The sequence below is a fragment of the Urocampus carinirostris genome, chromosome 10, assembly GCF_059441175.1.
Source record: "Urocampus carinirostris isolate Australia breed hairy pipefish chromosome 10, RoL_Ucar_1.0, whole genome shotgun sequence".
NCBI classification, from domain to species: Eukaryota; Metazoa; Chordata; class Actinopteri; order Syngnathiformes; family Syngnathidae; genus Urocampus; species Urocampus carinirostris.
Genome location: NC_142358.1, coordinates 33791270 through 34079627, shown reverse-complemented (window position 1 = coordinate 34079627; position 288358 = coordinate 33791270). Strand labels below are relative to the sequence as shown.

The window sequence follows — 288358 nt, the reverse complement described above, 5'->3', positions numbered from 1 at the left end:
GGTCATCCTGGAAGGGGGATTACTTCATGTGCGGTACTTTATCAAAGTTTCTTCATTTTCCCCATGTTGAGTTTTGCTTGCCCTCATGTAGGCTTTAGATCAGGGGATGTGTAATAATAGTCCATAGTTTTCAATAATCTGTGGTCTGTGCAGCTCTTAGAGACTCGGTGTGATTAAGGGCTAAACAAACTAACATGACTTGACTTGACTTGACTCACCACGCCACCACCTCTTTGACCTGCTACCCTCTGGTAGGCACTACAGGTCCCTTAAAACAAGGACTTAGAGGCTCAGACACATGTTTTTTCTTCAGGGCTAGCACCACCCTAAACAAGAGCATCAGACTGTGAAAAATGTATATCTTGCCTATTTAATATAAAAAAAACGCATCAACTTATTTTGGATTTAAGTTGCTGCTAAATTTCATTCCACTATTTCCATTGCACTATTGTTTTGATACAAGCTAAACAAGTCTATTTTATCCTAACATCTTTTTGATCATATTTTTCAGTTTTAAGTCTTTATTAGGCGTTTATCGTGGGGTGCAGTGTCTGATCAATGTTCCGCGTTTTTATCAATGACAATAAAAACAACTGTTATTCTAATACTTCTAATTTGATTCGGGCGGCATTAGCTCAGGAAGTAGAATGCTCATCTTGGGATCAAGAGAATGCAGGTTTGATTCCCGGCTCCTCCGTGTTATATGTCGAAGTGTCCTTGGGCAAGACACTGAATCCTTAATGCCCCCAATAAGCAGGTAGGTGCCTTGCATGGCTGCATGGCCGCTATTGCTGTGTGAGTGTGTGTGTGTGTGAATGGGTAAGGGTGAAGCACATTCTAAAGCGCTTTTGGAGGTCTTCATAGACTTGAAAAGCGCTATATAAATGCAGACCATTAATTAATTTGGCTCTTTACACCCAACAAGACATTAAACATGTTGCTGTAAGTTTTGAGAAACATACACTACAATAAAAAACTAAACAAAAATATGTATATATATAAAAAAAAAAAATATATATATATATATATATATATATATATATATATATATATATATATATATATATATATATATATATATATATATATATATATATTAATTTCAATCCTATTGCATCTTTGCTATAAATAATGTTATAAATGATTGACATACACATGCCTGGCAATTTATATGATTCCCCCGTATTTGATATATTTTTGAAATAATTGTAGGTTGTGTGTACCATATAAACATTTTTGGACATAAAAAAAAAAAAAAAAAAAAAAACAGTTTTGTGTTGGAAAAATTTCATCTTGCCCATACTGGTTCTAATCCAGATCGTCTCAGTAACTAGTAGCAGAAAACAATGTAATCACAGCTAATATTGTCGCAGTATTCCACATAATCTGATGAAATAGGTTATGCATTGTATTTGTACAGTTTATCAATTTATCCATTATCTGCACTGCTTATCTTCAGTAGGGTCACGGGGTGCTTGAGCCCATCCCAGCTTCTTCAAGCAGTAGGCAGGGGACACCCTGAACTGGTTACCAGCCAGTCGCAGGGCACACAGAGAGAGAGAACTCACTCGCTCATTCACACCTAGGGACAACTTGGACCGGCCAATTAACCTGACATGCATGTTTTTGGAATGTGGGAGAAAACCGGAGTGCCTGGAGTAAACCCACGCAAGCACGGGGAGAACATGCAAACTCCACACAGGGAGGTTTGATCCCGAGACCTTAAAAAATTTGCCATACACGCGCTAACCACTGCCCTGCCGTGCTGCCCGTTTGAACAGTTTATTATAACTCAATTTCATTCATTACTTCAGGGAACAATGGGTAGAGGTTGGCAGGTATGCACTCAACCACATTCAGAAAGGGCTTAAAAAGTCTATCCACTGACTTCTCAAGTGAAAGGGCAAAGCTATTAAAAATAATGTGACAGCAGTGACAGGAAACGTGAGACAAGTCTCACTCCGGGCATTGCCCAAATCTGAACGAGCGACTCGGTGGCAGCGCTCGGTAATTGTCGTCTTATCAGCAACACGTCCTCTGTGTTGTTCATGTCATTATAGCGACATCCTCTCACAATGCGGGTGCATCATTATCATCATCCCTCCACTTATTTGCATTAATTAGCATGGCTCCTGGATCCCTTAACCGCTAGTATCATAGGGGCACTATTTCCTGTGGTGTGTCTTGGGCAAGTACAGTGTGGTGGTGTCAATTCATCTCCTGTTTTTTGGGGTAGGGGTTTGCTCCCTGTTACAGCTCGTAAGCCGAGGATTTCCCGGGTATGTAATAATGTTTGACAGAAATAACAAACCAGAAAAAAAATGGGAACCTGAGTACGACTTAGCAGAGTCAACACAAGGTAACGGTGCAGCAAAAAGTTAGGTGGATTGAATAACAATCAACAATAGGATATACAAAACTTTAATCACCAAAATCCTACTCACAGTCACGTAATGCCAATTCTGTTCTTAATCAACAAAACAATGTTTTTTTAATCCTGTTCAAGGCCTGCTAAGCTAGTTAGCTAGTTAGCCACCCTTGCAGCTAACACTTGTTTTGCGTCACATGAGGCTCCTGATCGGAAATTTTAATGTTTACAGTATGTTTAATAAACTGCACCTAAATGTGAAGACGTCTTACAAGTAGGTAATTGATGTTTTAAACGTCGGCATTAGCTACACTACATTGGCTCCCTGTTAGCTTAAGATGTGATTTTATGGTTCTGTTGGTATTACACAAAATCATGCGAGGACTTGCTCCCTCATCTCTTTCAGATGTACCGGTCCGGAGCCTTTGCTCTGAAAATGCTGGTCTACTAGTGATCCCAAGAGCCAAGAAGAGATCCGCAGGTTTGAAAGCATTCTCCATTTGGGTTCAGTGCTGTGGAATGCTGTTCCCCCTGAGATTCGATCTGCAACCTCAGTGGAAATGTTTAAATTTAAACTTAAAACACACTTTTATTCTATAGCATATGAATAACTTATATTTTATGTTGACAATATTTGTGTATTATTTGCCCTCATGTAGGTTTTAGATCAGGGGATGGTGTCATAATAGTCTGTGGTTTGCAATAATCTGTGGTCTGTGCAGCCCTTTGAGACTCTTTGTGATTAAGGGCTATACAAATACACATGACTTGACTTGACTGCTTCATTTGAGTTTTTCTGCACACGTGGTATTCATTATCCATCCGCCATGAAAGCACTATTCAAGGAAAACCCTCAAAATTTAATGTGATTTGAGTTGGTCGTGTGTATCTTTACCACACAGGATGAATGTAATATATAGACTACATAAGTGTTACAATTTATTCCATTGGTTTATATGAATTAATGATATTCCCTTTATCCCTAAGATAGACCTGCTACAGTATTGAACACGGTAAAAGCTCCCATTCAGAGGTATTTTTATAGCTGCATCCATTCTCTCTCGCTGTGCTCTGTCTAACTCCAGCTTTAACTCCCCGATGCATGTTCCACGGCAGAGTAGCAAGCAACCTCCTTTACTTGCCACTCTGAAGGCACGCAGCAAAGTTTTGCTCCAACAACAAGACCTCCCTGAGGATTCTCCCCCAGAGAGCAAGGAAAAGCAAAAGAACAGTCATTTTACCTGAAACGGTCGCACGCCCTGGAGCAAACATCCAACAGGAAAACCTCAGCGCATCAAATCAATGACACATGAATAAAAGGAGAAATGGAAATTTATCGGAAAATGCAGATGCTCGCGCTTACCCATGCGTGGAAGCACGCTCAAAAAGTTCAAGGACAAAGAATAGAGATAGTTTGGCCCCAAAAATGGGAACTTACATACAGTGTGGTTTGTGTCTGGTGTCAGATTTAGAAATAAATGAACCTGCATCTTATTCGTTATTTGATTGACAGAAAAAGAAAGCAATAAATAAACTGTAAAATGAATGAATAAAAATGTCATTTTCTTACTTAAACGTATAAATGAAGTCAACGGACTGCTTCTCTTAAATAAAAAGAGTAATACATAGGTAATCCACCATGCATTGAGAGAAAAAAAAAACTAGTGGCTTGAAATTTTGTTAGCTTGCTAATACTACTGTCGCGACCAACAAACAGGGTAGACCCAATCGCGTAACATTTTCTCACAATTTTATTGAAAGAAAGAGGAAGGGCAGCACCCGCGATCCAATGCTCGCTGGACGCGGGAAGCAAGTCGCTCCCACAATCGGATTGTGATCAGAATACGGAAGTGGGTCTTCCGTAGAGAGCGTTGGTGGTGTCAGGGACGGAAAAACTGTTCGGTAGCCGGGACTGAGAGAGCAAAGCTTGGTCGGAAACGAGTCGTGAGCCAGGACGGGAGAGTAGACGTAGTCGGGATCAAGCATGGGTTGTAAGCCGGGACGGGAGAGCAGACGTGGTCGCGATCAAAACAGATCGTAGCCGGAGGCAAACGGGAGCAAAAACGGGACAGGTGGGAGTCAGGGTCAAAAAAGGCTTGCCTTGTAAAAACAGAAGTTCGCAGAAGGACTGACACAGTGGATTGACAGGACTGGGTTTAAATAGGGACAGGGAGCCAATCAGAGCCTGCAGCGGTTGGCGCCACATGAGCAGGCGCAGGTGATTTATATCAGTAATCATGACAACTACACCTTTTCCTATTGTTTGGGACTGAGTTGTGTAACAAATGTGAATCCTTGGTTTCACTCTGGCCCTATGGCTTGTGGCAAGAAAATTGCTTCCCTCATTTTTCATCTGCAGATGCTTGGCACAGTACAGAGACTCCTTGTTACTTTGAGCCTTGCGTGGGTTGTTATTGGTAAGGGAAGTGACTATTAAGGCACTACTCTCCGGTCTCCCGAAGTCAAAAATCAAGAGCCTGCAGCTGGTACAAAAAGCTGCGACGAGGCTTTTAACTAAGACAGAGAAAGTTTGATGACTTTACCCCGATTTTAGCTAACTCGCATTGGTTCCCTGTTACATTTTAAGGTTCTGTTAGCGTGATAAAAAATCATGCACGGAACCTCTAATCTTTCACATTTAATTCCCCCCTATGTTCCTGTTTAGAGTCTCAGCTCTTTAAACTGCTGGTCTACTAGTGATCCCAGGAGCTAAGAAGAGATCGGCAAGTTCGAGAGCGTTCTCCTTTTGAGCCCTGGTGCCGTGGATTGCTCTAAGCTCTGAGATTCGATCTGCAAACTCAGTGGAACTGTTTAAATCTAGGCTTGAAACACACTCATATTCCATAGCTTATGAATGACCGATATTTCATGTTGAAAATGTCTGTGTATTGTTTGTTAATGTTACATCCATTGAAACCTGGTCATCCTTTTTCTTTTTTCTTTTATAATATTGTCATGATTACTGATGCGAGACACCTGTGCCCGCTCCTTTGGTGCCAACTCCCTCGGTCGCTGATTGGCTCCCTGTCACTTTTTAAACACCTGTTTTTCTGTCACCGGTTGTCAGTCTGTCTGCGAACCTCAGTTTCACGCTAGGCAAGCTTTTCGACCCTGATTCACTCCTGTTTTGGACCCCGTCTGTTTCCCGGCTTTGACCTATTTTCTGATCTCGACCACGTTTTTTGCTCTCCTGTCCTGGCTACTGACCTGTTTTTTCCCGCTCCCGACTCTGGCCTTGCTCGCCACGTAAAACCCACTTCCGCGTCCGAGCAACCTGCTCCCCGCGACCAGCGATCTCCGGATCGTGTGTACAATCCTTTCCTTTCTTCCTGATAAAACTAAGAGAAACATACGCAAATGGGTCCTGTCTTAGTTCTGGTCCTGACAATATACTTTAATTATTTTACATTGTTTTTTTATTTTTTATCGTTTGTAAATGCAACATCCATTGCAGCCTGGCAGGGGGATTACCTGGTGTGTAGTCCTTTCTCAAGGTTTCTTCATTTTCCTCAAGCTGAGGTTTATATGTTTTCCTTGCCCTCATGTAGGTGTTAGATCAGGGGTTGTTGTAATAATAGTAGTTTGCAATAGTCTGTGGTCTCTGCAGCCCTTTGAGACTCCTATTGATTAAGGGCTACACAAATAAACATGACTTGACTTAAGGTGGTGTCGGGATGGGCACTAGGCAGAAATCCAACCTTTTTAGCCCATGGATGCTAAATTAAGACCAAATTAGCCCGTGATATCGTAAACATACAAATCCCCAATGAGATTAGAATGTCAATCAGGCTCATTAAGAACTCCTTATATAAACTCTGAGAGCGAACTAGAGAAAAGTGCAAAGGGGGCACACTTCTCCTCTCATCATTCCTCTCTACCTGCCATAAATCACTGTTATCCAATTATGATAAAGTGTGAAGCTGAGATTATAAGACGTATTTTTTTCTTTTTGTACAGGCTAAAACTCATTCTAAAAGCCCATCCTGCAATGAATGAGATTTCATTTGAGCTTCTCCGGGGCATATCCTTTTAATTAATGGGGCTCGCTTGAGTGAGAGATTGGTGCGGGTGTTTAAAATGGTAAATGGTTTTTCGAAATCTCCCCTCTTTCCTTTAGTGTACGTAACTATGCACAATGTCCTCCTCATGCTTTATGACGTAAGTGATTAATTTTGCCTTTGCTGAAATATGAGTGCATTTTGTGAGCAGGGCTGAGATGAGAGAAGACTCATGATGGACTGATGCTTTATGTCATCCGCAATCTGGCACTTCTCCAGTTTTTTTTTTTATTATGTTCTTCAACACACCGACCAGAACATTAAGTACACATGCACCATGAAAATATTTCAGTCAAGCAAGCCCAGAGATACAAAAAAAATGTCATTGATTGGAACAGGACTAGGACCCAAATGCGTGACGTTTCTCACACAAGTCTTTTATTTTACGGGAAATGGGGAGCCATGCACGTTAGGCAGCAGTATGGCCTGGAATAATAGGAGGCCAGAGTCCAACGAGATCGATACCAATTGCCCGAGCAGATATCGGACAGATGGGGTCAATACCGAACATGACGGCACAGACAGGATTGATATACAAACAGGATATCGAAATTAAACAGGACAAACTTGACCGGAACAAAACATGAAACCGATACTAAACAACGGGACGGACAGGATTGATATCAAAACAGGATATCAAAATTAAACAGGACAAACTAGACGGGAACGGAACTGGAAACCAATATTAAACAGAACAAAATAAACCCACGTCTCACGGGGCAGAGGTTCATTGACGGACTGACAAAGGAAGAGTGAGAGCACTGGGCTTAAATTGACGGAAAGCCAATCTGTAAATGAGCCGTAGCTGGTCCCACATGGGCGGGGCCAATTGGGCGCCATGGTAACCGTGACAAATAATGAGACAATTAAAGGGACATTGTGTCATATTTACCACTGGACGTCGTTGTATTGTGTAGTGCAGTGTTTGGCAACCACCAGGCCGTGGACCAGTACAAGGCTGTGGGTCTTTTGGTACAGGACCGCACGGATATTAGCTTTTTATTCAGCTAACATCCTATTTATTCACGTTTTCAAGCATTTTTCCACCCCAAAGAAAATCTCACTACAGATGTGCGTTACGCCAAGGTTTTATCACGGTTCAGTCGATAAATATCGCTGGCCATGTTTTAAACTCCTTTTGAAAATTTTTGTATTGGTAATATGCTATTCTTATTCAAAGTGCAATTCACCTGCTCCTATACATAACTCATATTAGTTCATTTGACGGCACAACATGGCAAGGTTGAAATTATCAACACAGGCCTAGAGGGCCCTCTCAGTGTTAACATGTGAAATGATATATCCGGTAATATTGTATGGATAATTTCTATCCCACCAGAGTATAAGCCGCCCCCTGCTGATCTTTGTGCATTTTGAGTTCAAGACTGCTTGGTAGGATATTTGTGTTTTTTGTCGTAAGCAAATTACTGAGGCGGAGAGAGGGTGGCTGCAGAGAACAGTGAAAGCATCACATTACCTGCCCTCTCCCCTCCCTGATGGATATCTACTCAACTTGGTGCCTCAGCAGAGCCCAAAACATCATCAAGGACCAGTTACATCATGTTCTGTACAACTACCTGTGAATATGCGCTTATATATTATACAGTATATCACTAATACATGTGTTTTTTTTTTTACCCTTTTATCCTTTTGCACATATTTACCTTTTTAAATTGTTTTGCTTGCGCGGAAAGGAGAGGCTCTACAAATGTATATTGACAATACAGTCATCCATCCATTTGGTCATTCATTCATTTATTGAGGTCACATAGTAGATCTCTATTTTTTTCTGTATTGGTTTCATATAGCTACTTACATGTTAATGTAGTATGTTATCCCAAGGCCATATGTTGTAGTACGGATAAGCCCCCTGCAGGTCCTTTTCCTCACATGGTTAGTCTGTGCCTTGCCATAATCTTATGTCATTTCAATTACAATTCATTTTGTTCTTATTGTATTTTAACTATTGTTTGTCTTTGTATTATGTGTTTTGAGTTGCTGGGTGAGGATAAAGAAGGGGATTTTATAGCCATATAGTTCTGGCAATGTATTGCCTGAAAAGTGCTCGACAAATAACATTTGATTTGATTTAATGAATGCTAAAAGTAAAATGTTCTTTTCTGTTCATGGTCAGTTTTATAAATCACGTTATGTCCGTCACTAAAAAGGCATAAACTACATTCAAGTCTGTTAAGTCTTTTTTCAACAAGGATTATGTCATGTTCATTATATGCTAAGCCAAACAGAAGGAAGCCAGATATTTCACGGTTGCCCATTGCCCCCAATTGGCCACGCCCGTTTGGCGCCAGCTGCCGCTCGTTGACTGATTGGCTTCTCTCCTTTTTAAGCTCAGTGCTCTTACTGACCCTTTGTCAGTCTCTCAACGAACCTCTGCACCCGCAAGACATGTGTTTTGACTTTGTCCGGTATCCTGCTTGTGTATCCTGTCCGGTATCGATCCCATCTATCTCGTCCTGTTTCATATCTGACTCCGGTCTCCAGTGTTTGGTATCAATCCTGTCTGTCTCCTCCTGTCTGATACCGTGCTACAATCTCCAGTACCGGGTATCGTTCACGTCTATCTCGTCCTGTTTCATATCGGACTTCAGTCTCCAGTGGCTGGTATCGATCTCGTCTGTCTCGTACTGTCTGATACCTTGCTACAACCTCCTGTATCTGGTATTGATCCCGTCTGTCTCATCCTGTCTTATATCTGTCTCCAGTTTCCTTTATCTGATATCGATCCTGTCTTACCCGTCCTGTCAGGTATCTGGTATCGATCTTGTCGGCCTCTCGCTCCCTGTTGTTCCACACCAGACTTCTGCCTTACCTCTTCCGCCCAGCGATCGCCTTATCACTGGCGTTTGTGTTAACGTGCATGACTGCCCCATTCCTGTAAAATAAAGCTGGTGTGAAAAAGAGTTACGCATCTCGGTCCTCCTCCTGACAAGATAAGGGTTTTCACACCTTTTTCCAAAGCCAAATTCAAGCACTTTCCAAGCCAATTTTCTAATTTTTCCAGTACCATTAAAAATAATAATACATTACTCGATTTTAATATTAAAGATTAATTCATTCTTTATTACTCTATTGAGTCAACAAACACTAACGGTGTATTTAAGGGGTTCAAGATGAAGAAAAGGGCAGCATGGCGGGGCAGTGGTTAGCGCGTGTGCGGCACAGTACTAAGGTCTTGGGTTCAAATCCAGCTACCGGACTTCCTGTGCGGAGTTTGTATGTTCTCCCCGTGCTTGCGTAGGTTTCCTCCGGGCACTCTGGTTTCCTCCCACATTCCAAAGACATGCATTTCAGGTGGATTGCCCGGTCCAAATTTTCCCTAGGTGTGAATGACGCCTTATCACGTTAAGCAAGAGACAGAGGATGGGGAACCTGTTGAGGAGGAGGACGATTTTCCAGTTTGGCTGACAACCAGTTCAGGGTGTCCCCCGCCCACTGCCCTATGATTGCTGGGATGGGCTCCAACATGCCCGCGGCCCTACTGAGGATAAGCGGTGCAGCTAATGAGATGAGATGAGAAAATGAAGAAAGTAAATTATCTTTAAGTTTTATTTTTCTTCATTTTATGCATATTCTGTCGAGTCAGACTGCTGACAAACATGGCAACGACTTCAAGCATTTGCAAGCACTTCAGCCAAAATTGAAACATTTTTCAAATCTTGAAAACACATTCAAATGTAAGTAGTTTCAACAATTTCAAGCATTCGTATGAACCCTGCCTGGCAGAATGCAATGCATTTTGTGCAGATGCACTCAACATGGTGTGGCTCCACTTTCAAGTTTATTTGTGTGCAGGGTTGGGTAGGGTTACTTTAACTGGATTACTTTCAATTACTTTTTGATTACCCCAATACCAAATATGCTAATAAAAGACAAAATAAACTAAATATGAATAAAAGTAATACATTTTGTGCAGGCTTGGGGAGTAACCGAACACATGGAACGGCAAAAATGATGTTGGCAAGCTGTTTGGATTCATTTTCATTTTGTTTCTGTCGCATTTTATGTTAGTTTTACCGGAGATCAAAGAGATCAAAGCCAGGAGAGAAAGCTTACCACGTGTTGTGAGTCATCATTTTATTCATATTTACTAGCATATTTTGGTATTGGAGTAATCCAAAAGTAATTGAAAGTAATCCAGTTAAAGTTACCCTACCCAACCCTGTTTGTGTGCAAGGCCTTTCATGCACAATGTCAACTGAGTGGAAAGGGCAGAAGTGCACATTGAGGTGTTATTGATTTGACAGACTCCAGCCCACAGCTTCCGTTTGAAGTCTCTCCATCCTTCCGTCATGGCGTCTTGTCTTTCTGCTTCTGTAATGGGCCTTCAACTGACAAAAGTCATTCCACACCTGAAGTAAACACGATACACCTGTTTCACACCTGAGATTTTGGATGTCATATTGAAGAGTTTATCAAAAGCAGCCCTTGAAGTTTTTTTTACCGGTCTGAAAATGTCTCCTCTTGGTTTTTATCTACAGTATTCTTATTTTATTCGCTAACACTTTCCATCCGTCATCTTCCACTTAGCCTTATCCCACCAGGCCTCTTGTCCCAGCTCTGCACTCGCACAATACATTTGGCCAGCTCTTATAAAAGACTTTTTCCCCGAGCTAGTCTCATTCTTCTGTATCTTGCCCTAAATTTTACCTTCCATTAAAAACACAGATCCCCAAGGTTTATGATAAAAACTTTTCGAGCTACTCTCGCTTTATGTGGTTTGTCATGAAAATTGCATATAAAAGTATTTATGACTTAAGAGTAAGAAATATACATGAATGGGGTTTCACGTTTATGATGGGATCGACTGGGGCGAAGAGCAATAATGTCCAATGATATAGTAAGTATCTTTAAAAATGTGAAAATACAATTTAAAGGGGCATTGTGTATTAAGTGACCACTAGATGTTGCTGTATGGTGTGGCGCAACCAAAAATAAGTGCCAAAAAGCAAAAGGTCTTCCTTCCAAACTAAAGAGACTCAAAGTGACTGAACAGCACTATTTTTTCTTTCATTTTTTTCCCCAGCTTATTTGAGATTTTTTGAGCACCCATAAAATCAATATGGCGGACAAATGCGTCAGATTCCTTTAGGTGAAGCTCATGGTAAATAAGATAAGCATTATTTTTCGACCTATGAGACTTAATAAAAGAATGTTTGTATGATCGTTGGTGTATTTTTTCCCATCATTTAAATCAATATTGTTTTTTTAATGAATGGTGATTGTTCAGCACTAGGAGGTGCTAAATTATACACACTGTCCCTTTAAGACAGGAATCAGGAACGTATGGCTGTCAGTCAAGTGTGGCTGGGATACATTTATTTTTTTTATTTTTTCCTGTCTTTCAGTTTTTTTTTTTTCTTTGCAAAAGGCTGGCCAAATGAAATGGGCAAATCAGGGTTGTTTGGTCACTTTGAGTCTCTAATTTGTAATTGTCCTGATTGTATTTGCTTACACTACACAATGCAATTACATCTAGTAGTCAAGTATCACACAGTGCCCCTTTATGATCTTATTAACTGTTCATCCGGGAGTGCCATGTCTAATCTTATTGCAAACAAGGTTCAATATGTTGTTATCCAGACCATAGAGACTGTTTTATTCAATTTCAGATTTCAATACTCTGTTATACATTGAAATCAAGGAGTAAACCCTTTTTTACGGAGACAAGCATTTATTTAACAAATAAAGAGTGCTGCATTGTGTACAGGGTTGGGTAGGATTACTTTAACTTGATTACTTTCAGTTATTTTTGGATTACTCCATTACCAAATATGCTAATAAAAGACAAAAGAAACTAATTATGAATAAAGTTACTAAATTTTGTGTAGGCTTAGGGAGTAATACATGGAACGGCAAAAATGATGTTGGCAAGCTGTTTGGATTTATTTTCATTTTGTTTCTGTTGCATTTTATGTTAGTTTTGCCTGGGATCAAATAGATCAAAGCCAGGAGAGAAAGCTTACCACGTGTTGTGAGTCATAATTTTATTCATATTTAGTTTCTTTTGTCTTTTATTAGCATATTTGGTATTGGAGTAATCCAAAAGTAATTGAAAGTAATCAAGTTAAAGTAACCCTATAACCCTACCCAACGCTGATTGTGTATAGTGCAAATATGTATCTATTTATTTTTACGAATCAGTACTGTCCGAAGGATTTGTATCCAATCAGAAAGCAGAACACAACACACGATGAAAATCTGTTGAACGGTTTTATAGCGAAGGGTTGCTGTGTATCGCTTTAATTGCTCTTTGAGTCAAAATGGTTTCTGATCCTCCCCTATTAAGGCCTTTGTAAAAGAAAGACAGAAACCGCCAGTGGTAGACAGTAGAATGTTCAAGGAGCAGGTTGCATGCGTGCACAATGGGCGACGGGCATAGGCCGGCTCTATGAAGTATGAAAAAAGCCTGAACACTGTTAGCAACTGTCTGCATATGCGAGATACGATGTGACAGCTGAGCAGAGCTGTGAGGGCAGAGATGATTTCACAAATGCTAGCCCGAGGGACCCTTCCATGCTTTTCATGAGGGAGAGGAGGATTTAGGCGGGGCAGGGCAGGGCAGGGGAAAGAATGGATCCAGAGGGTCGGGAGGGTAAACATTTAAAGACGTGGACTCATTTATTTTGTCCATAGTCATCAGCAGAGGTGGGTGGAGTAATGAGATGAAATGAAATGATCTGCATTTATATAGCGCTTTTCAAGTCAAGACTTCCCTAAGCACTCTACAGTGTGCTTCACATTTCCCAATAGTGGCCGTGCAGCCATGTAAGGCACTAACCTGCATCTTGGGGGTATTAGGGGTTGAGTGTCTTACCCAAGGACACTTCGACATGTAACACTGAGGAGCCGGGATTTGAACTGCGATCTCTTGATCCCAAGACGAGCGCTCAACCTCCTGAGCCAATGCCGCCCGAATCAAATTAGAAGTATTAGAGCCAAATATTTTACTCAAGTAAAAGTACTGCTATTTCAGAATATTATTACTCAAGTACTGCGATTGGCTGGCAACCAGTTCAGGGTGTCCCCTGCCCACTGCCCGGAGATGGCTGGGATGGGCTCCAGCACCCCCGCGACCCTAATGAGGATAAGCGGTACAGCTAATGAGATGAGATTACTCAAGTACATCATTGTGGTTTTTACCTTTGTTTTGTAGTTCAGTACTATTATCATGGTTCACCGATCCCTTAACAGCAAGGGTTGTCAGGGCACCACTCCCTGTGGTGTGCCTTGAGCAAGTACAGCCTGAAAGCACCCATTCATCTCCAGGCCTGTTTTTCTGGGTTGTGGTTTCTCCCCTACAAGAAACAGTTCTGGTTTCGATGTTATCAGTAGCCGGAGAAGCCTACTAATCTGACTCAGAGTAGCACCTTGAACTGGCCACCCTTGTTTTTTTCAGGGTAAAGCGTCATTCCGCTTAGATTTTACAGTAGTATATTACCCGGAATTGAGCATATATTGATCAGTCGACATACATCGCTGAACTAATTTGCTCAGCATTGGATGCAATGGAAATCAAACCTTGATTATTGCTGTGAGGGCGTCAAATCCTTACCAATAGGTCAACAGGATTGTGGATGATAAAGGAAGAGGCACCAGATCCGACCCCTAATGAAATGTGATAAATACAATTTCAGAAGAAACTATTTTTGCCCTTGTTATTTAGGATCTGTCATAATTTCTGAACAGCCGGAATATGGTTTCCACTGACAACAATGGCGACCATATAAGAAGGTGCTGTATCTGAGTCATATCAGGAGGCTTCTGCTACTAGTATCCATGAAGCAAACCATGAAGCAAAAAAAAAAAAAAACCTAGAGGGAATGGGCGCCAACTGTTCAGAAGATGTACGCTTCTTTGTCTATCAGAACAAGTACGATTTGAAAATATCTTAACTTACATTAATTGTCACAATTGGCCATTGCCCTCACCTCTGCCTGCTCGTTTAGTGCAAGCTGCTGCTAGTTGCCTGATTGGCTCCCCTCCTATTTAAACTCAGTGCTCTCATTCACTCTTTGTCAGTCTGTAAACTAAACTCTGCACTTGCAAGGCTGGGATTTTGAATTCATCCGGTATCCTCCTCGTGTATCCAGTATCCAGTATCGATCCTGTCTGTCCTGTCCTGTCCTGTATCCTGCTCTCGTATCCAGTATCCGGTATCGATCCCGTCCGTCCCGTCCTGCCCAGTATTTTGCTCGTGCATCCTGTATCCGGTATCGATCCCGTCTGTCCTGTCCTGCCCAGTATCTTGCTCGTGCATCCTGTATCCGGTATTGATCCCGTCTGTCCTGTCTTGTCGGGTGTCTTGCTCCTGCATCCTGTATCCGGTATCGATCCCATCTGTCCCGTCCTGTCCGGTATCTTGCTACTACATTCTGTATTCGGTATTGATCCCGTCTGTCCCATCCTGTCCGGTATATTTCTCGTGCATCCTGTATCCGGTATTGATCCCGTCTGTCCGGTATTCTGCTCGTGTATTCAGTATCCGATATCGATCCCGTCTGTCCCGTCCTGTCCGGTGTCTTGCTCGTGAATCCTGTATCAGGTATCAATCCCGTCTCTCCTGTCCTGTCCAGTATCTGCTCTTGTATCCTGTATTTGGTAGCGATCCCGTCTGTCCTGTCCGGTTTCGATCTCGTCCTCTCCTGGCTTCCTGTTTTCCCCCACCTGACTTCTCTGTCTCTGTTCTTCTGCCCAGGGATTGCCGAATCGCTGGCGTTTGTGTTCCTGCGCATGACTGCCCCATTTCTGTAAAATAAACCTTGGTGTGAAAACGTTACGCGTTTGGGTCCACCGTCTGTTTGGGTTTTGACATTAATGGAATTAAAATAGTCAAGTCAAGTCAAGTCATATTTATTATTATAGCCCCTAATCACAAAGATACATTTCAGTGTTGAAATATTTCTGAGATAATACATTTTCCAAATGATAAAATATACATTTACTTAATAATACATGTTGTTGAAGTTTAACAAACAGTCAGATTATGTTTGTCGTGATTTTACAAAATATAAAAAAATATGTTCAATACAATAACAAAATGTCGTTTTTTCTTTTTGTTAAATGTTTGTTGATGTTGATAAAAAGCCACAGAGAAGCAAACAAACAATATTGATTATTAACATTTTATATATATTGTATGAATTAAATATGAATTTTATAGTCATAATAATATAAGTTTGCACAATATAGTTATTTCAAAACCAATTAAGCATCTCATTATAGTGAGAAAATAATTTTGAAATTGGCGCTGTTGGTTCTTGCAAACGTTTGGACCTTTTTGATTGGGTATAAATGGTTTTGAAAATACTCAAATGGAGTAAAAATAAGCAGCTCTCCCCTCAAGGGCGAAGTATTCAAAGAACAACAACATTATTGGCCAATGATGTAAACAGTGCATAATACTCAAAATAATAAATAATGATGATGTATAAATTTCAGGGTTGGGTAGGGTTACTTTAACTGGATTACTTTCAATTACTTTTGGATTACTCCGCTAAAAAAAAAGACAAAAGAAACTAAATATGAATACAATTACTAAATTTTGTGCAGGCTTGGGGAGTAACGGAATACATGGAACGGCAAAAACGATTTTGGCAAGCTGTTTGGATTTATTTTCATTTTGTTTCTGTCGCATTTTATGTTAGTTTTGCCGGAGATCAAAGAGATCAAAGCCAGGAGAGAAAACTTACCACGTGTTGTAAGTCATAATTTTATTCATATTTCGTTTCTTTTGTCTTTTATCAGCATATTTGTTATTGGAGTAATCCAAAAGTAATTGAAAGTAATCCAGTTAAAGTAACCCTACCCAACCCTGTGTATAATAGTCAAATTGACCACCACGATGAAAATACAGCCCAACTTTGAAAAGGGTTAAGGTGCGGTCATTGCTGTTCATATGATTTTACCTCTTGGAAAGAACTGCCCAGTCATATTCAAAGCACTCAAGCATTAAGTGCTTTGGCCTCTTAGCTGAAATAAACATTTGCTGACAGCCCTTCCTCACATAGTGTCCCGGGTGTACATTTTATTCCCCGCCAAACACACAAATTGACCTACCAAATCCAGAACTTTACATGTTTAAGTGTCATTTTGTGAGACATTCGTCTGCTCTGTAAAATAAATAAAGTTCAGCTCGAGTGAAAAAGTTAAACAAGAGCTTGACGCATCGTTTCAAAACTTAGCCACAGATGAGAAATAAAAAACGAAGACTCGGTTGTGCAATTTCATGCAAGACTGCCTTGAATTATTGTGGTGCATTCGACAGCTTTTGAGGTTTGAAGAGTGATTGTTGCTCCTTCGCTGGCGTGCTACACAGCTGCTCATCTTCTGACTACAAATGTGATAATGTCTTGCGCCAAATCTCTTTTTGAGAAGCCTTTAAGAGAAAATATAACAGGTAGGAATCCACCAAATATTACATTTCGGACACTTTAATCATTGATTTGTGGTTGGCCATCATTTGTCTTTAAAGGCCTTTAAAATTTGGTGATTCACGATAATTATTGGATAGATATTCATGTTTGGATTTATTTTCATTTTGTTTCTGTCACATTTTATGTTAGTTTTGCCGGAGATCAAAGAGATCAAAGCCAGGAGAGAAAGCTTACCACGTGTTGTGAGTCATAATTTTATTCATATTTAGTTTCTTTTGTCTTTTATTAGCATATTTGGTCTTGAAAAGTGTGACTTCATAGCAAAACAAAACAAATAAACAAAAAACTTCATAGACACTGATCCCTAGAAACCACTCAACATTTTCTGAATCAACACAACTTTTTAAAGATGTGATTATCGACCATGTGCAATATTGTTATGTATGTAGTCAAAAATCATTCACAAATGATAATAATAACCGGGTGTAAACACGTATTGGGCTGGAGAGAAATGGGTGACACCACGTTTTACTTACCCAAGTACATGACAGGAAATCATCCTCAGACTCAGGTCTCTACCAGAGGCCTGAGGATTTGAGGCTTCTGTTATGGTCAGCGACGTTCTGTAGTCCGGCCCACCCGTATTTGGGTAATTCTATGCCATACTGGTTGCAAATTTGACTATATAGTATTCTCTTACCTAGACACAGATGTTTGCATGAACTTGCCCTCTCTTATTTCTCTCTCTGATTTGATTGCCCCTTATGTTTCTTGCGAAGCCTTTCTTTGTTCGGAAAATGCCGGTCTGCATGTGACTTGAAGTGATGTACTCATATATACTTGTCCTAAATCTGACTTCAGCCTTCGAGTGCGAACTCTGGCGGAAGGGTGTCGTAAACCGCGCTTTGCATTGCAATGTGCATTTTTTTCCATTTTGTGCAGATGACAATGACTTATCACCTCGCCTGGGGGGTCGGAGTGTGTGTCTTGCCCCATTCTGTCCGGAGGGCGATGACATTTCACCCCTCCTTCCATTCTTCAAAGGAGGACTGGGAAGTCTGCATTGGCAACAGCGTGGACCAATCAGCAGCAGCTTGGTCATGGGGCGTGAACATTTCATCGTCATGTGCTATAACATGGGCAAACTCAGGAGCCCCCGGGTCTTCTCCACATGATTATTATTTGGCTCTGCAGAAAGATCCATTCTCTTTGATTAGGCTAAATAAATTGATATGTGTATTATCTTCGTCGCTCGGCTCATACATTTCTCCGACTTTTGAATATACTCCAAATGTAAGGATTTAGACAAGACACTTGAAGTGTCTTCGGAGTCAGATTTCAGTTTAATAAATGTTAAAACCTTGCAGACTCCAAGAGCCAAGAAGAAATCTGCAGAGTCAGGAGCGTTTTCCATCCGGGCCCCGCTGCATTGGAATGCTCTGCCTCCGGAGACAAGATCTGCAACCTCAATTGAAATTTTGAAATCTAGACTCATGATGTAACACTTTTATTCAATAGCTTGTTCTTCATACCCACCTCATACTTTTCTTTTCCTGTCCTTTTCCTGCCCCTTGGACAATAGGGAAAAAAAGGCCGAAGCCCAGGGCAGTATACTCTTGGCGAGGAAGACTGGCACAAACCAAATATGATGCCTGCATGGTCCATGTTTTATTTCCTCTATCTCCATCAGCTGAAAGCTTGAAATCTTGGTTTCCTTCAGGGGGCTATGCGGTGACCCTTCCCCCACGGGCTGACTTGTTTCAAAGGTGACATGAGAATCAACATACATTCTTGGTGCTGGGTAATAACACCCTTCTGAAGTAATTTCTGATCTTGAAATCAGGTTATTGATAATTTCAACAGATACCAGAGCCTCCCCGTATGAAATTTGCATGTTCTCCCCGTGCCTGCATGGGTTTCCTCCGGGCACTCCGGTTTCCTCCCACATTCCAAAAGCACACATGTCAGGATATTTGGCCGGTCCAAATTCTCCCCAGGTGTGAATGAGCAAGTGAGTCGTATGTCCCTGCGTGCCCTGCGACTGGCTTGCAACCAGTTCGGGGTCTCCCCTTTCCACTGCCCGAAAATAGCTGGGATGGGCTCCAGCACCCCCCGCGATCCTACTGAGGATAAGCGGTGCAGATAATGGACGGATAGATATACAGTATATCAAAATGGAAACTCTTTGAGTTTTAACAATAACAAGAAGCAGCTCTCGCTTTCAAAAAGGTTGGTGTCTGCCGCACTAGACAATATGTATCATCCATCCATTATCTGCACCTCTTATCCTCAGTAGGGTCACAAGGGTGCTGGAGCCCATCCCAGCTATCTTCGGGCAGTGGGCAGGGGACACCCTCAACTGGTTGCCAGCCAATCGCAGGGCACACAGGGACAGACAACTCGCTCGCTCATTCACACCTACGGACAATTTGGAGCGGCCAATTCACCGGAAATGCATGTTTTTGGAATGTGGGAGGAAACCGGAGTGCCCGGAGGAAACCCACGCAGGCACGGGGAGAACAAACAAATTTCGCACTGGAAGTCTGGTAGCTGGATTTGAACCCATGACCTCAGAACTGTGCCGCACACGCGCCAACCACTGCGCCGCTGTGCTCCATAGACAATATGTATCATTCTAAAAATTGTCAACATTCCATCAGTCCTGAACTCAGCTTTTAGCTTATTTTTTTTAATTTAGGCCTTCATTCTGTTTTACTTTGATACTATGCCGTACCCTACTTGCCAACCTTTTGACATTAAAAGCAGTAGATTCCATTGTGCAACCTATTTTTAGCACGGCACACAATCCGTCTCCAGCACAAAACAAAGCATGTGCTCGTTTAAGTGGAAAATGTATAGCAAAGCGAAAATCTACTAGGATCGCTGGAGCGGTTTACTCCGGCTCAGACTTAGTCTTACCTCAAAATAAACCCGAAACCGTAGACTGGTATACTAGTCTCGAGTCAAGATTTGTAATTTTTGTTTACATTTTCAAAATCTGTATTTTTTGTTTAATAGGTAAGTGTTTTTAAAAGGAGAAGGATACTAGTCTAAGACAAAAATCCGTAGTGTTGGTAAATACATTACGTTGTATTGGTTTAAAAATATACACCTTTTTATTTTAATTTTCTGTACTACTACTGCTGTGTGTCTTTTAAAAGGATGTTTTGAAGTGGATTATTTGAAGTGGATTGAGAAAGACTGATTTTTTAAATCTATAATGTAGATGTCAAGATTACTGATGCGAGGCACCTTTGCTCGCTCCTTTGGCGCCAACTGCCTCGGACTCTGATTGGCTCCCTGTCACTATTTAAACCCCCGTCTTCCCGTCACCTGTGGTCAGTCCGTCTGCGAACCTCAGTTCACGCTAGGCAAGCTTTTCGAACCTGACTCACTCCTGTTTTGGCTCCCGTCTGTTTCCCGGCTTCAACCCATTTTCTGATCTCGACCACGTTTTTTGCTCTCCTGTCCCAACTACCGACCTGTTTTCTCCGCTCCCGACACCGCCATCACTCGCCACGGAAATACCACTTCCGCATCCGAGCAACCTGCTCCTCGCGACCAGCGATCTCCGGATCGTGTGTGCAATATTTTCCCTACGCAAGTGGGTCCTGTCTCTGTTCTGGTACTGACAGTAGAAAGAAGCAATAACTGTCGCCTTTTTCTAGCAAATCGGTGACGTGGGGTGCCATGCTATTATTAAAGGTGCGTCAGTCAACATCACGCTGAAACAACCTTCTAATGCCATGCAAAACCCAAACAATGTCTATCAAGGAGCAAGCGCCTGAAACCACATCTCTTTGTATTTTCCTCTTTGTCTTTTCTCAGGCATCCGCTGGGACGCCAGTCACACGAGCAGGGCCTCTAGCTGGATTTGAACCCATCATCTCAGAACTGTGCTCCAGATGCACTAACCACTTATCCGCATACCGTTATAAACATAATCCATCCATTGTCCGCACCGCTTATCCTCAGTAGGGTTGCGGGGGTGCTGGAGCCCATGCCAGCCATCTTCGGGCAGTGGGCAGGGGACACTGCGAACTGGTTGCCATCTTATATATTTTTATATTTTTACCTTGGCTTGATGACTGCCTCACCTGACTGCATGTCACTGATCAACACTGTTGATTTTGTTTTACCACCACCCATTTTTCACAATCTTCCCCATCCTGGAAAGTAGAATCAAGGCACTGCAGGACGGACGGGGGCTGACAAGGACACTTGTCAAACGAGCCGGCGCATTTCCCCACATGACTTTGCAACCGTGAAACTGATCGATACCAAGCTGATGACGCAGTCGCAATCTTCAATTCTTTGCTTATCCCAACTTGCTGATTTGCGTGTCTACTTATGTCAGGAAGAAAAATATTATGCATCAGCATTGTGCCGCAGGGCTGTGTTGGCCATTAAGCGTTTGATTGCATTATGGGACATAAGCGTGATTCATGCCGGTTGGGAGAAATGAGAACGATGCCGACAGTGCAACTTCTCTGATAAAGTTTCCATTAGCATATTGACCACTTTGATCGTCGCGTGAAATACCGAGTATTAGCTGTAAAGTGACACCGTGCACATGAAAATGATCCAGTAGAGACCAGCAGAGTTTTTGTATATCAATGGAGAATTCTGTTCATATGTGTATCTAATAACGAAATGTCCTGCTAATGAAAGGCCTCTTCAAAAATTAACTCGTGTTTGCATGGAACTTGCACCAACCTTTGGGTATGGATACATATGTCATGATCCGGATTAAACATAACTTGCAGGTATCTCTCAGAATGTTACACTGAAGTCCAACAAGCAAAACAAGAATAAACAGGTGTTCAACAAGGGTAAACAATGATCTGGCAAAGGGCAGTTCCAAAATGCACATTTAAGTACCCATAAGAGTAATCAGGAAAATGCAGGTCAGCTGGTGTCAAGGAGCGGGGCCAGCTGGGCGCTATGACAACCGTGCAGGACATGACAACATGTTGATTAGGTATTTACGTTTTAAGAATTGTCATATTTATGATGAGCAGTAAAAATACAAAGGTATAGCACTAAGCTAAACCAGCTCGGTGGCCTTGGGGGTATGGCGCCCGCCCCGAGACTGGGAGGTTGTGGTTCAAGCCTCGGCCGAGTCATGCCTAACACTTAAACATTGGTACCCGTTGCCTCCCTGCTTGGTGTTCAGCATTAGGGGTTGGAATTGGGGGGTTTGGTCACCTAATGACTTCCAACACCTCAGTTGGGTTGAGCGAGGGGGCTGGGAATCCTCTCCTCTAAATTAATCTCCCAAAATGAGTCAGAAATTACTCCAGCCACCTCCTACTAGGGAGATATGGCTGTGGTATATATAACTAGCACTAAGAAGTCTCAGATAGATTTTTTGTCATGGAACTGGTGTTGCTCCAACACGTTTTAAAAATCTACGTATAATACAATAAAAAGCAGCACATTAAAAAGCTCTAAATTACCACGCAATGCGAAGACACCTATAAAGGCCTATTTAACTTCAAAAACTTTTACAACAGACATTACAAGTTAATGTGATCATGGTAGACAGACAGACAGACAGACAGATTTTCACTTTATGACTTATGTGTGTATTGTCTATCTGTCGTACTGTCTACATGTGTGTCTTAGTGTAGTGTGTCCTAGCATAGTGTTTTTGCGTTTTTTAATCTTCTAGACACTGAGGGCAGAGAGAAATGCAATTTAAATTCTCAGTTTTTGCTGCAGAATCGACAATAAAGTTAACTTTGACTCTATCTATCCATCTATTGGACGTACGTACGGACGGACAGACAATCAGACAGACAGACTTTCACTTTATGACTTATGTGTGCATTGTCTATTTATCTGTCGTACTGTCTACATGTGTGTCTTAGTGTAGTGTGTCCTAGCATAGTGTTTTTGCGTTTTTTTATCTTCTAGACACTGAGGGCTGAGAAAAATGCAATTTAAATTATCTGTTTTTGGTGCAGAATCGATAATAAAGCTAACTTTGACTATCTATCTCCAGTGTAAGTATCTAGTGGACTGACGGACGGACGATAGAGATAGAGAGATAGATAGATAGATAGATAGATAGATAGATGAATAGATAGATGGATAGATAGATGAAATGAAAATGATCTGCATTTATATGACTTCCCAAAGCGCTTTACATTGTGCTTCACATTTCCCAATAGCGGACGTGATCTGTGCAGCCATGTAAGGCGCTAACCTGCTTATTGGGGGTATTGGGGGTTCAGTGTCTTACCCAAGGACACTTTGGCATGTAACACGGACAAGCCGGGATTCGAACTGGGATCCCTTAATCCTAAAACGATCGCTCTACCTCCTGAGCTACTGCCGCCCCATAGATAGATAGATAGATAGATAGATAGATAGATAGATAGATAGATAGATAGATAGATAGATAGATAGATAGATAGATAGATAGATAGATAGATAGATAGATAGATAGATAGATAGATAGATAGATAGATAGATAGATAGATAGATAGATAGATAGATAGATAGATAGATGTTGGGTGGATGTGTGGATTGGTAGGTAGTAAATATGTAAGTAGAGTAGGTATATATATATATATATATGTATATATTACACAGAACTGTGTTGATCCAACACATTAGTATTTCAAAAATTCTCCACCGATGACTAAAAAGTAAAGTAAAATTGGCATGGGTGGGTAGGTAGGCAGGTAGGAAGGTAGGTATGATGCATTAATGGATAGAAACAGATCATTATCCGGTTTGCATTACATATATATAAAAAAACACTTAAAGCTTAATCAAACACCTCATATTTGATTAAAATGATCTAAAATAGAAAAATATTAGTCAACATCGCCCCACATACTGTGAATGGAACAAACGTGTTTTACAAAATTGGAGAGGTAAGAGAAAAACATCTGTCTTCAAAACATCTCCCAGTGTAAGTATCTAGTAAAATCATTAATTCATAGCCTATTCATCTAAGTCATTTGCTTTTATAATAGGGCATTTGCCCTTTAAATGAAACGTGAATGCTGAGTTCGAGCATTATTTTATATGATCACTAGCCAAGCATGCTCCCGTGGGCAAGGTTACATGACGATCGTGACTGATGACTCGTTTGTGCCGTTCTTTCTACCGGCATATTTTCCTTGGGATTTTAATGGAAGTCGTTTCAATATTGCTCCTTATTAAAAATGTTCAATTTCCGTATAGTTGCTTTTATTGAATGTTAGCACTGTCAACAGCAATCATTCTTGTAATTTAGAAGCTTGCTGATGCTGATTTTTTTCATGGACTATACTGAGCATATGGTTATTGTTTTGAAAAAGAATGTGGCCGATTGGCAATAAATAACTATTATTCCTCAATGCCAGTCCTTTTTCTAAAATTGGGAGTTGCAGTGACAGCCATTTTTTACACATTTTTGAAGTACTCCTGAAAATATAGTTCAGTAGCTGTAATTCTAGGATTTACAGTTGTTAAGTAAACTACAGTTGAACACTGGTAAGTTTCTTGAAAATACTTGCATCCGAAAAAATGTATTTTTGTGAAATGATGCATTTCAAGCAGAACTTTCACTTTGGTGCCTTTTTTGTGATACTTCCAATATCTAAAATATGCTTGGCATGAAAAAACAAGGGCAGCTTGCTTCCAAATGAACAAGTAGACTGAACTGATGCATAAACAATGCATGAACGCTTCATGAACTTTGCAATGACTGTTACACAATCTCGGCCATCAGTGCGATCGCAATTCTTCTGGTGAAAGAAGAAATCATCATCCCTTTGTGGCCAGACGATGACGATGGGACTTTCTCATGTTTTTTTTTTTTTTTTTTTTTTTTTACATGTCTTGCGACATACACGGGACTACTTCACTATGCCTACTTGCAATATTGGGCCGCCTACACTCACTCATTTGACCGGAAAAAGGAAGCAACACTAAAAAGTTGGCTTCCTCGATGTGCAGACAAAGATCTGATCAAAGCCACTCTTGCCATCTAATGGTAACTCATTGTACCTAAACTCATGCTCAGGGCTTGGTACATACCAATGAGCAGAGCCAATCACCTTATAGTATATCTTTTTTAAAAAAAACAAGAATAACATATTTTTACGTTTAGGCACTCAGGGGCAATGCATCTGATTAAATGAGTTAATTTATCCAATGATTGTAGAGGGAAAGAAAAAGAGGCCGACATGTACTAGGGCTTTTATGTCAAGACTGATAACCAGAAGATTGTGAAAAATGGGTGGTGGTAAAACAAAATCAACAGTGTTGATCAGTGACATGCAGTCAGGTGAGGCAGTCATCAAGCCAAGGTAAAAATATAAAAATATATAAGATGGCAACCAGTTCGCAGTGTCCCCTGCCCACTGCCCGAAGATGGCTGGCATGGGCTCCAGCACCCCCGCAACCCTACTGAGGATAAGCGGTGCGGACAATGGATGGATTATGTTTATAACGGTATGCGGATAAGTGGTTAGTGCATCTGGAGCACAGTTCTGAGATGATGGGTTCAAATCCAGCTACCAGTCTTCCTGTGTGGAGTTTACATGTTCTCCCCGTGCTTGTGTGAGTTTACACCGGGCACTCCGGTTTCCTTCCACATTCCATAAACATGCATGATCCGAATTGTCCCTAGGTGTGAATGAGCGAGTGAGTTGTCTGTCTCTGTGTGCCCTGCGACTCTTTGGCAACAAGTTCAGGGTATCCCCTTCCCACTGCCAGAAGATACCGGGGATGGGCTCCAGAACCCCCGCAACCCTACTGGGATAAACATTGCAGATAATGGATGGATGTATTATATTTATTTAGTGTTTCACTCAACAATTTTTTCCCCATTTTCATGTTATAATATATATATATATATATATATATATATATATATATATATATATATATATATATATATATATATATATATATATATATATATATATGTATTTTACATTGTTTTCTTTTGTTAAATAAGGATAGATGTTGTGTTTTTGTGCAGTGCATATATTGAACACTTCCCCACACTCATAATCTGACCGAGTAGCGCAACATCTGAGTGTATCGAACCCAAAAATGAGAATCTCCCATGTATAATCTCATTTTTTGTCATTGCCGCCTCTTGACGAGTGAGATTTTAAAATAGCTGAATATGCTTGTGCCAAGGCTTCAGGGAACTCGTGTTCCTATGAATAATTCAAGGGCTGATAATCAGAAGAAGACAGGTTGTCAGTCACCAGATCCCCCTCCTTCGTGTGCAGAAACAGGAGACAAAGATGTTGAAAAGGGAAATATGCAGCTCTGCGGATAGAAACCGCTGTTCTGACGATGGCTGTTCTTGAAGATTAAATATTTGGGCCATCATTTTTTAGGGAAGGCCAGCAACACTTAAATAATCATCCAACACAAAGTAATGTTAAGCACCAAGCTACTTCGGGTAACTATAGTTACATATTCTATTGTCATAGTGATGTATATGTATAGAGAAAAAGAAAATGTAACATTTAGCCGCCACAGTTTTACTGAAATGTCATGATTACTGATGTGACTCAGCTGTGCCCGCTCCTTTGGCACCAACTGCCGCGGGTTCTGATTGGCTCCCGATCTGTATTTGAACCCAGTCCAGTATGTCCCCTTTGTCAGTCCATCTGCAAACCTCAGTTAACACTAGGCAAGCGTTTTTCGACCCTGACTCCCACCTGTCTCGTTTTTTGCTCCCGTCTGTCCCCCGGCTTGGACCCGTTTTTGATCCTGACCACGTCTACTCTCCCGTCCTGGCTTTCGACCTCTTTTTTTATCCGACCACTTCTTCTCTCCTATTCTGGCTTACGACTCGCTTCCGACCTCGACCAAGTTTTTGCTCTCCTGTCCCGGCTACTGACCCGTTTTTATGTCCTCGACACCGCCATCGCTCGCCACTGAAGATACACTTCCGCGTTCGGAACACAATCCGAGTATCAGAGCAACCTGCTTCCCGCGTCCAGCAATCACCGGATCGTGGGTGCAACCCTTTCTCTTTCTTCCAATAAAACTTAAGAGAAACACAACGCAAGTGGGTCCTGTCTCCGTTCTGGTCTTGACATGAAATGTAAAATTTTGATAATACGTTGGAGTATTATCTACACAATATTATGTACACAATAAATCACAAATAATTATACCTGTTTGTACGGTATGGCGTAGACGAACATCTAAAATTAGTTGAATATGGGTAGTCAGGTTATATGTTCACAAAACAGAAATGAACAAATGTCCAAATGTGTGGCTCAAAATGCCAGTAGTCCAAGGGAAAATAGATCTGTAGATCTAGCAACTCGGTAGACTTTCTATGTACTGCATTTACCGTTTAACAGTCTCATGACCATGGGGAAAAGCTGTTTCAGATCCTGTCTGTCCTGCACCACACACAACAGCACCTCCTAGCAGAGGCTAGGAGGGTGAACAGTTCCATTTGGGGGTGTGCGACGGCAGGATGTTTGTGGCCCGGGATAGGCAGCGCTTCCGGCCAACGTCTTTAATGGAGGGCAGAGAAGTTCCAATAATTTTCTTCGCTGTTCTCACCAATATACTGATGTCTTTCCAATTACTGATTATTTTTTTATTATGATAGTGAAGAAATGCTGCAGAATCCCTAGCTCAGGGGTGTCCAACCTTTTTGGAAAGCGGCCATATTTGGTAGGCTATAAATGTTTGAGGGCCGACGATGCAGCCTGCCATTCCTTAAACTGTCTAATAAATTCACCCTCCGTGAAAGGTTTGCCATGCTTGGCGATCAGCTACCTTGTAGCTCGCCTTTGTAGCATTTTCGTCTGACTCCCAGGTTCTCGTGTAAAAGGACTACTGTGGGGTTAAAACAGCTTCCAGTTGCTTCCCCTTTTCACAGCGGTCCTTTTCATTATGCTATTTGTAGTCAGCATGTTTCATGTGGCATTGCCTCTCGATATTATATTCTTTGAAAACAGCCACAGTCTTTATCCCAATAAGGCAGGTGCAGTTATTCCGGATTTCAGTGAAAAAATACTACAAATTCCACTTGTCCAGGAAGCGGCAGCCTTACAGTCACTTTCCTTTTTTTTTTTTTTTATAGTCCACATGTCGGAAAGGTGGTGGGCTAAAATTCTCACAGAAAATAAAGGGCCAAAATAAATGGTGATTATTTTTTTTTACATATTTGGGGGGTAAACATGTATTTTATAGTGTGGTCATCATTACTGGCGGGCCACATATTATCAATTTTATAGCAGATGCCGCGGGCCAGTAACGATTTAATCACGGGCCTTAACAAGCTAGACTACCTCAGCCCGAAATTCAGCTTAGAGGTAATTGGCTGAAAACATTATTTTTTTTCAGATGATACTTTACTTTGTTGTCAATCAGGGATGACACCAATAACCTTGAAAGTCAAATAAAACATATTCGTGTATCCTAAAGGGAAAAGCAAACCTTTTAATAAATAGCATGCAATCAATCTGGAGTGAAAAGAAAATAAAAGTCGAAGATTGATTTGTCAGTATTGTCATTAACACCAAAATATTGAAACAACATACGGGACGAGATTGCACTCTAGGGTAAACTCGTAATGATGATAAAAAATTGATAAAAGACTGTCAGGAAAATAGTCAACAATAGTTACAACATAGTGCACAGAGACTGGCCTATCTGTTATAATAGTGTAATTTCAAATAGTGCATGGTAACAATAGTGCAATGAAAAGCAGTGTAATAATATTTAGCCGCAACAAAATTGTTGTTCACAGTTTTACTGTCATGATTACTAAGTCAGATCACCTGGAGCAATCATATGGCGCCTGGGTGGGCGCCTTCTGATTGGCTGGCACTCCTCTCTTAAGCGCCCTGTGCCCCGAGTGAAGTGTCAGAGCGTACATTCTTGTAACTCTGTGTTTTTCTCCCGATATCCTGTTTGTTTAGAACCCGATTCTGTCTGCCTCCGAACCGACCTGTTTCCGTCCCCAGGTTTTTGATCTCTTCTCCAGCCCCGGTAAACACGACCTGCCTGATTTCCGCACTCTGACCACTCGATCCGAAGTTATCTCCCGGGCGCCGCTGCTGACGTCCGACGGCCATCACGTCTCCAGCAATCCTTGAACGCTTCCTTGATAAAAAGACTAAAACGAATGCTCTGGGGTCCACTGGTCTGTTCTGGTTTCGTGACATTTACGAGCTTGTTTAGGGTGGTGATGGCCCTGGGAAAGAAACTGTCTCGGAGCCTGTTAGTTTTTCTATGGAGGTACCTGTAAAGCCTAACAGAGGGCAAAATATCAAAGAGGTGGTGGTCTGCGTGTGTATAGTTCTTTAAAATGTGGATGGCTCTTCTGCGGTATCGCAAGCCAGCCAGATGGCAAATGGGATATTCCTAAAACATGGGACTAAGCGAGCATCATACGGAGTGCTCAGCTGTGGAAGGTAAGTGGTCTTTAAGTGCTAATAGCACCTCAGGGACAAGCGACCTTTGCAAAAATCGTCTCTCACTAGGGCTTTCGGTGAGTTTTCTTTGTAACACCTCTACATTGAAGACAGGAACCTTTTTCAGCTTTTTCATCTTCAAACTTTGATATTCACCCATGAGTGGATACAAAAGAGTAAATAACAGCACTGCAGAAATAAATCGGTCGGAAATAATAAAGAAGGTCAAAACGTACATGACTTTTCGTCCGAGTGATTTTTCATGATTTATGTCAGATGTCAAGCGTCCTATTTCAGGCATCTGCATTGTCTGTATTTTAAAGTGTGATAAATGGCTCTTGTATTTTACGTCAAAATACATTTTTTTCTATGTAACACAGAGACCCCCATGATGGAAGGCTTTTACTGACTAAAATGTATTTGTAATAGCAAGTACATTTCGGCTGTGATGGACAATATCCTTTTCACACTTGCTTGAGAGCTAAACATCAAGTCACCTTTTCCCTGAGGCTTTAGTGCAAATGGATCGAGCAATAGTTGCACTGTGGTCTGCAACTGCCTTGTGGCTAAATGAAATGGAGACTCTGTTAGTGAGGATGCTGATCTTCCACTTATCCTGCTTTATGTATAGGGGAGGCAATTGTACAATAGAGAAATGTTGTGGTGGGGATCTGTGCAACTAACAGCGGAACATGGGTGTCTAATAACTGTATTTTATCAACTATGGGGATGCTGGATGGTAGTTTTTCGCTAAAATCATGAAACAGCTTTTATCAAAGCACTGATTTTGACAAAAATGTATTGGCATTGCAAAAAGAGAGACTAGATATTTGTTTTTCTTTCCTGCATGTGTATGTAAACTTAAAAATGTAATGGACCCTTGAAGTCAAATGTCCCCTACCTTATTTGTACCAAAGACTGATTTAATGTCTGACTTAAATGATATCAACCAAAAAAAACAGTCATAACAGTCATAATAACCACATGAATAATTATAATCAGGGTTGGGTAGGATTACTTTAACTTGATTACTTTCAATTACTTTTGGATTACTCCATTACCAAATATGCTAATAAAAGACAAAATAATCTAAATATGAATACAATTATGACTCACAACACGTGGTAAGCTTTCTCTCCTGGCTTTGATCTCTTTGATCTCCGGCAAAACTAACATAAAATGCGACAGAAACAAAATGAAAATAAATCCACACAGCTTGCCAACATCATTTTTGCCGTTCCATGTATTCCGTTACTCCCCAAGCCTGCACAAAATTTAGTAATTTTATTCATATTTAGTTTCTTTTGTCTTTTATTAGCATATTTGGTATTGGAGTAATCCTAAAGTAATTGAAAGTAATCAAGTTAAACTAACCCTACCCAACCCTGATTATAATGACCATAATTCACATGTGGAGCATTTGGGTGTCCTAGTAACATCACAAGAAAATCACATTTATTCATTTTACGAACCACTTAATCTCATGAGGGTCACAGGGGTGCTGGACCAATCCCTGTCAGCTCAGTAGCCTAGATGGTAGTGTGCCCGCTTTGAGACTGGGAGGTCGCTGGTTCGCGCCTCGGCCGAGTCATACCTAATTGGTATAATGGCGGCGTCCTCTGTTGGCTGCGGCTGCATCGACTCGCTACAACGGGTCAGGTGTATCGACATTTCGTTCTGTGTACATTGTTACAAAGAATGACAATACAAAGGAAATTATTATTATTATTATTATTATTATATTTGAAATGTGGAGGGACACCAAAGGATAACATATAAACTCTACACAGGTAGGCCAGTAGCTAGAATTGAACCTGGAACCTCTGAACTGTGAGGCGGATATGCTAAAAGTTGCACACTCTGGTCTCCACTGTAAGGTAAAACATCACGTTTATCCACATGCCAGGTACCGTATTTTTCGCACTATAAGGTGAACTGTATTATAAGGCAGACCACATATTTTTCATACATAAGGGGCAAGGAAACATGAAGTGCATGAAATTGAGACTATAGAAGCTTCCGTGCTATTTCCTGTAAAACCAGAGGGCTCTTTATACACTAACAGTATCAATTAATGCAATGATTGATCAGTCGATAAGTGTCGCTGACTAAAAGCGCTTTGTGTGTCATCGGCACCGCTGGGGGTTTAGTGATTAAGTATTGACACTCTCATCCCTGCTACTAAGGTCCAAATCCCGTTGCATACAACGTTTCGCAATTTTGGGCAGCGATATTTATCAATCATTGTACAAAAAAGGTAGTATGCTGTAAAACCTTGTGTAGTAACACACATCTTTGATTACTGTATAGTATAAAGTGCTTTCCGGGTGTGGTCTTTGTTCCTGGTTTTGATCATGTCAGCTTTTACTTGTATAGAAATGTACATACAGTGTTCATTTTACCTCTGAAAAGTGATGGGTGCCGGGGACTCGCATGCTCAAAAATGTATGGGTCCCAATAGAGATCTATGGGTCCCCAAAATTAAGTGTTATCGAGTGTGCTCCATGCCCTTACAAACTGTCCTATTTTCCCTTACAAAATATATATATATATATTTTTTTCAAACATGTTTATTCATGTAGTTTAACATGTTATATTGTACATGTGTTTCCTTATATCATATATATTGTTAATGAACATTTTGTTGTGAGATACTGAGTTGCTCGACATGAATGAGGTTTATTATAAAAAAAGTTCAAAAATAAAGTCGCTTGGACGTTAACTGTAGAGGGGAAAATACATGCAAATATAATTAAGTAGAATAATACATTTTCTCATTCAAATTATTAATCAATGTTCTGCATTAAATTGTTGTTGGTAATATACTGATTAAAAGGGATCACCACAAACCTGTCTTTTTTCATTTTCTCCTTTTATAGTTCCTTTTTTTCTTAACTTCTTTATACAACATAACCATTCGTAATATAATGCATCAAATCAATTGAGCCGTTTGAGAGCCGGCTCTTTAATGAGTTGAGCCGAAAAAGCCGGTTCTCTGAAAAGAGAAGGACTACACAACTCGAACTCGAGATTGGCGTGCAGATGAAAACTCGAACCGCAAGACCATAACAACATTGGCGGATCTGCCTGATGAAAATGTTGGAGTGCGGTAAATATTTGTTAAAAAATGATAATGACAATTTCGTGTCAAAAAAGTTGCGTCCCGGGGACGCACGTTGATTTGACACAATGCGTCCCGAGCAAAAATAATGCGTCCAGGACGCAGGGACGCGGGCAAACGAGAACACTGTATATAGTGTATACATTTTTAATCGTACCCACCATATTCAGCGGAAGATAAAGCGCACTGGATTCTTAAGAGCCTTTTTAAATTTCTGGCCAATTTGGGATTTTCAGGTGCACCTTATGGTCCGTGAAATACGGTAATTAATAATAAAAAAACAACTAAATTAATCAACCTGTGCTATCAGCGGGGGTGGTTGTCGGTCAAGGATCACCTGATCCAGGCGGAGACCAGGAAGCTGGCTCCAGGATTTGTGGGTCCCTACGTGGTACACCGCTTGGTCAACCCTGCTGCTGTCCGTCTGCACTGAGGGTTCATCCAACATTCAACTTCTCCGGCGTCAAGCCTGTGGAGAAATCGTCCCTGTCCTCCTAGCCTGTCAATCCCACCCCGGTCCGGTTTGTCGATGGTGCCCTTGCTTAAACAGTTCGGGAGGTCCTGGATGTCCAGCGCAGGGGCCGGGTTTCCTGTATCTCATGGACTGGGAGAGATACGGCCAGGAGGAGAGGTCATGGATCCTGCCCCGCTCCATTTTCGACAAGGAACTCCTCAGGGCCTTCTACCGTGCCCATCCGGACAAACCTGGCCAGTCGTCAGGCGATGCCTGTTGGTGGGGTGAGGGGGGTGGTGGATGGGGTACTCTGATGGTCCAGCTGCAGGGCTGATTTATCACACCCGTTGGTATTTACTCTGAGCACTTAAAAGCAGCGACCACCAACTATTCAGTACCAGTTCGTTCCCTGCCGTGCCAGAGGGAGCTTTCAGCCCTACCTTTCATAAGACTTTGCCTTTACCTAAACTACTATTCCTGTTTTTCCTCATTAAAATAACTCTTAAAAGTCAGGTTTTGTCCACACCTGTATCCAGTTTGAAAAACTCCAACGCAACCCTGGCGAAAGCGTGTTGGTATTATATGGTCTCTGTGTTGTTCCAACTCCGTCGCCAAAACGTTTTTCTGTGGCAGCAAATTTGTCTAAAGTTTTGTAGCATTTTGAAATGGGCTGCAGTTGACCATTCACCACACTTTGGTTTGGTTTGAATGATCCTTTGCTGGATTTTTGTGGGGCCGGAAGCTTAGTTTCCAACATGAAAATTGTGCTACCCACAGGCAACTGTAACAACCTGTGCGAACCACTTGAAGCACCACCTCAGAGCCTCGGTTCAAGTTCAGTTTGAAACATAGCTGTGTTAGTAAAACAATAATAGGCAAACAAAAACAAAAAATATATCAACTTTGTTTCTTTTTGTGATACCAAACGACCCTTGGCCCGATACTGGTCTTGGGCTCTGTGGTCAGGGATCCCTGCTTTGGGATATGGCTGTCTTTTTTTGAACTTGCAATGACCCCAACCCTTATGCACAAATCTGCAGTGGCGTGTTTGACTGACAACTTGCTTCAAATCATGAAGAGTGGATCTGACAGTGAATGTCATCTATCTTATATACAGATGCAGAGTGTAGCCGACAAATAAGGAACAACAAAAAAATATATGTTTTTTTTTTTTTTATTTCACTTTCAAAAATTAAAAAGAAAAACAAAAAACGAATGGTGAGAAGGCCAACATTTTTGTTCCACAGACTAACAGAAGATTATCTTTGCTTTATGTTGAATTTTGTTTATATACCTGGATTTATAAAACAAAATATATATATACCTTAGTATACTGCACAAAAGCCATTGGAAGCCTTAAATCGAAAAAAAAACAAACTATTTTAAGTGCAATGCGTCGTCAGACTAAAGTAAGATTTTGTTTTAACAAGTGGGAAAGGATTTTAGTAGGTTTTAACCCATACAAGTTTCAATCGGGTACCATTCACATAAAGTCAGTTTGGGAGCTTTTACATCTATGGATCTAAATCTAAATGACGTTATACTTCCTGGTGTGTTTGCGTTTTAGGGTCTGGTATATTTCCTTCCACCAGAGGGCGCCAACGAAGTTTGAAACCTGGCACAGGTGTGTTCAGCACACACTTGTTGCTAAAATCCCAACCCTTTATAATGACATTTTGGACAGCACACGTCATCGGGTCATTTCATTTTCATTGTCACATCATATCTGTTTTTTGGATTCCTGTTTCTGGTTTTGACGTTTTGGTAGTAGGTTAGTTTCAACTGGTTTGTTACTGTCTTCATTGCATTTCCTCTGCCACGCCAGGTTTGTTTGTTTTTTGTCCTAAAATTTGTCAGAGGGGTGGGCAGATGGGACCACTAAAAAAATCTGTGGGTGGCACACCAAAACTAAAAGCCATAATTTCAGGTTATCCAAGTAAGGCCAGGAAAAAACTGTCGGAATTACTTAAGGACATGGATACCGATATACCTTTGGTACATTTGGGATGGAATACATACCTGATGATACAACAAACCTGTGGCCTGTGGGGTGGCCCACAACTGTATGAGGGGTCGTAGCCACGCTTGGCTACCCCTGACCACTCCTGGTGGTGACACTGTTTGTTAGAACATTTTGTTAGATGCTTAGTCTCCACTTGTTTGTATTTTTCTTTGTTTCTTGCTTTCCGGGTGTGGTCTTTGTTTTTGGTTTTAATCATGTCTGTCAGGAAAGGGACCAGGAAGCAGGAAGTCGGAACTCATATGTGTAGACAATCTGTCACTTTAATTAGGAAAGAAAAGTTGTCCAACACACAAACGGACCAAAGACAAAACAAAACAGGTTTAAAGGCAATCAAAATTACAGACTAGGCATTATTCAGATCAAACAGGCATGAACAGGTCCTCAACAAGGTAAAGCAATGGTCTGGCAACGGGCAGTCCCAAAAGGAGCGTTTAAGTACTCCAAAAGCAATTAGTCCAATGCGTCTCAGCCGGTGTCAAGGGGGGGGGCCAGCTGGGCGCCATGACAACCGTGCAGGACATGACAATGTCAGCTTTTATTTGGTTTGAAAATGCTTGTGGTTTTGTGACCTTGTCTGTTTGCTACTTTTTTCCATTGTTTTGTTATTAAATAACTGTTATTCTGAGCACCTGTGTCTGAGTTCCTGCTTCCCTACACAAGGGTTTTAGCTACTCTTTTTTCTTGCCCTCCTGTAAGTTTTAGATCCGGGTATGGTGTAATAATAGTCGGTAGTTTGCAATAATCTGTGGTCTGCGCAGCCCTTTGAGACTCCCTGTGATTAAGGGCTATACAAATAAACATGACTTGAATTGTTAATTGTCAATTTATGTTACAAACTTGACCTCAATCAGTTTTCAATACATGTTTGGGAATCCTTGGAGTTCCAAATTACATTTACTGTACGCCTCTGTCCACCTGAGAAAGCTTTCATTTATTTTACTCTTATAGCCGTTTTCAAGGTCGTGGGAAAACTGGAACCTCTCCTGGCTGACTGATCGCTAGTCAGTCAGGGCGGCTGACTCATCCATTGCTGGTGACATCATAGCACGGCACAAAGGTTGTCACTGATTAAAGTGTCCTTCAGATGTGGCCTTTCACTTCGTTTTACTAGTCACGCTACTACTGTCCTTTGGGGCCTTCCATAAAAAGTTGTGCTCGAAAAAACTTTTAGATATTTGAGTTAATAAGCCTCCATGCATCCATCCATCCATCCATCCATCCATACTGTACATACTGACCATACATAAAGTACATACCAGGGACGTCTTGCCAATGATATGACTGAATTTTATATTTATTTAGTGCTATTATTTCTTGTTCAACATCACGATTTTCAGATTTTCTTTTTCAAAATCAATGACTTTTCACATGCTTTAATAAATAGTATTAATGCAAATAGTACGCACTCTATTACAGTGCTGAGGCACGCGAGTCTCTTGCCTCTTGATAGAGACGATAGTGAAATCAAGGTTTGGGATTTGGCGCAAGAGCCCTAAACAATAGAATTAGTCATAGTATTAGCAAACTAACAGCAAGTCAAGCCATCCACTATTTCTGTTTCTCTTTGTTTGGACATTTTTCATAATAAATAATAATAATCTGTTGATGATTATATTCAAAAGGAGCAGTATGTTATATATTACTGTGCTGAGTGTCTTCAGATGCGGAGTGAGGCACACAATTCTCTTGCTACATGACGGAGAGGCTAGTGAAAACAAGTATTACTGATTTGGTAACACCTCGGTCCCAAACAATAAAATTAGTGATAGCATTAGCAAGCTAACAGCACATCAAGCCATCACGTATTATTTTCTCATTGCATGGGATTTTTTTCTAATTGTATTTTAACCTACCTATTTATGCTTTTATTCCATAGGACCAGTGCATGGACTATGCTATAAGTTAAGATAGATAGATAGATAGATAGATAGATAGATAGATAGATACTTTATTCATCCCCGTAGGAAAATTCACACTTCCAGCAGTCTACCCCGTTGTTAATTAACAGATGAACATGATGCGCTAGGGGTGCTTGTAGCGAAGTGGATGACGTCACGCCAGTCCAAAAATTCGACATCCCTGCGGCAGATGGAAAACTTTTCTTTGTGAAAATCCAGGGATACACCACCTCGTGTTAGCAAGTCCGCCTCCTCTCCGATTCCCCCCGGCTTTCGTGTCTCTGTTTAGCGGCGTTGAAGCCGGGTGGCTACACTTTAGCGTCCGGAATGCTAAACGTGAGTCACGTTTCCGCAAAACACAGCAACTGCGCTCCCTGTGCGCTTCGATGTTTTCCACCAGCACTCGATGATCTTATTTGGTCGTGAGTTCGCATTTACCATGATTACGGATGGTACCGAAGACTTATAACGCCGCTAGCCGCTTCGCTAGCTCCGGCTCTTCCTCCACGATAGGCCCCTTCATCACGCCGGCACGAGAATTCTTCAGGGCAAGGAGTTGAAATTCCTTGAATACACGCATTTCTTGTGCGTTAAAACCCATGTCCATAGGATAGAAGTAATCCATAGTGTAGTTGTCAAAACGGGAAGAAAAAACACCGAAGATAGGAGCAGACAATAAAACAATAGGGCAGCTGCTGGAAAAGGCAGCCGCTCGTGGCAGCGCCGCTTTGATTGCAATTAAAACAAAATAATTATATGCTACAGGTTATATATTGCATTATTTCTCTGCTGATCAAATGATGAATAAAACGTAGGTTAATTTATGTGTAAATCTGACTGTGCCTTAACTGACACGAACATAACCGCATGTCATTGATCCAACCATCCATCCATCCATCCAATTCTTACATCATCTTGTTATTTCAATGCATAACAGCACAAACTGATGAAAACCTAAGTGACAAGATCTGAAAATAAAACTGTAGGACATAACTAGGCCTCCAGAATAGGGCAGACATGAACTATTTACTCTCCTATATACAGAAGTGTTATATTTATAAACATGGCCTTGTCTCTCAGAATAGGATGTTCCAAGTTGTAATTAAGGACACTGTCTACTTTTCACCCTAATTACTCTTAATGTGGTTATTTTTATTTTTTAATGTCTATATTTAGTTAGTTTTTCAAATATCAACACCATCCTTATTTGTTTTTTCTTTTGACCACAAGCTCCACTCAAATTAGTGTTGTAGCTCATCTGGCTCAATTTCTTAGTCAATATATGACGGAATAATTATCGACGTCATTGTCATGTCCTGCACGGTTGTCATGGCGTCCAGCTGGCCCTGCCCCTTGACACCGACTGACCTGCATTTCCTGATTACTCCTGTGGGTACTTAAACGTTCCTTTTGGAACTGCCCTTGGCCAGATCGTTGTTTACCCTTGTTGAAAACTTGTTGATACCTGTTTATTCTTGTTTTGCTTGTTGGACTTTGTTGCACTCCGGTGTAATATTCTGAGAGATTCCTGCAAGTTCGGTTTGATTCTGAGAAATGCCTGGATTGTAATTTTGCCTGCATTTGAGCTTGCTTTGTTTTGTTTTTGGTCCGTTTGTGTGTTGGCCAACTTTTGCTGCTTCCTGTTTCAAGACACTCCCGTTCCGTTTCATGACAGTCATTTTAAATTAATCGAGAGAGGAATCACAGGGGATTTTCAAATTGATAGCACTGTAAATATGTAAATAACAATCTTAACAATTGTATCCCCTTGATACCAAAATGTACCTGTACCATTTTCAAATAATAGGCCTCCCATTGTATATATGCAACTTTTATAGGGACCTTTTAATAAACATATTATTTTTATACAAATGTGATTTGCAGAACATTACTGGCTATCTGATCGTGGGATGAATTATGTCAGCTCTATCCCTTGTAAAGATCAAACTGTCAGAACCAGAACCGATGGTAGACCCAAATGCCTAACGTTTCACAACAAACTTTATTGCGGAAGCTGAGAAGTCAGGTATGGAAAAGCGAGCGCCAGCAGTCCGGCGATCGCTGGGCAGGAGGAGCAGGGAGCTCACGGGATCGGAGCGAGGTCAGAAGGCGGGAACGTGTCGAGTAGCCGGGACGAGAGATCAGAGCGTGGTCGGTGGGCAAACATGTGTCGAGTAGCCGGGCCGGGAAATCAGAGCGTGGTCGGTGGACAAACACAGGTCGAGTAGTCGGGGCGGGAGATCAGAGCGTGGTCGAAAGGAGTAAAAAGTCAGGCATATAGAGACGATCGGGAAGCCAGGGGCAGAAGCGGGATACAGGTAAGGACGGGACAGACAGGAGCCAGGGTCAAATGGTGCTTGCCTTGCGTGTGCGAAGGTTCGCTGACAGACTGACAAGGAGTGAAGAGAGTACTGAGTTTAAACAGGAGGGGAAACTCGGGAAAAAGTGATGGCCACAGGGAAGCACAGATTGTATTGAGAGGGACCCGAGCCCCCGATACTGTATTAGTTTTTGCTGTAAGGAATAAAATCTCGGGTGATTTGGCTGATTGGTATCCTGGTCTTCTCTCTTACAGAACGAGCACGAATAATTGTTAGGAAAGGTAAAGCTAAGTTTAATATTGGTTTGAAACTTATGTTCAATAATTTGGCACCAGATTATCAATTTGAGTATCGTGATAAAGGCTTTCAACCTAACACTGTAGAAGTCTATATTTACTCCTGCCCAGTTGATTAATTCAAGGCCAAAGACAAACTTCCTTGCCGGATATCGTTCGATCGTTTTGGGTTTTTTTCTGCTTGATTTTAATACAAACCAGAACAGGGTGCAATCATGCAAAGAGAAGAGTTCCTGCAGCATGGAAATACATTTTGGTTTCCATCAAACATACCATTTATCTCATGGAGGAAGAAGCATGTCAGAATATGAGAAAAAACAGACTCTCATGACAGTCTTTATGGGATATTTTTGTTCATGTGTATCCTGAAACGAGATATAAAGCAATACAGTGACGTGCGGTGAGGCAAAGTCTGGAATACAAATAATTGATACTACATCTTTTTCATCATTTAATTGTCAGTGAAATAAAGCTATAGCTGAACTGTAGCACAGATAAAAACCCACATTTTAACATGCTAATTTATAAATGTGCTGCTCCTTTTCAATAAAAGCTCCACTAGATAGGGAATCCTCCATTATCAAAAACCGTCCATGAAAGGGAAAAACAATTACTGGGTGTCTGACTTGCTGTTAACATGCTAATAAAATCATTAATGTTGTTGTTTTGGGGGCGGGGTCTCCACCAAATCAGTATCCTCGGTCTCACTATTACCCAATGCCATGAGGCAAGATAATTGCGTGCCTCACGCTGCATTTGCAGACACTCAGAATAGTGATAGGTTATATACGATATGAATAATATTCATGATGTAAGAATTGAACAATTTGCAAAAAAGATTATCGTAAAGTTCAATGAGAAACAATGGATACATAAAATAATTTGATAAGTTACAATTTTTATATTTCCCTGATGACAGACAGGCAGGGGCGATTTTTGGTATAGAGCATCGGAGATGCCTCCTAGTGGTACAAACAACTTTTATTCAGTAAAAATTAAATAAAAAAATAAATAAATCATAATAATAATAAGAGAAGAAGAACATTGATTTATCTACTAGGGAAACATTTCGAAAAAATTACAACATGTTATTTTATGTTAATCTTTTAAAAAACAAATCATAGGTGGATAAAAATGTATTTATTTTACATAGTGGAGTGCCTACCTAAAGATGGCCTTCACGTTTGTCTGGGAACTTGTTGCTACGCTGTGCTCTTTGACACTGGGTCTCATTTGGATTAGACCAGGGGTGTCGAACTCTTTTTAACCCGGGGGCCGCACGATAGAACAAACATTCTCTCGGGGGTTGAACAAGTAGATTAAAGAGAAAGAAAAAAAGAGAGAAAGAAATCAGAGAAAGAGAAAAGTAGAGAGGGTAGGACAAATAAAGAGAGAAATAGAGAAAGGTTGAAAGAGAGAGAGAGTGAGAGGGAGAGAGAGAGAAAGAGAGAGGGAGAGAGGGAGAGAGAGAAAGATAGAGAGCGTGATTAACCAAAGATAAATAGAGAATTAATGAGTGAGGGGGAAGAAAGAAATCCAAAGGGAAATAGAAAGAGAAAAGAAAGAAGGAGAGAAAAGAAAAGGAAAGAAAAAGAGAAGGGGAGAAAGTGAGAAAGGAAAAGCAAGAGAGAGAGAGAGAGAGAAGAGAGAGAAATGGAATAAAGGAAGAGAGCAAAAGAAGGTAAAAAGACACAGAGAGAAAGAGACAGAAATGAACAAAGAAAGAGAAAAAAAGAGACATAGAGAGTGAAAGAGAGAGAGAGAGAGAGAAAGGGAGGGAGTGCAAGGAGAGCTGGAGAGAGAGAGAGAGAGAGAAAGAAACACAAGTACAGCTTTAGTGAGAGGCACCTGGATTTGGCAATATCAAGTGGACATATTCTAACCAGCAGCTTGTTTTTCTCTTGCGCTTCTCTGATCATTGTCTCGAGGGCGAGATTCAATCCCTTTAAAGGGCCTGATCCTGCCCCCTGTTTGACACCCCGGGATTAGACAATACAGTGCCATCTAGCGGTGAAATATTACACACTGGGGCTTTAAAGTGATTTAGGATCATTTGTGAACATCAGATTACCCTTTTTGGTTAGCAGAAACACTATTTCCGCAATTCAATGCATTTAAAATGAGGACTAATAGCTGTTGATGATGACAAAGTCAAGGTATTGGGTGCTAAAACAGTTGTTCAATGTAATCACTGTATATCGTACTCTCGCTGTTATACACCGGAGCCTAAACATAGCACTAGCTGAGCGGAAGAGAAGCGGCGAGCGGGCCGACAGCAGTGCAGGGAATCAAATGGACTGAACCTTTTGAAGGCAGTGGAGTATTTCCGATACTGTGTTGTTCACATTTTTGTTTTGGTATATTTTTTTCAAATGATTTTATCGAGTGTTTTTCATCATAGTTAAGACCATCCTTTCCTTTATTAAGAAATAGAGAGTATACAATTTGGGTGTGCTTGAGCACCTCAAACAGCGGGCTGTTTACGGCAATACCTCACTGTCAAAGATAGTCATTATTAAGACTCTTTGGTGGCTGTATTTACACAGATAAAATACATATATTGTTAAAAACTACATCGTGATAGCAGCTGCAAGGTACTCACGAGGCTCCAAGTTGGTTGAAAAAGGGGAGCCCAAACGGTGGGCTTGGTTTATTACACGTCAGTGAAAACAGGACACACAAGAGCACGACTTCACAAGAACATAAGATTGATACACGCACAAAAGATGTAATTACACTCATTATTGAAACGTTACTTTATGTAAGTGTGTGTGTGAGAAGGATTGTTTTTATATCTAGGAATATAAAAACGAGTTATTTTCATTAGACTGAATTCTGAGAGATGTACATCCAAAACGGCCAACTTAACACTCACCTATCTCCCCTGGCTACATTTCACTGAAGACATTATGTGTTTTTTATCAATTGTCATGTTTGTATATCATTGAAAAGCACATAAATACATGTGTTTGGCTGTATATAATCACCCATTATGTTGTTTCCCTCAATAACTGATTCTGCCTTTTTTCCTGTCACCAAAATAAATGACCAGAATCGCTTCTCCACAGGCGCATCTCCGAGGATGCCTCCACAACAGATGCCCAGGGATTACCTCGTCTGTTTTTTTGTTTGTCAGTTTGCTTGGCTGCCTAGAAAGAAAATGCCAGTATTTTTAGACAATAGCGGAATGAACAGCTGACATCCCAGACTGAACACATCGGAAGTCTTGTTGTCCGACAGCAGGGGACGCCTCATCCCATGGTCTGCTTGCATCGGTGGAGCACGGATTACTGATTACTTCCCACTCAGTTCTGTTCAATTTGAACGACAATCAATGTTCCCTCTAATTTTCCACGGGTCTGAGTGTTCACACAAAGTCGGTGAGCAACGCTTGAAACAACAGTGAGCAACAGCAATCCCAAGTGTGGCAACTAAATCATTATTAAGCATGTCCAAAACTTGACATCAAGTTACATTTTGCTGAGTTTCCAGCAATGTAATTTTTTTTTTCACTTTTGAATGATTATTGCAAAGGTTGTACGGCCTACAAACATCATTTGTTTTTACAACAATTCTTTCACATGATTTCCATTTCTTTTTTTTCCTGGTATTTTTTGTCGCATAATACTAACAATTTGGGGGGCTTATTCAGTCGGTTGCATGATACGCAACTGTATTTAATCACATTTTTTAGTGGAAGTACAATGTTGGCAACGAGATTAACTTGGTGTAATTGGAAATTATTTGAATGCAACACAAACTTTTTCTGCTTTTTCCCTGTCTTTTTTTCTATAATTTTTAATTCCGTTAAAAAAATCTCATTGTGTTTATTTTTTTCCTAGCTGTTACTTTTTTTTCTTTTTGTTCTTGATTTACTTTTCCTATGTTTCTTACTTTTCCTTTTTTTCTGGCTTTTTTCTGAATTTTTCTTTCTTTTTTCTCTTTCTTTTGTTTCTTTTTTCTCAGCTTTTCACTACTTTTTCATTTTGGTATTTTTTTTCCTTTTTGTCATTGTGTGCGGAATTTTACATAATATTTGGTCGTGTAGGGATTAAAGAAGCAAAAACAACCTGAAGAGCCGTTTGGGACCCGAAAGAGCCGGTTCTCTTTAGTGAGCCGAGCCGAAGAAGCCGGTTCTCGAAAAACTCTACTGACTTTACTTTTCAACTTCGTTGGACATTCACTTCAAAATACCGCATTTAGAAAACAGCGTCAGGGGAACCAGTGTATTTTTTACCTTAATGCACTGTAACTTTGACTTAATTTGCTTCTTAGTTAGAAATTTTGAGCCCTGATTTTTGTGCGCTGGCTAGATTTCCTTGTGTGCTGAGAATGTGCAGGCAGTGCGCGATTGCGCACGAGCGCAGCTTAGAGGGAAAATTGACGACAATCAAATAAATAGTTTCACAGTGTAACATCAAACAGCTTGTTTTAAGTACGCGCTGTTTGTAAGACCAGAATCTTGGTACTTAAAGAACAATAATTAAAGTGGCCTCAATCATTACGTGATGCCTGGTTGTAGTTGTTGGACATTGTATGAATCTAATCTCCTTAAATGTCCTGAAACTTTGTTCACAAGTTTCTCTCCAATGTCATCAGTCAACTGTCTTTTAGTGTTTACAAACCTGTGCCCAATCTCTCGACACCTGACCCTTTAAACAGACTTTTTAGACTGCTCTGAGTGTCCGGTCATTTCAATTTTCAACCCTGTTTGCCAGTTCCATTCTGTTTGATATTGCCATCCCTATGCCACTTGTGTTAGTTTAGTTTTGTTTCTTGAAAACTTTGTTAGTTGTTTTGTGACACCTTGTATGTTTGTCATTCTCATCATTGGTTTATTTTATTAAACATCATCTATTTTGAGCATGCCTGCTGATCCAGCTTCCCTGCATTTGGGTCCATCACAGACAAAAACGTAACATTACAGCTTACTGCAAACTGCAATACAATTAAATTTACTTGGGGATAAAAGTAGATGAAGTAGGGAAATAATTGAATGCGAAAGGCCATTTTAGTCACATATGAGACCACATTTATCCGACTACTCAATGTGATTTTTGTGGTGCGATAATGATCTATCTTTTGCCAATGTCAGTACTTAGATATCTTTAGATTGCAGAATAAAAATGTGGTATCCATGTAAGTGTTGTTCATTCGAGTAAAAGGTTTAGCATCATCTTGAGATATCCATATATATGAAAGCGAGGACTTTTTATCATTATTTGTGTTGTTACTAAATAGAGATTTTTAAGATTTTTTTAAGATTTTTATTATCATTTAGTTATTTTCTTTTTATTACCTGATTTAAGGTGTTTTCAACTCCATGGAATCCCTAAATACTAGAAAATAATGTAGAAAAAAGCAATGTGTCATGATTGCCCATTGCCCACACCTGTGCCCGCTCGTTTGGCGCCAGCTGCTGCTCGTTGCCTGATTGGCTGTCCTCCTATTTAAACTCAGTACTCCACTCACTCCTTGTCAGTCTGTCAACGAACCTCTGCATACGCAAGGCAAGCACTTTGACTCTGTCGGGTATCCCAGACGTGTATCCAGTATCCGGTTTCGATCCCGTCTGTCCCGTCCTGTCTGGTATCCTGCTCGTGCATCCATTATCCGGTATCGATCTTGTCTGTCCCATCCTGTCCGTTATCTTGCTCGTGAATCCTGTGTCTGGTATCAATATGGTCTGTCCTGTCCTGTATCCTGCTCGTCTGCCCCTGGCTTCCAGTTTTCTCGCGCCTGACTTCATTGCCTCACTTTTTCTTCCTATTGATCGCTGTATTGCTGGCGTTAATGTTCCTGGGCATGACTGTCCCGCTTCCGTAAAATAAAGCATGGTGTGAGAATGTTACGCGTTTGGGTCCACCGTCTATTCGGGCTCCGACACAATGTCGTGAAATGCATCTGGTTTAGAATCAAAAGTCATTTAAAAATTCAATTTTATGCGAAATGTAATAAAAAAAAAAAAATAAATAAATAAATAAATAAAGGTTTACTTTAAAAAATATACCACAAGAAAAAAATGTTCAAAACTCAGACTAGAATAATGTCAATGTTCCCTTTGCTTGTTATAGTGCTTCAGGCATCATATGAGGCTTTGTTAAACTTGACTTGATTCCCTCTTGTTCAAGTAGGGGGCCCCCTGCTGGCTCTGATTGAGTTTATCATTCAATTATGGCACCAATGTGAAAACATAAATAATAATAATAATAATAATAATTTCCTTGTATTGTCATTCTGTGTAACAATGTACACAGAACGAAATGTCGATTGCACCTGACCCGTTGTAGCGAGCCGATGCAGCCGCAGCCAACAGAGGGCGCCGCCGACCACTTTTTAAGTCTTAGGAATGAAATGCATTTATATTTATTTTTGTGTCGCCACTCTGTTTTAAATTGTTTTAATTGTAATTAATTCAGTGAGGTTTTTGTCTTCACAAATTTCTACCGACTAATTTCCTCCATCCGACGCAGACGATGTTTTGCTTTCCAGTTTATTGTATTTCCGATCTGATCGTGGCACTACCTCAGGTATTGATCCCGATTAGCTCTGAAGTGATCAAACAAAGAACATTTAGTTAACCTTCTCTCGCATGAGCATCAATTTCCGCCCGGCTCTTTTGCAAACTGTTTATGTCACCTGCTTCGCGTACACCCATTAACCTTTCGTTTCACTCAATTGCATTTGCAAATGATTCTCTCATCGAGGAACAGACAGAGATTAATTCTCCTTAAGGCCGAGGTGTTTTTCTATCGATGGATATGCACCAATTGGGAAGTACAAGTGCCTGAATGGAGAGGATGTGTTAATAAATATGATAAACGATAGTTCCTGAGGATAATTCCCAAAACTTAAAGTGAAAAAAACCCACTGATGTTGCATTTTGTAACTTTCAATTTTTGTGTTTTTCTAGTCAGGTCAAGTCATGTTTATTTGTATAGCCCTTAATCACAAGGAGTCTCGAAGGGCTGCATGGACCACAGATTATTGCAAATTACAGACTATTATTACACCATCCCCTGATTCAAAACCCACATGAGGGCAAGGAAAAACTCAAAAACCTCAACATGAGGAAAATGAAGAAACATTGGGAAGGGACCCTTTTCTTGCACTTAATTTTCATTAAAATGTGAAACTGAGTGCACTTGTATATATTTCAAAATATCTGTTTTTATATAAATACAATATTTGAGTGTTTACAATGATTATTTAATCGTTCCCTGTGAACACAATTCGTATTGTCTCTTTGCGACAGGAGGCGGTACACTTTTACTTATGACGCTAACGTTTCAAACGTCGAAAATTTCCCAGCATGCTTTCAGCAATGCTCATTACTAACATGTATTTGACATGTAGTTCCTCTCTATAATATACATAAAATCTAATAGCAAATTTTATATAATCAGATAAACAGATTCATAAAAAAGCAGTTTATTTTAAAATTAAGTAAGTTAATTTAAATTAAATCAGCCATTTAAAATAATAATTGTATGCCATTTCATTTCTAGTCCGCACGCATTTTGCTGAGTTAAACCAATTGAAATAAATTAAATTCTTGTTTGTCTTATTATTATTATTGTTGTTTCCAATGCACAATTGGTTCACACTACAAGATATTGAATCTTGGTGAAGGAAAAATAAAAACATTGAAGAAAAAACCCTCAATACTTGCTTTATAATCAAATCTTGCAATCAAGAACCATGATTCAGTTGCGAGTCTCCAAAAAGACCCCCCAGACCTCCAGTTAAGGCACACTTTGTATGCTATCAGTTTACTAGTCCGGCCCCTCTGTGAATGTGTTTTCTACTATGTGTTCTCCGAGCTAAAGTTACACCCCTATTCTGAGGAAAGAGACATAAAAAAAAGAAAAAAGAAAGAAGAACAAAAAAAACAATATCCAATGAGGGCTTGGCTTGACACGGAACCAATTTGGAACAATTGGGCAACAAAGCGATACAAATGAATAATCAAAAATGGACAATGAGCAACATGAAAGCATGGAACAAAATGCATACACATGATTATAAAACAAGCACATGGGCAAGATATGTAGCTGAGGAGCCACTAGGTTAAAATAAACCAAGCATCAACATTAACATAAGAAATAACAAAACACATGTTTAGACAATATGTTGTTATCAATTCTGTTTCTAACTTAACAAAACAGACAATCATATGACACATTTTATATCGGGCAAAAGCAAACTGGAAATGGAAACACGAAAAAAAAAAGAAAAGAAAATAATTCAGTGTCATCGTTAAAGATGTTTTGCACTCACTTTGATACGTGTTGAATGAGAACGATGTGGCAAAACACTTGTTGAAGTTCCAGGCGTTAATTGACCCAGTACGTGTTGTAAGTCACTACGATCAGTGTCTTTTGATGAATACTTTGTTCAAAATTGATAGGATAATAACACTCGAATTGTGAAATTTGTAAATGTGAGGAAATAAATGCATTTACATTTAAAACTAGCAGTCGTAATCATGGCGGTGGCTAGCTGACTTTTGAATGGACAGTAGAATAATCAAACACTACTTTTGTTATCTGGTAATGACTGTAAATGCATATGATAACATTACTAGGAAACATGAAAAATGAAAACCAACAAAAATACAAATTTACCGATCATGACCACATGTACCAAAATGTCACGACCTCAACCGAATCAGGACCCAAATGCGTAGAGTTAACCATAAGTTTATTGATAGAAAGAGAAAGGGCAGCGCCTGCGATCAGGTGCTCGCTGGACGAGGGAAGCAAGCCTCTCACACAATTCGAATATAGGTGGATCTTCTAGAGCGGGAGATGGCGGTGCCAAGGACAAAAAAAAACAGGTCAATAGACAGGAGAGCAAAAACTTGGTCGGGATCAAAAACGGGTTGTAAGCAAACATGGTCAAGGTCATAAACAGGTCGTAGTCGGAGACAAATGGGGAGATCAGGAACGGACAGGTAGAAAAACGGGTGCAAAAAGCGGGACCAACGGGAGTCAGAGTCAAGATGCTTGCCTTGTAGAAACAGAGGTTTGCTGACGGACTGTCAACAGGCGAGTGAAAGGACTGGGCTTAAAAAGGACAGGGAACCAATCGGGTAGCCTGCAGCGGCTGGTGCCAAACGAGCGGGCACAGGTCATCCAAATCAGTCATCATGACGATTGCTTGTACTATTGTCTTACTATCGTGATAACAAATAACAGAATGATTCAACTGGAGTGACTGTGTACCACCGCCAATAAGATGGCCTAATAAGCAGCAGGTAAATCAAATCTCGAAATCTTCTGCCCATTAATGTGTAGTAGGACGGGGGAATCACAAGCCATCATTTATGTTTCTCTTTTGTAATTAAAGAGCCTATCGATACGGTCCTTAAGGGACACACCAAATCTATTCTGATAAGCAGCTAAATGAGACCTTCTTGTTGAAGTGCATCAGGCAGGCTCCTTGCACACAACTCGTACATGGCAGTCATATCCAATGACATTTATTTATTGAGTCAGTAGAACATTCCTGCTAGGAGGATGAGAATGTATTCAATGAACCATAACGCCCCGGGGTCAGGATTACCACGGTAGACGTCCTTGAAATGCTGTCCATCGGTGAATTTGTCTTTCTTGAAGACAATTCCTTTTCTTGTCCACCCTTTTGAAGCCAGCTGCTCTCTCTTGGAACCCGATGGCAAGAGCACAGGCTCCTTCCTGAACTTGCTTTAAGAAGTCTAATTACAATAATTTACCTGAGGGATACAGTCCTTCGATTTGACACGGTGTATAATAGAGGACGGTGATAAACTTTGGTTCAGTGCTTCATTCTTGGCAGTTGTAGTAATTATATTCAGATTCAGATATACTTTATTGTCATTCTTGTACACGTGTATACAGGACGAAATGTTGATACATCTAACCCGCACAGTTTCCTTGAATGTACAGATAGAAATACATTGTTGTATTGAGTTGGAGTGTTGAAGTACTAATAATATACTAAATAATTATAGCTATGTATAGTATTATACAGTAGTGCAAAGAGTGCAAGAGGAGCAGCTAACCAGATGTGCAAAATGGGCAGTCAGGTAAACAAGTCACTATACAATAACAATAACAATGGAGTACGGTAGTGCAGAGGAGAACAGATGTGCAAAGGACTGGCTAGGTATAAAAGAATTGCCAGTAGTGCAAAAAAAAACCCCAAAACAAAACAAACAGATGTACAGATGACGGTAGGAGCCAAAATGTATGTGTATTATTGATTATATCCATAAAGTGGCACAGGTTAATTTCGAGGTGTGTAAAGGTAGGAATGCTTTTGTTTTATTCTACCCGGAAAGGCAAATGGTTTTGACTGCTAATCCAATGTGGAAGCAGGGTTTTAGTTGTTGTCCCTTTGGATTATGTGTTACTATAGTAATTGGCATATCTTAACGGACCTTATGTGAAAAAGACCCTCACTTACTTTAGATCATATAAAAGTGAACTCAGTACAGTGGAACCTCAGTTCTCGACCATAATTCGTTCCAGAACCCTGTTCGAAAACGGATTTGTTCGATCACCGAAATCATTTTTCCCATTAAAAATAATGTAAATCGTTTTAATCTGTCCCAACACCCTGAATGTTTACCTTGAATGTTTAACGTAAACATAAAGCTAACCCTGGCTAATCCTAAATCCGTATTTTCGTAATCTTCCGTACGAAAGATTACGCTAACATGAACGTGTAAAAATAGAAAAAGCAGGTCCTTTACAAGTCATTTAGCACCCGGGTCTCCACAACAAGTGGTGAGCGGTTCATTGGAAAGGGGGCTCCGTTCCAACACCCTCAATGTTGGGCTCCGTTCCAACACCCTGAATGTTTAACGTAAACTTAAAGCTAACCCAGGCTAATTGTACATTTGCGTTATTGTAATCTTATGAATAGGATTTCTTACCTTTGTGGTGGTCAGCAGAAGGCGCTCGCACACCTCCTTCATATTTGGCTATTATTTCTTTCTTAAATGCAATAGTTGCACGCACTACTTTTCTTTTTTCACCTGTAGCAACTTTGCCGCTTGCACTGACTTTCTTCGGAGGCATAATAAGGGGCTAAAACACCCGTACGCCGCTCAGCAGCGCACCTTAGCGTACGCACTCACCCATTACCGGCGTTCGAACTCCGATTTTTTGACTGAACAGCGAAGCAAGAATTTCTCAAAATTTTTGGTCGGACACCGATTTGTTCGAACTGAGAGGCGTTCGAAAACCGAGTTTCCACTGTAACTAGTGACGTCAGGTAACAAATTGCGTGTCTACCTAGCTCGACCTGGCATAAAGACACAAGTAGTTAAGCATTGGACAGAAGTCCTTTCACATGCAGGGTTTGTACAGGTCCATGAGAATGTTTGAATTTTAATGTTGCGTTTTCAAGAATTGAAATGTGTTCGGATTTTGAGTGAAGTGTTTGTAATGTTGCCATGTTTCCCAACAAGTTTGCTTCAAAATTACACTGACTGTCGCGACCAGAACTGAATCAGGGCCCACATGTGTAACGTTTACCACAAGTTTTATTGAAAAAAAGAGGAAGGGCTGTGCCCAAGATCCGGTGCCCGCTGGACGCCGGAAGCAAGTCGCTCTCGCAATCGGATTGTGATCCGAATAAGGAAGTGGATCTTCCGTAGTCGGTGATGGCGGTGTCGGGGACGTAAAACAAGTCGATAGCCGGGTAATCATGAAACTGACACTCTCCTCTGGTGGCAATGCTCTTTCATTGCATTTTTTCTTCCCTCGTGATTAACGGCAGCTGACATTTTTTGTATAACATCGTCCTATGAAGCGTCATCGCCCCAAAAGGGTTGTGCCCAAGAGGTCAGGTGCATTCTACACCCAAACAGGTCACTATGAAATGTGTATTAGTGCAAGAATTACATATAAATTATGGAAATTTAGTATGGGCCATGCAAAAAAATAAGGTAGTATTTCCCAATGGTAAATGGTAATTGTAAGAACTTTCAGCAACTGTAAATGTTTACACAACATCTATATCGTGAGAGATTGGGCCTAAATCATATATTTTCGCAATTTACTCACAATCTAAATTTCATACGTCTAGTTAAATGCACAAGCAAGATTAAACAGCGCTTAGGATTGTAGTTATATTTGTTACTCTACGAAAAACTCAATTCACACCCGATTTATTCTTTTGACGCTCTTCTTGTGTTAGGGTTGCTAATTTTAAATGCATATAAATAACACATGCATTTGTTTATTGTATCAAAGCTTCTTTTCTATGTCAGGAATGTCTATTTAAAAAAAAAATCACTACATGGTAAAATGCTCTAATTGAAATTGTTACATTAAGGGTCGGTTTAACCTGCCTATAAAACAATATTTTAAACACTAACTACATCCAAAACTGAAACAATATGTGTACTGAATATATTCTGCATTAACTGCAAGTCATATTTATGCAATAATGACGCTAAAAGTGTCTCTTGCACATTTTTGCACACAGAGATTTACCGGTACTTTAACTTTGTTATTTATTTATTTATCTATTTCGGAACGAGGGATCAATCTCGGCCCTTCTTGGTTGTTGTTTGTTTGGTCTTGTAAATTTATAATTTCTGTTTTCATTTTATATATGTATTGAATTATATTGCGGACGTTTAGTCTTGTCCATTAGGGAGATGGAGATGTGTAATGTTTAGTGCCTCCTAATGGTACAATCAACTTTCATTCAGTAAAAAAAAACAGAAAAACATGGATTTGAATACTAGGCAAAAATACTTGAACCATCATACAAATCTAATTTCTTCCAAAAAATATTGCTTGAGAAGTTCGTATTTCTTCTACACAGTGGAATCGCCACTTAGGTCGTCATGCTGTGCTCTGTGGCACTGGCCCTCCCTTGCACCAGACAACACAGTGCATTATTCAAATTTGAAATTGAGGTGTATACTGGCAGAGAAGTCCAGAGAACTACAATAAAAATAGAAAAACAACGTAATTTCACGGAAGAGGAAACCTAACAAGGTAACCAAGAGATGAGGAAAAGAATTGACGATGTTTACTGTTTTCCATGTATTTTACGGCTGATTTAAGACACGGTCTCCATCGACTCGCTAACATGGGTCTGGTTATCTAAAAAGTAACACAAGAGGAGGGTCATTGGCTTTGAAAGTCCTAAAAAAGTGCTTGGAGTTAGCTATGAAACGTGTACAAACCCTGAACATAATCGAAGCGCTTCTTTTTTACGTTTCTATTGTAATCTTGTTTTTTTACAAAGTGGATGAGATTAGAATCACCCAATTCATCACAACTCCAAACAAGACCAAAACTGAAATAGAATACTCAGGATTAAAAATGATTCCACTAAAGAATTAACTGCAGTCACGATTTCCCCCCAGTCTTATATTTACTGCTCTTGTAACGCTGACAGGATAAGATTTGGCCGTAGCACAGTCATTCACCGCACTCTTATATTTACGGGGCCAAAAGAGTAAGTAATTGGTGCAGAGCGATAGAGAAAGTAAACATCACAGGGTGTAGGACTTCCAATGCGGTGTAGTCGACCTAATATTGCAGACCCTTTAGGATCAAGCAGCCAAAGTCAATACTGATGCTGTAGTCCAATCAATGAAACTCTGATATGCTGAAGGGCAATGGCTTTTTGACGGGCATTCCATTTATAAGTGAGAGGCCTGAGTCTGCAGACGTACAATGCAAATAGCCCCTTCTGGGTGGCGTTTATTGACGGGCGTAAACGTACCAGTAGCTTGATGCCTAAGATTTCTTTAGTAGGTTATTTGCGGTAAAACTTTGATTTCATGACAACATGCTCAAGTACAGTATGTCACTCAGAACACTAAGCAGTGGCTGACAATAGAAGGGTAATAGTACAGCGGAACCTCGGTTTTCTAATGCCTCACAGTTCGAACAAATCAGAGTTCGACCAAACATTTTGAGAAATTCTTGCTTTGCTGTTCGGTCAAAAATTCTGAGTTCGAACGCCGGTAATGCCTGAGTGCGTATGCTAGAGTGCAATGCTGAGAGGCGTACGGGTGTAGATCGTGTAGATCGCTCCCACCCCTCGTGATCAACTGTTATCACGTGTGCACTTGCCTCTTTTTGATATCACTTTTAGTATCGGTGAACGGAGTGTTTTAGCCCCTAACTATGTCTCCGAAGAAGGTCGGTGCAAGCAGGACAGGTGAAAAGTTGTTCGTGCAACTATTGCCTTTAAGAAATACATAATAGCTAAATATGAAAGAGGTGTGCGAGTTTCCGATCTTGTTAGGGAATTCAGCATGCGCCTTCTGCTGACCACCACAAAGGTAAGAAATCCTATTCATAATTATTTTCTTTATCTTTTTTTTTTTTTTACACGTTCGTGTTAGCGTAATCTTAGGTACGGAAGATTACGATAACGCGGACGTACGATTAGCCTGGGTTAGCTTTATGATTACGTTAAACATTCAAGGTAAACATTCAGGGTGTTGGAACGGATTAAAACGATTACATTATTTTTCATGGGAAAAATGATTTCGGTGATTGAACAAATCGGTTCTCTAACAGGGTTCTGGAACGGATTATGGTCGAGAACCGAGGTTCCACTGTACTTGAATGGACATCAAAACCTATTGAAAGGTGAGTGCATTTTATTTGACCACCAGATATCACTGAATTGTGTAGTGCATCTGAAAATGTCTGATTAAAAACATACGGGCAAATACAAATTACATAGACCTAGAATGACAAAACCAGACCCTTTTTCTTCTTTTTTTTTTTACCCAATCTTTCATTAGGCGTTTATTTTTGTTAAGGAACCATATTATCAAGATGACGGACAATTATGCCAGCTCCTTCTAGGTGAGGCTGATGTTATGTTAAATCAATTACACTTAATACGTGTAATTACGTTCAGGTGTTTTCAGCTATTATTTAAATCAATTTTGTCTTGTTTTTTAATAAATTACCTCCTATTTAAACTTTCTACGGTTTATGGATCGGTAAATGATACACACCGTGTCACGGTTGCCATGATGCCCAATTGGCCCCGCCCATGTGGCGCCAGCTATGGCTTGTTGACAGATTGGCTTCCCTTCTATTAAAGCTCAGTGTTCTCACTCACCCTCAGTCAGTCCGTCAACGAACCTCTGCACCCGCAAGACGTGTTTTTTGACTTGGTCAGGTTTCCTGCTTGTGTTTCCTGTCCGGTATTGTTCCCTTCTAGTTTGTCCTGTTTAATTTCAATCTCCCGCACCTGATATGAATCCTGTCTGTCCCGTCCTGACCCCATCTGTCGAATATCTGTACGTGCTATTGGTATCGATCTTGTCGGCCTCTGGCTTCCTGTCATTCCACGCCAGACTGCTGCTTTACGTCTTACGCCCAACAATTGCCGAATCTCTGGCGTTTTAGGTTAACGTGCACGACTGCCCCAGTCCTCTCCCTGTTCCAGTTCTTTACACACCGTCCCTTTAAGGTTATTTAACTTTTAAAGGTTTTTTAACATAGCATAGAGGAATATCAATGCAGTTCCATTGGGAGATCATTTTGCTATTTTAATCATTATTTTTAAACATTATTAACATTTGTTTTACTAAAATCGAAAAAAATATGGGTAAACTCTCATAAATTATATATATTTCTGTTACTACTATATTGTGTATTTTTCTTGAAAAATAACATTTTTCATTTAAGTATTATTTTTCATTCCTGAAGTTTTTATACGTTTTTAGGTAAAAAAAAAAGGTTACTGGAAAGTTTTCTTCAGTTAAGAAAAAAAGTCTTTTTTTTTGCAGAGAAAAAAACATTAGATAATAAAATAAAATAGGAAACAATAATACTTGAAAAAAATATTTTTTTCTTTTTTTGAAAAATGAGATCGAGACAACATTTACCTACCGAGCTAACTACCTACCTAGCTACCTACCTACCTACCCAGTTAACCTCTAAATCATTAAATCCAAAGACCTTTTCATCCTCAGTGTCACGGTAGAAGAATGCCCGCTTCCTCCTTCCACCTCTTTAACCAAAAACTACAAGCTTTACACATTTTCTTCTGCTTTTTGTCAAAATATTCCACTAATTGCAGCTTGTAATTTTGCAGAATATGATTTTATTTTTGATGCCATTTCATTCGGTTTCATTTTGCTGCACTTTGCAGAATTCCACACTTTGACGCTGCATTTCGAAGTGCACACTTGATTTGAAGTACAGAGACCTCGAGGAAAACATGCGGACACATCTGATTTATTATTATTATTTGAATATTGTGTACATCACAGATAAGAATAGAATACTACCATATATAAATTGTAGTGGGCCGGCTCAGCTACGTGCATATTTGTTTTCTCTAGCCATACATCTTGAAAATGACAGCTAGTCATAATGAGGGCCAAAATTATTACACAAGCAGACGGGAAGTGCCATTTTTACCTGCAACAATAGAGAGAGGGCAATGTTTTGCCAACTTTTTGTTATCAAGATACAGTGTAATAATGTGAAGATGGAGATTTATGGAAATGGAAATTACTACCTGCTGGCTGGTATGTGTGGACTTAATATTAGCTCGTGGGATGCAAGTAGGTCACAGTTATCAGACAACAGCTTCCTCAGTGGCAGGCGGTGGTTTGGTTTGGATGGAGGGAAAATCACTCGAGATTGTAATCTGAAAACCTCAATCACAATGATAAAGATTGATGAAAAATAACATAATAAAAAGCCGTGTCATAGAAAAATACTTGCACTGTGCCTGCATCTTGAGTTTGAAGTTGTTCAAAAGTGGAACAACATATGAAAGATTAAAAAGAAAAGTGGATCTGATATGTCACCTTCCCATAGAGGGCGCCAATGGAGTTTGGAACAGGGCACGGGTGTGTCCAATGTTTCCCGTAACAGACGATTATTACCCTGACCCTTTATAATGACCGTTTGGACAACACCCATAGTCAGGTCATTGCCACTTCCATCCTATGTTCTGTCACCGTATCAAATCGTTTTTTCCCTAAGATGACGCCACATGCACACGCAATGGCTCTTCACTCTTTTACTGCAGTTTTGTGTTTATTGTGTGGTGCACCCACCTGCATCTGTCTGTCTTATAGCCCTTGGTGTAAATCATTTTGACCTGAACGTGTAGAAGACCAAGGCGATTGTTGTCGACTTCAGGAGAACGCACATTAAAAATATCCCATTCACATTCAATGGTACTGCGGTGGAGAGAGTGAACAGTAACAATTTCCTGGGTGTGCATATCACCTTTGTTGTGAATGGATAGTGGGATTGTGGACGTGTTCTTAAGGATGGGCTGGGCACCCGTATGATGCGGCAGGGGTAAACCAGTGAAAGCTGTCGGGCCCTGCTGTTGAACAAAAGAGTGTGTTGTGTCACCCTGACCCAGGTGACATGGCCGCTTTCTGGTGTCCCATTTCATCTGGAGGGACGAAAGCATGACCAACTTGGGTGCCGAGGTGCCTAACTTGTTTAGGTGTTTGGGCAATTGGGTTGGCCATGGTCCAAACATTTGTATTTGTTTTTTTTTTATGCTATTTATTTCCCTTTTATTTTCTTTGTTATTGTATGTGTGTGTCTTGCTATCGGTCACCCCTCTTGAGGGATATGACCAAGGTAGATAGCATATCACCGAGGACCAGTCTTGGAGCCATAACATAACATCCCTGGTCAAAAAAGCCCATCTACGCCTGCACTTTCTCCACAAACTCAGGGGAGCAATTGCTTCAACCCTAATCACAGTCTCATTCTACAGGGGCACCATCGAGAGCATCCTGACTGGGTACAAACTGTAGTTTCTTTTGTCTTTTATTAGCATATTTGGTATTGGAGTGATCCAAAAGTAATTAAAAGTAATCCAGTTAAAGTAACCCTACCCAACCCTGCAGGTAAATGACACACAAATCGTTCACCCCAATCCGAGTGTCTTTTTAAACAGACCGTAGGAGGGACGGTTATTATTGTGCACCCATATTGTTCAAGAATAATATTCTAATCTCAATACATGAGTTATGCTTATCTTAATCGGAATGTGTTTATGGGGCTTCTTATAATTTTGCATCGAGGACATGCTGATAGGGCATAAAAAAATTAAGGGCGTTCTTTGAAACTCAGGATCGTGCCAACTTGGATGGGGCACACTTAATCAAATTTCCTTCCCTGAGTCATAGTTCCACTGACTAAGCATTATGACCTTTTCTTAGATTCAAATGACTAATCCAGCCAAGCTAGTGCATCTTACAGCAGTTTGAGTGGGCTTTACTGCTCTATGGACAACTTTTCTCAGCGTGAAAAGACGCCTGGAAATATAGAATCGAAAAAGTCACAAATGCAAAAATGTCTTACTTTTTTCAGAGGTCCTACTTAAAGTGACAGTGTGTAATATTTTACGACAAGAGGTTGCTGTAGCTTAGAATCACGCTGAAGCATGAGAATTCAAAGAAACACACTGAAGAAGCCAACAAATACCATTTTGCAAAGTTCAGAAGCCTATTTCCAGATTTATTTGCATTGGAAATGATAAACTATTACGAGCAAAAGGACAAGAAAGCTGGTGTGAATCCCTGCAAGTGAGAACAAAAGATCAAGCAAGCTGGATACACCTGTGGAAGCTATGGGACTGACTAGCAGGAGTTTGTCAGTGCTGGTGTAAGAGGCTAACTTAAGCAGCTCATGGGAAAACCTATGAAAAACGACAGTAAAAGATTGTAAGAGTACAGAGGAATATGTCACTCAAGAGGACACTGAAACATAAAACTTTGCAAATATTTTTTTGATTTTAGAACCAGCTCTGGAAGGGGAATGACACTGAAAGTCTAAACATGCTTTCCCCATATAGAGCAATGGGGTGAGCCATCATCTGCAGCCAAGTGGCTATCATGAGGGGTTGGAAACAAGTGGAAAACTGTTTAAGATGACAAATGCTGGATGCCTAAAATCACATGCAGGCCTCAGCCGTGGAACATAAGTGTCTATTAAACTATGGGAACTAAACTTCTATTACTTTGGTTCAGTCCGCCCACATGTGAAATAAAAATACAAAGGTCTGAGTTCAGATCGGAGTGAGACCTTTTTTGCTTCTTGCAAGAAGGACACCAGCCGAATGTATGTTAGTCACTGTTTGTTCCGCCTTTTTATGCAGTTCCAGTCGTAAGAGTGTGAAGCAAGATATGACTAGGAAATCAGTCATTGAAGACAACCGGATCGTGAGTTTAAACACAATGAACAATGGTGCCCTTTACACAGTGTGCGAAATAGGATATGACTTGAAAGAAAACCATCTTCTCTCAGACAATTTCATCAGGATATATCAGTTTGAGAACAACCCAGCTAACTTAAACTCAAGCACAGATGGCTGGATGCTGTTTTGCTATCTAACGAGAAAATCAATCATTAAAGATAGCAGAATATGTTTGGGACATTGGGTTTTATCAGCAGAAGTTCAGTGAGACCATATATTGTTCTTATTGGTTTAATAAAAGATTACATCACACTCGGGGAATCTTAATTCATAATATAAAAAGACACACATTGATAGTTTATTTTACCCTACAAAATACTAAAACCATAGCCAGGAGAAGCTACCTTTGCAAAATTGACATTCGGCTTTCTGTAGTAGTAAGAATTGAGCCAAGCATGTTGCTTCTTCTAAAGGCATCTGAAGTTATGCAGTACAATTACTAAACCTATCAGTGTAAAAACATAGTGTTCACAAGATTGTAAATGCCTTTTTTATATTATTATTTCAATCGATATTTTTTATTTTAAATTAATGACATATTTTTATACCTTATTTGTTGCCAGGTTATAAACACTGGGGCTATGAGCTAATCAATCCAATTCGGCAAATCTGTTTAGGATTTTCTAGATCAGTCTGCTCTTTTATTTTACCCAGTTATATTCATGACTCTTATGTATTTCTCACGGAGTGCAATTGTATTCATATTTTATTGTGATCGGCCCGGTATAGATGCCAGGTTTCGGTAAAAACACCAATGCTAGCATTTGTTAAGTTACGGTACTCTTAAATGGTAGCCGATACCAGTATTGCCTACTTAACAAGGCAATTTCAGAATCAGTTAAGTATTTTTAGAATTGTTTGGGAATAATAATCCTGATTAACAGGATGGAGTGTCACCAACAAGAGCAATAGCTCAAAAACAGAATTCTTATTGTCAGTGATTTAAGACTTAACATTTGTTGACCGTTATGATTTAGATTACAATGCTTTATTCAGAGTGCCACTACCATTACTTTCGTGTTGGGAGAAATTCATCCGTAAACTGTATGAACTTGGACGTATTAAATATTGTTTGAAATGCCACACCAAGGAGCTCCAGAGGGAAATGCTTTTGAATAATGGAGGCACTCATGATTAATATAGTATCTTCGTGAGTCGCAAAGTCAGCCCGAATTTGGGGAATTCAACCAAAAAGTGACAGTAAGTACCACAGGGACTGTAGACGACTTCAAGAGAAAGCAGGCATCAGTGCTTTGGATTACAACAATTTGCCACTAATTTTTACATTTATAACTAAAATAAGTGTACAGGAGTTACTGTGTCACATTTGGGTTTTTTGACTGTTTTTGATGGAAAGTAAAAGTACTGAAAATGAATCATTCATGCACTGACATTTCATCTATTGTTAAATTATGGTGAGGGTCAACAAGCAGGAAGTTATCACCTAAGGTAGCAAGAGAGATATTAACAGTAGGTATGAGTAAAACTGATCAATTATCACCTTCCGTTATGAACCTTATTTTTGGATATACTATAAACCAAACTTTTTTTTTCTTTCTGATTACCGACGTAAGTTTTTATTCAACAAGTCAAAATATGATAGAGGGAGATAGAGATTGAGAAAACATTGTGTTAAGCCATAAGAGATCATGATTTACAAAATGTCACAAATATCCATCCATCTATTATCCTCAGTAGGGTTGTCAGGACCAGAACGGAGACAGGACCCACTTGTGTTACGTTTCTCTCAGTTTTATTGGGAAGAAGTGGAAGGATTTCACCCATGATTCGGTGATCGCTGGTCACGGAAAGCATGTCGCTTTGAACACGGAAGTGGGACTTCCGTGGCGAGCGATGTCGGGGTCGGGAACAGAAAAAATGGGTCAGTAGCTGGGACAGGAGAGTAAAAAACGTGGTCGGGATCAGCAACAAGTCGAAAGCCAGGAGAGGAGAGAAAACGTGGTCAGGAGTGAGTCAGGGTCGAAAAAAGCTTGCCTAGAGTAAACTGAGGTTCGCAGATGGACTGACAACAGGTGACAGACAGACGTGGGTTTAAATGGTGACAGGGAGCCAATCAGAGTCCGAAGCAGTTGGCGCCAAAGGAGCGGGCACAGGTGCATCACATAGGTAATCATGACAGTAAGGGTGCTGGAGCCCATTCCAGCTTTCTTTGGGCAGTGGGCAGGGGACACCATGAATTGGTTGCCAGCCATTCATAGGGCACACTGAGACAGACCTAGGAACAATTTGGATTGGCCAATTAACCTGACATGCATGTTTTGGGGAAGTGGGAGGAAACCGGAGTGCCCGGGGGAGACCAACGGAGATGCGGGGAGAACATGCAAACTCCACACTGGACTTGAACCCTGAACATCTGCACCGTGGGGCTTACCACCCAGCCGCCTTGCCGCGCTTGAAGCAAATATAAATTCCCCAAAAAATAAACAAATATTGGTGTACAGCATAATTAGATTTGTACATAATGACGCATTGCTTTTATTGTTCAGATAGAGTTTTAATGTGAACACTCGAATATGCCATCTAAAATATTAGAATGTGCTGAAAAAGTATTAGTAATAGACTTTAAACCATCATCAACAGTATGAAAAAAAATAATGTTTTTCAATATTTCAGTTGATTCTTAATCAATCCAGATTTCCATTTTTTTAATTGCATTACAGAAAAAATAGAACTTCATCACAATATTTTGACAATCCTGTAGTTACGATGTATTTTAAGTGCAGAACTGATTTTTGGCTTAAATAATACAAGGCCCACCCCCCAAAGAACAAGACCCATAAGTTATGATTTAGCTTTTCCTAGTGGAAAAAAAAAATTCAATAATAAGCAACAATATAGATGTATAATCATGTATATGAGCGTTTTTTAAAATACTGGTCGGTCAGGAAATGTATATTTATTTTTCATAACATGAGGTTCACCTAGAGCAGGGGTGTCAAACTAATTTGAACTCGCGGGCCACACGATAGAATAAACATTCTGTCGGGGGCCAGACTAGTAGATAGAAAGAAAAAGAGAGATAAAGAAACAAGAGAAAGATGGAGGGAAAAGGAGAGAGGGCGGGACTAAGAAAGAAAAAGAGAGAGAGAGGGAGAGAGCGTGAGAAACAAAAGATAAAAAGTCGTGAGGGAGGGGGATAAAGGGAGAGGAAGAAAGACATCTAAAGAGAAATAGAAAGACAGAAGGAGAGAAAAGAGAAAAGAGCAAAGGGTATGAAGAGAGAAAGAGAAAAGAGAGAAAAGGAAAAAAAGGAAAAAAGGGAGTTACAGCAAAATAGGTCAAAAGACACAGAGAAAAGGAAACAAAGAGCAAGAAAGGAAGAGAAAAATAAACACAGAGATCGAAAGAAACAGAGACAGAGTGAGAGAAAAGGGGTGGAAAGGAAAGAGAGAGAGAGAGAAATAAATACAAGTACAGTGTCTTTGTGAGAGGCACCTGGCTTTGGCAAAATCAAGTGGACATATTTCAACCTGCAGCTTGTTTTTCTCTTGCGCTTCTCTGAGTGTTGTCTCGAGGGCCGGATTCAATCCCTTATCGGGCCTGAATGGCCCGCGGGCCGCCTGTTTGACACCTGTGACCTTGAGTAAGCTGCGTGATTGTCCGCCATCTTGCTGCTACAGGTTACCCCAAGAACTAAAAACCTTGTAATAGATAGGGCAAGAAAATAGAGAATTGGCGCCTTTTGGTCACTTTTATCCTCTATTTAGTCTTTGTGCTTTTTAGCTCTCGTTTCTTAGTCTCACTATTCATTACAGTGATATCTATTGGTCAAATATGATCCCCTTAAAAATCCTGTAAAATTTGCCTAAAATCCTAATCCAAGACATACCCGAAATAAATTGAAGGCTGTTCTAGAGTTTTTTTGAAAATATGGTCTTTTTTGAAAGGTAAAACTCAGAAGTTTTGTCCCAAACTAAAATAATCACCGCAAGTTCTAACTTTAAAAGATCTGTGTTAGGACACACAAAAACAGAAGATTTTTACTCTTGCTTGATATTTTTATTCATGTTTTTTTTTTTTTTTCAATCACATGTCTGCAGGAGATTGTAGCATGGGCATCTTAGCTGGGAAACATCTGGGACAATAGCATGAAACCTTACCTTCCCCCAGGTCAAATTCTATTAAAATCTAAAAAAAAACTAGACATTGTACTTTAGACATTTTTTCTGAAGGTATGGCAATATGTTTCCAAAAGTGGCCACTTGGAAACGATCACCTTACAGCTCTAAGACCTCTGCAACAGTGTATTCTACTTTGGTGTATTTCAGACATTGTGAGAAAGTTGTAAATGTTTGACTTCTCTCTCCCGGGGTCAATCACTGATTGTGTACACTTGTGCATGATGGTCACACTCGCAAATTGATCACGAGTTGTATCACACACTTATGTTTTTGGGTCTGATTTAAATGCACATCCTACATTTATGTTGGGAATGTCATTGGCTAACCAATGTATCAATTGGTCCTTATTGGCTGAAGATATTTGAAATCAGTGCAGGTTGGGTGGGTTTTTCTTTAAATACATAACCTCATAAGCTAAATAAAGGCTAGAGACCATGAAAAAACGCTTAAATTAAAAATTCAGAGGCTAACGGCTCTATTGAAAATAACTTTACGAGTTTGTTGCTGTTTATGAGTGAAAATGGGGCAGAACAAGTGGATAATAACAAAGATTGTTACACCATGCATGAATGCTTTTAGGCATTTTTTTTTTTTTATCCATCTATACTATCGTGTGTTTTGGACTAAAAATATAACTGGTTCACTGGACTGTCGTGAATGTAACACTGCATTTTTTGCGGATTATTGTGTTATCAGCTGACTAGCATAGCACATTATTGGTGACCTATACCGGCTTTATAGTTTTTGGGTATCTTGTTTCAGACTGATTGTTGAATTTCTGTGATAAGTACATTTAAATGCGATTTTTTTTCCATCCCAAGAGTTTAAGCTTTCCAATGCTGTGTAGCATGACATATTTCAATGACCGATGACATCTTGAAGACACGTATTTTCTTCTCAACAGTTTGCAACCCGCCGGAAGGCCTTAGAACGGAGGACTAGATTCAAAAACATACTGGCTGAGCTACATGTGAGCTCACAAAGATTACAAGAACCGTCTCATTTTGTGGTTTCAAAAAAGTGGTGTGGTTTCCACCACATCATTGTGAGAAACAATCACATTAAGACTATGTTCTTTGATAAATTAATTTTAAAAATCGCTTTTGAGCGGTATGATGCAATATTCATAAGACCAATTTTCATTAGAGTGTGCTGATTGGTTTGCCCTGGTGGGATTCTTAGTCATATATTAATAAGATCACAGCATCCAAGCCAGAACAATATTCAGCACCCGGTTTTCGGGTTATACTTTTGACGTCCCTGCGTGTCCTGAAGACAAAAAAATTCCGTGTTTGCAACGCCACCTTGTGTTTTTCCTCCTTGGCACGCTCCAAAACAGCAGTGTGTCTGACATGTTTGTACATCTGCTCATGAGCAACTCCTGCAAGTGCATTGCGTTTGTCAGGAAGTGATGTTCTAAGCCCTGTGGAGGACCAGACTGGTGCCTTGTGGCAGCTTCGCAAAAGGGGGCTTTATTTTTAGAGGTTGAACAACAGGAAGGAGAAAAAGAGGCCAATTCTATTTGGCAAGAAATACAAGAGTGATGACATGGGCTCAGTGGAGTGTAAAGAGTATGAGGGTTGCTGTGGGTAGATGTTGTAGAGATGGAGGCAGGATGAAAGTAATAATGTATTTATTTTCTTTAAAACTATTGTTTTTACAGTTCAGTCACATCAAATTTGTTTTAGTGATCTCATCTCATCTCATCAGCTGCACCGCTTATCCTCAGTAGGGTCGCGGGGGTGCTGGAGCCCATCCCAGCAATCATCGGGCAGTGGGCAGGGGACACCCTGAACTGGTTGCCAGCCAATCGCAGGGCACACAGGGACAGACAACTCGCTCGCTCATTCACACCTAGGGACAATTTGGACCGTCAAATCCACCTGAAATGCATGTCTTTGGAATGTGGGAGGAAACCGGAGTGCCCAGAGGAAACCCACGCAAGCACGGGGAGAACATACAAACTCCGCACAGTAAGTCCGGTAGCTGTATTTGAGCCCACACAGGAGGTTCCCAAGACCTTAGAACTGTGCCGCACACGTACTAACCACTGCTCCGCCGTGCTGCCCCGTTTTAGTGATAGTTGAGACTTTTTTTCATGAGAAAAAGCTTTACTTAATATGAAAAATATTACACTCAAAATTAAAATTACACCAATAAGTCTTCAGTTATCTACGTGTTTTTAATATTTGTGTCAGGACCAGAACGGAAACAAGACCCACTCGCGTAATGTTTACCACAAGTTTTATTCAGGAACGAGGAAGGGGTGCGCCAACTATCCGGTGTTCGCTCTCATACTCGGCTTGTGATCCCAACACGGAAGTGGATCTTCCGTAGCGAGGGATGGCGGCGTCAGGGGCGGAAAACTGGTTGGTAGCCGAGACTGAGAGAGCAAGACGTTGTCGGGGTTGCAAAGAGTTGTAACCCGGGACAGGAGAGCAGACGTGGTCGGGATCACAAACGGATCGTAATTCGGGACGGGAGCGCAGACATGGTCGGGATCAAAACAGGTCATAGCGGGAGACAAACAGGAGCAAAAAAAAGGGACAGGCGTGAGTCAGGGTTGAAAAAGGGCTTACCGTGTGAAAACAGAGATTCGCAGATGGACTGACAACAGGGGATTAACAGGACAGGGTTTGAGTAGTGGGGAAGCCAATCCGTCAACAAGCTTCAGCTGGCGCCACACGGGCGGGGCCAATTGGGCGCCATAGCAATTGGACAATTTGCAAAAGTAATCAGTTTTTAAGCGTGTTTTTGGACAGATATTTTTTCTGATTGGACAATATATCAACTGATATTCATTATGTGCATTTAATCATGTAAACAATTTGCAAATACTGAATTCAAATCTCGCCCGTCCCATCGTTACTACAGGTATCTCCATTGACCTGGATGATCCATATCCCAAACTGGAAATTGTTGAAAACTGAACTAATGTTACCTTCTATTGATGTGTTAATTCGACAGATATCAGGGGACAGAATAAACACAAAATCTTGTGTTGTCTGAGCTTAACCTGGAAAACTTTCTTTTTTTTGCTTCATTTTGTTCTGTGGCAGCAGTTATAGAAGCTTTAGTGGCATTAAATAAGACATACTAAAAGCAGAAGATGAACATCTTACTGTCGGAGCAGCCTAAGCTCGAGGGGAAACTAGCAGGATTGTGGCCTAAAAAATAAAATACCATCATGCAATCTTTTCACAGATCGCAGAGGTACTGGGGTTTACTAGTAAGTTATAAACATATCATTCATTGACACACATGAAGCAAATACTGTCATCACCAGATATGAAGGCGATGTCTTCATGTTTCATCGTCATGTTTGAATGCATAACAAGCAGATGACCTTCGGCTGACATGCTCAGTGCGTTGTGTGGAATACTTACATATCGAATAACATAAATATACAATAAGCAGCCTGTTCAAAGCTGGCGGTGAGTGTATAGGGACTACATTGTGTATGAGCAGGATTTGCCCACATTTGACTCATGTACAACATGTATTCAAGTAAAATCGCTAACTTCTATAACTCATTAACAATTGAAATAACACGGGTTAACGTGACAACATGTGATTCATGCTTGTCAATCTCAGCCCATTGCTGCGCTTATTAAGCAATAAAAATCCTTGCAAACACAAGGCAGCACCTATTTACTCACAGCAACACAGACTATATGAAAAAAAACGTAATTTGTGTAAATGATTAGCTGAGTGAACAACACTAACAATTCTTTCAGCATTGTTCTCAGCATTTTACTACAGAAATGCTGGAAAAATACTACTGTTGAAACACTACACTGTCATGAACCGGAACAGGATCAGGACCCAAATGCGTGACGTTTCTCACACAAGGTTTTATTTTACGGGAAATGGGGAGTCATGGACGTTAGGCAGCGGTCTGGCGTGGGAAGACAGAAAGCCAGAGACTGACGAGATTGATACCAATTGCCCGAGCAGATATCGGACAGGGCGGGAAAGACAAGATTGATATTGAAACAGGATATCGAAATTAACCAGGGACCCGGACCGAGTCAGGACCTATGTCTTGCAGGGCAGAGGTTCGTTGACGGAGTGACAAACGGAGAGTGAGAAGAATGAACTTAAATAGAAAGAAAGGCAATCTGTCAACCAGCTGTAGCTGGCGCCACACGGGCGGGGCCATTTGGGCGCCATGGCAGCCATGACATACACAGTACTACTAGGACGGGAATACCACACGTATTCTATAAGTACTACAGAAATACTACAAAATTCATACTATGGAAATACTCCAAAAATATTACTGGAGATATAATAGAAAACTAGTAATGCAGACATACTGTAGTACAAGAATACTACAGACATACTAATTAATACTACAGAAATTGTCACGGGGCGAGGTGGGGGGAAGGAGGGGTGACCGGACCAGAACGGAGGCAGGAGGCAGGAAGGGAGAACTCAATTGCGTAACGATCCAAAAGTTTTATTTAACAAAATAAAAGTTGTCCAAAACTCTGGGACATGACGAAACAAACAGTTGATTCTTCCAACTCAACTAAACAGGACAAGGCATAACAGAACGGACAATGTTTTAAACTAAAACAGGACAAGGTATAACAGACCGGGAGTGTGTATATGTAATGAGCCCGCACCCGCAAACCCACAATCCAGCCTTAAATAGCAGACACTCGATTAGTTGAACTGCTTCTGCTGGGTCCAGGGGGCGGGGCAGACCGGTCGCCAAGGCGACCATGACAGAAATACTGCAAGAATACATAAAGATTACAAAAGTAATGACGCAGAAATCTTACAAAAGATACTACAAAAATCACACCACAGGTAGTGACGCGCCGAAAACCCTGGCGTTTAAGGGATTCGTGAACCTTGAATCTGTTACAAAGGTTCATATCCTACCTCTCAGATAGGACGCACTGTGTTAAATATGGTGAAATGACATCTGAGCCCTTTAGTGTTACCTGTGGTGTTCCGCAGGGTTCAGTACTTGGCCCCCTTCTTTTCAGCATTTACATGCTTCCATTAGGTGATATTATTTGCAAGTACAATATCAGTTCCCATTGCTACGCAGATGACACTCAACTATATCTTCTGATAGAGGAATCTGGCACACTAAACTGTGGAAATTTGGAGCCCTGCCTCACGGAGATAAAAGAATGGATGTCACTCAACTTTTTGCACCTTATCTCTGAAAAGACCGAAATGTTAGTTATTGGTCCACCTAAATGCACTGAACATTGAAAAATGTAATATCACCCAGAGTGATTCAGTCAAAAATGTAGGTGTCATATTTGACCCCGATCTGTCCTTTCAAACACATGTTAAGAATATTACTAGAACAGCATTTTTCCAAAATTGCTAAAATTTGTCTTATGCTGTCTCATTTGGATGGGGTGATTATAATTCATGCGTTTGTTACCTCCCGTCTTGATTACTGTAATGCACTACTCTCCTGTCTCGCGAAATCCAAAATCAAAAGCCTGCAGATGGTACAAAATGCTGCAGTAAGGCTTTTAACTAAGACAAAAACGTTTGATCACATGACCCGATTTTAGCTAAGCTGCATTGGCTTCCTGTTAGCTTAAGATGTGATTTTAAGGTTCTGTTGGTAGTATACAAAATCATGCATGGACTTGCTCCCTCATATCATTCAGATTTAATTCCGGCCTATGTTTCGGTCCGGAGCCTTCACTCTGAAAATGCCTGTCTACTATTGATCCCAAGAGCCAAGAAGAGATACCCAGGTTCGAGAGCGTTGCCCCATCCGGTCCCCAGTGCTGCGGAATGCTCTTCCCCCTGATATTCGATCTGCATCCTCATTGGAAATGTTTAAATCTAAGCTTAAAACACACTTCTATTCTATAGCATATGAATAACCTATATTTTATGTTGAAAACATATGTGTATTATTTGCCCTCATGTAGGTTTTAGATCAGGGATGGTGTCATTTGAGACTGGGAGGTTCGGGTTCGCGCCCCGGCCGAGTCATTCCTAAGACTTAAAAAGTGGTCGGCGGCGCCCTCTGTTGGCTGCGGCTGCATCGGCTCGCTACAACGGGTCAGGTGCAATCGACATTTCGTTCTGTGTACATTGTTACACAGAATGACAATACAAGGAAATTATTATTATTATTATTATTATTATAATAGTCTTTGGTTTGCAATAATCTGTTGTCTGTGCAGCCCTTTGAGACTCTTTGTGATTAAGGGCTATACAAATAAACATGACAATGGTCAGTTGTTATTTTTTTTCTCAGTTTATAAAACTTCGTTCTGTTTGCTTTCTGAACTTCAGACCGCCACCAGGCGTTCGCATAAGTGTCCGGTGCCGGCAGGCGCTTATTAGTATAAATCACACGCTCACCAAAATCTCTTAAGTTGGCTCGGTGTGTCGTCGAGGGTACTGCAAGGCGAAGATACGCCTCAAACGCCAGCTACTTCTAAGCGATTCGTTCACGTATGTGAGAGCGGCGATTCGGTGTTCGTCATGCGACAGACAGCAAATATGGTCTGCAGGGGGTTCGTGGCTTTGTTCCCAGTTTTTTTTTTCTATTTTTTAAGATGCCTACTGTAATTGTAAAAACTGCCACTCTATTTCTTTTTTCACCTGCATGTAAAGAACAGAAAATCTGCCGGACGTCTTATTGATTTGTCATCTGTCGTATTATTACACACAGAGTTGTGTGACTACTCCTACATTTGCTGTGACATACAGCAGCCCACAAGGAGTTATTTTACATAACACAGCATGCAAAAAATGATTTCATTTCCCACAGACTCTTGGAAAGCTTAAGGTTTAGTGCCGTGAAAAATTATTTCCCTCCTTACTGGTTTCAGTTATTTGCATATTTATCACACACAAAGGTTTTGGATCATCAAACCAATTATAATAGCAGACAGGAAAGTACATGATGCCATTTTGAAATATTTACTTTTTGTTTTAAGGAACAAAATAAAAATCAAACCCTATGTAGCCTTATTTGAAAAAGTAATTGCACCCTGAATCTGAATCTAAAAGTGAGTTGGGCCACCTTTGGCCGCGATAACATTCGGCCGTTGTGCGATGAGTCATTCAGGTAGGTGAAAAAGAGGCAGACTATTGCCCAGCTAACTCTCTTTATACGGCCTAGTTACGCTCTACCAGATCATGCCTCTACGGGCGTGATCTTAGATATCTGATACTCGCAGTATCGGGTGACGGTGTTTGAAATTGCATAAAATAAAGCCAAATAAGTGAGAAATTTGCGTAATGTTCTGTACTTGAGAATGTCCCTCGAATAGACATAACTACGTACAGTGAGAACATTATTTCATAAATTCATTGCCTTGAATGTTTTAACTACATTCAAATATTCATGTTATCATATTTTATCGTAGCATATGGTGAATTAGTATGACCGGTAACTGTCCAAAAGGGGACGCAGTTGTTCCATCCATTCCAAAGTTCTGAGTTACTTGAAACAAAAACTGTGGGAGTCCATTTTGTGCTGGGGTTATTTGCATTACAAACCAATCACATTACATCCATTACTTGTTTCCAAAGTCAGAAATTGACTCAAAATTAGCTCCACTGGCCATGAAATATCAAATAAATGACTGAAGCTGTTGGATTAACCCATCAAATTCTGAGTTGGTGAGCCGGGGTCTCCAATTAACATCCATGGACCTTGGGACATTTCACCGGTTTCGCAAACTACCTTTGGCTATGGGGCTGTAATGGGAGAATCCCAACAAAATAGTAAAGAAAAAAAAATCCCTAGGTCCACTGTTCATGTTGAAAAAAACTTTTCAGCCCTATATCAAATCAAATCTTATTCCAAAAATATGATATTACAGGCTCGACTGTGGCGATAAAAAATAATGTCTTGATGGCACTGAAACATATTAAATATTTGTATGACAGAGTAACAAATAAAAACTATTTTGAGGAAAATAATGTGGCTATATTCCTAAATGATATGAGGTTATTTTTATATGTTTTATTTGTGTAGTAGTTTTATCCGCAGTAGATGTTGTATAGCCATAAAATAGTCATAAAATAGTCCTTGAGGGATGGATTTATTTAAACGAACTATGACTGAAGGCCTATGTGTACAATGCACTGACCGCCACTGGGAGTTAGTGTATCAAAAGTGTGTTTAGATAGTCTTACACAACCCTTCTATTAATTTTGCCGTCATGGAAATATAGTCATTGATTAGATAAGTTAAAGGCAATAAGAGGCAATTTTTCAACTGTTTGAATGACTTTGTAAAGCTAAAACTAAATCTAAATATATTTTTATTTGTCTCTGGGAGAGGGGTTTCAGACATTTACATTAAAGACGATGTCAGTCTCTTGATTTATGAATATGGTAAGTGGATACATCAAATTCATATCTCAAGGTGCTACTCTGTAGATCACAGCCAGCAACAAGACACTGATACAGAATTTGGCAAAGACACACAAAAGCATCTGAACTTGTTAAAAAGGGATTTCCCATGCGGTATTGAAATAGCTGCCAGCTGCAAAATCTGAAACAGATTCAAATGAAATTGGTGTTATTATCGCTTTTGGCCCTGCTTCAACACGATTTCACTCAGATGAGATTACAAAAAAGATAGTGTTTGTCATGTAAACATTTGTTTTAATGTATTTGCTCATTTCTATATTTCAGCGTTTGGCAAACATCAGAATAAGTGTCAATTTTAGTGGCTTAATAGCAAGGAATGATGCCAAAGAAAATATGAGCTTGGATGATTGTCTGGTTCCTATTTCTGTGAATGCATTTTTGTTTGGGTTACTAAACCCTTTTCAGATTGTTGAAATGGGAAAGCATCAGCATTTAATCAACATTTGTTATCTAAAAATTAAATCAAATGTCATGTATGGCTAGGTTACAAAGAACATATTTTTCATAGGTAATGTGAATATTTTTTGGTATCATCTTTGTTAATCTATGCACACCAGCGATGTTTACCGTCAGGCAAATAATTTGATTTTCCTCAATTAGATGCACGGAGTGCATTAAAGGCTGTCTTTGATTGTTTTTTTTTTCTTTTACTTTTCCATTTAACAATCCAATGAGACTGTAGAATTGGGCCAACATGGAGCACTTTAAATGAAATGAAAATGAAATGATCTGCATTTGTATAGCGCTTTTCAAGTCAAGACTTCCCAAAGCGCTTTACAGTGTGCTTCACATTTCCCAATAGCGGCCGTGCAGCCATGTAAGGCGCTAACCTGCATATTGGGGGAATTAGGGGTTCAGTGTCTTACCCAAGGACACTTCGGCATGTAACACGGAGGAGCCGGGATTCGAACTGCGATCTCTTGATCCCAAGACGAGCGCTCTACCTACTGAGCCAAATCATAAGGGTGTCTTATTAGACATAGCATAAGAATATTAATGAGAAAAAAAAATACTGAATTTCTTCTCTTATCAAATTAAATTGGAATGAGCATGGGAGAATGGCGGCATAGTGGCCCTAATGAGTACCAGCATCATACAGAAAATGGATTGATGAATGGTTGAATATCATTAAAATGTATTTTTTTTCCTTTTTTTTTAAATCCATACGAGAACTTTACAACCAATTAATTTACAATTTTTTGGCCTGTTTGGTGTCAATATTTAAAATGATTTCAAACAACAGGAAGGTGCTTACATTATAGAATAGAACTGCTTTTATCGTCAAAATAGTGAACATAGTGAACAATGAGATTAGACCTGGCAATCCAAAAGGAACATGTAATTGAAGGCTTAGAAAAGACAAAGATTTAAAGAAACGTTTAGCAAATAGGCAAATATTTACAAGGGACTGGCCTACTTTGTAATTGCATCAGAACAATAGTGCAATTACATTACCAGAAACATATTTTTCAAAGTACAGGTTCGAAAATTAAAATTTAAATTCTTCTATATATGATCACATTACATTTAGGGAACCTGCATTGGCTCCCTGTGTCATGTCCAGCATGGTCGCCGTGGCGACCGGCTGGCCCCGCCCCCTTGGTACCGGCTGTAGCAGATTTTCTAATTTGCGTGTGTGCTTCTTAAGGGCGGGTTTTGGGGATTGCCGGTTGCGGGTTCATTGCATTACTTTGCATTATTCTGTTCGGTTTGACTTGAGGAAACCTGTACTTGCCCGTTCTGAGTAAAAGCCCGTTTTGTGAGTATTCCTAGTCTGAGTTCCTGTTTGCCTGTAAGCCTGTTTTTGTTTTTGTCCCTGAGTGTTGGACGACTTTTATTTCCTTAATAAAAGTAACTGATCGTTTACGCAAATGAGTTCACCCTTCCTGCCTCCTGCCTCCGATCTGGTCTGGTCTCGTGACACCCTGTTAGCTTAAGATGTGATTTCAAGGTTCTGTTGGTAGTATACAAAATCAGAAGGAACTTGCTCCCTCATATCTTTCAGATTTAATTTCCCCCTATGTTCCGGTCCGGAACCTTCGCTCTGAAAATGCTGGTCTACTAGTGATCCCAAGAGCCAAGAAGTGATCTGCAGGTTCGAGAGCGTTCTACATTCAGGCCCCGGTGCTGTGGAGAGCTCTTCCCCCTGATATTTGATCTGCCACCTCAGTGGAAATGTTTAAATCTCAGCTTAAAACACACTTCTATTCTATAGCATATGAATAACCTATATTTTATGTTGACAATATCTGTGTATTATGTGCCCTCATGTAGGTTTTAGATCAGGTGTCATAATAGTCTGTAGTTTGCAATAGTCTTTGATCTGTGCAGCCCTTTGAGACTCGTTGTTATCAAGGGCTACACAAATAAAAATAACTATACATAAGCAAGATATATACAGTATATTTATGTTTAGAAGTTTTTTGCGCTTGTTTAGGGTGGTGATGGCCCTGGAGAAGCATCGTCTCTGAGCTTGTTTGTCTTTGTTTTGAGGGACCTTTAGCATCTGCAGCACAGCAGAGGGTCAAAGAGGCAGTGGCCAGATTGAGAAGAGTACTTTATATCGCAGGACGACAATGCCCTCCAGACTGGGCAGAGAGCAGGTGATGATTTCAGAAAATCATCCCAATATATCATTTATAGTCATTGTACAATCTTCCAACGGAATCGTCCTTCCTCTCTGTGCAAAGTAAAGGCAATTTAAAAAGATAAAAATGTGTAAAAAGGTAAACAAATATTTTAAAAATGCATATATGATATATAATAAATAAGTGCATATTCAGAGGCAGTTTTACAGGACATTGTGAATATTGTGGATGGGAGTTCAGGTTGGTAATCACTCTTGGAAAGGTCTTCCTCCTAATGTATTAATGAATGAACGGATGAATGAATTAATGAATTAATGAATGAACAAAGTGTATTATAAGCTACACAAATTTGTGTAGTAAAGAAAATCTCTTCAAGGTTGCACAATTATATTGAATATGTATTTAATTTATTTCAGGTACAAAGGTCAAGCAAGGACGTTTGCAAGTAAAAAGAAACAGACCTTTGAGATTTAGTGTGAAGAGAGTCCTTTTATAATAACCCTATTAATCAGAAGGCATGAAGGGCTAATTAAAAAAAGGGTTTTTTTTGCTTGACGAGAATGAGATGCTTCTGGCATTCATGAGTGTGACTGAAATGCAAAGCGGATTTGATTTCTAACTCCCATGTTTTCCGTTCCGGGTCTCATACAGGAATTTATTTTTGAGGAAAAATATGGGTCACAAGTCTGGCAAGGTGTTATTTTTAACCATCAGCCCTCCTTTGCCAGCATTGCAGCCACAAGAAAGTCAAGCCTTGATTATCTATGGAGATTTGGTTTACTTTGAAATGTCGCCGATTTGTCAGATGCCAAACACAATCATAGATAGTGACCAGCTATTGTCTCTGGCATTGGTCCAATACAACGGATCATAAGTTGGTCGATGAGGTTTATAGTGGCTAACCTCCCTCACTGCTAAATAGGGAAAAAAAAACTTCACACTCTTAGGCATAGGAAATTAAATCTAATGAACTAGTCCTAGGTTTGATAATTGGTAGAATTAAAAGAGGATAAGGAGAAAACCTCTTACTGTGAGGCAGAGGGAAGAAAAGTTATTTAACTTTATTTTTCAGACATGCTATGTTAACATCGTTTTTGTCAAAACGTGTTGTTTTATTTTATTTTCTCATGCTCTAATTAAAGTCACATTCATTTATTCATTCATTCAAAGAATGTCTAGATAAAAGTCAAGTCAAGTCGAATTTATTTATATAGCCCTTAATCACAAAAATGTCTCAAAGGACTGCACAGGATTACAATGACACAATTACCTGATCTTAAACCAATATGCGGGCAAGGAACAACTCAAAACCTCAGCGTGAGGAAAAAGAGAAACCTTGAGAAGGGACCTCACAACTGGTATCCCCCTTTCAGGATGACCAGGGTGAATTACATTTAGCATTACAATACACAAACATAATAAACACTAGGTCCGTAAAGTGCATGACAGCAGCAGCGAGCTAGTCCAGAAAGTCTATGACGGCCAGGAACGCTCTCAAGCCTGCAGACTTCTTGGCTCTCGGAGTCACCAATAGACCGGCATTTTCCGAGCGCAAACTCCATGCCGGAACATAGGGGGAAATCAAATCAGAGAGAACCTTAAAGTCACATCTTAAGTGGACTGGGAGCCGGTGCAAGTTGGCCAATACACGAGTAATATGCTCAAACTTTTTGGTCTTAATCAAAAGTCTAGCTGCTGCATTCTGAACCAGCTGCAAACGTTTGATGCTAGACATCGGGAGACCAGAGAGCAATACATTACAGTAATCAAGCCGAGAAGTTATAAACGCATGAATTAAAACCTCTGCATCTGATTGGGACAGCATCGAACGAATCTTCGCAATATTACAGAGGCCATGTGTCTTTGGCGTGGCAGTCTGGCGCAACCCAGGCATGTGACTGGGTTTCCCAATGTTGCTCCTTTTTTTTCCTCTCCAATTGGCTAAAAAAGGCACAATGGAGTCAAGAAAGGTAGAGAGAGTATCTTTTGCGGAGGTTGGGGCACCATGCGGCCATATCCCCACCTGTCCCTCCAACACGATGTTCCGTCTAACCCAAAGCTAACGCAACTAAAAATATCACAACAAACCATCCTGGTGCTGGGCATAAATATGTTTGTACATGCTAAGAAATAATCATTGATCATTTAAATGAGTTGACTATCTCAAAACCGGGTTTATTGATCAGTACTTTCTTCCCTGCTACATGATTTTTTTAACCCTTCCCCTAAAACATAGTTTGATCAAGTCAAACGACAGGCAATATTTATTTGTGTTTTCCTTTTAGACCCATCAATAATGATCCATATACAGGTTCTGAAATAACAACAATTTAAAGCTAAAAATTGCTTCCTTCATGATAACAGGGATCAAAAATATGCAATTTGAGACTATTTCTGGTAGGAAATCGTGAGCACCATCTGCTGGCCGAATCGGTAACTACCCAATTCGATTTCTAAACCAAATGAACATAATTCAAAGCATTTTTTTCTTCCATATATTCCCAACTTGCTTTTTAACAGGGGTTACAAGGCTCATAGTGACAGACCTACCTCTCAGCAAAACAAGGAGAAATTGTCACCCGCACAAACTTTAATCCATTTCTTGGTTTCATGTTACAATTTTCACCGGGCCTATATTTGGAATGCTGAGGCACTCTTCATATTTGTTCCGGAGTTTAACTCCGTCATTAGCTTGGTTCTAGTGAATGACCACGTCTTAGTACTGGGAGCAATGATAAGGGAATAATCACTTTTAAAGGGGAATTATTACTTCAAGATGACTTTTCCACTTGACCCCGATTCCATTTCAGAGTTGGACATGGGCACTATTCAATATTCCGCTACATTTTCTGGCCTCTCAGATATCCAATTAGACACTTGAATTGACTGGATTATGAGCGGTGTGGGGGAATAGTGCGTTGCTAGATACTATATTTAAACACACGTACAGTGTATATAATGTGTATATAATGTTTGTATGTATATATATATATATATATATATATATATATATATATATATATATATATATATATATATATATATATATATATATAATACATAATGTCTACTGTATACTATAGCAGTGTTCTCGTTTCCCCGTGTCCCTGCGTCCTAGACGCATCATTTTTGCTGGGGACGCATAGTCTCAAATCAACGTGCGTCCCCGGGATGTACCTTTTTGCCACAAAGATGTCATTATTACCCGATTACTTTTTTTAACAAAGATTTACTGCACTCCAACCTTTTCGTCAGGCAGATCCGCCACTGTTGTTTTGGTCTCGCGGTTCGAGTTTTCGTCTGCACTCGTTGTGTAGTGAAAGGAAGTCCGTCTTTTTTTTAGAGAACCGGCTTTTTTGGCTCAACTCATTAAAAAGAGCCGGCTCTCAAACGGCTCACTTGCTTTGATGATTGATATTACGAATTATGTTGTATAAAGAAGTTAAAAGAAAAAGGAATTATAAAAGGAAAAAATAAAGAAAAGACATGTTTATGGTTATCCCTTTAATCGGTATATTACCAACAATAATTTGATGCAGAAAATGAATTAATAATTTGATGATTAAAACTGAATGAATATATTGATTTATATTATATATTTGTCGCCGATTTACGATTTCAACCTCGATAACACTTAATTTTGGGGACCCATAGATCTCTGTTGGGACCCATAGATTTTTGAGCATGCGAGTCCCCGGGACCCATCACTTTTCAGAGGTAAAATGAACACTGCTCTAAAAATAAGTCAACAAATAAGACATAAATACCCATTTTTCAATATCATTTTTAAAAACATTACATATTTTTATACATATAACAGATCACACTTTTTCCAGTTATGTGCATTGGTTTGTTCGTCATATATCATTGCTTTAGGGTGGTAATGGGCCTGGGGAAGAAACTGTCTCTGAGCCTGGTACTCCCTGTTTTTGGAGACCTGTAGCACCTACCAGAGGTTAGCACTTCAAAGGGAAGGTGGCCAGGGTATTAGGAGTTCTTTAAAAGGTTGTTGCCTCTGCTGAAGTATTGCTTGCAAAGTCCACCAAACTGAGCAGAGAGCAGCCTATGATTTTCTGGGCTTTATTACAAGCGAAGCAAACATTGGGGACAGAATGTTAACATCAGATATAGGATACTCTCCCCCTCCCACTCGCTATCTGCAGGAAAACAGAGAGAGGCACACTAACAAACAAAATCCAAAAACATAACAATAATTGTGTTAATAATAATCATATACAATAGGAACAATTATTGAAAATTAGAAACATGTTGAAGTTAAATAACAATGTGTCACGATTCTGTCACTTACCCGCTAATTGCACTCACCTAGGCTCACTCGTTCAGCCCCAGCTGCCACTCATTCCCTAATTATACCTCTCCCTATTTAAACATGTCATTCTCGTCAGTCCTTGTCAGTCCGTCAGCGAACCTCAGCACATGGAAGGCAAGCACTTCTGGACTCTGGCTCCCATTCCTTCCCCGACCTGTTCCCGTATCCTGCCTGATTCTGTCCCCTGTTACCTGCTCCGACCACGCTCCGTTCTCCCGTCCCGGCTGCCCTGCTTGTTTCAGATCCCCGACCACGCTTCGTTCGCGAGGGCTTCCCGCTCCTCCTGCCTAGCGAGCCCCAGATCCCCATGACTTCCCAGATCTCTTAATAAAGCATTGTGTGAAACCTTACGCATTTGGGTCCACTGCTTGTTCTGGTTGTGATGGAATGAACTTTAACACTAAATAAATAAAACCCAAGGTATATTTTGTTTTATTTCTTCCTTTGTTTACTGGTTTATGTATCTTCCACATTTGTTTTTCCATATTATATGTTTTTGTTTTGAGACATTGTTTAAAAATAATCAGTAAGCCTTGCAGTACTTATACTGCACATTCAGAATAATGACTACAACAACAACAACAACAACAATATTCAATTACATTAAGCGATCAACTTACATTTGATAATATTGTATTTTGAAATGTTAAACCATTTTCCATCCTTGAGGCTAACAGGAAAATTGAAATCACAAACTTGGCTGTATTTGTTTTCTGCCGGATTCCGGATCTTACCCGCCGCGCTCGACTGATGCTGCTGCTTCCAAGTAGCGTATCGAAGCCCATTTGTCTGAGCGCCTCCGTTCTCTGCACTTCTTGGACCTCTCATTTTTCCAGGTTCTTTGTCCTGTCACAATTTGAGCCATTTATTTGCCAGAATCACACAAAAGCAACTCCAAGTAACATCACTTAGGTCGGGCCTGGAAAACAATGACCCCTCAAAGCAAAACTCTCATGTTAAACATGTCCATTATTCTTCTAGGAAAGAACAAATGTATTTAAAGCAGTGCATATTTATCACAGAGGAGAGTTGAGCATATTCTAACGCGGCGGCCATATATGTAAAGCGGGTTTTCTGCGTCCTCGATACCAGTGATCTGCAAGTCTAATGACTCTAGCAAGAAAACAGCTTCTCCTAAGTAAGGGAAGTGTTCAATGTATGTAAAAGGTCTGTGTACGATTGCATTGTTGCTACAGTCATCCATCATTTAATGGACTTTTTCCCTCTGTGTCACCTTGATCACAACTGCAGCAATAATAATTCCTTGCAATGAAAGTAAAAACAATACAGTCCAACTAAAGTGGGCTGTGAAAAGTAAAGGATGCTGGGATTTCTCCTGTACATATGTCCGTTTGGTTTGAGACAAAATTCAGAAAATGTCCTTGTTTATTCATTTGTTTTAGGTATTTTTTTTATGGTTGTGTGCCGGAATACCACTTTCTTTTGGTTCCTAGGTTGCGGAACTGTTCGAAGTTGAGCATGTGGTCAACCCTTCTGCGGTAAGGCTGAGATTATCTACCTCTTTCAATGTCCATCCCATGTTTCATGTCTCTCTCCTGAAGCCGGTTTCTGCCAGCTCTGTCCTTTTCCAGAGTCCCTTCCAACCCTCCTATTGTAGAGGGTCACCCGGCGTATACAGTCTCTCATCTACTGGATGTACTACGGCGTGGCCGCGGCATCCAGTTTCTGGATGACTGGGAGGATCATGGGTTGAAGGAGTGTCTTTAGGTCCTCCGTTATTTTATTTTGAACCCCATCTTTGATATCTGATTTTTAAATGTATTCACCCCGGCAAGCCTATAACTCTTTTCAAATTGCACGGTCTCGTTTTCATATGAGTGATTACCGATCTATTTTTGCTTTTTGTCATGTCCTGCACAGTTGTCATGGCGCCCAGCTGGCCCTGCCCCTTGACACCGGCTGACCTGCATTTCCTGATTACTCTTATGGGTACTTAAACTTGCCTTTTGGAACTGCCCTTTGCCAGATCGTTGTTTACCCTTGTTGATACCTGTTTATTCTTGTTTTGCTTGTTGAACTTAGTTGCACTCCGGTGTAACATCCTGAGAGATTCCTGCAAGTTTTGTTTAATCCCGTTAAATGCCTAGTCTGTAGTTTTGCCTGCATTTGAGCCTGCTTAGTTTTGTTTTTAGTCCGTTCGTGTGTTAGACAACTTTTCTTTTTCAATTAAAGTGACTGATAGTCTACGCAAATGATTTCCAACTTCCTGCTTTCCGTTCCGTTTCATGACACTTTTATTCAAAAGGAGCAGTGCATAGATTTAATTTATAGGTTGAGGTTATACTATATTGTCATCAATATGATACCAAGCTAACTCACCAAGTGGGTGATCATAGGGGTTGTGTATTTGAAGCTGTAATCCCTTCCCTTGATGGTGAAAACTGCAAAGGTACATTACAATGCATTGATATTTTGTGCCAATAAGTTCACAAAAATAAAGTGCATCAACCTTACACCTGTCTGAAATATTACAAGATGTACTTGTTTATACATCATACAAACACTTTCATACATGTCAACCTCCACGGCTCCATGCCCGTACAAAGTGTCTTGTTTTCCCGTACAAAATACAAAATAATCATATCATATTTTTTTTTTTTTTTGAAATGATGCATGATGGGAAATCCCCAGGCGGCAGACGCATGCGCACAGTAGCATCAAACAGCTTGCTTCCTTTGCAGCAAAAAAAACGATACCGGGTTAGAGGCTTCCGCGGCGAACTAGTTAGACTTGATTGATTTGCCGTTTCGTGATAGTCAGTGTTTACCGGAAGGTACCCATAACTGACAAATTTGCGTTTTTCCGTACAGATTTCCATGTACGTCGTACTTGTCTTAAAATGCATGAAAAACATACTTTGTACGGCAAATCATACAGGTTGAGCGGTATGCACTTTACAAACAACATCGCCTTGTTAATCCTTCAATGTGGATGGAGACGGATGAGACATCCATTGTGTCAGATTACTGATGACCTCCAGATTGCATTACCAAAAGTGACGCAAAAAACCCTGAAGTAGTATTATTTTGCTATATTTTTCAATTCAAAGCTCAGATAAACACAAAATACCTTTGTAAAATACTTTCATCCGATTTTAGCCTTGTTTTACACTTAAACTTTATCAGAGAAAAAGAGTTGCCCTAAGGGGAACACAAATACTGTCAAGAACCGGAACAGGAGGAGAACCTTCTTCCTTTCTCACACAAGCTTTTATTTTACGGGAAATGGGGCAGTCATGCATGTTGACCCAAACACCAGTGATTTGGCTTCGTTGGGCGGAAAACGTAAGGCAGCAGTCTGGCGTGGAATGCCTGGAAACCAGGGGCCGACGAGATCGATACCAATGGCACGAGTAGATACTGAACAGATGGGATCGATACCGGACAGTACAGGACAGACAGGATTGATATCAAAACTGGATATTGAAATTAAACCGGACAAACTAGACGGGAAAAAAACTGGAGATCGATAATAAAGAGGGCGAAAATGGATGGGAACGATACCGGACAGGAAACACAGGCAGGAAATTGGACAGAGTCAAAACCCACGTCTTGGGGGCAGAGGTTCGTTGACGGACTGACAAAGGGTAAGTGAGAGAACTGAGCTAAAATAGAAGGGAAGCCAATCTGTCAACGAGCCGCAGCTGGCGCCACACGGGCGGGGCCTATTGGGCGCCATGGCAACCGTGACAAATACAATAACATGTTTTCAATGCTAAAGTTTATATACTGCTCTTTTGCTCTGCCAGGCAAATAGTGAATAATATGTAGGTTAATTATTCTGTGAATCAGACTGGGCCCCACCAGACACAAGCTTTACTGCAAGTCACTGACTACTGTATGTATTGAAGCCCCCATAGCTGTTTCTCCTGTGATTTGGATGTATGTATTTTTAAATGCTGACAAGCCACTTTTCATATTCTTACCGAAAAGGTTATTTTTGTTCTGCAAGCTGGCGATCTTTCACCATTCCATCTTTTACCTCTTGCCTGATCTCTTCTCCAGGAGCTCATTTGACACGACGAAGGGACAGGGAAAAGGGAGCGGCCTGTCCCGAGGAGGAAGCTTGTCTTCCAAAAGTATTAGCATAACGCTAGCACCAATCATCCTCCTTCAGGCATTATGCTCGACTGCTTTCTGTCCACACGGTGTTTGCAGTGGCCTTCAGCCATGTGTGTGTGTATTTACTATTATTAGGAAGTGAAGTGCTGGAAGGTATGGAACATGCCAGGAAGGGCAGCTATTTTTATCAGCGGGTGTTGGGCATTGATCCCGTGTTTTGCCATGCTCTTCTATCCATTGTTACCACTGTTATCTATTTCCTTTTTCCCAGCATGCAAAAAAAGAAAGAAAACAAAATCAAACCTAACCCTAATGGCAAATACATTCTGTCCAAATAAACATAGACTACAGTATTGTTTTTTGTTTGTTTGTTTTTCTCTTTTATTTTATCAGTCAGATTTTGTTTCAAATAGATTTTGACTCCAAAAAACGTTAAAGGGACAATGTATAATATTTGACCACTTCATGTCGCTGTACTGTGTAATGCAAACAAAAAGAAGTGCTGGAAAGCGCAAGGAAGAATACAAACTACAGAGAATCAATGTGACCGAACCACATTTTTTTTCTAATTGACAATTTTAACTGAGTTTTAAACAGTTTCCATAAATAAAGGAAATCAAAAAATCGCGCCACAAACTAATTCAAAGACTGACAAGCAAAGGAACCGTTTATAATGTGGAAAAAGAAAAGAAAAGAACATTTCTCTCTTTTTTTTATGCACTATGAGGCGTTAGTTCCCGAAGTCATCCCATCACTCATTATTTCCATTCAATCTGTTCACTCTCCCCAGCACAAGAAATTATAAAATAGGTTAAAATAAAATACCACAATAATTAAGGTTAGGCAGCGACAATTCATTGAGGACCAATTCGGCAACTTGTGTTCTCTGCCTCCTTCCATGATCCCCTTGATTCTGCGTTCAGCTCTGATCAGTGTGACTAGAGTCGCATATTTTTGTCTCTTTATTTTGTGCACAGCCTTTCACAAGTTGTTTTGTTTTTGATGGCGGAGAATCATGTCTGCTCCCTCTAGGTGAGCCTCATTTAATGGAAAATAAAAAAAACATCTCGACCTATGAGTATTTAAAACATGTCAATTATATGATTGTTCATGTATTTTTGCTTATTTTTCATATCAATGTTGTTCTTTTTTAATCATCAAAGTAGTTTTTTTGTCGCTAACAGGTACGAAATGATGCACAAATTCCTTTGAAAATACATAAGTCAATTAAATGAAATGATCTGCATTTATATAGCCCTTTTCAAGTCAATGAAGACTTCCCAAAGGGCTTTACAATGTGCTTCACACTTACCCATTCACACACACTCACACACCAATAGCGGCTGTGCAGCCATGCAAGGCGCCAACCTGCTAATTGGGGGCATTAGGGATTCAGGGTCTTGCCCAAGGACACTTCGACAGCCGGGAATCGAACCTGTTATCTCTTGATCCCCAGATGAGCGCTCTACCTCCTGAGCTAATGCTGCCCCGTCAAGATGAGAACACTTTGCTTTTTCGTTCATAAGCTATGGAATAGAAGTGTGTTTTAAGCCTAGCCTTTTTTATAGCCTTTTTTAAAAGTATGCATAACTAAAATACTTAAACTTTTCACCATTCCTGCACTAAATATATAACATTCACAAGTTTTCCATCCCGGAAAAGCAAGTTTTATGATTCTAACATGCATGGTTACAAAGTTATTGTAATTATTAGATGATGTTGTTTTTGTGCGTTTCAGGCCGAGAAACGTATTATCATTTTTTTATCAACTACTAAATTTTAATTAAGAATAAAATAGATAAAAATATAGTTTGAAAAAAGCACAAAATTGAGTGCCTATGAATGTTCATTTTAATATTTTTAAAACCAAAATAAAGAAAATAACACTTCAAATGGATATTATTATCTGAAGATGCCAAAGGGAAATAATTGGTAGTACTACTAGTATTACTCTTATCGTAACATAATCGAGCTAATTAACAATGATAGTGTGTTTTTAATAAGACAATAGATAAAGGACAACTATATACCAATTGGGCGAAATTCTTTTAAACACATTTAATTATTTTGTTTATGAGCCATGTCCTTGTTCACAACACTAATCGTTTGTCAGTATTTTTGCAATTACTGAACTGGAGACTTTTTAAAAAAAAAGTAGTGAGGAATTTTTGCTTTCTTGTACACTGCATTATCAGTACATGAAAGATTGCTTATTTTTCCTATTCATGACTAAAATTCCTCAAATCATTGTGCGAGGGAATGAATGAGGTGAGTAAAAGCATTCTGATCACTCCCTTCAAGGTAGAAAGCACTTTTAAATCAAGGTCAACTGGGTTACTTTGATATTTTGTGACACATTATATAAAAGCTTTGAGTTTCTTTGCTTTCACCAGGTCACATTTATATGTCTTGATTTTTACTTTACCTGCACACACACACATACATACATCCCACCGCATTTCTCACGGTTGCCATTACGCCCAATTGGTCCCGCCCATGTGGCGCCAGCTGCGACTCGTTGACAGATTGGCTTCCCTGCTATTTGAACCCAGTCCTGTCACTCTCCTTTGGTCAGTCTGTCAAAGAACCTCTGCCTCGCAAGACGTGGGTTCTAAATCTGTCCTGTTTCCTGTTGGTATTTCCTGTCCGGTATTGTTCCCGTTTATCTTGTCCTGTTTAATATCGGTTTCCAGTTTTGTTCCCGTCTATTTTTGTCGTGTTTATTACTCTCTCCAGTTTTTGTTCCCGTCTAGTTTGTCCTGTTTAATTTCGATATCCTGTTTCTATATCAATCCTGTCTGTCCGGTATCGACCCTATCGGGCAATTGATATCTATCTCGTCAGTCTCTGTTTTCCTGTCTTTCCACGCCAGAGCGCTGCCTAACGTGCATGACTCCCCATTTCCTGTAAAATAAAACCTTGTGTGAGAAACGTCATGCATTCGGGTCCTGATCCTGTTCCGGTTTTTGACATCATCGACCTCTGTTGTATTGTTTGGTCAAGTTGCTATAGTAATGTCAGCATTAGCACATTCTTGAATCACACTTTCAGAACATTGCTATACCCAGCCACATCAAAAACATAACTGTATGAAAACTACTGCTATACTCTCTCATACACACTACTACAGTGGAACCTCGGTTCTCGACCATAATCGGTTCCAGAACCCTGTTCGAAAAGCGATTTGTTCGAACACAGAAATCATTTTTCCCATTACAAATAATGTAAATCGTTTTAATCCGTTCCAACACCCTGAATGTTTACCTTTGTTTACCTTTAAGACACAAATAACATACATGTAACCCAGGCTAATCGTAAGTTCGCGTTAGCGTAATCTTCTGTACGAAAGATTAAGCTAACATGAACGTGTACAAATAAAAAAAGGATAAAGAAAATAATTATGAATAGGATTTTTTACCTTTGTGGTGGTCAGCAGAAGGCGCAGGTGGACGGTGAGAGGGATGGAGGAGGAAAGGCACCGGATCACGGACACTGCCCTTCCTCTTTCTATCAATAAACTTGTGGTTAACGCTACGCATTTGGGTCCTGATTCCTTTCTGGTTGTGACACAATGAGGGAACTTGTATCTGAGCTGTTCAGTGCCTTTTTAACATAGACCCCTTAAAGTATGTATGTTTTAGAACAAAATATGGGAATCATTGGAAACAGTCAATGGTTCTTAAAGATCAGGATTCACTATCCAAGATTTAATGCATGAATCATTTGATCATTGAGCAATTTCATATATTTTCTTTGTTTGGCCTAAATCGCCCCTTTTGGTTGTCTGTATGCCAATGAGGTACTATATACTTTTACTATGTGCCACTGCTTATTGTATAGGAAGACGATGGTATAATGTATTCCATTGCATAGCACAACATCTCCTATTGAAAGGAAGTAGATCCGATCTGTTCACGAGGCAGCTGCAATGGCAGCTATCTGATTCATACTCCGTTTTCATCCTCATCGTAAGGACACCTGGTTGTAACAGCTGCATTTTTTATTCACGTTTGAAAGCCGATTCTGATAACACAATCTCCGTTTTCAAATGTTATATATTTTCACCCTCCCACGTCACATTGTTTCTCGTTAGTGTGTGCTGTCAAGCATGTATTGTCACCCAGGCTCTACACCCGGGATGTAAAAAAAGCCTTACTGAAAATTCCATTCCTATAAAAAGATGCTCGTGACCTGTCAGGTCACCTTCAGTTTTTACAATCTAGCAATAGATGCACTCTCGCACATACTTGGGAGAGAACGCGAGAGAGCCTGTAATTATAACTTCAGTATACCGTAAATGGAAAGCTGGAAAATGTGACATTGCGCGGACGCGTCGCTGGAATCAACCCAACAAATTCATTTAGGTAGACTAACAAATCATGCAGTCGGAACCACGCTCGGAACTTAAAACTTGTGTTTGTAATAAAAATAAAAAAATAAAAAGTGGCGAGGCACTTACAGACTTGGAAGAGGATCAAATTGGATTGCAGCAAGGAGCAGATACAGGGAAACTGTTTTTCCCTTTCATTTACTTGTTTAGCTTCTTGTGTGAGAATTGTTAAATGGAGCTCAGCTCTCCACCTACAGCACGGATTCAGATTCTGTGTCGAGCGGACCGGTTCAGCCATGCATAAATGGCAACCACCCCCACCAGGCATGTCATCTCTTCAAAAAAAAAAACATGGTTAACCTTATCTCATCAGACTAGATTCAGAAACCCGAATTTCATCATGAAATAGAGGCGCCCCATAAAATATGACATCAACAATAACGGCAAATAACTGTGAGTCATGCAGGACGAGCGCCATTATGCAAACTGCCACATCAAAACCTTTACACATCCTTCACCGTTAACATAAATATCCAATAGAGGCAGAGCTTATTTGCAGTACATTAAATCTGTTTTTTGTGTTCAGCAGTTCTGGATTCCGTAATGAGCTGCTTGATATTTAGTGGGTGGCCATCCTGACTAAAACAAAGTGACAGCTGCATGCTAGTTTGTAATTTGTTTCCTACGAAAATCCACTTCGATGTCCAAGCTCATTAAACGTGAGAATGTGTCACAAACTGTATTTCCCTTGCTAAGTATACAACGGTGTTGAGCGAACAACACCTCCAGTTGAATGTGCCATGCTGTGGTGCATGTGGAGAGAAACAATGTGTTAGCTGGGCGTTTGAGGTAAAGCTGTAACAATGTTGGACTTCAGCAGTGTTCTCTACCTTATTTCCATTCATTTTCTTTAGGTCGGATTTCATTGATACTTAATCAAATATTAAAACGCTTCACTGAGACTAAAAGGTGACTGTTATACTCAATGTCCCTGTAATTTTCCACGGGTCTGAGCGTTCACACAAAGTCGGTGAGCAACGCTTGAAACAACAGTGGGCCACCATAATCCCAAGTGTGGCAAGATAATTAATGATCAAACATGTCCAAAACTTGACATCAAGTTACATTTTGCTGAGTTTCCGGCAATGCAAAATTATTTTTCTCTTTTGAATGAATTGACTCATGTACTATTGCAAAGGTTGTACGGCCTACAAACGTCGTTTGTTCTTACAATTCTTTCACAAGATATCCATTTATTTTTATTTCCTGATATATTTTGTCGTATAATATTAACATTTTTGGGGGCTTATTTAGTCGGTTGTAAGATACAGAACTGTATTTAATCACATTTTTTGGTGAAAATACAATGTTGTCAACAAAATTCACTTGATATACAGTAAATGGAAATTATTTGAATTCAACACAAACTTTTTACTCTTTTTTCGGTGTTTTTTTTTCTACTTTTTTTTTTAATTCCTTTGAAAAAAAATCTCATTGTGTTTATTTTTTCCGAGCTGTTACTTTTTCTTTTTGTTCTCTATTTACTTTTTTCCTACATTTCTTTCTTTTCTTTTTTTCTGGATTTTTTCTAAATTTTTCCCTCTTTTTTTCTTATCCTTTTGTTTCTTTTTTTCTCAGCTTTTCACTACTTTTTCATTTTGGTATTTTTTACTTTTTGTTCTATTACCCTTTTTCTTTAAGTACATTTGTGCATACTTTTTTCTTGATATTTGGTCATGTTGGGATTACAGAAGCAAAAACAACCTGAAGAGCCGTTTAGGACCCGAAAGAGCCGGTTCCTTTTTAGTGAGCCGAGCCGAAGATGTCGGTTCTCGACATACTCTACTAACTTGACTCAACTTCGTTCGACTTCAAAATACCCCGTTTAGGACACAACGTCAGGAGAACCCGTGTCTTTTTACCTTCATGCACTCTAACTTTGACTTAAGTCGCTTCTTAATAAGTAATTTTCAGCCCTCATTTTTGTGCGGTGGCTAGATTTTCTTGTGCGCCGAGAATGTGCGAGCAGTGCGCAATTGCGCACGCGCGCAGCTTAGAGGGAACACTGGTTAAACTTTTACATCTGTATAACTCATATTCTACATTTGCAATCCCCAGACAGGGAGAATAAACGCAGGTGTTACACTGGTTCATGAGAAAAAAATTATTAAAGTTGATAACTTTGGAGCTATTGCTAGTAACTTGGCTTCCTTGTCGTGATACCACGTTGGTCGATGCCAACTGTGCCATGAAAAAGTATTCGCCCCCTTCCTGATTTCATTGTTTTTTTAAATATTTATCACTTGGATCATCAAACCAATTTTTATATCACACAGAAACATGTCACAGACCAGAAACAGACTCGGGCGCTCATTTGCTCAGTTTTTATTAATAAAGAGGGAGAGCAGGGCTTGCTTCCACGATCCGATGGGTGACGGACAAGAGGAGTGGGCGATGCGGAAGTGGCAATTCCGTGTCTAGCGAGGAGGATCGGAGACAGGCGGGAATTACAAATCGCTGGCCGGGACTGGAGAGCAAATGCGCTGTCAAGTTCGGAAACGAGGTCGGCAACAGGCAAGCAGGTAACGGGGCAAAACAGATCGGGTAACAGGCAGGCAGAACGGGGCAAAGTCAGGTCCGGAAACAGGTTGGCAACAAAGATCAGGCAGAGAAAAGCAGGGCAGGAGTCGGATGTAAGGGCTTACTGAGCTGGTGGCAACAGTTTGCATAACGATCTGACGGCTTCCTCTTGGAAGCCGGGGGTTTAAAAAGAGTGCATCAGCCAATCAGCTGTCCAGGCTGTTGGCGCCAATTAAGCAGTTGCAGGTGCTCTGAATCAGTAATCATGACAAAACAACGCAAGGAAATTCAGTTTTAAAATGTTGATTCAATTCATTAGGGCACCCCAAAAATCAAAACCTACCTGTTCCTATGTGAAAAAGTAATCACCCGTGAACCTAATGACAAGTTGGGCCACCTTTGGCAGCAATTACAGAAATCAAACGTTTAGTTAATTGGTAATACATCCGTCACAAAGCTGTGGAGGAATTTTGACCCACTCTTCTTAGCAAAATTGTTTCAAATATGTCATGTTGGAGGGTTTTTCTGGCCTAAACTGCCTTTTTGAGGTCACACCATGATCCAAATAAATTCCAGATAAACTTTTAAAAGTCTGGAACAGGTAGAAAAAACTTTTCCAAGGCTGTGGTGATCCAGCAAACCACTGTCTTAACATTATCCACAAATGAAGAAAAATGGGAACATTGCCAAACCTTTCCTGGAATGGTCGGACAACTAAAGTGACTCCAATATTTTGATGACGGCTCATTCTGGTGGTTACTTCAAAATACATCCAAGGAATTGCAGGCCTCGCTCAGTTAAGGTGAGTCAGTGTTCATGACTCCACTATAAGAAAGACACCAGCCAAAATGGCATCCATGGGAGAGTTACCAGATGAAAACTACTGCTGTCACAAAGTAACTCAAAGATTCATCTCGCATTTGCAAAAAAAAGCGTCTTGGTTATCCTCAGGACATTTGGACAATATTCTGTGTACTGACGAATAAAAAAAAAAAAAACTTTTTGGAAGGCACACAGCCTTTTGCATTTAGCGTAAACATGGCAGAACATTTGACAAAAATAACATGGTTCCGACAGTAAAGCCTGGTTGTGGTAGTGTGATGTCTCAGGCTGCTTTGCTACCTCAGAATCAGGACAACTTGCAGTAGTTGGTGGGATAATGAATTTCGGTGTTGATCAAAATATTCTGAAGGAACACATCTGGCATTCAGTTTGTGCCCTAAAACTTAAGCGTTGTTGGATCATGCAGCAGGACAACAGTCCAAAACACACAAGCAAGGCCAAGTCAAAGTATGGATTTAAATCCAAATGAGATGCTAAGGTGTGACCTTAAATAGGCCGTTTATGCTATAAAACCCTCCAATATGGTATATTCAAAAACAATTTCCTAAAAAATGTTTAAGGGCAATTGATTTTTCAAATAGAGCCGAAAATGATTTTTATTTTTTTTGTAATTATTTTTTTTATGCGTTAGTGAATGGGATCAACATTTCAAAACTGCATTATGCATTTACAGTACTCCCTCGGTTTTTGCGGTTAATGGGGACCAAGACCACCCGCGAAAACTGAAAATCCGCGAAGTAGCGGCGCCCTCTCAAAGATGCTTAAAAAAGGTACACAGGTATACAGTATGTAGGTAGTACAAACAACCGCTCGCGTTTGGTATAATAAAGTCAAACTTGAGATGAAATGTGACAGAAGAGAATATACTTACGTCGCGTTGCCGAGTTCCCTCCTTGATAAACTGAGCGCCACATAAGAAGTGGGTGAGGTGGGAGGAGTTGACAGAGGGGGGGAGCGAAGCGGCAATGACTAAGCATTGTGACAGGGCCTCCCCCTCCCCTTCACAATAAGAGTGTCCACACTGTGTCCTCAGTTGACATAAGCTGGCGTCAAGTCAATAAATGCTTTTATTGAGAAGGTAAAGTATATTTTTTAGACCCGCGAAGCTCTGAACCCGCAAAAGTGGAACCGCGAACTAGCGAGGTTCCACTGTATTGTATTGCATTAGTTCCCTATCTGTTTTATCCAAAAGCTGAAATAAACATGAACTATTTATGTAAAACACACTTTCATGAAAGTACAACCATTTTTACCTCATTCTGAATTTTTAACACATTAAATTATATCTTTGAAAAATGATTGCTTTATGGGCAGCACATTGATTTAAAAAAATAAATTCTCTTGCCATTTAACTTTGCCGTTGCAGGTTTGGTTCTGAATTGATTAGGCAAAACTGTGACGTAATCTATGTTTGCAATAATCTCAATAACAACTTAGATCCCTCTCGGCTTTGGCGATTGCTGTTCCCACCCCACAATCTTCTCCTTAAATGCATCATTTTACATTTCTCTGAGGCTAGCGCATTTGAATAAATGGAGATTGCAAACTATTTTTGTTGCAATGGGTTGGAGACAATCTTTACCTCGAGTAGCTGGAAGGCATCCCAGAGGAGGTGGAGCCTTCTAGCTCTGTTTGATTGTGTTCATCAGTGCACCTCTCTGGAGCATTTCCATCAACTCAGCCAGTTTGATAGCATCCATATGGTCGATGTCACGTTACCTGATCCAAACGTGATTGACACTTGAGTCCAAAAGACCTCTATTATCATATTCATTATTGCGCTTTTTGAAATTATAGATTCATGTTGGACCTCCTTCCCAGAAGACCAGTAGTTATATGTGCTTCTCTGCTCAAGTTGGTTTCAGATTGAGCATCTCTCATCGTGACTCACTGGGAACCAAGGCTGGGTCCCACCAAAGCAACTTAAGACCGACATGAAAAACATTTCAATGAGGGAGGAGGCTGAGAATCGAGACAGACGTTAAGAAAAGCGCCTCCAAGGCTTTCATCTGAAGTTATTGTGATTTTCTTCCAATGGCCAGCTTGAATGCTTGCACTCTCATCAGGGATGACTGATCCTCAGAGATTTATTTTCAGTTCCAGTGACAAATGAAACAAATTATTTGTCTGGAAGCTAAGGAAAAGTGATGTGTGTGCTGCAAGAGTTACGATTCATCCTTTCAATGTGTGCCTTTGCCTTATCTGATTTTTCTCTAGTGACTACCGTAAGGATGATTTGTAGCTTTAATCCTAAATGTCACCAATTGGCCTCACCACCATATCCAATCCGACATTTTAAATTAAGCTTGCTTTTGTTCCACAATGGAATACTCTGTGTAAGAAAATCATATAGTTGAAGTTATTATTTAATACAGATCTTGAATTTGTACAACATTTTGAAGATTTGCAAAACTCTTGACAGGAAAAAAACATCACAATATTGGGCTCTGTGTTAATTTTTGTATAAGTGTGATGGTTTTGTTCACTTAAACATTTTTCCAAAACTTTTATAGAGCATATAAAGCATTATTTCTGTAAGAAATCTCTCAAAGGACACGACCAGTCAAAAATGACATGACACAGTCCAAAATATTTATTCTAAGTGATTTTAGTTGTTATTTCCTAACTTAGTGTCTGGTCCTCTTTTATTGTTGTCATGATTACTGATGCGAAACACCTGTGCCTACTCATTTGGTGCCAACCGCCATGGCTTCTGATTGGCTCCCTGTCACTATTTGAACTCAGTCCTGTCAATCCCCTGTTGTCAGTCCGTCTGCAAACCTCAGTGTATACTAGGCAAGCCTTTTTTGACCCTGACTCCCACCTGTCCCGTTTATGCTCCAGTCTGTCTCTGGCTACGACCGGTTTTGATCCCAAACAAGTCTGCTCTCCCGTCCCAGCTTACGACCCGTTTCTGACGCCGACCAAATTTTGCTCTCCTGTCCCGGCTATTGACTTGTTTCTTCATCTTTGACACCGCCATGGCTCGCTACAGAAGATCCACTTCCGTGTTCGGATCACAATCCAAGTGCGAGAGCGACTTGCTTCCTGCGCCTAGCAAACACCGGATCGTGGGCGCAGCCCTTCCTCTTTCCTTTAGTAAAACTTGTGAGAAACGTAAACCAATTGGGTCCTGTTTCTGTTATGGTCATGACAACTGTCCTCTCTCCTCATTTTAAGTGTCTATTAACCTATAAACGTATCAGACATTATGCCCCATTTTGATTCAGGTGTCTGATTCAGATGTTTTGTTAACAAAATCCAATTTATTAGTGTGATTATTTACATTGTAATATTCTATTTGTGGAAGTAAAAACAATAATAACAACACCTGTCAGCTACGTGGGCAGCACGGCGGCGCAGTGGTTAGCGCATGTGCGGCACAGTTCTGAGGTCGTGGGAATCTCCTGCGTGGGTTCAAATCCAGCTACCGGCCTTACTGTGGAGTTTGTATGTTCTCCCCGTGCTTGCGTGGGTTTCCTCCGGGCACTCCGGTTTCCTCCCACATTCCAAAGACATGCATTTCAGCTGAATTAGCCGGTCCAAATTGTCCCTAGTCCGTCTGCGAATCTCTGTTTTTACACGGCAAGCCCTTGTTTGCCCATCCTGTTTTTTGCTCCTGTTAGTCTCCCGTTATGATCTGTTTTGTGCTGGACCACGTCTGTTCTCCCGTCCCGAATTATGACCTGTTTTGATCTCAACCATGTCTGTTCTCCCACCCCGAATAACGATCCGTTTTTGATCTCAACCACTTATACTCTCTTCTCCTGGCTTTCGACTTGTTTCTGATCCCGATCACGTTTTTGCTCTTTTATCCCGGCTACTGACCTGTTTTTTCCGCTCCCGACACCGCCATCGCTCGCCGCGGAAATACCATCTCCGCGTCTGAGCAACCTGTTCCCCGCGACCAGCGATCTCCGGATCGTGTGTGCATTCCTTTCCCTTCTTCCGAATAAAACTGTGAGAAACGTTACGCGAGGGGGTCCTGTTTCCGTTCTGGTCCTGACACAAGTACTTATTGACACTACATGAGAGAAAAAATGAATAGTTAACACAAGATACGCCAACATTAAGTAGAGGAAGAAGAAAAAACAGGTTGTGGAAATAAAAATAAACAAAACAGAAAGAAAGAAACAAAGAAACTTACAGTGCCATAAAAGTCAGACAACCAAAACAGACATACAGAACGTAACAGAAAAAAAAACTGAAAAAGCGTCAGTTTTCGGCTTCTTATTTTCTCTCTCAGGATTGTATTGTATCTTGTGACTCGTGTCACAAACATTCAAATCACAGTGAAGTAAAGAAGAAGTGAAATTGGACAAATTCCTGCTGTATGCCTGATGATTCCTCTCAGCACACAATATTCCCATGTCACAATCATTGGAAATCACTGCAGAGCTTTAAAAAACTCTCACTTCTTGAGATGTCCCTACAGATCCTTTGAATAGAAACAAACACCATTGCGAATTTTTTTTATTGTGGGGTGGCCAATACTGAGATTTTTGGCATCGATCTGATCGAGTAAATACAGGTTCATATTGATACCGTTTGGTTACTTTTTTCTTGGAAATCTCAATGTCATTGAATAATTGGACCCATGTCCCTTGAGGTAGTTTCTAGTTACGATAAAAACAGCCTACAAACTGTCAATCTTTAAGAAAATATCCAGATTGCAAACATTAACGGCATCAAAAAATATATTTATTTTTATCGCTACTCTTTCAGAACAAAAGTCAAGAAACAAATAAACAAAAAAACAGCAATGTAGCGAAAAGACATACATAACAAAACTGTATATTGTCTATTGCACAATATTTGGAAAATAAAGACACAGTGTCACGGTTGCCATGGCGCCCAATTGGCCCCGCCCGTGATTGGTTTTCGGTCTTTTTAAGATCAGTGCGCTCTCTCTTAGTTTGTCAGTCAGTCAACGAACTTCTACCCCGCAAGACGTGGGTTTCGACACGGCCCTGCTCCTGTTGGCATTTCCTGTCCGGTATTATTCCCGTTTAGTTTGTCCTGTTTAATTTCGGTTTCCAGTTTTGTTTCCGTCTATTTTTGTCCTATTTATTATTTTCCAGTTTTCGTTCCCATCTAGTTTCTCCTGTTTAATTTCGATATTCTTATTTGTTATCTATCCTGTCTGTCCCGTCCTGTCGGGTATCGACCCCATCTGTCAGATATCACCTCGGGCAATTGGAATCGATCTCGTCGGTCTCTGGCTTCCGGCTTCCCTATCCAGACGGCTGCCTAAAGTGAATGACTCCCCATTTCCCGTAAAAAAAAGGGTTGTGTGAGAACGTCACGCGATTGGGTCCTGAACCAGTTCTAGTTCTTGACACACAGTGCATATAGTGTAAACAATACAATGCAAAAACCATTAACAATATAAAAAAAACATCACTTCTCTGCTAACAACTATTTCAGAAAAAAATACCCTAAATTTTTAAATGTTAAAACCTTCTATAATATTAATATTTTTTATGTTCTACGAAATACATTTTTATCTTCTGCTTTAATTTCATGTGCCCTATTGCTTAATGTGTCTCATATAAAAAATAAAAAAAATACAAATAAAAAATAAAAAATTCACAAGGGGGTGATTTCGAAGGTGCGTCTTATAATCAGGTGCATCTTATAGTCCGAAAAATATGATACCTTTCATTGCAAAACATTTGAAAATAAAATCAGTTGTACAAATAAAGTAGAACCACAACCAGATTGAATTTGAACGTTATAATACAAGTATAATATCACGACACGCTAACAATATTATTATTGTCCTCCCTAAAATAGGAAGAGAAAATTAATCGTAAGACAATTGTATTGCCACGGACCAGAAACAGACACAAGACCCAATAGCGCTCATTTTCTCAGTTTTTATTGATAAAGAGTCGCACTTCCGAGTCGAGCGAGGAGGGTCGAAGACAGGCAGGAAATACAAGTCGTTGGCTGGGACTGGAGAGCAAGGGCTGTGTCAAGTTCGGAAACAAGGTCGGCAACAGGAGTCAGGCAGGTAGCTGGTCAAACAGGTTGGATAACGGGAAAGCAAAACAGGGCAGAGTCAGGTCCAGAAACAGGTTAGCAACGAGTAACAGGCAGAGAAAACAGAGCTGGGAGCAACGGTTTGCATAACAATCTGACAGGGGTTTCTTGAAAGCCGGGGGTTTAAAAGGAGTTCATCAGCCAATCAGCTCTCAGGGCTGTTGGTGCCAATTAAGCAGTCGCAGGTGCTCTGGGCAGCATGGCGGCGCAGTGGTAAGCACGCGTTCAGTACAGTTCTAAGGTCTTGGGAACCTCCCTATGTGGGTTCTAATCCAGCTACCGGACTTCCTGAGTGGAGTTTGTATGTTATCCCGTGCTTGCGTGGGTTTCCTCCGGGCACTCCGGTTTCCTCCCACATTCCAAAGACATGCATTTCAGGTGGGTTGGCCGTTCCAAATTGTCCCTAGGTGTGAATGAGCGAGTTGTCTGTCCCTGTGTGCCCTGCGATTGGCTGGCAACCAGTTCAGGGTGTCCCCTGCCCACTGCCCGATGATTGCTGGGATGGGCTCCAGCAACCCCGCGACCCTACTGAGGATAATCGGTGCACCTAATGAGATGATGAGGTGCTCTGAATCGGCAATCATGACAGGTATCTCTTCGAATCAAGTACTTGCTCAGTATGAAAATATGAAGCTCCTGCCCATCATCATTGGGGATTGTGATAATAGGCAAAGTGGGCTTCATTCCTGAACATAGTCGTAAAATTTGCATCTTATCAACTCAAAGCTCCTAGCACTCTTGAGAAATTTCTAAAGCAATACTCTTCATTAAAAATCATGGCCATGTCGTTAAGACACTGTTATATATACATCAATGACAATTCATCAGGGTAACATTAAACCAGCTCTTACACAGTCAGTTGGGTGTCACATGGTCCATAATACCCAATAGGGAGCACCATCCTTTGTGTTGAATTTTTTATTTCTTGTCATTCTTTCCTTGCTAGGACTTGTCAAAGAAATGATCATGCTTCACTGGCGGCTGCATCGGTCACGCCTCAGCACATAGTCGCTCCGGAAAATTGGCTGGGCTTTAGTATCGTCCCAGGCTTTGAGTGCAGCGAATACTGTGACCAATACCGGTTTTCTACCGTTCCTTTTTTTTTAAAGTGACTTACTCAGGAGAATACCTGCTAAAACTCTAATTATGCCGTTCTTAATATCCTCCAATTTCGAAGGGAAATAAAAGTGTATAAAAGGGGAAATTATCGAAAGTCTTTGAGTGTGTTCTGATGACCGTCTTTTGCCCGCTCCGGTGTGTAATTGTCTATGTAATACAATAAGTCTATAATAGATCATTTCACGCCTATAAATTGAAAGTAAGTGATATGCTCTGTGAGGATAATGCATGCAATGTCATATTTGACCTTGCAAGCTCTGCCGCCTGAGTGGCCCTTAGGGGACTGGTAAGCATCTCTCAGTCGTTTTGCAGACAAATTAAACGGCTTTGTCTTAAGACAAACAGAAGAACATGTCAGGTTATCCGGTAATTTATTGTTAGAATTCAATACGTTAGTGCAAGTATCTCTGTCAGCAGGGTTGGTTAGGGTTACTTTAACTTTACTTTTGGATTACTCCAATACCAAATATGCTAATAAAAGACAAAAGAGATACAATTATGACTCACACCACGCAGTAAGCTTTCTCTCCTGGCTTTGATGTCTTTGATCTCCGGCAAAACTAACAAAATGTGACAGAAACAAAGTGAAAATAAATCCAAACAGCTTGCCAATATCATTTTTGCCGTTCCATGTTTTCCGTTACTCCCCAAGCCTGCACAAGATTTAGTAATTCTATTCATATTTAGTTTATTTTGTCTTTTATTAGCATATTTGGTATTAGAGTAATCCAAAAGTAAGTGAAAGTAATCAAGTTAAAGTAACCCTACCCAAACCTGTCTGTTAGTTTCTACGGTATTTTCTCCCTAAAAAAAATCACAGCTTGAGTGCCCCTTAAATTGGTACTGTTTTTTCTTTTAGTATAACTTTTTTATTATGCAAAATTAATGATCAAACAGCTTTAATCCACAAATTAAGGAAAACAGTACAATTGAAGCAGCTGTTTTGTATGGGAGGCAGTTTTGAGGAATAAATCCTACTTGCTCTCCCATAAAACATGATACTGTCAGGACCGGATCGGAAACAGGACCCTTTTGCATGACGTTTACCACGATCCGGTGTTTGTTGGGCGCAGGAAGCATGTCGCTCTCGTACTCAGATTGTAATCCGAAGATGGAAGTGGATCTTCCGTGGCGAGCGATGGCGGTGTCAGGGGCGGAAAACTGGTCGGAAACGAGTCATAAGCCAGAACAGGAGAGTAGACGTAGTTGGGAACCAAAAGGGTCGGAATCCGGGACGGGAGAGCAGTCGTGGTCAGGATCCAAACAGGTCGTAATCGGAGACAAACGTGAGAAAAAATGGGACAGGCGGGAGTCAGGGTCAAAAAAGGCTTGCCTAGTATACACAGAGATTTGCAGACGGACTGACAAAAGGACAGTGGCAGGACTGCGTTTAACTAGCAGGGAAGCCAATCTGTCAATGAGCCGCAGCTGGCGCCACACGGGTGGGGCCAATTGGGCGCCATGGCCACCGTGACACATACTCTCATATATAAACAACTATATGGAAAGTCTTGAAGAAACATACCCCAAAAAACATATGGCTGGGTTTTCTACATCTGAAAAGGAAAATCAAGCGACGTGCCCACCCTAATTTTAGACGGATTACATTTTGGGGAGGTTGTGGGGTTATTTTGTATCAACTGACATGAATAGGCAGTCACATTAACCCAAGTGTTTGATCAGTCCACTCTTGACCCTATCCAATTTTTTTCCTTCACCCCAATTCACGAGGAGCTCTTGCATGTCTTCTGTGCCAATCGACTTGTCTGTTTTTCCAACATACTAACCACCTCTCGCCTTTGCTGATAAACCTGAAGGAGCTAAGCAATCAATAACATAGAAGGTCTTCAGTTTTCATTTTAAATAAGAGACGGATCATCTACTTTGCTCGGCTTTGTGCGGTAGTGTTGTAGTCTCCTTGCTTTAGCTGGAGCCATGAGAATAATCACACAGCTCCATCTTGACAAGCTTCAAACTTGTCAGGTATACTAATCAGCACTTCATGCTGTTATCAATCAGAAGCAGGGATTAACACTACAGGTGTCACATCTGGAGTCACATATGGTATGCGTACGGTATGTAGCTAAGACTTAAGGATATTGTGATAATTATATAAATCATATGATTAACAACCTTATGTGTGTAGTTGTGAGAATGAGTGGAGAATGTTTTGAGACAAGGTGTGCAACTTTTTGCAATACAATGCCGAGCAAAAGTATTGGCCCATTAAGAAGTTTTTGTCATATTTCCACATTTAAAGCTAAAAGATGAAAACATTGTCCAAGGTAAGTTGTTGGTAAGTTTATTATGTTTTTAAAATTTGACACCTAAAAGGGGGAATTCATTTGCTGCCAGTCTGTTACTTTGACTGTTATTGCACACCTTTGTTCATTGTTTTTCATCATCAGGCAATCATTTTGCTGTTGTCTGATTCCCACACTCTTTAGGGCGGTACTTTCTAATCTGAAGGCTTCTCTCCCTGTTCTCCTTGCAAGCTCAAAATCCATTGATGTCTTCGCTCCTTATCGTCTCATCTCAAGTGGAATGTGTGTGCGTGTTTGATAGATCTCAAATGTCATCGCATTGACTGGAGCTTTCTTGAAGAAGAACGCCAGCTTTTCCGTCATGGGCACACTGATGATGTCCACGTCCCACTGTGTACATGCCACGTGAAAAGCTTTCTCCGTGGTTGGTTGGATTGCCAGTAGGTCAAAGTCTGAATACAACTTCGGATTGGGCCTAAAGTAACTGGGCTCGGCTAGCACCATCGTCAGTCTGTTCAGCACTCGAATTGGTCGGGAACGACCCTGAACGGCGGGAAGCCAATCATTGATAGGTTTGGGTGACGGAATCTTCTGTTCTTTTCTCTTGTTGGAAGGTTCAAACGTATAGTTGATGGCTACTGTAGAGAAACCCACTGCTTGAAAAGCCGACACAAAATGTTGAAGATCATAGTCGTGTCATGAAAAGATCCATGATGGACTGCAGCGTCAAGCTTACTGTTAGCTTAACTCATCGTCTTGACTAAAAGTCGAAGCATTTAGGTTAAATTTAGTGTCAGTTTAGACTCACAATGAGCTGCCGTTTCGACGAATTTTCTCATGTTGTTTGCATCTGGCGAGAAAGTCAAGTTTAAGGTTCAACTATATGTGAGACAGAATCGTGAATTATTTCAACATTTCACATTATATTTACAATAAAATAAAAAAAAACTGACAAGTAGGTGTTACAGGAATATTAGCCCCCTGTTCTCCTACTACAGACGTCTGAATCTGACTGATCCAATGTCGACGTCAATGACTAACTATGGCAGAGTGTCACTAATTCTCCATTTAAATGCAGCTGTCTGTGATAAAAGTTTCTGGAGAACAGACGGAATCATGTAGACCTAAGAACACACATGCCGGGATAAAGTTGTCAAAAAGTTTAAAGCAGCAATAAGATCCAAGCAGATTTTGCAACATTTTCACATCTCCTAAAACACTGTGCGAGCAATAATATAAACACTGAGAGTGCATAAAACTACTGCAAACTTATTTAAACCCGGTCGTTCCTCTAAACCAGGGGTGTCAAACTCATATTAACTCTGGGGCCACACGTTAGAACAAACATTCTGTCGGGGGCCGGACTAGTAGATTAAAGAGAAAGAAAAATTGATAAAGACATAAGAGAAAGAGGGAGGGAAAAGAAGAGAGGGCGGGACAAAGAAAGAAAAAGAGGGAGAGGGAGAGAGCGTGAGAAACAAAAGATAAAAAGTCGTGAGAGAGGGGGAAAAGAAAGGGAGAGGAAGAAAGTATTCCAAAGAGAAATAGAAAGACAGAAGGATAGAAAAGAGAAAAGAAAGCGCGAAGGGTATGAAGAGAGAAAAAGAAAAGAGGGAAAAGGAAAAAGGGAAGTTAGAGCAAAATAGGTTAAAAGACACAGAGAGAGAAAGAGACAAAGAGCGACAAGGAGACAAAGAGAAAAAAGAGAGACACAGAGAGTGAAAGAGACAGAGACAGAGAGTGGGAGAAAAGGTGTGGAAAAGAAAGAGAGAGAGAGAGAGAGAGAGAGAGAAAGAGAGAGAGGGAGCGAGAGAGAAATAAATACAAGTACAGTGTCCTTGTGAGAGGCACCTGGCTTTGGCAACATCAAGTTGACATATTTCAACCTGCAGCTTGTTTATCTCTTTCGCTTCTCTAAGTGTTGTCTCGCGGGCCGGATTCAATCCCTTAGCGGTCCTGATTTGGCCCACGGGCCGCCTGTTTGACACCTGTGCTCTAAACCTTTTGCCCAAACAAGTAGAAAACTAATCAGAGAAGCAACCCAGAGACCCACAATCACATTGGATGACTTGAAGGCATACACGGCTGAGGAGGAACAATCTCCATAAAACATAAACATAATCTACATAAATATGAAAAGAAAAAAAGGCTTTTTTGAAACAATACCATAAAAAGGCCCGTTTGGCGTTTGCAAGAAGCCACGTTGGAGACTCCAAACACATGTGGAACAAGGTGTTCTGGTCAGACACACATTTAACTTTTGGGCTGAATGCGTTACATTAGGCACAAGACTAGAGTTATACTGGACATAGCCCACAAAACACCATCCAGCACTCATATGGACCTACCCCGCCAAAAAAACTTGCTGTGTTTTATTCACATGAAAAAGAAAAACAAAGTGATGTGACTTGACCGTTGATTGATTTAGAACGGGGGAGACTGCAGATTAGAATGAAAACTGATTTTAAAACAACTTGAATCACCTCTCTAATTTTAACGATTGTCCAAATTGTTTATTAAACTCATAATCAATAGAGTAGACCTCCGATATCCGTTATTATTTCGCTCTTAGGTCGGGTTCACAAAGTTAAACTTATGTATGGCTTTTGATAAAGAACCATGGTAATAAACTTCCAATTGCTAGGATGATCAAACAGCTTTAATACACACATTTGTCAGAAAACCAGAACAGACCAGTGGACCCCAGAGCATTCGTTTTAGTCTTTTATTAAGGAAGCGTTCAGGGCTTGCTGGAGACGTGATGACCGTCAGACGTCGGCAGCGGCGCCGGGGAGATAACTTCGGAATGAGTCCTCAATCGTAGTGCGGAAATCAGGCAGGTCGTGTTTACCGGGGCTGGAGAAGAGATCAAAACATGGGACGAAAACAGGTCGGATCGGAGGCAGGCAAAAATCAGTTGAGCATAGTTCTAAACGAACGGGATATCGGGAGAAACACACAGAGTTACAAGAATGTACGCTCTGACACTCCTCTCAGGGCGTAGGGCGCTTAAGAGAGGAGTGCCAGCCAATCAAAAGGCGCCCACCCAGGCGCCACATGATTGCTCCAAGTGACCTGAGTTAGTAATCATGACACAAATTAAGGAAAACAGTACAATTGAAGCAGCTGTTTTGTATGGGACGCAGAATATATTTGCTACTCTTATCACCTCCTTCATCTTTATAATTGTCAAGATCGTCGATTAGCTACTTCTATCTTCATTAGCGAGGTTGAGAATTAATTGGTCTTCTAGATGTATGTTTTTCTTAATGTAACAAGCTTCATTTGTGTTGTTATTATCTTCTTCCTTCTATCTTTGTCATCAATTCAAGCTTATATATACAGTACCAAAAGTCTCAACGAAAAAACTTGAGACTGAATTAAAGGAAGAGAAAGGATTGTGGGAAAAGGTTCAACCAATCAAAAATCAGCATCCTGATGATGGTGTAACACACGCCAATAGCAGAGCAACCTCCTATATGCACCATCACCGTGTGGGATGCCACTTCCATAGTGTCCTGCCGAGAGACTCTGCAGCAGATCGTGAGAACAGTGGAAAAGGTCATTGGTGTCCCCGTCACACCTCTCCTGAAAATATACAACTCCCGCCTCACCTGCAAAGCCACCAGAGTTGCAGGTGACCCCACCCACACATTTTACAGCCTTTTCAACCTGCTGCCATCAGGGAAAATATTGAGTGTCCCCGAGCCAGAACCAGCAGGCTCAAGGACAGCTTCTTCCATCAGGTTGCCAGAACTTTCTCCAATCTCTATCATTGTCAACCCATCTGCCTTTTGCCAAATCAATGCAAAATGGCTCTACTTAAATTTTGTTTATTGCATTTTTGCACACGGGGGAGAGGAAGTTATTTCATTTGTACTCTCATCTCATCTCATCTTATCTCATTAGCTGCCCCACTTATCCTCAGTAGGGTCGCGGGGGTGCTGGAGCCCATCCCAGCAATCATCGGGCAGTGGGCAGGGGACACCCTGAACTGGTTGCCAGCCAATCGCAGGGCTTCATTTATACTCTATGTTTTACAAATAGCACACTTGAGAATAAAGTTAAAAGTTAAAAAAAAAAAACGTTATAAGGTTTTGGGGAGTAGCAGACAGGCATCATGAATTGATTGTCTGTGCTTTTTTGTTTGGACACAGGAAACAATAACACCAACCACTAGCTCAGGGGTGTCAAAATGATTTTAGCTGGGGGCCGCGTGCCACAAAAAAGAATCCCACAGAGGCAGACTTAAAAATAAAGAAAAAGAGAGACGTAGAAAAAGAGTGAGAAAAAAAGGAATAGGGAACAAGGCAGACAGAGAAAGAGAGATGTAAAGGGAGAGAAAAAGTGAGAAAGTGAGAGAAATAGAGACAAGACAATAGAGAGAGCACAATGAAGACAAAAAGGGAGGAAAAGGGAGGAAAAAGAAAAAAGGGACGGATAGCAAAGAGCAAAAGAAACAAGTAAAAAAAAATGCGAAATTGAGAGACAAATAGAAAAAAGCGAACGAGTGTAAGAAAGAGAAAAAAATGAGAGAGGAAGATAGAGAAAGAAAAGAAAAGAAAAGAAAGGGAGAGAAAAAAGAGAGTGAAAAAGAAAAGAGAGGAAGAAAGAGAGAAAGAAAGAAATGTTGCTAAAGTTGCTTTGTGAGTGGCATTCGCCTTTGGCGAATCAAGTGGACGTATTTAAAACTAAAGCTCATTTTTTTCTCTTGTGCTTCTTTTGGCAACAGATAGAAACCCTTGATGGGCCTGGTCTGTCCCACGGGCTGCATGTTTGACTCTAGTGCACTAACTAATTAAAGGAAACAATGACATATTTGTTAAAAAAACAGCCGGTTAAATTAAATGCAATGATATAGCACATATAAGTCTGCCTAAAGGGATTGGGCTACAGCAGAATCTCCTAACTGTCTTCCCCTATTTTTTTTCTTGCAGGAAAGACATTTTAAAAAATCAAAACAAAAAAACAGAAGGGAAATTAGAAAAAAAATAGATTTTATAATTACGCTTGCAACTATACCGCTAACGACTCCCATAAAATATAAAACCCAAAGAAACTCTAGATATAATTATCCTCTTTAGCATATTTATTAAACATATGCATAGTGTATAATTGTTGGAATTGATATACATTAGGGACATTTTCAAGGTCTGGATCGTTCTATAAATGGATACCTGTTCAGGTAGCACATCTTTTCACTGTTGTACGGGAATACCTGACCTTGAAGTTATGGATTCTACTTGGATTTTTAGTGTCTGCAATGTAAAAAAAAACAACAATGACGTACGAGGTGCGTGACTTCCACAGGCATATGCACGGACACCGCAAAGTTTGAATTAGTAGTTTTTAGGCACAAAAAATGATTTGTTTTCGAAGTAGTAAAGTAAGCAAAATGCAATAACAAGGCGAATGTTATTCCACAATATAACATAAAATCAACCTCAAGGGGGGATCCCTGATCTAGAGCATTTACTGTAGTGATAATAATTTCCCTCGGCTTTAGTTTATTCGATATACTATCAATTATTATGGTACATGCTCAAAACGACTTCATAATTAATTTAGAAAAAATGTCATAAAACTGAATTTTAATCTCATACATTTTTTTCACTCTGCAGTCAATATTAAATTAATTCAATTATTTACCTTTTTGAATTATCTCATCTCATCTCATCTCATCAGCTGCACTGCTTATCCTCAGTAGGGTCGCGGGGTGCTGGAGCCCATCCCAGCAATCATCAGGCAGTGGGCAGGGGACAACCTGAACTGGTTGCCAGCCAATCGCAGGGCACATGGGGACAGACAACTCACTCGCTCAGTCACACCTAGGGACAATTTGGACAGGCCAATTCACCTGAAATGCATGTCTTTGGATTATATTGTTTATTATTTATTAAGACCTATTGCAGTATGGTGATCCTGGAAGGGGGATTACCTCATGTGTGGTCCCCTTCTCCAGGTTTCTTCATTTACCTCCTGTTGAAGTTTTGGAGTTTTTCCTTTCCCTCATGTCAGTTTTAGATCATGGGATGGTGTAATACTAGTCTGTAGTTTGCAATAATATGTAGTCTGTACAGCCCTTTGAGACCCTTAGTTATTAACAGCTCTACAAATAATCATGACTTGACTTTTACTAAAAATGTCCACGTTAAGAAACACACACTGAAAAACCAAACGTTAATCAAAAATATTTCATTTTCAGTGTAATTTAGGGCGGCAGTAGCTCAGGAGGTAGAGCGATCGTTTTAGGATCAAGGGATCCCAGTTCGAATCCCGGCTTGTCCGTGTTACATGTCGAAGTGTCCTTGGGTAAGACATTGAACCCCCAATTACCCCCAATAAGCAGGTTAGCGTCTTACATGGCTGCAATACAAGGCCGCTATTGGGAAATGTGGAGCACATTGTAAAGCGCTTTGGGAAGTCATTGACTTGAAAAGCGCTGTATAAATGCAGATCATTTCATTTCATTTAATAATAACAAATAGATCAGGAAATACAAGAATAAACTTTACATTTGTCACATTGCGGAAAAAAAGCTAATCTTAAAACTAGTGTTGTCATGTTTAATTGTGATTAATTTCATAAAAATCATAGTTACCTTTTTTGAATAAGTGTGAATTAATCAGCTATTTTAATCTATTATCAATTTTTCTTTTATTATCATTCTAATACTCTTATGAACATGGACAAGTATATAGGCTTTCTTTCAACAATGTTTCTTTATTGAATGTGTAGTGTCATATTTCACATGAACTATTCCGACTTTAGACAGTCATTCACATTTGAAGGAACACAATTTCACTCTGTCAATAATCAAATGACAAAAATGGGTACACGGTTACAAAAAAAAAAACCTTCAACAAACGGATCAAAACAGGATGATACAAAAAATGTTCATAGTACAGATCTTGTAAAGTGGAACTCAAGGATAGTACAATAAACCATGCCTTACTGTAAATGTTCCGTTACTGGAAATTGGAAGGAATGAACATTATTATTTACATAAAAGGTATGAAAGCCTTCTACCTCTTTTTTTAAGCCATCCTGTGTCGCATGGAGGTGGAGAATTCGCATATTCTGTATACATCAGGTCAAGTCAAGTCATATTTATTTGTATAGCCCTGGTCTGAGTTGTGGTCATTTGAATGTTGGCACCAGTCCTTGAAATCAAAATATTTGTCAAGAACCAGAACAGGAGGAGAACCCAAATGCGTGACGTTTCTCACACAAGCTTTTATTTTACGGAAAATGGGGCAGTCATGCACGTTAACTCAAACGCCAGTGATTCGGTGATTGTTAGGCGGAAGACGGAAGGTAGCAGTCTAGCGTGGAATCACAGGAAGCCAGGGGGCGACGAGATCGATACCAATTGCACGAGCAGATATCGAACAGATGGGGTTGATACCGGACAGGACGGGACAGACAGGATTGATATCAAAACTGGATGTCGAAATTAAACAGGACAAACTAGGCGGGAACAAAACTGGAGATCGATATTGAACAGTACAAAATAGATGGGAAAAATACCAGACAGGAAACACAAGCAGGAAGGAGTCTAAACCCACGTCTTGCGGGTGCAGAGGTTCGTTGACGGACTGACAAAGGGTGAGTGAGAGCACTGAGCCAATCTGTCAAAGAACCGCTGCTGGCCCCACATGGGCGGGGCCAATTGGGCGCCATGGCAACCGTGACAATATTTACAAATCTAAAAAAAAACGACTTATGAAATACAAAACAATTGACACTTTTTATCTACTCAAAAATTACACAGAATTCTTGAAAAATATACTGACCAATTATGGGCACCTTCAAGACAAAAATTAAACGCCTCGAAGGGAGCCGGCTCCTGATTGGTAGAGAGACAGTTTCCTTTGGTTCACTCCAAAAAGCGTTCTTTCGTCAGATTGTAATCGTAAACAGGACCCACGGATTGATGGTTGGATGGATATTTGCACTTCTGTTAAATTCTAGCTCTTGGATGTCACCAGTTTCACCATAATTTCAATCAAAATTCCATGTTACTCTTCCCCCCACCAGATTCAGAATGATACAGCACTTTTCAACGCCTGCTTGGCTGGTGTGGAAGCAATGCATTCTAATGCAGGAGGCAAGCTGGTGAAAATTGCATTCTAACGTGATGGATCTGTTTATCCCGGAGTGGGCTAGGTCACAATTTAACATTATCACCTTTCCCAAAGACAGTCATGCAATTTAAGATAAATGGCGATCAGTCATACGGAGCATCCCGGTGTGTTTGGTTTACTCGACCATTTACTCTCACTCGGGTTGATAAATTCATTCACTCGCTGAACTGCTCAATCATCTCCTCTCTGCTCATCATCCGCCAACTCAACCGCGTTGCCAGTTTCGTGAATTGAATTCAACCCTCGTTTCTGATTAAAGCTCGCCGACATGTTTTTAAAATCGTATCCTCCCCTACCTTTTATTCCGGAAGAAATACTCATAAATAAATCGAAAGGGAGAACCCACTTCCGAACTTGCTGGGCTTTGCAGTACAAGAAGACGAGTGCTGCGCTCACTGGATCATGTGGAACAGGACATGACAGGAAGTTGTTTAAAAACCGGAAAAAAGCTCCTTTTCTTCTCACAGGAGCAGCAAAAATAATCATAAAGAAATGTTTTTCCTTGCATATGCAACATTGTCATTGTGTCTTTTGAAGGCAATGCTTTCACAGTACTGTGATCTTTTTTTCAGGAGTACCTTAGTAAAATGTCCGATAAGACTTTAGTCTGTTAATTGTACATCCTCATAAAATGAATTATTTATGTAGAAACTGAAAAAAATCTTTGTGTAAAGGTTTGTTTCCATCTAACCTAACTTTGCAGTAACAAGCTTAATTTGACAAATACAGACGCTGCCCTACTTTCGAACAGACAATCGTTCGTACATTGAATTTGTTCCTAAGTTGCTTTAGTGCTCTATTTTGTATGTTTAAGGTTATATATAAGTATTTTTAAGGATTGAATAAGTAACCTGTATTGTTTTGAAACTGAAAAATAATATGCCTTATAAAGTTACAAAGCTACACATTAGGTGTTGACATTATGTGGTGCCCTTGGAGACTCTTTGTGATTAAGTTCTATACAAATACTTGACTTGACTATAAAGATGAATAAAGTTAAGTTTAACTTGGTGTCATGATTACTAACTCTGGTCACCTGGAGCAATCATGTGGGCGCCTTCTGATTGGCTGGCTCTTCGCTCTTTGGCGCGCTACGCCCAGACCTCCTCGTCAGAGTGTACATTTGTAACTCTGTGTGACTCTGATTTCCCGTTCGTCAAAGTACTCTGCTTACCTGTTTCTGCCTGCCTCCGATCCGACCTGTTTCCGTCCCACGCTTCGATCTCCTCTCCAGCCCCGGTAAACTCGACCTGCCTGACTTCCGCACTCTGATTGGCCACTTGATCCGAAGCTATATCTCCGGCTCCGTTGCTGACGTCTGACGGCCATCACGTCTCCCGCAAGCCCTGAACGCTTCCTTAAACAAAGAACTGAAACGAATCCTCTGGGGTTTCCTTGTCTGTTCTGGTCTCCTGATACTTGAAGTGGTGTCCCCTTTGTCTAATGTAAAGCGGCAGATGTGAGGTTGGTCCCCCACATCGATACTGGGAGGTCAGGGGTTCGAGATTGGGAGGCCACAGGTTTGAGCCTTGGTTGAGTCATACCTTTACAACATTTTGTGTCCCACATAAGCAGAAGAGGACACGTGACGTCACACGCAATGCATTGTTGGTGGAGGTACTAATGAATGCTAACGGCATAAGTATTCAGTCACTTGAAAATAATAAGCTACCGGAGGCTGAACAAAGTTCCCATCCCCCCAAATATTAACAAATCCAAAGCCTCCTTCCCTCCATTGAATGATTGTCTGCTACATTGTCTCGATTTTTACGCCGAGCGGGAGATCGTCGAAACTGAGAAACCGTGAGAGATGTGCCTAATTTCCAACCCCCTGAAAAAATATGACTATAACTATGATTCCTACAGAACATGTGTCACGATGGTAGGTTGTATAATGTGTTAATTCAGAAATATTTATTGCTCTGATTAAAAGAAAAAAAAAAAAATTTTAGTCCATTGAGAAGCATAGTTGACGCAAAGGGGAGTCAGATTCAAGCAAAACAGCAGCGACCGCAACAGAAGGCACCCACGCCCTATCGTGCGGTGCGCCCTCTGTATGTGTTAAATACAGAAATGGAACCAACTATGAAGACTGCGCCTTTTAACACGGCGCGCCTAAGTGTCACAAAAATACGGTACTCAGAATTTTATGGCAGGCCGTATTAAATCATCCAACAGGCCAGATCCAGCCCATGGGCCCTATGTTTAAAAATCTGAATCTTCTTCTCGGACTTTATCAGGATGTTGTATTTTCACCTCAAGTCCTGAGGGACTAAATCACAGGAACTTAAAGGACTTAATGGTGGATGGAATTGTATTAATTGACCATAAACTGTAAAAAAAAAAGAAAAAAAAAAAAAAAACATATTAATTCAAATATTAAATAAACAAAATACAAGCATAAACAAATATTAGAAGTATATAAATAAATAAACAAATAAATAAATAAATACATACATACATAAATAAATAAATAAATAAATAAATAAATGAATACAATTTGATGGATGGAAAAATACAAAAATGTAATGTTTCTAAGGAAAAGAATAATAATAAAAAACAATTTAAAAATTTGAATTAAAACTAAAACGAACACATGAAATATAAACACTAGGCAGCACGGCAGCGCAGTGGTTAGCGCATGTGCGGCACAGTTCAAATCCAGCTCCAGACTTCCTGTGCAGAGTTTGTATGTTCTCCCCGTGCTTGCGTGGGTTTCCTCCCACATTCCAAAAACATGCATTTCAGGTGAATTGGCCAGTCCAAATTGTCCCTAGGTGTGAATGAGCGAGTGAGTTGTCTGTCCCCTGTGCCCTGCGATTGGCTGGCAACCAGTTCAGGGTGTCCCCTGCCCACTTCCCGATGATTGCTGGGATGGGCTCCAGCACCCCCGCGACCCTACTGAGGATAAGCGGTGTAGCTAATGAGATAATGAGAAATATAAACACATGCATATACAGATAAACGATTAAAGAAGGACCTGTATATTTATTGGAAACAAACATACAGAAACCATACGGGTTTGATCAATAATATCAAATGATATTATTATATTGACATTTTAAAATGTCATCTCGAGTAAAAGACGCAACCGAATGAGATTACCGGTCAGAAGTTAATTCTTTGTTTGGCTTGATGCGCATCTAACAGTGGCATTAAAAGCTTGGCAATTGAGAGCGAGAAGCTGCTTATCTTGCCCATAAACAAACATCCAATTTGAATCCATATGCCAAGTGGTCAATGCTGTTTTACCACGCTCAACATAAATCCCACGCGTCGGCCGCCCTCTCCCTCATCAAATTATAAAGGATCTGTGAGACACAAAACACTAAGAGTGACGCATCACACAGCCTCCTAAAAATAGCCTAAACAAAACAATTTTCTTCCACATGCACGTTGTAACTCAAGAATCCTTTTAACTATCCATTTTTCATTCCCTGAGGCCGGTGCCGAGAAATGGTCGAGGCCAGACATCCTCATGTGCTTTCCGTGTGCTGTTGTCATCATCAGGCACTACTGAAACTCTGTACCGAGCAATGTTCCCTCTGATTTTCCACGGGTCTGAGCGTTCACACAAAGTCGGTGAGCTACGCTTGAAACAACAGTGAGCAACGGTAATCCCCAGTGTGGCAACTAAATCATTATAAAACACGTACAAAACTTGACATCAAGTTACATTTTGCTGAGTTGCTGGCAATGCAAAAACATTTTTCACTTTTGAATGAATTAACTAATGTATTATTGCAAAGGTTGTACGGCCTACAAACGTCATTTGTTTTTACAACAATGCTTTCACAAGATTTTCATTTTTTTTTCCTGCTATCTTTTGACGCATAATACTAACATTTTTGGGGGCTTATTTATTTGAGATACAGAACTGTATTTAATCACATTTTTTTAGTGGAAGTACAATGTTGGCAACAAGATTGACTTGGTATAATTGGAAATTTTTTGAATGCAACACAAACTTTTTCTTATTTTTCCCTGTTTTTTTCTATTTTTTTTTTATTTCTTTAAAAAAAATCTCATTGTGTTCATTTTTTCCTAGCTGTTACTTTTTTCTTTTTGTCCTCTATTTACTTTTTTTTTCTTTGTTTTTTCTTTTGTTTTTTTTCTGGCTTTTTTCTGAATTTTTCCTTCTTTTTTCTCTTCATTTTGTTTATTTTTTCTCAGCTTTTCACTTCTTTTTCATTTTGGTATTTTTGTCTTTTTTCTCTATTTCCCCCCCTCCTCTAAGTCATTTTGTGCACAATTTTACATAGTATTTGTTCGTGTAGGGATTAAAGAAGCAAAAACAACCTGAAGAGCCGTTTGGGACCCGAAAGAGCCGGTTCTCTTTAGTGAGCCGAGCCGAAGAGGCTGTTCTCGAAAAACTCTACTGACTTTACTTTTCAACTTCGTTCGACATTGACTTCAAAATACCGCATTTAGAAAACAGCGTCAGGGGAACCTGTATATTTTTACCTTCATGCACTCTAACTTTGACTTAAATCGCTTCTTAATTAGTAATTTCGAGCCCTGATTTTTGTGCGCTGGCTAGATTTTCTCGTGCGCTGAGAATGTACATGCAGTGCGCGATTGCGCATAGAGGGAACGTTGGTACTACCGAGTGCATGTTTTATTTGTCTTGTGCTGTGATATACTGTAAATGAGATGAGTTTGGCAAAAATGCCAAATTTAAATAGATTATGTAACATAACAGACCATTGTAACGGTTATACTAACATATAAGCTTAAATTGCATCTAAACTGTCGCCGATCTTACCTCTAACTGGCAATAAAGAATCAAATATAACAATTTTGAGCCATTCACTGTACCTGTAAGGAATGCTTCGATATTTACTTTCTTAACTCAATCATTACTGTCGCTTTATTTACTTTTCCGTCCCCTTATCACTAACTTTCTTGGGACCCATTATTATTGGCAAAAGGCAATAAAACACACTAAATTACAAATAATGAGATGGGATCCCTTTTAAAACATAATTGAGACATGAGGCATTAATAGATCAGGAAAAAGAGATCAGGCAAAGGGGTAGGGGGGTACGAGACATCGGGTGGCTTGGGTTGCTTTACCTGTTCATAAACTTATATGTGCATAAAAGCCGATCCCTTGATTTCAGTTTTTTTTTTTATAGTTCAAAATTTGACTTAAGTGCAGATCATTCATCTTTTGATTACATATGAACACTTTGGGGCTTCAAATCTTTATCATGCAACTGTAGAGTCTTGTCACGTACTGTGAATGGATTGTTCTGTGGGTGGAGTCAGCCGAGGGCATCGTTCCTACGCTCTTAGAATGTTTTTTCTACCACGTGGCCCCCGGGCTAAATTAGTTGGCCACCCCTGCTGTGAAGCGTCAACTTGAAATCAAATGCCTTACAAAAATTACTGTAAATGTCCTTAGATCCAGTACCTCAACTGATCTTTATTTGGATGTTAGCCGAATCTAGGTCCCTCATTATTGCATTGGCAAAAATTATGTAATCTGACATAAGTTTAACAATATTACTGTGTGTCACATTCATAGTGCAACGTGTTGTGTAGGGAGAAAGAGCAGTTTTCGACCGATGCTGGATACCGGATTGGATGGGACATACAGGATCGATACCGGATAATATATACACCAGCAGGGTAGTGGACAGGACAGGACAGATGGGATTTATACTGGTTACTGGATACACGAGCAGGATACCGGACAGAGTCAAAATGCATGCCTGGCAAGTGTACAGGTTTGTTGACGGACTGACAAGGAGTGAATGGAGTACTAAGTTTAAATAGCAAGGGAGCAAATCAGGCAACAAGCAGCAGCTGGCGCCAAACGAGCGGGCATAAGTGAGGGCAATGGGCAATCGTGACAGATTGGTCCTCTCCTGATGTCCTTACAAAATCCATTGACGTTGTCTCTCCTTATTTTTAGTGAACTGGTGATGCTTTTTAATTTAAAAACAGAAACCTGGAATAAGTGGAATAATAAGTTGCCTTTTATAAAAAAAAAAAAAAAAAATACTCAATTGTGAGTTAAAGGTATTTAAATATATCATTCTTCTTTTGCAGAGAGTATTGTAAATGTCCTTAGATCCAGTACCTCAACTGATCTCTATTTTGATGTGAGCTGAAGCTAGGTCCCTCATAATGGCATTGGGAAAAATTATGTAATCTGACATAAGATTAACAATATTACTTTGTGTCACATTCATAGTGCAACGTGTTGTGTAGGGAGAAAGAGCAGTTTTCACACTGGTGACTTTTCAAAGCCTGTTGGTATAAATAACAACCATCTGTGGTGCCATCTGCATTGGGTTGCTACAGTATATCATACACTAAGGCCAAGGCACCAACACAGACAGGTTGCCTCTCATGGCACCAACTGGACTCCATGTGATATGTGGGGCTTAACTACAATGAGCAACAAACAACAATGAGCTGGTGTCATATTCCAAGTCCACCTGCCGTCCGTTTTCACAAAAGTGAGGTCATCTTTTTAAAATGCTGCCATGATCTAGCTTGTGTTTGATTTGACTCTACGCTTGTCAAACCTCTGACTTGATAGTTTCCAAACCTTTTCATCGGGAATTGGAGTACAATACTTCAGGCAATTTGCAATGTGCTATGCTGGCAACATGGGTTGAATGGGAAATTGTAGTTTAAATGTGCCTTTTACACTCCTAAATGTTTACCTACTCTTATATGTTTGTACTCTTATATCTTTATACGTTTATGTTTTTATAGTATACTCAATAAAGTTGAGGTTTTACAAATTTGAGTCGTGTTCAGAGGCACACACCTTCAAGGCTAAAAGATTACATTCCCAGACAACAACTATCTGTCTCTCATTAAAACGCTAAAACTTGAAAGGCCACTAACAGTTTCGTAGGTTATTCCTATTCATTAAAGAGTTTATATCCAGGTGATGTTTGTATTCTCGCAACAATTGTATCCTCCTGGGGCCTGCTGACTATTAATCAAGATAGTCTTTGTTTTTGGTGGAGGGAAGCCTGCTCAAGAGCTTGCCTCCCACATTACAAGTCTGCTCGAGAGCTTGCTTCCTACATTGACAGAGACACATTGTGTTACAAAGTTTCACTATCCTTTTTGATCATTTATCATACCCGCACGCCATCTAGCGGCCAACATTACACTCTGCAGTTAAACATGTTATTCCTGTCCAAACCAATCAGATTTGTTGCCTGTGTTCATATAATCTCATTTAAACCAATCAGATGTGTTGTTTCATTGTTGAATTTTCCAAAAAATTAGCCTCCTGCCATGGGTGGAGCGTGTTTTTCCTTCCTGAGCCGCTTATGAAAGCACGTAACTCCGATATAAAGGCTATCAAAAACCTAAATCCCTGACTCAGAGTGTTTTTTTCTTTATCCTAATACAATCTCAAGTTTTAACCTTGTCAAGATAAAGATAAAGGGGAATAAACTTAGCAAAATGATTTTAAAAAAATTGCTTCATTTAGACACAGCACAAAAAACAGCATGGATCCCTAATTAAGGAGTATTAAAGAACAAAATATAATATCACACGATAAAAATTGTTTTAGCTTTGCGCAAACTAATTCACCTTTCTTTCCTCAAGAATGTTTCTACAATGTCATACATATTTTCCATACGTTTCAGTTCCATCAAGAAGTTAATTTTTATCACTATCGAAGCTAATGCTCAAAGTTGAGCCAAACCTGTCATATTTCTGGCAGACAATTTTATTTGATTTAGGGCTAAAAGACAGGAACAGTGGTCATGGGTATTTTTTTCTTCACATTTTTGTTGGGATACTCCCATTACCACCCCATTGGCAACCATAGTTTGTGAAACCGTCGACGTTTCCCAAAGCCCCGGTGAAGTTTATTCAAGTCCTAGGCTCACCAACTCAGAAATTGATTGGTAAATCCAACATCTTTAGTCACTTATTTTATGCCTCAGCGCATGCAGAGTTAATTTTGAAGGTCTCTGGGTTTATTTCTGACCCTGGCAACAAGAATTTGATTAAATGTGATTTGTTAAAAGTTTAGAAATGAGAGCATACATCTGGAATCAGCACAACTAGGGGTGAAAGCAATGAAAGGATGCTTACAGACAATTTGGAATTATTCAATAAGTATTCATGGACAAAATCAAACTAACATAACATTATTCAGTTATTTTTTTAGGGCAGCAGAGAAAGCTTTGCAGCCCCTCACAGCCCACCAATGCTAATTATGTATTTTTTTCTGTTTTCTTGTTTTACTCTTGTTTTCATCTCAATTGTAGCAGTTTTACACTGTAGAAGTTCCACCCCTATATTGAAGAAAAAAACATGAGTACAATAAGGGAAATAATATTAAGAATATTTTTGTTAAATGTTACTCTTTTGTGCTAATGGTTCAAGCAAAAAAATTTAATTTTAAGAGTTTGGATTTTTCTTTTAAGTAAAATACGGTAAGTAATATTACAAGTTTCTTAGTGATTTATTTTTGGGGGGAGGTGAAGGTCAATTTCAAACATTGTACTTATTTTAAGTGTTATATTTCTTCTATGTCATGGTGTTTATTTCTTATTTTATTTTCTTATTTTATTTTATTTTAAACAACAACTTCAAATTGTGCAGCAAAAATGTCCAATTATAATAAGGAAGGACAATAAAGTAAAATAATTGACACAAAATCCATATTTATTTGCCAATTATTTAAATTTGGTACGTTGGCCTGGAGAGGGATGGGCACCACCAGGCTGTACTTGCCCAGGACACTCCACAAAAAATGGTGGCCCTACAACCCTCGAGGTTAACCAACCAACCAACCAAACAACCTAACAAGAGGTATTATGTATAAAAAAACTTCACTTCACCACAACTTCTATTTTGAAAAAAATCATTTATAAATCCAATTTCCATTCAAGCGATTGCTTTGTTTTGGATCAGGACGCCATAACCGGTGCAATTGCGAGAAAAACGACTTTTAAAACAAGCCATCCATCATGTTTTGACGTGACTTCTCAAATACTTCTGTTGCTTTGCTACAATTAAATGCAGGTTTCTTTTGTTTCTCACTTTTCAAAGCCACATAAAAAGGAAGGGGGACTGAGCGGGGGAATCAACCAAGGAGAAGAAGAAATAACACAAAGGAATATGTTGTCAGCGCTGCAAAGGACTGAAGACACCACTTTGCTGCTTCTTATCTTCTTGCGCCGACACCTTGAATTATGTTGCGTATTTGTCGCTCTGTCTGGCGTCAAGGGATGTCTGTGCGCATTGTGTGCTCTGTGAGCGAGTCGAAGATTGCAAGACCTTGTTTCAAGCTATCTAGCCACTGGAACGGAAAGGAACGGAGGGAGGCTGGTGCTGAGGCTGGAGAGCAGGCCACTTGAGAGGAGGGGAGGAGAAACACAAGAGAGGCCACGGGAGAGTGTGAAGCCTTTTGTTATTTCAGTAGATTGTTGGGAAACTTTAGAGGGGGATTAAATTCAGGGAACAGTTCTCCACCTAAAACATTTTCATTGACCATTTTTCTTTCTTAAAGGGACATTGTGCATTATATAGCGCCTACTAATGGTAAAAATCCAAGATTGATTCGAATAATAAGCAAAAATATATGAACCATCATTTTGCTAGTACCTATCACGTCGTCCACATCTCGGCATCACTAGAAGCGGTGGCCATATTGGATTTTTGGGCGTGTGCTTAACATTACCTTGCTGTTTCTGTGATTAACCTCTTTAATATGGCGACCAAAGCTCTACACTACACTGACAAAAGTTCACTGATCGATAAACAGGGTTGGGTAGGGTTACTTTAACTTGATTACTTTCAATTACTTTTGGATTACTTCAATACCAAATATGCTAATAAAAGACAAAAGAAACTAAATATGAATAACATTATGACTCACAACATGTGGTAAGCTTTCTCTCCTGGCTTTGATCTCTTTGATCTCCGGCAAAACTAACATAAAATGCGACAGAAACAGAATTAAAATAAACCCAAACAGCTTGCCAACATGGCAACACGGCGGCGCAGTGGTTAGCGCATGTGCGGCACAGTTAATGTCTTGGGAACCTCCTGCGTGGGTTCAAATCCAGCTCCAGACTTCCTGTGCGGAGTTTGTATGTTCTCCCCGTGCTTGCGTGGGTTTCCTCCGGTTTCCTCCCACATTCCAAAAACATGCATTTCAGGTGAATTGGCCGGTCCAAATTGTCCCTAGGTGTGAATGAGCGAGTGAGTTGTCTGTCCCCGTGTGCCCTGCGATTGGCTGGCAACCAGTTCAGGGTGTCCCCTGCCCAATGCCTGATGATTGCTGAGATGGGCTCCAGCACCCCCGCAACCCTACTGAGGATAAGCGGTGTAGTTAATGAGAGAGAGAGATGAGAGTTTGCCAACATCATTTTTGCCGTTCCATGTATTCCGTTACTCCCCAAGCCTGCACAAAATTTAGTAATTTTATTCACATTTAGTTTATTTTGTCTTTTATTTGCATATTTGGTATTGGAGTAATCCAAAAGTAATCGAAAATAATCAAGTTAAAGTAACCCTACCCAACCCTGTCGATAAACAACACCCATACAAGGTAGAGATAAGCAGGTGGAGAATGGTTTACAGCAGGGGTCAGGAATCTTTCTGACCCAAAGAGCCATGAAAGCAACTTTAAGACAAAATTCAACAAAAAGGGCAAACCTGCTCCCCAAACAAAAGTGACTTCTTCGGTGCATTTTGATTTTACTGTGTGACATTTGATGATTGGATAAAATTTATAAAATGATATCAATGTTGGGTGGCCTGGTGGATGCGTCTGCAGAGCGGTTCTTAAGTCATGGGATCGAATTCAGCTACCAGGTTTTCTGTGCAGAGTTTGCATGCTCTCTCCTTGTGTGGGTTTACTCCAGGCACTATGTAACATATTTACTTTTGGTGCAAACAGCACTGGGCAGACAGAAGGATGCTGCGTAGCCTGTGTGCATATTTGTTTTTTTGGAGGGGTGGGGGTTCTATTTGGCTCTTTAAAAATGTTGGTTTGCCAAACCCTGGCTAAAGCCCCTATTGTTAAAAAAACCCCAAAACTATGTATTTGAATTATAAGCAAAAAAGGCGAGTGCATGTTTTAAATAATCATAGGTAGAGAAATGTCACCCTTTCCTTTTATCTTTGTTTCACTCAAAGCTAACACATCGACCTTCCTTTTAGTCACCATCCTTCCGATATCCTCTTTCTTCCACTCAGTCGCTTTACTTCCACATCCTCTCACATTTAGTGACCCTATAACTAGGGTTTGCGAGACCTTTCGTTTGAAAGCATGACCGACTTGGGTGTTTTGGTGTTTGGACATTTGGGTTGGCCATGGTCCAAAATTTTTTGTGAGTGTTTTTTGCTGCTTTTTCCTTTTTTGTATTTTCTTTGTTTTTGTATGCGTTGTCTTGTTGTCGGTCACCCTTCTTGAGGAATATGACCAGGGTAGGTAGGTAGGTAGGTAGGTAGGTAGGTAGGTAGGTAGGTAGGTAGGTAGGTAGGTAGGTAGGTAAGTAGGTAAGTAGGTAGGTAGGTAGGCAGGTAGAGAAATGCCTACAGTATTTCACATTAGATGAGTCTGACCTCGAAAGATCTGACATGATTGCCTGCCATCTTAGCTTAGGGTATCCCCAAAAAACAAATATATTTTGAAAAGCTGGACAAAAAATGAGAAGAAAAATATGTATTTTGGTCCATTTGAGTCTCCATAGTTTGTTTTTTTCTTCATTGTACTATATAACACTCGTTTTTGGGTGCACTACATAGTATACAGTGACATCAGTTAGTCAAACACAGTGTCTCTTAATGGAAATAGTCACAAGGTCTGGAAGGCGAAACAATGTGTCATTTTAAGTGAAAAAATGATCAAAATATATGAAAATGAGATTTATTGTAACCCAGTCTCACACGTATATTAAATGACTTTGATCACAAAACATGCGTCAGCTCAGCATGTAAATTTTAAATAGTCTTGGAACCTTTTGAAATCAAAACAATGTGGCATTTTTTTATCTTAATGAAAAAAAAAAACACATAACTACAGATCTAAAATAATGGATGGCGTATTTTAATGCCATTAATTATGAGCGCTGTCCCATTTACAACAAAAAAGCAAGTCAAGGCTGTCTCTGCACTGAGTTATTATTATGTTGTCTGAAAGAGCTGCCTCTGTTACCAAATTGGTTGCTCACATGGGAGATCAGTTGGGTTTCTTCAATGTGGTCGTTAACTGTTTAAAAATAAAATCGGAATTAAAAATGTCGTTGAGTCGCAGGCAATTACGCACTTTCAAAACAAGTGATAGAAAGATCGGTAATTATGTTTAAATGATGAAAATGTAAAGACTGTCATTAAGCAAACTGCGTTCTATATTATTGAAAAAGGATCAGTGATAAATATATAGGAAATTATTAATATGGATTGGTTATGTATAGAATAAAAACTACATAAGGTTTGTTTCCATTGCTACTCCAAAGCAGTTCTTTGCAGCTAAATTAACAGATAGATAGATAGATAGATAGAGGGATAGATAGATAGATAGATAGATAGATAGATAGATAGATAGATAGATAGATAGATAGATAGATAGATAGATAGATAGATAGATAGATAGATAGATAGATAGATAGATAGATAGATAGATAGATAGATAGATAGATAGATAGATAGATAGATAGATAGATAGATAGATAGATAGATAGATAGATAGATAGATAGATAGATAGATAGATAGATAGATAGATAGATAGATAGATAGATAGATAGATAGATAGATAGATGTATACTTCATTTATCCTCAAAGGGAAATTCACATTTCCAGCAGTATCCTTGTGTTAAAGAATAAAATAAGAGATATAGAATACAAAAATACCCAATTTAATGTGTGGAATAAAGAGTATTTAGAAAAATATACTTCTTTAAAGATATATGGAATTATAAATAAAGTAATCTCTTACAGTTTTGATTTCAAAATAAATAAAATGGGTATGGAAGACTACCAACACCGGGTATTGGTATCTGTAACGATACGAACCTTTTTTTAAGGTATGATACTTGTTAAGAAGATTCTGTTACCAGCAAATGAAATTGTCCGGACAGACGGGATCAATGCCGGATACAGGATGCACGAACAAGATACCGGACAGTACAGGACAGACGCGATCGATACCAGATACAGGATGCACGAGCAAGATACCGGACAGGACTGGACAGACGGGATTGATGCTCGATACCGGACAGGACGGGACATGCAGGATCGATACCGGATAATGGCTAAACCAGCAGGATAGTGGACAGGACAGGACAGACGGGATTGATACTGGATACTGGATACACGAGCAGGATACCGGACATGATCAAAATGCATGCCTGGCAAGTGCAAAGGTTCGTTGACAGACTGACAAGGAGTGAATAGAGTACTGTGTTTAAATAGTAGGGGAGCCAATCAGGCAACAAGCAGCAGCTGGCGCCAAACGAGCGGGCATAGGTGAGGGCAATGGGCAATCGTGATGTCCTTGCAAAATCCATTGTGATTGTCTCTCCTTAATTTTAGTGTACTGGTGATGCTTTTGGATTTAAATAAGTGGAATAATAAGTTGCCTTTAATTAAAAAAAAAAATAAATTACCTAATTGTGAGTTAAATGTATTTAAATATATCAGTCTTCTTTTGCAGAGAGTATTGTATCGTTTCCAGAAACCTTAGTGTCAAAGATCCCTAAAATAAACCATAACACATAAAGTAGGGCAAGTCTCGTGCAGCAAAATATCACAATCTGGGGGCGGGTAAAACCTAGTGTTGATATTTTTCAAGACATGCAAAAGCCCTTTTGCAGTGTGACACATGTGTTAAAACTATGGAATCCTGGCAGATTTTGCACCAATCAAAAGGTCTGCTGTCAACACAGCCATATTGATCGCTTTGATTAACAGTCAGATTGTTTGGTCGTCCTGTATTGACATAAAGTTCATTAAATTGAACGTCAAATGCCTTAGGGATGGGCAAATGATGGCTCGTGACCACACTCTCTTGACTATTTATCAACAAACACAGACAAATCTTTAAAATCCCATATAAATTCAACATCTTTTATTACACAGTCAGCATTCCTCTGAGACTCCGTGATTAAGGGATATAAAAATAAATGTGATTTGACAAAAAATTACAAGTGAATGGGGACCTGTCGGAGAATGACTCATTTTTGTCCAAGTGTTCGTTAAATATCCGGGTAGTGAGACGAGACGGGTAAAAAAAAAAGACTGCTGTTGAATAATTTCATTGAGGTCTTTATTAAGATGACATGACCAATAAACACAATATATTCCAGGCATGTGGGTACAGAGCAAGGTTGTATGGTTTCACTACATGTGCAGTCAAAATGGTTGACATAAACGTATGTACCAGGGGTGTCAAACAGGCAGCCCGCAGGCCGGATCAGGCCCGCTAAGAGATTGAATCTGGCCCGCGATACCAACGCTCAGATAAGCGCAAGAGAAAAATGAGCTGCAGGTTGAAATATGTCCACTTGATATTGTCAAAGCCAGGTGCCTCTCATAAACGGTGTACTTGTATTTCATTCTCTCGCTCTCTGTCTCTGTCTTTCTCTCTCTCTTGCTTTTCTCTTCCTCATTTTTTCTCTCACTCTCTTTCACTCTCTCTGTCTCTCTTTTTCCCTTTCTTGGTTCCCCTTTGTCTCTTTCTCACTATGTCTTTGTATCTTCTTTTGCCCTATCTTCCTTTTTATTTTCTCTCTCTTTTCTATCTCTCTCTTGCTTTCCCCTTCTCTCTTTCTCCCTTCTCTCTTTTTTTATTCCCTTTTCTCTCCTTCTTTCTTTCTCTCTTTCTATTTATCTTGTTTCTCACCCTCTCTCTCTCTCTCTCTCTCTCTCTCTCTCTCTCTCTCTCTCTCTTTATCTCTCTCTCTCTCTCTCTCTCTCACTCTCTCTCTCTCTCTCTTTCTCTCTCTCTCTCTCTCTCTCTCTCTTTCTCTTTCCCTCTCTCCCTCTTTCTCCCTTTCTCCCTTTCTCTCCGTCTCTCTTTCTTTGTCCCACCCTCTAATTCCTCTCCCTTTGTTTCTCTCATTTCGTTTCTCTCATTTCTTTATTCCCTTTTTTATTTCTCTCTAATCCACTATTCCGCCCCCCGAGAGAATGTTTGTTCCATTGTGTGGCCCCTGAGTAAAAATGAGTGTGACACCCCTGGTATAGACGAAGAGGCCACAGTATGCCAAAACCAGGTGCCTCTCACAAACGGTGTACCTGTATTTCTTTCTCTCGCTCTCTATCTCTGTCTTTCTCTCTCTCTCGATCTTGCTTTTATCTTACTCCTTTTTTTCTGACTCTCTTTCACTCTCTCTGTCTCTCCTTTCTTGGTTCCTCGTTGTCTTTTTCTCTCTGTGTCTTTTATCTTCTTTTGCCCTCTCTTCCTTTTTTATGTTCTCTCTCTTTTCTATCTCCCTCTTGCTTTCCCCTTCTCTCTTCCTCCCCTTTTCTCTTTATTTCATTCTCCTTTCTCTCTTTCTTTCTTTCTCTCTTTTTATTTATCTTGTTTCTCTCTCTCTCTCCCTCTCGCTCTTTCTTTCTCTCTCTCCCTCTTTCTCCTTTTCTCTCTGTCTCTCTTTCTTTGTCCCACCCTCCAATACCTCTCCCTGTCTTTCTCTCGATTCTTTCTCCCCTTTTTTTCTTTCTCTGTTATCCACTAGTACGGCCTCTGAGAGAATGTTTGTTCTATTGTGTGTAAAAATGAGTGTGACACCCCTGGTAGAAACCAAGAGGCCACAGTATGCCAAAACCAAACAAAGAGAAACCCTAACATTAGTGGAAAAACACTTCCGACTGGGTCTGGCAAGTGTTTGATATGACTTAAAGCCTTTCCCTAGCAGGAAACTAAAACAAAATTTGGAACAATGTAGAAAATGTATAACAGCTGATTGAATGGAGATATTGAGAAGTAGATGATTATAACTACACACGGTATTAATAATGATAAGGTACATCAATTACGACAAAATACATAAAGTAAATATAAAATGACTGAAATAATAAAAAGGTTATAGCTGACAGTTCATATAATTGTAACTATATATGTAGGTAATGACATATTTCAAGATAAAAAAAATATTAATTGCAATAAAAATAAATCAGGGAATATGTTACAGACTTCTCAAAGGATTTCACTGAAAATGTAAAGTGTAATGCCACTATTCACCAGTAGTTGGCTGAACTGTCTTCTTCCCTTCAAAATGTCAATCAACCCAATTATTTTGAAATGAGAACGGTAAAAGAAAAATAATAATTCATTTTCTGTTCAGCTCTTTTATCCTGTTATTAAACGGCAGTTTCATGTAAAAGCCATCTAAAATTAGTGAAAATATTTGAAGTGTTTGCATCTGTTGCTTCACATCCTTCAATTGTTTCACAGTAAAGTAACACGTTTTAATTTAATACTCTGTATGTAAGGACCATATGAAAAATTAATCTTTAAGTGTTAAATTTAAAGTATTCCTGTGGACAAAGTAAAATAAAATATTAGGAAAGTTATCAGCAGTGCATTTTTTAATTTAGTTGTATGAATTTAGTAAAAAAAAATACTTTTAACAATGAACAAAAATGCAAATACAAAACTCCTATCAGCCATGCAAATTTGAAATGTCTATTTCTTATTTTACTCAAATTAATTGATTTTGAAAAGGAATTAAAGTGTCACGACCAGACCCAATCGCGTAACGTATACCACAAGTTTTATTGAAAGAAAGAGGAAGGGCTGCGCCCACGATTCGGTCGGTATTCGCTGGACGCGGGAAGCAAGTCGCTCTTGCACTCGGACTGTGATCCAAACATATAAGTGGATCTTCCGTAGCGAGCGATGGCGGTGTCAGGGACGGAAAAACTGGTCGGTAGCTGGGACTGGGATAGCAAAGCGTGGTCGGGGTCGGAAACGAGTCGTAAGCCAGGACTGGAGAGTAGACATACTTGGGAACAAAAATGGCTTATAAGCCGGGACGGGAGAGCAGACGTGGTCGGGATCAAAACAGGTCATAGCCGAAGACAAAAAGGAGCAAAAACCAGACAGGAGGTAGTCAAGGTCAAAAAAGGCTTGCCTTGTATACACAAAGGTTCACAGACGGACTGACAACAGGGGACTAACAGGACTGGGTTCAAATAGTGACAGGGAGCCAATCAGAACCCACGGCGGTTGGCGCCAAATGAGCGGACATAGGTGATTCACATCGGTAATCATGACATGAAAACAATTATTAATTTTGAATGAGAATAATCATCTCCCATCTCTTATGCTCAGTTAAGTATATAGTCTGTACTTTACTATAATGATTATTTAAAGAAAAGATGAATAATAATTCATATCGGAAGAAATAACTGTAAACTAAAATAACTGTAATCCACTATGCATTTTCAAAAGTATATTTGTTTTTTGTTTGTTTTCATTTTACCAAGGTTTTCATTGCAATTGTTTACATAAAAAAAGACCAATTTAAAACCTAAACGTAAATTTTAAAACTCCTCCAATGAATATACGGTACCTATTTAAAAAGTGTTAAACTAATCTTTTTTTTTTAATTGTGTTTGTAACAATATTTCTCATGACAAATAAAATATGTAAAATGTTTTTCACATTTGAATAAGCAACCTGTGTAAACATCGAATACTCGTTTGCCTTGCGATCCTCTAATGAACAATAAAGGCAAAAGCAAGGGTGGCTTAAGCCAAGATGCTGTGCAAGAGAAGTTCCGACTCTAGAGGTCTCCATCCTTGCATCCTCCTCCACCCCTTCACCCTCCTCCTCCTCCTCCCTCTCCTCCTTTCCGCTGGTATTTTGTGCAGCGGAGGATCCAAAGGAGGAGATCCTCTCTCGAATCTCCAGCCAGCCGCACACGACTCGCTCCACGCCGCAAAGCTCTCCGTCCACATCGGCAGAGGGGGGAACTTTGATCGCGAGCCAAGTGCGCGCGTGCACGCGCAAACGTGCCAGAATGGTCTCATCGAATGCTTGAGGAGACACATGATGTCCCCGCGTCCACGTTTTTGTCCTCTTTCGCTCAAATTCGCTCTCGCCCAATTCGACATTCGAGTGCGAGCGTGAAGGCGACCTCGGCGCATTGTTTCCAGCTTTTTTCGTTTTGTTTTTTTTTTGAATGTGGGATTGCCAGCCGCGATGTCTGCAACATATCGCTATTTGTTTCTGGGTAAGTCCTTTCAGCTTCTTCGTGATTCTAGACAAAGGCAGGGGGAGCTTTCTCCTGAAATGATGTTTCTTTGTATAATAAGCGAGTCCTTGACAACACATCTGGCAGCAGACAAATGATGTCACAAAAAATACGGATATTTTTCTTTTGTTCTGTGGCTTGCACATCTGCACTTAACCGTTGAGCCTCCTAAAAAGTTAGCCTGACCCCTCCCTTGCAAATGTGCTTTTCTTACAATCGCATACCTGTCAAGTTATACCTTTACCCTGTATTTTGTTTGTTTATTTTTCAGATTGTGTACACCCAGGGTTGGGTAGGGTTACTTTAACTTGATTATTTTCAATTACTTTTGGATTAGAAACTAAAGAAACTAAATATGACTATAATTACAAAATTTTGTGCAGGCTTGGGGAGTGACGGAACACACGGAATGGCAAAAATGATGTTGGCAAGCTGTTTGCATTTATTTTCATTTTGTTTCTGTCGCATTTTATGATACTTTTGCTGGAGATTAAAGAGATCAAAGCCAGGAGAGAAAGCTTACCACGTGTTGTGAGTCAAAATTGTATTCATATTTAGTTTCTTTTGTCTTTTATTAGCATATTTGGTATTGGAGTAATCCAAAAGTAATTGAAAGTAATCAAGTTAAAGTAACCCTAACCAACCCTGTACGCCGTAAAACAATTTTTACACGGAAAAAGAAAGGTATTTTATTTAAAGGTGGGGTGGATCGTCCTTAAAAAGTTAAACATATATATTAAGTATGTGTGAACAACTGAGTTCAAAAAGCCCCTATCATTTTTTTCCACCACTCCTGTCTACTTTTAGCTTTCTTCTAAACAAAGCTGTTCACGGATTACATTAGGTATGAGAAAAAGGGGATAGGGGGTGCTTTTGAAGATATACTTTATGCTCGTCACCGTAACAACAGTTTTTTGTTAGTGTAGCATCAACATGGTCAAAATGAGAAAAAGCCTGTTTCAAGTATATTCCAAAAACAACCAAATCCCCGAAAAATATGAAAAAAAGGAGATTATTCGAGTGCATCTAAGAAATGCACTTACCTTTAAACTCGTTTTTTTATTAGACCATCTCATTTTGACCATACTCTGACATTTTTATTGCAAATTGAAATGAATCATGACAGTTTCTGTTAGAGAGTAAAAGTATCTGTAGAATAGATTAAATCTGAAAAATCCTGCACTGCTTGGTAAAATAAAAAAACACAAAATTTGAAGCAAGCAGGGACATGAATAAGAAAGTTGCTGAATGAAGTGTTTGTTGTTTATTTAGTAAATAAAATGAACTTGTTTACACAAATTAGCGTTTGATTTTATATCACGTAGTCTGTTTTGCTGGGAGTAAATAGTTGCTTCGTTGTCTTTAAAGGTTCATTGTTACTTTAATGAGGGGAATTCATCAATGAGGGAAGAGATTGCTGAAGTTTTGAGAGATAACATTTGAGTTTTGTGCTTTTTTTGAAATCTTTAATCACACAATTGAAACAAAAATGTAAGGCTTTTCTAGTTTTGGTTCAAATAAGTATCCCCCTAAATCCAGCCACTTTTTTGGTTTGCAATGCACTGTGACTGTTTTTGCACCATTACTTATTTTAGTAATGCGCTAAGAAGAAAGAGTATCCAGCAGACTCCGAACTCAATTGAGGACTCTTTAATTCCACTTTGACTCCTCTAGCTGGGAGTTAATGTAGCCAAGTGATATGGCAGAAAAAAACTTCCAGGAAGATATCTCGCTACTTCGCTTTCATCACCTGTAGTCAAATGAGGAAAAAAAAGACCCAATTTTGGAATTGATGCAATTCAAGACTGAAAAATGCAGGTATTCTCTGTCAGTGCCAACGTTTGCAATCCCTTGTGTGTGTTTCTGTTAAACCGCCGAAGTTCTGCAGGCTTGTTTTGTCTGGTCCGACTCCAAAAGTCCTGTTGGAGTGTGGGACACTCACAATCTGGAGAGGAATCAATAGACTGCAGGCTTTGTGGTTAACATTTCATACCTTGAGTTTTAGGTGTACAGTGAATGCTTTGTTCATGCTCCGTGGGGAGTTTTATTGTTGCAGTATACTGTACGCGGAATATACTGAAATACCCACAACGGACTCAATTTTGGGTTCGGTCCCAGTCAACTGTCAGAGCTGGAGAGATAAAGAAGTAGTTTTAATTGAAGGTAATAGAGTTGTACATTTTGTGACGCACTGAGACTGTTGTATGCTCCCAGCATTGTACAGTGAAGAAGGTGGCTTGGGCTGCACTTCAACTGCAGTAGCTGACTGTGCTTGTACGTTTTGCATATGAGCACGTTTTTGTGTTCACCTCATTGGACCTGTTGTGTTGGGCTGTAATGGATTGTACTTTGACTTAATAATGAGCAAAGTGACTTAATAATGTTAATATGATAATACTCTGTCTTTTCAAACTTCTATCATGTGTGGGACTTGGATGAAAGGATGGATGGATAGACGGACGGACAGATGGAAAGACAGACAGACAAACAGACAGACAGGCAGACCGACAGACAGACAGACAAACAGACAGACAGGCAGACAGACAGACAGACAGTGCCATAATAGTGCGGACAATACGGTACATAGAATTTTCTGCATGTATATTTATTCATCATATGCGATATATTATATCCTCATGCATTGCCATGGTATCAGATTGAGACTCTGTATCGCTCGTTAAGAAATAATCCAATCAATCCATATTTATTTTTTCTCCTGACCAGGCTGTTTTGACAAAAAAAAATAATAATCAAAATGTGTTCCCAATCCCTGCCTTACAAAAAGGGTTTCATTACATGATAGTGAGATTATCAGAGTGGAGACAATACTACTGGAAAGAAAGTATCAATTCCATAATTTCTATTTAAAATCAGGTGATGGTGTAATTTTAACCTGTTCAGTCCTTTGAGACATTTTGTAATACAGGGCTATACACATAAATGTGACTTAACTTGATTTGAGTTTGAAGAGATAAGATTGGTCATTACTGATTACAAAGAACATTATTTTTTTTTAAATCCAATCATTTTACGAATACGACATTTTTCAATATTTTGTAGAGTATTCAATGTTGGGTCCGAATTCCATTTTGCAATGTCAGATAAAAATCAAACAATGGCAAGACATGTGAAGTGAATACTGTGATTTAAGTCAATCACATAGTTATGTTATCTGACTGATACTGGTGGAATGTGAGTTTGGGGAGGGGGACATTATCTTGCATTTGCGCATCAAAGGTTGCCGTGACAACTCTACCACAGGGGGTCTGCCCCTCCCAGGAGACCGGAACTGAGAACTGGTACACGTCTCACCTCACAAGGCCAGCAACAAAGGAAAAGGGGATATCCTGACAAGAAGAACTGGATCAAAATCCTGACCGGTCCTGACCAAGTCTCAGCTTCACGAGCAGCCAGAGAACTTTGCCAAGTCAGCAGCCAAGCTTGATCAAGCTAGCGGCCAAACCAGTGGAATAAAGCCAGAGACCTCAGAGAAGCCTCAAGCTACCAGCAGTCAACCTCTCTTTCAACACTCTGCATCCTGTGGTCCTCGTCCCAACCGGCTCTTCGGCCTACCAGGATTCCACATCACTCTACAGCCGAGGACATAAAGACTAGGCTGTCATCAAAGCAGAACTTTTATTTTATTATTTTTATTGTTTTGTGTTCTATTCAAGCTTCTTCAGTAGATTAGTAAAAAAAAATCCACAAATCAAAGAGTGTGTGTTACTTGATTAAAGTATATTGAACTATCACAATGGTAAGAATTCACCTAAAGTGTGTGTAGCCACCCTTCAGAATAACTAAACAAGGTTTTTCATCTGTTTTCCTGACATAATGATTTTAAAACGTATGTGGTGCTTCCAAAAAATGGGACGAGTTTCGAAATGAATAATTTCGGCTCTTTAATTCAATTAGTCAATAAATTGTTTGTTAGAATAATTGATTTAACACCTAATTCGCTACAATTTTTCATTCCAAAACATTTTGCTCCAAATATGTTGGTACTATAAACAATGTTCCCTCTAAGCTGTGCATGTGCGCAATCGTGCACTGCCCGCGTATTCTCAGCGCACAAGGAAATCTAGCCAGCGCAATGTTCCCTCTAAGCTGCGTGAGTGGGCAATTGCGCACTACCCAGAGCTTTTCCGCGCACAAGAAAATCTAGCCAGCTCACAAAAATCAGGGCTCGAAATAGCTAATTAAGAAGCGAATTAAGTCAAAGTTACAGTGCATGAAGGTAAAAATGCAAGGGTTCCCCTGATGTTGTGTTCTAAATGCGGTATTTTGAAGTCAAGGTCGAAGTAGAACGGAGTTGAGTAAAGTCAGTAGAGTTTTTTGAGAACTTGCTTTTTCGGCTCGGCTCACTAAAAGGAACCGGCTCTTTCGGGTCCCAAACGGCTCTTCAGGTTGTTTTTGCTTTTTCATCACTATATGACCAAATATAATGTAAAATTATGCAGAAAATGACTTAAAGGAAGGGGGGATAGAGCAAAAAAGAAAAAAATACCAAAATGAAAAAAGTAGTGAAACGCTGAGAAAAAAAGGAAAAAAAAGGAAAAGAAAAATGAAGGAAAAATTCGGAAAAAAAGCCAGAAGAAAAAAAGAAAACAGCTAGAAAAAAATAAAAACAATGAGATTTTTTGAAGGAATTAAAAAAACAGAAAAAAACAGGGAAATAGAAGAAAATGCTAGTGTTGCATTCAAATAATTTCCAATTATACCAAGTCATTGTTGTTGCCAACATTGTACTTCCACTAAAAATGTGATTAAATACAGTTGTGTATCGTGCAACCGACTAAATAAGCCCCCAAAAATGTTAGTATTATGCGACAAAAGATACCAGGAAAAAAAATAAATGGAAATCTTGTGAAAGAATTGTTGTAAAAACAAACTACGTTTGTAGGCCGTACAACCTTTGCAATAATACATTAGTCAATTCATTCAAAAGATATTTTTTTTTGCATTGCCGGATACTCAGCAAAATGTAACGTGATGTCAAGTTTTGGACATGTTTGATAATGACTTAGTTGCCACACTTGGGATTGCTGTTGCTCGCTGTTGTTTCAAGTGTTGCTCACCGATTTTGTGTGAACGCTCAGACCCGTGGAAAATTAGAGGGAACATTGACTATAAATAATAACGAATAATTATTACGTTGGAAATATTACAAATGACACATTTTTAATCTTAAACTAGTTTTTCCACATGTTTTTTTCATTAGCCCCATCCACAGTACTCTTTGAGGAATTTTCTGAGCCAAAAAGACAGCAAAGTCTATTCTTACTTGATGTGTCTTGCATTCAAGAGAATTAGCATAAATACAATTGTCATTGACTAAAGTGATCAACCGAACCATACTTGTTTAATGCTTTTGCCGTGACTTACAGACTCGATCGCCGCCCGACTGAAATAGTGGCAGCATGGACGTGTTTTTAGCTCAGCTGAGAGCACATGCAAGGAAAGGACGTTTAACAGAATCAATTATTATTAATCAGGACTCCTTCCTTTTCTATTTGGCTTCAGCCTTGCGAGCAACCAAATTTACCTGATTTAATATCTGTTGCCGATGTAATTTCCACTGCTGCCATTACAGATAATCATTGCAATTAATTGCCACAGCAGGCTGCGTAAGTCCCCTCTTGTATTATGGCTAATACAAAATGTGAAACAAGGTCAGATCAAGTGGCTGCAGGGCTCGACTGGCGCAGGTAAAGTCGAGCGACAATCGAGTGGCCATCTGTCCTCGAGCGACTGATTAAGAACGATGGAAAAATTTTAGACATTATGTACTTGGACAACCTGTAGTTTTTTTTGATGTGTTGGTGAGGGTGCGGGGTCTGATGGTAGAATTTAAGGTCAGGTGTACTGCAGGTCTTATTTTTTAGTATCAGTACGCATGGATCCATGGTAGTGCTATTATTGGTATCAGCCACCCTATTGTTGTTTTTGTAGGATCAGGAATAATGAAATGAAATGAAATGATCTGCATTTAAATAGCGCTTTTCAAGTCAATGACTTCCCAAAGCGCTTTACAATGTGCTCCACATTTCCCAATAGCAGCCTTGCAGCCATGTAAGACGCTAACCGTCTTATTACGGTTTTAGGGGTTAAGTGTCTTGCCCAAGGACACTTTGACATGTAACACGGACAAGCCGGGATTCGAACTGGGATCCATTGATTCCAAGACGAGCGTCCTACCTCCTGAGCTACTGCCGCCCCAATAATTCGGAATAAGGCAAAACCTACATCCGATTTTATAGGTAAATTTTACATCAGGATACGTAACGCTTTTGTTTTAATGATCTATTGGGTTTTTTGAGAACATTTAATATTGGTATAAGAATGAATTCATTCATTAAAACGATTTGAATTTGTATTTATTTTGATGGCAACGTTTCGGAAATTATCATTCTTGTACAATATACAGTTGGTGATTTGATAATTTTTGATGACCCGTTAATTGATTATTTTAATGATTTTTTTTGCCCTCAAATTTACAAAAAAGGCTCATTTCTAATTTTCGAGTTGGAATGTATTCTTGACAGTAATCTCAGTGTTTTGGACAGTCAAAACATGTTTTATTAGCTTTTTATTTTAATTAGGGCATTACGGCGGCACAGTGGTTAGCACATGTGCGTCACAGTTCTGAGGTCATGAGATCATACCATCCTGTGTTGAGTTTGCATGTTCTCCGCTTGCTTGTGTGGGTTTCTTCCGGGCACTCTGGTTTCCTCCCACATTTCTAAGACATGCATGTCAGGTTAATTGGCCAGTCCAAATTGTCTCAAAGTGTGAATGAGTGATTGAGTTGTCTGTCTCTGTGTGCCCGGCGACTGGCTGGCAACCGGTTCAGGGTGTCCCCTGCCCACTGCCCGAAGACAGCTAGGATGGGCTCCAGCAGCCCCGCGACTTACTGAGGATAAGTGGTGCAGATAATGAATGAATGAATGAATAATATATACCAGTTATCAAAGAAGTATTTCAAGAAAGTGGAATCATTTGTCAAGTTAGTTTCTTTAAATCAGGGGTCACCAACATTTTTCAAGCTGAGAGCTACTTGGTACTAATTAATGCAAAGGGCGCCCAGTTTTACATGCATTTCTCAAATTGCAACTTATCATTTTATTACTATGTTGTTACTATGTTATTACCAGGTTAATAAAATAGACCTGGCGTACCACTAAAAAGAATAATTTTACGAGAAAATCTCAATGACCCAGCACTGGTGAGCTCTTTTTCAGAAGAGGTCTGCGGGCACCTCAGCTATCCTTAGGGGGAACCGTCGCGCACCACGTTGAAAAACCCTAAATAATTTAGAATTGAGTTACATATATATATATATATATATATATATATATATATATATATATATATATATATATATAGTGTATATAAGTTTCTGCACATTTAATGTGCTTTTACTAATTAACCCAAATGTAAGATGTGCAAATAATTACCAAATACCCTTGCCTAGGATGCCAGGGATGTTCCCTTTTTTGACTATTATGGACTGTTTACATAATTGACAATACTAAATAATAATGTTGCTGATGGTTGATTCCCCCGCCTTTTTGGGTGATCTGCGTTTTTGTAACTTGGGAGATTCGATAAAAATGAAGGTGTTAGGCGAGAACCTATAGACCAATCTTGAGGCTTTGTGGACAGACCTCTGCTGTTCTCCCTGCAAGTTCAAAATTCATTCATGTTTTGTCTTCTTTTCTTGAGGGTACTACATACTATAAAATTATTAAACTCAAATGAAAAAATACTAAAAAGAGTATATGCTTGTGTTTTAATGGCCAAAGTATACATTTATTTATATATATGGCATATATATTATAATTTTGACTAATTAGCATCATATTCGAATTTGAAGTTTTAGTAAGAATATCAGTCATAGTGTCACTGTTTTTGATAACCTTACTAAAAGTTTGGTGGTATATGCACTCTGTGTCCGAATTAATGTCTACCTAAAAGTCAAGTACTCTTATTGGTATCAATTTGGAGTGCCTAATGCTACCAGAGTCATTTTCTTACCCTGGGATGCTCTTGCCTGCCTCTACGACTCTTGGAGAAAACGGCTCCGTCAAAGCACACGGCTTGTGTTGGATGCAGATGAGCGCAAGCAGAGGCTACAAAACAGAAAATTCTGTCCCCATTCTATATTTAGCGTGTCTGCAGGGCTAGGCCGAGGATATCAGAAATGTGAAGATGACGACTAGAGCCTCCTGAGCCAGAGGTTATGAAGTGACATCTTGATGTCTTTGCGCTTGAATCACACTCGCACACACAAACATACACGCTAAGTCTGACATTTCCGGCCAAACACAGCTTTTTGAAGCCTTGTTACCAAGTATTAGCGGTTTTGTTTTGATACTGTGCTGATTGTGTAGCACCGGACTTTGCAGCAGTTCTTGCTCTGAAAAACTGTCGCTGAATCTCCCATTGATGTGGAAATTGTCGGATGTGCTCGCCATAGGGGTGGGGAGATCAATCCAAATATCGATATTATTGATAACCAGCAAGTAAAGGATCAGACTGATACTATTGTCCTATGATCAATACCTCACGTGTCTACCAATTTTCTCTTCTTTATGTATACAGTGCAGTCCTTCTCTCTCTCACCCAACCCCCTCGGTTTCAGAGCAAAACGTGAACATATTACTGTTCCTGAACAAAAAACCTGTACATCAGTTTTAACTATGGCAACCAAACCTTACATTGCAGACCTTTTGGTTTGTTCTTTAGTTCTGAAACAGCTATTAGAGTAGAGGTATTTTATTTTTTGAATTTACATTATTTGCACCATTATTTTTAAAATATTGCACAACAGAAGGTACTATAGTTGTCATGTTAATTTATTTATATTTTGTATTTTTGTCACATGGGTGGTGCTTTATTTTGGTTTGACTTTCTAGTCTTTTGTTCTGATATTTATTTATATTTTTTTATGGTTTGCGTTTTAGAAATTTAATAAAAAAATATACGATGGCTGGGATGGGCTCCAGCCCCCCCGCGACCCTAATGAGGATAAGCGGTACGGCTAATGAGATGAGATGAGACAATTTCTTAGGCTAATTATAATGTTATTCTAAACTCACTCAAAACATCCCAGTATTTTCCACCCCTACGGGACATTGAAGCAGTTATCGTTCTGAAAAACGCGTTGCAAAATCCCCCGTAGATGTGGAATTTGTCGGATATGCTCTGCGAGCAATGAAGTTATTTAAAACCTTCATGAGTCAGGTGGTGAGCTCAGTGGAAATAAATTAACCTTCATATCACGTTGCAGTAGCGTAAACCCTCAAATGGCTTCCACTCTCACTTTAATTGGCAGGCCCAATTAATTTGCACTTGGTGATGCAGAGGCCAATCTCACATGCACACACGCACACAACAAACGGACAATGCAAATCATTCCGGCAATCAATATCCGCTGGATTTTCATCAAGGAGCTAACGTTGCAGACGCGGAAGGAAAAATGAGGCGACAGCTGTGATTACATTGCACCCACTAGTTCAAAGACTTTATTGATTTAGTTCTAGATCAGGGGGTCACAGGACTGCCTCTAAGGAACACGTGGACTTGCTGGAACAGTTATAAACACAGCTCATCGCTGACAGTTCATTAGAAGGACTCTAATAAATAACTGTTGAACACATTTAGTTTCTTAAACCTTAAAAAATATAATTGTGAATTATTTAGCGTCTTACAGGTAGGTAAGAAAAAGCGGATTGAATAACAAGCATAATAAGAATTGTGTATTTATTTTACATACTGATATGATCATGTGTCATCTTGCTGCTAAGGGTACCCCCAAAAATCAAAAACCTTCTGGCAAAGAAATAAAAAGAGTGGTGTGGTTTGGTCACTTTGAGTTGGTATTCTTTCTTGTAGTTTGTAGCACTCATTTTCGGTTGCATTACACATTGCAGTGACATATAGTGGTCAAATATTACTAATTGTTTAAAGAAACAAGGACATGATAGTTGTTTTTGTCACATACTATCAATTAGGGCTGGCAGAAGAAAATGTTATTCCAATCAGCAAAATACCTCGGAAATAACAATAATATACAACAGTAATAATATTTATTATTTCAAAATATATAAATAATATGTGGTACAAGAATTATACTAATACTTCTTCTATTACTACTACTACTACTACTACTACTATTACTACTATTACAACAACTACAACTACTACTACTACTACTACTACTAATAATAATAATAATGATAATAATAATAACAATATTAATAATAATAATAATAATAATAATAATAATGGTAATGATGATGACAATAATGCTGATGATGATTATTATGAATATAAAACAAACGAGCAAAGGGATTGGGTTGTGGAAGAACAACTTTCTCCTTTTTATTCTCTGAACAATTTCATTATTATATTGTTCAATATTCTTTTACTTTATTCCCCAGTAAAATACAAAAACCACTATTCAAAATGAGCAACATCGTATAATATAGCCGAGGAATAATAAGTTGTCTGATTTGGAGAATTATTGTCAGATTTGATTAGAAAGACAAGTGCTATATATAGTATAATGAGAAAAAATGAATTTTTTGAAACTAAGCGAATAGTTAAAAATAGAAAATTGATCATTTTAATTGGCATATTTCTTATTTTAGTATCAACTAGTTTTAATACATGTAGAATAAAATTACTGCAACTGAGCAGAATGAGCAAAATATACACAATGTCACGACCAGAACAGAAGGAGGACCCAAATGCGTAACGTTACACGCAAGTTTATTGAAATATAAAGGAAAGGCAGCGGCAGTGATCTGGTGCTCGCTGGACGCGGGAAGATCGTAGCGCAGTAAAACGCAAAAACAGGTCGTTAGCCGGGTTGGGAGATCAGAACGTGGTCGGGGTCAAAAAATGGGTCGTTATCTGGGACGGGAGATGAAAAAATGGTCGGGGTCAAAAAAGGGGTCGTAGCAGGAGACAAACGGGGATACAGGAACGGATGAGTCAGAGTCAAAAATGCTTGCCTTGTGAAAACAGAGGTTCGCTGACGGACTCACCGTAGGCGAGTGAAAGGACTGAGCTTAAATAGGACGGGGAACCAATCAGGTAACCAGCAGCCGCTGGCGCCAAACAATAAGAAAATGTAAATATATACGGCAGATATTTTGGCTTATTTTACCTGAAAAACAATTAAATTGTAGTTTAAAAAAGGGACAAATTATATACACAACATTTTAGGCTCACCGGGCAAGATATTTGGGGGGAAAGAGTTGGATAGTTATAGTAGTTATAGCTTTCCTGAGGAGTGAAGTAAATGACATATGTTTTTTATGGCCTCACACCGTGGTTTTCCACCGTATGTGAAACCCTTCCTTATGACTTTGGTGAGAAGGACTGGAGTGCATTAGTGACCCTGAACACATTTCCAATGCGGTAGTTATTCATTTCCATTGACAGATGTCAAAAACTATTTTGTGAATGAGTTCATGTTGAGAGTAAAGTAAGTAGGGAAAGGTCTTAGTTTTTGTTTGAGTTCTAAGAATGACCAGGCCGGAAATTGAACCCAGGCCTTCACCCAGAAAATCCACTGACATGCAGGTTTCCGACTAAATTCTTAGTCAAAGTAGCAGAAATGCTTCTTATCAAGAGTGACTAAAAAGCCATACGGATACAGTTCCTCACAACAGTTGACCCATATGATCTAAAACACTGATTCACCTTCCAAGACTTGTCCAGCCATGAAGCGCTTCCCTGAATATCAAACTATCTTATTTTTTTCCCGGTCTCTCTGAGTTGTTCCATGTTTCATTGATCGTGGTGCTTTTAGTCCGAAGGTCTTTTCTTTTTATTCCGCATCTGCAAACCCGACAGCCATGATTACAACGCTTGTAAGAATAAATGTGCCTTTTTTTTTACTGGTTGTTTTTCCTCATACTAGTTGAAGGTCGTGTAGCGTTTAGTTTTACATAGCAGCAAAAAACATGAAAGGCAATGATAAAGGTCACGAGTATAAAGTGAATTTGACGTTAGGAAACAATCTTGTTTTTAGACGTTTCCTCTCCCCGGTTAGCCTGGCTTCGCATCGGTGACGGCCTTTTTGTCAATCGTACTTGTAAAACACAAGGAACATGCATTAACAGCGCCGGGTTGCTGTTTTGTTCCTGACCGTTGAACTTGCCAGGCTTTTGCATTCTTCGCTTGGAAAATGACTGCCAGATTATTCCGAAACGTAAGAACAGGAACTGCTCATTTCACTCGGTTCCTAATCTTTGACAGATGTTGTCGGGAGACTTGCGTTGATGTTCAATGAGCTGCGTGTGTGCATGACGTCACTTCACTAGAATGCTGGACGCAAACAACTCAAGAATAGGTTCTTTAAGATGCTTGTGAGTGCTTTTGATTTTTGGTGTGAGACAGATGACGTTCTTGGTTAGATCTGTACGTAAGACATCCAACAATATCATACGGAATCGAAATTACAGTCAGTAAGGCATCACATAACCATTAAAAACAGTCATTTAGATAATTAAAATAAGTTATTTGGTGGGGAAAAAAATACCGTAAATTCCGAACTATAAGCCGCTACTTTGTTCCAAAATGTTCAACCCTGCGGCTTATTCAGTAATGCGGCCAATTTATGTAATTTTTTTTAAGGCAGCCAGCGGCGCTCGAGTATATACGGTACGTTTGGCCGAGAAGACTGCAACTTCTGAGCGTAAACATACCCTCATCGTACAAATTGCATTGAGAAAGGCTCATGATGAAGCTTTCAAGCTAAAAGCAATCGAGCAGTCCGATACAGATGGAAACAGAGCTGCTACACGCATAGTGTACCATGGGAGCGTAATGCTGGCGTGAATTGGGACGAGGGAGTATAGAACGTCATCAACAGGACAGTTTCATTCCAAACCTGAGAAAGATAATTTGGATGACGTCATTTATAAGTAGGAAGAAGACGAGGGTTTACCGCCAATCTTCCAAATACGGTATGCGTTTTTTTGACAGGCTCGTTTGCTGGTAGGCGAGCGTGTTGTTAGTAGCGTGAGGCTACCTGCCAAAGGCACGGTTTAGGATGAAAGTTATATTATTAATATTAAAGCTTTGAAAACTCTCTCGGTGTACCGTCTTTCTTTGTAAATATGTGTAATATGTATTTGCAACTGTATATTTTTGTAATTTATTTATTTGTATTTATTTGAGACATTTATTCTGAACGGGCTAATTAAAAAAGAGTGGCGGAGCAAACGCGGGCTGATGGGAATTCGGGACTGGTAAAGGTGAGTTTTTGTGGACACGGCGGACAATAGTGGATATATATTTTTCCCACCCTTGCCTTTGGAAAGATACACTTTTTTTCCTTGGATTACTATCAACGGGCACCAAGAATCTGCAGGTTTGCATCAAACATTAAGTACCGGTATAATTTTACGTTCATTTTGGGGGCCGTGATTTTTTTACTGTGTGCTTCAGTCCGGGAATGGTGCATTCGCAATGATCGCAGCAAGGCTTTAGGGCTAGGACCTTAGCTTGGCCTTTTGGCTGAGAGTAAGTGTCCCAGCTCCTAGGCTTTGTAGCGTATTATGAACTGACCGATAACGGATAATGGATAATGAATAACGAAGATAGAACAATAACCCTTAAAAACCCCAAACCCCATTTAGTTTCAATCGTGGGACTTGAAGTTTGGCTTGGATTAATTTTGTGTTTGTGTTACGTTTTTTGATGTGGTGCATGCGGCTTATATACAGGTGCGGCTTGTGTATGGACAAGATCGGTTTTCCCCTTAAAATGTGATGGGTGCGCTATATAGTCCGGAATTTACGGTATTAAATCATTGAATGCGATTATTATTGGAGTTTTTAGGTGTGCCTTTAATTCAGAAAATACGATTAATTAATTAATTTACCAACTGCAAAATAAACAAATGTACAGTCTATACTGAAATATATAAACAACTTCAAATTTAGATGTGTGATATTATGACTATTGATTCATGTATGGATGAATGAAGGAATGGCTAATGTGGATTTTATGGACAATTATTTCAATTTACAGATGGTTAGCATCGTCTTCTTTGACACCAAAAATTTGCATATTTTGTAATGCTCTGCCTAAAGCTTGTGAAGTAATTCGTTGAAGGGACACTGCGTAATACTTGACCACTAGATGTTGCTGTATTGTGTAGTGCAAGCGAGAACAAAGCACAAGGAACAATACAAACTAAAGAGACTCAATGAGACCAAATGGGACGATTGTTTTTGCCCAGCATTTCACAAAGTTTTTGGGGGTGCCCATAGCAGCAAGATGCTGGGAAATCATGTCAGTTCACTCTTGGCGAGCCTTGCTTTTTGTAAAATAAATACAAACTTGCTCTATAATCAGATACACTAGCAATTACAGCGTTATTGTTACAGTGTTAATGTTACTGTGTACCTGACTTGTTAACCTGGCTGCCCATTTTGCACATCTGGTTAGCTACTCTTCTTGCACTATCGGCACTATGGTAAAATACTATACGTAGCCAATTACAATACAACTTTATTTATATCTGTACATTCAAGGAAACTGTGGGGGTCAGATGCATCGACATTTCGTTCTGTATACACGTGTACTAGAATGACAATAAAGCAGATCTGAATCTGAATCTGAATCTGAATCTGAAGAGTAGGGTGTCCCACTTGGATTTTACAGGGAATAATCTTAGTAACTCTACTCATGCATTAAACAAACATCCATTTTCAATAAAACCTTTTACGTAAAAAATGTACGACTGGCATACATAATCATCACAAGGGTTTAACTGCATTCCTTCTCACTCAAAATGTACTTAGAGGTCTAAGAGAAAATGTGTTTCATTTAAACTTTAATCAAGTCTATTGATTGTTTTGTGTAAGCAATAGTAAGTAAGGTCATGAACAAACACGCTGATGTGGTCTGTGAAACTGAGCATGGAATTGTCTTGTGCAGATCCACCTCACTGTTGATTTGCCCCCAAGTTATCGACATAGTCGTAAAAAAGATTCAATCTTTGACCAACACAACTAAAATGCGCTTTGCCTGGAGCAACCAGGGCGTTAAGCGCTTCTAAACGCCTTGCGTCATTGGTCTTTAATATCCATTTCTTTAGAAATATAAACGCGGTGTAATCGCTGAACTCGGAAGAACTTTCCCAGTGATAACGTGCAGATGCAGCGTTTTCATCTAATGTATGTTCTCTGTAAATCGCTTTGGATCTATTCTTGGAGCAGTTAATTGTGCAATCCAACTGTGCTAGAGAATAAACAGCTTAAAAGGATAAATCTTTATTGCTCACAGGGAGCTCACAGTCTTTGAAACATTGTATTGTGGGGATATCATGGAGACAATGAACTAATGAGGAAAAAAAATCTAAATACTGTATCCATTGGTAAAGCCAGATAGGAGTTTACGAACAATTATGGGCTTGAATTTGACAAAACAAATAATGCTTAAAAAGTAAACAAAATTGCTAAAAAACACAACATTTGAGTGTTTATAATTTAAACCAGAAAGTCTCTAAGATAGCCTGGATGCAGTATAACTGCTATGAGGGTCCGCAAGGCCTTCTTTGTTGGCCTAAAAATATCTACGACCCTCCCCTCCTCTCTCGCGCCGAGTGTGTTGCCGGCTCCCGATCTCACCGTTTTCGGCGACGGCAGTGTCAGCAGCGGCAGAGAACTTGGCAGTACTCACAAATACAATAGGAAGATGTACTTGCAAAAACCAGCTCATAGAGCTAGTTTGTTCTCGAACAACACATCACTAAGTCAGTCTGGAGCTGAAGACCTAGGTGTAAAATACACGACCAGACTGACATATATTTACTTCACTTTATATTTTTTCAGCTCGGTGGCCTTGCGGGTATGGCGCCCGCCCCGAGACTGGGAGGTTGTGGTTCAAGGCTTGGCCGAGTCATACCTAAGACTTAAACATTGGTACCCGTTGCCTCCCTGCTTGGCGTTCAGCATTAGGGGTTGGAATTGAGCGAGGGGGCTGGGAATCCCCTCCTCTAAATCATTCTCCCGAAAAGAGTCAGAAATGACTCTAGCCACCTCCCACTGTGGGGGTATGGCTGTAGTATGTAATATTATTTTTTCATTGCAAACTTAATGTGAATCAATTAACAGCGCTCCTGCTGGTAGAGGTCATGTATCTCCTGCAGTTCTCCTTGGATTGCTTCAGGACACACTAATTATAACAATCCTATGTTTACATTCAAATGAAAAGCCAAACTCTGTGTTTTCCTGTTACCATTTCTTATTGGCACTGTTAGAGGGGGTTCAAGTGAATGAGATACTGACAAAATATTTATTCGAACTGTATGTAATATTTTACGTCATGGATTCGTCTTTTCCCTTCCCTTGTAACCCATCTGCCAATGGTCGATCATTTCTCACCAGCGGCTAAGCTCTTTTAATCGGTTCTCAGGCATACCTGTCAGACCCCGACCGGTTTGGAGACCGGTCCCATGCTGTGATTATTGATTATCGTGTCCAAACTTCCATGTGGAGATTAAAGCAAGCTGCACAAATCAGCAAGGGATCATAGCTTGTATCTGGGCACCAACCACAGGGAGTCCCCAACCATTAGTCTTGAAGAGAAAATTTGAAGATGTTACTGATTTTACTCCCGCTCGGGCACAGATACACGAAGCGTCGTTTTTTATTCCGTCTATTCAGATGTTAGTCAATATCCGGAATTGATTACCAGTACTGCACCAAACAATAGCCACCCAGGCGTGTCTTTCTTCTCTCTTTTTGCTTTTCCAATTGGTTTGTAGCTGAATGAACTAGAGGAAATGTTCCACGGCACTCTGTTTAGGCGCCTGCTGTTCCTTTCAATTTGAAGCAGTCTATTAGCCCAGCGAGCAGGACACTCCATTAGGTGTTTGGAACCCTGTTTGCTCCATTGTCTCACTCCATTTCCTCCTTTGCTTGCCACTCTTGCCTAAAGCATTTATGGCTTTAATCAGCAAAAACCTTTTTGCCCTTCAGACATTTATCATTGGCCGCAAGCAAAGAAGGGCCGTGAGATTGATGGTGTCGGATAAGGGGGAGGAGGGCGTCCAGTGGTCGGTGATTAGTGTGGCGGAAGATAAACCAGTTAGCTGAGAGTTAGATGAGGCTTAAGCAACCAATGACATGCACTGGGCTAAAATGCTAACGGTAACGATTTTTTGTACGTAGTGCTTGAGCCATCGATGCACAGATGAGTATAAAAAACCCAGACTTGCAATCACGACTCTGCCCCTTTTCCTACAAAAGGCTTAAGCAAAACAATGCGGACTTTAATATCTTGAAAACATAGCCACAGAGGGGAAGCATCCTAAATATCATTAAAAAATAATCTAAATGATCATCAAAGGGGATATTATTACTTGAAGTCATTTTTTTTGTTTTTGATGTAAATACATTCTACTATGTTTGGTTTGAACTACACAGCCTTGTCATCAGTTTATTTGAGAAGTGGATTGTTTTATTGATTTAGGCCGTGGCTTGTAATTAGGGTGGGATTGTAGGTCATGAAGTCTTACCAGTTGAGAACCACTGTTTAAGCATTTAATAAAGAAGCTAAGGAGGCACTGGCATCATAAATGACAAGGTTATAGGCCAGAATGCATCATGTAAATTACAATCCTGCAATTACATATGAAGGAATTTAATCCTGGCAGTCCAACTGTTGGTACACTCCCTCTCCCATCTAGCCGAAGGTACGATATTTGATGGATGGACGGTTTGATTAGCTAACCTCAATGCCAGCAATTTGGTCTTTCATACCGCATTATAAACCTTGTTAACTGGCTGTCAGTGATTAATTACAAGGCTCCATTATTAGGTATGAAATAGCAATGATTGCAGTACTCCCTGGTGTTGCATAGTCAGGAGTTCAGTGCTCTCCTGTCAGCTAAGGGGTTGACTGTAAGGAGTGAGTTTGCGTAAAAGATAAAAGTAATTTATTTTGGAAGTCAGCGTCCGGTCTTTTTTTTTTTCTCTTTCCTGCAAAATGCTTCACGACAGATGGTGCAAACACCTTTGGATTTTCCAACTCGTTAGAGATGACTGGTTGATGAAATGGAGTCTTAACGCTATACTGCCCACGCAGATGTGTAGCTGTGCATTTTTTAAAAGTAGCCCCGTGGTAATGACTGTATCGTCTGCAGCCTTTAAGTACACACCCTGGGAATGGTATGTATTATATCTTACATGACCCTTTCCCTGAGGGAAAATGAAATTCCTCAAGTATGAGGGAGGTGTCTGTCCATAGCCATTAAATATAAATGTGTTTACGGTAAAATAGATCTATATTCAGATGTATATCGATCAATCCATGATATGTCTGTCTGTCTGTTCTATCTCTCTCTCTCCATCTATCTATCTATGATATGTCTGTCTGTCTGTCGGTTCTGTCTCTCTCTCACTCCAACTATCTATGAAATGTCTGTCTGTCTATTCTATCTCTCTCTCTCCATCCATCCATGTAGGATATGTCCGTCTGTCTGTTCTATATCTTTCCACCTATCTATCTATGATATGTCTGTCTGACTGTTCTACCTCTTTCTCTCGCTCTATCTATATATATGTCTATCCGTCTGTTCTATCTCTCTATCAATGTATCCATCTATCTAAACTTATTTATAAATCACGGTTTGTGCGTGTGTGTTCATATTTTCATATGTCACTGTTAAAACCTGAGATTGTATTAGGTTGAAGGAAGAAACACACTGTGAATCGGAAACTAGGTTTTTGATAGCCCTTCCATCGGGGGTGCGTGCTTCCAAGATCGGCTCAGGAAGGAATCACGCTCCCCCTATGGGTAGAGACTCATTTATTGGGAAGCTCAGGCATAGGACAACACATCTGATTGGCTTAAGTGAGGTCACATGAAGAAAAGAAAACTATCTGATTGGTTTAGACAGAAATCACTGCTTTAAATTAAGTGAATAATGCTTTGTCCCTAGATGGCGTGTGAGCATGATAAATGAGCAGTAAGGAAAGTGAAACTTTGTAACACAAAAGGTACAATGCGTCACTGTAAGAAGAAAGGAATGTAGGGAGGAAAGCTCTTCCCGCACTTCCAAGCACCAAAGCGAAGGCTATTTTGATTAATAGTTAGGGGGCCCCAAGAAGCTGCAATCGTGGCAAAAATACAAGCAGAACTTGGATATAATCTTTGGGGTCGTTAAGGTACTTTTGAGGGTAAAATTATACAAGCATACAAAGGCACATACAAGCTGTAATTTATATATATATATATATATATATATATATATATATATATATATATATATATATATATATATATATATATATATATATATATATATATATATATATGCATAGGGAGAAAGATAGATAGATAGTTCTAAAGACAATTAAACAAAAGCAACATCATATTTCCTCCAAGCCAGGAACATTACTCTTATTTTGTATATTGTATTCAAGAGGGGGGCTGGTGCAAGGGGACCAGATTATTAATGTTTGGTTTAATTTACTGTCCCCCATCCCAAATATGCTGAAATACTGAAGCAGTCTGCACAATAAAGCTCCTCAAATAATGTATTGGCATGATGACACTGCTTTCTAGTTGGATTCAAGCGTAAAAATAGACCATTTGGGGAGTCATCTCACATGCATTATCTCAAGTTACATTCTGAAGCTAAAACAAATGAAAGCGATACTGAACGGGAATACTCGTCATCCCGTATAAGACCATGTTCGCACATTTAAGTACAACACACGCTGGTTAGGCTCGTGACCTCATCCTCTCAGTTGCACGTTTGACATTGAACCGTGAGGAAGATGCCGACTCCTCGCTGGCCCCTTTTGCTAATGAGGCAATTAAGTCTATCCTGCTTTGGTTCAGTGAATGGCTGAATGAGCAAGGCGACTCATTTGCTGTCTCAGCAAACAGCAAGCATTTTAACCATGCTGCAGTCAGAATACTGAACAAGATTCCAAACTCAGCCTCTTTATTTTCTTTTTTAGGGATTGCATGTCAAACATACGGCCCACCGGCCCATTTGATCCGGTCACCGTGGATGTTCTAAATGTTCAAAAAAAGAAGATACCGTCTGTGTCTTTAGGTAATATCTATCAAAAGTGTTTTTAAGGTAATGCAAACCAAATGCTCTCTCTGGCCACTAGAATGTAGTGTTAAGTTTATAAGTTGGTTCGGATCTAAAACTTTATTCACTCAGCGGTTGAAATTAACTAGTTAACGCAGGGATGTCAAACTCAATTGCACAAGGGGCCAAAATCCAAAACACACTTAAGGTCGCGGGCCAACCAGGATAAACATTTATTGAACACACTTAAACTGAATGTTTTTGGAATATAAATATGAATAAAAACAGACAAGAATATTAAATTTAAACCTTAAATCACTTATACAGTACTTATTTTTTTGCTCCAAATAAAAATATCTTGTTAAATTATACAACTTAAAACTTAACTTAAACGACTTAACATTAGAATAACATTCAAATTCCTTTGCTCCTAAGTCAATGTATATATTAAAAAACACTTAAATATCCCAAAATATGTTGCTCTCCTTAATATATCTCCTGTCAAAAGTAGAAATATGAAAATGCTACACAAATTATTTTGTAAAAACGTCACAACATTCTGAGAACAGGGAGCCTGATGTGCTTACCTTTGGCGCAGACGGAGTAGGGCAAGAGATGGGAGGGAGTGCTTGCACTTTTTGCATTAAATTTGTCTCTGAGCCATAGGTACTCATAAAAAGAGCCATATATGGCTCGTGAGCCATAGGTTCCCGACCCCTGGTATAAAGTATAGTACACGTCATATATGAAGGAATAGGTGCAGTAACGAAAACGTCAGAATATGATGTCCAGGGATGAGATGGCATAGTTCATATTGACGGGCCATCAATAACAATAATGTAAAATGGTCTTGCGGGCCGGATACGATTACATGGCGGCCGGACGAGGCCCGCGGGCCGAGAGTTTGACACATGTGAGTTATTTATTATAATACGTTGGATAGAATACTAATGTAGGCTGAATCATAAATCGTAATAATAAAAAGAAAAGAGAAGCAGAAACAAACACGAAAATGTCGGTACTGACTCTGCCCGACCTACGAACAAGTTAGGTTCCGCACGATCGTAAGTTGAATTTGTTCGTAAGTTGCTTCAGTGCAATATTTTGTATGTTTAAGGTTTATATAAGTATGATTAAGGCTTGTATAAGCAACCTGTCTTGCTTTGGACTAAAAAAAAAAAAAAAAACATTTCATAAAATTAAGATAAATAAAGTTGAGTTTAACTTACTTTTGGAAGATGGGCTTCAAGAGTCGGGCTACTTCATCCTCCGTGGTCGGAAGTGGCAGAAAAAAAACAATCCAACCATTTTCACAACCGCATCAAGCTTTCTTATTTCACTTTCATGTCAAAAGAAACGGCTCGCCTCTTCTTTACACTTCACACCAATCATATTGAATTGATGCATGAGATATTAAACAATAAAAAACATCATAGTTCTTACTGCACTAGAGATACAGCACATTATACGTAGTATGTTTACACACGAACTCGGAAGAGCAAGCAGATTTCTGCTTCGGGGTGGATGCTGGGTGACCTCTCACAGCGCCACAAGCCGGTAGCAGTGTAAATAAGCACTACAGTAATATCCTGTACTCAGAAAAATGTGCACACAAGTTTAACTTACTTTTGGATGATGCGCTTCAAGAGGTCCTCTTCTGTGGTAAAAAATAAGCCGAAAAAAGCATTTCAACATTTTTCTCAACCGCATTAAGCTTTCTTATTCCAATTTCATTTCAAAAGAAACGGCTTGCCTCTTTACATTCTACACCACCCATATTTATAAAAAAAAAAAAAAAAAAAAATTATACATATATATATATATATATATATATATATATACATATATATATATATTGATATGAATTATAAGTAAAAATGCATGAACTATCACATATGTGCCTTTTTTAAAGTACCGATACTCGTGGGTCGATATATTAGCATTTATTTTACACAACATGAATGCTACCTAAAGAGAGCTGACATTCTAGTATGCCATTTTGCTGCTGCGGTTATCCAAAAACTTCAAAAATGTATTGTATTCACCTTTGTGCTCTTTGGCACTCATTTTGGGTTGCACTACACCGTACAGCGACATCTAGGGGTGAGATAATACACACTGACCAGAATGCTCGGCAAAAAAATGTTAAGTTAAATACATAGTGCATTTTGGTCACTTTGTGTCTCTGTAGTTTATATTCTTCCTTGTGCTCTTTAGCACTCATTTTGGGTTGTACTACAACATGCAGCAACATCTAGTAGTTAAATAATACACACGAAACAAAATGATCTGACATAGAGATAGATTTGCTCATTTTAAATATGTCCTTTTCAATAAATTGTCAAATTCAATGTTTACGAATTAAACTGTTCGTTATTTCCTATATTGCACAGAAAAACATTTGATTGCTTGTCTTCATTTATCATCACCTTTTCATTTTAAAAACGGTTCATCATGCACAAAATTCATAATAAAAAACAGAAGCACTCATAACCAGTGTTGCCTCTCAGCTGCGCACGTGCGCAATTGCGCACTGCTCACACATTCTCGGCGCACAGGAAAATCTAGCCAGCGCACAAAAATGAGGGCTCAAAATTACTTATTAAGAAGCGACTCAAGTCAAAGTTACAGTGCATGAAGGTAAAAATACACGGGTTCCCCTGACGTCCTGAATGCGATATTTTGAAGTCGAACGAAGTTGAGTAAAGTTAGTAGAGTATGTCGAGAACCGGCTTCTTCGGCTCGGCTCACTAAAATGGGTCCTAAACGGCTCTTCAGGTTGCTTTTGCTTCTTTAATCCCAACATGACCAAATATTAAGTAAAATTATGCACAAAATGACTTAAAGGTAGAGCCGAATAGAACAAAAAAGAAAAAAATACCAAAATGAAAAAGTAGTAAAAAGCTGAGAAAAAAAAAACAAAAGGAAGAGAAAAAAAGAAGGAAAGATTTTGAAAAAAGCCAGAAAAAAAGAAAATAAAGAAATGTAGGAAAAAAAGTAAATAGAGAACAAAAAGAAAAAAGTAACAGCTCGGAAAAAATAAACACAATGAGATTTTTTTTTTAAGGAATTAAAAAAAAGTAGAAGAAAAACACCGAAAAAAGAATAAAAAGTTTGTGTTGCATTCCAATAAATTCCAATTATATCAAGTGAATCTTGTTGCCAACATTCCAATAAATTCCAATTATATCAAGTGAATCTTGTTGCCAACATTGTACTTCCACTAAAAATGTGATTAAGTACAGTTCTGTATCTTACAACCGACTAAATAAGCCCCAAAAAATGTTAATGTTATGCGACAAAATATATCAGGAAATAAAAAGAAATGGATATCTTGTGAAAGAATTGTAAGAACAAACGACGTTTGTAGGCCGTACAACCTTTGCAATAGTACATGAGTCAATTCATTCAAAAGAGAAAAATAATTTTGCATTGCCGGAAACTCAGCAAAATGTAACGTGATGTCAAGTTTTGGACATGTTTGATAATTAATTATCTTGCCACACTTGGGATTATGGTGGCTCACTGTTGTTTCAAGCGTTGCACACCGACTCTGTGTGAACGCTCAGACACGTAAGGAAAATTAGAGGGAACATTGCTCATAAGGTAAACGTTGACTTTGTAGAGTAGTGAACACTTAACACGTACATGCACAGTAGTGCCCTTCTGTAAATTCAGTTGTGCATTTAACATAAACTCAACACTGCAAATTGTAAATATACAATATGCAGTACTTGGCTACCTTTCTGGGATATAGCCCCTTTTATTTATCTGCCTATGTTTCCTGTTGACCGGGTATTTACGGTGTTTATTTTATGTTATAAGTTATTCATGGTGCTAAAAGAGCTTTTGCTGGTTGACAGACTGTGAGGATGTAGGGCTGCTAGGGGCCGGCCATCAAAGTAGTGTGTGCTTCTGTTTAAGAGTGATGCGATCCTAGTCATACAAGAGGACATATTTCTAGTTTGGAATATCCTCTTTTTAACCCATTAAGGACAGATACGTAGTCTTACAAAACAAAAAATGCAACTATATCGTCAACACCAAATTAATCATTATTTTAGAAGTCCCCTGAGTAGATAAAAACGTAATGTGAAACATCCCCCCATCCATTATCTACACCGCTTATCCTCAGTAGGGTCCCGGGGGTGCTGGAGCCAGCCAGTTGCAGGGCACACAGTAATAGACAACCATTCACTTGCTCATTTACATCTAGGGCCAATTAACCTGACGTGCATGTCTATGGAATGTGGGAGCAAACTGGAGTTCCCAGAGGAAACCAACGCAGGCACGGGGAGAACATGCAAACTCCACTCAGGGAGGCTGCAAGAGTTGAAACTTGAACCACTGAACTGTGAAGCTGTGCACTAACCACCCAGCCGGCATGCCACCCTAATTTGAAACATATTTAGTATAGTATAGTATAGTATAGTATAGTATAGTATAGTATAGTATAGTATAGTATAGTATAGTATAGTATAGTATACTAACACATCTAGTTTACATCTGTGGCTTTCACAAAAACCCAAGCCTATTGTCAATAATCCAACATTTTGTTCTTGAATAAATTCAATAAACTAAACACAAGGAAATCAGATATAACATACAAAATAATGTGTGAATATCACAGATTAGGGGCTGCACAAAAATGGAAAAAAAATCTAATTGTGATTTTTCAGACCAATATTTTGATTTTAAAAGAAAAGTCAATTTTCTGCTTTATTATTTATTTTTTTATATATTTTTCTGAAAATTTAACCCTTTTATGCATGACCTTCCAGTACATACACACTTCTATGAGTCGACCCGGAAATTAGAAGGGAAAAATAAAAATACTAGTGGCATCATGTCAACAGAATATGACAATATAACATGTTTTTATTTTTTACATATTTAAAAAAAATTACAACTCTTTGGTTCAATTAATATCCCACTTATGCATCCAAGGGTTATTACTAGTGACATGCTATAACCCGTTAACGTTCCGCCGGCGTGCCAGCAGACTTTTGAGAGGCAAAGACGTGTTTGTATGATGTCATTGGTCCTTTTGGAGTCTTCAAACCTTTGGACATACCTAAATAAACTTCCCGAAAAAACGTATAAACTACTAAAGTTGCGTTTTTCAGATTGTTATCAACTTTGACCTGGGACCAGTTAAGGCTTCATGCTTTTGTCCCAGCTGTTTTCCAGCTAAAATGTCCATGACATCTTCTGACAGATCAAAACAAAACAACAAACTTTCTATATCTCTTTGTTCCAACTTAGAATAGTCAATGTTAGTAGTATGTGTAGTGATTAGTTCAGTTTGGGACAAAACCTCCGAGTATTACCTTTCAAAAGAGACCAAAACCTTCCAGTTTCTCCAAACGGTTCAATAATAGCATTCAATTTAGTTTGGGTATGTTCTGAGTTGGAATTTTAGGTGAATTTTACAGGTTTCTTAAGGGGTTAAAGTTAAGTAAAGAGCTTCCCCCTCAGGGGAGCTTTGTTAGGATTGCTGTCTATAAAACCACAGTGTTTTGCGATTACACAATTGCATTACGTCATCAATTAGATATCAGTTTATCGTGCACCCCTGTCACAGATGTTCCTGTCACAGTCCTGCAGTCAGTTTGATTTCCTCTTTCTTTACCTCTCACTTATCTTTTTTGGTCATTCACTTCCTGGTTCTAATTTCCAACCCACACCTGTTGTCACTTGTCCTGATTACTCCATCCTGCTTCACTATTTAAACACTCTGGTTTTTGAGCTAGGTGCTTGTTTATTTGCCTCTTTTTTGTCACGTTCCAAAATATTTTGTCATAGCTTTGTTTAATTCCAGTCGTACCAAATTATCGCCTCCTTCCTCAACCTGCTGCCTTTGATATACATGCTATTTTTTTATGAATTAAGTGTTTTTGATTTTACCACAAAGAGGCGCTCAATAATATGCAGCTACAGCGCTTCGCCGCTAGTGATAGAAAAGTATATCGGTTTTTCGAGAAAATTTAACTTTGAGGCTCATACATATTAGTGGTTCTGAATGAGTTTTACAAATTATCTGCAAACATTTTACTCAAAAATTACATCAATATGAAAAAAAATACTGCATCTTAAAGCAATTATTCATCATGTTACACAAAAGAGGGCAGCATTAAAGCCTACATTCATGTGTTTAAGTGATGCACAATTCTAACGAGTGATAACGAAAGGCTTACGGCTGCTCAGAAGGGATTAAGCGACATCGTTGTCTTTCTTGAAGCCCGGGCTTAGTCATCATACTATTCTCCTTTTCACATCAGCCCGCCTTCATCTCCCGTCCGTCGAAATTTAGCAGAGGCGTTTCCAGTTTAACCGGGCGAAAATATAAAAACGTTTCGCTCGACACACAACAAAGGTTATCGCTCATTAGCCGAGGAAAGTTAAACCGAACCGGAAAGAGACGTCTAGTCAATTTTACCAAAGTGATTTGTAAGATTGGGACTAAAAAAAATCCAGACCGACCAGATGGCTCCATGGGTATTAAAGCCCGTTCTAGAGTGAGACTAACAACTTGAATTGAGGGACCGAGCCCAAAGCAAAACCAAAATACTTATCCACCACATCACCCCCAGGAATATCGGATCAGACTCAGGCTAAAGATCTTACCTCTATCCCAAATCAATGCCCGTCTCCCAAAATGTAAGTTTCAGATTGCAAATAACTGCCATCTTTTTTCACCAATTGTGAATTTGTAGTAATACCTCATTTTTTGTGGGGGTTGTGTTCTGAAAAGTACCCGCGGTAGTCAAAACCCGGAAAGTAGACCTTTTTTTATGTATTTTTGTATATATTAAGTAGTCAACTATAGATGGAACTATAAGAAATAGATTAAAGAAGCCCGATTCAGTTTCTGAATTTCTGTGTAGGCGTGTTTCCCTCAAATTCGCATTGCATTATTGCTGAAAAAGAAAAAAAATTGCTGTCACGTGTTTCCATGGGACAGCACGGTGGAGCAGTGGTAAACGCTTGTGCAGCACAGTTTGGCTGGTCCAAATTGTCCCTAGGTGTGAATGAGCTAGTGAGTTGTCTGTCTCTGTGTGTACTGCGACTGGCAGGCAACCGGTTCAGGGTGCCCCCTGCCCACTGCCCGAAGATAGCCGGGATGGGCTCCAGCACCTCCATGACCTTACTGAAGATAAGCCGTAGCAGATAATGGATGGATGGATGGATAGATGTTCCCATGGTTGTACATACAGTTTTCACGAGGCGGGAAAGAACACTTGTTGAAGAGAAGTAGCTTCTGTACTCACATTATAATGTTGATGTTGCACTTCTAATTCAGGACACTGTCTGTATTTTTTACTTCATCGTGTGGACATAATTGGGAAACAGAAATTTGGAGTAAAAATACTTTGTCCTTTCTTTAGCGTGTCAAGAAGTCCGACTTTGCTAGCGATAGAAAGCGCCCCCCCTCTGCCTTTTATGCCTTTGTTAGCCCAGAGTATTTTGTTGACACGATGGATTTTAGAAAAACACCATTTAAAAATATTTAAAGGTATGTAATGTAGGTTTGTGAAGCTGTTTTCCGGATGTGTACAACTTGGACTGCAATGTATTCACACACAGACACAGGCAGAAAATGTGACTTTGTAGCCAATCAGAATGTAGACTAACATGCATAATAAAAGTAGCAAAACCCTAAAAAGTAAACTGTGATACAGCGAGGGATCATTTGTTTTATTTTTTTGAGGCCCTGTCCTGGTGTTCGACTTTGCCACATGACCGGATCGATACGGAGGGGATTACATTTGCTCTTTGTGTGGATTTTTCTGAAGAGGCAGAATGACAGAGCTGACGGTTTTCAGTTACAGGACAAAAGATGCTCAATGGCAAGGACACTGGAAAAACTGCACACATCGCATAAAAGAGCCTCGCTGGCTTTTGAGCCCGTTTGTCCATCACAGGCTGAAATGACCGGAGATATATTGGGCTGCTTGCATTTTTTTATTCAATGAAACAACAAAGCCTGAGATGTGATCTTCACACTCTGTCAGCATCATATAAATCCGACAAATAAATACAAAGACAGGGATTTGTAGCCAGCCTTAACAAATTTAGTGTTGGGCATGGAGAAATTGGAAGGAGAAGCCAAGCAAGCAGCCTAGACGGGTACCACATGGTCAATTTGGAGGGATAGAGACGACTCTTAAGCGGAAGGAAGCCACGCCAGTAAGGCAGATGGCAAGTGTCCGGTCTCTGGTGCCAGATGCGCCAAGTGTGCTGGCGCTAAGAGTCAAGGTCTGGTTTTAGCTTGAAAATAAAAAAAGATAAGTGATATTTCTATTTTTTTTAAATGGTTCACTTGAGTTTGTTAATACAGTGGTACGAGCGGAAACAAACACAGAAATGTTGGTACAGACGCTGCCTGACCTACGAAGGAGTTAGGTTCCAGATGAGCGTTCGTAAGTTGTATTTGGTCATAGGTTGCATCAGTGTTATATTTTGTATGTTTAAGGGTTGTATAAGTAACCTGTATTGTTTTATTCTCAAAATAATCATTTTTTAAAATAAAAAGTTCTATAAAGATAAATTCAGTGAGGTTTAACTTACTTTTGGGAGAAGGGCTTCAAGAGGTCCTCCTCTGTGGTAAAAAGTGGCCGACCATTTTCTCAACCGCATCAAGCTTTCTTATTCCACTTTAATTTCAAAAGAAACAGCTCGCCTCTTCTTTACACTTTACACCAACCATATTGAATAAATGCACGGGATATTAATCAATAAAACTGTCGAAGTTCTTAACCCGGTAGAGATACAGTACATGTAGTATGTTTACACACAAACTAGGAAGTAGAAACCGGGTTTCTTCTTCGGAGTGGATCCTGGGTGACCTCTCACAGCGCCACCATACGGGGTGGAAAGAAGTACTATAGTACTGTCCTGTATTCGGAAAAAGGTGGACACAATACAAAATCTAACTTACAGCAATGTTCAGAAATTTTTCAACATCCCGAGTGTCTTTTCGTATCTACCGTTTTACATTAGTCGAATGGTCTTAAGTTTAATAGACAATTAAAATAAAGGCAAAACACATTGAGGGATTTTTAACTTTCAGGCTGAGAAGCCAAACCTCAGATAAGGGATTCCAAGCTATTCTAAAAGCCTTCCCATGAGCCTTATATTTTTATTAAATCTCCTAGTTTACAATAGTAGATCCGCCCAATAGGAGGTGGGTGTCAAAGAACAGATGAGTAGCCGATAGGGACAATGACGTAAACAACTCAATGGTCAAAAAAAACAGTAATGAACTGGTATCCTATCCAATATTGAAAAACAATCCAATTTAAATGTTCATGAATATAACTGAACTCGACTAACTAATAGAACTACAACAGAACTTAATGTTTTCAAGCCTCATTTGATATGTTTAATGTACTTTTAAGGCATCTGCCTCTTAAACACTTTGACAAGTGTCTCAAGTGTCTCAAACAGTTAATACTGAGTGTTTATTTTGCAAGGAAGTTAAGGGTTATCCCTTATTGTAAGTTTGAGCACTTTTCTTATCCGAGTTTAAAATCCAGAAGGGTATAATAAAAAAGACTGACTCTCAAATCATCCTACTTATTGACTTGCTTCATTCGGCCTCCGCACCTTATATGCTCATTGTTTGCTGACATGTTCCAGAGAGGTAATGGAGGTATGAATGATGTTCCATAGGACCCACATGCATGGTCATTCATCCTAATACTGTGAGTCCCACTCTTGGCTTGACTACAAGTAATCATAGCAATGTAGAGCTGTGTATTGCGCTGCAGGAAAAACAACTACAAGTGCGAGAGCAAGGTTCATCAATCTCCCCGCTCAGACGTTTCCCTCTTCTCCCAGTTCGGCTTTTACATTGCCCTTCCTCTCGATGTCCTCCACCTCCCGCACCCCCTCGCCCTCTAGCGATGTGTCGTTTGAAAACGAAGCGGCGTTTTGAGACTGTTCTTTGTAGTGAAGAACAATCAGGAGCCGACTCCCTTCGAGACATTTTTTACCCCCTTGTGATTTGTCAATATGCATGTTTCTTCAGGGATTCCAAATTTTTGAATCTTGAGTATAAAAAGGTCAAAATTTTTTTGTATTTTGTGTTTTTTGTAGAGCTGTAAATATTTGACCTTGTTTTTCAGGGAAAATGTGTTTTATGGTCAGCTTTTCTTTACATTAAACATGCAAAGTGTATTCTTGTAATTCATATTTTATATGTTGTTGCACTGAAAATCAATTAATCTTAAATTATATTTTGTGGCCGCGACCCTACAGAGGATAAGTGGTGCAGCTGATGAGATGAGATATTTTGTGGTTTCTGAGTTGCTTGACTGTAGATGCTCACAATTTTAAAAGAGTTGAAAAATAACAGCGGAGTGACAAAAAATAAAATAAAATTATAGTTTTGTAGAATAATATAGATATTGTTGATTCTTATTTTGAGCACAATGCTACACGGTTATTGGTAGTAAACCGAATAGTAATACATAGATTGAAGGGAGCCCCCAAAACCTGATGTTTTTTATTCCTTTATTTTTTTTTCTTCTGTTTCACTATTTCATAGGTTTTATTTCTTATTTTGTGTCTTTTCTTTTAGTACTTTTATATGTTATTATTTTGTTTATTTGTTTTTCTTTTTCTTCTTTCATTTTTATTCCTAATTATTTTGTTTCATTTTTCAGAGCTCTCTTCTCTTTATTTATGTATTATGTGTTTTCTGAGTTGCTTGACTGTAGATGCTCACAATTTTAAATGAGTTAAAAAATAACAGCGGAGTTACAAAAAATAAAATACAATTATAATTTAGTAAAATAATATAGATATTTTTGATTATTATTTTGGGTACAATGCTAGACTGTTATTGGTAATAAACCAAATAGTAATACATAGATTAAAGGGAGCCCCCAAAACACCATGTTTTTTATTCCTTTATTTTTTTTCTTCTTCTGTTTCATTATTTCATAGCTTTTATTTATTACTTTTTTGTCTTTTTCTTTTATTTATTTTATATTTTATTATTGGGTTTCTTTGTTTTTCTTCTTTACTTCTTTCTTCTTTTTTCATTTGTATTCGTAATTATTTTGTTTTATTTTTCCGAGCTTTGTTCTCTTTATTTATGTATTCTTTACTTTGTTTAAAGCATTTTCAAAGTGATTTCATGCACAGCATTTGGTAATATATGGATTAAAGCAATAAGAACAATAGGAAGAGCCGTTTAGGCACTGGCTCTATTCAAGGAACTAAGCCGAAAGAGCCTGTTCTCTAAAAAAAGCCAACATTCTCATCACTATTGCCCTCCAATAAGATGAGAGTTCTTAGCGTGCAGGGTGTGTTTGCAGTAGATCTCCGCCTAAGGGTCATGATGGATGGCCACTAACCTATACGTGCTTCGCTCACCGCAGAATGGCCGTATTTCTCCATCCTTTCTCACGTAGGCTCACATGTGCATGAGCAAAGTCAAGAGGGAACTTTTTATGGTGTGCTCAGCAGGGCCTGAGGAAGAGTATTTGATTAAATGTAATGGAATTACAGTAATCTGATTCCCCACAAAAAAGAGGACATCTGTAATCTTTTGCAGTTACTGTAAATATGTCGTAATCAGATCTTAGATGCTTAAGAGCTTTGGTGTAACTTATTACATTGCGTTGTCAGTGTGGCTTTCAGCGTATGGGAGGTGCAAGATTACAGATTGAAATTGAAATGAGCTAATGTTTCATTGAAGAGTGGAAATAAAAGATTTAAAAAAAAAATGCTGGACCCCGGTAAGAAATACATTATATCAGCAAACATGCTCTTTTGTTTTCTTTTTTTTTTCAAGATTGTTAAATTTATAGTCTAGTGGACACTCAAAATGAGAAGAGAAGACATCAATGAACCCAGAACCCTATCTTTTTATCAAATATTTTTGGTTGCAAAATGCAGATACGCACTTAAGAGTGTGTTTATCAAAGAAGTGCAACATTATTGGACAACAGTGACAATGATGAAAAGAGTGCATGACAGTGAGCAATAATAGTCAAAATAACAAACAACCCTGGGATCTTATGCAATCTCCTTTGCAGGTGTCCAATCTTAGAAACAAAACTGCATTCTTTATTGTAAGTAACGTAGATCTGCCCCAAAGAGTATGGAAATCAAAGAAGAGCAATATGATTGGCCAATAGTAACATTGGTGTAAAAGTCAATGCAACGAACAACACTGGGTCTAATTGTCAAAATAACAAACTGGCATCCTATGCAATCTTTTTTTGCAGGTGCCTAATATTAAAAACAGAATACAAATATTGGTTATTTAAAGAATGTGTTAATTTATTTTACAGTTATTTTTTTAAAACTAAAAAACAACACTTAACTTATTAAGTTCAACTATAAGTTCAATAATGTTTTACAAGCATTGCCAAAACCTCTAAACAGTTTTTTTTTTTTTTTTGATTCATTTGAAAAAAAAAACATTCTAAAGGCCTTACATTGTGATCAGTAATAATCAGGTCTCTGGGAAAGATTGTCAGTATGATGAATAGCCACTAGATAGCAGGTATGGCTATGATGTTTGTACACACATGTAGGAGCCCCCACTTCCCTGTGTTTCTTTCTCTATACAGCGAATGAGAGTATGTGGGCAGTCCCCGAATGACCGAAATCGTGAAATCACGTCACCGGAAACATCAGGCGCTGAAAAGTTTTTGCAGAGTTCGTGCATAAGTTCAGTGTTCTTGCAAAAACATTTTACTTTGCAAGAAAAGTGCCCTTATGTTTATGTAAAGCTTTGTTTGGATATTGGATGCATCACAAATGCAAAAAAATAAATAAAAAAAATAACACCGAAGTGAAAATTCTGCTTTCACAAAAAGCTGTCTTCTCAGGAGTTTTCATGGAAACAAGTATTTTCAAAACAAAATGCGATGTTCAACTGTTGTTTACTAAACAATGGTAAAAGCTAGAGACATACGTTTTTAAATTAAGGGTCCAAGCTTTCTTTTTATATGTCTAATGCCTATATAGCCAGAGCTGGATTTTCAACCACTGTGCCTTGAGAGATCGTAGGGTGTGCCGTGAGAAATTATCCAATATCACTTTTTAAAATTTAAAATTTTGTAAAACGTTTATGAATCATTGTCTGCAAATATCATTCATTGTCAAGTGTCTGTGCTGTAAAAACCAGGGGTATTATAAATTATATTGTAATTAAACATACTGTTCAGAGTCACTTTATAACATTTTTGGTTAGTGGTGTGCTGCAAAATTTTTCCAATGTTAAAAATGTACCCTGGCTCCAAAAAGGTTGAAAAACACTAGAGAACTAAGTGTTCTGTAGGCCTTCAAAAATTAATATAAATAGCCTGCATCCACACGTCCTATTTGAGAGAAACGTCTGGCATTAATTGAGTTAAAATGAACATCACTTTCTCCCAATTTATGTTTCCAGCACATTTGTTTACATTATTGCCTCTAATGCTACCAACTCATAACTGGTGCTGTGATCAATGGTATGTTGGTGGGAAAAGTCGTCGATGGATGGAACGTTAACAGCAGGATGACCACAGGGGCTTTTTTTTCAGTCCGCTGCCCTGTCATGGAAGGAATGAGCGCCGCGGGGTTCTCTGCGTGGAAGCACTCTCCTGCTTTTGGGTCACAGAAATAAGAGGACCGAGCGGGTGCATCATTGATCTCTTGGCATTACCCTGTACTGCAGTGGTAATGATGCCAGGACTGTTTGTTTTTTGAGTAAGTCCAGGCAAAAAAAAAAAATGGCATGCAAATATCTGCATCTGGAGTGCTTCTGGCCTTGATTAATTATTACACTCGTGGACACCGATAAATCACTGGAAGCATGTGTGAGCATACCTGAGTTGGTTTATCCCCATATGGCTCCAAGTGAGCACATTTTTTGGTGTGTCATTTTGTAGAAGTGTTTGAATGTACATGGCCAAATAATAATTGAAGCCGCTAATTAAATCTACCTGGCCCATGTCACGGAATGGGTAATTGAGGAAAGTAGTGAACTCAGGTAAAGGAGAGACTCACCAAAACAAACATAGGATTTGACAGAATAACAAATTTGAAACATTTGGAATTAAGACTAATACTGTCAGCAAATATTGCATTGAAGTCAATTCAAGCACTGGTCACCCACAGGGATGGGTCAGTCTGAGTACCAAGACCAGGTATCTGATACCAACCTATGTGAAGGTATCGGTACTCTCAAAGGAAGCCAATATCAGTGCCGGCTGCCTTTTATTGGCCATTTTACAATCAGTATTCCAAGATTAAAGGAATGGTAAATTGCCATACACGAACATAAATAATTTTGATTTGTAGTATATTTGACACACAATTTAAGGGAAGAAGACATCACTGAATTTGGAGCTTGCAATGAGAACAGGAGAGTACTGTACACAGACCCGCAGGATGCAAAAATTCCATCCTGTTCTAAATGTCTTTCACCGAACCCTTTGTTTTGATTTCCCAATACAAATATACGATCATCCCTAAATGGTGTGAACACCATATAACAGCGATATGATTGGCCAATGGGGACAAGGATGTTAACAGTGCATACTAATCAAAATAATAAACAACAGTGAGCCAAAATACTCAAAATAACAAGAAACCCTGGGATCTTAAGTAATATATTTAGAAGGTGTTAACAATTTTGAAAAATACCTTTGTTCTTTATCATAAATAAGATGAATAAAAACTAATCCGGACAAATATTATACGATTCACTTATTAAAGGCCTCTGCTAATATCTATAGCCACTTATGTGTCTTATCTTTGACACCAAAGCAATCTTTTTTTTCCGACAAAATAATTTCGACCAGAAACGACAGCTCTCACATGCAAAGCAATCAGTCACATTATGTGCTGGACTCATGCTGCGTTCAAAGACCAGACAAGCAATCAGAACTTTATGTTCAAAGAGAAATATATTGTGTCTAATTTTTATCTTTTTTCATGTATCTTCCAGATATTTCCTGTCCAAGATCTTCTTTTAAATGTGTTTTTGAATGAGCTTCATTTGATTAATGCTAATTATATTACCATCAGGAGGCTTAGAAAACAAATTTACTGTGAAGAGCCTCCACCTTGTACTCAGTTTTACACAGTTGTAGTCGTTTTTGATAAGATGGTAGCTGGTTGGAGCGCATGTACGTTCTGGAATTCTTGCAGACAGGTAATTAGAGCTGGGTTTAAACTAAAGAATTGTTATTCAAAATGAACAAAAAGTCAAAAAACTTAAAATCTAAAGTTAAAGTGAAAAAAAAATTTTAGCAAAGGGGTTAAGACTTTTTATACTAATTGCATCAATACGTGCCACTGGTTTCAACGACCACTCAAGAGTTTAGTATTGATATCAATTTATAAATCCCTATATTGAACATCCCCGGGTACTAGATTTATTTTATCAAAATGTTTTCATAAATAAGGTGGACTGAACTACAAGGCGCATGATATTGAAACTACAGGAACAGCTACCGAAGTTGTTGGTGTATAACCATTGCACATACACTTACGGTATATATATTGGTGCTATGACTGATCAGTCGAAAAATGACGCTGACTAATATCTCAAAACATTGTATGCAACAAGCACTATGTAATTGATCATCCGTCTTATTCCTTTTATAAATACTGTATATACAAATAAACATGACGTGACTTGACTTGACTTTTACAAGCATTATTTTGTCGAGACAGAGGTCGGGAACCAACTCTTGGGCCCCAACCCACCAGATGAGAAACATTAGTCCAGTGGTTTAATTTCAGTGCTCGCATTATCAAAAGCCGGGTTCAATTCCCGTTGCATACAGCGCTAAGGTCAGTGATATTTGTTGATTGATCATTTATCACACAAATATAGTAGTATACCGTAAAATATTGTATAGTTAAATATTTGTTGGCCTGGAGAGGGATTGGCACCACAAGACACACCAAAGGAAATGGTACCCATACGACCTTGCTGGTTAAAGAATCCAACCACCTACTCTCCCCAATAACGCACACATTTACTGTATATACCGTATCCCTTTCACAAGGCGCAATTTCAAATTTCTGGTCAATTTGGGGTGTTTAGGTGTGCCTTACAGTCTAGAAAATCCAGTTAATTCATTTCCACCTAGCCCAAGAAGTTCCACTGCAAACCTCAGCTATTGCATGCCTGTGAGTGTGTACGCATCCATATGAGTTTGTGTGTACAATGATGAGGCAGCAGAGGCTGTTTGGCGACTCATCCATCATCCCCGCCAGTGTCCCATAGCACTCTCACAACAGTTCTGTCGTGGTGACATTGGGCTCCTTTTGGACGGAAAAAAAATAAAAATAAAAGCCTGTATCCACCCCCTCAAGCTTCTCCGGAGCGCGTCACCGGCTTTCTTCAGTCTCCAGTAACAATCCTAACCGTCATCCTTACACGCCGTCACCATGGGGACAGTTTACTAATCACATCCGTGCTTCAACTATAAGGGTTTTATTTATTTGCAATCATTTATTGAAGCTGCTTCAGGTGGGTTTTAACCTTCTTGAATATTTTTCATCCTCATCTTTGCAGCTCAGAAGTCCCTTCCACTTGTCTGGATGACCTTGTATCGACGCAGAGATTTTTACTGTCTAAGCAAAAGGTAGAAATGGGACCCCCTTTATGAGCGTCTGGTGGCCGCCAATTTCGTATCCCTACTTTGTTGTTAGGATCCAGGGCGAGTCAGCATCATGCAGCAGTGGTCCAATCAATCTGGTAACATTGCTCGTTCGGGAAAGTTAACCCGTTCTCGCTGAGCTTTTGCTGCTGTGGACAGTCAATGAGACACACATGGGAGACATTTTTGACACACTGTACTTATATCGGAGTAAAAGGTGCTACCCCTGGGTGAAAAAACTCAGTGATAAACGTCCAATCATTCAGGAACAACGGAGACGAGGAAGAAATTAGACAGAAAGAAAATTGAGAATGTTGATTTGTTGGTGCTTTCTCCGTGAGTTTTTATTGGAAGCTCTTGATTGACATTAACTCTTTGAGTGCCAGCCGCATGTCTCAAATTGGAGTGAATTGGGCCAAACTCTTTCCTTTCACCCCACCAAAAAATAGATGTATATCGCTCCATTTTTAGCACTCTTAAGAAAATTGTAGATTCATATGGTAAGGTTTTGTCAAAACGCTTCTTTCCGGGGTAAAATTGATGTGCAGTGGAACCTCGGTTCTCGGCCATAATCTGTTCCAGAACCCTGTTCGAAAACTGATTTGTTCGATCACCGAAATCATTTTTCCCGTTAAAAATAATGTAAATCATTTTAATCTGTTCCAACACCCTGAATGTTTACCTTGAATGTTTAACGTAATCATAAAGATAACCCAGGCTAATCGTACGTTCGCGTTATCGTAATCTTCCGTACGAAAGATTACCATAACATGACCGTGTGAAAATAAAAAAATCAGGTCGTTTACAAGTCATTTAGCACCCGGGTCTCCACAACAAGTGGTGAGCGGTGCATTGGAAAGGGGGCTCCGTTCCAACACCCTGAATTTCGAGCTCAGTTCCAACACCCTGAATGTTTACCTCGAATCATAAAGCTAACCCAGGCTAATCGTACGTTTGCGTTATCGTAATCTTCCGTACGAAAGATTACGCTAACATGAACGTGTAAAAATAAAAAAAAATATTATGAATAGGATTTTTTACCTTTGTGGTGGTCAGCAGAAGGCGCAGGTGGACGGTGGGGTATTCCTTAGCAAGATCAGACACTCCACCTCCTTCATATTTTGCTATTGTTTCTTTCTTAAATGCAATAGTTGTACGCACTACTTTTCGTTTTTCACCTGTAGCAACTTTGCTGCTTGCACTGACTTTCTTCGGAGGCATAATTAGGGGCTAAAACACTTCGTACACCTATATTAAAAGTGAAAGCAAAACGAAGCACGTCCGCACGCGATGACAGTTGGTCACGAAAAGAGCGATCTACACCCGTACGCCGCTCGGCATCGCACCCTAGCGTACGCACTCACGCATTACCGGCGTTCGAACTCCGATTTTTTTGACCGAACAGCGAATCAAGAATTTCTCGAAATTTTTGGTCGGACTCCGATTTGTTTGAACTGAGAGGCGTTCGAAAACCGAGGTTCCACTGTATTTCAACCAGAATTGTTATATCAAGTGCTATTTTTGTACGTTCATGGTAAAATAACTCAGTTCTAAGCAAGACAACTGTACTGATGCCTACATCTTATTGAACTGTTTATATGTTACTCTCGTGAGCTCATTAATTTTATGATTAGGATTAGGGCTGCAACAACAAATCGATAAAATCGTTTGAAATCTGTGGTTAAAGCGTTGACAAAGAATTAGTTAATCGATGTGTTGTGTCACACGATTTATGTGTCACTAAGCATGTCGCGGAGCTAGTCATGTCTCACGCAGTGCGAGTCGGTGAGCATAACAGAGTGAGGTGGAGTGCGACCTGAGGCTCTGTTTTCAACGGCTACAGTCAATTAAATTCGTGAAAAATGACAGACACTGAGAAAACAGTTCGACATCAGTCCGCAAATGTGTGGGAGCATTCCTCACTTCACAACACAAATAAGGGTGTCACTTGCAAACATGCTATGGCACGGGACCACCACGGTGGTGAGGCAGCAATCAAAACCAAAACATGGAGTCACCAAAGAGGATGAAAAGGAGCTCAGTAGAAGGGTGAGTCGCGACATAATTTGTTATTATTTATTATTTGACAAACACTTAGACCGGTACTGTTGATACGTGTCACTGGGTTTTCAGATATGCAACGATTTATTGTTCCAAAAGCCAGGGTTGGGTAGGGTTACTTTAACTTGATTACTTTCAATTACTTTTGGATTACTCCAAAACCAAATATGCTAATAAAAGACAAATGAAATAAATAAAATTACAAAATTTTGTGCAGGCTTGGGGAGCAACGGAATACATGGAACGGCAAAAATGATGTTGGCAAGCTTTTTGGATTTATTTTCATTTTGTTTCTGGTGAATTTTATGTTAGTTTTGCCGGAGATTAAATAGATCAAAGCCAGGAGAGAAAGCTTACCATGTGTTGTAAGTCATAATTGTATTCATATTTAGTTTATTTTGTCTTTTATAAGCATATTTGGTATTGGAGTAATCCAAAAGTAATTGAAAGTAATCAAGTTAAAGTAACCCTACCCAACCCTGCCAAAAGCTCATGCCCCTTAACAACCAAAGTACTTTTTTTGCACGATGATAAAAAAAAAAAATATATATATATATATATATATATATATATATATATATATATATATATATATATATATATATATATATATATATATATATATATATTTATATATATATATATATATATATATATTTGCTGGTGTACAACATTCATGTGTATGTATCTAGTCTGTTATGTGACAAAGACATTTGTTTTCATTGTTTAATATTGAAAAATATTCTGTTTTGTGCACTATTTTCGTATTTGTCCACAACATTTTGGGATTTTGAAGAAGAGGAAATGAGTGTTTTTTTTTAATCCGATTCATCGATTAATCGAAAAAATAATCATCAGATTAATCACTAATTAAAATGACAGTTAGTGCTAATAAAGTATGTAAGGAAAATGTAATGAGTTTGTGAATAATTAGAATACTATTTCTAAAACCATATCCTATACTGTCTATGGCACCATGGATGGGTGTCATGTAAACATCAATTCACATCCAAGGCACTCAATGAGATAAACTGTTGATGCATCAATGGACAAAATGTTGTTCTCCACGCATTATGGACATGAACTTTCAACTCTTACTTGTTACTGAAACTGAAATAACATTTGTCTAATGAACTTCATGGCATCTGCCTGAAGCTCCATACAGTTCACAGCATGCACCCGTAAACGTCAATTTTTATTACCCCCAAAGTCCCAAAATAGTACTTAAGGCATCTGATTAATCAACTGAGTTGTTTACATGCATGTCCCAAGTCAGTGTCCCATTGGCCGATATAATGCAATTGGATTTTTATTAGAAAGTAATATAATAATAGAAAAAAAAAGGTCGGGAAAAAAATCGCAATCCAACATTTAATTGTAGGAATGTGATTACTTCATAAAGCAGTAATAGCTTTTCTGATAATTATGCTTCACTCCATACACTACAATATAAGTTAAGTACTGAGTCAATGTAATTTGCGTGCATGCTGTACAATAACTTGCTGCCGATTTTGTACAGAAGTTAGACTTTCTATTGAAGTGATCCATACAGCTGCAGTCATCCTCGTATTTAGTACCTCCATATTCAGTTTAAAACTTTCAAAGGAGCAGTAGTAGACAAATACAAATATGAAAACACCCCAAATTATGATCAGCCCATGCACATCATGTTTTTGTTCATGTTCGCCATCTTTTTAGCGTGGTCAATGTGCAAAAACGGGTCAAGTAATCCGAGCGGGAGATCAGAGCGTGGTCGGTGGGCAAAAACGGGTCAAGTAGCCGGAGCGGGAGATTGGAGCGTGGTTGGTGGGCAAAAACGGGCCAAGAAGCCGGAGCGGGAGATCGGAGCGTGGTCGATGGACAGAACGGGTCAAGTAGCCGGAGACGATTGGGAAGTCAGGGACAGAGAAGCAGGATACAGGTGAGGACAGAACAGACGGGAGCCAGAGTCACATAGTGCTTGCCTTGTGTATGCAAAGGTTCGCTGACGGACTGACTAGGAGTGAATGAGGGTACTGAGTTTAAATGGGAGGGTAACCACTCAGGAAACGAGCAGCAGCTGGATTCAAACGAGCGGGCACATGTGATGGCAATGGGAAAATCATGACAGCCAACCCGGTCCTCACGAGCCGGATTGCCTGGATGTTTTGGAGGTTTCTCTTCCTCAACTCAGATGATTCAAGTTTAAAGTTTATTAGCAATATGTGTGGGAGCTTGATAATGACCCAGATTATTGGACTCACCTGTAATTGTGCAGATAAACTCCAAAAACTTGCAGGACATGCGGCTCTTGAGGACTGGGTAGTTTGCAAATGTGTGGGATCACTCCACACTTCATTTATTAATGATAAGTAAGAACCAAACCACTCTGTATTGTATTAAACATATAAATGTCAGAGTTATTTAATGGAAATGCAGTATTCATTTTGTTTATCGTTGGTGTTATTTCAAAAGGAATGCTGGTTAAATCTGTGACAACACGATAAACTATTCATTTCATGCAATCTTGCATGAATTAAAGAATTGAGCACACTTCGCCAGTTCCCACAGCTAAGATAAATACATTTGCAAAAGATATATATGCATGTTATTCCTTGGCATCATCAAATGTTACCCTTGTGTATTCGAATCTCCACAGATAAGCACTATAAGTGCTATTATTCACACAGACAAACAGAGATGGATTTCAAGTAACCATTTCTGTTATGTAACTAGAGTCTCTATATTTTAGTTTTACCTTCGAAAGTGAAACTTTCGTCTCCCGGGGTAAAGACGAAGGTGGCGGTACAGAAAAAGAAGCATGGAAAGGTTAAAAGAAGTGGGGAATGCAAATTTGTGCGTGTTAGAGATTGCATCATCGCATCCTATCGGCAGGTGATTTTGAAACAATCTGTCTTTCAGATCTGCACACATGGTATCCTCTACGAATACCTTTTCTTTTTGGAGCTAGCTCGTATCCTAAACCCAGCAGTTAGACGGTATGCAAGCTTAGTCAATTGTGACTGATTGATCAGCTTTCCAATTGTCATCCTTTCCTATCCAATGAAGCTTTTCCTCCCAGAAGCTTTACCCGAGGCTACAACATGTTATCAATTTATATAACCTTGCCCGTGGTAATGCCCTATCGAGGTGTGTGCCATGCAGCCTCTTAGTTGCATTGTCTTTCATACGTTCTGAGAACATCTTTAGTCCTGTTCAGCTAACCAAAAAGGAATTTGACAATATATGTCAGAAATCTTAGGATCAATAGCATATATTTGGATAGAAACTTCCCTTGCTTTTACGGTTTGGTTGAATTTTCTGAACTTTAAAGTATGCGGGGACACTGTTGATGGTATTTCCTTGTCTTGCTTTTAATAATCCATTTTGAAGATAAGAGTCGCTGCCCTATTACTGCCATTCATCACCATAAACTATCTCTTATCTCACATTGGCTATTTGTTTGCAAGATCTGGTTGTCAATCTCAGTGGTGGTTTAGATATTTTGTGTGTCCGCTGGAGTGAGATTCAGACCCAGATCTTGATTAGAATAATGTCCAGTGCAAAGAAATGATCCTGAGGAAAATCTAGAGCATCAGCTTATTCACTATTAATTTGTCTAAGACATAAGATTTGTCCTTTTTTTCTTTTTTTTTAAAAAGACTTATTCACACTTAGAGTGGGATTACAACAGGTGGCTTCTGAACATTTTCTGACAAAGGCACAAACTATTCCAATTACCCACGGGTCATACTTTTCCAAAGCAGAAAAAGTGTTCTAGGGTTCTACAGGGTGCAGCCCCACCGTACAGAGTCAGGGTTCAAGTCCAGCTACCGCAGCCTCCGTGTGTGGAGTTTGCATGTTCTCCACGTGCCTGCGTGGGTCGTCTCCCACGTTCCAAAATCATGCATGCCAGGTAAAACAGCCGGTTCTAATGTCCCTATGTGTGACTGAGGGAGTGAATGGTGGTCTGTCTATGTGTGCCCTGCGACTGGCTGGCAACCAGTTCAGGGTGTCCCCTGCCCACTGCCTGAAGATGGCTGAGATGGGCTCCAGCACCGCGACCATAGTGAGGATAAGCGGTGCAGATGATAGACGGTTGTATGTTTGGTATGTTGTTCCTGCCATGAACATTACGGTATATTAGAATTTCAGAACTCCAAGGTTTAAGGATTGGCGGGTAATAGGGGAAGGAATGACATACCTAATGTGGGTATCACTTGTCACTTTGCAGTTGTATTAAAAAATAAATCCCAAAAGTTGTTCACAAAACAATATATATAAAACATAACCAAATATAAATATACACTTGCTCACTTTTCATCTTTCTGTGGAGCTTTTGAAGTTTTTTTCCCAGACTTAACGTGCTCTAGGAACAGATTTCGATTTTTTTCTTTTATCAGGGATGCCATATTTCCTTGTCTCGCTTATAAAAATCCCGTTTGGAGATCATACCCGTTTGCGATTACGATGCATCTATCGCTGCCCTTTTATCGCCATCTCTCTCCATAAAGGAACGGTGAATAGCACTTTTCAATCATGCTGTCACGGGAGAACTCTAATCTTTTTCTACTGCATGGCATATGTCCTTGCACTTCTGACTAATCCTCATTATACTTCTGAAACGAAGGTCATTGTCAAAGCCGAAGGGTGATTAAGTTAATCCACTTGTTGTTTGAATCCGATTTACCTCGCTTTCCAAACGAGGGAACAATGTTAAGGCACAAAGACATCAAGATGATAGTGTGGCATGTATTGCAAAGGGGGGACCTTACACTATGTACGGGGACTTCTATTGTCTCTGCATAATATCTGTTGCATTTTACCTTAGAGACATATCAATGGTCTCATAAAGACCTGTGAGACACTTACAAGTCAGGGTGGGCGGATTGGTCCAATTATTGATATTATAAATACCAAGGAAGTCCTTGGATTGTATCTATACCATTGTCTTTGGGTCAATACTGTCTTTTAATTTTAACCATCACTATAAGAATTTGCACCACTGACTTTATTTTCAAATATTCTGCAACGAAACACTGTATTTGACAGACTATAAAGCATACCTAATTATTAGACACACCTTCAAAAATACTTTTGTGAAATATGTATTTCACATACAAACAGAAGATAAAAAAACACATTTCGTAGAACATAAATATTGTGATATCTGAAAACACTGCTAAAATGAATCAATTTGTTCATACAATGATTACAGGAGGTATGTAGATGTCATGGTTGCCATGGCGCCCAATTGGCTCCGCCCGTGTGGCGGCAGCTGCAGCTTGTTGACAGATGGGTTCCCTGTCAGTATTTAAACTCTGTCCTGCGACCCTCAGTTTACTCTAGGCAAGATGTTCGACCCTGACTCTCCTGTTTTGACTTCTGTCTGTTTTTTTTTTTATCTTGACCAGCTCGTGCATGCAATCCTGTCTCTTCTTCCCAATAAAACTGAGAGAAACATATGCAAGTGGGTCATGTCTCTGTTCTGGTCCTGATAGTAGAAGCATTTCAGTTCCATTTATGCTTTTCCGGATGTGCTGTATTTTTCTCTCTATAAACATATACTGGATTACAAGGCACACTTTCAAATCTGCAATATTTAGGGTTTTTGGGTAGAAATTACGGTAATTTAGTTGATTTCTTGACATTCTTTCACAATAATTTTGTTATAGTTCATTTGTTGCTTTTTTTGGTTTGACGCTATTGACTTATGTTTTGAAACAGTGTTTGAAGTAGAATTATATTGTTTTTATCTATTCTGCTAAATGCTTTTACACTGGTTTGTAATGATATTTGCTCATAATAAAGGAATAAATTAGCCGTATCATTGCATAAGCCACAGGGTTGATAGCTTGGGAAAAAAGTGACGGAAATTTATGGTAGTTATATTTGTATTTGATTAGATGCATGCTTTTTTTTTATTTTTATTTTTATTTTCAACTCTCTTGATGTTTGTTCTGAACAGTTGTGATACAAATATTTATATTTTTTATACTATTGAAGTTTGCATTTTACTCGTTAAAAAAAAAAAAAACATTTTCAGTGACTAAAATGTGTGCTGTTTTTATCGTGATTATTAACTTACTATAGGGGGAAAGCTTCAATTGATTAATGATCATGACATTCCCATGCAAAAAATTATCTGTATTGCATGTGTATTGATCGATACTACCTGGTATCAATCAGTACCGAATATCCCAGCATCGCCCACTCTTAGTTAAAAGAGGAATGATCTACTGATTGATAAACATATCCTCATCTCTGCGGCATAAGCCAAAGATGAGCACCGAGTGTCATGGTGAGCAACGGCTTTCGCTGCTGCCGGAAAGCTAGCCTCACTGACTTACGCAGTGCAGTGGCTTACAATTGACTTCATTAGGCCGTCCCCCCTTCAGGGGGTCGCATTATTTATGGCCGCAGATAGTGTGGACAGATGCTTTGAAGATGTTTTATACAAGAGCGATTTGAGCAATTGTGAGCAGCTGCTCACGTGCTTTACATTGTTCATCGCCGTTTAGTGGTCAAGATGTCTTACGAGCCCATCCAGAATTCCTTCAGAGTCTAAGGGTGGGCTGATAAAACCAAATATTGATATTATCGATACTGAGCAATTACTTGAATGTCTTCAAAGTGCTGCTTCTCTTTGTAGGTAGCACCACTTTACTCTCTCTTTCGGTGCCCGCTACACTCTAGCCCCTTTTCCACTTCACGGTTCCGGCCTTTCTCGCCTCGCCTCGTCTCTCCCCGTTTACGGAGTACTTTTTCGAGTCTTCTTTTCCGTTACAGTCGTACCGCATTGTACTGTCAAGTCATGTTTATTTGTATGGCCCTTAATCACAAAGAGTCTCAAAGGGTTGCACAGACCACAGATTATCGTAAACCACAGATTGTTATGACTCCATCACCTGATCTAAAACCTACATGAGGGAAAATAATACACAGATAATTGTTAACATAAAATATAGGTTACTTTTATTCTATAGAATAGAAGTATGTTTTAAGCTTAGATTTAAACATTTCCACTAAGGTTGCAGATCGAATATCAGGGAGAAGAGCATTCCACAGCACCGAGGCCCGAATGGAGAATGCTCTCGGACCTGTGGATCTCTTCTTGGCTCTTGGGATCACTTGTAGACCAGAAGTCATCTCCATTCACGAGGGACATACTCCTTCTTTTGGTCAAATTGGCAACATACACCACATCAAATTGGCTTATTTTTCAGCCAACCTTACATCCATCCATTTTCTTCCGCTTATCCGGGGTCCGGTCGCGGGAGCATCAAGCTCACTTCATCCAGCTCATCCGACGGTATCCCGAGGCATTCCCAGGCCAGCCTAAGGGCATAGCCTCTCCACCGTGTCCTGGGTCGTCCCTGGGGCATACTGCCGGTGGGACATGCCCGGATCACCTCCCGAGGAAGGCGTCCAGGCGGCATCTTTATGGGATACCCCAGCCACCTCAACTGGCTCCTCTCTATGCAAACTGTTACACTAAAATAATTTGGATTAAAATAACCCAAAATTGATTCAAAAATGGACAACTACTTTTATGGAAAGATAAGTTCAGATTGTCAAAACGATCAAATCAAAGATCTTCCAAATAATTTTACTGATGTACTCAATCTTGATTTACCCAGAAAATCTGAAAAACGGTTAGAACATTTAAAAAAAAAAAAAAAAAAGGTCTGTTTCCCTTGGCAGATATTTTTATAATTTTAGGTTTGATGTTATTTTTCAAAAAAAAAAAGAAAGCGAAACGTGAAAGACAGGTTTAACATATAGGAAAAACAAAAATGAAAATGTGTCAGGGCGGACCAGAACAGAGCAGGAGACCCCAGAGCGTTCGTTACAAGTCTTTTATTTGGGGAAGCGTACAGGGTTAGCGGGAGACGCGATGACCGTCGAACGTCAGAAGCAACGCCGTGAAGACAACTTCGGGACACGTAGCCAATCGTAGCGTGGGACGGAAGCAGGTCGAGTTTACCGGGACTGGAGAGAAGATCGTAGCGTGGAACGGAAGCGGGTCGGATCGGAGGCAGGCAGAATCAGGTAAACAAGTCAAAAATACACAGGAAAATCAGGCGAGTCAAACGGGGTAAAAAGTAATCCTCCGACCAAGAGTTCTCCGCGTAACGCGTTTAAAAAGGGAGCATTAACCAATCAGGAAGCACATTCCAGCGCGCCACATGATTACCCCAGGTGGCTCCACTTGGGTAATCATGACAAAATGTGTTTAAATAAACACATTGAAAAAGCATACCCTGCAAAAAGCAACACGCTGCACCATTTAAACTTGTTCCTGTTCCTGAAAAAAAATGTAAATCTGTTTTCACTGTAGCAACACAGCCAATCATAAACAATTGACACTTTTACTGCCCAACTGACTTCATTTTGATTTTTACCTGTCTTGTTGACATTCTTATACAGTATTAGTACTTTTGTTACATTGCTGCTTTTTTGGTTTGACTCTCTCTGCTTTTTGTTCCAAATAATAATAATACTAATAATAATAATTTCCTTTGTATTGTCATTCTGTGTAACAATGTACACAGAACGAAATGTCGATACACCTGACCCGTTGTAGCGAGCCGATGCAGCCGCAGCCAACAGAGGGCGCCGCCATTTTACCAATGTTATAAGTCTTTGGTATGACTCGGCCGAGGCGCGAACCAGCGACCTCCCAGTCTCAAAGCGGGCGCCTTACCAAAACACTTGTGTTACAAATATTCCTATTTATTTCCCATACTGTTCGAGATTACAATGTAGTTCTACAATGAAAATATATAATTTTTAGTGCCTAGAATATTTATGCTGTGTTTATTATAACTACAAACTAACTCAGGGGGAAGGGCTCAATTAATCAATGATTATGACATTTCAAAGCAAATGTATCTGTAGCAATCAATACTACCGAGTATTTACTTGAATCCAAACAATCCCAAATTTCCGGCTATCGCCCACCCCAACCGGATTCTTGCTTTGCCACAAGACATTCAGCTTTCAGTTTTACAATAGAGAAAATGCAAACCACGTTCCAGCAGAAAAAAAAAAAAAAAGCCTTTTCTAAAAAATAATCCACCAATGACGGAATATGAAGATGTTCTAAGGCACATTACACTACTGATAGTACAAGAGAAAAGGCAGAAACGGGATGTAAACATCGAAAAGACCAGATTGCAAAAAAGAAATGCTAGCAATGCGTAGCTATTTAAGGGTGATTCATAATCTCCCAGTGAGTCACAATAATCAAGCATTCTGCAAACTGACAATACTTGGAGACCTTTGATAGCATTAAGCAAGGCTTATGAGGAGAATTTAACAGTTTATGTGAGTGTACGATCTTGTACCTACCATAGGACCATCATGAGATTTCTGGCCAACAGAATGATACATTTCTGTGAAGTCTGAACATGTTTGATGAACCAAGTAAATCCAGATACATTTTTGGAGGGTCAATACTAGGTTATTGTGTCTTTTGTGGTAGGAGTTAGGGAAAGGCTTGGACAATTTTGTTGGGAAAATATATATATACATTAACATGTATTGCCAAGGACAACACCAGGAAAAAAATACTGAAAATGTGTACCGTTGTGTATTGGTATTGATTGGCAGGTATCGATAATGTATAAAAGCAAAAGGTTCCAATCCGACGTGTGTATTGACGAAACAGCTACAGAAAACTCACTTAAAAATAACTCTATGACATACATTTAACTCTTATTAAACTATAAACAGATTGTGCTCCGCTTTATTTAAAGGTATGTTTTTGTTATGTTTTTTTGTTTCTGTTTTGTTTGCTTCAGATGTAGCAGTAATGGATAGTTTCCCATCGCTTGGTGTTGTTTTGAGTAAGAAACTGCTGACAAATCACTTTATCCCATTAAATCCGTTCGAGCTTATGTTTTGGCCACAATTGAGGTGATTTTCACGTATTTTCTTCTTTTACTCCAGCCCAACAGATTATTTTGTTTAATTTTTATTTTTGGGGGGTATTTTGGACAGTGTTTTGTACAAACAACTCGGTCCTTGGTAGAGTAAAATTTACTCAGACCAGAAAATGGAAAACGGAATATCCCCAAGACGCATCGGCCATTCCTATATGTTTACCAAGAAGACGGTTAAAATTTTAAGTAGAGGGAAAGGTCAAACTCCATCTGTTTCTGACATATTTTGCAAAAATGAATAAATAAATAAAACAAAATTAAAAAAAACAGACATTTTAACGCTATTCAAGACGAAAAAGTAAAGGTTTGAAAATGATATAGAACTCACATTTATCAATGATTTATTTTTCCCATGATGAGTGAATGACATGGACAAATTATTAATTCTTTAGAAGATCTAGTTCATCAAAAATGTTGAATGCACCTCTGAGAATGTTTCCATATTTGATGTTGCCTTTGGTGAATGTTCAATTTCTTATCAGATATTTGATATTCACCAAAAAGTCTTCACTAACCGCTATAAATTAAATCTATAAAACATCAGGAATATATGGGTTGATTTGCAAATGTTTGAACCAAGCTAGTCTTAGTGTCGGAGTTTATAAAGATATCAACTCATTGCTGGCAAAAATATTCAAGTGGAGGCATTTAAAAAGGTTAAATCTACTGCGCAAATATAGTGAGCCCGGCCCGGCAGCCATCTTCCTTGGCCGCCCAGGCCGATCCACTACATCCGGGTCAGCAGACGTATTTGGCGAAAGGTCACGCATGTGCAGTCGCGCATGCGTATTACATTTCATACAACGGAAAAACATTGAAAACGTATTAAAAACAATCAAATTCATCTGGAGGGACGAAAGCATGACCAACTTGGGTGCTGAGGTGCCTAACTTGTTTGGGTGTTTGGGCGATTAGGTTGGCCATGGTCCAAAACATTTTGTGTGTTTTTTTTGTTGTTATTTATTTCTCTTTTATTGTCTTTGTTATTGTATGTGTGTGTCTTGCTGTCGGTCACCCCTCTTGAGGGATATGACCAAGGTAGATAGATAGAATTAGACCTAAAATATGGATCTTTGAAACATGATTATGTGTGTTTGTGTGTGATGATTACTTCAACAGTGGAACCTCGGTTCTCGACCATAATCCGTTCCAGAACCCTGTTCGAAAACCGATTTTTTCGATCACCGAAATCATTTTTCCCATTAAAAATAATGTAAATCGTTTTAATCCGTTCCAACACCCTGAATGTTTACCTTGAATGTTCAACATAAACATAAAGCTAACCCAGGCTAATCGTACGTCCGCGTTATCGTAATCTTCCGTACGAAAGATTACGCTAACATGAACGTGTAAAAATAAAAAAATCAGGTTGTTTACAAGTCGTTTAGCACTCGGGTCTCCACAACAAGTGGTGAGCGGTTCATTGGAAAGGGGGCTTGTTCCAACACCCTGAAAGTTGGGCTCGTTTTAACACCCTGAATGTTTACCTTGAATGTTTAACGTAAACGTAAAACTAACCCAGGCTAATCAGACGTTCGCGTTAACGTAATCGTCCGTAATGTAAATCATTTTAATCCGTTCCAACACCCTGAATGTTTACCTTAAATGTTTAACGTAATCATAAAGCTATCCCAGGCTAATCGTACGTTCGCCTTATCGTAATCTTCCGTACGAAAGATTACTCTAACATGAACGTGTAAAAATAAAAAAATCAGGTCGTTTACAAGTCATTTAGCACCCGGGTCTCCACAACAAGTGGTGAGCAGTACATTGGAAAGGGGGCTCCGTTCAAACACCCTGAATTTTGGGCTCAGTTCCAACACCCTGAATGTTTACCTCGAATCATAAAGCTAACCCAGGCTAATCGTACGTTCGCGTTATCGTAATCTTCCGTACGCAAGATTACGCTAACATGCACGTGTAAACATTAAAAAAAAGGATAAAGAAAATAATTATGAATAGGATTTCTTACCTTTGTGGTGGTCAGCAGAAGGCGCAGGTGGACGGTGGGGTATTCCCTAGCAAGATCAGACACTCACACACCTCCTTCATATTTTGCTATTATTTCTTTCTTAAATGCAATAGTTGTACGCACTACTTTTCTTTTTTCACCTAGAGCAACTTTGCTGCTTGCACTGACTTTCTTCAGAGGCATAATTAGGGGCTAAAACACTTCGAACACCTATATTAAAAGCGAATGCAAAACAAAGCACGTCCGCACGCGATAACAGTTGGTCACGAAAAGAGCGAGCTACACCCTTACGCCGCTCAGGATCGCACCCTAGCATACGCATTCACCGGCGTTTGAACTCCGATTTTTTTGACCGAACAGCGAAGCAAGAATTTCTCGAAATTTTTGGTCGGACTCCGATTCGTTCGAACTGAGAGGCGTTCAAAAACCGAGGTTCCACTGTATATTGAAAATAGAAAAACAGGTTAAACAAGTTGATTTCATAGCAAAGGAATCTGAGAAATACCCAACTAAAAGTAGCTTACTTTATATTTAGACTCTACTAAAACGAATAGCAAATAGCTAGATAGCTTATTTGACCTTGCTGGTCTGAAAGGAGAAGGCTGTTCTGGTGGCGGTGCACTTATTTGTTTTCTTGTGGGATTGTCAACAACTACGATGATGATGCATCGTCGATGTTGACGATCCATCCATCACTCCCCTATACTTAGCTCCGGCCCGAAGGAGCCTAATCTCCAGCGCGGTAAAGCACAAAGCAGTGAACATTAATGACAGAGGGCTTTAATGGTTTAAAGTGTTAATCCTCGTCTCCCCGCACATCCTTCTGCCCTATTAGAGTTTATGTTAATTAGCTTGTTTAACAGCCAGACCGACCTTTTTTGCTCAGTCTTCAACAGTACATAGTTCTTTAGATCCTGCTGGCTTCAAATGATCACAGGTAGTTAAAACAAAGATGGCTACGCCTTAAATTTCCAACAATTAGCAAATGAATCGGACCCTTGAGATGACTCCTGGTGGGCTTGCGTCTCTTTAGGAAGGGAGTCCTGATGTTTTCTGAAGAGTTACATTTCGTCTGATTGGGACGCCGGCTGTCTGGTTGAATCACTGTCTTCTTTGAGACTCTCCCTGTCCCTACAAATTATTTCCCTCTGCATCCGGAGAGTTGAAGCGCGATGATCCATTTGAGCAAGAAAGCCACCTCCCCCACTGTTACTCTCTCAGATTGAGCCTGGCATCCTCACACTGTCATGCTGGTCATAGACAGGTCATAAAAGGGCTGGCGTGTTTACAAAAGTATGTGTTAAGATCGTTTGGTGATGTCTGTTTTTTTTTTTTTTTTTGCGTTAAAAGGAGTATGTATTATTTAGCTCCTCCTAGTGTTAAAAAAATAAAAAAAACAATTCATTTTAAAGAAATCAATATTGATTTGAAACACAAGAAAATGTATATAAAATATGAATTACCTTTTTTTTAATACTCGTCGGTGGATGAATTTGTATTTATTGGATATAAAATGAGGATCACTAATAGAGAGCTGACATATTTGTCGACCATTTTAATGTTAAGGTTACCCCCTCAAAGAAGAAAAAACTGTATTTTTTCTCTTTTCTTTGCCATTTTTCTTTCTTTTTCTAGCCTTTTTTTCTCTTGGTGCCCTTGATGTTTTTCCCTTTTTCTTCTACTATTTTCTTTCTTCTTTTGTCTTTGTTTTCTTTCATTTTCTTTTCTGTTATATTTTCTGTCCGTTTTCTTTTTTCTACCTTTTACTTTTTGCTATCTTCTGTCTTTCTCTTCTCCCTTTTTTCTTTTCTGATTTTCATGTTCATTTCATTTACTTTTATATTTTATTGTTTGTTTTTTTTCGTTTTTCTCCTAAGGCCCGGCGGGAAATTAAAAAGGAACAACAGTGCACCTTGCACACGTTGAATGTCTATTGTTCGTATATTTCCTTGTCCTTTTTCACACTTGTTTCACTACACAATAGATCTAGTGCTCAAATATTACACACTGTCTCTTTAAGTGTCACAACCTCTTTATTAATTAGATAACAACAGCGAAGTTTCCTGCATCCTTTGCATTGTGAGCATATCTTTGGCAAAGGCATACAAATTTGCAATGACAGCCCAGCCTTAGGACAGCACATGACTGATAATTCTATGACTTGTGCCTGTTTTTGACTCACGGAAAGAACCATTGAAGATGGTGCCTCAGAGCTTTTCTGGACATTCTCTGTGGCCAAGGAGACGGAGAGTCGGTGAAGCTCAAGGCGTGCTCTGTTATTTATTGCAAGGCCGACCGGAGATCAGAGGATAGGAGAACCCGAGAAATAGCGGTCAGCAATAACTCGCCTTCGTTTTTTTTTTAATTTGCCAGCCAGGGTGGCGAGAAGGCAGCCTGATGACGCCATGGCGCGGTTCTCAAAGGCGGAGTTTATTTTTTACACTGTGCTGCTACTTGTTCTAAGAGATCTACAGCATTTAAGGGTTTCTCTTGAGAGCAAAACAAATGCTTACCAATGGTGGAAGGTTTTACTCCACTTAGGTAGTTAGTTTCTTATTTTAGTATATTTTATGTTGTAATCTCGGAATAGAACACAAATAATCCCTAAAATAAGCAATATTTCCTTAATTTTTACTGCTGTCAATTGTAATTGCATCATTTGTAGTTGCACTGTTGTCACAAGGCATTGCACTTTTATTAAAGCCAATAGTTTTTCAACACTTAGTGTTGAGAATGTGGCTAATTTTAACAGTTTATTTGATCAATGGATATTTTAAGTTTTGCAGGGCACACACCAATAGTTACATTTAAAAATACATTTGCAGTGTGAAACAATAATGAGCAGGCCAGACAAAATAAAATAATACTCTTTTGTTAGGACATTTTGCTCATTTTAACGTATAATTTTCTTATTTTACGATATTTTTATATTTTTTTAACATAATAACCAAAAAATTATGCGTTCTTACCTTCTTAAGAATTCAGTTTTCAAATGCATTATTACCAAGGCAGAATATGTGTTCTTATTTAATTATATTTTTCCAAAGATTAAGAATGCAAATCATACAATATTGATAAAATATATTGAACAACACTAGCAAGATTGCTTTTAAAACTGTAAATGTCCTCTCCAAAGTCTATGTAAACACCTATGAGGTGCTGCTCGACTTCAAGTTATTTGTGTTTGAAGAAATAAAATAAAAAGTATATTTATCAATGCAATGCTCAAACTATTATGATTGTAAAAGGAGTGTATCAAAGATGAACTCAACTGTTATCAATATTAACCAAAGATTTTCAAAACGCTCATTGTGGATAATCTTTTTGAAGAAAGATGAAGTAACTTTTTTCTGTCTAACTTGCAGAGGTGCTATTGATTCCTTTCAACAACACAGCTGAGGAGCTTCAAAGCATACACAGTTTAAATCATGTTTTTGAGTTCAGTAAATGTCATATAACGCATCCTTTTTTATTTCTCTAAACTATAGCGACTCAAGCATAAGCTGTTGTAAAACAAAAACTGAGTGCACCATTGGTAGTTCACATTACTTCTGGTATTTTACCCTTCACAAGTTCTTCTTTTATCACCCCTGTTGAGACCCTGCTACTTTTTATGGGTGACAAGAATGAGTAATGCTTTCTCAAGTGCTAATGTTTTGAAAAGTGTTGTTGGTGCAATATATGTTATGTGTATTTTTGTGAAGTTCAAGTGAAATAGTGTCATGAAATCAAATGGGTTTCCATGAATTTATAATGTTGAGAAATCATCAGGGCAAGAAGCTATAGCGATTGAGTCTCTCGGACGCTGACGAGTTGCGATGCATTTGGGTGCCAGATGTTTGGTGGCATGCGAGGAATATGGCATGTCGGCCCCTTGCAGCGTCCAGCAAGATGTGAAACCGCTTGCACAGCCAAGGCCCGTCTTTCTTTGGCACGCTGGACATGTGTGGAACCTTAATCTCAGTCACATTATGCAAAAAAACAAACGTATATCAATGGTTCCCTCAATGGCATTTCGTTAGTTTGAAGTAAGTCTTAAAGAAGTAAGAATTAAACATTCAAAATAAGGCAAGAAGACACCGATGGATTTTGAACTTGCAAGGAGGACCAGAAGAAGAGTGTTAAGATGAGAAGACAATTCCATTCTGTCCTGAACCCCTCCTCTCTGTCCCCTCTTTTTATTAAATGATTAAGGTTACAAAAAAAAAGAAAAAAAAAGATCAGCCCTACATAGTGTGGGAATACAAAAACAGCATCAAGATTTTATGAAACCGACAATGATGTGATAGTCAAAAAAAAAACAGTCAAAATAAAGAACTGTCATCCTATGAAACCTCATTTGCATTTGTCCAATATTAAAAACAGAATAAATTACTTCCCCCAATTTCATCGTTTTTGCTGTCATTTCAAGTCTAAAAAGAGAGGCCTACTTACTATTTTAGCAATATCTATGTCAGGGTTGCCATGGCGCCCAATTGGCCCCGGCACTGTTGCGCCAGTTGCGGCTCGTTCACAGATTGGCTTCCCTGCTATTCAAACCCAGCCCTGTCCGTCCCTTGTTGTCAGTCCGTCTCCGTACATACGAGCCTTTTTCGACCCTGGCTCCCGCCTATCCCGCATTTGCTCCCATTTGTCTCCGACTACGACCTGTTTTGATCCCGACCACTTCTGCTCCCCCGCCCCGACTTAAGACCCGTTTTGACCCCGACCTCATTTGCTCTCCCGTCCCGACTTGCAACCCGTTTTTGATTCCGACCACGTCTGCTCTCCCGTCCCGGTTTTTGACCTGTTTCTGACCCCGACAACGTTTTTGCTCCCCCAGTCCCAGCTAGCGACCAGTTTTCCCGTCCCTGACTTTGCCACCGCTCGCTACGGAAGATCCATTTACGTGTTCGGATCACAATCCGAATACAACAGCGATTTGCTTCCAGTCTCCAGCAAACACCGGATTGTGGGCGCAGCCCTTCCTCTTTCCTTTAATAAAACTTGTGAGAAACGTAACATAATTGGGTCCTGTTTCCGTTCTGGTCCTGAGATTCTACTCATCTATTATAAATGTTTTTTTTATTATTTTCATATAAACTGCAGATATCAGGGGTGTTTTTTTTTTTCAAATCCACATCTTATTTTGTTTCAAAATTCTTCATTACTTACTTATTTACTGAATAATTGGCGTATTTATTTACAACTAAATTATTTCATTTTGCACTAATTCTTAAAAATGCTGACTTATGATTAATTGTGTGCACACTGTTGGGTCTTTCTGCTGATAAAGGGTTGCATAACACAGTAACTCACCCCTTGTTGTGCTGTGGGCCTACTTTTCGGTGTCAGGATGGGAAGAGTGAAGTGGAATAAATGTTTGGTGAATGTGAGAGTGTTCTTGGGTCTAACCACCTCCCCCTAGCGTTTATGCGGATATGCGTTAAATAAAGATGGATTTTGTGAAGACAAAAACGGTTATTTGAGAATATTTGGCATAACTTCAACCAGACGTGAGCTTTGGTGGCCCCTAAGGTAATTTAATTTGAGATCCCTGGGATATATGTTATATGAATTTAAATATTATTATTTTGTCTTTAATGAAACATATAATGCGTTACCATTTATTGCGTGAAATATGCAGTTATGCTATCTAGATAGACTGCAAGACAGTAATGACAATTTTGCCTTTAATACTACTCATTTACTTTTGAAACTAAATAATAGTCAAAGCCTTTTAATTTCTGCTAATTTTATTGGAACTTTTTTTATTGAACTATTGTTACCATTCTTTCATTACACGATTATTAAAACTTGAGTCAAAGTCTAAGCAGTTGTTGTAAATATTTTTGCCTATTTATTCTTAAGTCTTTACTACATATTTATCCTGGAGTGCTACAGTATGTCCAATCTCGTAGCATCCAATGTTTCATCATGTTGATATCAATGGCAATGCATTCTATTCTATTCTATTCTATTCTATTCTATTCTATTCTATTCTATTCTATTCTATTCTATTCTATTCCATTCTATTCTATTCTATTCTATTATATTCTATTCTATTCTAGTTACTGTCATGATTGCCGATTTAGCGCAGCTGCGGCGGCTTAATTTGTGCCAACAGCCCAGACAGCTGATTGGATGTCACTCTCTTTTTAAACCCCCGGCTTCCAAGAGGAAGCCGTCTGATCGTTATGCAAACTGTTGCCTTCAGCTCAGTTAGCCTTTTCGCCCGACTCCGTTTTTGCCCTGCTTTTTTCTGCCTGATCTTTGTTGCTGACTTGTTTTCCACATGAATACGCCCCGTTCTGCCTGCCTGTTACCTGACCTGTTTTGCCCCATTACCTGCCTGCCTCCTGCTACTAACCTTGCTTACGAACTCGACATCGCCTTTGATCTCCTGTCCCGGCCAATGACTTGCCGTTCCCGCCTATCTACAATCCTCTTCGCCAGACACGGAAGTGCGACTTCTGCACCGCTCGCTCCTTTTGTCCGTCAGCCATTGGATCATGGAAGCAAGCCCTACTCTCCCTCTTTTTTCAATAGCGCTATTGGGTCCTGTGTCCGTTTCTGGTTTGTGACAGTTACTTTTTAAAGACACGAAACAGTAAAGTAACCTGGCAACTTTTTCAAGGTAACCGTGGCATCACTTGTTGTGAAGCTTTTTGCAACTACCCGTCTTATTTTGCCAATTTGACTTTATCACAGGGGCCAGAGATAGGAAGTATGAGTTTGACTCATAGCAATTGATCTGCCGAGGATGGATCGAGGGCGTCCGCCGCCCGCATTCATCTTGCAAATATGTCTGCTCCCCAAGGTTGTTACTCCTCTTAGCCGCTTTTGATTTCTTGCCCGGAGGTTTATGTGCCACTATGATGGCTTGGAAGGTCAAACCGGGGCTCCGGTTTTTGACCTTGTGGGTCTTTTCAGTCGGGTTCGACAGCACAGCGACGGACTGTTTGTTAGCCTCATTGGGTTCGGTTGCGCGTCCCTGACGCTGATTAAAACACAGGTTTATAGCGTTATTTACCACGTTAAGTGTTAATGTCTGCCAAGGACCCCCGGCCTCGGGAGCCCCGCCCCTTCATCTGTGTAAAATGCTATTGTGATCAAACGGGGCAGAAAGCAGGGTGGAGGCCAAGCTGTCATTTCTATTTTACTGGAGGTGTCACCTCTAACCCGGGCCAATAGCCGGTTGAAGGCTGCTGACACACACCGTGACGGTCCAGGAAGCATGCGTGTGTTCTTTGCAGTCGTTCTCGCTTCGAGTGTCTATGCACGCGTGAACATTTGTCGGCAATGCGTCTGATTGCTTGTCACTGATAGCAGCATTTGTGTGAAACTAAGGTCACTGTGCTATGTGGGCCTCATGTGGCCTCTCATAGGAGTCCTGTAGTAGCTGTCAGCTAATGAGACTGTGGGAGTGACTGGAACAGGGATAGATAAAAGCTTTGGAGATGATAACAGGGGTGTTGTTGGGGCTAACAAGAAATAGGAGGCAGTATAGAAGGAGTAGCAGTAAAGGCAATTTGGAAGACCAAGAAGACAATATCCAGTCGATATAAGGGTGAATGGAGCCAAATAAAGGAATGACATCTAGGGAAGACCCCACCAAGGCTTGACTGTTAAGAAAGAAAAAGCATGTTCCAACTTCCAAGTCTTGTGGCAAAATCATTTTTTTGCAATCAGCACGGAGCAATTCGAAACCAAAACAAAGGGTATTTTGTGCAGAATCGACTTTCAAACTACATTTAACCACCAACACTCCTATTAGAATACCCTAATGAAAAAGTTTTGAGTGTATATTGTATATATTGATAGGGGCTGGACCCCTGGTCCAATGAACTAAAACAATGTGTCAAGTACTCAGCTAAACACATAGTGGATTGGAATTTGTGAACACACCTGGGAAGTAGTACCCTTCCATAACATTGGAGAGCAGTAGTTACAATTTACCAATCAAAGAAAAAACTTGAAAAAGTGATGGAAGTAGTGATAGTAATGATGATGAATATTATATGAAAATACTTTGTATCCACAGAGCCAATGTAACTTCATTGTATGTGTAACCGCGGTGTACCCGTCCCACCAAAGATCCGCATTCACGCTGGACTGGATGATGAGGTTTTTATTGCAGTTGCTGCAAATGAATCACACACAACACGTGGTTAGCTCCTCTGCTGGCTTTCAACACTATAAGGGGGTTTAGCATTTTAGCACAACATGCAACATCCGGCAAAACTAACATAAATGGCTACAGAAACAAAACGAAAATATATCCAAACCGCTTGACAACATCAATCACATTACTGTGCATGTTGAGAGATTTGTCAGCTGCGGTTTTAATGTTTACAATTAATTTTTTGCGGAGCACCAAAAGATCGTGGCTTACCGTTGGCAGCGCGCTGTAGACTGCCAAAAACCCCTGCCTTCCGGTCCCAAAATAAGAAGCCAAACCAAACCTTGCCCCATACCAGCAGGTGGCACTGTTGGACTCGTCATCGCAGGACGCTCACACATAAACTATTCAAACATATTTTAGCAGAAATTTCAATAAAACAAAAGTTATTATTACACCCGTTACATATGTATATTCAAAAGTTATTTTTTACATATTAATACACAGGCGATAAAGATATGGGATGCAAATGTTAAGGTAGTCTGGGGGTAAAATTTTAAGAGCATATGCTTCTTACTACTCCCTCTCGAACCTGTATGTTAACATTGTTTTTTCAGTTTTTTTTCCCATTTTTTTTTCCCTTTGTTATGTTCGAAGTAAAATTTCCATCCACCCATTCATTCATTCATGTATTCATACTTGAATGATGATACAAACGTTTGTAACTGTGTGTGACTAAGAAGTTGTCTCATCTCATCTCATTAGCTGCACCGCTTATCCTCAGTAGGGTCGCGGGGGTGCTGGAGCCCATCACAGCAATCATCGGGCAGTGGGCAGGGGACACCCTGAACTGGTTGCCAGCCATTCGCAGGGAACACAGGGACAGACAACTTGCTCACTCATTCACACCTAGGGACAATTTCGACCGACCAATCCACCTGAAATGCATGTCTTTGGAATGTCGGAGGAAACCGGAGTGCCCGGAGGAAACCCACACAAGCATGGGGAGAACATACAAACTCCGCACAAGTCCGGTAGCTGGATTTGAACCCACACAGAACTGTGCCGCACACGTGCTAACCACTGCGCCGCCGTGCTGCCCTGCTAAGAAGTTGTGTTGATTTTTAATATGACACCTGATACAGAGCGACTATTAACCACAATGGAATATGGGGACTCAATGGCATATATTTGTGTTATAGGGATTGGTAATAGTCTGCATGCATTAAAACAAATCTATACAAGTAGATGGTGGTGGCAGGATGGCTGGCCTCCCGTTACCGCGTTGCGCCACACCCTCATGTCTCCTTCACAGTCCATCACCTTGTGGTTGTGTCCATGACTCACCTCCTCCCCTGCTTGGCACCCTATTTGACTTCTCCTCCTTTTTGTATCTCCCTCTCATTACATTTGGGGGACGCAGTAAGGGAGGGGTCCAGAGAGCTCTCAGGCAATGCCTTGAGGCCAATGTACTCGGGAATGATGGATTGGGTCTTGGACGCATTGAAGTGCGAGAGGGGTTTTGCGGGGTGCCGCTGGGTGCAGAGTACTGCAGTGTAGCATTACTGATGGGAACACGCATTGTTTTCCTGGAAGGCTCGGCCGGAAAATTGTTCAGCCGGAAGTATGACACGAACATATAGTCGGTTTTAAAATGGTTGCGCCGAAGACCCGAGTTTTGACCTCGCCATATATTCCGTCCGCTGTTTTTCATTGCGGCTCTTGATGACAAATGAGGAGGGCACAGTAATCTCTCGCTGTATCGCGGTTTCGATATTTTGTGGATTTTCATCGTGCATTGTGTTCTGCATTCTGATTGGCTAAACAAACACCCCGCCACAATTCTGCCTGTGCCTGCGCGTGCATCAATTTGTGTATGTTGTAAATATATGTAAAAAGTATGACCAACTTTGCCTCTGGACCCACAAAAGCACCAAAAGGCAGACGAAGAAATTACATAAGTGAACAATTCACTTTTTTTGACCCAAATTGAGATTTTTCTTTCTCTAGGTTCCCATGGAAATCTGCCTTATCTGCACAAGGACTCATGTAGGTCAACCAATCATATTTCATATAACCAATCAATAGTGAAATATAGTAGCAAGATTATTTTTAAATATATAACTTCCATTTCATTCATTAAATAATGTATCTGTAAAAAAAAAACAAGTTAAGTACGTTAACCTGTTTTAGGAATGTTAGGAGTTCAGTGGATTGTGTACAGTTGTGTAATATAGCAAGAAGATTATTTTAAAATGGTTTTATCTAAATATCTATTCAATCTAATCCATCCATCCAAACCAGTCCAAAATATCTCATCTAAATCTGAACAACAGACGATGCCCTACTTACGAACGAGATTCCAAATAATGTATTCGTAAGTTGCTTCAGTGTTAGATTTTGTATGGAATGTATGTTAAAGGTTTATATACGTATGTTTGAGGCTTGTCTAAGTAACCTGTGGTGTTTTGTGCTAAAAAAGAAACATTTAGAAACGAAATATGCTCTATAAAGATAAATAAAGTGACGTTCAAACTTACTTATGGAAGATGCGCTTCAAGAGAAAGGCGACTTTCTCCTCCGTGGTAGGAAGTGGCAAAAAAAAGCGATCCAACGATTTTCTCGACCGCATCAAGCTTTCTTATTCCACTTTCATTTAAAAAGAAACGGCTCGCCCCTTCTTTACGCCAACCATATTGAATTGATGCAAGATATGTTAAACAATAAAAACGGCAAAGTTCTTAGTGCGCTAGAGATACAGTACAGTATACGTTACACCCGCACTAGGAAGAGGAAGCCGGATTTCTTCTTCCGGGTGGATGCTGCGTGAGCTCTCACAGCGCCACCACATGCCGGTAGCGGCGGAAAGAAGCTTTACAGTAATGTCCTCTACTCAGAAAAAAGATGCACATAATACAAAATCTAACTTACAGCACTGTCTGGATATTTCTCGACATCCCGAAAAATTGTTTGTATCTACCGTTTTTCGTAAATCGAATGGTCCTAAGTAGGGGAGCAACTGTACCTATTTGTGTGTGTGTTTGTATGTGCATTATAGGCTCTGACACAGCTGAATTGATTTCCTTTAAAATTTACAGTTGTACTTTAGGCCTCCACGAGTGTCTAGCCAGTTTCCAGTCAAGGCACCTCCAATGAATACCCAAAAAAACTGATACACATATGCTTTTATGTGGTCTACTTTCGTAGGGTCTGTAACCCCCAAAATGGGAACTGCAGCTCCGAACGACTGACCTCGCCCAATTGGAAGCTGCTTATATGTTATATACTATTATATCATGATTGTATTTTAGAGTACAAGAGTTATTTAAAGAAAAACAACGTATTTAAAGTACAGTACTTGTGGGGGTTTTGGGGTTTTTAAGGGTTATTGTTCTATCTTCGTTATTCATTATCCATTATCCGTTATCGGTCAGTTCATAATACGCTACAAAGCCTAGGAGCCGGGACACTTACTCTCAGCCAAAAGGCCAAGCTAAGGTCCTAGCCCTAAAGCCTTGCTGCGATCATTGCGAATGCACCGTTCCCGGAGGTACTGCAATACCGGGCCGATGCATGGAGTGGACAGAGCAAGCTCTTATTCCATCTCCGGATTGCAAAAATCTGATTCACTAAAGGACCACTTGCACTTGTATCTCCTGCGACAGTCCACTAGTGATACTTGTATTTGTTCAACAAATGCTTAAGCCTGTAAATTGGGTCTGTTCTTTGGATTCAGTGTATAATAATAGTGTAGTCAATAACAAAATACATCAAGGTTTCTACTTTGCGTGATTTGACTCTCACAGCATCTTTTTGGAACACAACCCCCGCGGAAACTGAGGGATTTATTTATTGGCAGATAATGCAGCCGGACAACCTTTGTCCTCCACCACAGCATACAGAGCATATCCACCCTGCCCGCTGACTCATTAGGGACGTCATCTCACACCCACTCGGCTGACTGTCATGCATCTTACATATGCAACACTGTGGTCGGTGCCCACTGTCCCTTAGCTCCACCAGCGATTCTCAAAACTCGCGTTCTAGCGTTTAAACTTGGATTCGAAAATAAAAGCTGAATTTTCACAAAGTCCCCTCACTCCGCTTTTAAAAGCGGTCCTGTCGTGTTGCGCACATGTCCCCCCCAGCCTTCCTCCCTCTCATTCATTTCTTATGAAGCCGGTAGGACTCCCTTGAGTCAGGTGCGGCGACCCGAATCTCACCGTTTATTCAACCACAATCTCTGTTCAGAGCTGCAAAACAAGAATATGCCATCATAAAAACCTTTCTTCACCACCACACTATCAAGATTGTGATCTCAAGTTGCGTGCTTCTACTAATGGATGTATATTTTCCGGTTGTAAATGTGGAAGCTTAAAAACAGATTTTTAATCAAAACAACCATTGTGATTCCCTTAGGTGATATTGTCATGGTTTGTCAATGGAATTTAATTGTTGTGATTCTTTTAACATACTTTCTATGCTTTGTTATTATTCATATTGACATCATGTAGTAAGCACAAAAGAAACGGTGCTCAATAGTAGCTTAAGATTCACATGTATTCACAAACATGACCTTGTTGAATGTTGAGTATCCTTTCAATGCTTATAGAATATGTAACCATAATCTATGCATTGACTGAGACTCACGTGACGAAAATCTTTTATCACTTATCTGAGCTCCTCGACATCTCAAAACATACTGGCTTTCTGGGAACGGATGTTACGCTTAATATCCCTGTTCAGCTACCAACACAGGCATAATAGGTTCAAATATGGGATCCTCCCAATATACAAACAGAATGCAGTAGTAACAAGTTCTTATATTTTTGAAAGCCAATTAAAAATAATGTGTATTTTTGATCTCAGAAACAGTCCATTATGTTTGTTTTCACAGTGTTTTTCAATGTGTTAAAGTCGTCAAGCTCATTCGACATCCGTCAGTCTCGGCTAAATTCATTATTAGGAATGTGTCCTTTACTATTGAATATTAAGTCTAAAATCTTCACGATGGAGTAGTTTTTAAAAGGTATTTTCCATCTTCAAATTAAATCACATTCAAAGGCAGTGGTGTGCCGTGGAATTTACCGCTACGCATTCACTGCAGTCGCAATCATTGGTGCATGGTTAGCGAAAGAACCGGCTCTATGAGTTTTTTCCAGTAAGTGAAATTTACTCTTTTATTTGTGAGTACTCGGGTGGAGTAGAAGTGATCTGGGCCGCCTCCCCTCCGTACGTCTGTTTCCAAATGCACCAATGTTGAACGTCTGGAACTTTGAACGTGTCCCGAATGCAATAAAGCGTGTTTCCTTTTTGCCATATCTTCTCTCTGCGTATTTTTTGGGGCGACGGCCAACGACGATCTCTCCAAAACTCTCGCCAAATCAAACTTGCTGTAGCATCAACAACTTCCCGGGGCACTACTCCGGCCTGACTGTGCAAGAGAGGGGTGGTGGAGGGCGGTGGCGGGCTTTGGTCAACTGACGCGAAAGCCTCTCTTTGTAACAAGGTTAAGTTGAACAAGACTGTATTCACGGTCGGGCTTAAGATCTTACCTCCAGGCTAAATGCATACAAACCTTGCTTGCTTTGGATTTGTCAAAACGCCTGCTATGAAATCAACACAACTGTGTATTTCCCTGTTTGACAACTGTTGGCGCCATCATTTTGGTGAATTACTGGCACTTATGTTTGTGAAGGCGGTGACGTTTCTCTAGGTCTTCAAGAATCTAAACGTGAACCAACTCTGAATCTGATTAGCTAAATCAACAGTTTTATTCTCACTTGTTTGGTATCATGAGAGCCTGCAGATCCCTTGTTGCAGGCTTCAGAGTTTATTTCTGAGCCTAGCAAGTAGTGGCTGGAACATGATTGGTTAAATGCTGAAATATAAAAGAACACATCATATTCTTATTGAAGGTTTAAGCTAATTGAATTATAACACTAGGACGGTTTTGAGGACATTTTTAGTAACTGTGTGTTTGTGGGGATTCCAAAATGCGTATCTGTTATTTGTAACAAATATTTTGTTATTGTATGGATCGAATAGTATATTTTTCCATAAGTTGGCAACTAAAATACACATTTAATGAGATTGTGTTTGCACAGCTCAAAAAATGTTTAAAATAAGTCCTTCTTCCAATAACTTCATAAGAAGGGCTTGTTTGTCTTCGACCCCTGAGTTAGTTTCATAAATATTTGTGACTCCCTCAACCTTTTAGTAACCCACCATTTCATCGTTTTAAACTGTTAAAGGGACACAGTGTAATATTTCACATCTGCATGTCACTGTATTGTAAACTACAACCAAAAACAAGTGCTACAAAGCTCAAGGAAGAAAGACAACTGCATGACTCAATGTCACCAAACTGCTTAATGTTTTTGCCTATTCGGGTTACCAGTAGCAACAATATACCAGACAATGCTGTCAGCTACCTCTAATTGAACCTCCCGTTATTCAAATACAAATTTCTCGACCTTCGAGTGTTCCAAAAATGCATATGTAATAGAGAATACACATATTTTTGGTTATCATTGATATTTAACATTTTTTTTCTCATGAATGACATTCTTTTTTTAAGTGAAGTGCTAAACAATACACACTGTCACTTTAAATTACTTTCCTCTGTACGGATTAGCCGTTTTTACGAGCTTTTCAATAATTTTGAATGCGCTTGCATTGGTACTATTTAAAACTGTCATCAATCACCCCCGTTACTTTAGCGATTATTGGCCTTTTGAAACCGACTGAAAGGTTTACACAAGTTGTTGATTAGCTCCCGTTTTCCTTGTACAGCTTCATGTTACTTCTGCGAGTGTCAGGTTTAATTGCTGCTTTATAACTGATGTCTGTGTTAATATATTTTTTTTCGTTCTTCATCCCGCATGACGCTGAGACCGCTTACATGCAAAACAACCTGTGGATGTAACGTGTCAGAAAGCGCTAGCCCGCGACAGGATGACAGCGTGTTTATGATGACAGGAGACAGGATTTAGTTGTGCATTAGGTTAAGCTTCCACAAGCCGAGGTGTACATCCCGCTGTCGTCATCCGACGACGGTTTCCGAGGTGAAGAGAGGGGCCTCTGCGGAAAAATGTGCCAGACCCCTGTGTTGCACCTATACCAGGAAGAAAAACTACTGGACTTGTTGCAGGATTGATGAGTGATCAGATTAAAAGATAAAAGACAAGAGTCGAAATCAATTTGAACAGTCAATTGAATGAACAATGGACAATCTTAAACATACAAACATGACTTGACTTGACGAGTAAAAGAACAGTCTTACTTGGTTTAAGATGTTATTATATTATATCATATTTTACGTTTTGCTAATCTTTGTTTTTAGAAACAATGGTCCTGAGTATTAAAACATTTTTTTGTTTTGGCACAGCTCATCAGTGAGTACCAAACTTCTGGAAATGATTTCAGCAGGATAAATCACCACTAGATGACGGATCAGATCTTTGTCCACGCATCGAGGGATCCCCTACTTCCTAGTGTTGTTTCCTACATCCAGCAATTGAAGTTTAAACCTAAACTAATATAGGCCGTTTAAGAAGTATATTATACTTACTGTCACATATGACATCATACTCTAACACATGTACAACTATACTCTCATTAAGACACAGTCATACCCATGCAAAAGCACTAATATACCTTCTGATGCATACTATTATACTATCTTACACATATTATTATACTCTCATACACACACTACTATGCTCTCTAGCAGATACTACTATACACAATTGTTATTCCTGGAAGTAACATATTGCATATTACTAAACTCTTACAAAGAATACTATACTCCCGTGCACACTCTACTATAGACTCTCACGGACGCTATTTTACTCTCTCAAACACACTAGTATTCTTTTTCATACACCATTGAAATTGCTATTACTGTATTAAAATGTTTTGTCATTCCTAGTGTAATAACCACCTCACTTCTAAGTGTTCCGTACTTTTGGTAACCAAAGTGATGCAGACTGATCTGTGTTCATACGTTGTACAGTTTAACATCAAACTTGAGGTAATCCGAGTATAGAAGTATGTGTGAGAGAGAGCATAGTAGTATTTTTGTGACAGCATAATAGTGTAAGTATAGGTTTATGGTAATATGTGCAAGAGTATAGTTGTGTGTGCATGTGAGAGTACACTAATATGTGTGAGAGAGTATAGTATGTCTTTATGATAATATAGTAGTATATATGACAGTGTGCATAGGTATCACTGTGTCTGTATGAGCATATGGTTGTGCATGTGTAAGAGTATGATGTTTTATGTGAGAGCAAGCATGTTTTATTTCTCAAACATTCTCTCATACCAATCATTTTGAAAGTCCACTGCTTTCTTCTTGCATTCGTCACACATCACATTTTCTATTTTCTGTTGGTTATTCACTCACCCTCCTCTAGCTTTTTATCACCCCTCTTCAACTGTGAGCTGGCTGGGCTGCTGAGAACACAGAGCCCATGAAAGGCAACGGGTCACTAGCATGCCTGTATAAGGCCACATGAGCGTGAGCGCAAGTGTGTGTATATACATGGACTTCTGAGGAGATACTCTCACCTCTGAGGTCTAGAGATCTGTGTGTCAAAGAGTATGCGCGCAAGCTAGCAGCAGGCGTACGTGTGGCGGGCTGCAGCCAAAGGGATCCAATGCGGGTTCTGCTCCCTCTCAGCTAATCCAAACAAAGCTCAGACAGCCCGAGTGAGGAATGTCACTGTTGGTCATAGATGCAAAAGGTCACCCAGCATGTAGAAGGGGTGTATCGTGTGTCTACGTGTGTGTGTGCAATGAAAAGAAAAGCACCGCTGAGTTTTTGTCCGCATGTGTCAGCAATTGAAGCATTTGAATGTTTCCTATGAGACTCAAAGGTCTGTTTACAAAAACAACTTGTTTCGTTTCCTGAAACCGGAGACCTCATACATGCTTTATTTATTATTTTTGTTCCTTCCATTTCCACTCCATTTGAAGAACGCATTCCCATTTGGCCCTTTCTCCGGATTCCTTTAGCATCCGTCTAAATGTGGACAGCCGAGCTGCAGTTTCCTCGAAATGATTGTTAAACATTTTACGCACTGGGTTTGGAAACTTAACCAAACAGATGCTTGTATATTTTTCTGCCAGGTCACATTTTAAAGCGGACTAACTAAAACGAAGCACTATCACATGTAATGGTATTCTTTAGGACTATTTTCCCCAAATGGCTGCTTTATTTCACATAAAATAAGAAAAACAAACAGTGGGACAGTCTCTAAGCACTGTGATGTAAATACTTTAACTTATTCATTCTGCTTTTTTTCTTATTTTATTTTATTTTTAAAGTCTTTATCACATGTTTACCCAAGAATGTAATGTCTAATCGCGTTACATACAACGTTTCACTATGTTGATATCAATGAAAATAATGACAATTCTATTATATTCTATGCTATTGTATTCTTGTTATTATTTCGGAATTAAGTCGCTGATAAAGGTCTACTATTTTTCATGGCAGTATTAGTTCTGATGCACTTACAACTTTGGCCAACTCCTGGTACTACATTGTAATCATTTTTGCCTATATATATCCTAGTATTTTCTCTTGTGTTTCTCTTTTATGTCTTTATTATGTGTTTATCCTGAAGTGTTGGGTGTAATCTCGTTGTAAACAAAGTTAAGTTTGAATGACAATAACGACAATACTAATCCTGATTCTACTAAAACACCAGTTAAACTGAGAAAAATTCAGCAAGACAATTTAAAAACATCTATAAGATGGAAACAAAGTAATTGAATAGAATAATCTGCCACCCAGTGAACACCAGTGAACAGCTAGAATCCTGATTATTTTTCTGTCCTACATGTCATCCTTTATTGTCCTTTATAAATCCTTTATCCTTTATTAATTTACTCCACTGCACCTAATGTTTCTCAGTGTTGTATCCCGTCAGCAAAGGTTTTGTTCATCTTTATCTCCAATGGTGAAGTTTTGGGTTGGACAGAGGGAACTTTTCCCAAACTAAATCGACCAATTGTTGGGTTGTCTCATTGTGATCACTTTAAAAAATATGCTATGTGCCCTAGAACGCCAAGACCAAACCTTTGCTCTTGTCTGTCTTTCACCGTTGACAGTAAAAATGACAGCAATAAACAAATGAGATAATGTAAGCCTGCTCTGTTGTCTTAGTTTACACTGAAGATATGGTCTTAATTCGTATCTAGGGTTAATTTTTGGGGTTATATGCTGAGAAGTAACAGCAGTACAAAACCTCAACCTTTGAAATTTTAGGCCATGTTGGTGGACGGAAGGATCAAATGCATCTTGAGTGAAATGCTAAATCAAAGCAGCTTCTTCAGAGTCTTAGCTTGTATTTGGTCTATCACTCACCTGTGAAATATGCCATTTTAAAGGCAGTCAGTCGAGACAACTCTCTCCTGAAGTAGGGCCTGGTGTTAAAGCTTGATACAAAATGGAGACATTCACGACACTCTTAGAGCAGCTTCACAAGAACCATAAAACGGAGGTCAGGATGCCAACTTGGCTAACCAATGAACACTGTTAACTGTGTTGTCTTGGAGCTGTTCCTCAAATGCACGGAGGATGTAGATTATATGGTTTTGATGTTGTGAGATAAGAAAGGTTTCTAAACTACCGTAAGTTCCGGACTGTAAGTCGCTACTTTTATCCCAAATGTTCAGCCCTGCGGCTTATTCAGTGAAGCGGACAATTTATGGAATTTTTCTAGTGGCCACCAGCGGCACTGAAGTATAAAAGGTAAAGTTAAGACCAGTAGAATATGTGCGCCAAGAAAGACTGCAACCTCTAAGTATAAGCATACATTGTCTGTGAAGTTAAGGTACGGTTTGGGATGAAAGTTATATTATTATTATTAAAGCTTTGAAAACTCTCTCAGTGTACCGTCTTTCTTCGTAAATATGTGTAACCATATATAATATGTATTTGCAACTGTATATTTTTGTAATGTATTTATTTTAGAGATTTATTCTGTTATGTGTTCTAGGGACGAATCAAAAAGAAGGGGCGGAGCAAACGCGGGCTGATGGCAATTGGGGTAAAGCTGAGTTACCGGTTGATCTTTCTGTTGTCGCAGCGGACAATGGTGGATATATATTTTTCCCACCCATAACTTTGGAAATATACATTTTTTTTCCCTTGGATTTACAAGTCTGCATCATACATTAATTACGGGTATCATTTTGCATCTATGATGCCAACTGCGGTTCAAGAATTGTGTACTGTCTACGTAGCTACAATCGTGCAATTTACAGCCTGGTCTGGTTTAAGCTTGTAATTGTGTCACAAGTATTAATGCGGGCGCAGGTGGCTTATACATGGGTCCGGCTTGTGTAAGGATAAAAGTGGCCAATCACCTAAAAAGAGGTGGGTGCGGCTTATAATCAGGTGCGCTCTATAGTCCGGAATTTACGGTATGTCGGCGTGAGTGTTTATGCCAAACAGTGACCTCTGTAAATCTGCATCCGCAAGGGATACAGCAGTTTGACACATATATGATAGAATGACTGTGCAAGTCTGGTTAGTGTCGTGCATCCCACGAACCCAATGGGAGCAGCTGTGACTTGTTTGACCTATAACCTATGATTTTTTTTACTCTTGGGCGTAATCCCTGGTTGCAACCTTTAGTCTCCACAGACGGATGCAGTCTATATTGTCTTGCAGAGGAATTCCAAAAGTATAATGCCCCCTGTCAGCTGGGATTGCAGCACTGGAGGGCTATGAAAATTTGAAGTGGACTGCAGAAAGCATTTTAATATGTTATAGTAATTAAACAACATTTTTTTGGGGTGGTGAGAGATGCACTTTTACCCACTATGCACTTTTCCTCTCTCTCTATTAAGTTGAACTTTTAGCAGTAATGAAACCTTGGAGTAGTCCATTAACAGCAGAAGACGGTCCATTTACAATGGCACACGCTCAAGTTCAGTCTTTTACCGTCCTGCAATTGGCACAATGAGCTAATTAACATCCAGGATACTGTTGTCATGAGAATTGAGTTTAAATATGTATGAGTAGTGTACTATAATGAGAATATAAAAACATTATTAGTAGTATCATTAGCTCTCAATTTTCTTCTTCATTGTGACAAAAGAACTGCATTCAACTCGATGGTCGTAAATGGGCTATTAAGTCAAAACCAGTCAGACACAGAAATGAATAAAAGCAATGAGAAAACAGTTTGTTTCTTCCACAAAATAAGGAAGTGACAATTTCCTAAAACAAAATAACTGTTTATTCTACAGATTTTTTTAGAAAACACGATAAAAAACAAGTTTAAACAAGCTATTCTATTCAAAACAGCTGTAACAACAGATGTCTAATGAGATAAAAACCAATCAGTCAAACATTGAACAGCAATGAAAACACAAACTTCTAAATCTGCTTTGATTACTCAGGCAATTATTTTAAGAGATGCATTTAGTGCTTTTGTTCATTTTTCCCTGTTAATTAGCAAGCCGAAATAGAATGGTTGTTGTGTGCGTTAGAACGCTATCTTAGTTGTCATTTCCACAGCGCTAAAAAAATCAAAGCACTCCTTATTATGCAACTTCTCTTTTTGTTTTTCAGTCTCAATGTATTATTCTTTGCAACGAAAATCTTGGATACAATATAAAATACAAACCCATTCCTATATGTTTGTCCCAAACCAGGACAGGAAATAGGAATGAGAACCCAACCGCGTAACGTTACTCACAGTTTAATAAGGGGAGGAGGAAAGAGCGCACACTTGATCCGGGGATCGATGGTCGCGGAAGTAGATTATAATCAGAACTAAGGAGTGGTCAAAATCAAACAGATCGGGCCAAAAAACAAAACAGGATCAAAACACAGGCAAAAACAGAGATTCACAGGACTTGGCATATCACACAGAGTCTAGCAGGAGTTTCGCAGACGCTCTGACACCAGGCAACAAGCAAGACCGCGTTTAAGTAGTCCGGCAGCAATCGGTCAACGGGTTTCAGCTGGTATCAGTGGGCGGGGCCAATTGGGCACCGTGGCAACTGTGACAGAACCTGGCGCCACACGGCGGGGACCAATTGGGCGCCATGGCAACAATGACAATGTTTACCTACCAATAATTACTATTTGGTGTTTTATAATTAATATAATGATGACTAAGTAGTACATCCTACTGCATGAGTAGTCCTGAAAACACCTTGGTTCAAATTTACAATATTTAAAAAGGAAGGGATTTATATTTTTTCTCCAGTGTGAGATTGCTATTACTCTTTTAAATAACCCTACGTTTGTTATAGGTTGTCTCTTCTTGCTACTCGTTCGTGACTTATAAATAAAAAAAATATATATATAATGTAAAGATGTTTGTCGGTGTGTATCATTGTGCTTCTACTGAAGACTCGGATTAACAAAAAATGGTTTCCAACTGTATGTACGTGTCATTTCTCATTCTTCCTTTCTTAATGTTTGCATTCTATGCCAAAGACTGGGGCTGTATTCCTCTGTGGGGGAAAGTTAACGTCTTCCTCTACCCTAAAATGTGCCAAAAAATGGGTACTTTACTTCACAAAACATAGCATAGTGTCTCCCAGTAATTTAACAGCTACTAAAATAAAATGTTTTTATACTTTTGGACAAATGCGGACTATGTTGCAATACATTGGTTCAATTCTCCTATATTGTTGGTTAAATTGTCCTACATTGAAATGACAGTACCTGTTTAGTAAATTCTTATTTGGATAATCGTCAACAAATGATAATAAAATCGCTGTGTAGCTGATATACCCTGAATAATCTGGACTTTCCGATCAATTTGTTTGTTCATTTTTGTTTTTGTTCTTAATCTTCTTTTTTTCTCTTTTATCGTATATACTCCCATTTAAATCAAATATAGAACAGTAAAATACAATACTGGAATCAGGGGGGCATCTTATTTCACATTGAACATATTTAACAGAGTGGGGCGTGACACAGGACTATCCACCCAAGCTACCCAAAGCCTGACAGCCGTGCAGTGTTCTCATGCTCCCCCATCACCTGATATTTTTTACCCATTCAGTCAACTGTCTTGATAATATTTGAGAGGGGCAACATCTCATTTTATTGTAATCAAGTGAGTTTTATTGCTTTTTTTGCTCATAATAATGTAATAATGTAATGTAATAATCGCAAAATCTAAAATGTTGTAAGAGTGTCTGCTATCAAAGTGCTGCTTAAAGGTACAGTAGATGGTTTGAAAATTGTTTTATATTTATTGCGAGTGTATTGATCTTTATCATTTACATATTTCAATATTTTTTGTTGATCAGGTACACTTTGGAAACACATCTCTTGTAGTGTGTGACTATTTCAAAGAATATTTAGGGGGTTTGCCTTTACAGAAGAACTTTGCGTAGGACTCCTTGATTATGTTGACCATGCGGCGTAGGTTTGGTCTTGGCATTGATTGGCACATAGCACATTTGATTAGGTGATCAAATAATATTGGTGTGGACACAGCGCTGATTTCCAGATTGACATGTTCCTTCTGCCCATGCTAAAATTACGCCCATTTTTCAACCATAATTATTTATTTCGGGAGTCAATGCTGCACTGAGCTTTTCCTAACCACAAGATAATGTCCCATGATTCGGCCAATGCTAGTGACATTCATGTTAGCATTCAGAGTGACATTATAGATAATTCCCACTAAATCTCCATCGTGCTAAACCTCCGGTAGCGCCCCAGCAACAATCAGCCAACTAGAGCGCAGACGTTCACTGACCGACTTTTAATCTGCAAGGTTTTTCAAGAATGTGTCCTTTTAGGCCTTGCAAATGTCAATAGGCTTCTCCCTTCATTTATTTCTTTGCCGCCGAAGATATCGACGCATACTGTACAGGCTAGCCGTTAGATGAAAGGCCCGCGTTCGGAATCTAAATGAGCTGTATTACCCGGAACATTAACATGAGAGATGCATTCGCTTAATTCTCAGTAGAGCTGCAACATTAGAGCCAGGACACTTGGTATTTCTATGGTAAGATAAGATGTGAGAAGAACCCCTTCTTCTTTACCTAACTCCAACCATTCCACTGTTAAATTTGGAGTAACGTGCGGATGCCCCATCTTGCTCTGTGCTGGGAGTCATCAAGGGCACCTTAGGGATGAAGGACATTGGGGCTTGAAGGTCGCGTCATCGAGTGGCACAACGCTTAGGACAGCATTACTCCCTTGCGTGGGTTTGCATGGACACAAGTGTGTTTTTGTGTGTCAGAAATGTCAGACAACAAAACCTGCAGAATCTGATTTGTGTCTATGGAGTGTGTAAATTAAGTGTGTTGGAATACAAGGAGAAAGGGGGAGGACTAAATGCAATGCTCCAAAAGACCTCGCTCCGGGCTAACCTTTTCTGCTCATTAAAGCAAAATAGGGTGTCCTTTCCCCATCACACACATGAACAGTATTTTAAATCTGAACATGCAATACTTAATCCGGTGCGCCTTACATGCGGACGAAATTGCAAATGTGTTACCATATTTGTGCAATTATTGATCAGTTGATACATGTAATCACTGACCATAATAGCATACACAGATGCCAAGGGAGATCGAACCACTTAGCAAGAACGCTAAGGACATGGATGGAGGTTAAAAATTGCACTATTGCATAGCTTTAAATCAGGGGTGTCAAACTCATTTTAACTCGGGGCCCACAAGATAGAACAAACATTATGTCGGGGGCCGGACTAGCAGATTAAAGAGAAAGAAAAAAAGAGATAAAGAAATAAGAGAAAGAGGGAGGGAAAAGGAGAGAGGGCGGGACAAATAAAGAAAAAGAGAGAGAGAGGGATAGAGCGTGAGAAACAAAAGATAAAAAGTCGTGAGAGAGGGGGAAAAGAAAGGGAGAGGAAGAAAGAAATCCAAAGAGAAATAGAAAGACAGAAGGAGAGAAAAGAGAAAAGAAAGTGCGAAGGGTATGAAGAGAGAAAGAGAAAAGAGAGAAAAGGAAAAAAGGAAGTTTGGGCAAAAGAGGTTAAAAGACACAGAGAGAAAGAGACATAGAGCAACAAAGGAAGCGAAAAAGAGAGACACAGGGAGTGAAAGAGACAGAGTGGGAGAAAAGGGGGTGGAAAAGACGGAGAGAGAGAGAAATAAGTACAAGTACAATGTCTTTGTGAGAGGCACCTGGCTTTGGCAACATCAAGTTGACATATTTCAACCTGCAGCTTGTTTTTCTCTTGCGCTTCTCTGAGTGTTGTCTCGTGGGCCAGATTAAATCCCTTAGCGGGCCTGACTTGGCCCGCGGGCCGCCTGTTTGACACCTGTGCAATAAATGAAGCGAAAAATTACCCTCAATTCTATTCCACTAGATCACTGTACACGAAACCTGAAAAGGCATTATCTCCTATCTCATTATAACACTATAATATTCATCATCACTGTGAGAACAGTAGCAGACAGGAAAAACATACAGATATTCATCAACACAGCCCAAAAGATCATCTGCTACCTTAGGCCCAGTTTAGAGGACTTTGCCCGATTGCGATATCGTAGCACAACAATCAACATAAAAGAACACCGCGGCCAGAGATTATTTGACCTGTGCCGTCTAGTAAGTCTAAAAGGTCCTCAAACAAGCTAAAAGACAGCTTCTTCCCCAGGGCCATCACACTCTTAAACGAACGCATTGAACTGTGAAAACATATATTTTTTAGTTTCCACTATAAGTTATTGCACGAACCAATGAAATCATATACCTTTTGACTTATATTGGTTATTTTGTTTCTCTTATATATAATTGCACTTCTTCTCTCTGCACTATTGTTACAATGCCCTATATTCACGAACATTGCTCTATTAATTTAACTTATGCCTCATGTGTTTAAGCATTACGTTGTAAATATTTTTTCTGCCTTTTAACCTAATAGACTTTTATCTCTCTTTTTCCTCTCTTAAAAGTCTTTATTACATGTTTTTGCCCCGGAGTGCCATGATCAATCTTGTTGCATATAATGTTCCACAAGATTGATATCAGGACAATAAAAAACATTTCTATTCAATTTCATTCAGAGTAGCACATTTGTTTGACTAGACAATGTTGTTTCACGTTTTCTCAGTTCAAACAAAGTATTGCAAGTGACAAACGTTTCCAATACATTTGGCCATGCATTTATTTATATTATTTAAAACAACCAACTCACAACATTGCAACAATTACTTCCCACAATGCCTTTCTTGTCATTTAGTTCAGAAGCCCGCGCGTTTCGTGAATATTTTGTGAGTCTGCTGTACAGCGGACTACTTTAATGTCTGAGAATATTCTTGGAACTTGGCTGAGTAATAAACACAACAATTTGGTACAGTGACTAAAAATACTGTGAGGATGAGATAAGACCTCATTTATTTTTGTGTTATCTGTATTCCTAGTGTTCTAATAGATAGAATCTCGGTGGGATTCCAACTTTTTCGGCATGCACACTATCTGCCGGCTGTGGGATTCCAACTGTTTCGGCATGAACTCTCACTGATTGCTGCCTAGAACTGATGATATATTCAGTTGATTTTTGCAATTGGAAGATGGAATAAGAGCTTGATTTGTCCACTCCGCGCATCGGCCAAGTATTGCAGTACCTCCAGGAACGGCGCATACTCATTGATTGCTGCTTGGCCCTGTGGCTAGGACTTTGACTCAGCCTCTTGGCTGGGAGCAAGTGTCTCGGCCTCTTGGCTTCATAGTGCATTATGATTTGACCGATAACGTATAATGGATAATGGATAAAGAATATAGAACAATAAACCTCTACAAAATCGCCCCCCCCCCCTCCCCATCTGAGCCACAAAGTGGGTTTGATTCCCCACATATCCAATATTGTGCAATTGTGTTTGGTTGTGTGCAATTGTGATAGGGATATTTTTCTTTCTACCATCCTATGCACCTAATAGTGCGGAAAATATGGTACTTCATACTTTCTCTATGGACTGTCGACTCAATATTACATTAAAGGGCAGCGTTTTACCGCGCAGACATACAAAAGACACAGCATACTTTCTTTTATGCTTATGTTTTTGCACAAATGCAGTGCATATAAGTGGCAGGCTCGGCTGTGCTCCAATTTAACCTTTCCCTTTATCCCCTTTATTAGCCTGGCTTCTCATGCGCGGCCACAAGTGTCACGCTGCATCCCCGACAGGCAGTCGTCCCTAATGAAAGTATTAATATAAGCTGGATGACAAAAGAAAATCTTTCTTTTGACCTCTTTACTTAGCATACTGATTAGTAGCTAATCCAGCAAGGATGACAGGAGACAAATTCTACCTGACCGGCTACACGGAGTGGAATAAACTGGTACAAATGGATGTATAATGCAAGGAGCTGTTTCCTCTTTAAAAGCCTTGTTTAGTCTTGAGTATCGATTTGATGGTGTAGAGGTAGCGGAAATGAAACGGATCTCAAGGAAGTGGCTTGTATTGGCTAAACTAGAAGCTTGGTCACAGGCTATTTGAAGCATGTTTGGCAATCGCAGTTGTTCCATGCATTGAGCTGCATCACTAAGAAAATAGTCCAATTAGCTGGTTGACCTTCAGGCTGACATTTACGTTAGAAGTCATATAAATTGAAACATCAGAGATGGGCAAGTACCTCCAGTTTACAAAGTTCTGGTATCGACCCATGACCGGGCATTATTTTTTGAAGTATTTTCCTCATAAAAGTGTCCAAAATAAGCTTGGATTTTTAACTCGCATGAAGGACAAGGGGAGAATTCCATCCATCGCTAAATCCCTCCTCAGAGCGTCCTCTTTTTATTAAATCTTTAAGTCTACAAAAACAGATCAGCACTAAAGGGTGTGCGTATCAATGAACAGCAACATGATTGGCCAATAGTGAAAATGATGTAATAGTCAAAATAATAAACAAACAAAGTGATTCATTATAAGGAACTGGCATCCTATGAAATCACTTTTGCATTTGTCCAATATTAAAATCAGAAAAAACTTATCACCTATATTATCCAATAAGGAACACATGCAACCTCATGTCCTGGAGTTTTGTTGTCTGACCCATCTACCCATGTGAATTGGCTCAAAGGCTTTTAGTCAAGTCAAGTCAAGTCATATTTGTTTGTATAGCCCTTAATCACAAGGAGTCTCAAATTACTGCACAGATTGCAGATTGTTGCAAACAACAGACTATTATTGTCAGGTTCTACACGGTTGCCATGGCGCCCAGCTGGCCCCGCCCCTTGACACCGGCTGACTCGAATTTTCTGATTACTTCTGTGGGTACTTAAACGTGCTCTTTTGAACTGCGCTTTGCCAGATCGTTGTTGAAAGCTTGTTGGACTTTCTTACACTTCGGTGTAACTTTCTGAGAGATTCCTGCAAGTTCTGTTTGATTCTGGAAATGCCTAGTTTGTAGTTTTGCCTGTGTTTGACCCCATCTGTTTTTTTGGTCTGGTCCGTTTGTGTTTTGGACAACTTTTCTTTTTCAATTAAAATGTAAGGACGTCTACACAAATAAGTTCCCACTTCCTCCTTCCCGACCCGTTTTGTGACAATTATTATCCCCTGATCTTAAACCTACATGAGGGCAAGGAAAAACTCAAAAACTTCAACATGAGGAAAATGAAGAAATCTTGAAAAAAGGACCGCACATGAGGTAATCCCCCTTCCGGGATGACCAGCCTGCAGATATTGTCGACATGAAATAAAGGTCATTCATAAGCGATAGAATAGAAGTGTTTTTTAAGCCAAGATGTAAACAGTTCCACTGAAGTTGCAGATCGAATCTCAGGGGGCAGAGCATTCCACAGCATCGGGGCCCGAATGGGGAACGCTCTCGAACCTGCAGTTCTCCACTCAGCTCTTGGATTTCACCAACCACATAATTCCCACTGATAAGGTAGTAATGACTATGCCGAGAAGTGTCTGTAGACAGTCTTGGGAATTATATATTAGTGGTGCTATAAAAAGGACTATTCTAATGTATTTTGACTTTTTTCTCGACACTGCATTATCATTTTGAAGAAAGTAGCTGAACATTATCATTGATTAGATGTTTTATTTAATCAGATTTTTCAAAATATCCATAACCTTATTAATAGGGTGGTCCTTAATGGGGGTCGAAATTTTTTTTTTTTAAATATTGGGCTCTGACCCCCCGCATATGTTCTCATATCGATAAAAACACACTGTGTGCAATTTTGAACAATTTGGATAATATTTAGAGGTAGCTCAACGACTTTGAAATTTCCCAAAATGGTAAAATTTTGGCAATTTTCGAGAAAAAACGGAAATCTTAACCCTATGTGTACGGCGTTTTAGAACATCCAATTTCAGTCCATTGCTTATAATTGTAACACAAGAAAAGTTACAAGTAACTTTGTACACTAGGTCTGATATAATGTGCGAAAAATCCTTATTTTTCATACCAAAATTTCAGAGGCCTTGAGCGACCTCTAAATATCCTTTGATTTTGATGAAACTTTGCCTAATTACGTTTTGTATATATTGGAACATATTCAAGGGGTCAGAGCATGAAATTTTAAAAGTCGAAAAATAAGGACCACCCTACTTATTAAAGTATATGCAATGAATGTAGTAGCAGTAGCCATGTTTACATTCAAATATTATTTTGTGTCAGTCTGATTGAATAAATTCATACTTCCTATCTTTTTACAAATCTGCTTAGCCATTTACATTCCCCCCTTTGCAATCAGATCATTGCTGGACCTGATAACCTGAAAACTGTCAATCAGATTCCAATCTGATCAGTTAATTTTATCAGGTTGGACTAATCTGATTGGTATGTTTACATTTACCAATTTAAATACATTTGATTTTGTATATAATTAAATGTGACTATGGAAACATGTCCAGTGACTATTATATTATATCAAGTTGTACTTGATGTGATTGTATGTATGGACATATTTATAGCAATACATATGAAATAATCAAATATAAAGACAAAACACATGTAAACATTTTTAATGCAAACATGTGTTTGTGTTTGAATTCATATATTATAACAAGGGATAATACGTTACTATTTCTGCAGGACTCCAAGCATGCATAGAGTGCATTAGCCGACTATTTTATGTCAATGGTATGCAGTAGTTGTGTTTTCCCAAAAAAAGCCAATCAGTCTATAGAGTTATTTTATTTAGATTAATAACACACCACACTTGAAGGCTATACTTTTTCTTTATTGGATCACAAAAATAATGATTACCTACGAATTTGTTGTTGCTTGGTTAGTAATTTTTATTTGTCTCTGTATTCATCTAGTTCCTCATTGTGCGAACCATATATTGGATTTTAATATTTATTTTACCTTTTTAGGGGGGAAAACCCCCTAAAAATATATTTTCTTTCAGATTAGGTTTTTCTTCTTCTTCGTTTTCTTTTTTTACATGTTTCAGTTGGGTCACAATGATCTTTGGGTTGGATTATACGACCCAAAGGAGGGCAGAATGAAAAAAACCAACCACAACTGATCCATCCATTATCTGCACCGGTTATCCGCAGTAGGGTCACGGGGGTTCTGGAGCCCATCCCAGCTGTAATCGGGCATTAGGCAGGAGACACCCTGAACCGGTTCCCAGCCAGTCACAGGGCACAGAAGCAACTCACTCGCTCATTCACACCTAGGGACAATTTGAACAGGTCAATTAACCTGACATGCATGTTTTTGGAATGTGGGAGGAAAAAGGAGTGCCTGGGGGATACCCACACAAGCACGGGGAGAACATGCAAACTCCACACAGGAAAGTTCAATCTCATGACCTCAGAACTGTGCCACACACAGGAAAAACAACAATCATTTGTTCTAAATAAGGCAATCCCTAAAAATGATTAACCCAAAACAACTGTGTATAATAGGACCCAATTCAGCTAAACATAGTAAGTACAATAAAAACTGTTATTATTATTATTATTAATAGAGTAATATACATAACAATATTATTGTGTGGCACGGCGGCTGGGTGGTTAGCACGCAGCCCCCTGGTGCATAGGTCATAACTGAACTGGTTGCCAGCCAGTCGCAGGGCACACAGAGACAGACAACTCACTCTCTAATCCACACCTTAACCTGACATGCATGTTTTTGGAATGTGGGAGGAAACTGGAGTGCCTGGAAAAAACCCAGCAAGCACCTGGAGTACATGCAAACTCCACACAGGAAGGCTGATAGCTGGAGGAGCCGGAAATCGAACATGCGACCTCTTAATCTCAAGATGAGCGCTCTACCTCCTGAGCTACTGCCGCCCGTCCTCCCCGTGTCTGTGTGGGTTTCCTCCGGGCAATCCGATTTCCTACCTCATTCCAGTTCAGGGCGCCCTCTACTGACTCTACTGAAGATAAGCGGTACAGATAATGGATAGATGGATGATTGATGTTATTTCATGAATTGATAAATATTGCACATGGATGATAAAATTAAGCCGTACTATGTCCTCATGTAGGTTCTGGATCAGGGGATGTTGTAATGGTGGTCTGTGCAGCACTTAGAGACTTTTCATGATTAGGCGCTATACATATACGTATGACTTGACTTAATATGAGATATATCTATTTTTATTATATTTGCTCGATTATTACAACCATTGTAAAATACATGGTCATCTTAGCATCTCATTTTTCCAATAGCAACATGCAATTTTGCTGCAGTGAAACGCATAAACGTATTTAAAATGTTTCTCCTTATTTACCACATGAACGCTCCAAACGCTCCTTTGCAGCTAGCCGCAGAAACCGTAAAATGCTCGATACGCACTGTAACATTTCATCAGGTGGCTTTTATTGCGAATGCTGAAATGAACCTTGTCTGCAGCAGAAATACAGAGACAGATGTAATCGGAAAAAAAAAATCAGAACCTACAAAACAGAGCGGAGCTTTACAAGACAGAATTGTGAGCGGAACCTTGTCGGCGGCACGCCACATAAACCTTTGGCTGGTCGGGGGTTGTTTTTAACCTTTCGCGTGGGTTCCAAAATGCCAAAAAGCCAAACATCTTCCATTAATCTCGAAAGCAAAATCTCTTTGTATCAGCAAAAAAACGGCGAAACAAATGACCAGAAAATCATTTCAGAAACTCCAGAAACGCCAGTGCAGCATCTCGGCTTCAATTCGCATCGAGGTCCGAATTCTGAGCTTCCATTCATCCATTATCTGTACCGCTTATCCTCAATAGGGTCGCGGGGGAGCTGGAGCCCATCCCAGCCATCTCCGGGCAGTGGGCAGGGCACACAGGGACAGATAACTCACTCTCTTATTCGCACCTTAACCTGACATGTTTTTGGAATGTGGGAGGAAACTGGAGTGCCTGGAAAAAACCCAGCAAGCACACGGAGTATATGCAAACTCCACGCAGGAAGGCTGGTAGCTGGATTTGATCCCATGACCTTAGAACTATGCCGCATACGTGCTAACCACTCCTCTGCCGTGCCGCATCGAATCCTGAGCTTGATTCTTTAAAAAAATAAAATAATTAAAAAAATCAGTTTCACGTGTGCTGAAGAAGGATAAAACCTAGCATAACTAACCAAATTCTGCTTCCTAAAATAGATTACTTAGAATATAATATAATAGAATAGAATAGAATAAACCTTTATTGTTATTGTTACAAAAGGGGTTAACATATTGTGACAATGAAATTGGGCATGACACTCCAGTTTCACACATTCACAGTGAGGTAAAAAAAAACAAGAAGATAAAGGAACAGAGAAGATAAGGTTATGAAACAAGGAGGATAAGGTTGTAGTTATAATTTACACACAATTTACACAAGAAATGTCGGCATGTAGGATGTTACATACAATTAGCCGCTTTCCGCTGGGTATGCTCTACAGTGTTGGGCAAGTTCCTGAAAAAAATAAAGAATTTGGTACAGTTACTTGTTGCTTCATTTAAAAAATACTTCTGTGTGTCCGCTTCAGCAGAAGGTTGCTTAAGCTGGACTTGAACCCAGAACCTCTGCACCGTGGGGCCTCCTCATTTGCCTTGTGATCGTTGTTGAATCAAACGTTTCGTATATCAAGAGCATAGTTTCACAGAAAGACAAAAGAAAATAAACATGAAAGTACAAACACTACAAAATATGATAAATTGAGAACATTTGTAATCAAAAAGTAGCTTTGAAAATGTTTCTAACCAAAACGTGTCCAACCAAACACACATAAAACCCAACTCTCAACCATGAAAAGGCTGCAAAATGTGCCTAAAATTCCAGTCCAAGACCTATCCAAAGTAAATTGAATGCTGTTCTTGCACCGTTTGAAGGCAATTGTGCCCCCAACTGAAATAATCACTGCAAGTAATACTAGCATTGAGTAATCTGTGGTTGGATCGCACAGTTTTTTCCTCACCTGATTTTTGGTTTTCTTAGCAATCAAATGCATGCAGATGAGTGTAGTATGAGCATCTTAGCTGGCACACTGGTGATACAATAGCTTGAAGCCTTACCTAGAATCTAAAAGTAAAAAGTAAACATCTTATTTTACACATTTTCCAAGGGTAGGTCTAGGATCTTCCAAAGGTGGCCATTTGGAGACAACCACTTCACAGCCCTAAAAACATTGTATTTGTTTGTTTTACTCTGGCCAATTTTTAGACATTTTGGAAGAGTTATAAATGTTTGACCTCTCTTTTCAAAAGTCAATCACTGAGACTAACTAAGACTAACTAAGAGGTTAAATTGAAAACTGAAAGCCAGCTCCCTGTTACCTCTCTCTTTCTCACTCTCTCTCTCTCTCTCTCTCTCTCTCTCTCTCTCTCTCTCTCTCTCTCTCTCTCTCTCTCTCTCTCTCTCTCTCTCTCTCTCTCTCTCTCTCTCTCTCTCTCTCTCTCTATCTCTCTTGCTTCTCTATCTTTCTCTGTAGATCTATCTCACTTTCTCTCTTTCTTTTTCTCTAGTTCCTTTCTCTTTCTCTATCCCTCCTTTTCAGGTTCTCAGTTTTCCTTTTTTTCTCTTTCCTCTCTCTGTTTTTCTCTTTCTCTCTCTTTTTCTCCGTATCTCCTTTTCTCTTTATCACCCTTGTCTTCTTTCTTTTCTGTTTTTCTATTGTTCCCTCCCCTCTCATTTTGACTTTTTCGCTTTCAAAATGTTTTTATCTTTCTCATTTTCTGTATTACTCTTTTCTCTCTGTATCTTTCTCTCTTTTTTCTCTCTCACTATGTCACTTTTCTCCACTCTTCCTGTCTTTATCTCTCTTTTGCTCATTTTTCTCTCTCTCTCCCGTCTTTAATACTACTTCTGAATCTCTTTATCATTTTTGCTCCATTTCACTCTCCCACTCTCTTTCTGTTGCTCTCGTTTTCTCTCTTTCTTTTGTTTTCAGTAATACATAGATTAAAGCAACAAAAGCATTCTAAAAAGCTGTCTAAGAGTTGATAGATGGCTCTTTTTAGTGAACTGAGCTGAAAGAGCTGGTTCTCTGAAAATAGCCCAATTTCCCATCACTGCACTCAACGTCCACCCTTGTCCCCGTATGCTATCATCTGTTAAGTGATGTAAATGTGAGATATCTTCAGATCCACCTCATCCACATTCATTCCCATGTTTAATTCACATGAAAGTTAGCACAGGCGTTGTTTCCCCCTCCTAGCCTTTCATTTGAGCCGTCCCCCCCGTGGCTATGTCACCGGGGATTAAGTCACGGAGGCCAAGGGAGTTGTTTATGATTCATCTGGAGGGAGAACGCGGCCGCCAGTAGTGCCCTTGGGCAAGGCAGTAAGCAGGCGACTAGCGTGGTTTCTCAGACGTTCTTGTAGGTTCGCATTACGCGTCCCGAGCCGTAAGTCTTCTTGATGCAAATCCTACGTCACGCTGCTCGCTGTATTGAAATGTTTTTAGAGGGGGCGGATGAAGCTGAAAGGTTTTGTCGTCATTTGAATTCCAAATGTTTCCACCGGCTTGGTTTTTATGCCCCTTTGGAGTAATTTAAGTCGTCTGAGCTCATTGGGTAACTTCTTATGGTTATATTCAAAGCTATGATTTGTCTCTCTATGATGTGCCAAAGTACATTAGCAATAGTTCCTACTTATCATTAGGTAAGTGTTTTTCAACCAGGTAGGGGTGGATGTATAGATCCAAATATCGATACTCTCAATGCTGGGCAAGTACTTGTATCAGATCGATACTGTTGTCCTGTGATGGCTACTTCGCTCTCCCACCAATTTCCTCAAAGTGCCACCTCTCTTTGTAGATAGTCCAGCCATTCTGTCTCTCACCCAGCACCCTGTGTGTATTACTGATAAGCAGAGGCTTTACACATCTCCCTATCTGGCCTGCTGCTGTATTCTGCCTGCCAGGCAGAAGAATGGGACAGCTTTATAAGTGACCTCTACCAGAAGCTAAAATTAGCGCTGTGTAGATTTATTTTTTCAACCACAGACAATACTAGGTGTAATTTGTGCGGTTAAGTTGTCTGCTACTGTGGCAACACCACAACATTACATAAATACATGAACAAAGCTCATCATACATAGAGCAATGGACTCCAATGAAAATGTGAATGTGTTAAGGTTCCTGAACAAAAACATGTAATGACATAATGAGTGACAATTGACACTTTATCTACAGTACTGGCTTAATTTTCCCAAAAATACGCAATGGAAGGTATTTTATTTATTTTAAAATATTGTTATAAAATATTTGTATTTCCATTACATTGCGGCTTTTTTGGTTTGAATCTCTTAGCTTTTGTTTGAAAATACGTTGTAGTAGAAATACTTAAATTTATTGTTTTATACGGTTGAAGGTTGCAATGTAGTTAGTCAATAAATAATGAAAATATTGTAGTGCTTAAACTTTGTGTACTGTGTTTGTAATAAACCAACTCAAGGGTCCAGTTATTCAATGATCATGACAAAAAGCATCAATGTTGGATCAGTATTGATCAATGCTACCATGTTTTTACTTGGATCGGATGGATACCAAATTTCCCAGTATCGCCCATCCTACTGTCAGGGCAGACTGAACTCCCGTAAAAACCTAGTCTAGAGTATCAAAGCATCTGCGGAGGATCCATCAAGATAAATCGTCAAAAAGTAGGTCACCTCTGTCATAAATGACAACCGATGAGTTGCCGTCAAATATTTTACCCAATTGTCCCTTCTTATAAACAGTGCCCATAAAAAAATGTTAATGTTCGGTTGTATATCACAAACAAATATTTGCCGTCTCACCAAGTTAATGCTGCACACATTTGCGCTGACAAACACCCATACTCAGTCTCCTATTTAGCTTTGTCTGATGGCAATGATTGTGTGTGGTTTCACGATTTCGCAAACGTCTTCAGGGTCAGGAGAGTAGGTTTTGTCTCTACAGCCCGGAGGCCACTAGTAACCTCCCTATCTGTTATCAAACAGGTGTACAGAACTCCGTTTGGCTCAACCCAAGGACAAGAGCATAATTTTCCCAAGCCAATGTAACTTTGAGTATTTGAGTCAGTTGAATAGAGAAGAACAGACAGGTAGTTGTGTTATAGAACCTTGTAATATTTATTGCATTTTAACTTCAACAGATATAGCCTAGACTTGAAGTACAACAAAAAAAAACAATAAAATAAAATGACAATCAGCAGTAAACAATGTAAAATGAGTTTATTAAATTAAATCTAACTCGAATGGTCAGTTGTGAAGATGGGTATTCCGACTCTTTAGAAAATCAACATTTTCAGCTTGCCTCACTAAACAGAGACAGCTCTTTCAGTTCCCAAATGGCTCTTTAGGTTGTTTTTTGTTGTTTCATCCATATATTACCATGTATTATGTATTATCATGAATCACTTAAAAAAAAGGGGGGGGGGATGAAGCAAAATTAACACTTACATGTTAACAATGAAAAACATATAAAATTTAAACTACAATACTTATACATTTACAAAAAAAAAATACAATACAAAACAATTTGAACTTTTTATACTCAACATATTCTAAGTCAACAGCACAGTATTCCTGGAAAATTAGCATTTTGACCAATCACAAGAGAAAAATAGCGTCCCGAAGGGAACCTGTTCTCGATTGGTGGGTACCTGGCTCCCACTTCCAAGTGAAGGCTCATAGAGCCGGTTGCAGCAATTATCAGTTTGCTCTTTACTTGTAGGAAATATTGGATTCGTAATCGCTATTCAAATATATTATAGTCACTATTTTGAAAGGTGACCTGATCCCAAAAGATGTGACGTAAACAACCCGGAGGAGAGCGGAAAATGGTGTGAGGTGTGCATTCTCCAGCCAAGGTAACGGACAATTTTTGACCATCAGTGACGATAACAGTGTTGTAACGTCGGAAAAAGTTAGTTACATTACACCGTTACTGAAAAAATAACGATGCGACGTATAAATATCCTCGTTTTTCCCAACACTGGCCTTAGGTTGCTCCCAAAGACAGTTTGTTATTATTTATTTGCAAAATCATTCCATCTTTTCCAATTATATCTTAATTAACTATTGTCATACGATGCCCAAGAATGCCGTTTCGCTTTCTCTTAATGAGAATGACCTCGCATTGACCAAAAACGCCAAATGGGACAGCCTGAATTGTATTTACTTTTATTTACTCCGAACAACTGCTAACGGCTACAAGGTCGACAAAAACGGCGCTAATCCCTCAGTTGCACCGGCACATGTGTTGGGCTTCACAAGCCGAGAGTAGCCAGACTCCCAGTGGGCTTGTCCCCGTATATATTTCCAAAGCACGCAAATGACTCCCTCCACCAGCGTGCAGACCCGCAAACGTGTCACCAGACCTCTGACACCACCCATGTTGAGATGCCACGTGGCTGATGAGCCCGCTAATAAGTGAATACAACAGGGAGTATTTTACACGATGACATCTTTCTGTCCGCACATAAAAGTGCCAGACAACAACATGCCAAGTTATTATTAGGTGAATGGATAAGCCTTGGGATTTACCTTATTTTTCCGAGTATAAGTCACAGTTTTTTTTTCTTTTCCATGGTTTGAGCAGGGGTGCTATTGATTCTCTGGTCGATGTGAAATTACTGACGCAGTATTATATCATTGAGTTTGAGCCTGGTCATCCTGGAAGGAAGATGACCTCATGTGTGGTCCCTTCTCAAGGTTTCTTCACTTTCCTCATGTTGAGGATTTTTAGTTTTTCCTTGCCCTGATGTAGGTTTTAGATCCGGGGATGGTGTAATAATAGTCTGTGGTTTGCAATAATCAGTGGTCTGCGCAGCCCTTTGAGACTCGTTGTGATTAAGCGCTATACAAATGAACTGTACATGACTTCAACCCTTAACAATCCTGTAAAATTATCCTCTAATCCCAATCCAAAATGTACCCAAAGTAAATTGAATGCTGTTCTTGAACCATTTAATATAAACGGTGTTGGTCTCTTTTGAAAGATAATACTGTCCCAAACTGAATTAATCACTGCTAGTGTTACGAATGTTGAGTAATCTCAGTTGGAACTCATAGAACCTGATTCTTTGTTCGCAATCAAAAGTGTGCAGAAGAGTGTAGCATGGGCATTTTAGCTGTAAAAACAGCTGGGTCAATAGCATGAAACAACACTTGATCCCAGGTCAAATTTGATCACAATCTAATTAAGTAAACATTGCATTTTAGATTAAAGTATGTCAAAGCATTTGCAAAAAAGGCTATTTGGAGACAACACAGGCACAACTCTAAAACCTCTGCAACCGTGTATTGGGCATTGGCTGATTTTTAGACATTATGAAAGAGTTGTAAACGTTTGACCTCTCTTTTCAGAAGTCACTCACCGATGCACACTGGCGCGTGACAACCGCGCGTAAAATGGATCCTGAGTTGCATTACGCACATTTACTGTATTTTTGGCTCTGATTTAAATGCACATCATACGTATGAATACATTTATGTTAGGCATATCATTGACAATGTGTCAATAGTCACTTAAATCAGTCACCACTGGTTAAAGATTTTTGGAGCCAAAATACTGGCCCTCATAGGCTATTGCAGGCCATGGTCCATGAAAAATAGCTTGCAATTGGTCAAGAGTAGTATCACTCGAAAGGTCCGAGGCTAATGGCTGAATTAGAAATCATCTTACTCATGATCTGTGTTTTGCTGTTCTAATATGTTCCCCACAGCACGGCAGCGCAGTGGTTAGCGCATCTGTGGCACAGTTCATGTCTTGGGAACCTCCTGCGTGGGTTCAAATCCAGCTCCAGACTTCCTGTGCGGAGTTTGTATGTTCTCCCCGTGCTTGCGTGGGTTTGCCCCGGGCACTCCGGTTTCCTCCCACATTCCAAAAACATGCATTTCAGGTGAATTGGTCGGTCCAAATTGTCCCTAGGTGTAAAAGAGCGAGTGAGTTGTCTGTCCCTGTGTGCCCTGCAATTGGCTGGCAACCAGTTCAGGGTGTCCCCTGCCCACTGCCCGATGATTGCTGGGATGGGCTCCAGCACCCCCGCGACCCTACTGAGGATAAGCGGTGTAGCTAATGAGATGAGATGAGATATGTTCCCCAAATATGAGATACAAAGTTGTTTTGGTCACATTTGCCCAGGTGATGTATGCTGAACTTAGACATATCCCATACCAATACCTGGTATACTCCCATCAACACTTGGTATAAGTTTTGATCCTTAGCTGTTTCCATAGCTTATAGCTCAGTTGGTTAGCGCGTCGTGCTAATAACTCAAAAGTCGTAGGTTTGATCCCCTGATGGTTAATAGTCATTTATAATCTACGGTGTCCACCTTCTAACCTCATCTGCGATAGTGTCAGTCTGTTTAATTCAAGTGAGCATCAATTAGTAACTTCGAATGTTGCATAAGATTGTATAAGATTGATATTTATGTGTGTCATAAATTTCTAACTTCGGCTTCTTTAGTTCGGATAGTACATATGTGCACTAAGAAAAGTATATGACATGTTTTTTCTCTTCTTGCGGCCTGTTCTTATTTCCATGGATTCTCCAGCTAACAGTTTCCAGATCATTGTCCTAATTCGACCGTCTCTGCTTCTAAAACCCGGAAAATGAACAGAGCAGAAGTAATTCTTCCTCGAAATACCCGGTTGACATTTAAAGGAACGTTTGTTGATGATTTGAGAGTTTTTCTTTTTTTAAGGGAATCTCCAACAAATTGCATACTCAAGATAGGCACATTTCCTCTTCTGCTGTGGTGTCACTGCAAGCAATTGTCCTTTTCAGAGCCTCAATCGGCTGCCTTGGCCTGGCTCGTGCCTCGCCTCCTTTTAATCAGACTTTGGGGAGTGAAATACAGGCCGAGTGAAGAAGCTGTGCCAAAGCTCTATTCATCTGGTTTCAATCTTTCTTCCTCCCTTGCGACGAGGCCATGCAGACATTCCTTTTCTCAACCCTGGAAATGTGTGTGGGTGTGTCAAAGAAGGAGCGTAAATGTTTAGATGAGTGTGACTGTTGCTCTCGAGTTTGCTTTACTTTCTTTTTTTATCATTCAATTTTTAGTACAGACAAGTAAGAGCATGATTCACTCGCTTTTAAATATTGCATTTACTGTAAAACTACCCACACATACATTTTCTTGACCACTAATTCCCAATAATTACCCTGAACATGGCAACTATTCAGAAGTGTTCTTTACAAACAGGAGTTTTTGTCATGTTGGTTATCCAAGGACGGAAAGTAAAACAATACAATTCAACTGGACAGGATTCTGATTTAATTTAGCGTATAAAATAATGTAAAGTAAAACTTGTCGTTTTCAGAACAGTGTCCTATCACTATTAGGTTCCCCCTGTGCCACTTTGCTGTTTTGTTAAGTCTTAAATTGTTTCTAAAACAATAAAGTATGTATGTTCCATCTACAAAATATTTCCCCTTGTTTTTGTAGTACTGTACTATGTTGTGACTGTCCATGAAACTATAGATCACTGGTTCTGTCATAGACAACCCTGATTGATTTTTGTCTTGTCCTTGGATTAACTATTTAAATATTTCATATGGGCAGCATGGCGGCGCAGTGGTTAGCGCGTGTGCGGCATAGTTCTGAGGTCATGAGATCGAACCTCCTGTGTGGAGTTTGCATGTGTTCTCCCGTGCTAGCATGGGTGCCCTGCGGGCACTCCGGTTTCCTCCCATATTCCAAAAAACATGCATTTCAGGTTAACAGGCCCGTTCAAATTGTCCCTAGGTGTAAATGAGCGAGCGATTTGTCTGTCTCCGTGTGCCCTGCGACTGTCTGGCAACCAGTTCAGGGTGTCCCCAGCCCACTGCCTGAAGATAGCTGGAATTGGCTCTAGCAACCCCCGTGACCCTACTGTGGATAAGCGGTGCAGATAATGGATGGATGGATGGATGGACGGATATTTCATATTTATCCTTATACAAAATCTAAGCAAGTGTGTTTCTTACTTGAAATTTGTGATAAGAGTTAGGTAGTCAAATATCAATTGTATGTGTTATTGTTTTATAAAAGTAGGCTTTAACTGCAAAAATGTTTTATATGACAGTGAACAGTAAATTGTCCTAAAAGATATAAATAAATGCAAATAAAAGCACAATGAGAGAAACAACATCGGTGTATCTGATAATAGATCGGACTTTGAAAGACGTTATATAAATATATTGTAGTTTGCGCTGTCAATACATGATTTCAGCCATTTCAACAACATGTGTCATTTTCAATGCTCAACTGATTTTCAATCATAAATTAGATATGGGCGCTATACATGAATGTACTATTCCATTATCTGCACCACTTGTCCTCAGTAGGGTCGCCGGGGTGCTGGAGCCCATCCCAGGTATCTTCGGGCAGTGGGCAGGGGACACCCTGAACTGTTTGCTAGCCAGTCGCAGGGCACACAGAGACAGACAACTTATTTACTAGGGACTATTTGAACCGGCCAATTAACCTGACATGCATGTTTTTGGAATGTGGGAAGAAACCGGAGTGCCCGGAGGAAACCCACGCAAGCACGGGGAGAACATGCAAACTTCACACAGGAAGGTTCGATCTCATGACCTCAGAACTCTGCTGCACGCGCGCTAACCACCCTGAATGCACTCAATGCACAAATAAATACGGTATTTGCTGGATCTACAGCGGATCACTCCCCTCTCCTTCACTCAAACAACAATCCCTATTTATCCTTCATCTTGCAAGTGAACCAACGAGTGTCCTGTGTGGAAAGACTAAACAAAAGGACAGATGGTGGTTGCTCCATTAGCCCTCCTAAATGAGTCAAGGTGATGCCTTTCCTGGAAGCTCCTCAGCCCAGTATGACCTCTGCAAGCCGTCATGTAGCCGCCGCCACTCTGTCAGATGGCCCACGAGTCAACACCTTTTCATGCACAGCTGCCAAAACACAAATGCCATCCGTTCACCTCTGGAGAAACAGGACGGCCATTATTCTGTTTTTCCCGGATAAATAAGTTACCTTTTTGTCCTCCAGCGGGACACAGCTGTAATAGGAGAACGCTGTCATCGCTGTGGAAAGCTGCGTCGGTATTACCCGCCCTCATTGATTTAGTGATATGAAACGTCATGCACATGCCATTAGACGGGCGATGTCGCTAATATGTCATTGATGCAGAGAGCAGCAGAGCCAGGCGGATGGAAAAGGCGAGTCGGTGTCCCGTCTGTTTTCAATTAGCTGCTGAAATGTTCAACGTGGGAGCTGCTCTGCCGTATTCAGTTCCTTCTCTCACGTGCATTCAGGGAAATGAGTTTGAGACCTTCCGAGGCCAGGTGAACTTAGAGTTTAGGGAGTGACGGATAACCACGTTGAACTATGGAATGGAATTAAATCCATGTGTGCGAACAAGATTGATATTTGGTAGTAAAATGTAATAGAGACAAGGTGCTGTTTTGGGGAGGGTCTCTGGGTTTTTTAGGTGAAATGAAAAATGTCAAAGTTGGTGGGGTTAGGAGATTCATGCTATTGTCTGGACATCGGCAAATCTATTACAGTGTATGCCATAGCAATAAAAAAAGACTTTTCGTGAGTCTTATTTATTTATGTCTCAGCATTAGCTTATTCCTGCCTGATATATTTTGAAATGTTTCCATTGTAGTATTCCCCTAATTTCATAGATTGGCAACAGTACTCACCATAGAACTTTTTGATGTTGCACCACAAGTCCAATTCCTATAAATACCTGTCCCCAGTGAAGGTAATTTGCTGATCACAGAACGTAGAGTGTAATCCACACAATGTAAAAAACATAACCATGCCCAACTCATGATGCAGGTGATGTAATCTATATGTTGGTATGCTTGAAGAAAGAGCCTGAGTCCCATGGATCAGTTACATTTTTAATAATATTAAAACTCTTTGTTTTTTAAGAAATGTAATTATAGTACATTGCAAAAAGCAAAAAAAAACAAAAAAAAACAAAGCCGTGTTTTATGTACTTTAAGGCTCACCTAAAAAACAAAAAATTGCCGGAAATGTATTTTAAAAGTCCGGCTCTGAAGCTCCTAATAGACCAGAAAACACAATTAATAGGAACAGAAATGCATGATTCCGAAGAAATGCTACTGCTTACGTTCATCATATATGAATGACTCAAATAATTTTAGTACTGCTTTTATATTGTTTGTTTATGTTCTAAGATTTTTTTTTTTTTTTTTTATATTTAATATTTTAATATTCTAAACTTCATTCCTGCCTTCTACTCAAAACATATTTCACAAATACTATTTTTATGAATTACATTTCAGATGATATAGTACATAAATGAATAAATGATTGAAACATGAACACATTGATAATCAATTGAGTTAATAATAAATACATACATAAATTGCTCACACCGATATTTTTTAAATCTATATATATATATATATATATATATATATATATATATATATATATATATATATATATATATATATATATATATATATATATATATATATATATATATATATATATATATATATGTATATATGTACTGTATATATATACTGTATATATATATATATATATATATATATATATATATATATATATATATATATATATATATATATATATATATATATATATATATATATATATATATATATATATATATATATATATATATATATATATATAAATAAAATGAGCAACATTTTCTGATCGGTCATATTCAAATAGAATTTGGAATTTTATGAATGTTTAAAATGTTCCGAAGATAAAAAGAAGCAAAATGCTTTGAATTAGCAGATTGATTTGAATTCAAATAACAAAATTACACTTTAAATGAGAAAAATCATCTGGCATTTGTTTAGGGTTAAAAATCGTAAAATAAGGAAATATATTTGTTTCTCAATGTATTATTATTTTGTTTTTCATTGAACATATTACATTTCACATTTTTTTAACCACTTCCTAATGACTGAGGAGGGCGAGAGGTGTTACTCAATGACCATAGGTGAACTCTGTTTCCAAGGCTTGCAGTTTACCCATAATCTCCTGGAGCCCCATGAGTCAAATTTCTTCCAGAACGTCATACCCAATGTGCGCCCTCAACCACAATGATTTGAATGCAAATGAGGTACGACGGCACATAATTACTGTCCACAATTCTGTAGGACCCAAAGTGTAATTTCAAAAAAGGATTTGGTGCTCCAGCCCAACTCATGATGATGACATTGACAGAAATCCAGAAAGTATACCAACCGTCACGAACTAAACAGCTGCAGTCCTTACTTGATGTTCTGGTTGATTGTTTTTTATAAGGAGGCAATTGACTGCACTCTGCCCCCACCCAAGTAATACGTTTATTCTGCTTCATTCTGTTTTGGGCGATAGCATAGAATACCAGTTTGTAATTTTGACTATCATTGTCACGATCAGGCAATAAGGTTGGTGTTCTTTGGATACCACACCCTTCAGGGCAGGTCTGCTTTCTGTAACCTATGAGTTTTGGTAAAAGGGAGATGGCTCGGAAGTGGGCTTTTTAAAAAGATCATCAATTCGGCATTGTGAGGGTTTTTTTGCGCAGTCCTCCCCTGTTTCCCTTGCAAGTTCAGAATTAATTGATGACTAAGGGTTAGCAGTAGGAGTTAGAGCCCTCGTCTTGGGACCGAGAGGTCACAGATTGATTTCTGAGCTACTCCGATGTGTGTGAGTAAGTGAATAACATTGTAAAGCACTTTTGGAGGTATTTAGGGACTTGAAAAGCGCTGTATGAATGCCGTTCATTTACATCATGTCTTATCTCCTTATTTTGAGTTTATACTCAGTTAGAAATGTATCATCTTAGTGACTTGCAGAACTTTTTTTTTTTTAAATTCGGACAATTATCCCTGGATACAATCTTAACTTTTATGGTAAAATGTTGGACATTAGGACAAAAAATACAAGGGAGCTGACACTCTCAAGGAGTGAGAACAAATGTTGCTAATATTGAAAATGAATAAAATATTGGAGCTGGGACTGTCTCCTAAATTATAGATTTAACACAAAGAAAACCACTAAAGCAAGGGTCAGCACTAATGTTTCATGAGTACATCTGGCTCTGAGATCAGATTAAATCTGCGCAATCATTTACTCCATTGTTACATGCAGAGCCGAACCATTTTTGTGTTGATGTGTGGTTCAGTCCAGTACAGGGCATAATCTCAACCACAGTTTACAGTCAAGGTGTCACTCCAACAGACTCTTTTTGGCTGTACGTCTCTAAGTCAAGTCATTTTTATTTGTATAGCCCTTAGTCACAAAGAGTCTCAAAAGGCTTCACAGGTTATTACACAGACTATTTTTTCAGACTATTATTACACCATCCCCTGATCTGGAACCTACATGAGGGCAAGGAAAAACTCAAAAACCTCAACATGAGGAAAATGAAGAAACCTTGAAAAGGGACCGCACATGTGGTATCCCCCTTCCAGGATTACCAGACAGCAAAGGAAGTTGCAATCACAAATAATACAGAGATATTGTCCACAAAAAGTATAGGTTATTCATATGCTATGGAGTAGAAGTAAGTTTTAAGTTTAGATTTAAACATTTCCACTGAGGTTGCAGATCGGATCTCAGGGGGAAGAGCATTCTACAGCACTGGTGCCCGGATGGAGAACCCTCTCGAACCAGCGGAACACTTCTTGGCTCTTGGGATCACCAGAAGACCGGCGCTCTCAGAACGAAGGCTTCGGACTGGAACATAAGGGGAAATCAGGAATCCTTTAAATGGAATGTCATTAAATAATGTATGTTCATTTGATGAAGAAAACCCACAAAATAAACTGTAAACACCCCAAAACTCCAGCAAAGTACCAAGAGCAATTTCAGTGGGTGATCGATAGGAATGGCCAAAACTATACACACAGCACAGACAGTCTTTGTCCCCCTTGCCCAGGGCCGTCTGCTACGAAGGTGAATGTGTTTTAATCCTTGTTTGCATTATTTTCAGATTTTCTTTTACAATAGGAGACTGCTCACACCATGTTTGGAAACCATTATTGGGAGAAAAATGATGCTTCAAATGAGCACCAACGCTCTTAAGTAATTGCGGGAGGGAGACACAGTGGTATATTTTTATTCATATGGGACATTGGCTCTGGCATTAATAGTATTTCATAGATTTGATCAAATCACAAAACTTCTGCTGCGGTTTTGTTAAATAGTGTCTTAAAATAAATGATTTAGCTCTCTCTCGGAAAAAAAAAAAAAAAAAGTTTCCTTACCCTTGCAATAGGGTTTGCCTTGCTTTTGAAATCACCATACCATCATGTACAATCAAATGTATGCTCTATTGTCTGTAAACAGCCCGCTAAATATTGATTTGACCCTTAAAAAAAGGTTTATTTATTGCATTCCACTCCATAAATCAAGCAGGCAAGACTTTTATAGCTCAAAAGGTAGCCAGAAATCAAACTTCTCGTGTATCCCACACTATTGGGAAGCATCCATCACTGGTGAAGAACGTGGGTGAAAACGCTGCCTTCTTCCCTCTGTGACCATGTACCTAGTCAGCTTTATTTTCATCCTAATGGACATAAAAAAAAGAAATTGCGGATTGCAGCAAAACGGACTTGGCAGCACAAAAGCTTATTAAGTATTGATCCGCTGAGGTCAGTGCCCATGTCTCGATGTGTGCCAACAACGTGAGAGGGCTTCACTCTGGTTCTTGCCAGCCACAAATTGTGATTAGAACACATAAATAACCAGCTTCGGGGAGGAGAGGGCAGGGTGGGGCAGTGGCATGTCCCGATTTGTACTTTACCTGAGGAAGTTTTGCAGTTAAGAACGCTGCTCGTATCCCATCTCAGCCCATCTGTCCCACCCACCGGCAGCGCTTTGCTGATGTTCACCGTATAGGTACAGATGCCCAACTGTAAAAAAATTTAAGCTGATCAGCAGCAGGCGTAGCTGTCTTCTAGCGAGCGGTAATGGATACCGCTCGCGTTTCTTCGCATTGCACCATCTGTCAGCCGTGGATCGAGGTCGAACTGAAAAATCAACTTGCCAAAGGAGCAACTTTTCGAAGAGTTTAAAAGTTGCACACTGAGGCTTTTGTTCCTGAGACATGAGCGCTACGTGAGGAATGTTTTCCTTCATTTTTAAGCCCGTGCCAACGAAAATAACTCATTGAAACCGAGAGAATGTGGATCATGAGGAACGTCCCGTTAGCAAAAGAGATGTATAGGTGTCTCGAATTAAAATTATTTTTACTATTATTTGTAAAATAGAAATAGAATGTTCTTACCTTGTACAAAAAAGACCATTATATCTTTTCAGAATAATAATTTGGAAGCACGGCGGCGCAGTGGTTAACGCGTGTGCGGCACAGTTCTGAGGTCGTGGGAACCTCCTGCGTGGGTTCAAATCCAGCTACCGGCCATACTGTGCGGAATTTGTATGTTCTCCCCGTGCTTGCGTGGATTTCCTCCGGGCACTCCGGTTTCCTCCCACATTCCAAAGACATGCATTTCAGGTGAATTGGCCGGTCTAAATTGTCCCTAGGTGTGACTGAGCGAGTGAATTATCTGTCCCCGTGTGCCCTGTGATTGGCTGAGAACCAATTCAGGGTGTCCCCTGCCCACTGCCCGGAAATGGCTGGGATGGGCTCCAGCCCCCCCGCGACCCTAATAAGGATAAGCGATACAGCTAATGAGATGAGAGAATAATAATTTCAGGTTTCAGATTGATAAACGGTGACTAGAAAGCGACAATTGCAAGTACTGAGACCTTAAAACAAGGCCAGGATCAGCAATCATACTAATTACCGATTACCCATTCCTCAATACTTTTGGTTAATTATGACCTCCTAGGGGCGTCAGTGGCTCATGAGGTAGAGCGGTCGTCTTGGGATCAAGAGATCGCTGTTCGAATCCCAACTCCTTCGTGTTACATGTCCAAGCTGCACGGCCGCTATTGGGAAATGTGAAGCACACTGTAAAGCGCTTTGGGAAGTCATTGACTTGAAAAGCGCTATATAAATGCAGATCATTTCATTTCATTAATACGAATTTTTTATATGACTTACTTTTTGTGAAAGGATAGTAGGATGTTTGGACGCGTTCTAAGAGAAGGGCAGGGCACCCTTATGATGCGGCAGGGGTAAACCAGTAAAAGCTGTCTGGCCCTGCTGTTGAACAGAAGAGTGTGTTGTGTCACCCTGACCCGAGTGACATGGCCGCTTTCTTGTGTCCTGTTTCATCTGGAGGGACGAAAGCATGACCGACTTGGGTGCCCAGATGCCTAACTCGTTTTGGTGTTTGGGGATTTGGGTTGGCCATGGTCCAAAAAATTTGGTGTGTGATTTTTTTTTTTGCTACTTTTTCCCTTTTTATTTTCTTAGTTTTTTGTATGTGTCTGTCTTGCTGTCGGTCACCCCTCTCGAGGGATATGACCAGGGTAGATAGATAGATATGACTTACTAGAGCTGCATCTTATCTTATATTCATGTTGCAAAACATACATAACTATTTTCTGCAAAATAACGAAACTGTAATCCTGTACCCTTCACACAAAACACATCGGAAAACTGATAAGAAGAATGGTGTTACACATTGTGTAACCAATGGGGGTTTTAAAGTTCAAATTAATCCGTAAAGGTTGCCAGATTAGTCGCTTATGGTTTATTTGCAAGACTATCAGAAATTCCTAAAAAGACTAACTCGAATAACCTTCTGACGTAGCTGGATTTGTTATGGTAGAGGTGTGTGATTCCATTCATCTTTGGGGTCATGATTTTATGTAGTATGTAACAAATGATCAAATAATCAACCGATTATTTTGGGATTTAGGATTTACTTTGAATGAGAAAAAAATTATAACAAAATATTATGGAATGAGAACAGAAATACTTAAGATAAGCAAAATTTGAGTTTATCTGAGTGCATCTATGATCCTCAAGTACTTGATAAATGCACTGCCTGAGGTTGCAATGATGACTTTAAGCCAGTCGATTGCGCCAGAGAGTAACAAAAGTTTTAAATTCTGGACAAAACCTTTAACACAAAATTGCGTAAAATCTATAGAACACTTGTAGCATTTTTAAAGCCCTTTCTTGCAGGACCAGAACAGAAACAGGACCCAGTTGTGTGACGTTTACCAAAGGTTTTATTGAAAGAAAGAGGAAGGGCTGCGCCCACGATCTGTTGTTTGCTGGACGCGGGAAGCAAGTCGCTCTTGGATTCGGACTGTGATCCGGACATGGAAGTGGATCTTCTGTAGCGAGCGGTGGCAGTGTCAGGGACGGAAAAACTGGTCTGCAGCCGGGACTGGGAGAGCAATGCGTGGTCGGGGTCAGAAACGAGTCGTAAGCCAGAATGGGAGAGTAGAATGTAGTCAGGGACAAAAAGAGATCCTAAGCCGAGACGGGAGAGCAGACGTGGTCAGGATCAAAATAGGTCGTAGCCGGAGACAGACGGGAGTAAAAACGGGACAGGTGGGAGTCGGGGTCGAAAAAGGCTTGCCTTATATACACTGAGGTTTGCAGACGGACTGACAACAGGGGATTGACAGGACTGGGTTCAAATAGTGACACGGGAGCCAATCAGAACCCGCAGCGGTTGGCACCAAATGAGCGGGCACAGGTGAGTCACATCAGTAAGCATGACACTTTCCTCCCATTGGGGATGGTATAATCAAATTCCTATCGTGATCTTCTTCCCATTCCCTACTAATTTGCGATGAGAAAACATTCAAAATCTTGCGGCAAAAAGAAACCAGCTGTCGCGGAACTAATTCCACATCCAGTTTTGGGAATGTGACGATGGACCGGTATCCCTCTCGCAGTCTCGCAACCTTGAAAGCAATGCAAATGAAGGCACCAGAGCAACGCTAGGTGAACATCTCCCATTATTCCGGCATCTGAGGTGTTTCATCTCCGCCTCCCCCCCGATTCCCAATAGTCCTTGTGGGCTTTCCCCTTTCACCCGCACCCCTTTCTTCCTGTTCGGAGGGATTATCTTGAGAATGATTGCATTCCTTCTTTACCTCTCTTGTCACAGCTCTCAGAAATGTCTTGGCTAAGGTTAATAGGAGGGGGAAAGCCAGCACTTGGAAGATATTTTCCACATCTTTCACATCCCACACATATAATTGGAGAATGGTATGAATTGTAGCTCTAAGTGGTTGAAAGCTCAGTGGGACTATTTGTATACCCTTGAAATTGACTTTGTAGATCTTGAATCTGGAAACGGTGACACTCTTCCTTCTGGCTCCACTAGTCCAATGAGTTTAGTTCACGATCAGTCAGAAGCAGGACCTTTCAAGGCTTGAACACACAAGAATGATTGACGAGGGGGCATTAGCTCAGGAGGTAGACCACTCGTCTTGGGATCAAGAGGTCGCAGGTTCGATCCCCTGCTATATCTCGAAGTGTCCTTGGGCAAGACACTGAATCCCTAATGCCCCTAAGAAGCAAGTGGGAGCCTTGCATAGCTGACTCTCTATTGGTTTTTGTGAATAAGTAAGTGTGAAGCACATTGTAAAGTGCTTTGGGAGTTCTTCATTGACTTCAAAAGCTAGAAAAGCTAAAAAAAACATTTACCATTTACGAGGAAGTGTGTTTATCAATTGAACTGGAAAATGTCCTCTTCTGACGTTGAACTTGGCTGCAACTGTGATGCAGGCAGTTGAGGATTATCCTGTAAAATTTACAGTGAATGAATTAGGGTAATAAAATGCTCACTGATATTAAAGATTTAATTCAAATCGTTTTTCTGCGAGTTGTTAAGTTTTCTAAATTCACAAACACAAGAAAACTGACTTTTACAGTTAAAATGACTCAAGACCAAGACCAAAGATGACCAAATTAAAAATAATTTAGCTAATTATTGGATGAATACATTTTTCATAGGATGAAATAAAATAAATTAATTAAATTTAAATTATAATTAAAAAAGACACAGACAAAATTAATTGGAAAAGCAGTTAATTAATTCATTAATTATTTTAAAAAGCTGTATTGAAAAAAATGTTTAAAAAAACGTAAAAGGGGTAAATAAATACAAAAATGAACATATGACTTGAATTAATTATAGAATTAACAATGAAATATCTGAACACTCACGTCAACTAAATTCACTCTATGCTGCTGACGTTGTACCAGAAAATGTGTCATGGAATTTGATTAAAATGAGGGGAAGTCCAGGTTATTCATTCATTCGATAGATATATTGATGGATGGGTGGATGGGTGAAAGGTTGGTAGGTAGATCGGTTGGGCAGGTAGAAAGCTAGGTGGGTAGAATATATCTACAAAATCAGATTTTTCTTGATAAATGTCTATATTAAAATAGAAAATGTACCCTATTTATTAAAATATTAACGCATGGCAGCACGGCAGCACGGCAGGGCAGTGATTACTGCGTGTGCGGCACAGTTCTGAGGTCATTGGATCAAACCTTCCTGTGTGGAGTTTGCATGTTCTCCCTGTGCTTGTATGGGTTTTCTCCTGCATTCCAAAAACCTGCATGTCAGGTGAATAGGACGGTCCAAATTGTCCCTAGGTTTGACTAAGCGAGTGAGTTGTCTGTCTCCGTGTGCCCTGCGACTGGCTGGTAGCCAGTTCAGGGTGTCTCCTGCCTACTGCCCAAAGACAGCTGGGATGGGCTTCAGCACCTCGCGACCCTACTGAGGATAAGCGGTGCAGAAAATGGATAGATGATATTCACGTATTCAGTCATTACGTCGGCTTTACATAATTTAAACAGTAGAATCTATATTCCAACACAACAGACTATCGAGAATTGTCGAAGAAATAGCTAACCTTCCATTTTTACCGGAGCAATTACTCGAGTTAAATCGCAAAGCAGCAACAGTTCGTATGAAAAGCGTGTTCAAACAGTGCACAGTAAACTTTGCATTTTAGAGAATAAGCCTCAGAAGCCATAATTAAAAAAAAAGAAACAGACACAGGATAAAAAGGAAAACGTCTTGCAGATCGAGCACACAGGTTGTTTTTTGCGTCGTGCGCTAACAACGGCCCACTGTCTGCTGATACATCTAAAGACGTTTCAGCCTTTAAAGCACTGCTCTGGAATCCCGAGAAGATAACGGCAGGGAGGAAGAGGAAACGGGGAGGATGTAAGGTGTAACTCCCAGCCACAATAGCGTTTTATATATAGGACCTAGTCTTTGCCCTTGAATCTCTCAATTCAGGTCACACTAGACTTTTGATGAAGGCAACGAACAAGCACGAAGGTGTTGATGGGAGTCGACGGGGAAAAGTGAGTGAGTTGCGCAAAAGCGACTGTGACAGCTGCACTCTAAATCTCCCAGCACAGTGGCGGCGTTTCAGTCTTTACGTTTCCATTATGTAGATAGGTAGGAAGTGTCTCCACTATCGTAATCTTCACACGTGACGCACACATCACATTCACATCTTTCTAACACTTGGAAACACTTTCTTAAAACGCAATTACTTTTCTCGGTTACGAGTCCTGTAGCGCGTTATTTATTAAAAAAAAAAATGGTGATTCTATTGTTGTTACTACATGAGGTGTTTTCATGTTATTCCACTGAGTATTAACTGCAGATCATGAAATATAGTGTCCTCACTCGCGTTAACACATGTGACCCTCAAATTGGTCAAAAACAATTTCTTTAAGATGGCCACGTTTATATTTACTGAAAAAGTACAACTGAAAACCATTACGGCGTCTCAAGTAGGGCTGCAACAACAAATCGATAACGATTTAAACCGATTATTACAAGGGTTGGCAAACAGTTTCAATGACAATTTGTTGTGTCACACAATTTATGTACCACCCAAAACATTCAGCCAATAAGAGTGAATTTGAGGAGACATGTTTGTTGAAGTACTTTGGTCCGGGAGAAGGTGCTTAGAGATTGTTTGTGTCAGAGCCAGAACAGACTGTACACCCAAACGCATAACGTTCCACGCCAAGCTTTATTGCGGGAGCGGAGAAGTCAGGCGCGGGAAAACAAACGCCAGCAATTCGGCGACCACTGGGCAGGAGAAGTAGGAAACCCACGAGATCGGAGCATGGTCGATGGGTAGAGACAAGTCAGGCAGCCGGGACGAAGAAACTAAGGGCAAACGTTGGCACACAGTTTATGGTAAAAAGTGTGTTTTTTGTCTTTGGTCTTTTTGAAATTATTTTTCAGATACACCATGCCTGGATAAAAATGAAAATGTCTTGGACAGTACTCAGAAATAGAGAAGGAGAATCACACGTGGTTTGAAGCCCAGAGACAAAATGGATATGAAGTTTCTCGGCTGCAAGCTCTCAAGATTGCACAAGCCAAGATATAGAAAGGCTTCACTGCTTACACAAGTCTATGCACATATTTCCTTCTATTTATTTTATTATGTGGATGTTTTGAAGCAGTTTTATGTGGTCAGCTTCTATGCAACTAAAACGGTAATTTGTAACCAGATAGTTACTTTCAGAGTAATGCGCTGATTTTAATTTTCTATTATCTGGGGTAACTGAAATACTTATTAAATAAGAAGTATCAGGTCACTATAACTGCTCTGCGATTGGCTGGCAACCAGTTCAGGGTGTCCCCTGCCCACTGCCCGATGATTGCTGGGAGGGCTCCAGCACCCCCGCGACCCTACTGAGGATGAGCGGTGCAGCTAATGAGATGAGATGAGGTCACTATAACTAATTACTGGTTTTATTAGTGACACACCCAACACTTGTGAGATGATGCACTTCTCCCTCACAAATTTTGACTTTCGAAGGGTCTACTTGAAGGAAGTGAGACCTTGCGCCATCCATCCTTTAGGTCTCCTTTGATTTACGAGGTCATGAGCGAGCTTTGGAGTCGGGTCGCATCCCCTCGCTGCTGACTGAGGGGATATGGAGCTTGACTTTAGGCGCTGTGAAAGATCCAGGGCTTGCCTGTCATTCCGTCGGTCTGTCTGTCTCTCTGGTCACACTATAATAAGATTGCAGGGCTCTGTAAGGCAGATTTACTGGAGCACAACTCCCTCTAGGGCCTATTCATAGAAGTCAGTTCCTCCCTTTTTATACCCTTTATGTCCCTCCCCTCCCTTCTGGCTTTTTGTAACCCCTTGTCTTAGAGGCAGTTTTTCTTATATTAATCGTGATTTTACTGAGAGGAAATCTTAATCTTGAAGGCAAACGGCCTTCTGATAGTGAACCGTAGAGAGAAAAACAGACGTGATCTTGCAACTCACGACTCTTCTCGACATTTAACTCTCTCCCTCAACATGTCATATCCATTCAGTTGACCTTTTCCTTGTCCTTGTGGATTCTCATAAAGCTGTGTGAGTTCATAACGACGACATTGCATCTACTTCAAAATGTTGAGGTTTTTACTGAAATGTTTTTATTAATTTTCAATATATGTCTATCTATCTATCTATCTATCTATCTATCTATCTATCTATCTATCTATCTATCTATCTATCTATCTATCTATCTATCTATCTATCTATCTATCTATCTATCTATCTATCTATCTATCTATCTATCTATCTATCTATCTATCTATCTATCTATCTATCTATCTATCTATCTATCTATCTATCTATCTATCTATCTATCTATCTATCTATATATCTATCTATCTATATATCTATATATCTGTATATCTATCTATTTATTGTTCGTTCTGTCCGTCTGTCCGTCCGTGACCGTCTGTCCTTCCAACTGTCTACATAAATGCAACCAATTAAATAAACTCCCAATTTGCAGAGGTTATTTATTAAGCTGCAATGGGATAGTGATGTTTACTGTAATGATATGCAAGTATTTAATTTGTTTTAATATAGTTTACTCTCAAAAGTCAACTCAGGTCATGTTTATTTGTATGGCCCTTAATCACAAGAAGTCTCAAAGGGCTGCACAGACCACAGATGATTGCAAACCACAGACTATTATGACACCATCCCCTGATCTAAAACCTACATGAGGGCAAATAATACACAGATATTGTCAACATACAATATAGGTTATTCATATGCTATAGAATAGAGGTGTGTTTTAAGCTTAGATTTTAACATTTCCACTGAGGTTGCAGATAGAATCTCAGGGGGAAGAGCATTCCGCAGCACCGGGGTCCGAATGGAGAACGCTTTCAGACCTGCGGATTTCTTCTTGGTTATTGGGATCACTAGTAGACCAGCATTTTCAGAGCGAAGGCTCTCAAAACAAAATTAAAATCACATTTAAAAAAAATGGTAAAATAGGCTAAACAATTGCATTCTTAAGTTTTTTGTTTCGTTCCACTGGCAGAGATTTTTGCTCGTTTTGATTATTATTTCATGATTGTCTCTTTATTTCATGAGCTTTTTTTAAATATGAAATGAAAAATAATAAGTATGTTTATAAAATAAATTATGCATACAACAATTTAATCTATCACGACATATAATTTGCTAATTTTACGTATTAGTTTTTTGATTTTATCACACTGCACTTTTTAAAATAATCTGCCACATCAGATAATTTGCAAGATTTAAGTAAGGATTATTATATATTTTCATTTTATTTTACATAAAAAAGTTAATGACATAAAGCTCAAATTGCAGATATTTCTGCTTTTAAGTATTACTTATATTTTACTAACATAAAAAAACTTAAATTTTTTTATGTAAAAATAGTGATTGAAATAATAAAAATATAAATATTTACAAATGTGATTGTTTTTTTTTTTAACCATTAAGTTAAACCTATTATGTGAACATTGATTATTTCTATCTAAATATAATCCACACAATATATTTTGCCATGGTTAACCTTTAAATAGTAAAATTTGCTATTTAATCCATGTGAATGTTAATCTCTTGTGATTTCATTAATCTGTGTTTTCTTTTCAAATTATTATTGTGTTTGTTCTTTTTTTTTTTTACCTAAATCTATGTGTGGAAGAACAATTATTTTCAACAATTTTCTTGTTGATTTTGAATCTAGGTGGCATATTTTTTCCAACACATTTGTGCAGAACAGGAAGATACATTAGGAAATAATGAGTAAATATTTTTTTTTTGTTCAGATCTGTCCACACAATTTCCAAAACATTTATTTCTGTACATATTTAGGGCATTCATGATAAAGATGTTATGGGCGAATGCATTTCGTAATTTTGTAAACAAATCAGGCATGTTGTGTTCTAAAGACATGTCCACTCTAATATAAAGTGCTCTGCTGGATTTTTACTCATTTGGCTTTTTTAATGTCTTGCGGCGGTTCATGCTGTGATTCGGCCTACTGTTGATGTCAAGCCTTTCTGCTGTCTGCAGACCCGATACTCATTCGTTGGAGATGCATTTTCAACATGACATCCGTTTATACCAGCGCTACGGTTGCAGGACAGAAATAGACAAGGTTGACTAATAAACATTTTGGGAAAATGACTCTCCGGGGAATTGAAAGCGAAGGTTTTCCGGATGAATATTCGTTGTTTGATTTCATGACAAGGTAGAACTTCTCAGTAGGAAAAGGGTCTATTATTTTGTGTCGTTTGCAATCTGCTCCGCTGCTGGCATCAGCTTGAATGTGAGGGACAATAAAGTTAAATGTCTGTTTTATGATTGTTTCAGGGAAAGTAAATCAAAACGAACAGACGCACAGTCATATGTTTCAATTTAAGGACGGGATTACTCTAATAAATTTAAATCTATTAAAAAAAGACTAAGGCAGTGCTAGACGGGGTTAAAAATAAGCTTAGAATTAGAATAAGGATTGTCTTACATGGTTTAAAACGAGATTTGACATGGCAATCTAGGATGATCCCGAAATGAAGACTAAAAAGAGAAAAATATGATAAAAACAATGTCAAGATAAATGGTGATAAGTTGTTTCTATTATTAATATTGGACACCTGCAGAGGAGATTGCATAGGATGCCCAGTGCTTTTTTATAACTACCGTAAATTTCGGACTATAGAGCGCACCTGATTATAAGCCGCACCCACCACATTTTAAGAGGAAAACCGATTTTGTACATACACAAGCCGCACCTGTATATAAGCCCCATGCGCCCACATTCAAACATGTAACACAAACACAAAATTAACCCAAACCCGACTTCAAGTCCGGCGATTGAAACCAAATGTCCTTCATTAAAGTCCACAGTCAAAAATTACAGCCGGCAAAATGAACGGAAAATGATACCGATGCTTAAGGTTTAATGCAGACCTGCAGAGTCCAGGTCCCGTTGAAAGTAATCCAAGGAAAAAAGTGTATATTTCCAAAGGTAAGGGTGGGAAAAATATATCAGATGAACACATTTACTCACACAACTCCTTTTTCTTTAACCAACTTTTTACCCCCTCTTCTTTCCTTGTCTGTCCCTCACCTTTAGCGGTCCCCACTTAAACTCGGCACCCCGCGTTTGTTCCGCCCCTCATTTTTCGTTCATCCGTGCAAAACATATCAGAATAAGTGTCTAAAATAAATACAAATAAATACATTACAAAAATATACAGTTGCAAATACATATTATACATGGGTTACACATATTTAGAAAGAAAGACGGTACACCGAGAGAGTTTTCAAAGCTTTAATAATAATAATATAGCTTTGACAGGGCAGTTAATGGTAGCAACACTCGAGCGCAGCTAGCGGCCGTTAGAAAAATTACATAAATTGGCCGCATCACCTAATAAGCCGCAGGGTTGAAAGTTAGGGAAAAAAGTAGTGGCTTATAGTCCGGAATTTACGGTATGTCAACTTATTGTTGCCTGTTGTATTGACAATTATAAACTGTTACATCATTGTTACTATCGGCCAATCATGTTGCTGATCTTTGATTACCAACCTCTTATCTGAGTTTTGATCATCTTTTCTCATAACGAGTTCAAAATCAATTTATGTGTTTCCTCCTTATCTGAGTGTCTACTAAACTATGAACTTAACAGTGGGCTGAAATATTCAAAAGTGGTAAGAGACTGGCCTATGTTGTACGTGCGTCTGAACAATAGTGCAATTAAAAATTGCAACAACATTTAAGAGCAACTTTGAGTTGATAAATACCTCTATACATAGGCAAGATGGTAGTATATATTTCACAGACTTGTGCACCTCTTTAATGTGGTGATGGATCTGCTGGGAAAACTGTATCTGGGCCTGTTGGTCCTTGTATTAAGGGACCTGTAGCATCTGCCAAAGGGGGGTACATCAAATAGTCGAAAAAAAGTCAAGTCAAATTTATTTACATTGCCCTTAATCACAAAAATGTCTCAAAGGACTGCACAGGATTACAATGACACATTTACCTGATCTTAAGACCAATAATATGTGGTGAGGGGAGTCATTTATAATGTTATTGGCCTTGCTGTTGATCACAAACTGGCAATTCCACCAGACGGGGGAGAAAGCAGCCAATTATGTTCTGGGCTATGTTGATGAAGCTGTATGCTGCCGTGCTCCAAGCATACCGCACCGTGATGCCGTATGCCAGAACGTGTTCCACTGTGGCTTTGTTAAAGGAACCCCGAAGCTTCTGTTTCAGGTCCTAAACACTACAGTGAATCAAAGGGTCATAGAAAACCATCTCAGGGGCCAGATTTTGCCCAGGGGCCTTGAATTTGCCTTAGTACCTTAAGAGAACTTTACAAACCAAACAACAGAGTATGTTTCAGATGGGTACAGTTTCCCGGCGTCCTAGAAACTGCTGCTTTGGAAGCTGTCATAGTTTGATAAACTGTGTGCAGAGATGTCACAATGGAGAAAATTCAGCATCAAGTGCTGTTGACACAAATGATGGGGTCCAATAGTCCAACAGTCCCAGCTGTGTACACTATGAAAACGGCCAAAGCGAGCGCAAAGCGGCATGGAAGCGAGTTTATTTTGGCTGTCTTGCGTCAGTCATTCCAAAAAGTTTCCACTCCCCGTCATAAATAACCCGCAAACTGGGGAGAGGCGATGATATACCAAGTGAACCTCCTCACTTCTCAATTGTCTGCCAACTCTCCCTGGCAAATTGTGTGACGTCTTTCTGTCAGAAACTATTTGCAGCATCAACACACTTTGGCAGCCTGATAAAAAATAAATAAATATCTGAAATCAAATGGCGGCTTAAAAATAGCTGTTTGAATAGTGTAGCGTGTTGGGGTTTGTACTGTATTTTCTCGACCATAGGGAGCACCGCGTTAAGTGGCTCAGTCTCCGTAGCTGGTATTATTTCTGTATTACATTCTACACAGGGCGCACCTCGTGCTAGGGCGCGGGTGCCCTCTGTTCCATTGTGGCAATGTTAAAACAACACAGACAATCATTTAAAGTATTTAAAAATACAACGGAAGCAAAACTGACAATTTGAAAAAAAAGGATCTGGTGCAAAACAGTTTGTGTGCTCACATTTTAAAATGGTACTCATGTCTATGTCTCTTGCACATCTTGACTGCACTATGTTTACTGCTCACCTTGCACAATGTTGACTTTTTTTTTTGCACTATGATGACTATTTTTGCACCAAATGCATATTGCACAAACCCTTACGATACCAAACCGACATTTCTTGTTTAAATATTGTGTAAATTCTAACTATAACCTTATCCTCCTTGTTTTATAACCTTATCTTCTCTGTTCCTTTATCTTATTGTTTTTTTTTACCTCACTGTGAATGTGTGAAACTGGAGTGGCATGTCCAATTTCGTTGTCACAATATGGTAACCCATTTTGTAACAATGACAATAAAGGTATATTTTATTCTATTCTATTCCATTTTGTTCTATTCTATTCTATTTTATTTTCTAACGGGAAGTAGTAGTGGCTTTGGGTATAATGTCAATCATAGTCTCGGGCTGGGCTTTTTTCTGTATTTTTCTTTGTGGAGGATCTGCACAGCATGCACTTACTTTTACCCACGTAATTATTCAAATGACTGCTTTTTACTTCTTCTTGAGTAATAATTTTATGAGGTAACAGTACTTTTATTTGACAGCGTTGCAGTTCGACGCCAAACTTGTTATTCAGATAACTCCATCAGAAAGAACATGCCTACTAAAATATCAGTTTAACTCCAAATCACTAAATCTCCAAAAAAATGTTCATCCCTATTGTCACAGTAGAAGATGCGCCGCTTCCTTTTTCTACCTCTTCTTCTCTCATGTCATTTCCGCTTCTCAACAATAGCTTACAAGCTTTACAAATTGTATGTCTTCTTTTTAGCCATAGTTTACTATTTGCATCTTTTGCTCTGCAGAATATTATGTTTTTTTTCTGTGGGTGTTCACTCAGTTTCATTTTGCTGCACTTTGATGAAATAGGCAAATAGACGCCAGAGTGTTTTGAGGCCGGACTACATTGTTTTGAGGGATTTGTGTACTACAGCGGAAAGCACGCACATCGGTGCCAAAGTACGTATGGGGCCAAAGTAAAGCTTTGAGTTAAGTTCTGGCCGAGTTCCTCAAATCAAGTTAATTAGTCAGTTTTAGGTTGGGTCGGGGTTCAATACTTGTGGGCCTGGCCACTGTAGTCTTGGTAAAAATGACACTGTTTCACAAAACTAAAGCACCAAGACGATATCAATAATGTTTTAATTGCTCGATACGCTATGGTGTTAGCTTCCATGAGTACTTCCTCAAACAATGCATCACATGTGTACGTGCTGGCACTCAGCAACTCATAGAAGTCACATTAGATCGCATACAAGTCACATTTAGTTGGCATAGTGAACAATTTCATCCAAAATGTTGGAAGTCTTGACATGGCCAATGCTTGTACCTATAACCTGCCAGTCTCCTGGGCAGGTGCCCAATGCTCAGGCCACCCAACTTCCCTCAAAATATAGTATATATTTTTATAGTTTCGTAAACTAAAATTCAGCAGCAACAAAAACAGGAAAAAACTACAACAAAATATATTGCAAGGTATCTTGTCACACGTTTATGGGCTCGTTTAGGGTGGTGGTCCTTGTTTTTAGGGACCTGTAGCGCCTACCAGAGGGCGACAGGTGCCCGGTATGTACATTATATCTTACTTTCCTAAAGTATCTAGAAACATGGAATTGGCCAGTGAACACAATGATTTTACTAGGGAAATTAAAACATGTATTATTTTTTAACTGGTGTAGGTGAACACACTTAAAACATACCAAACACTTTCATTTATCACCTGTCACAGTTGGCCAGGCGCCCAATTGACCCCGCCCGTGTGGCGCCAGCTGCGGCTCATTGACAGATTGTCTTTCCGTCTATTTAAGCTCAGTGCTCTCATGCTTCCTTGGTCGTTACGTCAACAAACCTCTGCCCCGCAAGACATGGGTTTTGACTCGGTCCTGTTTCCTGTTGGTATTGTTCCCGTTTATTTTGTCCTGCTTAAAATCGGTTTCCAGTTTCGTTCCTGTCTAGTTTGTCATGTTGTCCTGTCCATATCATGTCATGATATCAATCCTGTCTGTGCCGTCCTGTCCGGTATCGACCCCATCTGTCCGATATCTGCTCAGGCAATTGGTATCGATCTCGTCGGCCTCTGGCTTTCTATCATTCCACGCCAGACTGACTCCCCATTTCCCGTAAAATAAAATGCTTGTGTGAGAAACGTCACGCATTTGGGTCCTGCTCCCTTTCCAGTTCATGACATCTCCTGCTTAATATTTGTTATTGTTGTTTTTTATATTAACTCCTTTTTTATGAGACAGAAATGCCAATTGATACCATTGGCTTTTTCCGTCTTGTCTGATGTATTTTTCAAATCATTCTACACCAGCTATCCTTGACCGTCCTCGATTAAAGGTCTTCCGAAATGTTACTTTCTTGGAAATTGTTCCAGTGTCACGCTTAAAATAGATTACTACAGCCGCGCTTTATCCGGTCAAGCTTGCCATATCTATCGGGAGACTTACTGAGGCTAGAGTTGGAGCTGTGGAGAAGGCGGAAGTTGAAAAGGAGGCATGGAGGGATTTTATCAGGCCTAATGCACTATAGGAGATTTCACACAAAGTCGACTAGGGAGTCGAGTGAAGTCCATTAATACTCCTACCGACAACCATGACCTTAACTGTGATGTTCAATAAATACACATTCTCCATATTTTTAAACATATCTGAATTCAAAACTCAGAGGAATGATGACACCACCTCAGAAAAGTGCACACAGGGAATATATATCCCGGTTTTATTTGTGTATTTGTTTTTTGCTGACTGTTGATTTAAAGGTCCACTAAAGAACAGGATGTCAAAAACTAGTCCTTTGGACTGGATTGACAGTGACTGTACTGCAAAAAAAAAAAAACAGAACAAAAAACAGAGATGCAACAAAAGTCAAAGAAGTGCTGAAAGCAGGCAAATAATGGCAGGAACATGCTCGAAAAAGCACTTCGCGGACGGCTGCTCTTCTCCTTTGTGTCCTGCGTCAGCGCTGACACTCCAGTTGGCAGCACCGACCTGACGTTTTCATCCGCTCACTTGTGGGACCCGTCAGGAGACCAGTGGATGCTCTCAGACCACATTGAGTTTTTTCCACAGCATTTGACAGTCTCACCACTTTTCAGGCACTTTTACAACAAGTGTATTTCCTAATTCGATACATTTCTATTAGTGTGAATTCCAGACTGCGTTTTTGCTATATTTTAAACACCGCGGCTGTAAATATGGTGCGGCTTCTTATATTTTCTTTGTAGCAGCACCAAGGAAAACGGCGAGCTTCTTTTTTCCAAAACGAATGTGTTCTAATTCATATTCAGATTCAGTCAGCGTCCAGTATTGTTCCCGTCTATTTTGTCCTGTTTGATATTGATTTCCAGTGTCTGGTATTGTTCCCGCCTATCTCGTCCTGCTCGTTATCGGACTCAAGTCTTCGGTGTCTGATATCAAACCTGTCTGTCCCGTCCTGTCCGTTATCAACCCCATATGTCCGGTATCTGCTCGTGTAACTGGCTTCCTGTCGTTCCACGTCACACTGCTGCCTTACTTCTTCCGCCCAGAGATCGCCGAATTGCTGGCGTTTGTGTTGACATGCATGACTGCCCCATTTCCCGTAAAATAAAGCTTGTGTGAGAAACATTACGCATCTTGGGATCAAGAAGTCGATTAACGCCTCCTCCTAATATATGTCAAAGTGTCCTCTGGTAAGACACTGAATCCATAATGCCCCCCATAGCAGGTAGTTGCCTTGCATGGCTGACGCTGCAATCGGTTAGTTAGTGTAAGTGTGTAAAAGTTTGAAGCATATTGTGAAGCGCTTTGGGAGGTCTTCATTGACTTGAAAAGCGCTATATAAATGCAGACCATTTACATTTACATTGACATCTGGGCCCTCCTCCTTTTCTGGTTCTGACAGTTTAAGCCTGAGACTTTAAATCTGGTGTGGCCTTTACAAGACTTAATTGCGTTTAGTTCTTAATTTGGAGTTTGCAGATTCTAATCCTGCTCTGCGCTCTGTAGTCCAGAATTTACGGTAGTTCAATTCACGCCAGCGTTGTGTTATCGGATCTAACGAAGCATTACTGACAAACCCGGGAGATCAATGTAGATGTATTGATCATATAAACTAACTTTCTTTATAATTTCATTATTTGTGTAATCAATTTTCTTACTGAAATGGGGGAAAGTGCAACCTCACCAACAAAAACTTACTAGTTCTGCAATGTGCAGAGCAAAAATAGCAATGCATGCAATATCCCAAGGTTTTTTTTTCCCCCCTCCACCTTGATAATTTGTTATTTGCCAACAGGAATATTCATTAATCAGCATATAGAATGCAAAAAGGGAGCTGCTTATACACAACAAACTCTGCCCGAAACCAAACGATCATGTGCTCGGCTGGATAACTTTATTTTAGGCGACCGCAAGCCTCACAAACTGTTGACTCACACTGCAATTAAATTAAAAGCAGGTCATTAAGTTAAATGATGAAGAGCCGGAAATATCTTGTCGCATTTCCCCGTTTCGGCCTGCTGGGGTCTCACGTTCCTTTTTTTGTACAAAGCAGGTGTCGGGAGTTCTCCGACTCGCCAGTCAGAAACGGCCAAACACGATTTGCGACACACTTCGGCGACGCCGCTGGCTAGTTCTATTGAATCTCACCAAGCTCCCTAGTAAATTACAACTGTTGCTCCCTGAAAGAGGCTCGCGAAGCAACAGCATGGCCGCTGCCCACAGTCACTCATTAAACACACACCAGCACACACACATATATTTATAGCTAGGTTTGTTTTTTACTGCAACGTGAGCACTTCCTAGAGTACCCTGGGGTTTGCAGTATTAAGTGAGGAAAAATAAAGGTTATTTATCTCGGACTTGGTTGGAAAGTAAAAACGTGTCAGGTTTTCTAAAAAGAATAGAAAAGTATGATGCAGAGTTGAAATTGTGTTGTACCATTGCACAGAGAGGATAATAATAATACAAATATTAATTGGGTAGGGTTACTTTAACTGGATTACTTTCAATTACTTTTGGATTACTCCAATACCAAATATGCTAATAAAAGACAAAATAAAATAAATATGAATAAAATTATGACTCACAACACGTGGTAAGCTTTCTCTCCTGGCTTTGATCTCCGGCAAAACTAACATAAAATGCGACAGAAACAAAATGAAAATAAATCCAAACAGCTTGCCAACATCATTTTTGCCATTCCATGTGTTCCGTTACTCCCCAAGCCTGTAATTTTGTTCATATTTAGTTTCTTTTGTCTTTTATTAGCATATTTGGTAATGGAATAATCCAAAAGTAATTGAAAGTAATCAAGTTAAAGTAACCCTACCCAACCCTGATACTATACACGGTAATCCCTTGCTGTATTGCAGTTTACTTATCGCGGTTTTGCTACTTCACAGATGTTCATCGCATTGTGTTCTGCATTGTGATTGGTCAAATAAAGGTAGAGGCTTTGTATCACCAGAAAAAGTTGTCCCTGTCTACCCGCTAAATTTGCTTTGGATGCGGGTCTTTGGTGCGCCCTAGTGGCGCTTTTTTAGATTTTTTTGAAATGGGAAAATATATAGTTTCTGTAGGAAAAAATATATGACCTGAATAAATGAACGGATGAATGAATGTATTAGTTATTACCGGAACAGGATCAGGACCCAAATGCGTGATGTTTCTCACATAAGCATTTTATTTTACGGGAAATGGGGACTACTGCATGTTAGGCAGCAGTCTGGCGTGGAATGATAGGAAGCCAGAGGCCGAGGAGATCGATACCAATTGCCCGAGCAGATATCAGACAGATGGGGTAGATACCAGGCAGGATGGGACAGACAGGATTGATATCAAATCAGGATATTGAAATTAAACAGGACAAACTAGACGGGAACAAAACTGGAAACCGATATTAAACAAGGGGAAAGAAAGGATTGATATCAAAACAGGGTATCGATATTAAACAGGACAAACCAGACGAAAACAAAACTGGAAACAGATATTAGACAGGACAAAATAAACGGAAACCATGACGGACAGGAAATACCAACAGTAAACAGGACAGGGTCAAAACCCACGTCTTGCGGGGCAGAGGTTCGTTGACGGACTGACAAAGGAAGAGTGAGAGCACTGAGCTTAAAAAGACGGAAAGACAATCTGTCAACGAGCGGCAACTGGCGCCACACGGGCGGGCCAATTGGGCGCCATGGCAATCGTGACAATTGAATAATAAAGATTTCTACTTGCCAGGTTCTGACTGTCGCATGTTTTTTTGGGAATGTAACAACCGCTAAAAACAAGGGATTACGGTGTTGAATTTATTTGCTTCGTTGCGCTTTGTACTTTTTGGCCTCTGTGCATTGCGTTTTGAAAAAAATATATATTGTAATATTTAAAAAATATTAAACATAAATTCAAGCCTTGTTGCCAGTGCATTAGATGGACAATTACAGACAGCTTGTTTCCAGTTCAAACTCATTGTTGTTCTTTTTACCTATAATAAACTATACTTGTTTGGCCATAATCCATTATTCCCTGTTGCCTGTTGCTTGGAGCAGGGACCAACAGGGGGAATTTTTGTCAGGCCTTGTTTTCTGTCATTTCAACCTTAAATGAACTGCACTCCTGTGGCTGCGATCCTGTATCCCCAATTGCAAGTAGCTGGGACCGGCAGAAGGCACTTTTGTCGGGGGGCCGCGTAAAATGGTCACAATTATTGGTGATAAACGAATTGTGCTAGCGCTATAATTCAAAGTACAGGTGCAGTATTATTTTGTTATTTGACTGTATTTTTCATTATTTTAGTATGCAAGTAATTGTAAATATTTTAGATATAATTTTATCATTGTATCTTCAATATTTCTTTAAATTTTGTGTTTATTAATTTGCAAAATTATATTGCTTAAAACAAGAAACATAAGATAATTTTAAATTATTTTGATAAAAAAATATGAATAATGACTTGAAGATAATTACCAAAATGTAATTTTAAAAACAAATAGAACATGCCAAAAATCTTAATTAATGTCTATTGTAGAAGACATATTTTAAAGAAACTGCAGAATGAGACAGTTTAGCTGAGAAAGGTAATATTTTTGGGGAAATTGTGCAAGTAGACTAAAATACGACACAAAAATATTTTTTAAAATAATTGAATGATCCTCGAAGTGATATTTTAATAGTAAGGGACCAAAATGATAAGTTTATAATTTAGTAGACACTCAAAAATAAGGAAAGAAGACATCAATTGATTCTAACTTGAGGGGAAAACAGGAGAGGAATGCTCAAAAATGTTAAACATAAACAAACTCCAATCTGTTCTAAAGGTCCTCCCCTAAGACCTTACTTTTTGTTAAATAAATAAATAATTTCGTAAAAATAATAAAGGAAAGTGAGGAATGATAGTCAAAATAAGGAACAAACCTGAAATCCTAGGTAATCTCCTTTGCAAATGCCCAATATTGAGAAAAAAAAGAAAGACAATTCTTATTGATTAGTAACAGTCTTGTTCCACGGACAGACTGAGGAGATAATTTCTTCCTCATGCCATGAGGCTCTTTAACTCCACCCGGGGGATTAAAAGCCCACATTAAACCCCACCCCCACATTTGCATATTACCATATCTTTATTACAGTGTGTATTTTCAGTAGCACTATTTAAATACTCTATAGCAAAATTGTATATTGGGTATTTTTATGTTATATGTATTTATTTTATTATTTAATTTTTCAACACAAGGATACTGCTGGAAGTGTGAATTTCCCTACGGGGATGAATAAAGTATCTATCTATCTATCTATCTATCTATCTATTTATCTATCTATCTGTCTGTCTGTCTGTCTGTCTGTCTGTCTGTCTGTCTGTCTGTCTATCTATCTATCTATCTATCTATCTATCTATCTATCTATCTATCTATCTATCTATCTATCTATCTATCCAAACTTCATACAATACTAGCAAAATAAATCTCAATGTTGCATGGCATTCTAAATAAACAGGTCCTGCAAGGTGTCTGGGAAAATATCCACTGTCAAGGTCGAGTAATGTCTTTTTGAGAGAAATCCACCCAGATGTCAGCCAAATATCTTACAAGTCTATTGAAGTATGTCCTTACATTTGCACAAATTACCATACCTTATTCTGAGTCTGTTCAACAGACAGTAGTTGAGATCCAACATCTCAGCTCTGGATCCTCCGTCACTGTTTTCGAACCTAATTTGTGTTGTGTCTTCGAACATGGTGTGAGCTTGTTCACATTTTCTTTTGTTTTCCTCCTTCTCCCTGCAGTTCTCCTCAGTCCACTGTCAGGAGGTGCCCAGACCGAGATGAAGAAGGTTGTCGGGGACAATGCCACCTTACCTTGCCATCACCAGTTCCAATCATCTGGCTCCATTGACATTGAGTGGCTCCTGCAGAAACCTTACTCCAAACAGAAAGTGGTAATATATATTTTTCTCAATTCTAATTCAACTGTTATTTAAGGAGAATATGTATTATTTGATTGGAAGATGTTAGTGTATTGTGTCTTGTAACATAGACCAAGTTCTACAAAGCACAGGGAATAATACAAATTCTGGAGTAACTACTAACTAATACATACTTTTTCTCGTCTTTTTTGCCTAATTCTTCACGAGGTTCTTATTTTTGTAGTACCCGTCGCAGCAATATTGTGTAAGGGAAATTATGGTCTATTTATACCATGTTTTATACTCTTATATCCAATATTTTGGTTTGAACAAATTTATTGACACTAATAACAGGATGAAAATTATATTATTATTATTAAAGCTTTGAAAACTCTCTTGTAAATATGTGTAACCGTGTATAATATGTATTTGCAACTGTATATTTTTGTAATGTATTTATTTTAGAGACTTATTGTGATATGTTTTCTATGAGCGAATCAAAAAGAAGGAGCGGAGCAAACGCGGGCTGACGGGAAGTGGGGTGAAGCTGAGTTAAATCTGTTTGTTGTTGCAGCGGACAATAGTGGATACCGGTATATATTTTTCCCACCCTTAACTTTGGAAATATACATTATTTTCATTGGATTACTTTCAACGAGACCCGGACTTTAAAGGTCTACATTAAATTCTAATTACAGGTATCATTTTCCGTTCTTGTTGCCGATTGTGGTGTTTGGGTTGTATATTATATTTATAGTTACAGTTGCAGCACCTAGTCAAATTTGGGATAAGCATTTGAGTTTGCTACATGTTTTAAAGAGGGCGCATGCGGCTTATATACAGGTGCGGCTTGTGTAAGTACAAAACTAATAATGCCCATAAAATGTAATGCGTGCGACTTATAATCAGGTGCGCTCTATAGTCCGGATTTTACAGTATTAATACACACTATGGAAAAAAATGTGATTTATAGTCTGGAAAATACGGTATCTGCCAACAAAACAGCACATATTTGGGTGTGAATACAGCGTAATGGAGGCTTATATACGGCATGATCAAATAACGTGAACATTTTATTAAGAAAAACAAGTGACTAAATATCGTACAAACAAGCTCACCGGATTTCAAAGCGCTTTTGTTTATGCTTCAGGCGACACATCAAAATGAGCTCGGATATTCATGTTGGTGAATTCTGCAGCAAGTGACGTTTTGACCCTTGTTAATACGTATCATAATGAAATCATAATAGATGTGCTGAGACCCGAATGCTTTCTCTAGGCAATACTTTTATTAAGCATATTTATTTCACTCTTCTTCTTGCACCACACACACACACAATTTGATACATTACAGAGGTTTTAAACTAAGGGAAATATTGAGGATGGATTTTTTTCGGATATTGGGGACTTACTGTATGTCACATTTTGAATTATGTAAAATGTTGCAAGAAAGAGGAGGATTTCAAATGGTAATAAGGTGCTATCACATTTGGATTATGAGTCCAACATAACGACCTGAAAATGAGGTTTCGTGTAGGACAGGGGTGTCAAGCATGTGCCTCGTGGGCTGGATCAGGCCCGCCAAGTGTTTGAATACAGCCTGTGAGACGATGCTGAGGGAATAGCAAGAGAAAAACGGACCGGGGTTTAAATATGTCCAGTTGATATCACCAAAGACAGGCGCCACTCACAAAGACACTGAAGCTGTTTTTAAATCTCCCTTTCTCTCTCTCTCTCTCTATCTATCTTTCTCACTCTATCTCTCTCTTCCTCTGTCTTTTTATCTTTCTTCCTCCCTCTTTCTCACTCTTCGTCTCTCTTTTCCTCTATCTTTTTTCCTCTTGATCGTTTTTTGTACTCTTCTTTCCCTCCTCCTTTCCTTCTTTCTTTACTTCCGAATGTTTATTTATTTCTCTCTTGATTTTTTTTGTCTCTTTATCTTCCCCTTTCTCTCCTTCTCTCTTTCTTTCTCTCTTTCTCGCTCAATTTATCTCTTCATCTTTTCTATCTTTTGCTCGTTCTTTCCCTCCTTCTTTCCATCTTTCTTTCTCTCTCTGTCTTTTTTCCTTATCACTCTGTTTCTTTCTATACATATATCTCTCTCCCTCGGTCTCTCTCTCTATACCTTTATCGATATGACTCGTTCTATTTTGTCTTCCTTTCTCTCTCTGTCCTTTAGATCTTTATCTTTCTTCCTCTCTTTCTCACATTTTTTTCACTCTGATTCTCTTTTCTATCCCTCTCTTACTCTATCCCTTACTTTCTCTGTTTTTCTCTATGTCTATTTATCTCCCCTTTTTCTTTTCACTTTTTCTTTTAATATCTTTTTGTCTCTAACTCTATTTATTTTCGTTCGCTCTATTTTCCATGTTTTTCTTTTGCACTCACTCTCTCAATTTTTCTCTATTTCTTTCTTTTATCTCTTCTTTCTTTCTATCTTTCAATATATCTTTTTCTCTCTTTGACTCTCTCCTTCTATGTCTCTGCCTTTTTGCTTTCTCTTTAATCTCCTAGACTCCCGTCAGTTTTTTTCTGCTACGTGGCAATCAAGCTCAAATGAAAACACTACGTTACTTCTTTTTGCATGTCCCATAATACCCATCCAATATCTGCACCGGTTATCCTCAGTAGGGCCGCTGGGAGGTGCTGGAGCCCATCCCAGCTATCTTCGGGCAGTGGGCAGGGGACACCCTGAACTGGTGGCCAGCCAGTCGCAGGGCACACAGAGACAGACAACTCACTCGCTCATTCACACCTAGGGCCAATTCGGAACTGGCCAATTAACCTGACATGCATGTTTTTTGGAGAGCCCGTAGGAAACCCACGCAAGCACGGGGAGAACAAGCAAACTCCACACAGGAGGTTCGATCTCATGAACTCAGAACTGTGCTGCACACTTGCTAACCACTGCCCCGCCGTGCTGCCATGTCCAATAATAAACATCCATAATTAATACCCCTTCTACTAATAAACATTTCATAATGTTTAGGTGCAGCAGACACCTGTCCTCTTGGGCGTGATTCATAGGTGTAGAATGCCGCTTCTTAAGTCAATGCCATATAAACTAATGTCAGCTGCCGTTATTTATGCGGAAAGAAGACATTCAATGGCAAAGTGAAGCCACCTGAGAGCGGTGTCACTTCTATTTTTAAACAGACTTGAGAAACATGGCAACAATTTTAAACATTTACAAGCACTTCACCTAAAATTCAAGCATTTTTCAAACCTTGAGTTCAAGCACCCGTACAAAGTCTGACAATTGCAATGCTTCACACTGCACAAAGCTAACATCAGTGTGTGAAATCTTACTAGCTTCCATTTGGAAGTCATTTGTTTGTGTCTGGATGCGTTAGCTAGCACATGGAAGTGCAACAGCGAGGAAGAAAAGAACAGGAAGAAAACAGGAAGGAATACTCGGATGGAGGCGCCCGTCTCAAGCTTTAATGATTCGGGGGTGTGGGGGCTTCCACGTCGCGATTAATATTTAACGGGAAGATAACATTGAAGGCGCCATTAATTAAAATCAAACATCTGAAAATTTGATTAGGTTGAAGAGACTGCGCCTGTAGCTGGATGAATAAATCATTCTTTTGTAGTGTCAGGATGAGAAAGGAAGTGCGTCCCGCAACATTTAGCCCCTCTTAGCGATTGTGCGAGTTGCGTTCTTACGGATCATTAAAAGGCCGCGTTGACGACTGTCTATAACGCTCTCATTCATTAAAATGTTTGTTACAAAATTAGCTTTCGACAATAAAATGAGATAACTAAGTTGTATTTGTTTGTTTAAATGTTGTCAGGGCACATCTGACTTTATTACTCATTCCAACAGTACCTTGTAAATATTTATCCTGGCAGTCTTTTAATATTATTTTTTTCTCTTTATCTCTCTCTGACGTTAATATGTGCTTATCTAATTGTTATCAATAACAATAAGGACGATTCTAACTCTAATACTAGAAGAACTGTTTAGTTTAAGCAGTGAAAAACAAGATTGGAGTTGCTGACCTAGAGGACCAAGCAACTTGTTTTAAGTGTAGAAGAAGAACACTTCCCTTCCCATATAGGGAAAGGACTATCTCATCTCATTAGCTGCACCGCTTATCCTCAGTAGGGTCGCGGGGGTGCTGGAGCCCATCCCGGCAATCATCGGGCAGTGGGCAGGGGACACCCTGAACTGGTTGCTGGCCAATCGCAGGGCACACAGGGACAGACAACTCGCTCGCTCATTCACACCTAGGGACAATTTGGACCGGCCAATCCACCTGAAATGCATGTCTTTGGAATGTGAGAGGAAACCGGAGTGCCCGGAGGAAACCCACGCAAGCACGGAGAGAACATACAATCTCCGCACAGTAAGTCCGGTAGCTGGATTTGAACCCACACAGGAGGTTCCCAAGACCTTAGAACTGTACCGCACACACGCTAACCACTGCCCCGCCGTGCTGGGAAAAGACTATGTCTTTTTTAAATTTAAAAGAAGACGCCAACTGCCTTTCAGACTGAATTAAGTTGATGTGGGCAGGACGGCGGCGTGGTGGTTAGCGCATGTGCGGCACAGTTCTGAGGTCATGGGTTCAAATCCAGGTACCAACCTTCCTGTGCGGAGTTTGCATGTTCTCCCCGTGCTTGCGTGCGTTTGCATGAGGCCTGCATGGTCCATGTTTTATTTCCTCTATCTTCATCGGCTGAAGCTTGAAATCTTGGTATCCTTCAGGGGGCTATGCGGTGACCCTTCCCCCACTGGCTGACTTGTTTAAAAGGTATCAGGGAACCAGAACAGACCATTGGACCCTAGAGCATTTCTTTAAGTCTTTTATTAAGGAAGCGTTCAGGGCTTGCTGGAGACCCGATGGCCGCCAGATGTCAGCAGCGGCGCCGGGGAGAAAACTTCGGAACGTAGTGCGGAAGTCGGGCATGTCGTGTTTATCGGGGCTGGAGAGGAGATCAAAGCGCGGGACAGAAACAGGTCGGATCGGAGGCAGACAGAAACAGGTAAGCAGAGTTCTTAAATGAACGGGATATCAGGAGAAACACACAGAGTTACAAAATGTACACTCCGACAATGCTCTCTGGACGCAGCGTGCTTAAGAGAGAAGTGCCAGCCAATCAGAAGGCGCCCACCCAGGCACCACATGATTGCTCCAGGTGATCTGAGTTAGTAATCATGACAAAAGGTAACATGAGAAACAACAAACATTCTTGGTGCTGGGTAATAACATCCTTCTGAAGTAATTTCTGATCATTGAGTTGATTATATTGAAATTGGGTTATTAATCCGTAATTTTAACCGCTACCGCAGCCTCCCCGTCTGGGTTTGCATGTTCTCCCCGTGCCTGCGTGGGTTTCCTCCAGGCACTCCGGTTTCCTCCCACATTCCAAAAACTTGCATGCAGGTTAATTGTCATGCTTGTCAGGTGTGAATGAGCGAGCAAATTGTCTGTCCCTGTGTGCCCTGCGACTGGCCGGCAACCAGTTCAGAGTGTCCCCTGCCCACTGCCCGGAGATGGCTGGGACGGGCTCCAGCATCCCCCACGACCCTACTTAGGATAAGCGGTACAGATGGATGGATGGATTAAGTTGATGTTATTATTGGTACAGGTACAGAAAAAAAGGTTTTTTTTTTTTTCAGAAATATGAAAATACATCCATTATATTTATTCCTCAGCATATATTTCTTTGATGAATATAATAAATGAATGAATGAATGGTCTTTATTGGCATTACACAGTAGTATTTCTTATTTATCATCTACAATTTACATATGTATTTGTTTACTTATCCATCCACTCATTATCAGCACCATGTATCCTCAGTTGTGTCATGGGGGTGCTGGAGCCCAACCCAGCAGTCTTCGGGCAGTGGGCAGGGGACAACCTGAACTGGTTGCCAGCCAGTGCCAGGACACAGAGACAACTCACTCGCTCATTCACACCTAGGGACAATTTTGGACCGGCCAATTAGCCTGACGTGCATATTTTTGGAATGTGGGAGGAAATCTGAGTACTCGGAGGGAAACCACACAAGAGCAGGGAGAACATGCAAACTCAGAACTGTACCGCCAATCACTTATCCGCCGGAACGCCCTTATATACGTATCTATAGAATTGCATTATTTATGTGGTTAGTTAGTTATATTAGGTTTCAAAGCTATCAGAATTCCATCATAGAGAATTGAATTTTAGAGTTGAAAGAGAAAAAGCCAAGGACAAAAACACTCAATGTCAGCATTCTATCAACCGCCTGAAGTTATTCTTGCAAATATATCCTTGACTGGCACGGGGATATTCTCGCTCTGTACCTTATGTATCTTTACATCTGTGCACAAGGACGGTGAATTCTTTTCAGATGCCAGTAAACTGTAAATGTGCTTGAGGAGCTATAAAAAAAGCAAGGAATGTGCAGTTTGTTTAATGGCTTTAATGTGCATTGCACTTTTGTGAATTTACACTTGATTACCGGATTAAGTGGGTAGAACGTTTTATCTCATCATTTTAGCATTTTAAGTCATGTTACCATGCTGTTGATGTTATTATCGGCCTGGGTCGCAAGAAAAAGGACCACAGGATCGTACCGCGGAATTGCAAAGTCTTTACGAAGCTCACCAGATTCTGAACAGAATAGGGAAAAAGGCATTGTGGGAAGTAATTTGGTCATTCTGAACTGGATGATGGAAAAATCATTGTGGGAAGTAATTTGGTCATGATGAAAGACATAATGAAACACATTGCTTCTTGTATTCAAAATGTTTGTCACCTACAATTCTTAGACTGAGATAACAAAAAGTGAATCCAAATGTTTTCAAAAAAATCTGTTTTCTCAAAAAATTGAGTCATAATGACATTAGACCTAATGCCTTTCAATGTGTTGTCCGTTTTCCTAGTGATCAAGTGGAGAGAATGTAGCGGCTGTTGCAATGTTATGCAATTGTGAACCAGCGCCTATGTCCTTAGTGGTCTGGTGGTTAGGATTCAGGGCTCTTACCCATCCTATCCTGTCTAATCTCCACTGCCACATTGTTTATGCAATTGTGGTCAGCGAAAAAAATCTATTGACTAATGCTAACACATTTCCATTTTAGTCTGCTATAGGACGCACCGGATTATAAGGCGCAAATTAAAATTTCTGCCCAATTCTGGGTTAATGGGTGTGCCTTATAGTCCGGAAAATACGGTAATTGATTGGGTTTTTCCACTGCATTTGGTGAGAATCTAAGCGGCCGGTGGTCTACTGTGGTCACACCAGGTGGCGCCTGTTTGGTGGCCAGTGATGCGGCGTGGCACCGGCACTTAGCGGGCCCCATCTGCGGGCTCTTACTCGCCCTGAGTAATGGGTCACAGTGACAGCTGTGTTTGTGTTTGTGGCCATACTTGCAGCTGGATCAAGAGACCCATGGAGATATTGTTGTTGTAGATGGAAATGGAGATATTTTTGAAGGGATGCGAAATTTGGAGCTGTGCCCTACAAAAACCCCATGCTATATCACTGTTTATATATATATTAATTGATTGATTGATTGATTTATTGATTGATTGATTGATAGATCAGATGATGCATCACTTTTATACAATGTATTTGACTTTTCATTACACATCCATACAAAGTAATGTGTTTTTTGCATATTTATCACACACAAAGGTTTTAGATCATTGAACCAATTTTAATATCACACAGAGACAACCCAGGGAAACACAAAATGCCGTTTTCAAGCGCGGATTCCATTTATTTAGCTACCCAAAAAAATAAATACCTATTAGGCCAGATGTGAAAAAGTATTTTCCCCCTGAACCCAGTTGTCATGATTACTGATTCAGGGAACCCGCGGTTGCCCCGTTGACGCCAACAGCCCTGAGCGCTGATTGGTTCCCTGACTCCCTTTAAACCCCCGGCTTCCAAGAGGAAGCTGTCAGACCGTCCTGCGAACCTACGCTTTCAGCTAGGCAAGCTCTGTACCTTCCGACAATCTCCGGCCGTGTTTTTTCCTGCCTGATACATGTTGCCGACCTGTTTCTTGACCCGTTTCTGCCCTGCTCCTACGTCCCGGCCATCGACCTGTTTAGCCCTGTTTCCTGCCTGATACTTGTTGCCGACCTTTTTTCTGGACTCGTTACCGTTTTTGCTCTTCCGTCCCGGCTATTCCTGCCGCCCACGACTAACCTCGCTCGACACGAAAGTGCCACTTCCGCGTTCCTGCCATCAGCTATCCATGTCCGACGATCATCGGATCTTGGAAGCAAGCACTGCTCTCTTTCTCAATAAAACTGAGTAAAACAAACGCTATTGGGTCGTCTCTGTTTCTGGCTTGTGACACTAGTAGCGATTTTCCCACGTTTGGGAGCAATAACAGAAATCTAACGTTTACGATAAGGGTAATGACTCTTTCACAACGCTGTGGAGGAATTTCGGACCCACTCGTCTTTGCAAAATTGTTTCAAATCTGCTTTATTGGAGAGTTTTCTAGCATGACTGCCCTTTTAGGGTCAAACCACAGAATCTCAATTAGATTGAAATCCAATCTTTGAGTAGGCTACTCCACAACCATTCATTTATTTATTTATTTTTTGGGGAAAGAGGGCAAATACTTTTTCACTGTACATATTGTGAGCTTTTTGGCATTACCCAGCCGGAATTACTTACAAACACTTCTGCAAGATGTCTACTTTAAGAGTGTTTCATAATTCTAATAGTCCTAATTATATCACTAAATTTCATATCATACTGCCGTGGTTCTCCCAAAGTTAGTCTAAATTTTAGAACTTTAACAGGAACATAGAAATGACCAAGAGTTCCTGTAGATCAGGGGTCACTAACCTTCTTTTAAACTGAGAGCAACTTAGTGTTACCAATTATAACAAAGGGCACACGGTTCTTTCTGCATGTCTTTAATAATAAGTCAGCATGTTATTACCATTCATTGCCCAAAAGCCAGTTTCTGTAGCCGGGGATCGTCGCGCCAAGGACCCCTCCCTTGGCCGCCGCCCAGCTCTCTTCCCACCCGACCCCTTTGGCCCCTCCTACAGGTGGTGAGCCCATGGGAAGAGGGTCCCACATCGTCCCTTTGGGCTGTGCCCGGACGGGAGATCGACAGACGGGTCGGTGCAGCGTCTGCCGTCATTCGGACCCTGTACCGGTCCGTCGTGGTGAAGAGGGAGCTGAGCCGAAAGGCAAAGCTCTCGATCTACCGGTCGATCTACGTTCCTACCCTCACCTATGGTCATGAACTTTGGGTCATGACCGAAAGAACACGATCCCGGATACAAGTGGCCGAAATGAGTTTCCTCCGCAGGGTGGCTGGGTTCTCCCTTAGAGATAAAGTGAGAAGCTCAGTTAGGGACTCGGTGTAGAGCAACTGCTCCTCCGCGTTAAGAGGAGTCAGTTGAGGTGGCTCAGGCATCTAATAAGATGCCTCCTGGACGCCTCCCTCGGGAGGTGTTCCGGGCATGTCCCGCCGGCAGGAGGCCCCGGGGGCAACCCAGGACACGTTGGAGAGACTATGTCTCTCGGCTGGCTTGGGAACGCCTCGGGGTCCCGTCAGATGAGCTGGAGGAGGTGGCTGGGGATAGGGAGGTCTGGGCTTCCCTTTTAACGCTGCTGCCCCCGCGACCCGACCTCGGATAAGCGGAAGACAATGGATGGATGGATGGTTATTACCATTTTATTACCAGGTTTTTTAGTTAAGTAGACTGGGTCACCTGCAAAAGAAAAACATTTCAGTAGAAAATCACAATGACCCAACACTTGTGAGCTATTTTCAGAACGGGTTCAAGGGCCCTGCTGTAGATGATCTTGAGCCAAAAACATTAAGAACTTTAATAGACCAAACATCTTAAACTCAGAATGGAAATATTTCATGTGTATGGTTAGTTGCCCACCGAGACCCATTTTGCCAAATTTGCCTGCGAATGCTTCAGCACAGCCCACTAAGCAACATTAATGAAACCCTGTGATGTGTTGCTGTCCAATCATTGCAGATCATTACGTTCTTCGGAGGCCAAGTGATCACCTACGAGGCGACGAGCACCGATGCCAGCCGCCTGTCCTTTGCCGGGGAGTACCTCGGGGGCGACGCATCCCTGCTAATCAGTGATTTGCTGCTGAGCGACTCCGGGGAGTACTACTGCAAAGTCAAGACTGGGGGCGCGTACCACTGGAGCCAAGTCAACCTCATTGTCCTGGGTGAGGGTCCAAAACTATACTTAGAAATGATCATGATTCTGCATTTATAAGCACAAACACTGAGAGCTCAGAAGTACATCATTAGCATAACACATTTCCTCTGCCATGCTGACTGATCTAATGATTCAATTTGAGTTAGACTGACTGATTGGATTCTTATTTTGCCTCGTTGATGAAGTGAGACCAATTACATGTGACTCTTTTACGAGTTACATTTTTCAGGAAATAGAAGTTTGCAGCACAGGATCGATTTACAACAGTTTGACTTTGTGACACATCTGCCTTATAATTTTATACTTTTTAATGTATATGATTTGTCCTCACCATCATACTGTTCATTAGTACACTAAATGGCCCAGCTGCATGTATTGTTCATCACATGCCCTTGATAAAAAAATATCACAAGCATCTTCTTATTTCACTTTAAGAAAAAGAGTGATTTTTCACACTAAAACCAAGCCCAACATTGCCTAAGTCAGCGTCTTATTTTACTCTAAAAACAGCTTCGTCTTCATCAACTAGCATTTTCATCTTCACTTAAAACAGACATATTCTCTTCCCAATTGGAAACTCAAGTTTTCTTCTTCTACACTTAAAACAAGCAGCATCCTCTTCTATGTTGGTAACAAAACGCATCTACTCTGCCAAAAAGTAGGTTGCTTCTTCTCCTCTGAAGATGAGCAACAGAACATTCCACTTTGGCAACTAGAGTAGTCGTATGTGCTTAAAAATGTCTTCCTTTACTTTGAAAACGTATTTGTGATTTTCATTTATTTTCTTATGCACCATATTTTCCGCACTATAAGGCGCACCTTCCAAAAACTGTCTTGTTTCATATATTTTCCATCCATAAGGCACACCGCACTATAAGGCGCTACAGTAGGAACATCAACAAAAGAGACAGATAAGTAGGTCAAACTTTATTAACCCACATATCATTGGAAATCTTAAAGTCTTGAGTTTCAGGATTTATTCATCCCAGAAAAATCCTGATCAGTCGGAAACAAGATACCCGAAAAATAAAAAGCTGGGGTAGCTAACCACTGACGTCATCCTGCAGCCATCACATTCGATGGTGACATGCAGCGATTGTATTCTTACATCCGTGAGTGTAGTTAATCCAACTGTGTAAAATAGTTAAGTACTCCAAAAGGCAAGATAATGCCGGTATATAAAAAAAGACAGCCGAAAAGCATCTCTGCACCGATGGACGTTGCTTGTTGCTATCGCTCTGTTTAGCCCCTTAATTCCTGTTTACAAAAAACAGACTAGCAAAATTATTTTTTCCAAGCCATAAACCAACCTAAATTGTGATTCACATTTTTTTCTGCAAATTGTTTTAGCTCATACAAGCCTTTCAATGCTAAAATGACCCGCCTCCTTTAATTCCGAACAACTTAAGTCAGTAGTGACTGATTCAGGAGATGATTGACACATCGGTTATAAAATGAAACGCCAATATATATATATATGCCAGAATGCACCGCGCACGACTTCTTCTGCGGGAAAAAATCGAGTTGGCAACTCAATATTGATCCATCTATGAGGCGCACCATATTATAAGGCGAATGTTCAACTTGTTCAAAAATTGATAGCTTTTAGGTGCGCCTTAGAGTGCGGAAAACATGGTATTTGTTTTTTATTTGTATGCTGACATCTAGTGACTTTCCCTACGCTGATAAATATTTTTTTCTCCTAATGCATTGCCTGGTAACCAGTATCTTCTTCTACATTAAAAAACAATGCCATCTTCTTCCACGCCAGCAACCAGAGTATTGTTCTCCAGTGAAAACTAGTGTCATTTACTATTTCAATAACTCGTGTCTTCTTTTTGCAGCTTCAAAACAAAAGTATTTATCTCCTGCTGCAATGGTAACCAGCGCCGTCCTTCTCAAAGTTGGAGTCTAGCATTTTCTTCTTCTCCGCTTGAAATAAGTGGTTCTTTTTCCACCTGAGCATCATGGTCTTCCACATTGGCAACTTGGGTATTCTTATATGCTTAAATGGCTCTTCTTCTACTCTGAAAATATGAGTTTTATTCTTGTAGGCTGGAAACTAGCGACTATACGCTGAAAACGAACCTCCTCTCCACCTACTGGGTTGCTTGGAAACCATTATCTTTTTCTACACGAATAACTAATGCCAGATTCTGCTATGCCAGCAACTAGCGTCTTCTTCTTCTGCACTGAAAAGTAGTGTCATCTTCAACTTCAAAATCTAGTGTCTTTTTTTTTCCAAAACTTCAAACTTCAAAAACCAACGTTTTTCTCTATCGAGACCTAACATATTATGTTCCCCTTTTCTGAAAATGAGCTTCATTTTTATCCAAACTTGACACTAACATATTCTTATATGATCAATGAAATGAGCGCATCCTCTTCACCTGTTGCATTGCCTAAAAACAGTATATTTTTCTTCACTAAAAAGTAACACTGTCATGATGATTGGTTACATTCACCTGTGCCCACTCGTTTGGCGCCAGCTGCTGCTGGCTACCTGATTGGTTCCCCGTCCTACTCAAGCTCAGTCCTTTCACTCGCCTGTTGTCAGCCCGTCATTGAACCTCTGTTTTCACAAGGCAAGCATTTTTGACTATGACTCCTGTCTGTCCCTTTTTGAAACCATTTTGCACCCGTCCGTTCCTGATTGGCCCATGTGTCTCCGGCTAGGACCCGTTTTTTGACCCCGACCACATTCAGATCTCCCGTCCCGGCTAACGACCTGTTTCTCTGTCTACTACACTGCGATCTCCCGCTCTGGAAGGATCCCCTTCCACATTCGGAACACGTTCCAAATCTGTGAGCGGCTTGCTTCTCGCGTCCAGCGAGCACCGAATCGCGAACGCTGCCTTTCCTCTATTCCTCAATAAACTTGTGAATAACGTTACGCATCTGGGTCCTACTTCCGTTCTGGTCTTGACAAACACCATATTCTTCTCCGCAAGCAACTAGCTTCTTCTTCTTCTCTACTAAAAACAAGTGTCATCTTCTACTTCAAAAAAGTTTCTGTCCTTCAGTCTACCTTCAAAGAAAACTGCATTCATATTTTATTATTCTGGAAACAAAAGTCATCTTCTATGTCAAAGATAAAATGTTCTTTTTGAATAGTTTAGCTGCATGGATCATGACTTTCCCTGACTTATTTCCAAGGCAATTTAAATATTTCTGACACTCTGTTTTCACAAGAATTCAAAAATGAAGGCTACATTGCCATCTTAGGAAAGGAAATACTTTCTAAATACAAGACCGCCTTTACATGCATCGATGTTATTTTCAGGAAATCGTGTCCTATGTTTAAGGTGAGAGTCAACAATTGCAGCTGTGTTCCTTTAAACCCCAAATAAGCTTCTTAGGAAAACGATTTACACAAATTATCTTGTGGGGAAAAGCTTGCTCTGCCCTTCTAATCCCCTGTGAATCTATTATTCTGTATTTCATCCCTCTATTTTTCATTATTTATTGTTTTGCTTTAGAAGTAGTTTGGTGGAAATGAGAAAAGCGGGAACAACAAACAAGCCAAAAACCAAGTCCAGCAGGGAGAGCAAGATCATTTCAGAGACGGAAAAGCTGGTGATTTATTAAAACATCATGGGAGATTAGTTGGGCCTGCGGTTATTGGTTTTCTAATAGAACAGTCTGTTAATCCTCTCACTCCCATCTCTCTTCCATAAAGACATTTTGGTGAGTTAGTGCCTCTGTTTTTACAAATTGCCCTCAGCTTGACGGTGACACTTTCGATTTTGAGGGAGACGGACATTTGCATTTGGCTCCCCAAGATAATAGGCCGGGTGCCAGCTAGGTTGTTTATGTCCCTGCCTTCCGTGAATTGTGGATGTCTTTTTTTTAAGAGCCAAAAGCAAAACTTATCGTGGATTTAAGTTTTTAAGACAAAGAGTATGCATGCCTGTCGTTTGTATGTTGAGCCATAAGCACTTGTCGTAAATTTATATCGAACTTCCATTAGGTTTTGGTTAATAATTTGGACGTTTGACACCCAATACATTTTTTGGATTCTACACCTTTCAGGGCAGAGCTGCTTTTTTAACCTAGGAGATTTAATAGAAAGAAAAGGCTTTGAGGAATTTCAGTGTCATGATTACCGATGTGTGTCACCTGTGCGCGCTCCTTCGGCGCCAACTGCCTCGGACTCTGATTGGCTCCTTGACCCTATTTAAACCCATTCCAATTTTTCCCCATTTGTCAGTCGGTCTGCGAACCTCAGTTAACACTAGGCAAGCCTTTTTCGACCCTGACTCCCACCTGTTTTTGCTCCTGTCTGTCCCCCGGCTTTGACACGCTTTTGATCCTGACCATGTTTACTCTCCCGTCCCAGCTTTCGACCTCTTTTTGTCCCCGACCACGTCTACTCTCCTTTCCTGGCTTACGACTCGCTTACGACCCTGGCCACGTTTATGCTCTCCCGTCCCCGCTACTGACCCTTTTTTCCGTTCCCAACACTGCCGTCGCTTCAGAGCGACCTGCTTCCCGCATCCAGCAATCACCGGATTGTGGGCGCAACTATTTGTTTTCCAATGAAACTTTCCAAGAAACGCAACGCAAGTGGGTCCTGTCTCCGTTCTGGTCCTGACATTAAGAACAGGTCCGACTGTTTTATATGAAGGCTTCCCTACTTTTCCTCCTTAAGTTTAAAATCCATGTATCTCTCTCCTTATTTTGAGTGTCTACTAAAGTTTAAACTTGGCATAGATATTTAAATAAACAGTACATAGCAGTCAAAATAATGAACAACAGTGAAGAATAATACAGTGGAACCTCGGTTTCGAACTCCTCTCAGTTCGAACAAATCCGAGTCCGAACAAAAATTTCGAGAAATTCTTGCTTCGCTGTTCGGTCAAAAAATCGGAGTTCGATCGCCGGTAATGCGTGAGTGCGTACGTTCATGTTAGCGTAATCTTTTGTACGGAAGATTACGATAACGCAAACGTACGATTAGCCTGGGTTAGCTTTATGTTTACGTTTAACATTCAAGGTATACATTCAGGGTATTGGAACGGAGCCCAACATTCAGGGTGTTGGAACGGAGCCCCCTTTCCAATGAACCGCTCACCACTTGTTGTGGAGACCCGGGTGCTAAATGACTTGTAAACGACCTGATTTTTTTATTTTTACACGTTCATGTTAGCGTAATCTTCCGTACGGAAGATAATGCGAATGTACGACTAGCCTGGGTTAGCTTTATGTTCAGGGTAAACATTCAAGGTAAACATTCAGGGTTTTGGAACGGATTAAAATGATTAACATTATTCTTAATGGGAAAAATGATTTCGGTGATCGAACAAATCGGTTTCCGAACAGGGTTCTGGAACGGATTATGGTCGAGAACCGAGGTTCCACTGTACTCAAAACAATGAGTTGGCATCCTATCCAATCTCCTTTTCACGTATCCAAAATCAAAAGCAGAAATGAAAAATAAACTTGTCTGCTACCGATAAAGCAAGAGTGCAGATTTATCCATCACTGGTTGTGCAGACACGTAATGGCCGAAGAAATGAGTGAGGTTAATGAAAAGCTGAAAATTTAATAGGGGAAGGCAGGCTCATATGCAAATAAACAGTAAGAAGCTGTTATGGCATCACATATTTTCTTGGATTACAACTATAAACTACATGATTAAATCAATTACCTGCAATTACTTCCACTCCAATAAACAATAATACAGATACATTTTATTAACAGCCAATGTACCCGCCCGCAACCTACAGTGTTGTCATAGTGGCAAGCTGCAGCTCTGCAGAGAATAATCCTCAGCCAAACACATAAACGCCGACACTGCGACTACGACAAAATAGAAAGGGGCCGTTTAAAAATAGCTTGCCGCTGATCTAAAAATACACTGCCGGGATGGAAGCCAAGCTATTTTCGTTTTTTTTTTTTTTTTTTTTTAATAGCGCAGGAAAGCTTTTTGGTGCATTTAAAGACAGTGGGGCGCTGCACGTTTCAGCAGCATCCAGCACTTTTTTGTTTGTGTTCTGTATTCAGCTTCTGGACCGAAACCTTTGAGGTTTGACAGGAAAATGATGTGCAATCAGCTTAGTAGATCCATTGAAAAAGTCTGCATTTTTTCTTGTTAGGGTCTGGCAAGCCTCCGTCCACTAGAGGGCGTCTAATGGGTTTGTAATTTGGACCGGTGTGTCCAATCACAGCACAGATGTCCCTAATTAGACTGAACCTCCATAAGGACACCTTGGATGGAGTCCGTGGCCGGGTCGCTTTTCATTTTTTTACCATCAACTATCGCCATAACTGTTTTCAGTTTTTATCCTTAGTTTTTTTTTTGTTTTGTTTTTCTGGTTCTGACAGTTTTTTTTTTGTTGTTTTGGACCGTTTTTCTATGACTCTGTTGATGATTTTGTTGGTAAATGAATCTCCTTTTGCGAACGTTGCCTACTCTTGCTTCCTGTGTTTGGGTCCACTGCGAAATCACAACATAATAGCTCAGCATAAAAGCGAGAAGCACCTACTTGCCCTGGCCGCGAGGAGAGTGCCCAGCTTATTCGGCTCCTTGCCTCGGCTGCAATGAGAGTCCTTGGTTGTCTTGTCTCCCTGCCCTGACTGCGGTGAGAGTTCCTAGCTGCTTCAGCTTCCCGTTCTTCGTACTGGCAGAGTCAGTTTTTCAAAAACCGATGTGCGTTTAGCGGAGGCAGGTGAGCCTGTGGCTTGGAGGTAGACAAGCCCAGGGAGTAATTTAGTGTAGAACCGCCAGAGTATCAGGGCACAAATACAGGACAATAAGATTTAGGACGTCTCACCTTGGGAAAAGCCTGATCCCCACTCCCTTTTAAGCAACAGGCCCTGCTAACCTACCCAATGAGTTTGCCTTCATTGTCTGACTGTCATATATTGTATTGTATTTAATTCATTTTATTCAGCCAGTATAAACCATAAACATAATATATACAAGAAACTATTTGACAAGCTAACGCTCAATAATGATAAAATAATAGATTTAAAAGAATAAAAAGAATAGAGTAAAAAATATATTGTAGTGTATAATACAAGGTAATTATATAGAATAGTTTAAAAAGAAAGAATATGTAAATAACAAGACTAGAGTAGAATAGGTCGGAGGAACGCCGTTGACGTAATAATACTATACACAGTAACCTAAATCAATTCCCGTTGAACATACGGATAGCGGAAGGGTAAAAACTCTCTTTAAGACGTGAAGTCTTGCTCACAATGGAGCGAAGACGGCGACCTGACCGCAGGTAATCAAAGTACCTGCGAGCAGGGTGACTGGGATCGTCTATAATTTTTAGTGTCCGTTTTTTAGTTTGATCGATGTAGATACTTTGCAGGGACGGGAGGCCAGTACCTATTATTTCCTCTGCCGTCCTCACTACTGATTCTGTCTTTGACAATTCTTTCTGATTGACGCGACCAAACCAAACTGTGATTGACTTAGTTGAAACGGATTTAATGATAGCACGACGAAAATTGACTAGAATGGATTGACGGACTCCGAATGATTTGAGTTGACGAAGGAAGTTATTTTATCTTTCTGCTTTTTTTGTCATGTTAATGCTTTTTGTTTTTACCCATTACAGTAAGAAGAAGTACATTTTCCTAAGAGGATAAATCAAAACTAATGTAAAATCTAAATTACCCACCTACTAAAAATGGCGAATAACATAAAGGAATAAAATAACATAATACTACACCTGTACTTTGATATGCTGCTAGCCCAATATACTGTATTATTTAGTAATGTGCATTCAGGGAAGGCACTCCCTCATCTGTCACCCTCCAAAAGTATAATTACAACCATATAAAACGGTTACATGTATTGAATGTTAAAGTTATTTCTCATTTACGTTCCCAATTTTAGGTTTTTGTTTTCAAACTTGTTGAATTTTCATATTTTGTTATGAGTGTTATAAATACAATAAGTATGGTACGTTGTACTGAGCTAAACCTTTTTGGATGTAGAATGAGGCACGCAATTCTCTTGCTTCATGACAGAGGGCGATAGTGAGAACAACAATTCTGATTCCGCGCACACCTCAGCCGAATTTAGAGAGTTACTCATAATATTAGCAAGCTAACAGCAAGTCAAGCCATTTACTAATTTCTTTCCTATTGTATGGACTTTTTTATAATGGAGGATTAAATATCTAACGATTGTTTTATTGAACCCTCCTTGCTTGTGTCGGTTTCAGTCACTCCGGTTTCCTCCCACATTCCAAAAACATGCATATCAGGTTAATTGTCCAGTCCAAATTGTCCCTATGTGTGAATGAGCGAGTGAGTTGTCTGTCCCTGTGGGCCTTGCGACTGGCTGGCACCGAGTTCAGGGTGTCCCCTGCCCACTGCCTGAAGGTAGCTGGAATGGGCACCAGCACATCCGCGACCCTACTGAGGATAAGCGGTGCAGATTATTTATTATTGTTTTATTAAAAATAGCAGCTCATATACTTCATTTATAAGTCAAAGTAAGACAATAAATAATGTGTTGTATGCTACAGATCTTTTCTTCCTCATGCCATGAGGCTCTTTAACTCCACCCGGCAGAGTAAAGGCCCACATTAAACCACACCACCTACATTGGATATTACCGAATCTTACTGCAATATGTATTCTGTGTAGCACTATTTAGTTACTCTATATAACACGCTACAGTGGGCATTTGCACGTCACACTGGGTATTTGTATATTGTATTCTTTTGGCTCTATTATTGTACTGTTTCTCAGCTCAGGGATGCTGCTGGAAATGTGAATTTCCCTTAGGGGATGAATAAAGTATCTATCTATCTATCTATCTATCTATTTCTTTCTTGTTCTGATGATCAAATGATGAATAAGAAATAAGTTTATTTATTTATAAAAATGACTGTGCCTCACCAGACAAAAAGCCCACAGCATGTCACATTTGTCAAATATTAAAACCTATACTGTTCATGCATCTATTAGTGGTAGTGAAAGAAGAAATCGCTTAAGCAATGAGGGTAACTGCAAGGCAGCCTTGGAAATGGGTCGGCGCCGGGTTTGTAAAATGAGCAAAACGTAATCATTTTCAAGTCTTACACTCGCAACGGACTGTCAAAAGTCGTGGAACAGTAAGTCCCAGTTTTATTAGGAACATGTCCATAAATTCCAGGTTTACAGCAGTTCAAAAGGTGTCATCATGAGCAATAAATGTAGTTACATCCTTTAAGTTATGATGTACTGTACTGTATCTGTTTTCTACTGCCAAATATATCAACAAGACGACCTGGTCTCTGGCGCAAAAGACAAAGGTCCGGTCCTAAATGTGATTGATGTATTGCACAGGTCATCATCTGAGCTTGGAATGCACGGACACATTTGCTGATCTTATCTTTTTAAATTATATTTTTATTTGTTGTTTACTATGAAAATTAGGTGAACCTCCCTTATTGGTGTTCTGGAGATAAAAATCACATTGCCTAGCACTGTTTTAATATTCTAAAGAACTATGAGCTGTACTCAACTAAAAGCAATAACATTTTCAGTTAAGAAAAAAAAAATATATATATATATATATATATGAAATATGAATGTATGTTTCATGCTAATTAGTTATAAGGCTATAGTAGTAATAATGATATTAACATCAACTTCCTCATGAGGCTCTTTAACTCCACCCGGCGGAGTAAAGGCCCACATTAAACCACACCCCCTACATTGCATATTACCGTACTTTTAATTGCAGTGTGTATTTTATGTAGCACTATTTAAATACTCTATACAACACGCTACAGTGGGTATTAGCACGTCACATTCGGTATTTGTATATTGTATTCCTTTTGCTTTATTATTGTATTGTTCTCAGCAAAGGGATGCTGCTGGAAATGTATGTATGAATGTATGTATCTATCTATCTATCTATCTATCTATCTATCTATCTATCTATCTATCTATCTATCTATCTATCTATCTATCTATCTATCTATCTATCTATCTATCTATCTATCTATCTAACAATCAATAAACTTTGTTTGACCTATGTTATAGATATTTTACTTAGTAATAATGATAATAATAATATAGAGGAATAAGAAACATTGTTTGACAAATTTTATTGCAAGATTTCAAATCATGATGTCTTCGTGTATTACCTATAGTAACCTTGGAAACGGTGGTCCCAGCTCTTTTCAGGTCATTGACCAACTCCTGTTGTGTAGTTCTGTGCCGATTTCTCACCTTTCTTAGAATCATTGAGACCCCACGACATGATATATTGTATGCGGCTTCACTCCGATTGAGATTGACCGTCATGTTTAGCTTCTTCTATTTTCTAATCATGATCGCTCCAACAGTGGACCTTTTTTCACCAAGCTGCTTGGGAATTGCTCCGTAGCCCTTACCAGCCATGTGGAGGGGTACAATTTTGTATCTGGTGTCTTTGGACATCTTTTTCGTCTTCACCATGTTACAAGTTAAATTCTTACTGATTCTATGGGCTGGTCTTTATGCAGCAAATGACCTCAAACAGGGGCATCTGATTCAGGAAGATACATGGAGTGCTGGTGGACTTCTAATGGGCGGACTAACAGGTCTTTCAGGGTCAGAATTTTAGAGTAAACACAGGTGTTCAAGTACTTATTTGCAGCTGTATCTCACAAATAAATTGTTAAAAAATCATGCATTGTAATTTTTAGTTTAGTTTATGTTTCTCACAGTGGACATGCACCTACGATGAAAATTGATTTCTTAGTGGAAGAAATACAAAAATAGCTGGGTGTTCAAATACTTGTGCTGTAGGGTGTACAGTGAAGAAAATAAGTATTTAAACACCCTGCTATTTTGCTATTTCTCCCACTCAGGAATCATGGAGGGGTCTGAAATTTCCATTTTAGGTGCATAAATAGCCACTGTTGATAAACAGTTTCTCTTGTCTTGACGGTGGGGCCACAGAGCCTTATCCACATCATATGCAATATCCTCTCTTCCAATGCACCAAGGAGAATATTTCTTGCAATGCCTTATTCATCTTTGACATTCCTCTACACCCATTTCTTGGACAGCGGCAGCCATTACATTCAGCTAGGGCATTCCGGTCAAAAAGTTTGGAAATGAAGGTGACAGTTTTTAGTTTGGAACAGGTTGGATTTTTTGTCCAGCCTCTTTAAATGAACCATTGTTAACTTGATCAATAACAGTCGCCCGGATTTCATCCAAAACCTGACCTTCTAGTTCTACCTTCACCTCACATTTGGAGTCATCTTCCTTGGACCTCTCTGCCTTTTACTGTCACTCTATTCTCCCTTTAAACTCTTCCATCCATGTTGGCAAAGAGGAAAACACACACTGCATCTTTGATAGCCTTCCAAACATTTAAGATTTTTTTTTTGTTGTTGCAGGATTGTCAAACAGGTGCTTCAGTGATGCCATACTGATGTAGATAGTTTCTAACAGTTAGCAACAAATTGTTTTTCTTTGGTTTCCAGAGCTAAAACAATTGAGTTTTGGCTGTTTGAATAAAACCTGTGTTTACCTTCCTGCAAAATAGTGGGGAAAGTTTGTCATCCCAATAAATGGGGTTAACACATTTGTAGGAGGTGTCTTCGTTGCTGGTACAGTAATGATGAAAACTGAGTTTCTCCCAGGTTGTTTAAAATTGTACATCAGACAGACGCAAATCAATTGTAAGCAGAATAACAGCAGGATAACAAACATTAAATGATTTACTCAACAAATATTCAACTGAATAATATGATAATTATTTTAAAAGGATTCCACTGTACTCTATCTGTATTGTGTTTGTCATAGCAGCAACATCTCTTCCATCTTTGCAGTAAAACCCTCAAAGCCCAAATGCTGGATGGATGGGGACCTCCTTGAAGGTAGCGACGTCAAACTGAGCTGCAAGTCCAGTGACGGTTCTGACCCCATCAACTACAAGTGGGAGCGAGTGCTGGACAAGGGCAAAAGCCTGGGAAAACTGCCAAACCTGGCACTGATAGGTAAGAAACATCCTTATCGTTTAACCCCATTAAAGACATCCAAAGCGATGTACTAATAGTGTTCATTTTCATAAGAGCGATTATTGCTTTCTCCATTTTACAGAGAACCGCTTTTAAAAAAATATTTGTATCCATATTATACATGTCAAAAGTGTTATTCATCTCCAATTTCCTTCTGAATACAAATTAAGGCGCAGTGCTGAGCTCGGGGTGTTTCGATTTTCACAATTAGGCCACTGATTACACATGACTTACATGCTATGCATGGCTTTGCACTATTCCTCCCCCACTTGATAACTCGATATAAAAAAAGAGACTCTTCAATCAAAGCAAGCATGTCTACAGTTTGTCATGTTCTCATTTTTACCCCCCTAAGGTGATTTTCACTTGAAATACAGCAAGTAATTACATACTGTATATACATGAGGGTCAGTCAAGTCAAGGGAAGTCAAGTCACATTTGTTTGTATAGCCCTTAAACACAAAATTTTTCAAAGGACTGCACAGGTTACAATCACAATTGATCAGATGGAGATATCTATGACACTTTATATAGTGTATAGTTTATTTATACAAGAAAGTTTACTCATTAAGGTCAAACAAACTAATAGGGCATACTGTTGATATTGCCATTTCGCATACAATATAATTAGACATGTTGCCGTCGCCTAATGTTTCCGTGAGTTTTATATAGATTGATTGCGCCAAGTATGACATAGTTGTCAATCACCAATCATGCAAAAGGGCTCATCAGGATAGCATAGTATAAATTTGACTGTATATGCTCAAAATTGCTGTTGGAAAAAACAGATCTCTGAAAGTGTTATTGTTTATCACACTAGTGTGCCGCAAGACCTGGTCTAGTGTACCACAGGAAATTGTCTAATTTTGTCTTTCAAGTCAATGACTTCCCAAAGCGCTTTACAATGTGCTCAACATTTCCCAATAGCGGCCTTGCAGCCATGTAAGGCGCTAACCTGCTTATTGGGGGTATTAGGGGTTCAGTGTCTTAGCCAAGGACACTTCGACATGTAACACGGACGAGCTGGGATTCGAACTGGGATCCCTTGATCCCAAGCGAGCGCTCTACCTCCTGAGCTACTGCCGCCCCGAGTAACGGTACAATTAACTCATATCAGTAGGTGGCAGAAAACTACTATTTTTTGACAGCAAATATCTGCTCATTAGGTATTACAAGGAAATATATTAAATAATATGCGACCACGTAGCTCACCATTGTACCATTTTCATTTGACACGCAGGGTCTTGTGAAAAAAAAGGGCTGCTGTGCCATTACAACAGTTTCCAGTTGCTTCACCTTTTCACAGCGTTTGAATCCAGTTAGCTTTTTTCGTCTGGCAGTGTCTCTGGATATTATATTTTTTGAAGTTATGAAGACGCTATTGTTTCGGATTTAAAAAAAAAAATATTTCAATTTCCACTTGTCCTGGAAGCCATTAGACTGTTAAATGGTCAATCTAACATATAGTTAACTTAAATCTAAACGGCTGCTAATTTGACTTTTGCACTAGTGGCAGTTTTTTTATAGCTTTCCACTCCTTGCACATTTGATCTCTGCACTATTGTTACTTACAGTGTTATTACTTACAGTGTTATTGTTTACAATATAATGGTACTGTGTACCTGACTTGTTAACCTGACTGCCCATCTTGCACATCTGGTTAGCGTCTCTTCTTGCACTATCGGCACTATGGTAAATAACACAATACAGCTTTATTTATATCTGTACACTGAAGGACACTGAGGGAAACTGTGGGAGTCAGATCCATCGACATTTCGTTCTGTATACACGTGTACTAGAATGACAATAAAGTAGATCTGAATCTGAATCTGAATCTGAAGTGACAGCCCTCACAGTACACTTTATTTTTTACTTAGCATCGCCATGTCGGAAATGGAGAGGGCTAAAATTCTAACATAAAGGCTAGGGCGAGTTGTACAAATGGATTTTATACTACGGTCAACACTACCGGCAGGCCATGTTATTAATTTTAAGACAGAGGCCGCGAGCCAGTACATCATGGGGCGTATTCGGCCCCCGGGCTGAACTTTGGCCATCCGGTATGGTGGGAAACGCATTTTCCAACTCGGTCAAGCTGATACTGGCAATTAGAAGACTCGAGCACATGCCTTTCTGGTAGTAGTGTCTGGAAATTCTCGTAACTTGGATTTTTACTTGAATGTCAAACACAATTTTTGATTGAAAAACATCTCGTATCTCGAATTTCTCGTAACAAGAGTAACTCCTATGCAGAGGGGCCAAAAAAATCAGCAAAAATGTTTGGTATGCAATGACGGTATCATATCCCTGTACAGATCTGAAGAACCCCGAACTTGTGACCCTGAGGAACCTCACTCTGGACAGCGCAGGTGTCTACAGGTGCACGGCCAGCAATGACGTAGGCGAAGAAAACTGCACCATAGAAGTCACCATGCAGCGTGAGTGTCGGGAGGGTAAATGTGGTTTGGACTGGCAAATAAATGCAGCGTTCACTTCACCTTCACCCGTCACACTGACTGATGGCTATTGTTTCAAAAAAACATTTATTTCCCACTCTCGTGCACTCGCCCAGCACACCCACACGGGGGACTACGCTGAAAAAGCCGGTGGTCATTGGTCTTCACCTGTGCTCCAAGGCTTATGTTTCACTGTCACTGCTAATGTATTTTGAGAGACGCTGAGCGGTTGAGGTCACATGTAAACAAATTGTGCAAACTGGTTCATTTCCATCGGGGGTAAACAATATAAATAGAAGCTCCAGTATGTGCTCAATATAGTGGATATTTTTACTGGTGATTACCAGATTTGGCTGTTTTAATTAAGTCAGTAATCACATTGAGTCAAAATACGAGAAACATTTGAAGCTATTTTATGATTTTTGTATTTATTATATTTAAAATGATGACACACACACACACGCTGCCCCCTGGGCAGAAGCTAACTATCAAAAACAAGTACCGTACTAAAAGGGTCAGAAACAGATTCTTCCCCAGAGCCATCACTACCCTAAACAAGACAGTGATAACATATGTTTCTTATGAATAGAAAAATCTGTATCTATTTTCTCAACTTATTTTGAAAACACGTCTCTGCTAAATGTAAATGCCCTACTTTTCCATTGCACCAGTGTTCTGATGCTCATTTGATCCAGGCAAGTCTCCAAAAACTACCCTGTAAATATTTTGGCTCCTTATCCTAACATTCTTTTTATCTTATTTCTGTCTTTTAAGTCTTTACTACATGTTCATCCTGGAGTGCCACGTCTAACCTGGTTCTTCACTATGTTCTTATCAATGACAAATAATACACTTCCAATTCTAATGTCAAATTATAGTTGTCCTTTGCTACTCCGATGTTCATTAAAAGCAGAAGTGGGTTTGTATTGAAGTCTGCATTTACTAATAATGATTGAAATAAGCAAACACAGACTTCAAACCCTACCAGACTTCCTGTGCGGCGTTTGTATGTTCTCCCCGTGCTTGAGTGGGTTTCCTCCGGGTACTCCGGTTTCCTCCCACATCCCAAAGACATGCATTTCAGGTGGATTGGCCGGTCCAAATTGTCCCTAGGTGTGAATGAGCGAGCGAGTTGTCTGTCCCTGTGTGCCCTGCGATTGGCTGGCAACCAGTTGAGGGTGTCCCCTGTTCCAGCACCCCCGCGACCCTACTGAGGATAAGCGGTGCAGCTAATGAGATGAGATGAGATGAGACTTCAAACCAAACATACAATAAACAGCGTATATTTACATGAAAAGAATCAGCATTGTTAGCATACTAGCCGGGACTGCTAAGCAGCATGCATAAAAGACACAAGAACATACACCTTAAAGCAAAAACTAAACTTCCTGGCATCTACAGACAAGAGAAATAACAACAAAAATGGAGCTGCAACCTTATTCATTGACTGCAACAAAGACTGCTTGCAGAGCAACCTGTTCATTTGATTTGGGCTGTGTGCTCAGTGACCATTCACAGACCACTTCAAGAATTTGAATTATTCAAAACGGCTTGAAACACATTGAATTAAAACCCATGATTGCCAAAACTTTGATGGAGAACTAGTAATATTTTGGTTAAAGAGGTTTTTGACAACATAAACACACACTCCAACACCTATCCAACCGAATCCTTGATTTTGTAGAAATTTACAAATATAGAAGGTAAGTAATGTTTCTCCCTTGAAGTGTATAGGAACATGTTTAACCATGTCTCAATTTAACCCCGAATGTATATATTTACCCCCCAATAACTTGTTTTGTCATATCCCAACATTTGAGGCTTCAAATTTGAAAAGCTTAAAATACTGTCTAAGATTCAACAAAATGTGAGACATAATCAGGAAGTGGAAGCAAATATTTTAAACATTTTATATTAAACTTACAACTAAAAACAACTGAAAAGTAGGTGTTGAAAATATTGACCCCCTGTTCCTTCAGCTATGTCAACTGACTCCAGAAGTTCCCTGATGACTTGTGAAGGATCCAATGTCGACGAAAATGACTAACAATTAAAAACAGTCTCAGTTTGAATGCACTTGCTCTGTAATAGGCTCAAAGATTTGTGAAAGGACAACAGACAACATTTTGAATACGAAAGAATACACCAGGTAGGTCCGACATATAGTTGTGGAAAAGTTAGAAGCAGGAATGGGACAGAAGAAGATTTTGCAACATCTCCACACCTCCCAGAGCACTCTGCAAGCAATAATATAAAAATAGAGAGTGCATTAGATCACTGCAAACCTAGCAAGACCTGGCTCCATCTAAACTTTTGTCCTAAACATGGGAATACGGAGATGGAGCCGAATACAGGCGATTCTGGTCAGAACTCAGTTGGAGTCTGCAAGCGACCTGAGAATGGGGCGCAAGTTCACCTTCAGACCAGACAAGTACCCCAAACATAAATAAAAATCTGAAATTGATTGGTTTAGAAATAACCATTAAAAGGTGTTAGAATGGCCGAGCCACATCCATCCTATAGAGCATTTGTGGAAATATTTGAAAAGCGCTGTTCCTAAATGATCACCATTCAACCTCAAGAAACTTGATCTGTTTTGTAAGGAAGAATGTGGAAAACGTATAGAGACATCCAAAAAAAGACTGTATGCTGTGATCACAGCTAGAGGAGCTTCTACAAAGTATTGTGCGCAAAATGGGCCAATATATATTCTAGGCACTGTATGGATTGTCTTCTCGAATTTTAGCCTTTTTTTCTCTTGAAATGAGTATTAGTGTTGTAAAATGATCCTGCTGAATGACATGCTATATTTCTAATGGAATCGATTGTGTTTTCACAGATGTGAGGGATATGGGCAAGGTCGCTGGAGCAGTGGTGGGAATTTCCATGGGTGTGCTCATCGTCTTATTAATCATCTGGCTCGTCTTTCGGACAAAAGAGAAAAAGAAGTACGAGGAAGAGGAGACTCCAAATGAAATAAGGTTTGTCCCTTCTACTATTCAGTGTTAGAGGGTGAATAATAATAAATGATAGCGCCACATTTCATATTGAAATGGATTCCTCTGTGGTGATGAGTGTCTGCTCTGTGGAAAAACAACTTTTCAACATTTGTTGGGAGTAATGTTAGAGAGTAATGTAATACTGTAAAAATCGGACACTTAGGCGTACCTGATTATAAGTCGCATTCAGTAAATTTTTATAGTCTTACTGTGATTTATGTTGTCAAAAGCCTTCCCTAAATCTATGAAATTACGAACACGTTATAGCTTCCATAAGCTAAAATAATGCCAGAGCCGCAAAATGTTTTTCTCTAAAGCTATACTAGCTATCGTTTAGTACAGGGGTGTCAAACTCAATTGCGTTACATCCCCTGCTTCCTGACACTAAATACTTACTATTACTGCACTTGTCGGTCTTTTTTTTCAACTGGCCGACGTGTTATTTGTCAGTAGATAGTTTAAAAGGGGCTGCGCTCGTCAGGTTACAGGTAAACCGATTTTGGCGGCAGCTGAAGCGCTGAATTGTGGGATCTGTAGTTTAACAGTTACCAACGTTTCATCGTGCTGGGTCGTTATAATATTGTATGTATATAAAATGATTTCACAGGCCGGATAAAATTGTACCTGATGTGGCTCGCGGGTTGTGAGCTTGACACCATTATCTAGTACTTTATACTTGTAAATAAAAGTATTTGTATACTGATGACTATTTCCATTTTTAAATATTGGAATGATCTTGGTAATGTTCTTAAGTTCAGTAAATGTTCCAGTGGCAAATGATGAATAAATATGTATGTTAGTTGGCTTCCACTGTTCTCAATTAATTGCTTGATAACAGTCTTCTTGCGGCTCTGTTTTTCTCCAGAGAGGATGCCGAAGCTCCCAAAGCAAAGCTGGTGAAGCCCAACTCCCTTTCATCGTCCCGCTCGGGCAGTTCACGTTCCGGTGCGTCTTCCACTCAGTCCATGGTGCACAACAGCGCCCAGCGTGGGCATCGCCCAAGACCACCTGCTGTTGCTGCGCTAAAGGAAAACGGACAACATCCAGGTTTTCACCAATCCCCTCCTGCTTACACCACGGTGGTGCCATCCAAGACCACTGAGCACCCTACCCCACCCAAATTCAACTCCAGGAATTTGTCCGGTCCAACACCGCCCACCCTCATGGTACCTGCCCAGACCAAAGCCTTTCAGACTGTGTAAGACTGCAAGTTAACCCTTTCCTGCATCCATGCCAGACAACCCCAACCCCCAGGCAAACCTTGTACCCCCACCCCAAAGGCTGAGACTCTTCAATAAACAAAGAAATGCAACTAGTTAAAAGGATGTAATTAAAATTCAATACTCTAAGTCCAAAAGAACTTCTCATGAATGCATACTTAAAAGGGAAAATATGAAATGCTTTCCCCCTACTGAATTGCATTAAGGACAAATAACAAGATCAGAGACAAGGCACTGTTTGTGTCATGTGACTCGAGGAAGCAAGCATTGCGCTCGGCAAAATGAAATCACCCCCTTGTTGAGTATGTAATCAAAATGTTAGGCATGTGACAGCGAAAAAGGGTGAAATGCGGATGAAATGTTTATAACTGGGTGATATTAGAAGTAGCCTCCTTCTCATGGATGAGATAAAAACTGCAGATATTTTCTCCTGCAGCAGGAGGATGACGTTATCTTCTTCCAGGACCGGATCCAAAACCACAGACCCCATTTGCCACCCGTGGGTTGACCCAATTGCGCCACTTTGTCCAGAGGCGCAGCATTTCAGTTGGTGTGCGTTTTTGTGTGTGGTCATGACAAACCCACAAGAAACTTACTTAGATTCACTCATCTGACTGAACAGCCAATCTGCTTTTCCACCAGCAGGGCAAATTTCAGGTACGAAGATGTAGCACTAATAGTCGAGTCATGGAGTTGTCACGTCTTTTATGGTACTGATTACCTTACATATTAGATACTAATGCTAGGCTTATAGGTAGAACATGCTCCCCAATATAGGAATAAGCATATAGTCGCTGAATTAGCTTGTTTTTGTTATCCTTCATCTTGTTTTTTATTGTTTTCAGCAAATCGAAATGTCAACACAGCTTGGTTTTGAACAATGCCATACATCAATACAAGTATTACTGTTACTATTAATTTTTTTCTTCGGATATGAAAAATGAAACCAGAATGTGTGATGTATGACGAAGATGGTGCAACATAAATGGTACTGAATTAATATGCGAGAAGTATTTAGCTTAATATTATACTGCATGATATGCGTGACCATACTTAAAAAATATTATTTTCAGTTTCTAGAAAGGTGTGGGGCCAAACTCGCAGGTGTTACCAATGCTAAAAGAAGCTAGCCGGAAGCCCAGGACGCCATGTCAAGCAACCCTGAGTTAGGTTGCAAGAATCCTCACTTTAACAGGCTTTGCTAACCTCTATGCTAACACCAACCAAATTGTGTCTGCTCTTTGCTTCCCATTTTTACCAGCTCAAGCTCATTTTACAGGCTAGCAGAATTGTCTAAGAAAACTAGTCCAATATAAGCCTCAAATGTCCCACTACTGACAATCATAAGTAGACAGGACTTTCAAAAGATCACCATTGCGGCATGAGAATATTGAAGTCTAGAGTTTTGGAGGACGTTTAGGACACACTGATTTCAAACTGTATCTTCAATCTTTCATGAGTGGTCTGTTAAAAGTTACATGAAGCCAATCAGAACGTGATGCAGCAAAAAAACAGAAAATCCAATACCCAAAAACATTCAAAATTGAAAGTGGATGCTTTCATTGTATTTACCCATTTTATCTTGTATTTTTATGTTATATCTTCCTAAGAATAAACCAAAAACCACTGGTGCTAGCTGGCCATGTTTGTGTAGTCTAAACCAATGTTTAATCTCAAAGGGTAGTGTAAGACTTCAAGTCTTTGTAAACTAAATTGGTTCTTCGATGATGCCACCCGTCCTATCGTATTTCTTTTTCGATTGGTACAGCTGAGATACCAGGGAAGAACACAAGCAGTATTAAATATTCACATTTTAGATGTACTAAAAAATTGACCCCATTTCGTTCACAATAGCATTTGCTCGGTAAAGCTCTTTTTGTTTTTTTCTTGGTGTTATTTTCGTTACGTCAGCTTAGCAACGCAATCGCACTGTCTTGATTCGATCAGCAGTATTCAAAAGAGAAAAGGAAACATGAAATACACCATGACGATGTTGAGAGATTCTGTGGAAGGATACATGCCAGTGGGCAAGGAAGCAATTCTTTAAATCAAGAAAACAGAGACAGACGTGATAAGGGATTTGTAAGCTTCTGCGCTCAGGACGAGGCGATTCCTGATTCCCTGATGTATAATGGCTGTTGCAAAAAAATGTTTTGTTTTTCGTTGTTATTGAGCTACTATTGACACATAGTCAGGGGAAAAGGATGCCACCCTCTCGGTAGGCCCGTTAGCAAGCCTTGCTCGCTAGTAAATCGTTTGCCTGTTTAGCCCCTTGCTGGATGTGACCTTGACTGCCTCCGTCAGTCTGTCTATTTCCCACCTGCCTTTCTTTTATTTTATGCTTGCTGTAAATCATTAAATCTAAATCAAAGAAGAGATAAAGACTGATGTTTTTAAACAAAGTAAGAAGGGACCACTTAAGCCCAATCAAAAGAATGAGAGGCAGTTGAGAGAGGGAATGCATGGTATAATTGTCAGGCCTCCATAATAATAGAGCGCCACTCAATGCCTGTCTGAATAAATCAGCAGGTGTTGGTGTGTTATTGGTCCGCCCGTGGTTATCAGCCAATGCCCCGTTTGTCAAATAGTCAAAGACCCATTGCGGTTTGTTGGAACGTATCTTAAAATAGAGCAGGTAGCTTTTTCTATCAGTGTGCCTTCGCAAAGTTTCACACTTTCTTATCTTCAGCACGCCGTCTCAGAGGCTCGGAAGGTCAAAAGTGGCAAATATCGATACGACCGGCATCCCTAAGCCAAACATGAGAACAGGGCAAAATACCCATTGTGAAAGAGCAATCCCTTGCCCAGGGACAACGTACTGTACATTATGTAATCAGTATTATTTTGTATTGTACATACTGATAAATATATGCATATGATGATGTCATCTGATTGAATAAGTTGGGTTATATATATATATATATATATATATATATATATATATATATATATATATATATATATATATATATATATTGCAAGGCAATTGGGCAAACTACAGACAGCAGTTCGTATCTGACCAAGGAAGCTAATGCGTGTGTGTGCATGTTTATATGAGCCTGAGTATGTAAGACGGGGGTGAATGCATGTTAATTCAGTATAAGCCCCGAGGCCACACCCACGCACTCGACTGTTGGCCATTCAGCAAATGAGAGGGGATCTAGCCAGGCTAGCCTTTATTTAATAATGACAAGAATGCAGACCGACAGTATTTATTTTCATTTGGACTCAGAAGTCAATTGAAGCTGGCCTCGCAAGAGGCGTCCATGTTTTCACATGTGGGGGGTGGGTTGCGTTGAGACGAGTGTGTACATAATTCATGACCATGCTTCATGCTTTTATACTTGGCACATACAAACACTATGTTAAGTAGCTTGGAAGAAAGTGTTGAGAAGTAGACTGTAGGTCAGATGATGCATTCCTTACTGCTCAAATGCAGGAGTCTGTTCATAAAGATCCCCCAAAAAACGGCGGACCTCCTCAATTTGTTAGCCATACGTAACATGTGTCGGTGTTTTTTTTTCCAATATAAAAATTACTTCTGTTTTGCATCAAATTATTTTAGTAACCCCGATAGTGTCCCAATGCAGTTGATGTTGGATACTCAATTTTTTTGCAGCACTCTGTAAAAAGGGCAAAATACCAACTCAATTTTGAGTTATTCGTTCAAACCGAAATATTAAACTAAAATGAAAGAAAAAAAGAACATTGGTGGTGATTTTGTGTTGGCCATTCATAAATTGAGCCACACATAACCATCAAGCACAAACCTGATTTTGTTATTATTTTTTTTTCTTTTTATTCGTTTGTGTACATTCACTCCAAAAATACTCGGACTTCCTTCAAAGTATGACTTTCTTTTTGCTAAAAAAACAAAATGCAATCATGTTTTTTTTTTTTTTTTAAATTGGGTTTGTTTGTTGGTTTGTCTATTTGTTTGTTTCTTACTTGTTTCGCAGTCATTGATAATTTTTGTGTAATTTGTGTAAGCTTGGTCGAAAAACGAAATGGGGGTTAGTTTATATCCCAAAATGTAGGGGCAAAATTAATAATGACACAATAAAGTGTTTGTTTTCAGTAAAGTAACCCTTCAAACATGCTTGAATGAAGAAAAAATAGTTCAAAATAACCCACTTTTTGTAAACACATAACAGAAATATTTTGATTTTAACTAAATTTACCCAATTTCAGGATGCGTGTGTTTTTTTAAAAGGAACCAAAAAAAATCAGGTCTAACTGACCAAATTAGTCATTCTTGGTTGGTTGTATTTTATAAAACCAAACAGAAAATTTGGCTAAATTTCCTCAGTAAAACAACACTGAAAATTGGGTAAAACTGACTCAATAGGCAAATTGGGGGAATACAGGAAATTGTGTCAAACTGACTCAATAGGTAAAAATGCTAATACTCTAGCACCATACTGTTTTTGTTTCAACATAAACTATTAAGGGTTCAGGATATGTTTTACTGTGAACGAATCAAAACTTTAAATTCTTACAGCGAAATTAAAAAAATCCTATAATGTCTTTACCAGATGACAAAGTATGTTTAACCGCTCTATGCCTTTCTAGGCATGTAATGTTAACAATTCTCTCTAGCAGATTTTCTCAAGCACCAAAGTGCTCACATATATATCCGCTGGTTCTTAGTCATTTTTCTGCGTATTATTTGTGGAACCTGTACTTTCGATTGCCAAAAATCGTAATTCATATGCTGAACACAATCTTTCCAACGACGGTGTCTTCCTCCAAGACACTGCTTGTGACAAGATTTTGTCAAAGCAGTGCCGCACTGGTAATCAGCCGGCGCTCACCCTAACCCGATAGATATCGAGCCAAGGCTCTGCACATTGAAATTCCCACCGCCGCCGATGAAAGCAAGAATAGCGTTGTAGGAGGAAGAAACCACGCGAGTCTTCCAGCTTCGACTCAGGTGGCAGATAACTGACTTTGTCCCGTCACATTCTCCGTTTCTTTCAACAGGCTTCTTTATCTAGAGATGTGGGAATAAAAAGCCGAGTGCAGTCTGTATACTCTTTTAGGAATTGTATTCAATCGCTGGCGGTAGGGTGGTCCTTATTTTCCCGATTTTGATTTTCGTCAGCGAAGTCCTGGAAATGGTGGGAAACCATGAGAAAACACTTCTTGTGAAGTCTTGAGAGGTGCCCCAAGGCACATTTGGCCAGGTAATATAAGCAACCAGAATTGTGCTTTTAAAATATCTATGAGGGAAAATTGCATTTGAAGTTTGTGTTCAAAAGACTTAGATAGGGTGTGAAATGTTGAGAATAACATGCGTTAAACGTTTGTGGGATAAACTGCATCTTAGTATCACATTTTATGTATCTTTTGTTATTTGGGCCAGGCCAAGTATAAGAGTGAAAAGTATATATATATATAAACCAGAGCCATGTCCCCCGAGTGGGAGGTGGCTGGAGTCTTTTTCTGACTCTTTCTGGGAAATCGATACAGAGGAGGGGATTCCCAGCCCCCTTGCCCAACCCAACTTATGTGTTGGGAGTCATTAGGTGACCAAACCCCCCAATTCCAACCCCTAATGCCGAGCGCCAAGCAAGGAGGCAATGAGTACCAATGTTGTAAGTCTTAGGTATGACCCGGACGAAGCTTAAAGCAGCGACCGCCCAGTCTCAGGGCGGACGTTCTACCCCAAGGCCACCGAGCTGGTTAAGAGTGAAAAGGAAGGGGACTGAAAATTCCAACGAGTAGAGCAACGGAGGTCTGGGTTATCGAACTTCGTAGAGATCTTGGCCCTCTCCAAAAACAAGAACTCCTCCACCACCAGGAGCTTGTTTGTGGAAGTGAAAACAAAAACAAACAAAAAAAAGTATTTGGTACTCTCCTTAAGGAGGGCAGCGGCTTTCCCATCTTTAGCTGGGTTTCAGCTGACCGATGAGCCACACCCCTGTCACTTTCCTCAGCCCAAATAACATCTGAAACTGAGTTGTGTCACGGAATGGAGTGGAAGGGGTGACCGGACCAGAACGGAGGCAGGAGGCAGGAAGGGAGAACTCAGTTGCGTGACGATCCAAAACTTTTATTTACCAAAATAAAAGTTGTCCATGACTCAGGGACAAGACAGAACAAACAGGTTTTAACAAAACGTGCAAACACAGGCTTCTTCCAACCCAACAAAACAGGACAAGGCATAACAGAACGGACAATGTGTATATAATGAGCCAGCACCCGCAAAGCCCACAATCCAGCCTTAAATAGCAGACACGCGATTAGTTGAACTGCTTCAGCTGGTGCCCAGGGGGCGGGGCAGACTGATCGCCAAGGCGACCATGACAAGTTGGAACAAAATTAGGTAGATAAAATACGATACTAAAACCCAGTTTACCACACAAATGTGACACACATCTAAGTCTTTTAAACCCAAATTTCAAATGCACTTTTCATTTAAAATCGATTTAAAAGCACAGCTCTGATTGCTTATGTTACCAGGCCAATTTGGCTTCAGACCACCTCTTAAATATGCCCGGTCCATTTGGAACCTCATCACATGTGTTTTCTAACAGTTTCACACCATATTAAGTCCTTTGTTTGTAGAAATATTAATTTCAGACATTCTAACTCTATATGAGGACCACCCTAGCCATCGTGTGTGTATTGTCTCATCATCAGCACTCGAGTGTTACGTGAACTTGTGTTGTGTGATCGCTACCATGTCTTCATGTTGGTGTTTTAGTTTTGAGTTGAGAGCAGAGAAGAATGATGCTCAGAGAATTGGGCTTCGGAATGTGATGCGTTTTCCCTATTTAAAAAAAAAAGACGGGTGGTGTCACCGTAGACGAGGGATGTAAAGGGAGCTGCATGTCATTAGAAACTGAGCAAAGTAATGAGAATGCTTTGATGCGATGTAACATACCTATATTTGGATTAGGAATTTTAAAAATGTAAATATATTCACAGAAACATTTATGATGCTTTATTTTTTCAGTTTTTGGGTTTTCATCTTCAGTATGTACTTTGCACTTTTGTGTGTGCTACACTCATCAAGGGCCTGCGTGGGATGTGTGTGGTCGGCCATGTCTCGGAGACATGCTTGTTGCGTACTTCAAGGGGACATGCAGGACACTTCGCTTTCCTTTGGCAATCATCCAGTTGCGTTCCGCTGTCGTTCACTTTCCAGCGAGAATTCTCCGTTTGATGGATTACAAAATCAATCCGTGTAAATATCACAATTTTAAAAATGTATATTTTTACGACTTATGAGTTATTACTCTTTCATTTGCAAATAAAATATTCAATGACAACCCAGGTAGACTCCATGGGCCTTCTTTTAAATGTTACAAACTGACGTATTGATGGTGTTGTGTGTGTACAGGATAAAGATCCCGTTTGAAGATGCTCTGAACTCTTAATCCTGTTTTCTGAATACTCAATAAAGGAGATATTTTGATTTTTTTATTTTTTTTTCCCAAAAATTAAACAAAGCTGCCAAACCTAATCTCTAGACAAATTCTACGTCTTATGTTTGATTTCACTTTGTTATTTGATCATTTCATAAAATCTAAAAATAATAGATGGATAGATAGATAGATACTTTATTCATCCCCGCAGGGAAATTCACATTTCCAGCAGCATCCCTGTGCTGAGAAACAATACAATAATAAAGCAAAATGAATACAATATACAAATACCCAATGTGACGTGCTAATACCCACTATAGCATGTTCTATAGAGTATCTAGATAGTGCTACACAGAATACATATTGCAATAAAATTCGGTAATATGCAATGTAGGGGGTGTGGTTTAATGTGGGCCTTTACTCTGCCGGGTGGAGTTAAAGAGCCTCATGGCATGAGGAAGAAAATATCTCTTCAGTCTGTCCGTGGTACAAGACAGTGACAGCAGTCTGTCGCTGAAGCTGCTCTTCTGTCTGGATATAATGCTGTGTAGTAAATGTGATGAATTGTCCATGATTCACCGCAGCTCTTTCAGTGCCCGTCTCTCAGCTACTGTTGTCAGGCTGTCCAGCTCTGTGCCCACAACAGAGCTCGCTAATGACACAAGTCTGATTCCCATATCAACAATAAACCAACTTAAGATGTCTCTCTCTTTCTCTCACACCTTTTCTAATATCGTTGATCTTCATCATGACCGTGATTTATGTCATATTACTAAATATAAAAACAATGTTTCTCATACACACACACACACACACAAAGTAACGTTTCAATAATGAGTGTAATTACATCTCTTGTACGTTTATCAATCTTGTATTCTTTTATTTTGAAGTCATGTTCTTGTGTGCATTGATCTCTCTGACGAAAAATTAGACTTAAACGTTTCCAATGTACTTACAATAATATTCTACTCTTTAGTTTATTGTGAGCCACTGTATTCAGGATTAGTATTGTGTCCGATTCGTTTTTAGAAAATAATGTCGACTCCATAAACCCAACAGTGTCATGATTTGCCCATTGCCATCACCTGTGCCCGTTTATTTGACTCCAGCTGCTGCTCATTTGCTGATTGGTACCCCTCCTATTTAAACTCAGGACTCTCGTTCGCTACTTGTCGGCTCGTCAGCGAACCTCCGCACATGCAAGGCAAGCACTTTTTGACTCTGGGTCCCGTCTGTCCCGTCCTGTCCTGTAACCTGCTCGTCTGCCCCTTGCTTCTCGATCGTCTCCGCCTACCTGTCTTGATTCCTCCCTCCGACCACGCTTCGATCTCCCGTCCCGGCTGCCAGACTTGTTTCTGCTCTCTGACCACGCTCCGATCTCCCGTCCCGGCTGCCCGACTTATTTCCATCCTCCGACCACGCTCCGATCTCGAGGGCTGATAGTTTCAGGTCCCGCCTTAATACAAAAGTTTAAAGGGTCGGTGTATTTTATTCTGCCTCACCTATAGGTAGAAAAGCAAATAATAAAAAGAAACAAAACATTTAGAAAAAATGAGCAAAAAAAAAACATGCATTTTTTAAAATACTTGTAGGGCGAGAAATTTATTTTATATACCGTGAGCCTCAGCTATAAGGGAGCTGACATAACTGTCGGACATCTTCCTGCTCGGATACCTGAAACGTTACAAAAAGCCATTAAATAATTTTCGAAGAATCACGCTACCGTTTAGCAGTAATCTTTTTGGTTGCACAATGCAGCGACATCTAGTGGTCAAATAATATGCTCTGTCCCTTTGATGTAAGTGCGGATCACACAAGTTTTGGTTCGTTTCTCTCCTAATGTGTTTTTTGGGGGAGTATAGATGTCTTTCATAAACAATATTTGAGAATGGTGGGGCGTTATTTTTATCAGAAGAAGATTTGATTTTAGGGGCTGCAGTGCCTCAGGAGGTAGAGCGCTCGTCTTGGGATCAAGAGATCGCAGATCGAATCCCTCCGTGTTAGATGTCGAAGTGTCCTTGGGTAAGACACTGAACCCCAATAAGCAGGTTAGCGCCTTACATGGCTGCACGGCAGCTATTGGGAAATGTGAAGCACACTGTAAAGCGCTTTGGGAAGTCTTGACTTGAAAACGCTATATAAATGCAGATCATTTCATTTCATTTTGCCTAACCCTAGCTACAAGACCCTAGCTCTGGAAGCCCCCAAGTAAATTGACTTTGAGAGGACCACGGTACAGTATTTTATATGGACGTTTTGTCAGAAGTAAAATCAAATCTATTTATGCTCATTTCAAGGATGGATGCCAGAGAAATACTTTCATTTCTCGTGTTTTTTGGGAGGGGGGTTTCTGTATGTATTGTTTTTGTCAGTACTGGTTTTGGACAACAACATATTTGGGAGCGGAATATTTGAATGCTCTCTGCTCCGGGGCGCCATTGTTCCACATGATTGGCCATGTGTGACAACAGCATCATAAACACACACAAGCACATACACAAACACACACCTCTCAATGCATGCACTCGCTATCATCTGCTGGCACCTGCGGTGCAGTGTTTATTACAGATGGCATTTTATTTACTATTTGACTAGCATTGTGAATTTTGAACATAAAACTCATTTTCGAGTCCTCATTTCAACATTAACTGAATGTAGCAGGGGAATGTTGTTGTTTTCCCATCACAATATTTTCCACATATACAGTCTTGAACATATAAGACTTGAATCCAACCCAGCAGGGATGTGCTCGTAAATACAGTACAGCTGAAAAATATTTGAAAATATCTTGTAAACAGATTATTCGAACTCCATAATATTCATCAATCCATTATCTGCACCGCTTATCCTCAGTAGGGTCGCGAGGGTGCTGGAGCCCATCCCAGCTATCTTCGGGCAGTTGGCAGGGGACACCTTGAACTGGTTACCGGCCAGCCGCGAGGCACACAGAGACAGACAAGTCAAGTCAAGTCAAGTCAAGACACCTAAATTTTTGACTGAGTCATTCTGGGTGATATTACATTTGTCAATAGTGGAAGTAGTGGAAGTCACGGCATTTAGATGGACCAATAACTAACATTTCGGTCTTTTAGGTTTTAAGGCACAAGAAGTTGAGTGACATCCATGATTTTATCTCAGTGAGGCAGGTCTCCAAATTCCCACAGTTTAGTGGGGCAGATTCCTCCATCGGAAGATATAGTTGAGTGTCATCTGCATACAATGGAAACTGAGATTATATTTTGCGAATAAAATAACCTAATGGAAGCATGTAAATGCTGAAAAGAGGGGGACCAAGTACTGAACCCTGCGGAACACCACAGGTAACACTAAAGGTTTCAGATGTAATTTCACCATATTTAACACAGTGCGTCCTATCTGAGAGGTAGGATCTGAACCATAAGAGGACGGTTTCTGAGAGACCAATCCATTTTTCCAACCGTTCTAGTAAGATGTTATGGTCCACAGTGTCAAAGGCAGCACTAAGGTGTAGCAGCAGGAGGAGTGATGACGCGCCAGAGTCCATTGCCAGTAGAAGATCATTGGTTACCTTAATAATGGCTGTGCCACAACTAATTAATTTACACCTAGGGACAATTTGCACCGGCCAATTAACCTGACATGCATTTTGGAATCTGGGAGGAAACCGGAGTGCCGGGAGGAAACCCATGCAGGCACGGCCAGAACATGCAAATTCCACACAGGGAAACTGCGGTAGCTGGACTCAAATCCTGAACCTCTGCACTGTGGGGCTGTGTGCTAACCACCCAGACTCTCCATAGTATTATTTAAGTTTAATTCGACGGTTTGTTGAAAAAGTACCTTGTATTTTTTGTGTATTTGTGTATTAACATGACTTATTGCTGATATTTCTTTCTGCCAATTTTCAACTATAGTTTTAAGACAAGCTTATGGAGGCCGTTTAAGCTGTTTTCTCCTTAAAGTATACTGATTAAAGCAAATGTGAGCACTACTTGAACACCATGCTGCCTGGTAGTCCAACCCAAAAGGAGTGCTAAAAATCACAAGGAAGAAAATAAAATGTGGCGACTCAGAGTGACCAAAGTACATCTTGTTTTCTTTTGCGGTTTTTGGCCATCTTTTTTGATGGTTTGGCTACCTGTGGCAGCAAGATGCCAGGCAATTATATCACCTTTCTTTTGGGTAGGCTCAGGTTATGTAAAACGAATGCTAATTTCCTATCAGTATTTTCAAAAATGCAGGGTTGTATATGAGTTAATGTATAATTGCTGATTAATTAAATTAATATTGTTTTTTTTTTAAGTTAGCCATGGTCGATTTTTTTGTGTTTTTTGCTACTTTTTCCCTTTTTTCTTTTCTTTGTTTTTGTGTATGTGTTTGTCTTGCTGTCGGTCACCCCTCTCGAGGGATATGACCTGGGTAGATAGATAGATTTTTCCCATTCACATATGTTGTACACTTATTTTCTCTAATGTTGTTATGGCCATTTTACTCCATTTTTTTCTCTTTAACATGTTCCATTTAATAGTTTTAATCATGTATCTGTTTACATTATGCTACACAAATGTAGTTGGACCTCATGGACGTTTGTTTTATGTATTTCAAGTCATGTCAAGTCATGTTTATTTGTACATCACAAGGAGTCTCGAAGGGCTGCACAGACCACAGATTATTGCCAACTACTGACTATTATCACACCATCCCCTGATCTAAAACCTGCATGACGGCAAGGAAAAACTCAAAACCTCAACATGAGGAAAATTAATAAACCTTGAGAAGGGACCACACATGAGGTCATCCCCCTTCCAGGATGACCAGGCTGCAACGGATGTTGCAATAACAAATAATACACAGATATTGTCAACGTAAAATCTAGGTCATTCATAAGCTATAGAATATAAGTGTGTTTTAAGCCTAAATTTAAACAGTTGCACTGAAGTTGCAGATCATGCATGTATTTGTATGTTTTACATGTATTTTTCATTTCAATCATGTTATCGCCTGAGAAGAAGGGATGACGGGTTGAAGCCAAAGGCTTGCAAAATATGCGTCCCCTAAATAACCTCAGGCTCTTCTATCTTTATTCATGATATGTGAATAACTTCAACCCTCTCTATTCAAAGTGAGCTGTATCAACATAACTGGGACGTAATTAAAATAGCTAAATGATAATATTAAAAACAGCAACTCAGTTTGCAAACTTCTGTGATCTTTAATGCTTTGAGGCTGCATCAAATGAATGTACTTGGTTCTCAGTGTGGATCAGAGGCTTTGCATAAGGCGCCCTCTTCTGGAAATTGGTTAAGCAACAAGACTACGCTTCATTAGGATTTGTATTTATTTAAAACTTGTCTGATAGCTTCTGAGATACCGTAATTATGCCCTTCTAGTCTGCTTTTCAATAGCAAGATTTTATTAGTGGAATTTATGTTTTTTTTTTTTACTTTGGTTCCTCCACCTGAATTCAAGAGCATTTATTGATTGACAACTTAAAAGCAAAAAATGTCTACGGTCTTTGTTTAAAATTGGAATTTCTACACGCTTTTTAATGTGATGGTTTAATGTCCTCCAGGCATTGGAATGGAAAAGTCAGCCTTGGTGTGTAATGACTGTTGTCCCGTGACCCGTATCGTCCGCTTTAGCTCACTCTCTGACAACATATCCAATTATGGCTCGGCCATAATTCCACTGAGAGAACTTAATAGCATGCTATTTCTGACATTTCTTTTACCTGCATTTTGGTTTGAAAAAGTTTTATCTGCTCTAGATGATCGATAGTTTTCCTTTGCACTTGGGCCTGAAACGGTCACTGCACAGTAGGCTCATTTTGAGGAGGTTAAGTAACACCCACGCTTCAGAAAAATGAAGAAATATCATAGATTTATGGAACTAGAGTAGTGTATTTTGGTATTTCTGAGTATCCTAATTGTTGTGAGAAAACTTCAAAAATGCCCCGTTGGCAGTTTTGCTCATTCTAATTATCGTTCTTATCACACAGATTGTTGGGGACACATTTTTTGTATTTTTCCACTGAGTTTTCAAAGTAAAATCATCAACTTTATTTGTATAGCCCTCAATCACAAAAAGTCTCAAACCTGCAAATAGTACAGTACAGGAACAACAAGCTTCTTGATTTTCAAAATCTTAACCAATGCAGCAGGTTCTAGATGATGCAGTGCCTAAGGTACATATTTCTTCTTGGCTCTTGTATAATATCTTTGACAAATAGTGTATTTTCATGGCCAGTGAATGTATCAGCAGGATGAGTGTCTTCAAATAAATGATAAATAATACAGAGAGATATGCAGTACATACTATACCATACTATACTAAGTGTTGCTAAGATGTGGAAAAATTGCTCTGTAATTCGGTTTATCAGTGATTTATCAGGGAGTTATTAAAAGTGCAATTGTTTTTTTTTTAATCAGTCAATAAGAAATATAGTATTGCTTTAAAGTTGAAAAAATATGTCTATAGGTACATTTATTTCGGGGAATATATTTTTTTTCATGATTTTTTTTTTTCCATGAGAGCGACAAAATGCATAATGTTGCTTTTGAAAATTATTCAACACACAGCTAAAACAATAGGCCATATAGTCTATGCCAGACATGGGGACTTGAGACTTAGTGACTTGGACTCGAGTCGACTCGAGTCGCTGTTTTTATGACTTGTGACTTGACTTGGACTTGGCAATCTAAGACTCGGGACTTGACTTGTGACTTGACTTGCCCAAGAAAAAAATACTTGGGACTTACTTGGGACTTGAAGGTGAAGACTTGAGACTTACTTGAGACTTGCACATGTGTGACTTGGTCCCATGTCTGGTCTATGCAATAAAAAAACGTTATCTTCCAGATATTTTTCCAAATGAAACCATTTTTCTCAATTTGATGTGTTTTTGAAACTTGTTTTACTATAATCCAAAATCGTATTATAGCATTTGAACTAAGATTAATAAACTAAATACCAGTAATCTAATGACTTAATTTTCCGTATTTGTCAATGGCAGTGACTTTGTATAATTTATTGACGTGCAGTCAAGGGAGGCAGGTGAGGCTGTTAAATTGCTATATTTATTCAATGAAAGTTATGTGTCATTTATCTTCTCAATTTCTGGATTTTCTTTTTGAAAATCACAGAAAGTGTTGATACAATTATAACTATGCTGAGAATCTGCAGATGCAGAGTGAGGCATGCATTTCTCATGCCTCATGGCAGGGAGTGATAGTGAGCCCAAGGATTCTGACTTGGCGCACACTTCAGTACCAAAAATAGTATTAGTAGTAGAAAACGTATAGCAAGTCATGTCATCCAGTATTGCTTTTATCGTTACATGGCTTTATTTTTATAATGGAGAATTACCTATCTATTAATGCACTATTTAAAATACTTCACTTGTTAAAATAGGACTACAAAATGTTTTTTTTTTCTACATGCCTCAGTTTCTAGATTGCTTTGTTGCTCCAGCAATCAAATGATGTGTAACGGGTGTAATAATTACTTTTGTTTTATTGAAATTCCTGCTGAAATATGTTGTATAGTTTTTGTGTAAGTGTCCTGCAATGATGAGTCCAACAGTGCCACTTGCTGGTATGGGGTAAGGTTTGGTTTGGCTTTTGACATGTGACCGGAAGGCGGGGTTTGTTGGCAGTCTAACAGCGAGCTGTCAACGGTAAGACACGATTTCTTGGTGCTCTGAAAAAAAAAGTTAATTTTAAATATTAAAACCACAGCTGATAAATCTCTCAACATGCACAGTAACGTGATTGATGTTGTCAAGCTGTTTGGATTTATGTTTGTTTTGTTTCTGTCACCTTTTATGTCAGTGTTGCCGGACGTTGCACGTTGTGCTAAAATACTAATTCCCCTTTTAGAGATCAATGCCAGCAGAAAAGCTTACCAAGCGTTGTGTTGTGACCCATTAATTTGCAGCAACTGTAATAAAAACCTCATCATCTAGTCCAGCGTGAAGGTGGATCTTTGGTGGGACAGGTACACCGCGGTTACAGATGAATAAAATGTAAGTTAATTTGTTTGTAAATCTAAATGTGTCTCATCAGACATGAACATCACCACACAGCACTGGACATTCCTCATCGCTTTATAGCCGAGGACCTAAAGACTGGGCCGTCATCTTCATCAAAGCAGAACATCACAGAACATCTCGTGGTTGCTAGGATTTGGTATTGGTGTGACGTTTAAAGAGAGAATTCTATCAAAAAACAAACACATAATGTTCAAACTAACGTTATTGTCTATCCAAATAGTGCCAATTTAAGTTCTCAATTTCTAGTTGTCTTTGATTTATTCTATTTTATATTGTTTTGTGTTCAATTCAAGCTTTTTCAATAGATGACAAGTAAAAGAAAATTCCATGAATCCAAGAGTGTATTGAACTAACAAAAGGGCAAAAAACCTAAAGTGTGTGTAGCCACCCTTCGGAATAATCAAACAATATTTTTTATCCGTTTTCCTGACATAAGTATTTAAAAGCGTATGTGGTGCTCCAAAAAGACGAGATGAGTTTTGAAAATATAAACTAGGCTCTTTAATTCAATTGGTCAAAAAATTGTTTGTTAGAATAGTTTATTTACCACACATATTTGCAACATTGATCATGTCCTACTATGTTGTTACTACGTTGTTACTATGCTATTGTCAGGTTAATTATTGGGAGTAGGGTTAAGTAGACTCAGTTAGCCAATGAAAATACATTTTACTGGAAAATCACAATGACCCA

At 39.6% G+C, this 288358-nt stretch overlaps 2 protein-coding genes and 1 pseudogene across 4 annotated transcripts; 1 reads left to right on the top strand and 2 right to left on the bottom strand.

The window, feature by feature from the left end:
- Nucleotides 1-99451: 99451 nt before the first annotated feature.
- Nucleotides 99452-125519, bottom strand: LOC148358808 (ribonuclease P protein subunit p30-like). Its single transcript, XM_088344927.1, has 4 exons — nt 125510-125519; nt 125155-125408; nt 100081-100138; nt 99452-99925 (listed from the first exon to the last, which is right to left on the bottom strand). Exons 1-4 carry the CDS (start codon nt 125517-125519, stop codon nt 99531-99533), a joined length of 717 nt encoding a protein of 238 aa, XP_088201053.1. The 3' UTR covers nt 99452-99530.
- clmpb (CXADR like membrane protein b) lies at nt 125264-275187 on the top strand. Of its 3 annotated transcripts, none has more exons than XM_088345870.1 (7): nt 125264-125605; nt 243333-243484; nt 253419-253623; nt 265400-265567; nt 267904-268026; nt 270884-271025; nt 271909-275187. In XM_088345870.1, exons 1-7 carry the CDS (start codon nt 125575-125577, stop codon nt 272243-272245), a joined length of 1158 nt encoding a protein of 385 aa, XP_088201996.1. In that variant the 5' UTR covers nt 125264-125574; the 3' UTR covers nt 272246-275187. The 3 variants fall into 3 exon arrangements, with proteins under 3 accessions (XP_088201996.1, XP_088201995.1, XP_088201997.1); XM_088345869.1 differs by lacking the exon at nt 125264-125605 and adding an exon at nt 191784-191884; XM_088345871.1 differs by lacking the exon at nt 125264-125605 and adding an exon at nt 191854-191946.
- On the bottom strand, nt 187917-188065 carry LOC148358807 (U2 spliceosomal RNA; annotated as a pseudogene).
- Nucleotides 275188-288358: the final 13171 nt, after the last annotated feature.

Excerpts from the sequence above, each read along its gene's own strand:
- LOC148358808 (XM_088344927.1), bottom strand. Across the intron at positions 100,139-125,154 it reads CAAGGATGGAGACCTCTAGA|TTGACTTTCTCGCCAGATGC; the intron begins GTCGGAACTTCT and ends TGAACCTTAAAC. Across the intron at positions 99,926-100,080 it reads CGTCGAAACGGCAGCTCATT|TGGGTTTCTCTACAGTAGCC; the intron begins GTGAGTCTAAAC and ends CTTTTCAAGCAG.
- clmpb (XM_088345869.1), top strand. The coding sequence starts at position 191,836 with ATGACGGATCAGATCTTTGTCCACGCATCGAGGGATCCCCTACTTCCT. Across the intron at positions 191,885-243,332 it reads GAGGGATCCCCTACTTCCTA|TTCTCCTCAGTCCACTGTCA; the intron begins GTGTTGTTTCCT and ends TTCTCCCTGCAG. Across the intron at positions 268,027-270,883 it reads CATAGAAGTCACCATGCAGC|ATGTGAGGGATATGGGCAAG; the intron begins GTGAGTGTCGGG and ends GTGTTTTCACAG.